Genomic DNA, 257,219 nt, shown 5'->3' on the forward strand with positions numbered 1-257,219 from the left:
AAAAAATTACTATTGAAAGTGTTGGGAAATAATTTTCATTTTTCAAACTGATAGTAATAATTGTCGGCATGTTCATTAAACACAATTTAAAAACAAAAATATCATCTTTTACAAAAACTCTAATTATGTCTGAAAATTATTTATATTTAGTCCTTTAGCACTTACTTCCCTTTGATAAATTAGGAAAACACAATTACTTCCCTTTATAAAACATTGCATTAGTGGAAATTTACTTTGTATTACTTTGTTTTGGTGTTGGGAAAAAATAATTACATAATTAGCGTGGATTGATCAAATGCAAATGTTGTAGGTATTTTACGGATAAGCTTGGAGTATTATAATTGTTTATTTGGTTTGGTTTGGCACCTACGTTCGTTTAAGTGAGTGCAAAAGACTATGAATAAGTTGGGGTACTATAGTCTTTTATTAAGCTGAAACAGGCGATTCTGCCCCGGGCTAGACTGTGAGCACTTTGCGTTTATGTTCGCGTTTGTGTTTTCTTTGTGTTTAGGTTGGGTTTGCGTTAGTGGTTGCGTTTTGATTTGGTTCATATTTGTTCTTTTTTTTTCGTTTTAGTGTTTTTTTCTTTGGGTTTGTATTTGTGTTTGTGGTTGGTTTTGCGTTTGGATTTGGTTTGTTTTCGTTTGCTTTTTCATTTGTGTTTTTTCTTTGGGTTTGTGTTTGTGGTTGGTTTTGCGTTTGGATTTGTTGTTTTTTTCGTTTGCTTTTTCGGTTTTTTTTCTTTGTGTTCGTATTGGTGTTTGTGGTTGTGGTTGGGTTTGTTGTTAGGTTTTTGTTTTCGTTTGCTTTTTTGTTTGTTTTTTCTTTGTGTTTGTATTGGTGTTTGTGGTTGTGGTTTGCTTTGTTGTTAGGTTTTTGTTTTCGTTTGTATTTGTAATTGTGTTAGCGTTATGTTTGAGTTTTGTTGTTTAGGTTTTGGTTGGTTGTGGTTTGGGTGGGCAATGCCTGGGTTATGATGATTAATAAACACACAGGTAATGGTCTTTAACAGAAAGGTTTTTCAGAGAAGCCAGAGCAGGCTAGTATATATATATATATATATATATATATATATATATATATATATATATATATATATATATATATATATATATATATATATATATATGTATATATATATATATATATATATATATATATATATATATATATATATATATATATATGTTAAAAATATAAAGAATTTTAATTTAATTACACAATCTGTAACTTGTTTTGACAATAAAAGTTTTTTTTTATATAATAAATAAATTACTTTAAATATTTCTTTTGTAACGATAGTCTATTTTGTTTTTTTTCCGTTAGTAATTTTACATAAACAAATACTAACCGTCACATTTTGTGGGGTCTATTTTATTAATAGTGTAGCCGGTTCTACAAGAACATCGGAAACTCCCAGGAGTGTTGCTACAGGTTTGTTGACACACAGGGTTTATTGTGTTAGCACATTCATTGATGTCTAAAAAGAAACAAATGTTTAAAAACTTTTTTTTTTTTTCAAATTCGAAAAACAGCTTAAATGATTAAATGTTACATCCTTCTTCTTCTTCTTCGTTCTTAATTATTAGTGTTGAAGGGGATCGAGATTTATCTGCCAGTGGGTTTGAACTCGAGACTGTTCGAATGTATCAACCATGAGCTTTTTGCCGACTCGACCACGCCTCCAACACAATTAAGCGTTACGTGTCAACTGGTTTTGCGCCATTGAGGCCATTGACTCCGATTTCAGCCTGCTTTTCTTTTTGGATTTGCTTCCATAGCCTTTGTCCAACCAAGAACAAACTACAAGGCAGCAGTTGTTTAATTTTGGAATTTCTCTCCTAGAAGAGTGGCTGTCCCCAGCTAACGAGCCTCATCTGCCTGAGGGTTCGAACTCGAGACTTTTCGGTTTAGCAACCATGAGCTTTACCGACTCGACCACGCCGACCCCCTAAATGTTACAGAATTTTACAACTTTTTCAAGGTACTTGTATGTTTACGTACCTTAATTCAAAACATGGAATAATAACAAGTAGCGAAACCATTAGTTTTTTTTATAAAAACGTCATTAATTATTTATTATATGCTTCAGCTACACTTAATATATATTTCTAAGTGTTTCAGTAATAAAGTTTACGAAATCAAATACTAACCGGCACATTTAGTCTGATCTGTTGAATCGATGTTGTAGCCTGATCTACATGAACATTGAAAACTTCCAATTGTGTTGGTACAGTTTTGTTCACATACAGGGTTTGTTGTAATAGCACACTCGTTGTTGTCTGGAAATTTGTTATGTAAATTGTAAAGAATGTATTAGGTTGCAAAAAAATATAAAAATGTAATAACAAAATCATGTTTTGGTTTTAATTATTGAGTTTTAAAAAGTTTTATTCTAAATTTTCTATTCCTCGATTCGGAATGTTTGTGGGTCATGTAATATTTAAATAACAATCAATTTACCAATTTGACAAAACATTTACGTGTTTAATTGTTGAATTTTTCAAAGCAGAAACTGACCTTCACATTTCGTTGTGTCTGTTTTATTAATGGTGAAGCCACTTCTACAAGAGCATAGAAAACTACCAGGAGTATTGGTACAGGTTTGTTCGCATACAGGGTTGGTAGTATTTGCACATTCGTTAATTTCTGAAAAATGTATATAAATATATATATATATATATATATATATATATATATATATATATATATATATATATATATATATATATATATATATATATATATATATATATATATATATATATATATATATATATATATATACATATATATATATATATATATATATTTATATATATATATATATAATATATAAATATACTTATTTATTTAAATAAACATATAAATGTATATATATAATTATAATTATAATCTTTATAAAAAGATATGTAAGCTTTGTTGGCAAATTATATATTTTAATTTATGTGATTCCGTTAGTTATTTACATAAATAAATACTAACCGTCACATTTTGTGGGGTTCGTTCTATTAATGGCGTAGCCGTTTCTACAAGAACATTGGAAACTCCCAAGAGTGTTGCTACAGATTTGATCACACACAGGGTTGGTTAAGTTAGAACATTCATTGATGTCTGAAAAAGTAACACACCTTTAGAAAAATGCTATGTTTGGATATTTTTTTAACAGCAGCTAAACGGATACATTTTAATTTTTTTTTTACAATGCACAATTTCGGAATGTATTGTAACTTAACAAAAAAATTATAAAATGCATATTGCCATTAACTATTTCAAAGAAACTACATTTTTAGTTCTATTATATTTTAACTACGTTTAATGTAATGTTAATGTGTTTCAATTGAAAGTATTATATAACAAATACTAACCAGCACATTTGGTCACATCCGTAGAATTAACGTTGTAACCCGATCTACATGAGCATCGAAAACTCCCAGGTGTGTTGGTACAGTTTTGTTCACACACAGGGTTGGTTGTATTAGCACATTCGTTGTTGTCTGGAAAACCGTTATATAAATTATTAAATAACGTATAACGTTTCAAATAATATAAAAAAGTAATAATACAATCATCTTTTGTTTTCAAATATGAAGTTTTAAAAAGTTTTATATTTCGATTTGGAAAATTTTAATAACTTTATTAGTCTTTCATTTTCATAAATCAACTGTATCTGTTTAGTTGTTAAAGAGTATAGTTATATTTAAAAAAAAAAAAGAAACTGACCGTCACATTTCGTTGTGTCTGTTTTATTAATGGTGTAGCCACTTCTACAGGAGCATTGAAAACTACCAGGAGTATTGGTACAGTTCTGATCACACACAGGGTTGGTTGTATTGGCACATTCGTTAATTTCTAAAATATATATATATATATATATATATATATATATATATATATATATATATATATATATATATATATATATATATGTATATCTATATATATAAAGCAAAGTGGTCGGGTGCCCGATAGGGCACTTCCCGGCGCCACAGGCGCGTCAAAATTTGGCACGATGGTGCCTTGGGGCGATAGAACACGAGGGCCGGTGACGGTTGGCCGAAAAGTCTACGGAGAGGGGGTCAAAACTGACCTCGACTGACCGGCGCCTTATATGGGCTATATTAAGAAAAAATATTCCTCCGACGACCCCCCTTGAAATTTTGTGAGGTGGTAGGAGAACGCCTAGGGGTGTCACAAAAAACTCGGCATATCTCGGAAAAATCGGGAAGTGGGTCAAAACTGACCAGTCGTATTTCCCTATATAATCTTTGTATTTTATGGGAAAAACAGAGGGTCATTTCAAAACGGATTTTAGGGCACTTACCCTCTTTACATCTCGCTAATTTTCGGCATGTTTATAGGTAAATGGCTTGGCCGTACGGCTGACCTGTCAGTTTCACTCAAAGCCCTCGAAGAGGGCTAAAGAGTGACCGCGAGTGAAATTCTCTTTATAAGAGCTCTATTACGGAAAAAAATTTCCTCCAACGACCCCCCTTGATATTTTGTGATGTGGTAGGAGAATGCCTTGGGGTGTCACAAAAAACTCGGCATATCTGGGAAAACTTCGTAAAGGGGTCAAAACTGACCAGTCGTATTTCCCTATATAATCTTTGTATTTTATGGGGAAAACAGAGGGTCATTTCAAAACGGATTTTAGGGTACTTACCTTCTTTACATCTGGCTTAGTTTTGGCATGCTTATAGGTAAATGGCTTGGCCGTAGGGCAGACCTGTCAGTTTCACTCATAGCCCTCGACGAGGGCTAAAAAGTGACCGCGAGTGAAATTCTCTTTATATGAGCTATATTACGAAAAAAAATTTCCTCCGACGACCCCCCTTGAAATTTTGTGAGGTGGTAGGAGAACGCATAGGGGTGTCACAAAAAACTCGGCATATCTCGGAAAAATCGGGAAGTTGGTCAAAACTGACCAGTCGTATTTCCCTATATAATCTTTGTATTTTATGGGAAAAACAGAGGGTCATTTCAAAACGGATTTTAGGGCACTTACCCTCTTTACATCTCGCTAATTTTCGGCATGTTTATAGGTAAATGGCTTGGCCGTACGGCTGACCTGTCAGTTTCACTCAAAGCCCTCGACGAGGGCTAAAAAGTGACCGCGAGTGAAATTCTCTTTATATGAGCTCTATTACGGAAAAAAATTTCCTCCGACGACCCCCCTTGAAATTTTGTGAGGTGGTAGGAGAACGCCTAGGGGTGTCACAAAAAACTCGGCATATCTCGGAAAAATCGGGAAGTGGGTCAAAACTGACCAGTCGTATTTCCCTATATAATCTTTGTATTTTATGGGAAAAACAGAGGGTCATTTCAAAACGGAATTTAGGGCACTTACCCTCTTTACATCTCGCTAATTTTCGGCATGTTTATAGGTAAATGGCTTGGCCGTACGGCTGACCTGTCAGTTTCACTCAAAGCCCTCGACGTGGGCTAAAGAGTGACCGCGAGTGAAATTCTCTTTATATGAGCTCTATTACGAAAAAAAATTTCCTCCGACGACCCCCCTTGATATTTTGTGAGGTGGTAGAAGAACACCTAGGGGTGTCACAAAAAACTCGGCATATCTGGGAAAACTTCGTAAAGCGGTCAAAACTTACCAGTTGTATTTCCCTATACAATCTTTGTATTTTATGGGAAAAACAGAGGGTCATTTCAACGCAGACTTTAGGGTACTTAAACTCAGTATATCTGGCTAATTTTTTGCATGCTCCTAGGTCAATGGCTTGACCTTTAGGGAAAACTGTCGGTTACACTCAAAGCCCTCGACGAGGGCTAAAAAGAGACCGCGAGTGAAATTCTCTTTATATGAGCTCTATTACGAAAAAAAATTTCCTCCGACGACCCCCCTTGATATTTTGTGAGGTGGTAGAAGAACACCTAGGGGTGTCACAAAAAACTCGGCATATCTGGGAAAACTTTGTAAAGCGGTCAAAACTGACCAGTTGTATTTCCCTATATAATCTTTGTATTTTATGGGAAAAACAGAGGGTCATTTAAACGCAGATTTTAGGGTACTTAAGCTCAGTATATCTGGCTAATTTTTTGCATACCCTACTATAGATGACTAGGCCGTATGGAAAAACTGTTGGTCAGACTCAAAGCCCTCGACGAGGGCTAAAAGATGATCTTGAGTGAAATTCTCCTTATATGAGATATATATATATAAATAAATTGACGAACGATCCCCTTAATATTATGTGACGTCGTAGACCGACCCTGGAGGCTAACAAAAAATCTTAAATCCCGTCGGAAACAGCCATTATAGTTGTTAAATATGTTCATATACCGTAATTTCTTATATAAGCATAGCAACTGTTTGTAAAAAAAAAACAAAGACATACGTCATACGTTCAGTTTTCAAGGAAGGTAACGTTTTTTAAATTATTATTTTTCAAATAATTGTATACTATTTTAAACAGAAACAGAAAATGACGAAGTAGGCTATAGCATTTGTTTTAGTACAAAATTAAGTTGTTAATTTAGTAACGTATCCCAATTAAATAAATAAATAAATTTCAAAAGGCAATGTAATAAAAACTATGAGATGTACTGTTCATGGAAGCTGTGTAGTTCTAATTCCATTTTACTTATACATTGCGTACTTTCCGATATTTCTCTGAGAACGGTATTTAAATGACAAACAAAAACATTTTTTTTCTAAAGTTAGCATTACTGTTTAAATTAAAGCACTCAACACCAAATCCATCGCTAAATAATTAAGTATTTAAATTCTCAAACGTTATTTAAAAACCTAAGCGAAGCTAGGCAGTATGCCTAGTATATATATATATCAACGCCTTCTAGAAAACTATAACTGTAGAATGTATGTATCTTTATTACTAAACGGAATTATCTATATATATATAATTCTCTTCTGGGAGCCGTTAGAAAACAAGCTGCAAGCGCCTCCTTGCAGTCCCCTCTCTTTCTATCTATCACTATCACTACCATCCCCACCCCACCCCCACATTGTCTGGTGAGCTGTGGTCACGCCAATTGTTTACAAAGCTAAATGTTTATAAATCCTAGAGCCGTAGAGCCGGGTTTCTATTAGGGGCAGATAATTTAGTTCGATTTTAAACTTACAGGAGGTAACTAAGAAATAACTAAGAGGAGGCTGCTTTCACGGGGGGGGGGGGGGGGGGGGTGTAGGGTCGGGGTTAGGGGAAAGGGGGGAGGGGGTTAGTGTTTTAAAGCAAATATTTTAAGTGGCAGCATTGGTACTGTCGAATTCACAAATTATGAATTACTGAAAAGTAGAAAATAAAACAACTAAATAGCGGCGTATGATACGCTGCGGGTCGGCTCGTATATTTTAGAAATGACCATTTGTATGTAAAAAAATAAGCTAATTTTGTTGACAAATTATAGGTTTTTAATGAAGAACAATAATACTTTATCTATTACATATATAAAAATTAGTTTTCTGTGGTTAAGATTTTTTCGTTATAAAAATACTAACCGTCACATTTCGTTGGGTCTGTTTTATTAATGGTGTAGCCGTTTCTACAAGAGCATCGGAAACTCCCAAGAGTGTTGCTACATATTTGTTCACACACAGGATTGGTTGTGTTAGCACATTCATTAATGTCTAAAAAAGAAACATTTTAAAACTTATTTATTACGTTTTGAATTTTGTTTTTACAATATAGCTTATATTATAAAAAATATAAATATTTTTTAACAATTTTTACAAGCTACTCTAATTTTACCATAAAATAAAGAAATTAATAAAAAGGAGTGTCTTTAATTATTTCATAGAATCTACAATAAACATTTATTATATATTTCAACTGCATTTTTGTTGTTAAAATTGTTAAATTTTATGTATAACAAACAAATACTAACCGTCACATTTTGACGGGTCTGTGACATTAATGTTGTATCCTGATCTGCAAGAGCATCGATAACTCCCGGGTGTATTGCTACAGCTTTGTTCACAAACAGGGTTGGTTGTATTAGCACATTCATTGATCTCTAAAATTAGTTATAGAAATTATTATAGAATTTAATAGATTTCAAAACAATATTAATTTTTAAAAATTGGAAGTATTATAAATTTTAAAGTTAAATTTTATATACCTTTATTGGGAATATAATATTTGCGAAAAAAAAACAACAAACAACTAACCATCACATTTTGTTGCGTCAGTTTTATTAATGCTGTAGCCAGTTCTACATGAGCATTGAAAACTACCAGGAGTATTGGTACAGTTTTGTTCACATACAGGGTTGGTTGTATTGGCACATTCGTTAATTTCTGAAAAGCATTATTTTTGTTTTCATTTTCTAAAAAATGTTTAATTTCATTATTAAAAAATATTCAAATTAAAATGTTTACATCTTTCGTGCTAGACAAACTTGAATGTATATTTACATATATAACATTTCAGTGATGAATTACTCTTTAATAAAAAATAATCCTTTAATTTTTGTGGATTAAAAAATAAATCATTAAATAAGTAATTAATACAGATGTGAACATCATCTTTTTTTGTTGAAAACTAGTTTTCTTTAGTAATGTACATAAACAAATACAAACCGTCACATTTCGTTGGGTCTGTTTTATTAATGGCGTAGCCGGTTCTACAAGAGCATCGGAAACTTCCTAGAATGTTGCTACAGGTTTGATCACACACAGGATTGGTTGTGTTAGCACATTCATTGATGTCTGAAGAAAAAAACAAATAATTAAAAATTAATTTAAAAGGTTTTGTTTGATTTTTTTTAAACAACAGCATTAAAGATACAAATTATTAGCAAATTTTTCAGATAATTAATTTAGGCATATATATATGTATATATATATATATATATATATATATATGTATATATATATATATATATATATATATATATATATATATATATATATATATATATATATATATATATACCTTTAGAAATCGTCAAAATAATCTACTTTTGTAATATTACATTTATAAAAAGTATTTAATTTGGTGTTAAAGTGCTTAGGACATTATATTTACATAAACAAATACTAACCATCACATTTGGTCGGATCTGTTGAATTGATGTTGTATCCAAATCTACAGGAGCATCGAAAACTCCCATTTGTATTGCTACAGCTTTGGTCACATACAGGATTGGTTGTATTAGCACATTCGTTAATATCTGAAAATCGGATATAAATTATGAAAAAACAAATAGTAATATTTTTTAATCATAAGCTACCATTTAAAAATAAATCATCCTTTGTTTAATACCCTATAGAGTCAAAAATATAAAAATATTTAAAGTGGAAGTTTTTATTTCTTCTTTTTGAATCTTTTATATGCAATATATTTTTTGAAAATAGCTTTATCACAGGGTCGATTTTTATAAATCAGCTAAATCTGTTTAGTTATTTAAATGTTTGTATTTTGCATATACCAAAACTGACCATCATATTTCGTTAGGTCTTCTTTAATATTGATGTTGCGGTATATTTATAACTGTAAAAACTATTTCATTAGATTTCCTTAAAAAATACTAAGTGAAAAATGTATTTGAAAAGTTAGGTAGGCCCCTATATATCATTTTGATGAGGATCAATAATATTTTTTTTAAATCTGTAAATTTTGTTGACAAAAAAATGTTATTCATAATAACAAAATAGCTTTTAAATTTCAAATTTCACTATAATCCCATTCGTGAACGTTTTTTTTTTTGTTCTAAAAGTGACTCCGTTAAAAGTTACTAACCGTCACATTTCGTTGAGTCAGTTTTATTAACATTGAAGCCATTTCTACAAGAGCATCGGAAACTTCCAAGACTGTTGCTACAGATTTGTTCACACACAGGGTTGGTTGTGTTCGCACATTCATTAATGTCTGAGAAAGAAATACGCATTTCAAAACGTTTATATTAGGCGTTGAATGTTTTGAAAGCGATAGCTTTAAAGATAAAATTTAATATTTATAATTTGGAAATTTTGTAATTGTAAATTTTTGGCAGGTCTGTCAATTGAACCTACAATTGAAAAAAAAGTATCGCTACGTTATTTTGTTGATTCTATACATAAGCAGCATTTCATTTATTTTTAATAGTTTCGTTTCGTAGATTTAAAAACACAAATGCTAACCGTCACATTTCGTCGGATCTGTTGAATTGATGTTGTAGCCCGATCTACAAGAGCACCGAAAACTTCCATTTGTATTGGTACAGTTTTGTTCACACACAGGGTTTGTGGTATTAGCACATTCGTTGATGTCTGAAAATTTATTTATAACATTTAAAACAAATGTTATTGATTTTAAAATAAAATTTAAATTTAAAAAATTGAATTATCTTTTGTTTTCTAATTTGAAATGTTAAAACTGATTAGGTCAAATTATTTTTCATACATTCATAACGATTTATTGACCATATTTAAATAACTTTATTACACTGTCAATTTTATATATCAGCTGCATTTATTAACATGTAAAGCGTATAAATGTATTTTTAAAACAGACACTGACCATCACATTTCGTTGTGTCTGTTTTATTAATGCTGTAGCCGCTTCTACAAGAGCATTGAAAACTACCAGGAGTATTGGTACAGGTTTGTTCACACACAGGGTTGGTTGTATTAGCACATTCATTAATTTCTAAAAAAGGATTTTCAAATTTAGTAAAAACTATTTTAATAAATTCTAGAACAACAAAAATAGAAATTAATGAATCTTTCCTTCGAAAAGGGCATTTTTATCTATCTTATGTATTACTTATATATCTATATCTTTATATATATATATATATATATATATCTATATCTTTATATATATATATATATATATATATATATATATATATATATATATATATATATATATATATATATATATATATATATCAACAAATCGGTAGTTTTTGTTGGCAAATTATATGATTTTAATTAAGAACTATAATATTTTAAAGATTAAGTATGTTAAGAAAATATTATTTGAGGTAAAGAAGTTACCGTTTGTACCTCTACATAAACAAATACTAACCGTCACATTTTGTTGAATCATTTTTATTAATGGTGTAGCCGTTTCTACAAGAGCATCGGAAACCACCCAGACTGTTGCTGCATATTTGTTCACACACAGGATTGGTTGTGTTAGCACATTCATTGATGTCTGAAAAGGATACACACGTTTAAAAAACGTATTTAAAAGGTTTTGAATATCTTTTTATTAAAAAAAGCTTGAAAGAAAAATGTTAGTTGTTAATTTTAACAATTTATGTAAGTTTTTATTTTGGTAGGTAATTTTTATTTAACCAAATAAATAAATACATAATAATATTGCATTAATCATTTTATAGAAAACTGTGTTAATGTTCTTTCTCGTATACGAAGTATACAGTAAAAATCGTAATCGTTCAAAAATTTATTATCGAGTATTTCACAAGTCGGAAAAACATAATTTCCGTTGTATGTGTGTGTCTGTTTGGATGTGTGTCTGTGATAATTTGAGTACGGTTAAAGCTGGGTTGATGAACTTTCATATATACATATGACATCTAATCTAGACAGTAGTTATGTATAAACGTTTTGTGATTTTGAGTAAACGGAAGTGTATTTTTATCTAATTTTTTCAAAAGGCTATAACTTTAGTATTTTTCAATTTGAATGGAAAAGTTTAACAAATAAGTAAAAGATCTGATTCTGTATACTGCTAAATTAGGAGTAATTTCCATTTTACCGGCAGTAGTAACTAACACCACTACCAATTTCTCAAAGAAGGCTTATGAATTAATAAAGTATTATTGTTCAGCACTATTATATTGACTTGGAGAGCAATAATTTTCTCTACATATGCTATTATATATTTTTTTTAAAATAAGTATTTAAATTTTGATTAAGAAATATCTATATCCCGAGTTGGAAAACGGTGGGGAATTTTTTTAATGCAGATGCCTTTTTTTTTACTTTCTCGTATATACGAAGTATAGAGAAAGTATTGTAATCGTGCACAAAAATCGCTTGAAATTTTAACAATTTTCACCGTATTACACTTCAGTCCTTCGTCACATCCAAAGTATAGAGGACTTATTTTAATCGGGCAAAAATTATCAATCCAGATTTATCAAAATTAAGAGGTTTTTTCGCGTAATCCAGTCTGAAAAACTGGGCTTTGCAATTCTGTCCGTATGTCTGTGTGTCTGTCTGTGTGTGTGTGTGTCTGTCCGTGCCTAAATACGATAACTTGAGTACCGTTACAGCTAGGTTGATGAAATTTCATACATAAGTATTTTATCAAAATCATAGATCCGTGTCAACTTTTGAGCGATTTCCGATAACCGGAAGTGGTACTTTTTCTACTTTTATTTTTTCAAAAGCCTATAACTTCAGTACTATTTCAGATAGATAAATGAAATTTCACATGTAAGTAAAAGATCTATGTTCCTACCTTGTGACAAATTTTGAGTAATTTCCGTTGAATGAAAGTAGTAATTTACGCTACTTCCGATTTCTCAAAAAACTAATGTAAATTTTTAAAGTATTAATAATATTGCGTACTATTATGCACTTTTTTATTTGGCGTTCACTTGGTGTGCATTTCTTTTGTCTACAAGATTTTATTCTATTTTTAAAACTTTAAGTATTTAAAATGGATTTTGCCCGAGTTCCCATCCCCTGTTTTTTTATATAAGAATATTCGAGAAAGTTTAGGGGAGATCACTCCCGGTTTATTTGTTAAAATGATTTGCCTATTAGGTTTACAATTAAACATACTAACCATCACATTTTGTCGGATCTGTTGAATTGATGTTGTAGCCTGGTCTACATGAGCATCGAAAACTCCCAGGAGTATTGGTACAGTTTTGATCACAAACAGGGTTGGTGGTATTTGCACATTCGTTAATTTCTGAAAAGAATAAATATATATTTCTAAAAAACTGACTAAATTATTAGTCAAAACTATTTAAAGTGAAAACTGAATTTATCCATCGTTGTAAGTATATTTCTATTTGTAAAAAATTAATTGATGAATTTTAGTCAGTAGCGTAGCGAGGGGGGGGGGGTGGGGGCGGGGGGGATATGTCCCCGGGCGCCGACCTTAGGGGGCGCCAAAATGGGTTGGAAAGATAGATTGAAAGGTTGAGGGTGCACATCGAAAGTTTGATGGGGGGGGGGTGCAAATCGAAATCTTGATGGGGGGTGCAAAGGGGGGGGGGGGGGAAGGGTCGCTACGCCTCTACTCTTAGTTTTATAAATTTTATCTGTAGCTTTTGTTGAACATAAAATATTTTCCATATGTAACTATATTAATTTAATCTTTGAACATATCATTTTGTTCTGAAAGTGTCTCGTAGAGTTATTTTACAAAAACAAATACCAACCGTCACATTTCGTTGAGTCTGTTTTATTAATGGAGTAGCCGGTTCTACAAGAGCATCGGAAACTCCCAAGACTGTTGCTACAGTTATGGTCACACACAGGGTTGGTTGTGTTAGCACATTCATTGATGTCTGAAAAAAAAATTACATTTGAAAACTTAGTTATCAGGTAGGAAAATTTTCTAATTAAAAAAAACATCTTATTAGATAAAAAATTAATTTTGGAACAAATTTAAAATGTAATTTATTTTCAAAGTATTTAAATTTAGCAAATATATAATGACAAAAGAGTAACGCTATCTCAAACATTCATAACATCTACATATTTTTAATTCATGTAACAACTGCATATAATTTCCTATTATTAAGTTGCCATAAAAAATACATACCGTCACATTTTGTTGGGTCTGTTGAATTAATATTGTAGCCTGATCTACATGAACATCGAAAACTCCCAGGTGTATTGGTACAGTTTTGATCACACACAGGGTTGGTTGTATTAGCACATTCGTTAATTTCTGAAAAGAATTAATATATATTTCTAAAAAAAACTGACTAAACCCATTCTCAAAAATATTTGAAGTGAAAACTGAATTTCTCTTTCGTTGTAAGTTTATTTTCCTATCTATCATTTAGTAATAGTTTTAAACTTCGTAAAATAAATATGTAACTTTTGTAGAACATTAAATGTTTTCCATTAAAAGCTATATTCATTTAATATTTGAACATCATATGTTTTGTTGTAGAAGTGTCTCCGTGAGTAATTTAAAAAAAAAAGAACTACCAACCGTCACATTTCGTTGAGTCTGTTTTATTAATGGTGTAGCCGGTTCTGCAAGAGCATCGGAAACTCCCAAGACTGTTGCTACAGTTATGATCACACACAGGGTTGGTAGTGTTAGCACATTCATTGATGTCTGGAAAAAAAATACTTTTTAAAACGTATATATCAGGTTGGAAACTTTTAAAACAATCTTTACATTTCATGCGTTTAGAAGTAAGTACATTTAGCAAATATATAATGAAAATAGTATAGCCCTTTATTTATTAGGATTACATAAAATATACCAACCGTCACATTTGGTCGGGTATGTTGAATTGATGCTATATCCTGATCTACATGAACATCGAAAACTCCCAGGTGTGTTGGTACAATTTTGTTCACATACAGGGTTGGTGGTATTAGTACATTCGTTGATCTCTGAAAATCAGTTAGGTCATTTTTTTTTTAATTTGATATATTTAAAAAAAATATTAAAGTGTATAAATGAAATCATCTTTGTTTTATAATTTGATAAAAGCTTTTAGTTTGAACTTATTATTCCTTAATTAATTAGAAATGTTATAATTTTTAATATATGCTTTAAAATATTTCAAATAATTACATAACACTATTCATTTTGTAATTCAACTGCCTATGTTGAGAGGTTAAAGTTTTTATTTGTATTTTACAAAAACAGAAACTTACCATCACATTTCGTTGTGTCAGTTTTATTTATGCTGTAGCCAGTTCTACATGAGCATTGATAACTACCAGGAGTATTGGTACAGTTCTGTTCACACACAGGGTTGGTTGTATTAGCACATTCGTTTATTTCTGAAAAGCATGTTTTAATTTTCAATTCTGTAAAAATCTATCTTCACACTCTATTAAAAGAAAAATTAAAATGGAATTTTTATTTCTTTTAAGTGATGAATTTTAGTTATTGAAAAAAATCTTTTACCCATTTTGAATATAATTTTATATAACTAATAAAAAGATCAGTTTCCCATCCGTAAAAATAATGTTTTTTTTTTGTTGTAAAACTATTTCCGTGAATAATTTTACAAAAACCAAATACCAACCGTCGCATTTCGTTGTATCGTTTTTATTAATGGTGTAGCCGGTTCTACAAGAGCATCGGAAACCCCCAAGACTGTTGCTACAGATTTGTTCACACACAGGGTTGGTTGTGTTAGCACATTCATTGATGTCTGAAGAAAAAATAACGGCTCGATAACTTATATAACATTTTTGATACATTTAGAAAACAACAGCTCAAAAGTTAATTGCTATTAAGTTAAAAGCTATTTTTACACTGAGCTTATGCTGGCATGTCTTAATCAAAAATGAAAAAATAATATGGCTATGAATAATTGTCACAACAATCTACATTTTTTATACTTCATATATCAACTACATTTTATTTGTTGTTGATGTACTTCGGATATAAGATTTGAATCTAAAAAAAAAATACTAACCATCACATTTGGTTGGATCTGTTGAATTGATGCTGTAGCCTGATCTACAGGAGCATCGAAAACTCCCATTTGTATTGGTACAGTTTTGTTCACATACAGGGTTGGTTGTATTAGCACATTCGTTGATGTCTAAAATTCGTTGATGTCTAAATATCGGTTATAACGGGTTGTAAACAATTGTATTAATTCTTTTTTTAATTTGAAAATTTTAAAATGAAAGAATTTTTTGTTTCACACCCAAAATAGTCAAAAGAATCAAAAACGTAAATGTAGACTGGTATTCCTAAATTAAATATTGTGTTGGCAGTATATAATTAAAAAAAAACTTCATTACACTATCGATTTCTAAAATAATTTTTTTGTTATTATAGTGTGTATTTTTTTTAAGTTTCTTCATATTGATTATGACTTTTAATCTTTATTAAAATATATTTAAATTTTGTTGACAATAAAATGTTTTGTTTATATTAATAACAAAAGAACTTTATTGATTTTATATTTCGACATCATCAGTTATGTTAATAAAGTGTATCCGTTAGTTATCGTATATAAACAAATACTAACCGTCACACTTTGTTGAGTCTGTTTTATTAACTGTGTAGCCGCTTCTACAAGAGCATCGGAAACCCCCTAGACTGTTGCTACAGATTTGTTCGCACACAGGGTTGGTTGTGTTAGCACATTCATTGATGTCTGGAGAAAAAAAATAAAAATTTAAAAACATATGTATTAAAGTTTGAAATGTTTAAAAAGTACATGTTAAAATGTAATTTTTTTAGCGCAATTTCCATACTGGCAATTGCGTTTAACAATTCGTCATTTCTGGATGGATGGATGGATGGATGGATGGATGGATGGATGGATGGATGGATGGATGGATGGATGGATGGATGGATGGATGGATGGATGGATGGATGGATGGATGGATGGATGGATGGATGGATGGATGGATGGATGGATGGATGGATGGATGGATGGATGGATGGATGGATGGATGGATGGATGGATGGATGGATGGATGGATGGATGGATGGATGGATGGATGGATGGATGGATGGATGGATGGATGGATGGATGGATGGATGGATGGATGGATGGATGGATGGATGGATGGATGGATGGATGGATGGATGGATGGATGGATGGATGGATGGATGGATGGATGGATGGATGGATGGATGGATGGATGGATGGATGGATGGATGGATGGATGGATGGATGGATGGATGGATGGATGGATGGATGGATGGATGGATGGATGGATGGATGGATGGATGGATGGATGGATGGATGGATGGATGGATGGATGGATGGATGGATGGATGGATGGATGGATGGATGGATGGATGGATGGATGGATGGATGGATGGATGGATGGATGGATGGATGGATGGATGGATGGATGGATGGATGGATGGATGGATGGATGGATGGATGGATGGATGGATGGATGGATGGATGGATGGATGGATGGATGGATGGATGGATGGATGGATGGATGGATGGATGGATGGATGGATGGATGGATGGATGGATGGATGGATGGATGGATGGATGGATGGATGGATGGATGGATGGATGGATGGATGGATGGATGGATGGATGGATGGATGGATGGATGGATGGTGGAATGGATGGATGGACTGGCTGGATGGCTGGATAGGCATGGCTGGATGGCTGGCACTGGCTGGATGCGCTGGCTGGCAGGCTGGATGGCTGGATGGATGGCTGGAATGGCTGGCATGGCTGGCTGGCTGATGGCTGGATGGCTGGCTGCGATGGCTGGCTGGCATGGCTAGCATGGCTGGCTCGATGGATGGATGTGTGTCCCGCCGCTTTAAGTCGTATCTCCTCCTCAACGAAGCAATATCAAGGACTAGTTCCAAAGCAAATATGTTAAGCAAGTTCCGAGGATGATAGTGGGCCAAAAAAATTTCCGGAATTCCTTCCTGGATTTCCCGGAAAAGCCAAAAAACCTAGAAAAAAATGCAGTTTTTTGCCCATATCTCGGCAACCAGACCACTTAGCGACTTGAAACATTTACCAATAGATTTCTGCCATAATTTAGAACAATATTGCCGAAGAAAGTTTTCAAAAATATCCTTTCGTTCGGTCACAAAAAATTAATTAAGAAATATTTACTACTTTTTTAAACTGAGCATCGTGTAGGCCTACTCGTTGATATAGGTTAATATAGTTGTCTTTTTTTTTAAACTGAGCATCGTGTAGGCCTACTCGCTAAAATAAAACTATTTCCGTTGCTGAATATATGATTTATCTCGATTTAAAATCGTTATGGATAACATAAGGAAATAGCGCTTAAATTGTCACTAGACTTTTTATTAACTTGTTTTTAAAATATCTTCTCATATTAAAATAATTTTGCCAGGTCTGTTAACTTAAGCTAAAAATGTCAAATAGTATTGCCATTAAAACAACCATAACATCTACTATATTAAGTAGATTTCATACTTCAACTGCAATTGAATTATTTTTAAAGAGTTTCAGTTCGTAGGTTAAAATTAAAATACTAACCATCACATCTGGTCGGATCTGTTGAATTGATGTTGTAGCCCGATCTACAAGAGCATCGAAAACTACCATTTGTATTGGTACAGTTTTGTTCACACACAGGGTTTGTTGTATTAGCACATTCGTTGATGTCTATAAATCAGTTATATAGTTTGTAAAACAAATGTATTAATTTTCAAACAAATACCAAATATAAAAAAAAAATTAAAAATTTGAAAAAATATTTAAAAATATAAAAAATGTAAAAGTATAATCATTCTTTCTTTTTGTTTAAGTGTCAAAAGCATAAAAACTTTAAAGTTGAATTTTTTTTGTTTAATTTGGAAAAAAAAAATTGTTTTTCAAAAACTTTATTACACTATCGATTTTATATATCTTCTGCAACTGATTAGTTATTAATGTGTATATTTGTGTTTCTCTGATACCAAAACTGTTCATCGTATTTCGTTAGGTCTCTTTTATTAATAGTGGTGAGTTATATTTAGGGGCCATCCATAAATGATGTCACGCTTTTTTTACGATTTGTACTTCCCCCTCCCCCCCGTCACATGTCGTTAAAAAAAGGCAGACCCAACCCCCTAAAATGATGTCACACCTCAGCCTACAACCCCCCCCCCCCTCAAAATTGAAATTGAATTATTTTTTAAAACATTGGTATTTTTCCAAAATCTTGTCTGAACTCAACATAGAATATTTTAATCAATTCATACTACAATTTATTATAACAGTTTTCTAAAATACGAAATAATGGCTAAATCTCGTTTTCTAACATCGCTTTATTATGCAGACGTGTGACGTCACACCGTCTTACCCCGCCACTCCCCCTCATCACACACCGCCACAAAATTACGGACCCCCCTTCCCCATACAAGTGTGACGTCATTTGTGGACGACCCCTAATATTTCGTAAACATTGAAAAAATAAAGTGGAAACTGCATTATTTTTCATTTAAAAACAGACTTAGACATCATTTTCAAAATGACTTTACATTTTAATGAAAAACTACGTGTCGTTTGTTAAGCATATTATTTTTTACTAATAACAAAACCACTTTACTGATTTCATATGCAAACATAATCTGTTTTGCTCTTAAAATATCTCTATTAGTAATTTTACATTAAGATATACCAACCGTCACATTTTGTTGGGTCTGTTTTATTAACCTTGAAGCCGTTTCTACAAGAGCATTGAAAACCCCCAAGACTGTTGCTACAGATTTGTTCACACACAGGGTTGGTTGTGTTAGCACATTCGTTGATGTCTGAAAAAATATACATTTGAAAACGTTTATATCAGGTTTGGAATCTTTTGTTTTAAATAACAGCTAAAGTTGAAAACGTGTCAATAAATGCGTTTATAATAAATAGGACTACATTATATTATAAATGTTTATATCAAAGGCAATTAATTTGTCGTTAATATGTTTTTGTTATTGGCTTTCTAAACACTAATACTAACCATCACATTTGGTCAGGTCTGTTGAATTGATGTTGTAGCCTGGTCTACATGAACACCGATAACCTCCATTTGTATTGCTACAGTTTTGTTCACAAACAGGGTTTGTTGTATTTGCACATTCGTTGATGTCTGAAAAACAGTGGTATACTCTTCAAAAACGAATTTGTTATGTTGAAAAAAAAAACATTTAAAGATACAATATAATTCATCCTACTTTTTAAAGTAATCTTTATTTTAGTTTTACAATTCTGCAACTTGATTTCCAATAAATGATTATTTAACATAATATACAGCTGTACAAGATTTTTGCTACGATCTTGTTTACAAACAGGCTTTGTTATATTTGAATATTAGCTCTAGCTTAAGAAAGAAGCTGTACACTACAGTACACGTTGAAATTTGAAACAGTATTAATCTTCCTAATTAGAATAGTACATAATAGTACGTAATAAATATCCATGAATTAAAAAAAATTGAAAGGTTATTGTATGTAAAATACATTCTTTAATCACCGTATTTTTTTTAAAATTATCAACAGCACTCATTGTTGTTTTCATTTTTTTCTAATTTCTATACAAACCAAAACTAATCTTCAAAATTTGTTGTCTGTTAAAAAATACAATTTCTAAACTGAATTCACGTATGATTTACCACTAAATTAGGAAAACTGCATAAACCATAATATATTTTTCATAAGATATTTTGTCCTATTCATTAAATATGATTAGTTGATATATCAAATGTTGTAAACGAGAAAAAATAATACATAAACAAAACTTACCATCACATTTGGTCGGATCTGTTGAGTTGATGTTGTAGCCATCTCTACAAAAGCACCGAATACCCCCAGGTGTACTGCTACAGTTTTGTTCACAAACGTTTAGCGTTGTATTCGAACATCCATTGATGACTGAAGTAAGTTTGTATAATTTAAAATGTTAGAATTATAAAATTTATTGATCTCTTGCTTTTAATTTTGTTATATTCAAATCATTTATAGCATGAAAGTTAATTCAACCTAAAATTTTTAAAAAGTTCTTGCTCTTTAAAAAAAATACAAACACTGACCATCACATTTGGTTGGGTCGTTTGTATTCTGAATGTACCCCTCTCTACAAGAACATGAGAAGCTTCCAGGTATATTTGTACAGTTCTGTTCACATACAGGGTTAGTTGTATTGGCACATTCGTTTATATCTGTGATAGATAACAGTTTTAATGTGTTATTTCGATTTAGAATTTAAAATTAAAATTAAATATGTGTAATGTAGTTTAAAACATATCTTATAAATAAAATAGTGAGATACAGTCGATTCTTATTTAAGGAGGCAATCCGATCGATGTGGTTATTTATAGCACTGACCTTCGCATCTTTGTGCATTAGTCTTACTAATGGCATATCCCTGTTTACAAGAACACGAGTAGCCTCCATTTGTGTTGGTACAAATCTGCTGACAGGGGCTTTTGAATCGAATATTGCATTCGTCAATATCTGAAATAAAAATCAACAATAATAAAATATAAGCCTCACTCATGTTTTAAAAATTAGCTTATCACTAGGCTATGTTTATATTTAATTTTATTTAATGATGATCTTCTAATTCGGACTGGCTGGTCCACCATGGCCAGTCCGCGGACTGGCCGGCAAAAGGCCGAAATGAAGTAAAGTTTCGGACTTTGGCCGTTCATTGGGAGGAAATATTGGCCAATGCGCGCACTGGCCGGCCAATGTGCGCTTTGGCCGACTTCAGGCTTTGACCGTAACATATGTTTATATATATATATATATATATATATATATATATATATATATATATATATATATATATATGCATATATATACTGAAGTAGAGTTTATCTATATCTGTGACTTGGGCGTATGATTGATAGTGTTGTCAGCATTATGCCAAGGGGTTTTAGTTTCTCTAACGTGGGTTAGGTACCAATCAGAGCTGGGTGGACTTATGGATTTTAAATTTGCATTGAACCTGGATTATAACTGGGGACTTTTTATTAGATGTCTAGGCCACGTCGTCTTCTAAAATTCCAGATGGGTCGAGTCTAATTTGTACTAAACCCACATTAAGTCTTTCTGACCAGGTGCAGTTATAAATGTTGTTGGAACTGCATTTAACACTATACAAGTATATTGGTTTTAAAAACTAACACACATATCGGAGAAAGGTGGACTGAAAAAAAGATTCACTGTCTTCAGCCAAGTATCACAAGTAGGCCTATTAAGGAGTTTATTGTCTAAAAATTAAAATGTTGAAAGTATTCATGGTCGGAGTTTGGGCTTCCCAAATGTCTCGCTGCATATGCACTGTAATTTGTGCGCGGGGGAGGGGGGGGAGGAGAGAGTATGTGGGGGGAGGTTGCTTTATTTTTATTATTATTTTTTTTTAATTGCAAGCACGATCCGTCTCACACGACAAAGCAATTTTTTTTTCTTAATTTAACGAAGTCTAATTTTTAATTATTGCTCATTAGACTCACCTACACACTTTTTACAATTAGCGTTACTGATGGCATATCCAGGTCTACAGGAACACAAGAAGCTTCCAATTGTGTTGGTACATATCTGCTCACATGGTGAATGGGTTGTGTTTCTACACTCGTTGATGTCTGAAATTTAAATTATAATAAATCTGGGGCGAACTCCTCCAAACTTTCTCGTATATTCTTACATAACAGTAGGGGTAGGGATGGTCAGTGGCGTAGCGAGGTCGGGTATCACCCGGTGCGGCACTTAATGGTGTCAGCCCCCAGAGCCGTTGCGACCCTTCCCGGGGACAAATTTTCGATTTGCACCCCCCTCCTCAAGTTTTCGATTTGCACCCCCCCCCCCCCCTCCCTCAAACTTTCGATTTGCACCCCCCTCAAGTTTTTCCCTATATATTTTGCTATTTTTTGCCTTGGTGTCACTCCCCTAAATGGTGTCACCCGGTGCGGTCCGCACCCCCGCCCCCCTCCTCGCTACGCCCCTGGGGATGGTAACTCCAGTGGAAGTAGTGCTATAGAAACACAGAAGTTTGTAAAAACATAATATATTTATTCTGTTAATTTTTTACAACAATGACAAGTTGTGAAATTCATTCTTTTTTTTTTCAAAACGTGTCCTACACCTAATTGTGTCCATTTCTATTATAACTCACCGACACATTCGCTGGGGTTTGATTCACTGATGGCGTATCCAGTTTCACAAGAACAATAGTAGCTCCCAAGAGTGTTGGTACATATATGTTCACACGGAGGTCTGTGTCGGCTGGAGCATTCGTTTATATCTAAATAATACACATTTATAAACTTAAGCCATTTTTCTTCGCACTATAGAGCCTAAGTATTCCTGTTTATTCGAATGTAGTTATACAACGTAAATTTACAAGTATTTTAAAAATCATTGAAAACATTTAAAATGCATCTCATTTTGTTCATATTATTATTATACTTAGCAAATATTTGTTAAGTGACAGGACAAATTCTATGTGACAAAATATCTTAAAGAAAATATCTAAAGGAAAATATTTCAGAGCAAATGATCTCGGGTGCGCAACCGCACACTACTTATTGTTTTTTTCCCTATTAGGTTTTGAAAGCTAGTTAACTGGATGTTAAGAAAAATGAATAGTAGTTTGTGTTCATATTTACGAACAACACTTCCAAAGAAATATTGTGTCTGTTCACATTGAATGATTTCATAAGTTTTATCATTTTTCATTGTTTACATTTTTTTTTTCGAATAGCTTATATGTGAATACATTTAAACTCAATTATTGTTTCTTATGCCGTCTCTAAAAACATCAGTAAGAATCAAATGCATTCTATTTATTTGTATTAACTACAAAATAAGTGATTTTTTTTTAAACAACAGATATCACTTTCAAATTTAGATGTTTTAATAACGATTACAATGAAAGTGCTACCTGTATATAAAAATATATTTCACCTAATTAAACATTTAAAATTATGTTAAAGCTATGTTTTAATTGTAAAATATGTTTTGTTCTAAAAGTACTATATAATTTTGTTTTATAAAAACAACCCTATTTTATTATAAACTTAGTGGCTTTGAGTTAATAAACACTAACATGTAATGTTAAATTGAAACGGATATAATTATTCTTACCAAGACACCGTGTAGGATTTCTTTTGCTGACGACGTAGCCAGGTCTACAAGAACAGGTGCGGCCTTTGAATGAGTAATGCGCGAAATGCTCACATCGTGATCTTCGGTGGAAATCTTTACGAATAGAAAAAAATATTTTAAATATATCAACATGGGTTCTCTATTGTTTTGGCCTGTGTACACACAGATATACACAATAAAATAAATTTACTATGCAGATAGATGTATTTGGTTCTTTATGAAGGCAAGAACACTGCGAAACTCGCCTACGTTTAAAAAAAATGGTTGTAATCCGGGTTCAAGTCAATAGAGCGTCCTTGAGTCGAAGCAGCTCTGATGGGTACCTAAGTCATGTTAGCAAAGGCGACAGGGCATAGTGTTGACCAGACTATCCCTTCATACGCCTAGGTCTCGTAAAAAGATGAACTCGTATTCATATGTCCAGTGAATCTTGGACACGAACGGGAAAAGTTGATGAACCAGTTCTAACGTTTCGTTCCGTTGTTACTTCCAAGTACTATCATTTAAACTTGATTATTTTTATGGCCGTACTTACCATGTGCAAGAGACGCGCCTGCGAGGAATAAAATAACCAGGACAATTGTTGTACTTATTGACACCATCTTTCAGGCGTAGTACTTCTCCTGGATGGATCTAAAAAAATGAATGAAAAAACAAAATTGGTTTGTAATTTGTCATCATAAAGAATGGATGATAAAGTTTCGTCCGTTGCAGGAAAAACGCCGTGGACGCTAGGTTGCTGATAATTGCTATTTTCTAATATACCTAGCGTAGATAAACACATTTTCAGCAATTAAAGTTTCATAACAAAAAATATTTATTTTTTCTTAAAAACAGTTGTATTTACATTATGTACGTCAGAATTATATTTATAAAGAACATTTTTTTTAAATATCACCTTATGACTGAGTATCGCTGAGATCTATAACTAATCTTGCTTTGACATTTCAGATGCCCAACATACAAAATTTTCAAGTTACCAGCGGTCTAGAGAACGATAATTTTTTTTTTCGATTTCTGTGAAAACTTGACATACGACGAACCGGAATAACCGGTTTCCTGAGTCGCGAAAAAGAAACGCCCCGAAGGAGCTGCTGCTGGTGCTGCTATTCTATAGCTCACACGTGACACGTCAGGTGCTTGAGTGGAGCACCAAGGGGGACGAAAACGATGGCATCTAAATTATACCTGGAGGCGGAGTCTATTCGAAGAACTAAACACTGCTACTGTATCTTTGTGGACTGCATAATACACGTCCTGAGACTGGATTATATGTATGATAAAGATTAAGGAACTATTCCCCTACAGGAGTAAATCGGAATATACTAAAATAGATGTGAAGTGAGAAAGAATAAGAGATAGAAAAAGAAATAACGAAAGGCAGAGATTAGTAGTTGCACAAAAATACCCGCTTTAATCCAATCGTACATTCAGTGCAAAAATACATACACAAATACCTCCATACAACTAAATCTTATAGCAGGCTACGCACGTTTTATCATGTTTAATAACCAGTCAACTACGGAGAGGTACTAAAAGCAATAGAAACAACAACGCCTCCGCATAATTTTTTATTGCCTTGATGTTTACGCAACAAAGAACATTTTCAATACACCGACGAGAACATTAAACTACGGCCATAGATAATTTCGGCTTATGATATTAACTGCGGGGGTTTATGGGGGAAGACGGTAAACAAAAGTAATTGGTGAGCTGTATCGGGTGGGTATAAGGTCGTTTAAGGTTATGGGTAATTGAAAAAAAATCCACACACAGGGCCCGAACTGGGATAATAATAATATAACATTGTGATTATAAAGAGTGGTATGTTCTCGATTGGTATATACAAATGTACTTTTAAAAAAGCTTAAAAAATTAAGAAACTCATATATATATATATATATATATATATATATATATATATATATATATATATATATATATATATATATATATATATATATATATATATATATATATGCGTGTGTCGCTCTCTCTCTCTCTCTCTCTCTCTCTCTCTCTGTATGTGTGTGTATGCGCGCGCTATATTTACACCTAAATGCACAATGGCTTTATGATTAAAGTGATGACAGACTATGTTGTATTTTACGCGCACCTTTCAGTAAATCATGCAAATATTTTAGTATAGAAGGCCTGAGTCATGTTGACTAGAATAGTAATTTTATTTATTTGCGAATTCTTTATGAGTGCATTTGTCCATGGTCGACTGCGTAGGACGGCTAGCTGGTTATACGATACGTCCGCGATGCTTCAATGATTTTACTAAGACTGAGTGGGCGTCCTCTGACGTACATGAGCGCCGAACTATCTTCAAAGACCATTATAATCTAAACCTTCGTTTAAAGTTTTTAAACGTGTCAAGTAGGATAGGTATTATAATACACGATTGTTTATAGAGTATACAGAGGTATTAGTTTGAAATATAATAAGACATTATCCCACTGTTTAGCTCTTTGATCTTCGCTTCCGATCAATGATCACGTCCCAATTAATGAAAAATAATTATCATATCAATAAATGTAAATTAAAAAATATCTGAGACAGATTTAAATTGTTTTTAATTTAAGATATACCACGAGATAGGTATACTACACGTTACAATATTTTTTGTTGTTATGTTGTTGTTTTTTTTTTTTACTCTGAAAAGTTTAGGTTGATTAGTTATGTGGGAATCGGAAAAAAGACCAGTAGTCATTTGTGAAGAATTATTTTTAAAAATGCTGTATTGGAAAAAAAAAGCTATATGGCTACAGCGACATATGCAGACCTCTATAAAATACAAAATACCCATAGTGGAAAAATTAATTATTTAGAGATATCGCACATCAAAATGAATCATCATTTTACCACACAACATCACAAAGACATAAACTTGGTTTGATACTAGTGCTTTCTGAATTTACTGTAAAGTCTAAACTGTGTGACATTAATTAAAGCTTTTTAGGTAGACAGCATTACAAAAAATTTAGACTCGTAGTAATTATGATTTAACAGTTATAATACAGCATAGGCCTATAGTTCGTGGCTTCTGTGTTTAGCAAAAACTTTTTAAAGTTATTTTTTTTTAAATTTGTCAGTATATTATAAACTTTTTTTTTTTTAAATCTATAACTAAAATATTTAAAAATTGGCTTATAGTTTCATAAAACGACCAACAATTTCAAGAATCACGATATAATAAAATGGTAATTTTTAAGAAATGTGTAACTTGTAAAAGCTTCGAGTTGTTTGTGATCAAATCAAGGTTCTAAAACATTTTATTTTCATCATAATGCAATTTTGGTAGTCCTTGCTATGGATGTTTTTGTTTGAAAGCTATTTAATTTTCCGAAAAATTGGCCAGTGTTTGAAAACCGTAGGCCTACATCTCTTGTCAGCAGTTTAGTAGTATAAAACTTTTCTGAACTTAGTTTTTTTTAAAATGTACATTTTTATTTTACATATGTACATTCGGAAAAGGAGGGAACATGAAGGACTAGAGACATATATATTACACACACACACACACACACAATCACACACACACACATTCTAGACTATTTAAGCAATTACCAATAGAAATATAGAATTTTTTTTTTAATTATTTTTTTAATTTATATATAGGGCCTATATATTAATTCTAAAACATTTTTTTAAAATGATTTTTAAAAAAGCACAATGTATGCAAACAATATAGGCATACACATATTTTAAAACGTATAAAATAATTGCGATAACAACAAATAGTAGTTACCTTAGATCAGTCTACAACCAAACAACCAGATCACCCGACTAAAGCAATGCAGTCCTTATATACGTTAATTTAAAATTTCGCGGCCCATTGGGTTTCTATACAGAAATAAACCCACGCGCTGTTGAAACCCAGGGGAGTGCCTTTAAAAATTTTAAATATATTATAGAAAAGGTGATATAATTTAAAGCAAGTTTTATCCTAATTCAACTTGATTGAGACATTTGAGACAGAGCTTAGACATTGTGCAGTGAGAGGTATTTTATATTCGTTAGAACTAAATTATAAATAAACCGATGAATAAATAAAGCTGGGGTAGCCTCCCCTAAACTATCTCGTGTATTCTTTTTCAACAGCTAGGAATACTACCAGGCTTTGATATGGGTGTCATTTTAACAGTTTTCACCTCAGTTGTTTATCACATACAGAGTAAAGGGGACTTATTTTAATCGGATAAAAATTATAAATCCAAATTTAACAAAATCTCAGCTTTTTACGCGTCGTCGAGTCAGAAAAAACGGGCTTTGCAATTATTTTTTTCCCTGTCGATTGATGCATGTGTGGGTGTATGTCTGTCTGTAAAGACGATAACGAGTACAGTTTCGGTAATGTTGACAAAATTTCATGTAGGCGTATACGTATTATATCAAATTTGTAAATTTGTATCAGGTTTTGAACGGTAAATAGAAGTGGTAGTTATTTAACTTACGGTTTTTGAAAAGTATATAACTTGATTATCATTAATGTTTAATCGATTTCCGAGAGCTGGAAATTTTATTTTACTCTATTTTTGTGTGAAAGCTCTTACTTGAGCACTGTTCCAGGTAGTTAAATGAAATTTCGTATTCAAATACAAAATCTTATACTTGGATTACTGTCTTATTTTAAGCAACATCCAATAAAAGGAAGCTGTTATTAACTATTTCTGGATTGTAAAATATCGGTAACTTGAGTACCGTTTCAGTTACGAGGATGAAATTTTAAACGTACGTATAAGATTTTATTCCATTGATTCTATAATGACTAACTATTATTTTTTTAGTATAAAGTTTTTCGATCTATGTGCAAACATTGTTAACGTTCGTTTAAAAATGTTAGTATTTAAAATATCAATAAATAAACATCCGGTTTGCATAGAAGTGTCATTCCCCTACTGTTATCGTAATATATAAAAGCCAATGTGCGCTCTTATCCCTCCCCCTCTCTCTCTCTCTCTCTCTCTCTATCTATCTATCTATCTATCTATCTATGTATCTCTCTCTCTCTCCCACTCTCTACGAGCCTAAGAAATTAGTATGTTCAGCGATATATGTAGAACTTAAAGATACGGGCTTTTGTTAAAAATAATGTGATGGATCATGTTTTAAATGTATTAACTAAATTTTATATTCGAATAGGGGCCTATAGAAACAAATTTTTAATTCTGAAACCGGAAAAGTGTTTATTATTGTGACAAGAACGCAATAAACAATGACGTCACATGACACATGTTAAAAATGTGGAAAGTACGCAACACTAATGTCGTCTTTTTCAAATTATAGAATTTGAAGAAATAAACTATTTAATTCAAATATGATTTAGATCTATATATCTACTTATCAAGAAGTACTTTATGAAACGTATACAATTTTCCCGGAGTAAAAAAATACAAATTACTTTAAAAAACAACATAAATACAATTGAACAGCCGGGTTTTATACATAATATTTTAACTCTTTTAATCAGTGTGTGCATTTAATATGGTGTTGTGTTGACTAATTTGTTTTTCCAATAGGTTTTGATAGCCTATGTTATTTTAGCCCTTAAATGAATGATTTTTTAACATCCTTTAAAAAATATATATGTCGTTTTGATGGGTATATTCAGAGTATAGTAAAGACAAAAAAATATAATTTTTAGTTTAAACATGTGTTTTAATTAAAAAACTAATATTTGCATGTCTGCAACAATATGTAGTGAGGTGATAATTTTTTAGACAGTTGTTGATCTTGTTACAACAAAAATATACGTTGCACTTGTGGCTAACTGTTTGAGCTTTATGTGAATTTGGACCATTCATTGCACTATTCCACGAGACTTAGTGTCCACATTGGTCCAGACGATCCAGGGTCCACACTGGTCCTTGAGATCAAGACTCCACACTGGTCCTTGAGATCAAGACTCCACACTGGTCCTTGATATCAAGACTCCACACTGGTCCAGGATATCCAGGGCCCACACTGGTCCAGGAGATCCAGGGTCCACACTGGTCCAGGATATGCAGGGTCCAGAAAATCCAGGGTTCAACAGTGGTCCAGGAAATCCAGGGTCCACACTGGTCTATTACATCCAGGGCCCACACTGGTCCTGGATTTCCAGGGTCTGCACTGGTCGACGATATCTAGGGTCCACACTGATACAGGAAATCCTGGTTCCACACTGGTCCAGGAGATTCAGGGTCCACACTGGTCCAGGAGATCCTGAGCACACTGGTCCAGGAAATCCAGGGTCCACGCTGTTCCTAGAGATCCAGGGTCTACACTGGACCTGAAGATCCAGGAAGATACTCTGAATCAACAAGAACGTCAACATCATATAATTCTTTACCTTCACTCGGGTCACTTATTTCACTAAGGCGGTCCGCTATGTATTGCAGTTCACGCTTAGTGAGAATCTTCATTTGATTTCTTAATGATTCTGCTGAAACTAGAAGAAAAAAACAACAATGCTGATGGATAAAGAAAACGAAAAGTGCAAAAGTAGGTCAACATGTATGAAGTTGCAATACTGCAACAAACTTTATTATAATATGTAATACTAACCTAAAGTAGTAAGAAATATACTTTTTTTAAAATCATAATGGACGTTTATCGGATTTTGCTGAAATTCGAAACACCAATGAAAAATGCTAAGATAAAAAACGCTGTGAGCATGCACGAATTTGAGATTGGCTTGGCGATAGTAAAAATCTAGGTCACATGGACCTGTGCAGGCTGTAGCTTAACATTGTAGCAGTCAACGCGATCAACAGAATCAAACATATTTAGGCTAATATTTAATCGAAAGGAAACTGGTATGTTGCAGCTCTGTAGCGGTATGCATTTAAGGGTTAAATTTTAAACTATTTCATTTAAATTTGATTTAGATCTAGGTCCGTAAATCTACGTATCGACTACGCAATGAAATGTATACAAATGTCTCGGCCAAAAGTAATACAAATTTCTTTAAAAAAAAAACACATAAATACCATTGAACAGCCTTGTTTTCGACGGAGTAATTTAAGTCTCTTAATCTTGTATGCATTAAATATGGTTTTGTGTTGACTAATAATGTATATACTTTGGTTTTGAATTTTTCTAATAGGTATTGGTTATTTTAAATATGTCTGGTGATTTTTAGCTATTTTGTTATTTTTTTTTGTCAATTATATCGTTAAACGTGTACTCACGAACATTGCCTTTTGACCAATAACTTTTTCATAAAATATTAATTTAAAACAAGCATAACATTAAAATATATAGGCCTATAATTCACGCGTATCGCGTACCGACGGCTCGTATAAGAATAGACGAGAAAGGGGAGATTACCGTTCCGTGCTTACAACTACTATTACCAGAATGTTTTCTTAAACTTGTATTCATATAAGTTATCTCCCCTTTGCGTCAGTAAATATAGCGGCAAGTAGGCCAATATTCTAAAGATCGGCACCGTGAATGTTGAAGTACTTTGGCTTTGTTACCCCCTTCGTTTAAGCTACAAATGTTGAACTACTACGGCTTTGTTGTCCCCTACCTAAGCTACATTCACAACCTCACTCCAATCCCACCCTTAGACTCACAAGTTGCAAATAGATAAATGAACTAGTTATGAACCTTATTACCTACGAAAACTTCATTCTTGTTTAAGATTACTTGAACAAGTAACAACGACATTTATTTACCAATAGTTTGATACCAATTTTAATGTACTGCCTTTAGATCGGTAGTATTAAAAGTTATTTTTGAAATGGCTACCATGCTAAAAATGATACGGTTGGTTAGTTTTTTAAGGAGTGTTGCTGGTAGGCCGTTCAGCACAAATGTGTCGTCTGCTATAGTTCTTCCCATTCAAATACATGGTGGGCTAAATGGCGGGCTTAGTGGTGGCTATTGTCTCGATCAAATTATTATTTTTCAATAATTTTTTTCAGGATCAAGTCATAATTAAAAGGATTAGAATCAGTTAATTTCGAAAGAAATTTAATTTTCTATCAGTTATCAATGCATTGAGAATTTCAAAAATTATGTTTATTCAACGAGACTTTAGTTCCTACATAATCTTCCGATACCTTGTACTCGGCGAAATGAAAGAATGTTTCCCAGAAAGATGCGCAACGGAAAAATGCGCAACGGAAAAATGCGCAAACAGAGAAAAGTGCACACAGAAACTTATGCAAAGAGAAATTTACACAAATAACGATGCGCACAAGAAAAAACAAGGAATTAAAATAATTGCTTACACATCGATCCTTCAGCAATGAGGATTATGGCTATGTGTGTGTGTTAAATCCTTCAGCAATGAGGATTATGGCTATGTGTGTGTGTTAAAGCGTGCATATAAAAAAAATGTAAAAAAACATGCAATACACAATGACGTGCCTAATTTTTTTTTGTAGTTAACGTTTCCACCGTATATTTAACTAAATACGTAAGAAAAGTTGAGATTGCTGTGTAAATTTATTCCTAGTATTTTTACTTATTATTGTTATAAACTGTAATGCTTTTAATGTTTGTAAATATGCTAAAAAAACAACACATACCACAACAATAAACACCCAAAATTTTACGATTCTCAAGAATTAAAAAATTAAAACAAAATATTTCATAAATTATTTTTGTGATCATTTTCTATGACTTGATTTCTTTGACTTTTTATCCGATACAGTCTTTTCCTTTTTGACTTTATTCTGTGACATTATTCCTAAAAAAACCTCATTATTTTAAGTGGTGTTTTTTTCTGTGACTTTCTTTCCGTTCGCCCAGACGCCCCCCCCCCCCCGTCCATCCTTCAGTCCACACGCGTCTACAAAAGTCGATTTTTTGGAACTCCCCCTTCCCCCGTAAAGTCTTCTTAATTGTAAGACCCCTTAAGGCTAGTGTCGAAATATTCCCATACGCCCACTCCACCCCCACGGACCCTCATTCATCTCTGTCGATGTTTCTTCAAATCAACATACATAGCCTTCAAGTCATCCTACCCTTATCTCTCTCACCTACCCCCTCACCCCCTAGCAAGGTTCTGTGTTTTAATCTAACTACAGTTTGACCCTCCAATTGTGTAAACATGTTCCCTTACGGGTGGGGAATGGATAGTTATTGTGATGAGCAGGTATATTCAATCTGACAGGTTATTGTTTTTAAAGGCTGATTTACTTTAATTATATTAGTGCTGCTGGCGTTATGTTTGTTCGTTAAGACAACACACAATATGGTCGGACAAGGCAGACTAAGGAAAAGCCGACTAAAGAATGGCCTATGTGTATACAAATACAGATATATATTTAAATCCAAAGTCTGTACACTTTTATAGAATAATAAATGGGGGCCTCACTTTTTTAATAAATAGAATCATAAACGCTAAGCCACATGTTGTTTGAACACAACCAAGGGTTGTCCACGGGCAGTTTGTTCGTCGCGGGTGTTGATCACAGGTGTTTGAACCCAGGTGATTTTCATAACTAAGCCTACACCTGCACCTACAGTTAGAAATATTCCTAAATTAACAGCTACAGTCACACGTACACTGAAAGCTACCGACAACCAACCGACCGAACCACCCTACCTGGCTGTCTATCAGTCTGTCCATCCATCCGTCCAATCATCTGAATATCATGCAAATTCTATTGTCATAGGAATAACAGTTTTGTGGTTAACTAGAAGGACATTTGAACATCTCGAAAAATATGTTGGATGGATTGTTAGCTCACTAATAACTGTAAGGGAACGCCCTAATTGTTGACTTTAGTGTACTAAAGACCTCAGTCTGTACAATGCTGGATTTACGTATACGTTTAGCAAGCTTTCTTTTAGTGTCATCATTTTCCTTGCCCCCACCACCTTCACCCCCTCCAGTATTTTTAAAACTGTGGAGAAAGTGAAAGAGAGAGAGAGAGAGAGAGAGAGAGAGAGAGAGAGAGAGAGAGAGAGAGAGAGAGAGATGTGTTGAATGACGGACGCACAGAAAGACATTCAGGTGTTTCGGTCGGTGTGGGTATAGGCGTAGGCGTAGTCGAGCAAACCACTTTCGGTCACATTATCTGTGGTTACACAGCTCAAAGTGACATTCTGTAAAACAACGTGTGGGCCAATCATCTATGATCGAAGCACCTTAGGTCAACAACAACTATGAATGCATTATTGAAAGAGCTTTGTTTCTATGCATTTTAGAAAGAGCGGAGAAATGTTATTTTTTAATAAAACATAAAGAAATCAGAAAAATATATATGTATTCACATATACAGATACTACACACATACACCCATTGTTATACTCATTATTGCCAAGAGATCTGTGTGTCATTTTCCGAGTGCGTAATTTTCTTATTTGCGCATTATTTGCTTTTTTTTGCAATTGTCAGTTGCGCAATTTTTTTGCGCAGTTTTCCGTTGCGCATTTTTCTGGTTACCCATACATTCACCACTTTCACAAAGCTTTTCAGACACTTGTCATCAGCTATTGTAAAGTATTTGTTTAACGTATCTATTTTATAAAAACAAAAAAATAAGAGTATACCTTAACTAATTTTTTTATTATTTGTAAACGTATCAGTTAAACAGTTATACAATATCAATAAATATAATAAGCTAAGAATTTTTTAATAAAATATTTTAACTTCCAACTCAAAAGAAGAAAAAGGGATCTCCGTTAGTTCTGAATGTAGTATTTTATAATTTTCTGAGTTGACCGAAGAGGACAACGTATCCCTTATCCCTTATCCCTTATCCCTTATCCCTTATCCCTTATCCCTTATCCCTTATCCCTTATCCCTTATCCCTTATCCCTTATCCCTTATCCCTTATCCCTTATCCCTTATCCCTTATCCCTTATCCCTTATCCCTTATCCCTTATCCCTTATCCCTTATCCCTTATCCCTTATCCCTTATCCCTTATCCCTTATCCCTTATCCCTTATCCCTTATCCCTTATCCCTTATCCCTTATCCCTTATCCCTTATCCCTTATCCCTTATCCCTTATCCCTTATCCCTTATCCCTTATCCCTTATCCCTTATCCCTTATCCCTTATCCCTTATCCCTTATCCCTTATCCCTTATCCCTTATCCCTTATCCCTTATCCCTTATCCCTTATCCCTTATCCCTTATCCCTTATCCCTTATCCCTTATCCCTTATCCCTTATCCCTTATCCCTTATCCCTTATCCCTTATCCCTTATCCCTTATCCCTTATCCCTTATCCCTTATCCCTTATCCCTTATCCCTTATCCCTTATCCCTTATCCCTTATCCCTTATCCCTTATCCCTTATCCCTTATCCCTTATCCCTTATCCCTTATCCCTTATCCCTTATCCCTTATCCCTTATCCCTTATCCCTTATCCCTTATCCTTAACTTCCAAGTCAAAAGAAGAAAAAGGGATCTCCGTTAGTTCTGAATGTAGTATTTTATAATTTTCTGAGTTGACCGAAGAGGACAACGTATCCCTTATCCCTTATCCCTTATCCCTTATCCCTTATCCCTTATCCCTTATCCCTTATCCCTTATCCCTTATCCCTTATCCCTTATCCCTTATCCCTTATCCCTTATCCCTTATCCCTTATCCCTTATCCCTTATCCCTTATCCCTTACCCTTATCCCTTATCCCTTATCCCTTATCCCTTATCCCTTATCCCTTATCCCTTATCCCTTATCCCTTATCCCTTATCCCTTATCCCTTATCCCTTATCCCTTATCCCTTATCCCTTATCCCTTATCCCTTATCCCTTATCCCTTATCCCTTATCCCTTATCCCTTATCCCTTATCCCTTATCCCTTATCCCTTATCCCTTATCCCTTATCCCTTATCCCTTATCCCTTATCCCTTATCCCTTATCCCTTATCCCTTATCCCTTATCCCTTATCCCTTATCCCTTATCCCTTATCCCTTATCCCTTATCCCTTATCCCTTATCCCTTATCCCTTATCCCTTATCCCTTATCCCTCGTCCCTCGTCCCTCGTACCTCATCCCTCATCCCTCATCCCTCATCCCTCATCCCTCATCCCTCATCCCTCATCCCTCATCCCTCATCCCTCATCCCTCATTCCTCAGCCCTCATTCCTCAGCCCTCAGCCCTCGGCCCTTGCCTTTTGGCCCTTGGCCCTTGGCTCTTAGCCCTTTGCCCTTAGCCCTTAGCCCTTAGCCCATGGTCCTTAGCCCTTAGCCCTTTGCCCTTAGCCCTTAGCCCTTAGCCCTTAGCCCTTAGCCCTTAGCCCTTAGCCCTTAGCCCTTAGCCCTTAGCCCTTAGCCCTTAGCCCTTAGCCCTTAGCCCTTAGCCCTTAGCCCTTAGCCCTTAGCCCTTAGCCCTTAGCCCTTAGCCCTTAGCCCTTAGCCTTTAGCCCTTAACCCTTAGCCCTTAGCCTTTAGCCCATAGCCCATAGCCCATAGCCCATAGCCCATAGCCCATAGCCCATAGCCCATAGCCCATAGCCCATAGCCCATAGCCCATAGCCCATAGCCCATAGCCCATAGCCCATAGCCCATAGCCCATAGCCCATAGCCCATAGCCCATAGCCCATAGCCCATAGCCCATAGCCCATAGCCCATAGCCCATAGCCCATAGCCCATAGCCCATAGCCCATAGCCCATAGCCCATAGCCCATAGCCCATAGCCCATAGCCCATAGCCCATAGCCCATAGCCCATAGCCCATAGCCCATAGCCCATAGCCCATAGCCCATAGCCCATAGCCCATAGCCCATAGCCCATAGCCCATAGCCCATAGCCCATAGCCCATAGCCCATAGCCCATAGCCCATAGCCCATAGCCCATAGCCCATAGCCCATAGCCCATAGCCCATAGCCCATAGCCCATAGCCCATAGCCCATAGCCCATAGCCCATAGCCCATAGCCCTTAGCCCATAGCCCATAGCCCATAGCCCATAGCCCATAGCCCTTAGCCCTTAGCCCTTAGCCCTTAGCCCTTAGCCCTTAGCCCTTAGCCCTTAGCCCTTAGCCCTTAGCTCTTAGCTCTTAGCTCTTAGCTCTTAGCTCTTAGCCCTTAGCCCTTAGCTCTTAGCTCTTAGCTCTTTGCTCTTAGCTCTTAGTCCTTAGCTCTTAGTCCTTAGCCCTTAGCCCTTAGCCTTTAGCCTTTAGCCCTTATCCCTTATCCCTTAGCCCTTAGCCCTTAGCCCTTAGCCCTTAGCTCTTAGCTCTTAGCTCTTAGCTCTTAGCTCTTAGCCCTTAGCCCTTAGCTCTTAGCTCTTAGCTCTTAGCCCTTAGCTCTTAGCTCTTTGCTCTTTGCTCTTATCTCTTAGTCCTTAGCTCTTAGTCCTTAGCCCTTAGCCATTAGCCTTTAGCCCTTAGCCCTTAGACCTTAGCCCTTAGCCCTTAGCCCTTAGCACTTAGCACTTAGCACTTAGCACTTAGCACTTAGCACTTAGCACTTAGCACTTTTCCAACTGTTCAATTTTCCATTTTCCATTTTCCGTTTTTTTTCATTTTTCAATTTTTCCTTTTTTCCATTTTTCCATTTTTCCATTTTTTCTATTTTCCACATCCTTAGTCTCATGCCTTATGATATAGCTATCGAGGTCCCTATCCCTATTTTAGACATATACGTATCCCTAACTCTTATTTTTCACTATTTCATTTTCTCAATCACTGATTCTATCCCTTACCTACTCTTGAGGCTATCATTATCCTTTTTCATATCCCTATCTCTATCCTTATTTAAACATATTTATTTCTCTATTTCAGTTAATTCCCATTTTTTTCAATAACATTATATAATATTATATTTATTCCAGTATATATTTTCCGTCTCAGATTTCCTTCTCACTATAGATATTCATATCCCTTACCTATTGCTGCAATTATAACTACACCTGTAACTGTACACGTTACTTGTACCAACTATAACTTTGTCTCTTTATCTAAATGAACGGTTGGTGATTGATTGGGTTGGAAGGGATAATGTTCTATTGTAGCTGTTTAGGCAGGGGTTGTGTGCAGAGGGTTATGTACATGGTGGAATTGATTTGAAGAGATAATGAAGGGTTTGGGTGAATGCCCGCGAATAATTGGCTGTTAAGGTCAATCTTTGACACATTTGTTTTATTCCCTTGTCCCTTTCGCTTGTCCAATATATATATATATATAATTCTCTGCTTCGAGACAATATAAAACACAAAGCTGTATGCGCGCCTAGCAGCCCCCTCTCTTTCTCTCTAAGCATATCCCTACCAACCCTACCCCCACATGGTCTGGTGAGCTGTGGTTCACGCTAAATGTTTACAATCGTAGAGCCTGGTTTAGTGACGGCTATTAGGGGCAGATAATTTAGTTTGAAACTATTTTAAACTTAGGGGAGGTAACTAAGAGGAGGCTGCTTTCACGGGGGTGGGGGGTGTAGGGTAGAGGGGTTATCGTCCTTAACGACCTACTGATAGTGTTTTAAAGCAAATATTTTCAAAGGCAGCATTGGTACTGTTGAATTCTTAAATTATGAATTGCTGAAAATAAAACTACAAAATAGCGGCGTATGATACGCCGCGGGTCGGCTCGTTAAATATATTACGTATACAGACTTTCAAGTTAACCTAAGCTAAATGCGTGTCATTTTATACTTTACTAATAGTTTGTTTGACCTAATTTAAAACTTCTAGAATTTAAAATTCTACAAAAAAACATAACGATCAGTATGATTAATCAAGTACACTTGTAATTATTTCAAAGTTTAATAACATTTACCCAATCTCAATATAAACTAAGTAAATTTATCTTAACTCTGCTTTAACAAATAAAAATAATCCAACTTCGTAGTATTAATAGTATTAAATTAAGTTAGGTTAGTGTTACAATACGTCACATAAGAATTATTTTTATGAAATTTTTCTAAAATTTATTCATGATGACAAAAGTAGTATTATAATAAATTATTTAAAAACAATGCAGCTTAATTTACAGTAAAAAAACGGGAGTGATCTCCCCTAAACTTTCTCGAATATTCTAATATATCACTACGGGGGATGGCAACTCGGGATATAGACTTCTAGACATGATTTTTAATCCATTTTAAATACTCACATTTTTAAAAATAGAATATAAGCTCGTAGAAAAAAGAAATGCACACCAAGTGAACGCTAAATAAAGATGTGTATAATAGTGCGCAATATTATTAGTACTTTATAAATTTACATGCGTTTTTTTTGAGAAATCATAAATAGCGTAAATAAGTACTTCCGGTCAACGGAAATTACTCAAAATTTGACAGAAGGTAGAGAATTAGATCTTTTACTTACATATCAAATTACATTTATCTATCTGAAATAGTACTCAAGTTATAGGCTTTTGAAAAATTCAAAGTAGAAAAAGTACCACTTCCGGTTATTGGAAATCGCTCAAAAGTTGATACGGATCTACGATTTTGATAAAATACTTATATATGAAAGATCATAGTAGCACGGGTTTCGGATATTGTATATACAGTTTAATTGCCTATGTATAATTATGGATGATATAGAAAAATACGTAACACTAATTTTAACCACAACCTCAACACGAAACAAACCTAAACAAACAGAAACATAATAAATCACTATAACTAGTCCTATACTTTATCTTTATCCCATTATAATTATTTTTATCCTTTATCACTTTTTTTTGTCTAAACTAAGTACAATACCTGTTTAAACTGAATTAAACTCTACTTTAACAATAAAATAATTCAATTGTGACGTATTGGAACAATAACACAACTTAATTTATTTTATAAAATCATTTTAAAACTCTGTTAATGATGACAAAAAGTAGTATTAAATTAAATAATTAAAACCTTTGCAGCTAAAATAAAGAATTACAAATCAATAGTAAAACCCGATTTATTATTATAGCACCATTTTTAATTGTAAAATTATCTAATTTTATAATATCTTCAGCCCCATTTCTATTTTAGATGGATAAAAAAATACAAAATAGAAAATACAGTCTATATAGTATAACACATTACAATAGCACCGCAAAAAATGCATAAAAATTAATTTAAAAACGTTCTAATAATAATAATGCACTAAAACGTGGAAAATAAATAATTGTCTTTAAATATATAATATAATAATAATACAGTTCTATTTAAATCACTATAAATAAAAGCGTGGGTCACTTTATTATCTATTTTATTATCTACGAGCCGACCCGCAGCGTATCATACGCCGCTATTTAGTTGTTTTACCTCCTGTAAATCGAACTAAATTATCTGCCCCTAATAGAAACCCGGCTCTACGGCTCTACGATTTGTAAACATTTAGCTTTTTAAATATTTAGCGTGACCACAACTCACCAGACAATGTGGGGGTGGGGTGGGGGTGGTAGTGATAGTGATAGAGAGAAAGAGAGGGGACTGCAAGGAGGCGCTTGCAGCTTGTTTTCTAACGGCTCCCAGAAGAGAATTATATATATATAGATTGTATACCTTTAGTTTTACCAATATTTACGAAAAGACCCACGCTTTCTTTATAAAGCTTGAAATTATAATGTTTTTTTTTATTGTTTTTTTCAGTACTTTAATTTTTTTTACTTTCTCGTAAATACGAAGCATAGAGTAAGTATTGTAATCGTGCACAAAAAAAATCGAGATTTTGCGAATCTCGACGTTTTACACCTCACTGAGTCGGAAAAACATAGTTTTGCAATCTTGTCCGTATGTCTCTGTGTATATATATATATATATATATATATATATATATATATATATATATATATATATATATATATATATATATATATATATATATATATATATATATATATATATATATATATATATATATATATATATATATATATATATATATATATATATATATATATATATATATATATATATATATATGTGTGTGTGTGTGTACCATGAGTACCGTTACAGCTAGGTTTATGAAATTTCATATATAAGTATTATATCAAAATCGTAGATCCGTATCAACTTTTGAGCGATTTCCGATAACTGGAAGTGGAACTTTTTCTACTTTGAATTTTTCAAAAGCCTATAACTTGAGTAATATTTCAGATAGATAAATGAAATTTCACATATAAGTAAAAGATCTAATTTCCTGCCTTCTTTCAAATTTTGAGTAATTTCCGTTGAGCGGAAGTAGTAATTTTCAATCTTTCCGATTTCTCAAAAAAACGCATATGAATTTATAAGTACTGATAATATTCCGCACTATTATACACATCTTTATTCGGCGTTAGCTTGGTGCGCAATTCTTTTTTCTATGAGATTCTATTCTATTTTAAAAAGTTTAAGTATTTAATGGATTAAAAATCATAACCTGTTGTTTTATATAAGAATATTTGAGAAAGTTTAGGGGAGATCACTCCCGGTTTATTTTAAATTTACAATAAAGTTGCTTGACTAAAAGCCACTGCGCACTTATTGAACATATTAACGGGTGTATAATAGTGAGGAATGGTTTGGTAAGACAGCCTACGAATTTGGACAAAGTTTTAATTCATTCATAGAAACATTTAATTAGGCATCCAATTAAGACAAATATAATGTGAGAATGCATTGTCTCATGTTTTGACCCACGCTATGCTATATAGTTATTTAAATAGCAGTTCGTTGTTATAATTTTTAACAAAATAGACACAGAAGCGTAATGTTGAGATGCAGCCAAATCGACACTGAGTGCTTAATTTGCATCGAGAGATTCATTTTCTGCTGGAGTTTAATGGAATTTACAAGAGCTTAATCTTTTAGTTGAGATTAGAAATCTACATGAGCCTGTGGTATGCTTAGAGCTTGTTAATTGCAGTACCTTAATTAATGTCTAAAAATTACTGTATGATAAAAGCATTTGTCTCGAGTCTCTGTGACTAAGTCTATTATTAATTTAAACACATATTTCGGGAGTTGCAATGGTAGGCGTCTATACTTTCTGAAACAAAAAAAAAAAAGGAGCGAGCCATTTAATTTTTAATCAAAGGTTGAATTAATGATTCGTTACGAGCTGGCTATCCCTGCCTACTCCAATAACCCAAGCGCTTGCCAGATTTTTTTAAATTTTTATTTTTCATGTACTAATTCTTATCCACACATAACCCACGCTCCAAAACTCTCTAAGAAATCACCGCTTTGTTCAACCCGAGTCGCCCAAACAAAAATACCAGTTGCTGCGACTGTGTGGGCGACCGTTGACGTACCAGTTGTTAAACTCAACCGAGCACATCCTTCGACGATAAAGACATCGGGCTTTTTATGTTATCTTTGTTTACTAGCCTGAGACCATGCTAAAGAATAAAACATTACATTTCTAAAGTCAGACGAAATCCCACATTTTTGTGTAGGAGGTGGTTCAATCAGGGTGCCGAATAGAATCTTTACATGAAACATAAAATTCTAAAAAAAATGATTTAAGTTCTAGGTATTTAATATAAAATACTATAGCATTGCCTATCTTTACTTCACAAGCCAATAATCGTGAATGCTACCAGCATTTATTTATTTTTTACTTTTGTTTACGTTTTATAAAGACTAGCCAGAAATAAAAAAATAAAAACGAGCAGCATAATAAACGTCTAAGATGTATGAAACGTGTAGTTAAACCATACCAGAAGATACACATTCTTTTATTAATAGTGTAACACTGCCTCAGTGGGGATGTTAGTGGTGGTACCCCACATGAGTAAGGTGCGGTCGTGAAGGATCGTGAGAGATTAACAACAGAAGACATTAATTGTTGTATAGCCAGTGAAGCAAATGTTATTGTGTGCTACAGAGCGTAATCATGCCGGGTATAAATAAAGTTAGTACAGGAATAAAGTTCGGTGTAGACAACAACGATGACGATTGTGGTAACATGAGGTGGTGATTGGGATTGAGGTGGTAATTGGAGTGATGATTGAGGTGGTGATTGAGGTGATGATTGAGGTGATGATTGAAGAGGTGATTGAGGTGTTGATTGAGGTGGTGATTGAGGTGATGATTGAGGTGGTGATTGAGGTGATGATTGAGGTGGTGATCTTTTCTTCTTCTTCTTCTTCGTTCTTAATTATTAGTGTTGAAGGGGATCGAGATTTATCTGCCAGTGGGTTTGAACTCGAGACTTTGTTCGAATTTATCAACCATGAGCTTTTTGCCGACTCGACCACGCCTCCAACACAATTAAGCGGTACGTGTCAACTTGTTATGCGCCATTGAGGCCATTGACTCCGATTTCAGCCTGCTTTTCTTTTTGGATTTGCTTCCATAGCCTTTGTCAAACCAAGAACAAACTACAAGGCAGCAGGTGTTTGATTTTGGAGTTGTCTCTCCTAGAAGAGTGGCTGTCCCCAGCTAACGAGCCTCGTCTGCCCGAGGGTTCGAACTCGAGACTTTTCGGTTTAGAAACCATGAGCTTTACCGACTCGACCACGCCGACCCCTGAGGTGGTGATTGAGGTGATGATTGAGGTGGTGATTGAGGTGATGATTGAGGTGGTGATTGAGGTTGTGATTGATGTGGTGATTGAGGTGATGATTGAGGTTGTGATTGATGTGGTGATTGAGGTGATGATTGAGGTGGTGATTGAGGTGGTGATTGAGGTGGTGATTGAGGTTGTGATTGATGTGGTGATTGAGGTGATGATTGAGGTGGTGATTGAGGTGGTGATTGAGGTGGTGATTGAGGTAGTGATTGAGGTGGTGATTGAGGTGATGATTGAGGTGGTGATTGAGGTAGTGATTGAGGTGGTGATTGAGGTGGTGATTGAGGTGGTGATTGAGATGGTTATGGGGTTGAGGTGGTGATTAGGATTGGAGTGGTGATTGAAATTGTGATTGAGGTGGTGATTGAGGTGATTGATTGAAGTGAATGTGGTGGTGATGAGGTGGTTATTTGGGTATGTGATTGAGGTGGTGATTGAGGTGGTGGTTGAGGTGGTGATTGAGGTGATGATTACAGAGGGAATTTAGATGATTGAATGGATTGAGGTGGTGATTGTAGTAACTGTTGTGATTGAGGTGATTGGGATTGAGTTGATTGGCATAATTGAGGTAATTGATATGATTGTCTGACCGACGTGGCCGACTAAACTATTGAAACTAACGTGACTAACGTAACTAACATAACTGTCTCACATAAATAACGTGATTGACATGATAGACGTGACCGACGTGATATAATTTGCTTACTTGACAAACGTGACAAACGTGACAAACGTGACAAACGTGACAAACGTGACAAACGTGACCAACGTGACAAACGTGACAAACGTGACAAACGTGACACACGTGACAAACGTGACAAACGCGACAAACGTGACACACGTGAGACACGTGACAAACGTAACATATGCGACTGATCTGATTAACGTTAAGACATTGATTAACATGATTGAAGAGACTGACGTGAACGACAGAGTAGACGGGTTCTTTCAACTCTACAGATCACTTCTACATGTCAACAACTAGGACTGTATTAAAACAAATCGAAACACGACAACTCCGGCTCGACTCTGTGTTGCGTGAAAATCAATAACTACGTCGATATAATGGAGTTCAAACGAGAAAGAAATAACGGCTATAATCGACGTAAAAAATATTAGCTACAACCGACATAAAGAAATAGCGGCTACTATTGACTAAAAGAAATTCCGGCCAGGCGTAGCGAGGAGGGAGGTGCGGACCGCACCGGGTGACACCATTTAGGGGGAGGTGACAGCAAGGCAAAAAATAGCAAAATATATAGAGAAAAACTTGAGGGGGGGGGGTGCAAATCGAAAGTTTGAGGGGGGGTTAAATCGAAAACTTGAGGGGGGGGGGGGTGCCAATCGACCAAGCTACGCCACTGATTGCGGCTACTATTGAAACAAAGAAAGACCGGATACTATTGAGAGAAAGAAATACCGGCTACAGTCAACATTATGAAATACCGGCTATTATTGACAGAAAAAAAAATACTTGTTATTATTGGTATAAAGAAATACCGGCTACTATCCACTTATAGAGATACCGGCTACTATTGACGTTTAGAAATACCGGCTACTATCAACATATAGAAATACCGGCTACTATCCACTTATAGAGATACCGGCTACTATTGACGTTTAGAAATACCGGCTACTATCGACGTTTAGAAATACCGGCTACTATCAACATATAGAAATACCGGCTACTATCCACTTATAGAGATACCGGCTACTATTGACGTTTAGAAATACCGGCTACTATCGACGTTTAGAAATACCGGCTACTATCAACATATAGAAATACCGGCTACTATCGACGTTTAGAAATACCGGCTACTATCAACATATAGAAATACCGGCTACTATTGAAATATAGAAATACCGGCTATTATCGACTTATAGAAATATAGACTACCATCAAAATAGACAAGTAGATTAGAAATGTCGGCCTCACAAAACTGGTCGGATCTACACGATTATGGCCCCCTAGTTGGTCTTTACCGTGTTTCATGATTGATCGATTTTCAATGTAGTGAATGGCAAATGCAAAATACGTATTGAATAAATTGATCAAATGTACCATATTATAGATCTATTTATATTTCGAAGCTTTTATATTCAGCTAAACCAAAATGAAAACCTTAGCTTTAATGAAGTTAGCCTTTTTGACGATTTTTACCTTATTTCCCCCCACCCCCCTCCTTTGACATAATCAGACATCATAACGAAAAGCCAACGATCCCCTTAAAATTGAGCCAACAGCACCTCCCACCCCCTTTTTTTTTTAATAAACCTCTAGACGGTTTTATAAACGTCGATTTTCGTCATATACTCACTGTTATTATAACGTACCAAAACTTCTTTCAACAACGGCTTAAAGTAGATTTCTAACGTTAGTTGTTTTTTTTTTAAATGCAGGTGTGTCGTCACACTTTCTGAACATACCACCCCGCTTCCCACGTCCTCATACGTAGTGTGGCGTCGTTTACGGACATCCAAGATCTAGTTTAATTGTGCGATTTTCTTCCGTTATCATTGGATATGAACAAAAGCGTGTAAAGAAAAACATTGGTCTTAAATAAAAATAAATTCTTTAAACAGCTTTGTTTCCGAATAAGTTGAACAAACTAAAAATACTGTAATGAAACATAAGTTATCAATCATTTCGTCATTCATAGATATATAAATTACGACTTTTTAGAGTTTATAAGAATGGAAGAACAAAAACCACTTTCGTTGTTTAATTTTGTAGCTTGATAGTATTTTTACAGTAGTTTAGAACTAATAAATGAATGTCAATAAAATCTTTGTTATAAGAACAACAAAAACGCTGTAAATACACATTTTAGTTAACTACAAAGGAGCCACCAAACATTTCAGATTAATATAGGATATATTTTTGTAGGCGACAAGACTCAAGCTAGTAAGCCAAGTAAATGTTGTAGTTTATGATTAACACTTAATTTTACTAAAATAAGAACTGTCGTTTTACTAGTTGCGTCAGTAGGTCGGGCGACACCGGGGGCGGTACTACAGGTTGTCGCTCCCCACCTCCAAAGACACATTATATATACGAAAATAAAACGATATGGATTTTTTTGTAACCTCTATCTCCCATAGTGTCACTTATAATAAACGTCAATGAAATCTTTTAAACAAAATGTGAAAAACAAACATTTTCATTAAAATTAACTTTTATTTTTGTTTAGATGTCATCACTTTCGATGGTTTCACCCGTTTCGGCCCGCTACCCCTGCACCTTGCTGGTGCGATCCGCTACTCGCGTCCCCCGCCAAGTGACGCTGCTGCCTTTAACAATATTCTCGCCATACGCCCTGTTCTGCCTGGAAGCGCAATATTCCCCGCGCTTAACATCAGTTCACTTTCCTGATTTACGTTTCTTTTCTGTTGGATCTAGGGCAGTGTATCTTAATCTGGGTTCAATCGAACCCCAATGTGTTCAGTGAATCAGTCTCAGGGGTTCGGAGGTGGTCAACACACACCCGACTCATATAATTCACGATCGGTTTTCGTCTGTGCGGACGATATAATTATTATAAAGGGTTCGATAAACTCACATAGACAACTAGTGGGGTTTGTTACCTCCATAAAATAAGAACCACTGCTCTAGTTACATAGATTGTTCACAGTGGCTGCGTTCTGGAGCAAGTGCCGTAAGTGCGTGGGAGTTACTCAAGCGTACACGGCCCCGTACGGAGGGTCGTAGAGTGGGTGTAAAGTAGTCCCAAGTTCTTGCAGCGAGCGGGATCCGCAGTTCAGCCCTGGGGGAGAGGGGGGTCGTTATAAAAGCAAATGAAGCGGGCGGAAAAAAGTAAAGGAGGGAGATCGTTATATAAAAAAAAATGTTGCGAGTGGGAATGGGGGTGGGGTGGGTTGGGCTCGTTATAAAACAAAAATTCTCGCGGAGTTAGGAAATGTTGGGGGGGGGGGGGGGGTTGAAATATTTTGTAAACTTGTAGATCGGCATTCCATCCTACTCCAGTTCAACTCGTGTCATCGACACGGTTCTGTAGTCAGGTCAAGGGAGGGAGAAAACCTTGACATGTGTGGGTTTCCTAACTGTACTTTGACAGGTGTGGGTTACCGAACTGTACCTAGACGGTTACCGAACTGTACCTAAGCAGGTGTAGGTTACTGAACTGTACCGAGACAGGTGTAGTTTACCAAACTGTACCTAATCGGTTACCGAACTGTACATAAACAGGTGTGGGTTTCCTAACTGTATTTTGACAGGTGTAGTTTACCGAACTGTACCTAGACAGGTGTTGGTTACCGAACTGTACCTAGACAGGTGTTGGTTACCGAAATGTACCGAGACAGGTGTGGGTTACCGAACTGTACCTAGACGGCTACCGAACTGTACCTAGACGGTTACCGAAATGTACCTAGACGGTTACCAACTGTACCTATATAGGTGTGGGTTACCGAACTGTACCTTAAATGATGTAGGTTATTGTACCTTAAATGGTGTAGGTTACCGAACTGTACTTTAACAGTAATTCGGTAACCGAAGAGTACCTAGACAAGTGTAGGTTACCGAACTGTACCTAAAAAAGGTTTAGTTTACCGAACTGTACTTTGACAGGCGTAGTTTACTGAACTGTACTAAGACAGGTGTAGTTTACCGAACTGTACTTTGATAGGTGTACTTTACCGAAATATACTTAGACGGTTACCAAACTGTACCTAGACATGTGTAGGTGTAGGTTACCGAACTGTACCTAGTCGGTTACCGAACTGTACCTAGACAGATGTAGGTTACCGAAAAGTACCTAGACGGTTACCGAACTGTACCTAGACAGGTGTAGGTTACCGAACTGTACCTAGACAGATGTGGGTTATCGAGCTGTACCTAGACAGGTGTGGGTTATCGAACTGTACCTAGACAGGTGTAGGTTACCGAACTGTACCTAGAAGGTTACCTAACTGTACCTAGACCGATGTAGGTTACCGAACTGTACCTAGAAGGTTACCTAACTGTACCTAGACCGATGTTGGTTACCGAACACTTCCTGGTTGTGTTTAGGTCAGCGAACTCATGAAGCCATCAGGTGTATCACTAGGAGTAGTTTCAACACGCTCTGTTATGGCGGGGTAGGTTTGTTTATGTAGGGTACGCGATACACCTGATTGGACTAATGGTTCATTGGGACAAATGGTGGTACAACTACACCGCCAACTACGGCGTAGCAGGAGCACTGGACCGTTTTAGGTGGTCTAAATAACTGATCATTAAAAATAAATAAACTTTTTTTTTATTTCAAATTGTTGAAATTAAGTATCTTGGGAGTAGTTTTGTAAAAAATATATTGAGTCTATATATACTACAGTATTGATTTTTCTGCAATGGCTATTTCTAGGATCCCAGTTTTTAGAGTGCAGACTTGTCTACACGACTACGCCCCATGAAGTGTAGTATGACATTCGTCGTTGTACGTCAGTTTTTCATTATAATGGTGATATAGATTTCACTTCGTCGACGAAGGTGTTAGGAAATGTACCTGACGCTTTTGGGTGCCTCCGCTCTACCGCAGTGGCTGACGCTGTGCGTGTACACTGGTTTGGTTTTGTCGATATATGTACAGGCTGAATACATAGTGAAGGGTGCAAGCTTGAACCAGGTTGTACCATTGACTGATTAGGAGAAATTAATTCAACATATATAATTCTCTTCTGGGAGACGCTAGAAAACAAGCTGTAAACGCGCTCCCTACCATCCCCACCCCTACATGGTCTTAGTGAGCTGTGGTTCAATCTATGTTTACCTTCGTGGAGTCGGGTTTAGTGACCGCTATTTAGGGCAGATAATTTAGTATGAAACGATTTTAAACGTTGGGAGGGGGGGGGGGAGGAAGTGGGGGGGGGGGGGGTTATGGTCCTTAACGAGCTACTTATAGTGTTTTAAAGAAATATTTTCAGTGTCAGCGTTGGTACTGTCGAATTCACAAATTATGAATTACTGAAAAGTAGAAAAAACAACAACTAAATAGCGGCGTATGTTATGCCGCGGGCCGGCTCGTATAGTTTAATACTGAATCCAGCATTTAAAATGTCGTATACTTGTCCATAAAAATCTATATATTTATAACTTCATGATATATCAAATGTGTATTACATACGTATTTCTGAAAAAAAAAATTAAAATAAAAAAGCTATACTTATCTGTAGGTTTTGATTTTATATTCTTATATTATCAAATACAATCTGCCACAAACGCTCAGCTTACGAGACAAAGTAATCTATCTATCTATATACTACTAAAAGTCAAGTTTGTTTACATGTTTGAATATTTATTTTTTTGTTTGTTTTTTTGTTTGCCGATCGAGTATTGTGATATGTTCGACTCTATCTGGAGAGCTGTAAAATAGTATGTAGGTAGAGAATAATTTTTTAATGCAGACAGCCTGTTAATCACAAATTTATTTAAAGACCTAATTAATTTATTGATTTATTCATACGTAGAGTAACCCATTTTTTTTTAAATGTTAAAACATTGACTAAACTTTGTGGGAATAGTGACGTCACAGGTTTTTGTTTACTCTTTAGTACAATAAAATGGCGGCGTCTATCGAAGAAAATTGTGTTCCCATTCAAAAGTTTAACGCGTTCTAAATCTAATTTTCTGTCGGTCATAACTTAAACAATACGTCCGTTTGCTGTATTTATTACGTTCCAACACTTATATCAATTTTCAACTGTCTTTTTCATTTAGTTTTACGATAAATTTCTCTAGATCTAAAATCTGTCCAAGAAAGTTATTTATAGATCTAGATCTAGAATCTAGGACAATCTAGGTCAAATCAAAGATTTATTAGTTATAAATACAATAAAAAAACGAGACTTAAGCAAACCAGTCGTGGATCTAGAATATAGATAATTCTATCTAAATTTAGATAATAATGAGGCGGGGGGAGGGGAAGGGGGGGGACATATGTTGGGGCGCCAAAATGGTTTGGAAAAATAAATTGAAAGGTTGAGGGGGTTCAAATCGAAAGTTTGAGTGGGGGGGGGGGTGCACATCAAAAGTTTGAGGGGGGGGGGGGGGGTTGAAAATCGAAATCTTGGGGGGGGGGGGGGGTTAAAATCGAAAAGTTTGTCCCCGGGCGCCGGGAAGGGTCGCTATGCCTCTGAGTGACAGACGTGATGTTTTTTGATGGATGACCCCCGAAACCCACAGTTATCCAACGGATAACGGGTATTCTAGTATACTACTAAAAGTCAAGTTTGTTTACATGTTTGAATATTTATTTGTTTGTTTTTTTGTTTGTCCGATCGAGTATTGTGATATGTTCGACTCTATCTGGAGAGCTGTAAAATAGTATGTAGGTAGAGATAATTTTTTTAATGCAGACAGACTGTTAATTACAAATTTATTTAAAGACGTTAATTAATTTATTGATTTATTCATACGTAGATTAACCCATTTTTTTTAAATGTTAAAACATTGACTAAACTTTGTGGGAATAGTGACGTCCCTTGATGTGTTTACTTTTTGGTACAATAAAAATGGCGGACTCCATCATAGACTTTGTGGCCCATTCAAAAGTTTAACGCGTTACAAAGCTAATTTTCTGCCGGCTATAACTTAAACAATACGTCCGTTTGCTGTATTTATTACGTTCCAACACTTATATCAATTTTAAACTGTCTTTTTTCATTTAGTTTTACAATAAATTTCTCTAGACGTCTAGATCTAAAGATCAGCTGTCGAAGGAAAGTTATGAATCTAGAATCTAGCCTAGGGCAGGGCCTAGATCTAGATCAGGGGTCTCCAAACTTTTCAGTCCGAGGGCCGCATTACCCGTCAAATTTCAGTTCGGTGGCCAGTTTCTTCCAGGCATGTCTTTGATTTTTCTGGACAAAGTTCCTCAGCCATAACCAACAGACGATTTTTCCTTGGACAAAAAGATCTCCGCGGGCCGGATGAGAGGACTTCGCGGGCCGCATCCGGCCCGCGGGCCGTAGTTTGGAGACCCCTGATCTAGATTCTAGATCTAGATCTAGGTCACTAGACTCAATGTAAATTCTAGATCTAGACTTAATGTAAATTCTACATCTAGAATCTATTTCGGGCCTTAATTATTTTATATAAATCTTTGTTTAGCTTCAATGATCATCTAATTCGAGAATACATGGGATTTTTTTGTTATCTAGGTTCTATATCTAGATATAGTAGGATTACTCACTAACTTGGAGTCGTGGTCGGCTGCTAACAACAATATGGCGTACGGACCGGACGCAATACTTCCGACCATTTTTAGGCCATGTTTACCACGAGCAAAATGGCGGGTGTTCACATTATTTAAACATGGTATAGGTGGCCAGGGCTAGATATGCCAGAAAAGCATTTTAAAATTTGCTTTGGAGAATGAAGGCTAAATTTTAAAGTCAGTGTCATAAACATTAATAGAACTTTTTTTTTTTACGTTTTCAATTATTTTTTCTTAAGCCCTATATGTGAATGATAAGGTTGACTATCAGGACCTCGCGGGGCACAGGGCAGGTGAAGTAGGGTTCATCTGTTTCTTTGTCCTAAGCAAATGAAGGGATAGTGTGGTCAGAGACATGCTCGGCTGGAATCGTTTTTGTTGTCTGAGACTTGGCGGGACACTGGGCAGGTGAAGTAGAGTTGAGTAGGTCACCTGTGACGTCAGTATATGAAGGGATAGTCCGAAATCGTTGTTTTCGGTGTTTTTAAAAGATAAAAAACATATTTTTGAATGTGGGGTCTGTTTTTTGTGACGATAAGTGACACTGCAGTAGCGTAGCGAGGAGGGGGGGAGGCGGGGGGGGGTGGGAAAGGGAGGCGTGGGGAGGGGGGAAGGGGGGGGACATATGTTGGGGCGCCAAAATGGTTTGGAAAAATAAATTGAAAGGTTTAGGGGGATTCAAATCGAAAGTTTGAGTGGGGGGTGCACATCAAAAGTTTGAGGGGGGGGGGGGGGTTGCAAATCGAAATCTTGCGGGGGGGGGGGGGTCAAATCGAAAAGTTTGTCCCAGGGCGCCGGGAAGGGTTTTTATGCCTCTGAGTGACAGACGTGATGTTTTTTGATGGATGACCCCAGAAACCCAGTTATCCAAGGGATGACGGGTAGTCTAGTATACTACTAAAGTCAAGTTTGTTTACATGTTTGAATATTTATTTTTTTGTTTGTTTGTTTGTTTGGCTGATTGACTATCTCGCATGGTTGCACTCATCGTGGAGAGCTGTAAAATAGTATGTAGGTAGAGAAAAATTTGTGTTTTAAGACAGACATTTATTTAAAGACGTTAATTAATTTATTGCTTTATTCATACGTACAGTAACCCTATTTTTTTTAAAAGTTTAGAACGACCACTACACTCGGCGGGACCATGACGTCACAGTTTTTTGTTTACTCTTTAGTACAATAAAATGGCGGCGTCTATCGAAGACAATTGTGTTCCCATTCAAAAGTTTAAAGCGTTCTAAATCTAATTTTCTGTCGGTCATAACTTTGACAATACGTCCGTTTGCTGTATTTATTACGTTCCAACACTTATATCAATTTTCAACTGTCTTTTTTCATGTAGTTTTACAATAAATTTTTTTAGATCTAAAATCTTTCCAAGAAAGTTATTTATAGATCTAGATCTAGAATCTAGGACAATCTAGGTCAAATCAAAGATTTATTAGTTATAAATACAATAAAAAAAAGAGACTTAAGCAAACCAGTCGTAGATCTAGAATATAGATTCTATCTAGATTTAGATAATAATGAGTTTCTATATACTAAACTATTTTAGACCTTTATTATTTTGTATAAATCTTTGTTTGGAATATGGTAATTTTGAAATGCTCGCTCCCGGGCCTATTGGTGTAGCTTAAGATTCATACGCGGCTTAGATGCCGGTAATTTTGCTAAATTATAAACGTAAATTCTAAATATAGCTCAGTCGTAGATCTAAAATATAGATAATTTTCTTTCTAGATTTAGATAATAATGATTTTCTATATACTAAACTATTTTAGACCTTTATTAATTTAAATAAATCTTTGTTTGGAATATGGTAATTTTGAAATGCTCGCTCCGGGCCTAATGATTAGATCTAGATTCTAGATCTAGCAAAAAAAACTAAACTTAAGACTTAAGCAAACGAGTCGTAGAATCTAATCTAGATCTAGATAATTCTATCTAGATCTAGATAATTTCAGACCTTCTTTATTTTATATAAATCTTTGTTTGGCTAATTTAAGATAAAATTTAATTTGAAAGTTACTACTACTAGACTTAGATCTAGATCTATGCGCGTAAATCAAGTTGCAAAAGGAGACTTAAAATATAGTATAAAAATTCACTTGTGACGTCACCAGTAAATAGCTAAGTTGGTAGCGTAGTCCGCTCTCATGTGGGTGGCACAGGTTCTAGACCAATATGTCAATGATATTTTTTTTTCTAGATGTGAATGATAAATTTGCCTATCTGAACTTGGTAGGATACAGGGCAGGTGAAGTAGAGTTCATCTGTTTCTTTGTCCTAAGCATATGAAAGGATAGTGTGGTCAGAGACATGCTCGGCTGGAATCGTTTTTTAAACGATAAAAACATGTTGTCTGAGACTTGTCGGGACACTGGGCAGGTGAAGTAGAGTTGAGTAGGTCACATGTGACGTCAGTATATGAAGGGATAGTCCGAAATCGGTGTTTTCGGTGTTTTTAAACGATAAGAAACATATTTTTGAATGTGGGGTCTGTTTTTTGTGACGATAAGTGACACTGCAGTAGCGTAGCGAGGAGGGGGGGGGGGCGGGAAGGGGAAGGGGGGACATATGATGGGGCGCCAAAATGGTTTGGAAAAATAAATTGAAAGGTTGAGGGGGGTTCAAATCGAAAGTTTGAGTGGGGGGGGGTGCACATCAAAAGTTTGAGGGGGGGGGGGGGGTTGAAAATCGAAATCTTGGGGGGGTGGTTAAAATCGAAAAGTTTGTCCCCGGGCGCCGGGAAGGGTCGCTATGCCTCTGAGTGACAGACGTGATGTTTTTTGATGGATGACCCCCTAAACCCACAGGTATCCAACGGATAACGGGTATTCTAGTATCTACTAAAATATTAGCGTGACGTAAAATATGCGTTCACCTTTACCTATTTCATTTGCTTGCGCATGTATCTCATAATTTTAAAAAAAAATGTATCGTTGAAATAAGCAAAAACAATGTCAAGCTTTTTTTCTATTAGCTATTTTTTTTTAATATGTATAATATACGCTCTGAGCCTTAAATACATAAATGTAAGAATGGAATTAGTACAATAAAAAATCAACTTGCCATAATCAAACGCATTTTTTCATTTATTTTTTGGTAGAAATTAAAAGGGGAAGTAAATATTGGAAAAAAAAGCTTTATTTCATGGATAACGTCCCATAATATATTACTTTATAAAACGAGCTTACTGCGAATGTTATATTCATTATAGCCTAGTGAATATTTTATACCAAACCAATCAAAATGTTTATATAATCCTAGTGAATATTTTTCCTAATGTTTTTATATTGATAATAATATTGACTTGTAAGCAAAAAAATAATTAATTTCAAGTTATGGTAAATGTGTTTGCATAAACAGTCATTTCATTTGTGTAGAATAATGTTTTAGATGGCATAATATAAATATTATAATGTTCTGTTTGGAAACAATGAACGCACTAATTTGTAATTATTGTTTATAATATCAAATATCGACATAAAATTACATTATATCTGATGAACTATATCTAAATACTTTAGTTGAAAAGATGTGTTAAAGTAAAAAATGCATTCTACCAATTTCCTTATTTAAGTAAAAACATGTTATACAGACTATTTTTCTAAACGTATAACCGTATTTTTCTAGTTAATAAAAATATTTTTTTCGTGTATTTTTCTTTTACATTTCGTTTTATACTGGGTCTGTGATTATTTTAAATTTGTGTTCATTTGTGTCTTGATTTTCGCTACATTATTCTCGAGTTTAAGACTAATATTTTAAGTCAATTATGTTTTTTTCCTTAACAATCCTTATTTAAAGAGTGAAAATTTAAAAGAAAATAATTGTAGGTCTATGTAACAAATTGTTTTCCCTTTTGTTGAATCGTTAAAAAAATGACTTCCGTCGTCAAAATGTTTCATTTGATTGCGTTGTTGAATATAAGGTTTCGTATTATTAAACGGTGGATTATAATTATTTACAAGCGAACTATCATTTTTCTCTTATGTTTCTCTGTAATTAGTATTAAGTCAAGGCTATTTCTTTCTACCTAGAGTGTTCCTGAACATGACGTAAACAAAATAACACAAATACGGTATGAGTACTCACTATAAACATACACTAAGAATCTTCTGTATTCCATTGTTTCTTTTTAATAAGTAATAAATAATTGCTATATAATTTAGTACATACTTAACAAAGAACAACGTGCAATAACTGTGCACGACATTGTAATTATAGAACATGGTTATGGTAAGCTAAAAAAATGAAGGAGAATTGATGAGCGACCAAAGCTTGTATTGAAAAAAAACGTGTTTTTTTTCTTATTTCGCAGTGCTTTTAAAAGCTTTTTATGTTAAATGTTTTTATATTTGTGCTTTTAGATTTATCTTAATAAATTATAATAATATATTGAAGATTATATATTCCAGTGATATCATATATTTAAACGGATTCGCTTGATTAGAAGTTTGTTGAATTTGAGATACAATATCAGTCGCAACATGATAGTTTGGCCAAAATAAAACTTAAAGGAAATTTGAAAGTTTTAATGCATTTTTTTTTATCTAGGTGCAAAAACATATGGATCCGATTAACAATTCTTCTCTCGCTTCACCAACTGTTTTAATAGAAAATACAAATTCACCTTTGTGTGATGTTTCTTATAGCTTAGTGGCTAAAGCAGAGTTGATCTTGAACTGCTTTTTCATACCTATTTTCTGTGTATTTGGAATTGTCGGGAACATCTTGACCATTATTATTCTGGTTCACAGTGGATTGAACGAATCAACAAATATAATTCTAACAGGACTGGCTGCGTCTGATTTATTTTTCTCGATCACAGAATTTCTCAACCAGTGTCCACGGATGTTGTCGTATTTCAGCCCTTCAATGGAAATCACGTTTGAATCCTATTACAGCAGCTACATTTATGGATGGAACCAGTACGCCATTTGTATAAGCATTCACATGGTGACTTTAATAGCTGTAGAAAGAACAATAGCTGTGTGTTTTCCACTGAATGCTTGGTTTCTTCTTACACCGTATAGAATGAAATGCATTACAGTTACTTTTTATTTGTCTGTTGGAATACTTTATATACCTCGATGTTTCTTATTCGATGTGTACAGGGATTACTTAAGTTTAGTAAACGACACTGTTTCGCTCCTACTCGCTACTGAATTTTACAAAAGTAATGGTTTTTATATATACAATAATGGATTTGTAGCCACTCTTTCTGTTTTTATACCAACAATTATTATATCAATTTGCACCTTTATGATTATATTTAAGCTAAAATTATTTTATAGTAACGTGAAGGCTATAACTTCAAATGTTACTATGTCTAAAAGATTAAAAGATTTAAGATCGGTAAAAATAACTCTATCAGTCTGCTTGTGCGTAATGCTGTTTGTTCTGATTCCCACAAGCACTTTTCTCTGCATTATAACCAACACAAGCATTTTATCAATGAACTGTTATTTATTTATACATAGTTTTATGTTATTAATTTATCAGATTAACGCTTCTATAAACTTTGTTATCTACGTTATAATGAGTCCAAAGTTCGCAAACGCATATAGAAAATTGTTTTTGTGCGCCGCTATATAATGTAGGCCTACTTAAATACCATAAACTGAAAAGATATACATACGCTAAGAACACGTTTGCCAATGCTACCATTCATGTTGCATAAGATGCACTTTACGGTGGTTAATTATAAAACTTAAAATATTGTTATTTGTTATCTCGTCGAATGTACAAAAATAGCCATAAACAAAAATAAGTGGCTTTTTTTTACTGAAAGCAAAATATAATTGAGGTCGGCGTGTTTTAGGCCGATTCTATCTATATATCTATCTATAAATATAAAAAAAAAATGTATGTGTGTGCGTCTTTTTTGCATTACCACACCTTTCATCCGATCGCCATGAAACTTTGGGAAGTTGTTGAGAATATTCCTGGGGAGGTTTTTGCGAAAAAAAATTCAAATTGGAAGGGGTGGAGCCCCGTCAGGGCGCGATTTGATTTTTCTCGATTTCGGTATATAAAAGTAAAAGTCGATTGTGGTTTCACAATGTTCATCCGATCGCCATCAAAAACTTTGGGGAGTTGCTTAGAACACTCTAAGGAAGGGTTCTGCAAAAAAAAATTAATTTCGCAAGGGCTGCGCCACGGGAGGGTGTGATTTTTCTTTAAATACGGTATATAAAAATAAAAGTCGATTGCGGTTTCACACCGTTCATCCGATCGCCATCAAACTGTGGGGAGTTGATTAAGACACTCCAGAGAACGCTTCTGCAAAAAAATATTTTTTTAATATTGCAATGACGGCGCCACGGGACGGTGCGATTTTTCTCCAGATATGGTATATAAAAATAATAAAAGTGAATTGCAGTGACAAAGTTCACACGATTGCCATGAAACTTTTGGAAGATGTTGAAAATACTCCTGGAAAGGTTTCTGCCCAAAAAACAATTTCAAATTCTCAGGGGTGGAGCCACGAGAGGGTACAATATTTCTCTATATACGGTAATTAAAAATAAATAAATGTCGAATGCGGTCTGACACCGTTCATCCGAGTGCTATAAAACTTTGGAGAGCTGATTAGAACACTCCAGGGGAGGTTTCTGTCAAGGGTGGCGCCCGGGGGAGGGTGCGATTCTGCTATATATTTAAAAAAAGGAAAGTCAGATATGGTTCGACACCTTTTATCCGAGTGCTAAAAAACTTTAAATAGTTGATAAGATTACTCCCGGGAAGGTTTTTGTTAACAAAATAATTAAAATTTAATAAGAGCCGAGCCTGGGAGGGTGCGATTTTCGTCAATGCATAATTTGGCGCCCAGAGTTTCAGAGCAGCTATGTTAGCACTTGCTATCCGTTAATCGTGCCTCCTGCATAGCGGGTAAGGGATACTACTATATTCAGCGTTAAAAATTCACCAGGCGCAACCGCCGGCGCCCGTAGACTGCACGACCCGAAGCGCCTCGTGTTCCTCTTCGAGCACTGTGGCGCCTCTGCTGTAGCGTAATCGGGGGCTTCCCTCTACGTCACAGACACATGGGCGGTCTACGAAGTGTGTTCTACCTCATTATTTCGGTGAGCCATTAACGTAAGATTTCATGCGGTAGTGTAGGTAAACCAGTGTCCCGATATTTATGATCCAAGCATTTAAAGAACTCAGTTTTAGAAAAAAAGGTCCCGCGTCTAAGAATATAGACCCTTCTTATATATTTCGTCAGAATTTCTTCTATTATTATGGCTTTGATAGAGTGTTTAATTTTTTAATCAAATGAGACATGATTTTACGCATAAAAATTTAACTAAAAGATTACTAAATTCAGTAATAAAAGTGGAATTAAAATTAAATGCCACCGCTTTGCCAGAGCAGCTATCCGAGGAGGTGTACTGTATATAATGTTAGGCTAGTCTCTCGGCTAACGTAATCCACTGGCTAATGAGAGGCAAACATTAAATACTGCTCTTCTAAAATTGTTATGGGCAATCAAATTGCCTATATCTCAGTTATGACACTTTTAAAGTTGGTTAAATTTATTATCAATACATTTATGTAATTGTAAAAGATAATGTGCTTTTTTTTAAACAGAATGTGTGTTTTTAAAGTAGGCTATGTTCCATTGTTGTAGTTTTTTTTTAAGTTAACCCTTTATCTACTGACGGTACTTATAATTACCACTTTAATTAAGCGCCTGTATTATTTTTAATTTAAGACGAATTTTAAAAATTATTGATATAATTGATAGTATTATCTCCCCTGAGTCACAGGTAGGTGGAGGGATCGATGTTTTTTGAACACTTCTGGTGTGGCGCCATTTTCAATCTCTACCTGTATCGGTAGTTCACAATCGTTATGTACATATCTCACACGTGTTCCTGATTTCCCTTTGTTTTACCTTATTCTTCAAGTTTTCAACACCGAATATTTTTTATTGGCATCTTCAATAGTCAGGAAAATGCGTTTAACTTCTAGTTATACAATTTTTATCAAATTGTCTTTGTATTAGATCGATGTTTACAAGTGGACTTGTAAGTACCGTCAGGGCACACGGTCATTTTTTAGGATTTTTAAGAAATTTTAGATTTTCGATGTGGAGTGACATAACTATTATTTTGATAATTAATTATCGAAATGTACTTAAAAATATATATTTATGCATTTATAAGAAGGTTAGCATAGGTTTTTCCTTAGAAATATTGTAAATAATTGCAGATTTCTAGTAGTAAAAGAAAAACAAGAATAGAGGTGGCAGTTGCAGGCTCGTTTACTAGGTTTAGTATGCGTTATTTGTTTACCAAAGTCTAGTTCTAGAAGTAAGATTTGTAAGGTGTATTTGTTGCAAAAACTGTCTTGCCTACAATAGCTAGCGTGTACGTAATGTATACATGTAGACTTGTAATAGTCCATACATCTGCATGTCGTATAGATCGTTTTGTAATTTTGAATCAGTAAACACAAAATAGTAGGCCACTACGGCTATTCCAAACACATTGAGCTCACTTCTATTTATGAACTTTACACTGTAGTGTAGAGTTGTTATAACATTCTAGTAGGCTACAATTATACTAGTATTACTAGTAGTAGTGTACTGAATGACTAGGATTTCGTTTTCAAAATATTTGTTTATGCGGCTCATTGTAATGACTATTGGAAGCCTCAAGCAATAGCAGGTTCAGTCCGGCAACTGTTGCCACACCAGAAAGACGACAGACAAGAATTTCTCAGGAATGAGGAATGAGGGAGCATGACATGTCGGCACCTTTTGCTGTGTTTGAGGTCTAAGATGTATTCCGATAGAAAATCCAGTAAAAATCGAACTCAAATTATACTTTTGTGCTGGGTTTATGTGTGAAAATTACAAAAAACGATTATTATAATGATTGCCATGTTATTAGTTAATAAGTTGTATCGTTTTTTCCTGTTTTGTAAATTTTTTAATTTTTGGAAAAAATGTCCTACATTCCTGACGGTACTTATAAGTACCAATATATGTTTGGGCCCTTAAAAATTTATGAAACAAAATTTCCCTCGACATATGCTTTAAATGTGCCAATAGCAATATGATAACACATTGTTTAAGAAAAAATGTAATTCGGAACCTAATTCCGTAAATAAAGGGTTAATGTTGAAAACCCAGGATTTTAATCATTTGCACGTGTTAAACATTTATGAGCGATAAGCATTTTGTCGTTTATTTTTTTTTCAAATATATTACATTTTTAATAAAAAATAACAAACGAGTTTGCGTGGGTTTTTTTATGTTCTAGACTAAGTGACAAAAGGACATAATGTATTTTAATTATTTTTTTTTAAAAACATGTCTGAAAAATAGAAAGTACTAAATACAATAGTCGTATGTGACAGAACACAATTTCTCAAACGAAAGTCGAGTAAATGTTTACATATTTGAATATTAAACCTTTAATGTACGTTTTAAAGCATGTAATATTTTTTATGTAAAGCACTTTTAAAAATAATCTAGAAAAATAATATATTATATATTTAAATATACATACATACACACACATATACATACATATATATATATATATATATATATATATATATATATATATATATATATATATATATATATACTAGCTGCATCCCGTGCTCCGCAGCGGTAAATCTTTTTTAAATGTACCAACTTGGGAACAGTACAAAACTAAACACAACACAAACGAACGCAAAAAAAACACAAACGAAAAAACAAACACAACACTCATAACATTAAAACAATTTAAATGCAATCATAAAGGCGTATTGCTCACAGTCTAGCCCGTAGCGCCAAATCGCCCCGTGATTTGCACCCTCCTGAAACTTTCGATTTGCACCCCTGGCCCCCCCCCCCCGCCCTAAAACTTTCGATTTCCACCACCCTCCTCGCAAATTTTTCCAACCCACTTTGGCGCCCCCTAAGGTCGGCACCCGGGGACATATGTCCCCCCCCCCCTCGCTACGCCCCTCCTATAAAACCCCTAGCTTGTCCGCAAACCGAAAGATAGAATAATAATTAGTAAACAGTATAAATAATAGGCAGTATTTAAAATATCCGTGTTTTACCTACAATATTTCACTTTATCCATTTACGCATTTTTTTCCCAGTACTTTAAATTTTAAAAATTTACAATAGAGTTTCATAACTAAAACCATTGCGCACCTAATGAACTTGATGACGCGTCTATAATAGTGCTGAGTAGTTGATTAAAAATTATAAGTAATAAACAGTAGGGCCTACATTCAGTGAATAAAATAAATAGAAGATTGCCTTTTATCAATCCATGCTAATTATAATTTTCAAACAATAATTTCCCTTTTACATATCCGCATAATTTGCATTCACATTTTGCTAATTATATTATTGCAACACTAATTCCTTCTATGACGAACGTATATTTGCATTTTTTATTAGCGTGAGTTTAATGTATTTTTAAATTACCCCCTTTGTCAAAATTAGAAAAAAGAGTTAAATTAATTTGATTTTTCTACCGTACTGTTATTATGTTATTGAAATGTATCCACTTTTTCTGGGAATATAAACGAAAATGATATTTGACATTGATCTTTTTAATATGTGTTAGCAATGTGCGTGTATTTAATATTTTCTTTACGTTATGCAAAAAAGTAAAAACAGTGGCAATTATAAAATAGCTATATGCCGTTATATAAACAAACCCTACTCTATCACTTATAATAAGACACTGCCGTGCACTGAAAAGCACAGCATGGTGCGATGTTTACTTTTATGGTTCCAAAAGCTATAGCGATGACAGAAGGACTGACACACGCTCAGCCCGCTTGTATTATATTATATATATACTAGCTGCATCCCGTGCTCCGCTACGGTAAAGCTTTTTTAAATGTACCAACTTGGGAACAGAACAAAACTAAATACAACACAAACGAACGCAAAAAAAAAAACACAAACGAAAAAAAAACATAAACACAATTCAATTTAAATGCAATCATAAAGGCATATTGCTCACCCCCCTCAAACTTTCGATTTGCACTCCTGTCCCCCCCCCCCGCCCTAAAACTTTCGATTTCCACCACCCCCCCCCCCCTCGCAATTTTTTTCCAACACACTTTGGCGACCCCTAAGGTCGGCACCCGGGCACATATGCCCCCCTCCCCTCGCTACGCCTCTCCTATAAAACCCCTAGCTTGTCCGCAAACCGAAAGATAGAATAATAATTAGTAAACAGTATAAATAATAGGCAGTATTTAAAATATCCGTGTTTTACCTACAATATTTCACTTTATCCATTCGCGCATTTTTTCCCAGTACTTTAAATATTAAAAATTTACAATAGAGTTTCATAACTAAAACCATTGCGCACCTAATAAACGTGATGACGCGTCTATAATAGTGCTGAATAGTTGATTACAAATTATAAGTAATAAACAGTAGGGCCTACATTTAGTGAATAAAAAAATAAAAGATTGCCTTTTATCAATCCATGCTAATTATAATTTTCTAACAATAATTTCCTCTTTCACATCCGAATAATTTGCATTCACATTTTGCTAATTATATTATTGCAACACTAATTCCTTCTATGACGAACGTATATTTGCATTCCCATTTTTTATTAGCGTGAGTTTAATGTATTTTTAAATTACCTCCTTTGTCAAAATTAGAAAAAAGTTAAATTAATTTGATTTTTCTACCGTACTGTTATTATGTTATTGAAATGTATCCACTTTTTCTGGGAATATAAATGAAAATGATATTTGACATTAATACTTTTAATATGTTTTAGCAGTGTGCGTGTGTTTAATATTTTCTTTACATTATGCAAAAAAGTAAAAACAGTGGCAATTATAAAATAGCTCTATGTCGTTATATAAACAAATCCTACTCTAATTCTTATAATAAGACACTGCCGTGCACTGAAAAGCACAGCATGGTGCGATGTTTACTTTTATGGTTCCAAAAATTATAGCGATGACGGACTGACACACGCTCAGCCTGCTTATATTATAGATAGTATATATATATATATATATATATATATATATATATATATATATATATATATATATATATATATATATATAATATAAGCGGGCTGAGCGTGTGTCTGTCATCGCTATAGTTTTTGAAACCATAAAAGTAAACATCGCACCATGCTGGATACATATTAATAACATAATAACAGTACGGTAGAAAAATCTAATTAAACTGCTTAGTAATTTTACCATTGGAGGTAATTCAAAGATAAATTGAACTCACGCTAAAAATGTGAATGCAAAATCTGCAAGACGGAATAATTGTTGGAATAATATAATTAGCAAAATGTGAATGCAAATTATGCAGACGTGTAAGAGTACATTATTGTTGGAATATTATTATTAGCATTGATTGATAAAAGGCTATCTTTTATTTATTTTATTCACTGAACGTACTGTTTACTAATTATAATTTTTAATCAACTATTCTCCATTACTATATTAAGTCATCACGTTCATTAGGTGCGCAATGGTTTTAGTCATGAAACTTTATTGTAAATTTTTAAAAGTACTGAAAAGAAAATGCATGAATTTATGAAGTGCAATATTGTCGGTAAAACACGGATATTCTAAATACTGCCTTTAATTAATTTGCGGAAAAGCTATGGGTTTTATAACAGAGGCGTAGCAAGAGGGGGGGAGGGTGGAAATCGAAAGTTTGAGGGAGGTGGGAGGGTGTAAATCGAAATTTTCCGCCGGCGCTCGGAAAGCGCGCGATTTGGCGCTACGGGATAGACTGTGAGCAATATGCCTTTATGATTACATTTAAATTGAGTTTATGTTGAGTGTTGTGTTTGTTTTTTCGTTTTTGTTTTTTCTTTGCGGTCGTTTGTGTTGTATTTAGTTTTGTTCTGTTCCCAACTTGGTACATTTAAAAAAGATTTACCGTGTGTTGTGGTTGTGGTTGTATTGTGGTTGTGGTTGTGTTGGAGTTGTGTTGTGTTTGTTTTGTGGTTGTGTTGTGGTTGTGGTTGTGTTGTGGTTGTGTTGTGATTGTGTTGTGGTTGTAATGTGGTTGTGTTGTGGTTGTGGTTGTGTTTTGTTTGTGTTTGTGTTGTGTTTTTGTTTGTTTTGTTCTGTTCTGTTCCAAAGTTGGTATATTTTTAAAAAATTTACCGTGGCGGAGCACGGGATGCAGCTAGTATATATATATATATATATATATATATATATATATATATATATATATATATATATATATATATATATATATATATATATATATACATATATAAACTACTTCATTGTTAGCAAAACAATATAACATCATTTACACACTTTCAAAGTGCATGTATGTTGCTATTTAGCAATCATATTTTCATTAAGGTTTTGTCAAATGTCTCAGTGTTCATCTTATATTATGGACATGTAAAAAATAAACAACGTATTATTATTCTGTGTTTTCACGTTTTATTCAGTATTTTTATGATCTATGAAATTATATCTACAGTACATATATTACTTATCGATAAGTATTATAAATATATAATTTTCACATTACGTCACTAAATCGTGTTAATTATAAATGTAGTATTTTTTTCTAAATGATATAAAACCATTATGTAAAATATCTATATGTGTACTTTTGTATCACATTCACAATCCTTACATTAGATACTAAGTTAAATCAGCCAGCACAATTTTTGTAAAAGTGTATGCGTTTTGCTTTTCTTTCCTGTATTCATTAGATAGTTACAAAAAAACAAAAACAAAGACCTGTATTAGAGTTACAAAATTACAAACAACAAAGTAAAAACAAATGTATTCTATTTACCATTAAATTTCGCATTCATGTTAAGAATTGAAAACTTACGTTAAAAATAAAATAAAAGAAAGTAACATTGTTCGAATGTATGCTTTTAATAAGTTTATTACATATTAAAAAAGATAAATATTAGTCTGTACACAGCCACATATACCAGTAATCTATATACGGCTGCATATATCGTTAGTGTGTACACTGTTGCAGATAGCGAGAGTGTGTACAAAGCTACAGACAACCGTAGGCTGTACACGGCAATATATAGCGCTAGTCCGTACACAGTTACATATAGCTGAAATCTGTACACTTGTTCAAACAATGCTGTAGTGTAACAATTTATATAGTCCCAAAATAATATCCGATTTAACCGCGCATGACAACCAACATAATAAACATTTACATCAGTAATACCAAATAGCTAATATATAGTTCGTTTTAATCTGAAGTCCATTGAGACTAAACAGTTAACCATATTTATAAATGAGTTTGTATGCACGTAACATTAAACAGCTGCTGATGGTTGTAAGTATGTGGTAACACTTTGATGCACTTAAAGCAACATCATGCTGTGTGACAGTGCATTTTGTGTTATCGCTTTTTATTATCTATGTAGTCCTACAGTTCAAATGAGTGATTGGCGATAAATTGATATCTCTAGTTGAACATAGACAGAGACCTACGCGTTGTTTTACAGGAGTAATCTCAACATGATCCTGTTAATTGTCTTAAGCTTGTGTTGTGTTTTGTCAACACCAGTTTTAGGTAAGTTTGAATTCTATTGAATTATACTCACATGTGTTGAAAATAAAATTGAAATTAAAAATAAGCATTTTTTTTTTACACAAAACTATACAACCAGTTTCATGAAATCGATAAAAATAAATTGATTGCATTTATTCACTTAGATTATATCAAGCATTTTGTATTGTAGAAAAGTTTTCTAAAGCGAATGTTATTTGCTCTAAGGACCAAGAGTACAAACATCAAATCCCATTCCTCTTCTAACTTAATTTTCAACTACATTAAATCAAATACGTAGCTTTAAAACGGGACCTAGCTTAATGTTAAATTACCTATTACAGGTACAGTAGTTCGCTTGACCGCTAGCCCTGCGGTTGTTGATCTGGGTCTGACGTCATTGACAGTGCGATGTGACGTCAGCGACAGTAGCCAGAACATCCTGTCAGCTGTTGTAGCCGTCATAGTGTCACGTTCCGCCAACGATTCCAGAAACTACACGGAGCTGGCGTCCTTGAACTTGTTCATGGGTCCCCAGGTGCACGTGCTGACGTCAGAAGCTGTAACAGCCAACGGTTCCATTCACAGCTACGGTCACTCTTTTCTAGAACTGCACTGGGTCAAGCCTACATTAACGCAGGCTGGTCACTACATATGCACAGCTCAAGGACCGGATGAAGTTGGACATAACATCAACATGATAGCCGACGCCTACGTCTCAACCAGACAACCAGGCAGTGACCAGCTCTTGGAAAGAATCCGAGAATTGGATCTCGACTTGAAGCTGGCCAACGACAAACTGGCCCAGTTCAACATGTCACTGGAAAACGTCGCTCATGACGTCACCAACCTGTCAACACGCATTGAAGCGAATCGGCAGGAGATTCTAAACATTGCGGCAGTGAACAACAAACCCATGTGGTTGTTTAGCAGAAACTACGTCGTCGGTAACTACTCCTACTCTGTTTCTAAATACTACTACAGCAACGTTGCCACGGCGGAGACTTTGTGTAATATATACGGCGGTTATCTGGCTGAAATAGACGACGCTGACGAATACAATGTCATCAAGAATTTCCTGAACAATCCCCGAGAAGTAAACTACGTCTACACAGGAGCCTACGACGAAAGCCAGGAGGGTGTGTACAAGTTTAGACACAGCGACTCGCCAGTTTATTTCTACAGGTGGGCGCCTGGTCAACCGAAGAACGGGACCGAGTACAACTGTGTCTACCTGGAATCTAATGTCGACTGGGAGATGACGGTATACAGGTGTCATCTCTATCCGCTGGCTAAAGAGGAGGTCCATGCTTTGTGTGAGTTTCCGTCTAGATTTAAATAATCTGACTCGTTCTGTGATCAAATAAATTAATAAAACATATAGTTAGTACTTTATCATAGTACAAGTAAAATTGTTTATAATGCTCTTTTATCTTATGAGTTATGCAGACTTATAATGTCATGTGTTTGTTAAACAATGGTAACTTGAGGATTAAAATTTCTTTAACTTATTTTGTGACAAGAACGCCCTAAAAATAAATAGCAATACATGTGTAGTCAATCAGACTGTAACATTTTGACCAGCCTAAGATTTATCAAGAGCCGAGTGGATGGTTGGTTTTCAAGTATTACAGGATAAAGACCTACATCTACTTTCATTAAATTGTTACAACCTGTTCTTTTTTTAAAACTTCGTTATTTTGTTTTTAAAACTTTATTTCTGGATAAGTAGTTGAATCAATGTTTTACAGTGTAAATTGCAGTCTATCTTTTTTAAAATTTAAAGCATCACGTAATAATTACAAGAATATATAATTTGTCTTAAAATTGTTGTTTTATTTACGATTTGTGATTATTGAAAATGTACATTGAGTTTTGTCTTGTTTTGCTTAATAATATATCCTGAATTTATGTTGCGTAGTCAATTTGGTTTTCTTTGCTGATTTAATAATATGTTATATTTTTCTTCCTTAAAAATGAATTTGTATGCATGAGGTTTAAACGTGTAATTGCCGTTTTCGATTTAACATTTTTCTTTCCTCTTCTATATATGATTTTATAAACTGTTAATTATATATTTTGTTTTCTTAGAGCTAAATATATGTTTAAATATCACATAGTACTTGTAAGTTACATGTAATTATTGACTTCTTTTATTGGTTAGACTATTCTTTGACATTAGCTTTTTTCGTGTAAAATAATGTATGCAATTGGTAAAAAAAACTATTATGTTATTTATTTTAATATAACCCATTTGATTGAAGATGATCAGTTTAATTAACAGGTAGGTTTTTAGTTGTGCGAACCATATTTTCTATATTATTATTGCAGGCGATATAAAATTGTTTGAATCGTCTGTGCTTTGTTTTGATCATGTAATATAAATGTTGAAACGTTTTAAAACAACTGCATTCTAATGTAACAAGTAATTTGCATAAAATTAATTTTGCGTGAGATAAAAATGATAGTTTCGCCATGTAGTATGTGACACGATAAGTGTTTAATTGAATGTAATAAAATTTTAAAAAATCCGAATAATAGACTCTTATTTTTAACTTAAACTTATTCGTCTATAATACCCAAATGTGATACCTCGGCGTTTATATTAAGCTTTACTATTTTAAGTCGTGTTTGAGAAAAAAAAATATTTTATAAATTTAAGCGCATGAAAATGCATTCATAAAAATAAATTTAAGTATAAACAAATTTTGTTTTAGTCGTTTTTTAACAAAACACTTTTACAATTTAGAATAATACCATTTAAATAGCGCTTTTAAAACTTTTAAATCAACGAAATGCAATTATTTGCAATTAAATGTATCCAATGTTTAGTGTTTTACTGATAATACAGTTATCTAATGGCGTCATCGATTGTGGGTTAAAAATAGAATGAAAAATCGAATGTCGAAAATGATACACAAACTAACGACGTCATCTACAATAAAATTCGCTTCCCACATCTTACAATTTTAGAATATGAAATTAACTATTCTATTTCAATTTCATTTAAATCTATATATTACTTATCAAGACGTAAGCCTACGCTATAAAATGTATACAACTTTCTCGGCCACAAATAATAAAAATAAATTAGTTTAAAAACAACAAAAATACAATTGCATAGCCAGGTTTTTTTAAGGAATCATTTAAGTCAATTAATCAATGTGGGCATTTAATATGGTGTTGTGTTAATATAAATAATGTACGCCTGTGTCATTTTGCTTTAAATTTTCTAATAGGTATTGGAAGTGTATGTTATATTAAACGCGTCGGATTTTGTAGCTGTTTAGTGACTTCTTTGCTTTGTTACTAATATCGTCCAACGTGTGGTAAATCCCATTGTATTTTGATCAATAACTATTTTATAATATATTTCTCAAACAAGTATATAGGCTTATAATTCACATGAAACGAGTACTGATGGCTAGTTATGTATAGAAACGTCAAGCAACAGTTTATTTAAATTCAATTCTTGTAATACAATACGAGACTGTATTCAAAAATAAAATGGGAGAAATAAACATAATAAACTTAACAAATTCTTTAAGTTCATTTCAGTCTTATATTGATGTAACACATACAGCTGCTAACTTTATCGATTTGATTTTTAATTGTTTAATAACCCCGATCCTGTGTGCGTTTGGTATCGTTGGAAATAGTTTAGCAATACTTATTCTTATTCATAATGGACTAAACGAATCAACCAACATAGTTTTAACATTGTTAGCTGTATCGGATCTTTTCTTCTCAATGACACAAATGTGGTACCAGGTTTATCTGACATTCAAACGATTTGAAACCATATCAGGATCTTATATTCTCACATACTTCGTTGTGTATATTTTAGAATGGAACCAGTATGCTATATGTATAAGTGTTCAAATGGTCACTTTAATAAGTGCGGAAAGATTCATTGCTGTTGTGTTTCCTTTTGCTGCCTCTAATTTACTTACAACATTTCGTATCAAGTGCATCGTGGTTGGTATTTTCTTATTCTCAGCTGTATTGTATTTGTCACGATCTTTGATGTACAGGGTTAGATGGAAAACGTATCCAGATTTAAACAACAGTACCGTCCCAGAAGTGGCATACGTATATTTTTAAAATACAAAATGGATTTGTTTGTAATTTACAATACGTGGATAATTTTCACATATGCTGTCATTGTTCCCACTTTTGTTATAGGGGTTTGCACATCTTCAATTATTATAAAGTTAACAATTTCACATAGAAATGTAAAGAATTTTTTCAATGCTGTACCCCACTCTAAAAGAATTAGGGATTTTAAATCCATTAAGTTAACTCTCACAATTTGCTTAATCTTGATTATTTTAGTTTTAATTCCAACGAATACTTATTTTATTATAGCCTAAGTAGCAAATAATTTCTTTACTTTTGATGTTTCAGTGCTTAAGGATAATTTTGTGAATTTTGTTTACCAAATAAATCAACTCGAAAATTATTTTGTAATATACGTAGTAATGATCCCGAAATTTGTAAAACGGTATCGAAACCTAATTGCCTGTGTGTAATAAAATTTGTAAATCAATGTGTTATTGGTATTTCTTCTTCATTTGCATGCATTGTATATTAGCAAACTTCAGTTGTTTTTTTGTTTTTTTTTGTTTTATGAAATATAACTCAACCTGTCAATAAAATAGTTTAAATCAATTCCTCAAGTGCGTGATTTATTCAAAAATGTCAATAATATTAAAGTACGGCGCCGAATGTTTTCCCGATTGAACACTTGCACGAACGCGACAAATGCCCGATCACCAACGCTGTGGGCAAACATGGGGATAATTTTGTCAGATATTTGCTCCCTGTTTTGAGCCAGTTAGTAGTAGACGCGTAGCGAGGGGGGTAGTGGGGGGCGGGGGTGCGGACCGTACCGGGTGCCACCATTTAGGGGGGTGACACCAAGGCAAAAAATAGTAAAATATATAGAGAAAAATGTGATGGGGGGTGTAAATCGAAAGTTTGAGGGAGTGCGAATCGAAAGTTTGAGTGGGGGGGGGGGGGGGGGGGGGGTGCAAATCGAAAGTTTGAGGGGGGTGGGGGGTGTGCAAATCGAAAATTGAAAGTTTGTCCCCGGGAAGAGTCGCTACGCCTATGGGGGGGGGTGACACCATTAAGTGCCGCACCGGGTGACACCCGACCTCCCTACGCCACTAGTTAGTAGCAACGGCTGGGTCGACACAAGGATATCCTCCAAAGCCTGGCAGGCGATCCAAGCTAGATCTTACGTGTTAGCAGTCCTAAGTTCTACCAATCGACCATGCCTCTCCCCCCCCCCCCCCCCCCCACCATTCCCATTCACTCGTCTCACGAATTTAATAGTTAAAATGGTTAAAATAAAAACTCTACAATACTGGATCAGTAAATGAAAAATAATAATCATCAAAACATCATGATAAAAAATCGTGATAATTATGTTTCCTACATGTTTTGGCCTACTTGACTATCATGTCGACTATATCCAAACACTCAACTATGGAAATGGCAGCTGTTTGAAAAAAGAATACTTTTCTTCTTAAGTTTACACATACAAATACATGAGACATTTTTTTTTTAAATCATAAAAGAAACAAATTATCGAAGCTAAACTAATCCAGCATTGACACATTCGTTTCTCTAAAGATCGTCACACTGCAATGAAGAAGCAAACTTATAGTCATAATAATGTTTGCGTAAGATGTTCACAATGCACATAACTTTTATACTTTGAAATATCTCGAAATGGCACGACTTTAACACAGCCTCCTTTTTTAGCTGTTTAATACTTACTTATAAGTGCAAAACATGGTAAAAATATTCAAAAGGCTTTAGATCTTACATTGTAAAATATCGAAATAAACGGAGCACATACCCTTATTCCTCATGCCTAGGTTACATTCATTGAAAAAAATTGACCTAAATTTTACCGCTTTTTAAATGATATCTCTGAGGTTCGTTTACTTCTTGAGATAAACAAAGCGTGCAATTTTTACTTTAGGTGTTGTCCATAAATGAAGTCAGACTTCAAGGTGTTGGGGGGTCGTAATTTTGTGAAAATGCGTGATGCGGGGTAGGGGGGCATCGAGTAGGCCTATATAGTATAGGGTATGTAATTTGTGGTATGTGGTGTAACGTATAGTGTGTTGGTGTATTTCACAGAAACTCTGTATTTAACCAAATGTCCGCGTATGTTTGTTTAGCGAAGGACTGCAGTGAAGCTACTTTGGTCGAATCTTCATTTCGCTTGTCTGCGGTGACGGACATGCTATGCCGTTACTTGGCCAAGCTAAGGGCAAGGTCCAGCGACCATTCAGGTAGCCAGAGAAACAAGTGGGTCCGTAGAACCACCATCCTCCAGCGTGAGTAGTGGCACACATTGGGAAGAAGTTGAAAGGATTGTCCCTGTCGGGGGTGTAGAAAGGCACGCTGTTGTGGACAAGGTACAGCGAGTCTCCAGCATTCCCCGATCCTTTCGTGATGGACAACGTGTACCCACTGGACTCGTCGGATAGCCTGAAGCTGGCGTACGTGTAGTCGTAGTTCCTGAACGTACACTTCAGGTCAACCATCATTTCGTAGTTCTTGCTCGAGGTCATGCAGTACAGGTGTTCGTTCCCCAGGTAGAAATCTCCGTTACTGTAGTCCCCGAAGCCGTACTTGTAGTTGTTCCAGCCCTGGTTAAAACTGACGTCACCGGTGACACGTCTCTGGAAGATGGTCCAGCCCCCGCCGTCTGTCTGTGTGTCACACATGACCACGATGCCAGTCGAGAGCTTGACCAACTGCCTGGGCTGGCTACTGACCACGTCCTTGCATGAGCGGTAAACTTTGGGGTCATCTGGGTTGTAGTTGTTGTCACTGCCTAGAGTGATGTTCATCACTGACATAGGGAACAAAAAGTGAACACATTACAACATGACGATCTAAATTGAAATTGAAATTTTTTATATTCAAAATTTGATGCTATACACAACATCTAAAAGGTAGTCGTTAATGTTCTTTTTGTATAAGGCGAGAGAAAATTACTAAAGCGTTGCGTTAGCTAAGTAGCTTACCAAAACACTCCAATAAATCGCAACGTTAACTTACCAAAACACTCCAGGAAATCGCAAGAGTTGAGGCCCCCGTCAGCCCGTAGCGTCACGTTCTCGTGTGTGTCACAGAACTGACCAGTCGAGTAGATCTTCGTGTCCGGGTTCGGGTTTGTTATGTTGGTCGGTACAAGATAGGAGCCTGGGACAGAACAAAAGCACAGTCAAGTGGGACAGAACAATAGCACAGTCAAGTGGGACAAAAGCACAGTCAAGTGGGACAGAACAATAGCACAGTCAAGTGGGACAAAAGCACAGTCAAGTGGGACAAAACAAAAGCACATTCAAGTGGGACAAAACAAAAGCACATTCAAGTGGGACAATAGCACAGTCAAGTGGGACAGAACAATAGCACATTCAAGTGGGACAAAACAAAAGCACATTCAAGTGGGACAATAGCACAGTCAAGTGGGACAATAGCACAGTCAAGTGGGACAATAGCACATTCAAGTGGGACAAAACAAAAGCACATTCAAGTGGGACAATAGCACAGTCAAGTGGGACAATAGCACAGTCAAGTGGGACAAAACAAAAGCACATTCAAGTGGGACAAAACAAAAGCACATTCAAGTGGGACAATAGCACAGTCAAGTGGGACAAAACAAAAGCACATTCAAGTGGGACAAAACAAAAGCACATTCAAGTGGGACAATAGCACAGTCAAGTGGGACAAAACAAAAGCACATTCAAGTGGGACAAAACAAAAGCACATTCAAGTGGGACAAAACAAAAGCACATTCAAGTGGGACAAAACAAAAGCACATTCAAGTGGGACAAAACAAAAGCACATTCAAGTGGGACAATAGCACAGTCAAGTAGAAAGAACAAAAGCACAGTCAATAACCAATTATTAAAGTATTTAACATGAAAAATAATAAAGTAAGCAAATAAAAAATTAAACCACAAAAAGTGGCCGACCTAGAAAAAATGGCTCCCCCGCAAAAAAAAAATTAAAAAAAATAAATAAATCGGGCTTCAATTTCGGTCTTCGACAACTTCCTTGAAAAGACTTGACCCAATACCGTTTGCCCGAATGAACATTTTTCCCGAATGCGATAAATGCATCAAATAAACCTCTGCCAGAAAGCCCCAAAATGCAACTTGCATGAATGCCAATTGTCCTTTAAAAGGTTAGTTATGGGCTCCTATTCGACTGCTGTTGGCTATTTTATTGAGTGTTATGGACCCCAATTAGACGTTTGAATTGATTGTTATGGGCTAAGCTAATGGTCTATTTAAAGGAGAATTATGAGCTCCTATTGGGCTATTTAAAAAAAATAAAAATAAAAAATTGTCATTCTTAAGTCCACCCAGTTCTGATGGGTACTTGGCTTAACGTTGGGGAAATGAAAGGCGGCTGGGTATAGTGATTCATATTCCTTGTTGAGGTCAAGTAACCAAAGACATCTGCCCATTTCATCACTACGTCTAAAGATGAACTATACTTTTATAATTTACTGACGGATTTGGGCACCCTAAACGCAGTCCTCCCCCCACCCGACCAGGTCATTGCGGGTGTCTTGCGGTAGTTCCGCCCTTTTTCTAGCAACAATTCAATACCATTCAAGAACCATACACCATAGGAGTTACTTTGTACATACAAACAGTAAACTTAACAACATAACAATCACATTACACACACCCATAAAGATAATTTCGTCTTTACAAAGACAAAAGAATAATAAAAGCAGCTATACACACGAACATACACCACACAAGATCGTATATAACTACAGACACAAAACTCGAAATTTAACTCACATATACTCATGCACTGTTACACCAACTTTAGATACATGCTCAGAAATAGTTACAATAACAATCTAACAGTTATTTCATACGCACTAAAAAAAATATATGTCTAGCGAAATGTAAGCAATACATTTTTTTTCCCAGTATCTGTTTAACAAAGACATTGTAAATATTATTTTCTTTTGCTTTCATAAGAAGAATAATGCATAGCTTTGTAGTAGCAATGATTACGTCAGAGCAAGGTACTCAACATGCAGAACTGTAGATGTATTGCCGCTATCATTAGGCCAGAACAGGGTACTCAACATGCAGAACTGTAGATGTATTGCCGCAATCATTTGACCAGAACAAGGTACTCAACATGCAGAACTGTAGATGTATTGCCGCAATCATTTGACCAGAACAAGGTACAACGCAGAACTGTAGATGTATTGCCGCAATCATTTGATCAGAACAAGGTACTCAACATGCAGAACTGTAGATGTATTGCCGCAATTATTTGATCAGAACAAGGTACTCAACATGCAGAACTGTAGATGTATTGCCGCAATCATTTGACCAGAACAAGGTACAACGCAGAACTGTAGATGTATTGCCGCAATCATTTGACCAGAACAAGGTACACAACATGCAGAACTGTAGATGTATTGCCGCAATCATTAGGCCAGAACAAGGTACACAACATGCAGAACTGTAGATGTATTGCCGCAATCATTAGGCCAGAACAAGGTACACAACATGCAGAACTGTAGATGTATTGCCGCAATCATTAGGCCAGAACAAGGTACTCAACATGCAGAACTGTAGATGTATTGCCTCGCTGACATATACTTCAACTCACTACCCCACAGACGATGGGTCCTAGATCGATCCAGCCCTAAGTGGATTTTCTCATCCATGGATGTTATCTTTTATAAAACCGTTTGTTGAACTTGAGGATAAACTTAACCCAGGTAAAGTAGGCCAGTGTGTTCCTGACCTGAAGGTCAATGGAGCGAGCAGAACATGCAGTGCTCGTTGTGTTTAGGACATTTTTAGGACATTAAATTAATTAGAGTTGTCTCAAGTGTATGTAGGTCACGAGACGAAGGCCGAGTCGACTCACAAGTAACCAAAATACGACACATAATCTGTTTATACCCATTGACAATTATGAAATTCTACAGTAGAAGCTTCGGTGAAAGTAAAACAAGAACACACACATCGAGGAAAAATTCCTTGAGGCTTACGTGAACCCATAGCACTTACCCAGGTAACATTCCCTCAAGACCCCCGTTCCACGAAAACCTATAGAACAACTTACCTAGGTAACGTTACCCAGGTAACTGACTCAGGTAACATTCCCTTAACACCTTGTTGTACGTGAACCCATAACACAACTTACCCAGGTAACTTACCCAGGTAACTTACCCAGGTAACATTCCTTCAAGACCTTGTTTTACGTGAACCCATAACACAACTTACTCAGGTAACTTACCCAGGTAACATTTCTTCAAGACCTTGTTTTACGTGAACCCATAACACAACTTACCCAGGTAACTTACCCAGGTAATATTCCTTCAAGACCTTGTTTTACGTGAACCCATAACACAACTTACCCAGGTAACTTACCCAGGTAATATTCCTTCAAGACCTTGTTTTACGTGAACCCATAACACAACTTACCCAGGTAACTTACCCAGGTAATATTCCTTCAAGACCTTGTTTTACGTGAACCCATAGCATAGCTTACCCAGGTAACTTACCGAGGTAACATTCCCTCAATATCCCCGTTCCACATAAACCAATAGAAAACTTACCTAGGTAACTTACCCAGGTAACATTCCTTCAACACCTTGTTGTATGTGAACCCATAACACAACTTACCCAGGTGACTTACCCAGGTAACTTACCCAGGTAACTTACCCAGGTAACTTACCCAGGTAACTTACCCAGGTAACTTACCCAGGTAACTTACCCAGGTAACTTACCCAGGTAACATTCCCTCAACACCTTGTTGTATGTGAACCCATAACACAACTTACCCAGGTAACGTATCTAGGTAACTTACCCAGGTAACTTACCCAGGTAACTTACCCAGGTAACTTACCCAGGTAACATTCCCTCAACACCTTGTTGTATGTGAACCCATAACACAACTTACCCAGGTAACTTACCCAGGTAACTTACCCAGGTAACTTACTCAGGTAACTTACCCAGGTAACATTCCCTCAACACCTTATTGTACGTGAACCCATAACACAACTTGTCTGAGAGTGAGCACTTGGTAGAACACGTGACCAGGGAGGCGGCATCAATTTTTGCCGAGAAGATGAGCAGCATAAGTTTACTGGAATCTTGTTTCCTGTAGGTCGTTTCTTTAGCATCTGCTGGCTTAAGCTCTGTGCATGAAATAATACACCAATGGTAGAACACATGTATCGTCGATAAACCAGTGTTAGTACACATATAAGTAGATAAGTAGATAAATAAACATGTGGTAGTACACATTAAACGTAGATAAACCAGTGTTCGTACACATATAAGTAGATAAGTAGATAAATAAACATGTGGTAGTACACATTAAACGTAGATAAACCAGTGGTAGTACACATGTAAAGTAGATAAGTAGATAAACATGTAACGTAGATAAATAAATTAGTGGTATTAGACGCATAATGAAATTAAACGTATATGCATATTTTGCTCGAGGGACAACGTACTTTAATTTAGCGACTGAAATACGTGCAAGAAGCTGCGGATCCTTTATAAAATAACCCCAGAGAGAAGGCCTATTTCTTTTAATAAAAAAATTTCAGACTTAATTCTTCCTTCAAGAAATGATCAGATATTTTTCCTGATGTATTTACTCCGTAAAAGGGCCCGCCTTTTGAGGTCCGTGTCAATACGAACAAAAAAAATATCAGCGACAAAATGGGTTCTGATAAAGATTTCTAATGATAGAAGCTCTCTAGTTAATAAAACTTTTCATTAAAACCAGCTACCATCAGCTTGTTATACAGCAAAAGACCCCACTCATTAGGGCTTGGGCTCCTGATGAAAATAGCCTCATTTTGGAGTATCGCTGCACATCAAGCTCTCGATGTTTATTGAAATCGTGTTGGTAAATAAACTCAACAGTTATTGCTATAGGCTGATGTTATATAGAGCAGGTGAAGCAGAGTTCATGATTCTGTGACCTTTGTCAACGAATGGATATTACATGGACTTTGGGGTTAGCATTGGTGTCTATTACTACATGAGCACGCTGTCCTATGGCCAAACGACAACATGTCCTATGGCCAAATGACAACATGTCCTATGGCTACACGACAACATGTCCTATGGCTACACGACAACATGTCCTATGGCCAAACGACAACAAGGCCTATGGCTACACGACAACATGTCCTATGGCTACACGACAACATGTCCTATGGCTACACGACAACATGTCCTATGGCCAAACGACAACATGTCCTATGGCTACACGACAACATGTCCTATGGCTACACGACAACATGTCCTATGGCTACACGACAACATGTCCTATGGCTACACGACAACATGTCCTATGGCTACACGACAACATGTCCTATGGCTACACGACAACATGTCCTATGGCTACACGACAACATGTCCTATGGCTACACGACAACATGTCCTATGGCTACACGACAACATGTCCTATGGCTACACGACAACATGTCCTATGGCTACACGACAACATGTCCTATGGCTACACGACAACATGTCCTATGGCTACACGACAACATGTCCTATGGCTACACGACAACATGTCCTATGGCTACACGACAACATGTCCTATGGCTACACGACAACATGGCCTATGGCTACACGACAACAAGGCCTATGTAAAGTCTACTCAATAGGAACTAAGGGACTGTAGAGCAGATGAAGTAGAGTTTATGTGTTTCGGCATGTGAAGGGATACTGTGGTCAGTCTCATGTCCTGCCGCCATGATGTTCCCTAACATGTTCTTGTTTCTGTTTCTGATTATGATAAAGTTCTAATACGCCCTTTATGACTTTTATTCCGTCGGTTGTCATTAGTTATTTTGTCATAATTCAGATTATTATTAGCATTTCCATAACAAGGTCGTGTTTATCGTATTTTGAAAACGGGTTCTTTTGTCAGGAACCAATACATTACGAAATATTTTTGCATGCAAAAGTACTCGAGTTCATACTAATTAAAATAACATTTATTTTTTTGCAAAATTAGTATCGCCATTAAATTAAGGTTAACGATAATTACATAAAAATGTGTCAATAGAAACTAAAAAAAAATCCCCAACAAAACTACAAAAAACATTCGACATTTAGAGTTATTAACACAAAGATGCAAACATTAAAATATTTACTTACCTGTTACAAAATGTAACAGGAGAATTAATCCCAACTTCATCCTGCAGCAAGGAGACACAACTACCACAAAATCCTGGGTAAGCGTCAGTGCAGCAATACGTCCATGAACGGACCCTTCACATTGGCCCCTAGCCTGATTAATATTTCACGAGCTGCTCGTCAAGGCTAACACAGTCTCTTTTTGCAGTTCTCAACTCAACGATCTCAAGTACACAATTATACAATCAGATATCTTTCAATCTCGAGAGGGTGTTAGTAGAATCAGATATCTTTCACTCTCGAGAGGCAGGGGCGGAACTACAGTGCCGCCAGACCCCGCAATGCGGGGGGCCCACGCCATTTAGGGGCCCATAGCCGACCATAATAAAAATTTTATAGTTAAAAAAAACCCACTGTTTTCTTGCACTTTTGAATTGACAGTAAAAGCTTTTGTGAAAAACAAACAGATCTACTTTTGTCGTGATGTTATACTGTAGATAACATATTATTATGCTGTTGCGTAAAAAAAAATATATGCCTAAGCAAACGTTCAAAACACTTCCATGACTTATTTCCCTTTTTTAAATAGTTAAATAGGTGTGCTCATAAGCTTCTTTTAATATTTTTGTTCTAAACAAATTAAAAAGCAATTACTTCTCTTAATTATTATATGTTCTAAAAATATACACTAAAGAATAACATAGAATTAAAAGCAAATATATTTAAAACAAATAATATAAATACAAAAAAACTTTGAAATAAACATAACACGAGAAACCATTACGCATACAAAGCTTTCACGTTTTAAATTCTTATGACCGTCAAAATACTAGACGGTAAGCAGTTTACAGCAAATATGAAATAAACCAGTTCTAAATGTAAAAACAAAAGTTAAAACAGACGAGTGCACTCACAAACTTGACAAGTTGTAACTTGTTTAAATTGAAAACAAAACACATTTTTTTTAAAAACACGATTAGGCCTGAAATGAGTATCCAATGTTTGTATTCTGTGTTGGTATATGTATATATATATATATATATATATATATATATATATATATATATATATATATATATATATATATATATATATTTATTTATTTATTTATTTATATAGCGGGGCCCAGAAATTTGTTTTGCGGGGTGGCCCTTTTTTTCTAGTTCCGCCATTGTCGAGAGGGTGTTAGTAGAATCAGATATCTCCCCTTTCAGTTTCAGATTCTTCATTTACATAGAGACCGTCTGGGATTTTTCGGAGCATTGTTGTAATGTATGCAAGATGAACCGATTATGGGGATTAATGATTGAATCCACGTTTGAAACTTTAGCGGGTCACTGATCTAGAGCGCTGCAAGTTTTATGTAGCTTTAGCTGTAACGTAGCGATTCAAAGGGTACAGTGTTTACAATGATAGGACGTTTATGTCTGTGTGCGTTTGTATGTTTCTGTGTATGTCTGTGTATGTCTGTGTAAGTCTATGTATGTCTGTGTGTGTCTATGTATGTCTGTGCATGTCTCTATGTGCATTTATGTGTCTGTGTGTGTCTCTGCGTGTAGGGTAGGGGGTTGGTTTGATGCCATACTCCAGAAAGATTTTGTAGACATGAATAGATATGTGCCTAATAGTTCTCTTGCAAGTTCCTTGAGTTACCCTATGCTGAGTAGCGCTCTACAAACAAGGGTTGTACAAATACCTGATGACAATTTACAGATTCCTCAAAATGTAACAGTTACTATTTGTTTTTGTTTTCAAATAGTCTCAACATATCACAGAGTTGTACAATATTAGCACAATTCACATTTGCTTAGAAGCATTTTGTCAAGATTCATAAAATCACATCTCTTTGTTTTCAAAACATTATTTCTAAACAGGTAGATCTTTTAGAAATTCTTGTTGCTAAAATTTGAAGTTGTCTGTGTTTGTGTAAAGTAATTGTAAGAAACGCCTTCATTAAGATAAAATATGAAGGCCGTTAATAAGTATTTTCAATTTGTGTTCAGCATATCGATTCTGTTTCAGGAAAATATCGACGCAGGTGATATGCAGGCTAGTACATGTATATGGCAGGTTTTATAAAGTTTGTTACAGTTACGAAACAATGTGTGTAGGGGTCAAATAATCTACATAACAGGTCACATAAATGTGTAGGGGTCAGACAATCTACATAACAGGTCACATAAATGTGTAGGGGTCAGACAATCTACATAACAGGTCACATAAATTTGTAGGGGTCAGACAATCTACATAACAAGTCACACAAATGTGGATACAGCCACTCAGCAGGTTAAACAAATGTTTGGTTCAGGTTCATACTTGATTCCTTCAAGTTTAATTAAGTTCCATAAAATGTTCTACAGAAGCTCCATTCAAAGTTCATGTCAATTTAATATTTAAATGCTTCTCGTTTTTCACCTGAGATCAATATTTTCTTTAGTCGAGCTTGCCTCGAGAGCCATCCTTCAGGTGTTGTGTACAATTGAAGTGCTTGGTCCATCTTGATCCGGCTGTAGTTGTCAGCTAATGTTCAAGTGATCTATCTTTATGAAAACAGAACGCAATTTGAACCCAGTTCTTTTTGTAAGCTGATGTTTAAGTGATCTATCTGGATGAAAACAAAATACGACTTGAAGCTCGCTTTTGTTGTGAGCTAATGTTCCGGAAGAGTTCAGCGGAAGTAGAGCATACATCTTTAACTAGTCAACACATAAACACGCCACTCCGTTCCACAACACGAGTTCAAAGACCAGAAATAACAGCAGTCTTGTCAGGTTATCTGTCCTTAAGGTTTCGATTTCAAAGCGCTTCCGTTTTGTTGGTCATTGATAGCTCACAATTCTTTAGCATTACTATGTTCAATAACTATAAGGGGTGACAATTAGAAACTTGATGAGTCTGGCGAGGTCGTCGCGAATGTTTTAGAAAGATGACGAAGGAACTCACTTAGGGACAGATAATTGTCTTTTAGAGTAACTGCATAGGTGTTAAAGCTAATATGTTGTACTGGTGTGTGGTGACCTCTTAACTAAGAATAACGGAATGTCAATAAAAATATAGAGCTAATTGTTTTTAAAACTTTAATATCGATTTACTCTTATATCGATATTATTTCCAAATAATAGAGTAGAAAATAAAACAAGTATAAAAACCCGTTATAATGACAAGAAATATATATTAAAGAATACAGAAAACACATTTAAAAGCTATAATTTAGTTCGCAACGTATGTTTGTTTGTGGGTTTGTGGCTAATCTTGTAACTCTATTTTGACAGGCACTACTGGAGATTTGTACAGTCACTACTGGACAACATACATATAAATACATATATGTAGGCAAAACATATATACATCAAAATAAAAGACGTCACATGCATTTAAAAAGCAAGTTACTTGTAATAATCAGCTAGAGTTTAAATAAAATTAATATCATTGGCCTTAACGGAAGTGAAAATAAACCGCTTAATATTATATCCAAGACGTTTATTTGAGAAAAGATCAACATCTGAGCACAAACATTGTTTGCAAATTAGCTTAACAGGCATTGGTCAGATAAAGTAAAGTGTCATGTAATGGAGATATAGTAGCATGATGATTCGATGTGACACGTGGTTGAATAGGTAACTATTTTAATTAAAACAACATGTATTATATGTTGTAAATATTAAAAAGTATTCAGTTTTATTAATTAAACATACAAATATTTAATTGGAAATTGAACAACTTTTGTAAATTTAACCCAAAGTTTAAGAAAGTTCTATATCCATCTACATCCATTCCACACTTTATAAATTGTTTCTAGGATAAATCTACTAAAACGTGTGAATTGTTTCTACCATACATCGAAACCACGCTAAAAGTAGTGCTAAAAAGTACTTAAGTCACACAAAAAAACATTTAGTTTAGTTATAATACAGTTCACCCCCGTGAAATTTACTAAAAAAACATTTTTATTTTATACTAGCCGTTATCGATTAGGCTTTGCTCCAGCCATTAAAAGTCATGTCCAAATGTAAATGTTAACACACATGCGTATTGTTGTTTACAAAATGATTTGAGAAAAATTAAAGAGCATTACTTAACGCTATGCTCAAAACAGCAACATCATGTGGTTCTAAAAAAAAAACCTAAACATCACCTGTCATTCCTCAATAACATTGTTAGTTACACAAATAAAATAAACATCAGAGTCAAAACGTTAAACAGAAAATCGCTTGTTACTTATTTTCCCTCTCCTGATGAGCACCAACCCAATATGATAGAATTGAAATGTACAAACTTAAAATATCGGAGTAGTATCATGTAAGAGTAACCTATAGCATTTTACACCATATTAGCAAAACATGACAAAGCGTAACATTAGCGTAAACGAACAGAAAACAATAAAATATAAGAAAGTGTTACAGAACATTGTACAACACAGCATACTCTATATCTAGTACAAAAATATAAGCCACCTGTGTGTATTAAAAGTTAAATAATGTGTACAGAAATGCCAATAATATAAAAAAATCTAACTAAAATGAGCATATAATAAAAATCCAACCATCATTTTATCTTAATTATGACAAATTTTATTTGGGCGTAAGGCGTTAGCCACACCTACCCTCACCCAGTCATTAACCCCTGATTAATTGCCTCCTCTCAATTACCATCTGTGTAATTCCCTCACAACACAATACGTATTACACTAATACTTATCCTCTTCTTTCCCCATAGCTATCTCCAAATCCCTAGCATTGTAGCTAATCAAAACCACTTGCTTATCTTTAATCTTCACTGTATCCTTGTTCTTTATTACATCCTATCACTACCGATGTCGTTGCCTTTACCGTTACCATAGCTTATGTTAAGGTGTAAGTAATGTCTCACTGCAGTTCTAGGCGTAGGGTATTGTCATGTGGGGGGGGGGGTTAATTGACAGGGGGTAATTGAGATGGAACTATTGACGTTGGTAAAACGTTATCTATTTTGCAATACAAATAAATCATAGCAGTAGTTTTTTTTTATTAATATTCTAGATAGAATGAGAATAGTGAATTAATAATTCCAATGTATTTAACCGTCAAAGACCTTAGGTCGAAACTGTTTGCGTTTCTCTTTCTTGAGTTTTGACATTAATGCTAAGTGCTAAAACCGCTTTAATTAACTCCTGAGTAGCAGTGTTAAAAAATAACAAGTTTGTCAATAAAATACATAACTTATTAGTCATTATTAATTAATTTTAACAGTTATTTGAAAACAGTTCAGTATAAAATTTAAAGGCAGTTTTCTTTTTTAAAAATGATTTTTTTCGTTTATTTTTTTGTATAGTCGAAGAACGGGAGGAAATTAAAAGTTTGAATGCACGGTGCAGGTAAAATTGAGCGGTAGAAATTCAAGTTTGTGTGGCTTCTGAGAGTGGGCGATCTAATTCAAGCACTTTAATAGATTGTATAGTTTATCTAATACCGGATATTGGTATCGTTATAATTTTCCCAATAGGTTGAGGTTGAATAAACTTTTTGGCAAGAACATTACCTCTGAAACTTTCCCACAATTACCCGATTCAATAGGTGTTTCCAGACTGTATGACAGGTCAGTAACAATAGAAAGATTTTAATCCATTCCTATAGAAATCAAGAGATGGAATGCAAGTTGACTTTCCACAAATTTTACAGAAACTCTTTTAAAAGCCATCACAAAATTGGCATTCCTTTTTTAAACTAAATAAAATTATAGACCTAAGCACTGTTGAACAATTAAATAGTTTTTAAAAATTATTTTTAGTACTGTTAATACACAAATTTAGTCAATAGAGCGGCCAAATAAATGTTCTTTCAAAGTGTTAATAATCAAGGTTTGAAATTATATATTTAGTATTCAAGTAAGAAACCAACGATAACTCAAAGCGTCTGTTAAAAATCGTTCTTATTCTTTTATAAATTACAGATACTAGTTCCATCGTCTTCAAGATAAATACGTACACTCGAATATTTGTTTTAGATAATTATAAAATATGCAGGCAACCAAAAATTACAAGCATAGCCCAAACATGAATTATCATAATTATGTTTGAAGTGTATTAGGGATAAAGTATTAGCGCTGTGACCAGTAGTAATTGAATTTAATAGAAGGTTATTTCAAGATGCTATATTATTTATTCAAAAATTATCCAGAAAAGCTGTAAAACAAATGTAACGTTACTTTAAAAATGTGGTTTGAACATTTATGTAATCAGTTTACCAACCAGCACTTGCGAGCACTAAAGGTGTCAGTTTTTATTTAAAACTATGATTTCATCATCTTTTGAACAAGGGCAGATAACTTGATTTCAAGTACATGTTTTGTTAGTGAATTTAGGCCCATTGGTTTGACGAGTTTATAGACAGCGATTGTTGATTTCTCGCAGGGGCGGAACTACAGTGCCGCCAGACCCCGCATTGCGGGGGGGCCCACGCCATTTAGGGGCCCACAGCCGACCATAATATTCTTTTTATAGTTAATTAAAAAAAATAATAATTTTCTTGCATTTTTATCTTGATGGTTGTTTTGTAAAAAAAAAAGATTACTGTAGCTGCGGTTGGATTATCTTTATTCTATAGACACCACCCCACGCTCTTGTATATTCTTTTTCCCTTTGATTTTAAACCATTGTGAAAGCCGAGTCCTCTTTCTCCTACAATCAAACTTATCAGAGATAAGCAGACTTTCAAACAACTTCCATGACTTATTTCCCTTTTTTAAATAGTCAAATCGGGGTGCTCAAAAGCTCCTTTTAATAGATTTGTACTAAACATATTTAAAAAAGCAATGACTTCTCTTAATTATTTTTTTTAAAGTACTTACTAAAGAATAGCATTGAATAAAAAGGAAAAGTATTTAAAATTTATAACATAAATACAAACAAACATAAAAATAAACATAGCACGAGACACCATTACTTATACAAAGCTTTCATGGTTTATATTCTTTTGACCGACTTTAAGGTCTTTGGGTAGAGATAAGATAAAACTAATTTTCACAAAACACAAAAAAGCACTAACACACATGACATGATCTTGTATTTGTTTTAATTGAAAAAAAAAACAATTTTTTGGTTCATAACCCGAACAGGCCAGCAATGAGTTTCATATGTTCGGATTTCGTGTTTGTATATATATATATATATATATATATATATATATATATATATATATATATATATATATATATATATATATATATATATATATATATATATATATATATATATATATATATATATATATATATATATATATGGGGGGGGGGGGGCTAAAAATTTTTTTTGCGGGGTGGCCCTTTTTTTCTAGTTCCGCCACTGAATTCTCGCAATATTAACATTAGATAGTAGGCGTATATAACAGAAATATTACAAGCTAAATAGCAGACTTAAACAGTGTTAAGTGTGTTAGGATTAGGGTAATATTTTTAAAAACCTTATACATCGTCTACATAAAACCTATTCAATTACATCAAAATGACGAAGTTTAACAGCTAAAAGAAAGAAAACGTGTTAAATGTAGTCGTTTTTGAAAACTTTGGGCAAATGTTAGTTTAATATATAAGACCTAACGTTCTTGCACAAAGGCGAAAAATAAAACGACAGTGGGAAAACGGTCACTGTTCACTGATCTATCAATCCGTGCATTCTAAATTTTCCTAGACCCAATTTTGACCCCTGGCAATGTGGGTATGCTGACTTTAATCAACCCACAAGCCCACTTCATGTCAGATGGAAACTTGGTAGGGAAGAGGTGTGTGTGTTCATCAAAGTGGAACGTATCTGGAAAGTTTGAACCAAATCGCTGCATTAGAAATGGGTCAAAATTGAGTTTCAAGATTCGCTACAAATCCACAAACAAACAAACAAACAAACAAAGAAACAAACAAACAAACAACCAGACGTTGCGAACTAAAAAAAAGAAGGCAAAAAGTATCTTCTTTATTATTTAGTTTATAGTTCTTGTCATTATAACGGATTGTATACTTGTTTTATTTTGGAATTCATATAGATGTAAGAGTAAATCGAAATTAAAGTTTTAATAACATTTAGCCCTATATTTTTCTTGGCATTCCTTTATTCTCAGTAAGGAGTTCACCACACACCAGTACGGAAATATTTGCATTAACACCATTCAGTTACTCTAAAAGACAATTATCGGCCCCTAAGTGTGTTCCTTCGTCATCTTTCTAAAACATTCGCGATGACAACTCGCCAGACTCATCAAGTTTCTCATTTTCTCCCCTTATGGTTATTGACTATAAGAACTCGAGACAGTATTTGCATACAAACTGTATTTATGTTTCTTTAAAGTACTAGGAAAATATGCATTCACTAATGTTAAAATAGACTTAATTACCATAACTATGTAAAAAAAAGCAGATAATAAAAAAAATAAATAAATAAATAAACGGAGTATCATTTTCACTTCACCACGATAAACAAGGTGCACCGTCAAAACGACCCGGGGCAAAATGACCGCGTCAAAAAGGCCCCGATAATATGACCCCGTCAAATCGCCCCCGACAAAACGACCTAATCAAAATAGCCCCGTCAAAAGGTCCCCGACTTAGTGGCTCCTGTCAAATGAGCTCCCGTCAAATGGGCTCCCGTCAAATTAGCTCTCGACTAATCGGCTCCCAACATATTAGCTCCCAATATAAGGGCTCCCAACAAATGGGCTCCCGACAAATGGGCTCACAAAATATTTGCTACCGATAAAAGTACGCGACATATTGGTTACCGACAAATGGGCTCCCGACGTATTGGCTTCCGACAAAATGACTCCCGACATATTGGCTCCAGACAAATGAATCGTATGATCACTATTGGCTTAAAAGTAACCGTTTTGTCCTACCTCCACTACCACTATAACCTCTTTTAAATGCCTGAATCAAATAGTTTTTCATGAACCAACAACAATTTACAAACAAATCGAGCCCTTAACAGCTAAATTCCACCAATTCTCAAATGTTGATATTTAATTTACAATAGTAAAGATCTGTTGCTTAAAAGCGAGCACAGAAGTGTAAATGTATGATATACATGATGTTTACAGGCTAACGGCATTCTGTTTTAATAACCTACTAGCATCTGCCGGTAGGAATGCACATCGTTGAACCCTCTGCCCACACACTGAGTTGGAAAAACCTATAACCGACTCATTTATGGAAGTCATAGATGGATGACCCTTTGAATTAAAACATACTATTTCTTATAATAGATAATCTATTATAAAAATAAGGCCTACCGACAAGATATGCATACATTGTATTACTTAAGAGTGTTGGAAAAGATAACTCTAAAGAATATTGATGAAAGGGTCGTACTGGTAGGTGTCATATTCAATCAGACTGTTTTGCCGTGACACTTTGACTCCACGGAAACCGTATTGTTAGAGGTCCTTTTGTCGGGAGCCAAATTGACAGGAGCCTATTTTTCGTGAGCCAAAGTAATGGAAGCCTATTTGTCGGGAGTAGTAATGACGGGGCCGTTTTGTCGAGAAACTAAATGAATGGAGACTATATATCGGTAGCCTAAATGACAGGAGCCTATTAGTCGTGAGCCTTATTCACTGGAGCCCTTTTAGCTATATGACAGGAGCCTATTTTCGGGAGCCTATATGACGGGGTCCATATGCCGCTGGCTCTTTTAACGGGGTCGATTTGACGGGGCTCTTATATAGTGACCGATTTGTCGGGGACGTTTTGACGGGGCCGTTTTGACGCCGCACGGATAAACAGTGTTATTACAGACGCATATATTTGAATTTTAAAAAGTGTGTGTTGTTCACTCTTAAAAAAACAGTCATAATAATATAAAATTAATTGAGTGTTTTGAAGCAGTACTAAAATAACAGCAATATTTTGCTAGTCAATAGTTTATATGACGTTACTTAATTATAACTTATAAAATAGAATTTCACATGCATCTTCTCATTTAAAACTTAAATAGTTTTGATATTTTACACTAAGACTGGTAATTTCAACGACACAATCAGATTGAAATGCAAAAAATCTATGTTGGTGTAAAGTTTTTTTTCAGCTTTGGGGGAACGAACAAAGTATTTAAGGGGCCGTAACACAATGCAAGGTTTGTGTTGCCAATTACAGTTTATTCGAGTTCTCTCTCTTGTAAAAAGTTTTTGTAATACGTTAAAATAAATTCCTTTTTATCGTTGTAAAATAGGTGGATTTTTTAAAATATATTAATTAAGTTGGTAACCTGAACCACGAATTGTAGTTAGCTATCTATAAAGTGCATTACAGATTGTTTGCTTTTCAGTTTCAAATCTTTCAGAGTTTGTTCGAAATTAACATGCCTCTCGCTGGGCGAGCCAATACTGATTAAGGTGTTTACATAATTTGATTTAATACATGGTTTAGAATTTACTCGAATATCTTCATAAATTGCTTCAATCTCATAAATATATATAGGCTATATGACAAAATGAGCCGGGAGTGATCTCTAAATTTTCTCGAATATTCTAATATAACACTACGTGGGATGGCAACTCGGAATATAGACATGATTTTCGTTTACTTAAACTTTTAATAATAGAATAAAATCTCGTAGAAAAAAGAATTGCGCACCAAGCGAACGCCAAAACAAAATGAGCATAATAGTGCGCAATATTATTAGTACTTTATAAATTTACATGCGTTTTTTCTTCTAGAAATTGGAAATAGCGTAAATTAGTACTTCCGGTCAACGGAAATTACTCAAAATTTGTCAGAAGGTAGAGAATTAAATATTTTACTTACATATGAAATTTCATTTATCTATCTGAAATAGTACTCAAGTTATAGGCTTTTGAAAAATTCAAAGCAGAAAAAGTATCACTTCAGTTTATCGGAAATCGCTCAAAAGTTGATAAGGATCTACGATTTTGATAAAATACTTATATATGAAATTTCATCAACCTAGCTATAACAGTACCCAAGTTATTGTGTTTACACACAGACACAGACACACAGACATACAGACATACGGACAAGATTGCAAAATTATGTTTTTCCGTATAAGTGAGGTGTAAAACGTCGAGATTTGTAAAAATCTCTTTTTTTTGCACGATTACAAAACTTTCTCTATACTTCGTATATACGAGAAAGTAAAAAAGTGATAAACAATTTAAAATGTGTAAGAAATTATTCTAATTTAAAACATACTACAGATGGTACAAACTTCATAAAAATTCTTTGTGATCTTCGTATTGTGTGTTTATTAATAAGTTTTAAGCATCTTGACTATCTGCATTTCTCTTCCTCCCCACACAAAATATCTTAATCGACCATGCTTCCATCACAATTAAGGATACGTGTCAACTGGTTATGCGCCATTGAGGCCATTGACTCCGATTTCAGCCTGCTTTTTTTTTTCGATTTGCCTCCATAGCCTTTGTCCAACCAAGAAAAACAAGGCAGCAGTTGTTTTATTTTGGAGTTGTCTCTCCTAGAAGAGTGGCTGTCCCTAGCTATCGAGCCTCATCTGCCCGAGGGTTCGAACTCGAGAGTGTTTCGGTTTAGCAACCATGAGCTTTACCGACTCGACCACGCCGAGTGAGCTTATAATTGTGATGGTCTCTATGACGACACATAAGGGTTAAAAAGTTTAACGTCAATTTCTCTATATGAGTTTAGCACTTATTTCGCAATTCTATAAACTTTATGTCAATTGTTTTAAACAATCATAAGGATGGTAGAGCATTTGGCTACCACCCGGAAGATCTCGAGCAGTGTTTCTTTCATGCTTTTTTCTCCGGGTTACACTTTAAATTTTCAATGTGGGGGGGGGGGAGCGGACTAAAATGTTCGAGGAAAGGGGGGCGGACACTGTTAAAAGTATATATTTTCCATATAAATTCCATTTCGTCCGGGGGTGGGGGTGGAGGTAGACTTTCTTCGGGGAGGAGGGGGGGGGGGGGGGGGGGGGCAAGAAACTCTGATCTCGAGTTCGGATCTCGGTTCGAACTTGTGACTCTCGGCCTTCCCGGAGTCCACCCATCCCTCGCGGGCATCCGACATTCATTGGGGAAGTAAATGCGGCTAGGTCAAGAAAATAATATATATGAACTCTAATTTATCTGCCCAATGGATCGCTAGGTTTAAAGAGTAATCTTTACTTTTCTTTATAACCAATCAATAAACCAATGAGCACTTTATATTTAAGAAAGAATACACTATTTCAGAGAATAAGAACTGAAATTGTTTTTGTAGGCTAAAGTGTGGTACTTGTTTTGGATCAGAATTTTTCGACGATACACAAACATGTGGAAAAGAAGGGGATGATTCATGTTCTAAAATAAAATAAAACGTAGGCCTATATATATATATATATATAGAATTGCGTATATAGGAAAGCTAAAACGATGATCTAAATCCTTCGAATTACATTCTAGGGAGAAAATTAAAAAAAAAAATTATCTTTTAAAAAGGTCTTTGATCTCAATAGTTTTTCTTTATTAAAAGGTTTTAAAAACATTTTTTTTTTTCAAAAACTGTGTTAACTAGATTTTGTTATATAAATGAAAATAGAAATGTTATATTTTGAAGAAAACTAATCACATTGATGGAGTATCCGAATTATGAAAGAATGCAAGACTGCTTGGGGGAAAAAAAACTTCAAAGCATTTACAGAAGAAACCATGTTTCTAGCGTCCAAATATTATTGAAACACGACAGCAGCTGTCAACATACTCGTTAAAAATGAACCGTTTTTTGTTTGATAAAAGTTTCTTTGATCTAAAATCTAATAGAGATTTTAAATATTTCGTTAATCGTTTTACCAGCCAGGTTGTGAAAGGATAATTAATGTTTACAATAATAACTGTGCACAGCAGGGGCGGAACTACAGTGCCGCCAGACCCTGCAATGCGGGAGGGGGGGGGGGGGGCAGGCCGTTTAGGGGCCCATAGCCGACCATAATCATTTTTTTTATAGTTAAAATAAAAATTTCTAGTAAAAAAAAACAGATCTAATACAGTAGTGATGTTCTACAGTAGCTAACACATGCTGTTTCGTAAAGGAAAAAATATGTAGGCTACATGACTTGTAGTGTGAAAGATTGGCAAACGTTCAAACCACTTCCATGAATTATTTCCCTTTTTGAAATAGTCAAATATGTGTGCTCTTAAGAAACTTTTAATAGATTAATACTAAAACAAATTGAAAACCAATTACTTCTTTTAATTATTATATTTTTAAAAAAATACATTAAAAAAATGACATAGAATAAAAAGGAAATGTATTAAAAACAAATAATATAAATACTAAAAAAACATAAAAATAATCATAAGGCGAGAAACCATTACATATACAAAGCTTTCATGCTTTATATTCTTTTGACCGACTTATAAAGTACAAAGCAGTGTGTCAGACATTAAAACAAAGAATTTCAAAACAGGCTAATAGCGCTCACACAAATAATGTGTTGTTGTAAAATGTTTTAATTAAATATATAAACTTAGAATTTTTAACATTATTCAAATTTCGATATAGCCCGTATTGAGTATTATATGTTCGTTTTTCGTATTTTCGTTAATAGGGTCCTATTATATATATATATATATATATATATATATATATATATATATATATATATATATATATATATATATATATATATATATATATATATATATATATATATATATGGGGCCCTAACAATTTTTTGCGGGGTGGCCCTTTTTTCTAGTTCCGCCACTGGTGAACAGGTTTTGAAAATGTCCTTATATTAGAGAATAATATATCAATTGTTACTATTACTTGGTGAAAGTAGGGCCTACATCCTGTTCTATTTTTAGAGACATGAACTGTTGTATTAGAACCAGACATCAGGTGAAGTTCAGTGATGTGTAGTACAGGTTGATAACGAGTCAATCCTCAATATTGTCGCGAATTCGTTGTAACAAAGTTGTTTTTTTTCCATCAAAACTGAAAGACTCAGGTAAATACATTTTCTAAAACTTCTTCAAAATCTTCATTAGTAAAATTATTTATATTAGTAAACTTATATAAGTTAAATTTATTCAAATAGCTGTATTTTATATTATAACAATTTGTTTAATTACTTGCGACGAATGAATATTTCTAGCCGCTTTTTGTTTCCTATTGAGCATTTATAATTTTTTTTTCTAAACGTGAAAGGCAATATGAAAATAAAATTTATTCTTAGGCGTTGATAATCTTAGTGTAAATTCCTTGAAAAATTAGTAAACATGATTTGCATCATAATCTATTAGCGTCCTAAGGCGAATGTCCAAATATTACGTTGTTTAATTAACATAAATACTTACGCACGCTATAGGCCTACATACAATTAGGCCGGTATGTAATAACACATAGCAAGGTACGTAGAATGACATTAGGCTGTAGCTATGAAAACAAACTAAAAATTTACCTTGAGAACATACCTGAAATGCGTATGAATGAATCTCTTGAGACTGATCAACAGCCAATATCGTGAATGTTCCTATGTCAACATTTGAAAGTGCCTTTTTAACACTTTATGATCCGAAAATATATCGAAATTCAGCCCTTTGAACTTTGAAGAATACACTGAACGATATAATCACCTACCTTTACACCAGTGGTGTAGCTACCGTTAAGCTAGCGTAAGCAAGGCATAGGGGCCCAAGGCAAATAGGGGCCCTTTTTCGAAAGTTTGAGGGGTGGGGGTGCAAATCGAAAGTTTGTCGCCGGGAAGGGTCGCTACGCCTCTGAGGGGCCCACTAACACTTTTTTCATAGAGGCCCAAAAATCCTAGCTATGCCACTGCTTTACGCTTGAAAGGCTTAATTTAAACCAAACAGCTGACACGTCTACACTACCACCCCCACCCCCCCCCCCCCCACCCCCACCAACGAAGTAGAAAATAATTATTTATTTTGAAAATAGATAATTTAACTATCCCTAGTTCCAAAGATTTCAATTACACCTCTGCGGAAGTTTCAACTGCCTCCAATGGCTCGGGAGAAAAGGTTCCGAAAGAACCCTTGATGAGCCTAAAGATGCTGTTGATTATCAACAGCGTGTTTGTTACTTTGTCAACCGTTCTTCGTACAGCGATTAAACGATCTTTTTGGCACTGCATGATCCGAAAATATTGAGATACGGCCTTTTAAATAATAAGCCAAACGACGTAGTCCCTTACCTTTACATTTGGAGGGGTTCAGTTAGACTAGAGCAGTTGACTGGCTAACAATAGTTTTGTTTTTAAGAATATCTTTGAACAGGTGGGGGGGGGGGGGGGTGGCACCACCTAACAAGTGCCACCTTACGAGCGAAATAGAATTATATACACTTTATATAGGCCTACTACAACCGCTGCTGTGTGCCCTCATTATATCTTACTAGCCATCGGTACCAGTTGCGTGTGAATTATAGGCCTATATATTTTAATGTCATACTTGTTTGAGAAAAAAATATGTTATTAAATAGTTATTGGTCAAAACGCGATGTGCAAGATGAACGATATTAGTGACGAAGCAAAAAAAAATTAACTTAATACCTAAAATTCCAACACATTTATAATAGCAAAGGCTACAAATACCTGGTGCCCTGTCAAAACGGCCCGGGTCAAATCGGCCCCGTCAAAACGGCCCCGTTAATTTGACTCCGTCAAATCGACCCCCGACAAAACGACCCAGTCAAAATAGCCCCGTCAAAAGGGACCCGACTTATTGGCTCCCGTCAAATGGGCTCCCGTCATATTGACTTGCGACATATAGGCTCCCGACAAATGGGCTCCCGATATTTAGGCTCCCGACAAATGGACTCCCGACATATTAACCCCTGACAAATAGGCTCAGGACATATTGGCTCCCGACAAAGCGGATCCCGACATATTGGCTCCCGAAAAATGGGCTCACGTCATATTGGCTACCGACAAATGGACTCCCGACATATTGGCTCCCGGCAATTGGGCTCCCGACATATTGGCTTTTGACAAAATGACTCAGGACAAATTCCTCCAGACCATTGAATGGCATGACCACTATTGGCATAAAAGTAACCATTTTGTCCTACCTCCAATACCACTATAAACTATTTTAAATGCTCGAATGAAATTGTTTTTCATGAACCAACATTAATTCACAAACTAATCGAGACCTTAAGAGATAAATTTCACCAATTCTAAAGTTTTGATAATGTGTAATTTACAACAGTAAAGATCTGTTGCTTAAAAGCGAGCACAGAAGTGTAAATGTATGATATACATGATGTTTACATGATAACGACATTTTGTTTTGATAACCAACAAGCATACTGCAGGTAGGAAGGTACAGCGTGGACCCTTCTCTCCACACACTGAGTTGGAACAGCCTATAACCGACTCAATTATGGAAGTCATAGATAGATGACCCTTAAATTAAAACATACTATATTTTATAATAGATAAACTAATATGAAAATAAGGCCTGCCGAACAAGAGATGCATACGTTGTATTACATAAGAGTGTTGGATAAGCTAACTCTAAAGAATATTGATGAAGGGCTCCCACTGGCAGGTGTCATATTCAATGAGACCGCTTTGCCGGGAGACTTAGTCTCTACAGAAACGGTATTGTCAGTGGTCCTTTTTTATGGAGCCAAATTGACAGGAGCCTTTTTGTCGTGGGCCAAAATGACGCTAGCCTATTTGTCGGGAGTCGTAATGACGGGGACCGTTTTGTGGAGAAACTAAATGGTGGGATTCTATTTGTCGGGAGTCGTAATGACGGGGGCCGTTTTGTGGAAAAAACTAAATGACGGGAGCCTATATGTCGGGAGCCTATTTGTCAGGAGCCTTATTGACTGGAGCCCTTTTGTCGGGAGCCTATATAACGGGAGCCTATTTGTCGGTAGCCTATATGACTGGGTCCATATGTCGCTGGCCCTTTTGACGGGGTCAGTTTGACGGGGCCGATTTGTCGGGGCCAATGTGTCGGGGTCGTTTTGACGGGGCCGTTTTGTCATTGGCCGTTTTGACGCCGCACGCAAATACATATTTAAAAAAATCAACTTATTTGTCAACATAACACCATATTAAATGTACTCACTGATTAAAAGACTTAAATGATTATGTTAAAAACCCGGCTGTTCAAGGTAGTTATGTTATTTTTTTAAAGAAATTTGCACGACTTTTTGCCGAGAAAATTGTATAGACATTTCATAGTGGACGTTTTGAAAAGTAGATCTATAGATTTTGATATACACCACTCCTGGGAATTAAGACAAGCAACCCTAAAAATAAGTAATAGCATGATCATGAGTTTTAATGCCCGCTGGTATTGAACTTGATTACATACACCGCAATATATGTTATGTGATCTGATTGTTTTACAGAAACTTTCAGACCTTGATGCAAGAGTAAATGGCGAAGATGACTTGTAAAAATATAATTTGCTGGCTGTCTTGTGTGTTGATTGCGTCTAATGTACTGGAAATAGGTAAAAAAATATAACATACTGTTTAACAAATCTCAAACATTATATTTTAGCCATACATAAAAATAATATTAATTAATTCATATACATGCATGTTTTTATAACGCTTCATCGAATTTTTTTTTCTTTATAATTTGTCCTTCACGGTTTCATTTATTCTTTTTATCTTTTTATAACTAAAATATCACAACCATTATATAATATTTTGTTGGTGGGCCGTTTAGTTTGAGATCAACAAATAGGAAAATTCAGTAAGAATTAAAAGTAGTAGAGTTGTTGTCACTTAATTGTACGATTTATATACACAAATAATGCATTTTAAAAATGCAAAATTAAAACAATATCAATTTAATTTTAAGATTCCGGGGTACTTGGACCCAGAGGCGTAGAGAGGGCGGGGGGGTGGCGAAAAATTGCTTAATTTTCACCAAAAAATGCTTTTTTGCCTGCCCAATAATGATTGTAAGTACAAAATTTGTAATTTATAGAGATATATAGATATATACTTTGTCTCTTGGGGGTTGGGGTGACACCACGAAGTGCCTCACCGGGTGACACCCTACCTAGCGACGCCACTGCTTAGACCATTGTTTTTTTTATTTTTTTTTGTACAGCTACATTTGAATACTTTTTGGGATTGTTAAATAATAATTAATCATGTCATTATTTGACCTTTCATGTTGCGCGACCTACCCCCACATCTTCATTCCGTCTAGACACTTTGTTTAGAAAACCGTAAACCACATCAGCCAGGTGTACACCCTTACCATACAAATCCTATTGTTAACACTACAGCGCATGTTTTCTTAAGAATTCCGTCCCTTGTTTGAGGTGACAGTGACAGATAACTCCTGGTCATCCCTTCCAGCAATTACCCTTTGATGTTTATAGTTATTATTCAGTTATCAACAAGTATATTTGCTTAGTAACTTATTTTTGCCAGTTTGATAAACTGAAGAAAAAAAATTATCGGCATATTTTGCAATGATTTATTAGTGTTCATCTTACAACCTTACAAACGCACACACACACACACACACACACACACATATATATATATATATATATATATATATATATATATATATATATATATATATATATATATATATATATATATATATATATATATATATATATATATATATATAATACATTGCAAAGAGCTAACACAACTTAGTAACTAAGTTGATGCTGTGTTATTTTAAATTAGAATAAAATAAAGTTGGAAGGGAAAGTGGAGGGGGTGGAGATTGTTTTTCTGCGTATTGAAGAGTCGTCGTGGTCGGGTCGGTAGAGCGCATGGTTGCTAATGTAAAAAGAAGTGGACAGCAATCCATCTCAGAGAAGAAAAAAAAACTCCAAAATCAAACAAATGCTGTTGTAGTTTATTCTTGGATAGACAATTTTTACTGATAGAAGTTAATCGAGACAGAAAAGCAGGCTGAAATCGGAGTCAGCGGTCTGTATGGCGAAATACAACTAGATATGTAATTGTGTTATGGGGGGGGGGGATTCCCATTTCAACTGTATAATTAAGAACGAAGAATAATATGTACGAGATTTAACTTTCGTATTTCTATTTACGATATATGAGCGTTAATCAAATTATTTTTTTTATTAGACTCTGTCAAGTTGACCGCTAGAGAAGACTGTGACCCCCAATGTAACTATGTACCGGTCAGTCCCACCACGGGGCAGTGCAGCTGTAGGAGTAATTGTCAGGGAGAGAACTGCACTAAGGATGAGAATAAGTGCGAACCGAATCCATGTGGGGAAAACGCCTACTGCGTGAATACAATTGGAAGCTACCGATGCGATTGCAGTGAAGCGTTTGTCAAAGAAACAAACACATCGTGCGTTTATGGAGGTAAGTTTTTTCTTTTAATATTAAACATTATTTTATGATAAAAATGTATTTTTTTTAAATTAAATTATTTAATAAATTTCAAATTCAAATTCAAATTTATTCAAATTTCAAATTCAAATTCAAATTTATTCAAACAACGGTTACAATTGTAGGCACAAAGGCCTTTTTTCACATTGGCCGTTTAAACAAATAATAAAATCTTCTGTATTGTATATGAGAAAGTAGTTAATACGATGGCTCCCAATAAATGTAATGACTAAAGGTGAGTAGATAACTGACATTTTTAGATAGCCATAGGTCAGTAGATAAATTCTAGTCAATAGGATAGCCACAGGTAATTAAAGAAATCCAAGTCACTTCAACAGCCATTTGTCAGTATAGAACTCTTAATTGTATGATGACGAAAGTTCAGTAGGTAACTACCATTTTTTTAATTACCACAGGTCAGTACTTAATTTTCAATCACTTAGATGATTTTTTAATTAACAATAATTTAGCTTATGTCTTCCAATCATTTAATTCAGGGGTCTCCAAACTTTTCAGTCAGAGGGCCGCATTAACAATCAAATTTCAGTTCGGGGGCCAGTTTCTTCCAGACATGTCTTTGTTTTTTCTGGGCAAAGTTCCTCAGCCATCACCAACAAACGTTTTTTCCGTTCTCCATGGGCCGGATGAGAGGACATCGCGGGCCGCATCCGGCCCGCGGGCCGTAGTTTGGAGACCCCTTATTTAATTTAATTGGCATAAAATATAAACCGTATCACATGAATGATTAAAATTTCTTTAGTATGTTTTAATCTGTAAAGTGAGTCATGTACCAAATAATTACACGCACATTTTCATACTCTGACTCTCATCGTGATTTTAAATTCCAACCCACCGACCTCCAGGTTGTGTGGTAACACTGACCAGCCCACATGGCAACATCTACAGCCCAGGTTTCTTCGGGTTAACTGCGAACACTAACACATGTAGCTGGACAATTGTTGCCAACCAGAGTCAAGTCATTGCATTGAGGTAAGTTAACTATTTAAAAAAGTGTATATGTGTCATTTATTTCCTTGCATTCACTTAAAAGTATACAAGTATTACCGGTTATGTTTCGTCTAATATTTTATGCAGCCTATATATATACATTTACTATATATATATATATATATATATATATATATATATATATATATATATATATATATATATATATATATATATATGTGTGTGTGTGTGTGTGTGTGTGTATTTGTATTTATTTATTTATTTGCATATATAATATATATATATATATGCAAATAAATAAATAAATAAATATATATATATATATATATATATATATATATATATATATATATATATATAGAGAGAGAGAGAGAGAGAGAGAGAGACTAAAGTAATTATTTAATATTTTTTTAAATGTATGTATATTACAAATGTAATCAAATTTTTGCAGTAGCCTATATTCACATGTAGTAACCATTTATGTTTTATTTTAAGCCACTAAAAATAAGTCGCACTTAATTAGTGCATTTTAAGTAGCCGTCAAGTGCCTGTATTCATAAAGAATTTAAAATGAATATAATTCAAAGAAAACAATATATATATGATATTAAAAATTAACTCAGTTTTCAATTTGAATAATCGTTCTGATATTTTGTTATTTAGGCCCCGTTATATTAGAAAGCCGGGTGCTAATTACAGCATAGACATTTATGATGGGATTGACAGCAACTCGGCAAAATTAACAGATACCCTCAAACACTCTCCTAAGTTTTTAGTATCTGAATCAAATTACATGTACATTACGTTCAGTCAAGAACCTAAACCATTCTTCATGGCTACTTACAGCACGTATGGTAACTATTTACTTTTCTGTGTTTTAGTTTTTAAATGTAAGGAAACCAATTACACGTTTTTAGGTGTCATGTGACGAAGTGGCTTAGCGGTAGAGAGCTAGATTTCTTACCCGAAAATCTCGAGTTCGAATCCGGGTTCAAATAAGTGGAGCGTACCTGAATCCAACCAGCTCTGATGGGCACCTAACTTAGGTTAGGGAAACATAGTGCTGATCACATTATCACTTCATATGCTGAGGTCTCTGAATAAGATACACTCAATTTCATCTGCCACATGTTTCTTGGGCAAGAACGGGAAATGATGATGAGGTATCATCGAATGACGAATTTATTTTAATTGCAATGTAATGATATTTTAAATTCCAAAAATTAAATATTTTTAAATAACTAAATAGAAGGTATTTTTCAGATTTTAGTTTATTATGTGTTAACCACAGTGGCGTAGGCAAGGGGGGCTAGGGGGGTCATAACCCCCCATAGACCCCTCGGTATATATATAAAAAGTGTGAGGGGGGAGCAAATCGAAAGTTTGAGGGGGGGGGGGTGCAAGTCGAAAGTTTGAGGGGGGGTGCAAATCGAAAGTTTGTCCCCGGGTAAAAATTGGAACCCTCCCCCCCCCCTTGAGACGATCCTGGCTACGCCACTGGTTAACCATAAAATATTGTTGTAGTATGTAAGGGCAGCTGTCCAGAAATATGTAGCTGCAATGTAAGCAACACGAAGCAGTGTAACTACACGACCGGCAAGTGTTCTTGTAAGGACGGGTGGGCGGGGGACACGTGTGACAGCGACCTCAACAGCTGCAAGTACCACCCCAGCCTGTGTGAAGAGAACACCTCGTGCAACTACACCCAGGGGAAGTTCCAGTGTCTTTGTAATCATGGATTTTTTGCTACACCCGACGGGACTTGCGAACGTGAGTTTGTGTTTTGTTCTTTCTTTTAAAAGTTTTAAAGTATTTGCAATTGTTTCTTTCTAAAATACTAGATTGCCTCGGTAGAAAGATCAAATTTTAATTGCAATTTCCTAAAATCCTAACTGAAAGCGAGTTGGTAATGCTCATAGTTGCTAAACGAGTTCGAACCCTCAGGCAGATGAAGTTCGATAACTTCTAGGAGAGACAGCTCCAAATTCAAACAACTGCTGCCTTGTAGTTTATTCTTGTTCAACAAATCTTGGTATGGAAGCAAATCCAAAAATAAAAGTAGTCTGAAATGAGAGTCAACGTGGCGCATAACTAGTTGACACGTATATTTAACTGTGTTGGAGGGAATCTCTTCCAACACTAAGGTTAAGAACAAAGAGGAAGAAAAAAAGCATATTGATCTACACAAAAATCCCATTATTTGTATTTTGTGATTATACCAATATGGAAATTATAATGATGTTTATTTCGCACTAACATTGTGAAACAAATTGTTATGGATGCGGGGAGGACGGAGGGTGCTTTTTGACTTTTGAGGGACTTAAATTGGACGAAAACTTAATAAAGTGCATTTTTTCTATAAAAAAAAATTCTATTTCGTCCGGGTGGTCCCCTCCCTTGAATAGATGCCTGAAAGAAACTCTGCGTGTAATCTTTGTATTGAATCGTCTGATGAGTCCTGGAGCAATATGTTAGATACTAAGTACAAAGAAATGTTTACTGCTATTGTCTTATTACTGCTTTCTGTGCCATTAGACAACAATAAGTGGATTTTAGTTTTACGTAATTCTATATTTCTTTATTATTACTATTTTTAGGTTGTAGTTTCCATTTGACTAACGATTCAGGAACGATCAACAGCCCCTTCAACCGAGAAAGCAATAACAACAATTTGTTCTGTACTTGGACAATTACAGTTGCTAAAGGCTACACAATTACGTTAAAGTAAATAAACAATTTTCCACTTTTTACGCAGCTTTAGTTAAGGGGGTGGAAAAAAAAACGTTTTAAATACTCAATAGAAAACATTTTTTTTTCTCTACAACGTTTTAAAGGTACATCCGCATATGTTTCCATTAAAAACAATTGGTAACTATGACAACGACGGCCATCTTGAAAAATTAACCTCTTCGTAGGATTTCCACCATTTACAAAGTATCATATTTTAAGCTCAATAAACAATGAATTCATAATATTCTACCATATTTGGGGTAGTGCCTACTCCGCTAAAAAAATTAAGGGCGTATCATCAATCTGATTCATTATGAATTTTCAAATTTTGGGTCCGTTAAAAACGCTAAATTTAATGACCCAAAATTAAATTTAGTGTTTTTAACGGATCCACAATTTAAAAACAAGAGGCGTAGCGACCCTTCCCGGCGCCCGGGGACAAACTTTCGATTTGCCCCCCCCCCCCTCAAACTTTCGATTTGCACCCCCCCCCCCCCCTCGATCTTTTCTTTGCACCCCCCCCACCTCAAACTTTCAATTTGGCGCACCCCCCCCTAAGGTCGGCGCCCGAGGACATATGTGCCCCCCACCCCCCCCCCCTCGCTACGCCTCTGTTTAAAAATTCATAATAAATCGAATTGTTCAAATATAAGCTGAAAGAAACACTAATATCGACCTATGATAAGTTAATACACTTCTGTTTTAGTTAATGGCTGTATCGGTGATAAAGCATTAAACTAATTAAGAAAGGCATATTTGCAGAACAAATGATCAGTTACATAAACACATCTTGTTCTCAACACTCAATGCTAATAGTTGGCTAACACTATTGCTATTGGTCTATCTCTCTCTCAGAGGCGTAGCGACCCTTCCCGGCGCCCGGGGACAAACTTCTCTATTTGCACCCCCCCACTCAAGATTTCGATTTGCATCCCCCTCAAGATTTCGATTTGAACCCCCCCCCCCCCCCCCCCCACCCTCAAGATTTCGATTTGAACCCCACCCCCCCCCCTCAAACTTTCGATTTGCACCCCCCTCAACCTTTCAATTTATTTTTCCAACCCATTTTGGCGCCCCCTAAGGTCGGCGCCCGGGGACATATGTCCCCCCCCCCCCCCGCCGCCCCCCCCCCCCACCTCGTTACGCTACTGTTCTCTCTGTATTTAAGTCTTTCTTTTTAACTATGCAAAAGGTCGTTTTATTGTCATCATTCTAGAAATCTGACGGAAGTATAAACTGGTCACGTAAATACCTACTGGAACAAAAATATAACTTCTCTATTGTATTGCCGGGATGGTTTTAAAGCGTTACACATTATTTAATATGCACTAAGGGATTAATATAGGACGGCGAGGCCACACGGTAGACAGCTAAACTGCTAACCCGAGAGTCTGGAGTTCGAATCCGGGTTCAATTCAGTACAACGTTCCTGAAAAATTAGGGAAACATGGGTAACGTTAGGGAAACAAAGATGGCTGGGCATAGTGCTGACTATGCTATCCCTTTATATACCGAGGCCTTTGAAGTTGATGAACTCTACTTCATCTACCCAATGTGTGGTTGCGAGCGGGAAATGACTTTGATGAAGGGATAAATACATTGGATCCAAATAATTTTTTTTAGATTTACTCAGAGGCGTAGCGAGGGGGGGGGGGCGGGGGGTGCGGAACGCACCGGGTGACACCATTTAGGGGGTGACACCAAGGCAAAAATAGTAAAATATATAGAGAAAAATTTGATGGGGGGGGAGCAAATCGAAAGTTTTAAAGGGGGGGGGGGGGGTGCAAATCGAAAATTTGTCCCCGGGAAGAGTAGCTACGCCTCTGAGGGGGTGACACCATTAAGTGCCGCACCGGGTGACACCCGACCTCGCTACGCCACTGGATTTACTTTACTATAAAGTTATTGTAACTGGCTGTATTTATAATCAAAAGTAATGTCACTAAATATAAACAATTTTAATTTATTAATAGAACAGAAAATAGCGTATAACTTTTATATTGTAAATGTTTTAAAAGTATATTTTAAATATTTATTTACTCTTAGGTTTCTACAAATCAATGTAGATGCGTGCCCATATGATACTATTGCGGTCTACGATGGGAACTGTTCAAATGATGAACGTATCGCCACTAACTGTGACGACCAACTCAATGGGACTGTATCACTATCATCCAGCAATAAAGTTCACCTCGTACTTACCACCGATGAACTGATCAGAGAGAGAAGCTTTATGGTTACCTACACTGTGAATAGTACGGTCATAGTGTGATGTCATTTTAACTTTAGCTCGAAGACCTTAAAAAATATTGCTGGGAGAGTTTAGAATTTAGCCTAACATCACGGAAAATATGTTCTGAGAAAATGAAGTGACAAAATATATACAAATTAAACTATATTATAATGGGACATTGGGATCGGGTGTTATAGAGATGGACTTCTAAACTTCTAAGCTTCGCAGTCTCGAGTTCGATGCCCTAAGTGTGACCATGAGCTTACCTAGTTTTAATGGATACCTGGACAATTAATGACAGCTGGACATAAAACTGACCTTGACTATTCCGTCATATGCCAATGTAACGGAAATAGGTGAATTCTACTCCACCTGCCCTATTTTCCATCATCTCGAAAGGGCTATCTATGGATTGTATTTAATATTATAAAGTAATTTAAAAATATTTCTAAAGCTTACAATTTTATTTATTTGCTTTTCCAAACAAATTATAAGTCTTTCAGATCATAAGAAGTTGAAATAAATGTTTATTAATTAATTTCTTAAAGCATACAAGTTTACATGTTGCTTCACCATTAAATGTATTCGCACCATCTACAGAGATCAGAACCACTGTGGACATGCAAGTAGCAAGACGTGTTCATGTGTAAATGGCAAGGGCGACAACTGCAATGCTGTCAATATAGCCTGCACAAGCAAGTCAGGTTAGACTGGCTCTTTATGAAATATTTATAGACGAATTTAGGAACATCACATTCAAATACACGACAACGTGGCGGTGTGGTCAATTTGTAGAGCGTTCGACTGCTAACCCGATAGTTACGAGTTCCGCTACCTAGCTAGAACGTCCCTGTCCACCAATCTCTGATGAGTCTGACTCTCGTTAGGGAAAGTAAAGACAGCTGGGCATAGTGCTAACCACACGCTAACCACACGCTAAGACACTGACACAAGAAAAATTTACTTCAAAGATAAATATTTTTCGGTGGGGGGGGGGGGTGGACTAAAATTTCCGGGGGGGGGGGAGGGCGGAAGGTGGACACTGTTAAAAGTATATATTTACTATATAAACTCCATTTCGTCCGGGGGGATGGGGAGTTAAACTTTCTTCGGGGGGACTCAGCCCCGCCCCCCTCCGAAACGATGCCTGGAAGAAACTCTGTAGATAACCTTGTGTCTTTTGATTTTTAGATATAAATAATTTATAAAGTTTTTTTTTAAAATGTAATGTGTGTGCCAATATAAACTTAATTATAACGTGTTTTACAATAATTAAAAAAAAAAGAATTTAAAAAATGACTGTTTTGTTTCAACAGGCAGTGTTTCCCCATTCCTGATAGGAATGCACGCTGCTATTGCCGTGAATATCATAGCAGCACTTGCCAGCTCTTCTTATCAAATGTAGAAGACGTAGGGACTAAAGAATGATGTTTTACATTCAACTACATGAAATGTATTGTACACCTATGAGTTTAGAATTTATTTTAAATCAGATGTACATTAAATGGAGTTTAATTTTACCATTAGCTATAAAATAGAGTATAAGCAGATGTTTTTTTTTTACCATTGATTTAACAATTCCATTTGGTTGGGGTTCTTTGTTTTGTATACAGCATTTCTTTTTATTTCTGTTATGAATTGTATTTTTTAAAATAACACATGTGAAAATTATATAAAATAAATTAGCTATTAGAACTTTATCCAAGCATTCAAAATAGAAAAATAATCTTTTATAAACAGTTAAATTGTAAAAAAAAAATTTAAAAAAATTAATGTTATAGGAATTCAATTTGAATATAATTTGTTTTAAAACTAAGATCAAAGTAATTAATCTTAGCAAATTATAGTAGTGGTAGAGATTAACAACAGAAAAGCCTTTTGAATACTATTGTTATTCCTGTTTTATTTATTGTATTAGTAGCTTTATATGACATAATTCCATTTTGACAATTGAGTAACATTATTTTACTTTTTTACGTTTTTTTAAGAAATTTAAATTATAAGAACATTTTTCCTAAAACATTATGTTTGAAGCATTTTTTTTTAAAATTATAAAGTTTGATATTAGCATGTGTATGAATATAAGTATGTACGTGCTGAATTTTAAAAAGTTAATTAATCCAAATTCACAATCAGAACCATGTTTTATTATCTTTTTTTATTTATTGACCCTTCAATATTTATACTAGATTGTAATGGGAATAGTATTTACATTGCTTTGTTTTTTCCTATAAAAAGCCTTGTTTTCTTTGAAAAATTTGATGATTGGAGATGATTATCTTTGTCTTTATTTAAGCAATGCGAACAATTTAATATAATTTTACAGTACAGGATCTTTTCTAAAGGGATATTGCATTACTGTTACACCCCGACGCCGACGCCAAGGGGCGTCGATAGGGTGTGGATGTTTTTTAAAAAGCTCGATTTAAGCTGAAATATTGAATTATACACAAAGTTAATGTAAAAAAAACGTCTGCAAGACTTTACACACTGATGTAACTGTTTTCTACCTCAATTGTGTTGCACCAACATAAAAACAGTTCCGAGATAGTGGCTGGTACAAACGGTTATTCATCCACGTAAATAACGAAATATGTAAATTGGGGTGGGGAGGGTGGGGTGAATGAAAAGAGTCGATACGGCTGTGAATCACCTAAAATCCTAATAATCCTATCATAGAAACTACAGGCAATTCTCTTTACAATGATATTAATTATATAGTACATAAAAAGTGTCTCTCTAACAATAATATTTAAAACAATCTAATAACCCTGGCCTTGTAGGGGATGGAGGGGTGGGGAGGTGGGGGTGTAGCCTGAAAGACAAGCGGACCCGGCTGTCTAGTTTACCTGGACAGTTACGTAAGTACAAAAATCAAATGGAAAACGTATGCAAACGCAATATTAGCGAGAATAATAATTCTGTTCAATTACCTCTAAAAATGATGGCATATCAACAATATATGCTCATATATATATATATATATATATATATATATATATATATATATATATATATATATATATATATATATATATATATATATAGGCCTATATATATATACATACATACATATATATAGGCCAATATATATATATATATATATATATATATATATATATATATATATATATATATATATATATATATATATATATATATATATTATTTAGAGAGAGTTGAATATTTTACGGATTTATAATGTGGTTCCTGCCCTTGTGTAACTAGAGCATATAACTGTGCCTTTACTATTACAGTAAGGTTGCTGTATATACCTTTATATAGGTTAAGCTGTTAGGTTATACAGGGTCGATGTGAACGGTCCCTTTGCCATAGACTATTAAGGTGACAATGTCACACATAACAGTCCGTATAGTGTAATTTTTAAATGCACATCCCCATGAAGTGGGACAAGATATAAAGTGACAATTTATTTATTTATACAGGTACAGATATATATATATATATATATATATATATATATATATATATATATATATATATATATATATATATATCCATCCTATTCGAGTTTACTGATGTGAATAATTATTTGAGGCATATTGAATTTTTTTTTCTTTTGTTTGAGTGCTTTTCTGTTTCTGTAGTTCATTAAAATATAGGCCTATTGGCCTAACACAAGTTCTAATAAATAAAATGTGCTTGATTACTAGTTAAATTATAAACTCGATATCTATAAATGTTTTACAATTTTTATTATATTAATGCTGGGTAGGTTATATTGGATTGGACGTCGTGGCCTAAGAGGTAGAATGCTAAGGCTGCTAACCTTAAAGTTTCGAGTTCGAATCCGGGTTTAAGTCAGTAGAACGTCTTTGAGCCCACCCAGCTCTGATGGGTACCTAACTTACATTAGTGAAAGTAAAGGCGGCTGGGCGAAGTGGTGACCACACTTTTTCTTCAGGAAACATATGAACTCGACTTCACTTGCCCGATGCATCTCTAGGTCCTGAAGAGGACTCTTTATAATACTTTTATGTCAAGATAATCCACTTTATTATTGTAAAGATTGCAATAGAATATTGCATGCCATTTAAATATCAACTACCCGTTTTATAAGGTTATTCGAGCAAACGAGTAATGGTGTCACAGTTCTCCATTACATTGTATTTGTATGCCCTTCTCTAAACTAGTGCGTGATATCTGATCTCTTTTAGGCTTCACGCTTGGCTGACCATGAGAACTAAGTCACATTATAGATATATATAATAATATATATTAGGCCTATACAAAAGCGCGAGACAGTAGATTCACACGAACTTTAGCTTCCTGCTAGGATCTGTCTTTCACATCTGGTTTATGGATATACATCGTTTTTTCTACACTCTGTTTTTTCTACAATCTGTTTATTTGTGTGATGTCATAAAAGTCGATAAACAAAAGTTAGAATATCTTCAGACAAATGGAGAAAGAATACAACATACGTTTTATTTATGTGTACCTACTGTTTACTCTGGCTGTAAGCGAAACAAAAGCAGGTAGTTTTGTTTTCTTATTTCTTGTATACTTAACAAGTAGCGGTAAAGTTTAGCAAAACCCTGAACTTTTTTTAGAAAGTAACGTAGCGAGTTCTAGTTAGCAGGTAATTATATAATAACTACTGTTTTTGTACTTAATATAATTACATACAAATATATCTCAACTCTCTCTATCATTCCCTCTCTCTCTCTGTATATATATATATATATATATATATATATATATATATATATATATATATATATATATATATATATATATATATATATATATATATATATATATATATATATACAGTTTAAACTTACAAGGCCAGTATAAAGGGCGGTAGATCTTCTTGCTTTAATCTGCTACAAAAGTTGAATGAATGATTTTAAGGAGCACAACTATGATGTCGTAGGCTCATAAAACCTACACAGACTTATTAAATCTAGACGTAAACCTTTCGTAGACCTAGCAATGTTATCGTAGAATAAGACTCGTGTGCACAATTTTATACGAACCATACATACGTTACTGCTGTTTTGTAGTTTGTTGTTACATGGGCAAAGGCTAAGAAAGCTAATCATATGTCGCATACCAGATGTTCAGTGTTTCTTCCAGACTTTTTTCTCCGGGGGGGCACTTGAAATTTTCGGGGAGGCGGTAGACTATCTTCGGGGGGGGGGGGGGGGCGGACACTGTTAAAAGTATATATTTTCTATATAAATTATATAAATTTCATTTCGTTCGGGGGGGGGGGGGCGGTAAAATTTTTTCGAAGAGATGCCTGGAAGAAACTCTGCAGATGTAACAGGTAATACATAATTGTGTTGGAGGAAATCCCGTCCAACATTAAAAGATAAGAACGAGAAATAACAATCATCACGCATTGTTTATTATGACAGAAGGATTCTAATTGTAAATAAAGCGACAAAATTATGGATTGATAGTTTTTGCTAAGATAGCGGAGGCTCTCTGGCGTAGCAAGGTCGGTTGTCACCCTGTGTCAAAGGTGTCACCTACTAACTCTAACCAGATGCGTAGCGAGGGGGTGGGCGGGGGGACATATGTCCCCGGGCGCCGACCTTAGGGGGGGGCGCCAAATTGAAAGTTTGAGGGGGGTGCAAATGAAAAGTTCGACGGGGGGGGTGCAAATTGAAAGTTTGTCCCCGGGCGCCGGGAAGTGTCGTTACGCCTCTGACTCTAACAATTGTTAATTAAATTGCAAAAAATCATCGCTTTTGTAGTAAATTATAAAATTTGGTGTCATCCCCTCACCCCATACGTAGATTAACATATAAGTTATTACGATTCTCAACAGAACCTCTTTCCTCAGGCAAATTTTGCAACGTTTAATTGATGTAACCCCCCCCCCCCCCCGCCAACCCAACCCCTCCCCCCACCTGTTATGATAACTTTAAACTGTGCTCAGGTAATACTAATAATACAGGTCAATGTATCAGGTTTACGTCATGGTGTCACCCCCACACACACCCCCACACAGGGGCGTAGCGAGGGGGGGGCGGGGGGTGCGGACCGGGTGACACCATTTAGGGGGGTGACACCAAGGCAAAAAATAGCAAAATATATAATGAAAAACTTGAGGGGGGGGGGGTGCAAATCGAAAGTTTGAGGGTGGGGGGTGCAAATCGAAAACTTGAGGGGGGGGTGCAAATCGAAAGTTTGAGGGCGGGTGTGTAAATCGAAAATTTGTCCCCGGGAAGGGTCGCTACGCCTCTGGGGGGATGACACCATTATGTGCCGCACCGGGTGACACCCGACCTCGCTACGCCACTGCCCCCACACACACCCTTGTCCAGGCTCGACAATGTAACTATTGTTGAATCGAATTTCAAGTAAAAAAAAATCCAACTGCCCTGCAATTTAAGACATAAAGACACGCATGTAAAAAAAAATGTCAATGTCAGCGGGGAAAATCGCTTCACACATGTTTCCCCCTTTCAATACTACTGTTGAAACCGAACCGGTCACGCGTAACGGAATGACAAAACGTTGTCACAAGCCTCTCAGCACGGGGTCTAGCAGCCATGTAGACGACGTGACAAAAGCACTCAAGCGATAAGTTAGTTTTAGCACAGCGCACAATCTCGCCACATGACATTATATGCATCCTTGAACATGACCTATGAACCAAGAAAAAAGTTTAAAATTCTTTAAAAAAAACTGTCGAATCTTGACTGAGACTATGTATGTATATATATATATATATATATATATATATATATATATATATATATATATATATATATATATATATATATATATATATATATATATATATATATATATATATATATATATATATATATATATATATATATATATATATATATATATATATATATATATATATATATATATATATATATATATATATATATATGTATATATATATATATATATATATATATATGTATATATATATATATATATATATATATATATATATATATATATATATATATATATATATATATATATATATATATATATATATATATATATATTTTATGCTGACGGTAACTTTAAAACACGATTAGCGAATATGAAGTGGAGTTGAAAATAACACAATGTAATAGTACATAATGGTAAATTAATTGTCACGGCAGTGATTCGCGTGGTGTTAAACTTGCATATCGAGGGGGTGGCTTGCTTGGGTGAGAAAGCCACTGATTGCTAACATACAAACTCCCCAGTGTGAGGCTCGTTAACTGGGAAATACAAGCCATTCATTCCGAAATCAAGCAGGCGTGTAGCCCCGTAAGATATATCCAACTCGGGTTTATCTATAGCAGCTGCGACACGGTTGGTGTACAGGTAATGGCTCACCTTATGGCCTATCAGCTGTGAGGTGAGAGAAGCTGAAACATGGGCAACATCTTGATTTTCTCAACCTGTTGCTCGGTATGTGTGCCTTGTCTTCCAAGATACAATCATTCAATCGTCTATCCCAGGGGTCTCCAAACTACGGCCCACTCGATGTCCTCTCATCCGGCCCGCGGAGATCTTTTTGTGCACGGAAAAACAGTTTGTTGATGATGGCTGAGGAACTTTGCCCAGAAAAATCAAAGACATGCCTGGAAGAAACAGGCCCACGAACTGAAATTTGATATTTAATGCGGCCCTCGGACTGAAAAGTTTGGAGACCCCTGGTCTATGCGAATATTAATTCATTTATTTATTTACGTCTATCTCTACTTAAAACTTACTTTGAAAATCATTTTTCTTTACAATAATTTAACATTTTTAAAAAGTTATTCTGATGAAAATAATATACTGTCAGGCATTAAATGCATCACAACTTCTTGGACAATTTACTGAAGTTAACCACAATATACCACATGGAGTATTTTATTTTTTCTATTTTTTTTTTTAAAATTGCTTTTTAGCAACAATTGCCGCATCTTCAGCTTTAACAACAGAAGTGGTCACAACAGAAGTTTCAATAAGTAGCTCTACATTTGCACTCGCAACAACTACCATGTATCAAACAAGCACGGACTCTGAAACCTCAGTGCCTTCTTTGACTATGCAAGCAACATTAAAAACTTCCACATTCAGTACGCCAGACTCATCTATGCAAATATCAGACGTTTATACATCCCAAGCAACTGAATCACCTGTACTAACAGCAGAAATGTACACATCTAGTACAACTGAATTACCTGTCTCAACACCGGAACTGTATACATCAAGCACACTTGAATCAACAATGGAAACAACAGAAGTTTACACAAACGCTCCAACTGAATCAACTGTGCCAACAACAGAAGTGTACGCATACACTGCATCTGAATCACCTGCGCCAACAACTGAAGTTCCCACATCCACTACACCTGAATCAACTGTGCAAACAACAGAAGTTCCCACATCCGTTACACCTGAATCAACTGCGCCTACAAAAGAAGTGTACACATCCAGTACACCTGAATCAAATGTGCCAACAACAGAAGTTTACACATTCACTACACCTGAATCAACTGCGCCAACAACAGAAGTGTACAGATCCAGTACACCTGAATCAACTGTGCCAACAACAGAAGTTCCAACATCCGTTACACCTGAATCACCTTTGCCAACAACAGAAGCGTACACAACCAGTACACCTGAATCACCTTTGACAACAACAGAAGTTCCAACATCCGTTACACCTGAATCACCTATGCCAACAACAGAAGCGTACACATCCAGTACACCTGAATCATCGGTGCCAACAACAGAAGCGTACACATCCAGTACACCTGAATCAACTGTGCCAACAACAGAAGTATCCAAATCCAGTACACCTGACTCACGTATCTCAACAAAAGAAGTTCCTACATCCAGTACACCTGAATCAACTGCGCCAACATCTGGAGTTGCCACATCAACTACACCTGAAACAACCGTGCCAAAAACAGAAGTATCCAAATCCATTACACCTGAATCAACTGCGCCAACAACAGAAGTGTACAGATCCAGTACACCTGAATCAACTGTGCCAACAACAGAAGTTCCAACATCCGTTACACCTGAATCATCTATGCCAACAACAGAAGCGTACACATCCAGTACACCTGAATCACCTATAACAACAACAGAAGCGTACACATCCAGTACACCTGAATCAACTGTGCCAACAACAGAAGCGTACACAACCAGTACACCTGAATCACCTTTGACAACAACAGAAGTTCCAACATCCGTTACACCTGAATCACCTATGCCAACAACAGAAGCGTACACATCCAGTACACCTGAATCACCTGTGTCAACAACAGAAGCGTACACATCCAGTACACCTGAATCACCTATAACAATAACAGAAGCGTACACATCCAGTACACCTGAATCACCTGTCCCAACAACAGAAGCGTACACATCCAGCACACCTGAATCACATGTGACAACAACAGAAGTTCCAACATCCGTTACACCTGAATCACCTATGCCAACAACAGAAGCGTACACATCCAGAACACCTGAATCACCTATAACAATAACAGAAGCGTACACATCCAGTACACCTGAATCACCTGTCCCAACAACAGAAGTGTACAGATCCAGTACACCTGAATCACATGTGACAACAACAGAAGTTCCAACATCCGTTACACCTGAATCACCTATGCCAACAACAGAAGCGTACACAACCAGTACACCTGAATCACCTTTGACAACAACAGAAGTTCCAACATTCGTTACACCTGAATCACCTATGCCAACAACAGAAGTATCCAAATCAAGTTCACCTGAATCAACTGCCCCAGCAGATGTGTACACATCCACTACACCTGAATCAACTGTGCCAACCACAGACGTTCCCACATCCAGTACATCTGAATACACTGTGCCAGCAACAGAAGTGTACACATACACTACACCTGAATCAACTGTGCCAACCACAGAAGTTCCAACATCCAGTACACCTGAATTCACTGTGCCAGCAACAGAAGTGTACACATCCACTACAACTGACTCAATTTCGCCAACAACAAAAGTTCCCACACCCAGTACACCTGAATCAACTGCCCCAACAACAGAAGTGTACACATCCAGTACACCTGAATCAACTGCGCCAACAACAGAAGTGTACACATACTTTACATCTGAATCAACTGTGTCAACAACAAAAGTTCCCACATCCAGTACACCTGAATCAACTGTGCCAACAACAAAAGTTCACACATCTCAAACTACAGAGTTGACTAGGCCAACACTTTCAGAAGAGCCAACAACTATTTCTACACAATTTTCAGGTAATTTGGCTTTTTCCATTAGTTTAAATTTTAATACAAAATTTTATTGAAAACTATACTAGCATATCTGATTTTGTTTACTAACTCACGACAACAGGCTCATCTAAGTTATTTTTTCTACAATTTTTTTTATCTCTTGTTTTTTGTAAGCTCTAATATTTTCTAAACCATCATTTAATATAATTTACTTCAATTTACTTCATAATATTTCTTTATAGATATCACAAAATGAAGACGACGCTTAGGATATACTTTTTAAAAATATCCCGTAGGAATGTTTATTCCATTACGTATTTTAACAAAGAAATTCTGAAGATTAAATGTATAGTACGTATTATAAATAAAATATACAGTGGCTTAGGAAGGGGGAGAGGCTATGGTGGTTACAGCCTCCACCCCCCCCCCCCACCCTCCATTGACACCTCTTTAAAAAAAAGTTGTCTTACTATCACTGTCAATTATTTAAACATATTTCTCTATTAGAATGTATGTATTATTGTATATGTACGTTTGCAACAGTTATCTTAAAACTGACGCTATGTTCACACTGATTTGGTTAATCCCCCCTCCCTTCCCACCTCTCCACCAGAACGAGACAGGCCGTAATTGTGCAGAGCGACATTAATATCACATCCAGGTGTACTCTGGGTAAGATATTAGACCCAAGTGACCGAACAGTGGTGTATGAAGTTCACCTCTGGATAGGCCTACGCCTGTAATTCCAAATTTTGGTATTTCGAGTTTGAATTTTCTTACTTTAATAGGTTCGGGAAATAAGGAGCGCAACACTGGTCGTTGAGCCGCTCATCGATGGTGTCGGTATAGAATTAGGCTTTGGATTTTTTCTCACTCGATTCTGTTGTTGAGACTCTAATTATAGTTACAAACTGTACATACTATCTAACGGAATAAAACCATTTCGATTATTCTCAATTAACAAAATTGTAGCGAGGCTCAAAGACTTTTGAGAAAAAAAGCATGGGTGAAATTCTCCACTTTGAGACATTTTTTACTGCGATTCATCATGCTTTTTACATATGTTTTGTTCCAGCCTGTAATGCTACTCACTATGGTCTGGACTGTGCCAACTCATGCAGCTGTAACATAAACAATACAGTTGATTGCAATGACACCACAGGAGAATGTTTGTGTGCAGCTGGTTGGAATGGCAATACTTGTGATGAAGATGTCAATGAGTGCCTTAATGCCAGCTACTGTCCTGGTTACATGGAAGTTTGCTTTAATTTGGTGGGGTCAGCAGAATGCAGGTGTGAGATTGGCTATCAGAGATCAGGACTGAATCACAAGTGCCAAGGTAATTTATGAATAATTTAGCAGTAAATATTTAGATTAGATTTTTACGTCATTTGTTTGCTTACAATACTAAAATTTATTATTTTACAAGAGATATTTTCACTGATTTTTTTAAAATGTACTATGTTCTTTATTTTCAAAAAGCTTGTAACAACACATACTATGGCTATGAATGCTCAAACCCCTGTACATGCATCATGGCAAACACAGAAAATTGTAATGATACAACTGGAAACTGTTCTTGTCATCATGGTTGGACAGGCTACAACTGTGAAGCTGATATTGATGAATGTGAAAATGAGACCTTTTGTTCTGACATCCATTCTAGCTGCTTTAATTTGAATGGATCTGCAGAATGTAGATGTAACATTGGATTTGAAATTGTTTCAACTAATGAAAAATGTCTAGGTATAGTTTACTGCAATAGGATTTTTTTTTTAAATCAATATCTTCTAGTCCTGTTAATATCCGAAAAAAAAAACAATACATCTCAGTGGCGGAACTAGAAAAAAAGGGCCACCCCGCAAAGACATTTTTTGGGCCCCATATATATATATATATATATATATATATATATATATATATATATATATATATATATATATATATATATATATATATATAGGTATATATATATATATATATATATATATATATATATATATATATATATATATATATATATATATATATATATATATATATATATATATATATATATAAACAAAATACCAACATAGAATACTCTTTTCGGGCTTGTTCGAGTTAAAAGAAAATTAATAATATTTAGTTTTTATTAAAAATTAAAATCTAGTTACAACAACACGTCATTTGTGTGAGTGTTATTCGGCTTTTCTTTATTTTATTTATTTATTTATTTTTTTTTTTTTGTATACTTTTATTTTCCAATTTAATACAAATACATTAACATTCTTCGAAGTTTCCAACTAGAAAAAATCTCAGCTATAATAAACGTTTGCTAAATTGCTGCCTGAAAGCAAGTCGGTCAAAAGAATATGAAACATGAAAACTTTGTACCTGTAATGGTTTCTCGCGTTATGTTTATTATTATGTTTTTTTTTATTTATATTATTAATCTTAAATACATTTCCTTTTCATGCTTTGTCATTCCTTATTATGTATTTTTTTTAAATAATAATTCAGAGAAGTTGCTTTTAAATTTGTTAAGAGCAGATCTATTAAAAGGTGCTTAAGAGCACACATATTTGACTATTTAAAAAGGGGATATAAGTCATAGAAGTGGTTTGAACGTTTGCGTATCTTTCACGCGATGGATTTATTTTCAAAATAATTTTGCCGTCAACATCGTGTGTTTGATTGTAGGAGAAAGAGGACTCGGGATGGTGGCTATAAAATAAAGATAATCAACAGCAGCTACGGTATTCTTTTTACCAAACAACAATCAAGTCAAAAATGAAAGAAAATAATTATTTTTCAACTGTAAAAGAAAATTGATTATGGTCGGCAATGGGCCCCTAAATGGCGTGGGCCCCCCCCGCATTGCGGGGTCTGGCGGCACTGTAGTTCCGCCCCTGATACATCTTCACTCTATATGGGGCTAATTTAAAAGGAAATATTTTAAGTTGGTTGTTATGTTTTCTTAAAGACGCCTATTTTTCAGCATGTAATGCTACCCACTATGGTCTGAACTGTGCCAACACATGCAGCTGTAACCTAAACAATACAGTTGATTGCAATGACACCACAGGAGAATGTTTGTGTGCAGCTGGTTGGAATGGCACCACTTGTGATGAAGATGTCAATGAGTGCCTTAATGCCAGCTACTGTCCTGGTTACATGGAAGTTTGCTTTAATATGAATGGATCAGCAGAATGCAGGTGTGAGATTGGCTATCTGAGATCAGGACTGAATCACAAGTGCCAAGGTAATTTATTGAATAATTTACCAGTAAATATTTTGCTTAGATTTTTAAGTCATTTGTTTGCTTACGATACTAAAATGTATTATTTTACAAAAGATATTTTCACTCATAATGGTGGTTGAATGTGTACTTTATTCATTTAACAATGTTTTTAACAAATTTCTTATTGTTAAATTTAATTTTTGATTTACCAGATGTGTGAATATTATTTCATGGATTTTGATCGTTTTAAAAAACAAAATAATGTGTTTGAAGTTAACCATTTTTTTTTAAACATATCTTTGTCATATAATGTTTTTTTTAAAGAAATTTTGAAATGTTTGATATAAATCATTTATTTTAGATATTTGCAGGAAAAAATATATGTCAAAATGTACGTTATAAAGATCTTTAATTTTAAAATATATTGCTACTGTATTCCTATTTTCTTACAGCTTGTAATAACACTTTCTTCGGTTATGAGTGCTCAAATCCTTGCTCATGTGTTATGGAGAATACAGTAGATTGCCTGGACAGTACAGGAGAATGCTCTTGTTTCTTTGGGTGGAAAGGAATCAACTGTGAATCTGATATTGATGAGTGTGAACAGACTGACTTTTGTTCTCACATCCATGCTAGCTGCTTTAATTTAAATGGATCTGCAGAATGTAGGTGTGATATTGGATATGAGAATTCTACCACTGATGAAAGCTGCCAAGGTAATTGATTTTTATGAAATTCCATGCAGAAAAACATACTCATTTATGAGATAAAAATGTGTTGTCTAATTTCTGCCATCTTGAAATGAGTGCTTATATTTTAAAACTCACACTTTTTAAACCACAAATTGGTTTATGAAATGAATGCTTTTTTCTTTTCAACTAAAACTAGTCATCCTTTTTTACATGTGTTTTATCCCAGCATGTAATGCTACCCACTATGGTCTGAACTGTGCCAACACATGCAGCTGTAACCTAAACAACACAGTTGATTGCAATGACACCACAGGAGAATGTTTGTGTGCAGCTGGTTGGAATGGCACCACTTGTGATGAAGATGTCAATGAGTGCCTTAATGCCAGCTACTGTCCTGGTTACATGGAAGTTTGCTTTAATATGAATGGATCAGCAGAATGCAGGTGTGAGATTGGCTATCTGAGATCAGGACTGAATCACAAGTGCCAAGGTAATTTATTGAATAATTTAGCAGTAAATATTTTGCTTAGATTTTTAAGTCATTTGTTTGCTTACGATACTAAAATGTATTATTTTACAAAAGATATTTTCACTCATAATGGTGGTTGAATGTGTACTTTATTCATTTAACAATGTTTTTAACAAATTTCTTATTGTTAAATTTAATTTTTGATTTACCAGATGTGTGAATATTATTTCATGGATTTTGATCGTTTTAAAAAACAAAATAATGTGTTTGAAGTTAACCATTTTTTTAAACATATCTTTGTCATATAATGTTTTTTTAAAGAAATTTTGAAATGTTTGATATAAATCATTTATTTTAGATATTTGCAGGAAAAAATATATGTCAAAATGTACGTTATAATGATCTTTAATTTTAAAATATATTGCTACTGTATTCCTATTTTCTTACAGCTTGTAATAACACTTTCTTTGGTTATGAGTGCTCAAATCCTTGCTCATGTGTTATGGAGAATACAGTAGATTGCCTGGACAGTACAGGAGAATGCTCTTGTTTCTTTGGGTGGAAAGGCATCAACTGTGAAACTGATATTGATGAGTGTGAACAGACTGACTTTTGTTCTCACATCCATGCTAGCTGCTTTAATTTAAATGGATCTGCAGAATGTAGGTGTGATATTGGATATGAGAATTCTACCACTGATGAAAGCTGCCAAGGTAATTGATTTTTATGAAATTCCATGCAGAAAAACATACTCATTTATGAGATAAAAATGTGTTGTCTAATTTCTGCCATCTTGAAATGAGTGCTTATATTTTAAAACTCACACACTTTTTAAACCACAAATTGGTTTATGAAATGAATGCTTTTTTCTTTTCAACTAAAACTAGTCATCCTTTTTTACATGTGTTTTATCCCAGCATGTAATGCTACCCACTATGGTCTGAACTGTGCCAACACATGCAGCTGTAACCTAAACAACACAGTTGATTGCAATGACACCACAGGAGAATGTTTGTGTGCAGCTGGTTGGAATGGCACCACTTGTGATGAAGATGTCAATGAGTGCCTTAATGCCAGCTACTGTCCTGGTTACATGGAAGTTTGCTTTAATATGAATGGATCAGCAGAATGCAGGTGTGAGATTGGCTATCTGAGATCAGGACTGAATCACAAGTGCCAAGGTAATTTATTGAATAATTTAGCAGTAAATATTTTGCTTAGATTTTTAAGTCATTTGTTTGCTTACGATACTAAAATGTATTATTTTACAAAAGATATTTTCACTCATAATGGTGGTTGAATGTGTACTTTATTCATTTAACAATGTTTTTAACAAATTTCTTATTGTTAAATTTAATTTTTGATTTACCAGATGTGTGAATATTATTTCATGGATTTTGATCGTTTTAAAAAACAAAATAATGTGTTTGAAGTTAACCATTTTTTTAAACATATCTTTGTCATATAATGTTTTTTTTTTAAAGAAATTTTGAAATGTTTGATATAAATCATTTATTTTAGATATTTGCAGGAAAAAATATATGTCAAAATGTACGTTATAAAGATCTTTAATTTTAAAATATATTGCTACTGTATTCCTATTTTCTTACAGTTTGTAATAACACTTTCTTCGGTTATGAGTGCTCAAATCCTTGCTCATGTGTTATGGAGAATACAGTAGATTGCCTGGACAGTACAGGAGAATGCTCTTGTTTCTTTGGGTGGAAAGGAATCAACTGTGAATCTGATATTGATGAGTGTGAACAGACTGACTTTTGTTCTCACATCCATGCTAGCTGCTTTAATTTAAATGGATCTGCAGAATGTAGGTGTGATATTGGATATGAGAATTCTACCACTGATGAAAGCTGCCAAGGTAATTGATTTTTATGAAATTCCATGCAGAAAAACATACTTATTTATGAGATAAAAATTTGTTGTATAATTCTGCCATCTTGAAATGAGTGCTTATATTTTAAAACTCACACACTTTTTAAACCATAAATTGGTTTATGAAATGAATGCTTTTTTCTTTTCAACTAAAACTAGTCATCCTTTTTTTACATGTGTTTTATCCCAGCATGTAATGCTACCCACTATGGTCTGAACTGTGCCAACACATGCAGCTGTAATCTCAACAACACAGAAGATTGCAATGACACCACTGGAGAATGCACATGTGCTAGTGGCTGGAATGGCACTATTTGTGATGAAGATGTGGATGAATGTCTGAATATCAGCTACTGTCTTGAAGCGAATGAAATATGTTTTAACTCAAATGGATCTGCTGAATGTCTATGTGACATTGGGTTTCAAAGATCATTATTTAACTACAGTTGTGAAGGTAATGCTTTATAGTTGTTTTGACTTTGTTTTAGTTGTTTTGCACTAATTTATAAATAATATATTAACATATGACTATAGAGTTATTTCATTGAAATATAAGTTGTTAGGTTAAATATTAATTTTTTTAACATGCAGTTTTGTAAAAAGATGATTTTAAAATTACTCTAATAGCATGCAATGAAACAAATTATGGATGGAACTGTGCTGAACCTTGTGACTGCTTCATGGAAAACACAGAAGACTGTGACAATGTAAATGGAGCTTGTTTTTGTGTTGAAGGGTGGAATGGCACTTTTTGCAATGAGGACATAGATGAGTGTATCAATGCTAACTACTGTCTAGGTTTACATGAAATTTGTCACAACCTAAATGGTTCAGCTGAATGCCTATGCAATGTTGGTTTTGAAAGATGGTCATCAAATAACACATGCACAGGTAATACTACAAAGTATTTATAACTGTATTCTGCAACACATGAATAACTGTTAAGGTAAAATTACAAAGGTAACATCACAAAGTATATAGAATTTTTCATTCTACTAAAATGATAATAATTTACGGTAAAATTACGAAGTCTTTTGAATTTTTTAGTGTACAACCACACTGCAAGGCTGTTAAACCTATACCAAATCACTTCTATTTCAAATTGTTGTATACAAGTTTTCTACTTGTTTACACATTCTGAAATACTTGTACTTTATTTGCCATTTTCATTATTAGTAACATAATCAAACATGCCCGGCTGTGTGGGGTAATGAAGTAGAGTTCACCTCTTTCTGAGACATCAGCCGGTGGAGGGTTAGTGGTGTCATTACTAGGCCCACCAACATTACTGTCCCTAACATGATTCAGGTACCCATCAGAGATGGGAGAACTTAAGGAATCATACCAACTCCAGTTCATGGAATGTAGGCCTACCATCTGACTCTGCTGTCCTGTATCATAACTAATATTTTCTTTACCTGAATTATTTTGTAAGTGATATAAATGTTTTGATAAAAATAAAATTATTTTTCAGCATGTACTGAGACCCACTATGGCCTTAATTGTGAAAACACATGCAGCTGCGACCTAGTCAACACAGCAGATTGCAATGATGTGACAGGAAATTGTTCATGTAGATCTGGATGGGAAGGTGTCAACTGTGAGGAAGACATCAATGAGTGTTTAAACTTGAGCTACTGTACAGGACCACATGAAACTTGTCGTAATTTGAATGGTTCAGCTGAATGTCCATGTGTGATTGGGTTTGAAAAAGTTAATAATATTTGTCAAGGTAATTTAAACTGTACACAAAGCTGTTACATAATGTATTTTTTTATTGTTATATGTTGAATGATAAATGATAGATTATAAAAATGGCACATGCAGATTGAATACAAACAGTATTATTTATTTGACCATTCTGGTTGGTGTTCAGATGAGAATTTTTCACTTTATACTCACTGTTCTCTCTGTTCTACAAATAACAAACAATAACAGCCTACAGGGGATGTAACTTTAATAATACTAGCGTTCATGACTGACATAGTTATTTCCCTTGCAGATTTTGACGTTATACATAATTTGAATCAAATTAGGAAAATCATAACCGTCAGCTTTTTTAACACAATTTTTTTAAATATGAAAAAGATTTAAATTTATTTCGATCATCGAATCATAGTTTTTAATAGCATATAACGTTCTACTCACAAAACCTGCTATGGCAATTGCTTTAAAAAATACTCATTGTTGTAGGCTGGTTTATAAAGAGTAAACTACAGTATCATACTAATTTTATCTTATAAAAGATATATTTTGAATATAATCTTTTAACTGCAAAATAATTTCTGAAATCCTAAAATTATTCAACATGAAAAAATCTTTTAAAATATTTTTGAAAAATCTAAATTGACCCTGCATTTTTTTCTAAATAACTCGTATATTATAATCATTTTTAAAAACTTCTTTAGAGCAATTAACATAGTTTTTAAATATAAATATGTACTGATGTTTTTCCATTAATATTGTAGCTTCCTTTGGCTGATTGTGTTATTATAATTAATTAGAAGTTTTATAAGTTTTCCTCCTTTAATATTTTATTTATTCAAAGAGATTAGAATTGTATTTAACACTGAATAAAAATAATTGTAGTTATTTTATAATAGGAATTTAATTACTTCTTTTTTCAATATTCCAGCTTGTAATGAAACACATTATGGCTTTAATTGTGCACAACAATGTGTTTGTAATATGATGAACACATACGACTGTGATGATAAAACAGGACAATGTGCATGTGTCAGTGGATGGACTGGCACTAACTGTGATGAAGATGTAAATGAATGTCTGGACATCAGCCTCTGTGCCCAAATACATGAAGTTTGCTTTAACCAAAATGGGTCATATGAGTGCAGGTGTGCTGATGGTTTTGAGAGATCAGTTTTTGATTACCACTGTCAAGGTAAAATACATGTATCACAATTCATAAGAAAAATATTTGGGGAATTTTTTATACCAGTGTCCGTTAATAGGACCTTCTTAAAAGAAGGGGTGTAATGATACTGTTAATTAACTAAAATACACACTTGGCTTGCATATGTCAATGCTAACCCTATCCCTAACCCCAGCCCTATTCCTACCATAATCCTAACCCTATTTTTTAACCATAAAACTAGTCAAGTTTACAATAATACTAACAACCTAACACACCTATTTTTGGATGGGTCTATTAGCAGACATGGATATCTTCAATCATTCAAATATTCATTCATAAATCATTATTTCGAGGGATCAGTTTTTGTCACTACTGTCAAGGTGTCACAATTCATAAGAAAATTATTCAAATATCAATCATTTTTTGTTGTTGTCGTATTGAAGTATTTTTTCATAATTTTATTAAAATACTATTCAATTGTTTTTTGTTTTCTTACTTTTAGTTTGCAATGGAACAGCATATGGTTATAACTGCTCACATGCATGCAGCTGTGTAGTAGACCATATATTGAACTGTAATGGAAGCACTGGAGAATGTGTTTGTAAATCTGGATGGAATGGTACAGACTGTGAACTGGATATTGATGAGTGTAAAATTCCTAACTACTGTACCCAATTTCATGAGAGTTGTTTTAATTTGAATGGTTCAGCTGAATGTAGATGTGATGTTGGATATTACAGATTTTCAGACAGCTCTTGCAGAGGTACATATTGTTTTTTAAATAATCGGTTGTTTTAAATTTAATTTTATATACTTTATTATCGTTGCACACATTTTAATTTTTTTTTAAATAGCTTGAAAGCACTTTATAATTAATCAAATTAAAAATTGGAACGTCAAACACATAATTCCCAGATGTTGTAAGAATTATTTGAGTTCACTCACGTTTTCTGTTAGCCTACTTTAGGTATAAGAATTTTTGGAAAATCATGCATTTTTACAATTCACCGATTCAATGGCCAAATGCAGTTATACTGCCTCATAGGATATAATTGGAAACAGTATAAAAATGTGTATAATTATAATTTAAAACATTCAATATATTTTCTTACAGAGTGTGATGCAGCACATTATGGATTCAACTGTAACCTATTGTGTAACTGCAATATGGACAACACTTTAGTTTGTGATAAAACCTCAGGAAACTGCAGTTGTAAAACTGGCTGGAATGGCACTCTTTGTGATGTAGATATTGATGAGTGCTTAAATACTAGTTTGTGTGTTGACTTACATGAACAGTGCTACAATTATGCTGGATCATTTGAATGTGGATGTGAAGCTGGCTATCATAAAGTTAATGGAACTTGCAAAGGTTGTGAATACTTAAATTGAAATATTTTTGTTACTGGTATTATTTAAGTAGGACTTACTTTCACCATCACCACCCACATGCAATAATGCAAGTTTTTTTCATATTCACATAACTCTTTTGTTACAGATGTGTAAGTAAGATAATTAATAAGAAGTTCAGACTAGCACCAATAGTAATCAAAATATGTACAGTGACATAAATAAAGGATAAGAAAGGCAAAGCAAAATGTTAATTTAATAACATTTCTCAGTTACAAATTATAGATAATTAATTAGAAGTACAGACTAGCTGCAATAGTAATCAAAATATCTCTAGTGACTTATATCAAGAGATTCAAAGGAAAAAGTTAATTTAATAACATTTCTGAGTAATAAATAATTAAGGGGTCGACGTGGTCGAGTAAAGCTCATGGTTGCTAAACCGAAAAGTCTCAAGTTCGAACCTTCGGGCAGATGAGGCTCGTTAGCTGGGGACAGCCACTCCTCTAGGAGAGACAACTCCAAAATTAAACAACTGCTGCCTTGTAGTTTGTTCTTGGTTGGACAAAGGCTATGGAAGCAAATCCAAAAAGAAAAGCAGGCTGAAATCGGAGTCAATGGCCTCAATGGCACATAACCAGTTGACACGTAACGCTTAATTGTGTTGAAGGTGTGGTTGAGTCAGCAAAAAGCTGATGGTTGATAAATTCGAACAAAGTGCTCGAGTTCAAACCCACGGGCAGATAAATCTCGATCCCCTTCAACACTAATAATTAAGAACGAAGAAGAAAAGAAGAAGATAAATAATAAATATGTTTTTATTTCCAAAATTACTTACTTAAATAAACATTAGTTGAAAAATTGTTATACTAATCATTGCTTTAATTCACTGCTTTACAACAGAATGTAATTCAACAACCTATGGCCCAAACTGCAAAAACAAATGTACTTGTGTTTTCAACAACACAGCTGATTGTAATGATACATCTGGAGCTTGCTTTTGTAAAAGTGGCTGGAATGGTAAAAACTGTGAATTAGATATAAATGAATGTCTAAATAAAAGCTACTGTCTTGGTTTACATGAAGAATGTAACAACTTGCCTGGCACAGCTGAATGTCGATGTGAACTGGGATTTGAGAACAAAACAGGGGTTTGTCAAGGTAAATCAATTTTTATGTGAATGGTAGTAAGAGAAATATTAAAATTTAAAGTGTTCTTAACATTTCAGTTAATGAAACTTTTATATATGAAGCTGATTTTAATTTACCAGCTTTTAAACATATATTCACTTTTTTATTCATAACAAGAATAAATGCTTAAACAATGTTAATTAAGAATTACAAGCCTACTTTAAGTACAACTACAACATTTAAAATTGGTTAAACATAGATCTACTATAATAACTTTTATAGCTTTTGCTTAGTAGACTTTGTTAGTAATAAGAATAATGTATTAATATATATGCAAAACTAGGTATCAGTATTTCATTTTTTTATTTTTTTTACTATCTAACTTTAACATTCATAAGATATGTGTCTCTTAAATGCAGTTAATTTTTTTTTAAATTGTTTTTTCAGCATGCAACTCAACATTCTATGGCTTTTACTGTGGGAACAAGTGTTCTTGTGTCATGAACAACACAATAGACTGCAATGACAAAACAGGGTCATGTCTGTGTGCATCAGGATGGACTGGGACAAAATGTGATACAGATATCAATGAATGCTTAAATACCAGCTACTGCTCAGGTCAATATGAACGATGCATCAATCTTAATGGATCGGCTGAGTGTGGATGTGTAACAGGGTATGAAAAAAAGAATGGAACATGTCAAGGTATTTGAAAACACATTGAATTCATTATTTTTTTTTTAAAAAAGATTAAATTATTAAAATATTGTTAAAAGAATTTTTCATATTATTGTTTTTTATTTCCTAAAACGAAACTATTTTTCCTTAAGTAGGGAAAAAAGTTCCCTTTCAAAAATTAGATTAAAATATGTTTTTAGGTATTAAGAACGGGCTTGACCTAAATAAAGTAATGGTGAAAATTATACCTAAATAAATAAATTTTAATTAGTCAATATATCCTCAGCATGCAACGAAACACATTTTGGACTAAACTGCATCAACCAATGCTTTTGTAACATGAGCAAAACAATAGACTGTGACAATGTAAATGGGTCTTGCTCATGTATAGCTGGATGGAGTGGTGCATCCTGCAATCAAAGTAAATTTTTCAAATTTTCTTAATTTTAATAGTATAGGTTTATAATTTTATATATCAATATATTGGTAAAGTCTGATAAAACTATTTATTATTATTTCTTCAAATTTTTTTCATTAATGTAATGAAAGTTTTTTTTATTATCCATATTTAACACGTTTTTATTAACTCAGCTTCGCGTGTGTTTGTTGTTAAAATTGACATCGAAAATTAGCCCACTTCTGATTGTTCTATAGTTCTGAAATTTGGCATGCAGGTTACTTTCGCCTAACAATTTCAGATGCAATCATAAAAACTAGCAATTAGAGACCGTAATTAGCTTAATTTAATTACGCCCCAAGGACCATAAAATTGAGGACATGATTTCTAAAGATACCGACAAGACTGGAGGCCTATAGACACAGTTACTTCGGCCCCAATCGATGTGAGCGCGCTGGCCGTGATCGTATAGTGGTTAGTACTTCGCGTTGTGGCCGCGACAACCCAGGTTCGAATCCTGGTCGCTCAAGATTTTTTTAGTCCGTGTATTTATAAACACTTTTTTAAAAACCACGTTTTTCATGTGTAGCAACGGACTAAAAAGGAGAAAATAAAATACTTAAAAAAAAACTTTTTAAAAAACCACGTTTTTCTTGTGGACTAAAAAGTAGAAAATAACTATTTACATACATTTGATGACAAAAAACGTGGGTCGGGCAGATGGGTCGGGAAATTTGATGGTGAACGTACCCACGTTTTTTGTCATCAAATGTATGTAAATAGTTATTTTCTACTTTTTAGTCCACAAGAAAAACGTGGTTTTTTAAAAAGTTTTTTTTAAAGTATTTTTTTAATACTGTATGTTATTAATATTATATAATTCATAATTTTTAATTTAGGTACATAGTTTTAATATCAGAATGCTTTGTTTAATAATATGTCATTTATATTGTTTTTGCAGCTTGTAGTGAAACTATGTATGGCCCAAACTGCAAAAACAAATGCACTTGTGTTTTCAACAACACAGCTGATTGTAATGATACATCTGGAGCTTGTTTATGTAAAGGTGGCTGGAATGGTACAAACTGTGAATTAGATATAAATGAATGTCTAAATAAAAGCTACTGTGTTGGTGTACATGAAGAATGTCACAACTTGCCTGGCTCAGCTGAATGTCGATGTGAACTAGGATTTGATAACAGAACTGGTGTTTGTCAAGGTAACTTATTTCTTATTATAGAAGTTTATAAAAGTGATATTTTTCATTGCTATATTTATTACAATATTTTCTTTTTAAGAAACTATTTTTTTTACATGCATAACAATTTTATCTAAAATTGTTCGACTTATCAATTTAAAAAAAAATGTATCTATTGACAGTTTTAATATTAGTGACGTAGCTCAAATAATATAATATTAAAAAACTTTCTAAATAATCTTTCATAGGTTTTCCACAAAAATCAATTATTTTAGATCTATATCTCATCTACGTAAAGTGTAACTTGTTTCTTTATAATAGCATGTAACACAACATTCTATGGCTTCTACTGTGGGAACAAGTGTTCTTGTGTCATGAACAACACAATAGACTGCAATGACACAACAGGGTCATGTCTGTGTGCATCAGGATGGACTGGGACAAAATGTGATACAGATATCAATGAATGCTTGAATACCAGCTACTGTGTCGGTTTACATGAAAAATGTAACAATTTAAATGGGTCTGCTGAGTGCAAATGTGTGCCTGGCTATGAAAAAACGAATGTAGCTTGTCAAGGTAAACTAAAATTAGCTAATATTTTTAGATCACATATATTCTGTTATGTAAGCTCAATTGTAGAAAATAAATGATAATCTGATGAATTTATGTAAATACATTTACTACTCAGCTTTGAAAATGTAATTATATATGCATTCTTATTGGTTTTTTAATAGATTTAATAAAATAATTTTATTTAATTAACAATTATTTTTATTCAATTACCTGTATGTTTTAAACAACCTATTTATGTTTATTATGGTACATATTTAATCTTGTATTTAGTAAATTTTTTATCAGATAGAAAAGACTAAAAAAAATTTGATATAATATGCTTTAAAAAAATTAAATTAAGAAAAAAGAAGTATGTCTTTTCTATTCTCCAAAAGTATGCAACAAAACACACTACGGCTTGGATTGTTCTTTGAAATGTGCCTGTGTCATGGAAAACACCAAATATTGTAATGGAACATCTGGTGCTTGTTTATGTTCTCCTGGATGGAATGGAACCAATTGTGAAAAAGATATAAATGAATGTGATAATATAAATTATTGCACTGAAGTACATGCAAGCTGTTTTAATTTAAATGGGTCTGCAGAATGTAGATGTGATAATGGTTATCAAAAGCTTTCCAGTGGAAAATGCCAAGGTAAAGTTGCACTCCTATGTTAAGAAGTATATTAATATATTAATAAGTAAATCACCCTTTCGAACCTTGTGGATCATGGGCAGAGTTAAGCAGAATTATCCTGTTTTAGTAATTATGGCATATTAAAGGATTGTATTAAGGGATTAGTTAACTAATTTGCATTTCAGTGAAATAAACATATAGACAAATTAATAATTCAATTTATAGAATTTAAAAAAATTATTTTTAGTAAAATGTAACATTTACTGCCCACATTTTAAACAATTTATTTACTAATATAAAATACTTTCCTTCCCCTAGCTTTATGTCCCAATTGTACAGAAGCAGAAGTTTGCTTTAATGAAACAGCTGGTAAATGGATCTGTAGGTAATATATGGATAACTTGTTTTGCTTAAATGAGTTAATACAAAAACAAATTTCTACAAAGTTATCAAGAATTTATTCTAACAGATTATAAAATTAAACCACAATGGCTATTAATTATTTGAAATAACAATATTTTATTTGTTTTTTTTTTTAGACTGAATGATTCACGTAAGTAAAACCTCTTAAATATAGTTTAAACATAACTAACAAAAATAAGGATGGTTTGTTAGTGAAACTTTTATCATCCATTCATAATGATAGTTGAATTATTCAATCATACAGAACATGTTTTCATTGGCAGATCATCCAATTTCGTTTTTTGGTATATATAATATGCTCTGAATATTACTGTTTCCTACAACGCTAAGCCAAAAGTCTTGAGTTTGAATCCAGGTTCAAGTTAGTGGAACAACCCTGAATCTACCCAGTTCTAATGGTTACTAAATCATATTAGGGATTGTGAAGGTGGCTGGGCATAGTGCTGACCACATTATTCCTTTATATGCCGAGGTCAAGAAACATTTATGAACTCCACTTCATCTGCCCAATGGATCGTTAGATCTAAAGAGGAATCTTTACTTATGCTCTGGATAGCTATGATAATGTGTCTAATTATTTCATTTTTATATGTTTCACCTGTTTATTACTTTAATAGGTATCTATCCCTATGGCCTTGTTCAAAATGACCAATCATTGCCAAAAAATAAAGAACTTGCATCAGCTAACTTGTACATAGAAGATTTCATCCCTTATCAGCTAAAGTTAATTAGCTCTGTTTCGGTAAGTAAGCTAATAACATTATTTATTATTATTATGATATTATTATAAACTGAAATATATTTTGCTCATTTTTATTTATTCACCTGAATCAATATTTTAACCCTTTTATACGCTATATATGTTTCTGTTAAAATATTTTTCTTAACAGATAACAGTTAATGGCCTTATAAGCTTTGAAGAAGAGTATTCCAGTTTTAATCCACAAAAGTTGCCAGTGTTAGACAAAAACTTAAATCAGCGCAGTCTGTTGGCTGTGTACTGGACTGATCTTGATGTTAACGATAATGATAATTGTGAAGTTTACTATCAGGTAATTTATATCATTCCAGTATTGAGAAATATACTTTTTATTTATTATTTTAATTCATAATGAAATTTATCTAATATCATCTAATCAAATTTTGATTGAAAATTTTTAAAAGTTTAATAATTGTAAACTTAACCATGATCACACAGTTAAATCTATTTTTTCAGATGTATGATTTGTATTCTAATAACACTTTGGGCACAGCTGTTTTTACCAAAGCCAATGCAGATGTTATGGCTCTCACAGAAAATAAAAGCTACAATGCTACAACAGTAATTGTGGTTACATGGGTTAATGTACCAGCACATGGAAGTGTGGATGAGGTATTTTGATTTTAGCACACATCTTCCTTTTATTTGTCTAAATGAATGTTCAATTTGTTTGGAAATTAGTATAATGTTTTGTATATATGTGGCTATATAGAATGCAATATGCGATTGGCACAAAAACAGTTATTATCTGCCATTGTAACTATTATAGACCAATTTCCTACACCCCATAAATTGTGTGTCATTGTTACATTTCCTTATACATTTGATTATAAGTAACAAAATCTGAAATCATATTGCAATTGGATTTTTTTCTTGTTTTTTCATAGCGTGTCTCATTCCAATGTGTCATAATATCAGATGGATATACAACATATGCCATATACATCTACATCCAAGGTGCTATGAAATTCAAACCCTTATCAGCCAGAAATGTTGAAGTTGGTTGGGCAAATTTTAGCTTTGATACCTCACTTACAAGTTACTACAGATTTGATACAGTTTTTGGCAACACTGGTATGTAGTCTATAGTACTAAAGACTCTCAAGATAAGTAGTAGTAAATGAGCTTTTTATTTTATAAAGCTGGTTTATATTCATTGCATGAAAACACTAAATTTTTAAGACTAGAATACAATATTGTTTTTGGATTAAATTTTTGTGTGTTTTGTTACAACAGGAAAACCTGGTCTTTGGATTTTTAAAGTTGGAGAAAATAAGAATTTTAAAATGATGTGCCGTACATGGTTTATCTCTAATCAAGGAGAACTGCCTAGTAAAAAATGTCTTTAAAACTATCATTTTACACATATATTTTTATATTTTAAGTACATGACATGATTGTCTGTTCAGTTAATTTAATTCAAATATATGATTCCAATGTTTTGAAATCATTACAAATGTTAAAAATCTTTATGAGCAGCTATTGATCTCTGGAACAAAAACCTACTGCCTGCTTGTCCTTGTAATGAAGTAGCTGCCAAAAGTAGTCCAATCTGGGTTCCTAGCAGTATATCCAATCCAGATAGAAACTGCTTTGATCTATTACCATTTTTTGGAGAATATGGAAGGGTATGGCTCTAATATTTGACCTCAATTACCAAAACAATTTTTTCTGTCTTCTTTACGAGCAGAAAAATATTTTCTTTGATTTTCTTCAGAGATGCTGCTACAAAGCTGATGAAAGTTCAAGTTTTTTAAATACAATCCCACAAGCCGGAAGTCTTCAGAGATATAATTCTTTCATTTACAAAGAACACGATCAGTTGGATGAAGACCCTAAAGACTGGTGCTGTACTAAGGCAAACTTGTGTGACCTGTACTATACTTTAAGACCAATTTTCTCATGCAATGGGAGTAACTGGGCTAGAGGTAAGATTATACAATTTGTAAAGAATTTTAAGCTTAACATTTATTGTACTTATTTTACGTTTTCTAATGTAAAAGTAAAATAAGTAAAAATATATTTAAACTGAATTAAAAATGTGTCAGTTATTGCATTCTATATTAACAATTTAATTATCTTAGCTCCAATATTCAGAAATATAGCTCCAATATTCAGAAATATTTTTATGTTTTTGTCTATAAAATAAATATTTAAAACAGGCAAATTGCTCTTGACTTGATACATATTGTTTTGCTTTATTTATTTAAACCACTACTACACTACTTATAACATAGTAAGGAAAATAATTACATGAAAACATAAATACATTTTATTACAAATACTTTTCACAGGTTTCTTGTTTGGAGACCCCCACATAATAACCATGGACCAAAGATCATTCATATTTAATGGACTGGGAGAATATCACTTAGTGAAAATAATAGGAACTACTAACCAGCATTTTAAATTGCAGGTAATAATAAGTATATTTTGCTTTTGTTTTAAAACTAGGAGCGTTAAAGAAACAATCTCTTTGAAAATTTTATAAAGCAAATTCTTAAGATTTATCAAAAAAATGATAAATATATTAACTAAATATTAATGTTTATGATAGAAATTAATATATCAATTAATATTTGAACAAGCAACTTATTTTATAATTCTTTAGGGTAGAACCTGTCGTGCATTAAATAGCAATGGCAATGAAACTCTAGCCACAGTCTGGTGTGCTCTATCAATGATGAGTGGTGATGAAAATTCACTGAGAGTAGAAATCAGCCCTTCAAGGAAAAGTAAGAATAAATGTTAAATATTCTTTAATCATTTTTTACATATAATAATGTAATACTAAAATCATGTTTTATTGAAATTAAAAAATATATAGTTTGATCTTTTTTATTTTTATTTAGTAGCTGTGTATAAAAAACAGTTTCAAATTTCAATTTGAGTATGCCTACTTCTAAAATTTAAGTCCTTAATAGATAGTTATGTATTTAATTTTAAAAATGATGTATGGAATACTGAATGCAGCTCTTTCTGTATATATCTAAATTCAATATTCAATTAGTAAAATTTAATAACCAGGCCCAATGACTACATGACAATTTGTTGCACGCAGTTTACATGTTTAATTAAATTACAAATTACTTACAAAAAACAAGGTAAATTACAAGATTAGGTAATGAATTTATCAATCTTAAAATTACTTTAAAACATTGATAATTAAATATGAGTACAAATTAATATAATAAATAAAAAATATATGTAAGCTCATATTCCTAAATGGTTCTATCCGCAGTGCTAAAACCAGATGTAAACATTTAGCAAAGCTAGTAAAAACTACACTAGGTTTCGCTGAGAATTCAGTATAATTAATAAGAGAAATAGTTGTTGGGGGCAGTGGCGGAACTAGAAAAAAAGGGCCACCCCGCAAAATATTTTTTGAGGCCCCCTATATATATATATATATATATATATATATATATATATATATATATATATATATATATATATATATATATATATATATATAAACAAAAATACGAACGTAGGATTCTCATTTCGGGCCTAATCTAGTTTTTAAAAAACACATAATACTTTTATTTTCAATTCTAACAAATTACAACAACATGTCATGTGTTTAAGTCAGGGGTCGGCAACCTTTTGAAGCGGAAGAGCCAAAAGTTACAATTTTTAAAATTTCCCTGGTTTTAAAGAGCCACTAACATTTTTTTATTTCAAATATTTTATTTTTTTATTAAGATTATTAGTATTTGTTCAAGGAGCTGGAGAGCCGCATCTTGATATCAAAAGAGCCGCATGCGGCTCGCGAGTCGCAGGTTGCCGACCCCTGGTTTAAGTGCATAAGTCTGTTTTGCAAATCTGTGTGTCACTTTTGATGTCGGCAGTATAACTTCCCATACGCAAGCCGGTCAAAAGTATATGAAACATGAAAGCTTTGTATGTGTAATGGTTTCTTGTGTTATGTTTATTTTTATGTTTTTTATTTAATTTATATTAATTTTTTTTTAAATTCCTTTTTATACTATGTCATTCTTTAGTATGTATTTTATAAAAAAATAATAATTAAGAGAAGTAATTGCTTTTTAATTTGCGTAGTACAAAACTATTAAAAGGAGTTTATGGGAACTTCTATTTGACTATTTAAAAAAGGGAAATAAGTCATGGAAGTGGTTTGAATGTAGCATTTTGTTTTTTACAAAACCATTATTAAAGTGCACGAAAACGTAATTTTGGAATACATAGTCATTGCTTTTTGGTCGGATTTTGGGCCCCTAAACGGCCTGGGCCCCCCGCATTGCGGGGTCTGGCGGTATGGTAGTTCCGCCCCTGGTTGGGGGCCATATATCTAGGATATCAGTATGATAGCTTTACTGTAACAGGGTGTCTCTTCCCACACTCCTCCCCCTAGGACAGATGAAAAGAAACACTGTTACTTTCTGTAAAGAGAATGCTTTAGTGAACGAATATTGTTAATTTAAATATGTAAATCTATACAATATTACTAATGTTATTATTTCTCTTTTTTCAGTTATGATAATATATGCTAATAAAAGAGATTATACAACAGATTTCTTAAGTAACCCTAATTTTTTTACAAATGATAATAAAATGATATTAAGAAAACAAAATGGGGCTTTAGAAGTGTCTCTTCCAGAAAGTAAGTTGCTTTTATTTTATCTAATTTACTTTTTGCTTCACCTGTAAGTTTGTATGTCTGTATTGTTGTGAGCATTAACTTATCTTTTATTGCTTTTATCTTGAATTGTTTTTGAAGAACTTGTTTTTACTGTGAGTTAAAGAGGTTAAGTATATTTTAACTAGTTACTATGAAAGATTCATAATCACACTGATACTACATTTTCCCCCTTGATACAGCATTATAAGGAATAGGAAATTGTTTACAGATTGTTAATTAATTTCAACATCTATTGCAGGTATAGGGATCACAGTTACAATGGTAAATGAATTACTAGAATTTTCCCTCACACTGGACAAAAAACATCAGAAAATGACCACTGGTCTTTTAGGCAATTTTAATGGAGACAGTACTGATGATTTTATTTGCCCAAATGGAACACAACTCTCTGATCATTCAAGTGAAAAACAATTATATGAGTATGGCAAACTATGTGAGTATACAATGTATTTTGTATATTTGAAAATACCATTAGTTACTAGCTCTAAAAATCTTTTAATATGGTTTACATTTAATGTTCTCATTCTTTTATTTGGTTTGGTGTATGAATTTACTGCTCCGTGTTTAACAAAATATCATGGATTTATTTAACTCTTCGAAATTTTCACAGCATAGCAAAATAACTAGAAAATTAATAACCAACATCAATAATAAAAACTATCTAACTTATTTTTTAAAAATAAAAATCCTTAAATAATTTTGTAGCAATTCTCCATTGATTTTTATTTTATTTTCAGGGGCGATAACTCAGAATGAAAGTTTATTCCAGTACAGCTATGGACAAAACACAAGTACTTTTTCAAACCCAAATTTCATGCCATTATTTTATGATGAACAAAATCCTACAACAATAGCAGAAGCTGAAAAGATTTGTAATGGTTCAGGAAATCTTCCTTGTATTTTTGACTTCATTGCTACACAGAATAAAAAAATTGCTGAAACTTCTTTAAAGTCTTCAGATCAATTTGAAAAAGTTTCAGTAAGCACAGGTAAATGCAAAAACTACAACGCAAGATTATAATTTTTAAGTTTCTGATTCCAAACACATTTAAATTCCTTTAAGTTCTGTTGAAATTTATCAAAAATATAAACATAAAACATAATGTTTTGCTGATTTTATCCAAGAAAAAATGCTTATTATTGTTTTGTCAAAAACATTCTGCAAGTCACTAAACATTGAAATATATAAAAAGAAATAAAGATAAAAATTATAATTTAAATTGCAAAATTTTTAAATAAGTAGCACTATTTACGCTTTGATAATAATTTGTTAATATGAAAAAGCTCATGAATATTTTGCACTATTTTAATCTTCAGCAAACCAAGCCCCAAATATTATTGTCAACACAACACAAGTTAGGGCCACCGTGAATCAATCTTTCAGCCTAACTCTAACAGCTTTTGATCCTGATGGTCAAGATGTTACTGTTGTTTTAATGACCAATGCTAATTATACTTTTAAAACTATTAATAAGAGAGACACATCAAAAGCTATTGCATCAACTTATTCAATTGTATTACCTAACACTGAAACTCAGATCTTGTAAGCATACTTTATAATAAACGTCTACATGTGATAATACACTATGTCTTTAAAATTAAATGTTACATCCTTTTTTAAAAGGTTTATTTTGTCTTAATAAACTTACATTTTCTTTTGCTTAAATCCAGATTCTCATCATCTGATAGTAAAGGACTGCATTCAGAATCAATAGCAATCAATATTTCTGCATGTAGTGGATGTAGTTATTGTGGAACATGTGATGAAGCTAGGCTTAGAGCAACATTAAATCCATATTTTTACTGGGAAGCATGCAACTGTAACATTGGATTTGCAGGTTCCCTTTAATTAATTACAATTTATAATACTAATAGTTATAAATATAAATTATTTTTATTTTATACTTGTTTATTTGTTTTTGGGTTTGAAACTTATTTTAAATATATTGTTAACAAAGTAAAACTGAGTTCAAAGTTATCACAAAGGAAAGAAACGTTTGTTTTTAAATGAAAAATTCAATCTTTAATCTTCCAAAAATATATTTATTTACCTTTGTTATATCAAACACCCACTCCGCCCCCCCCCCCCCCCGCCCCAAGAAGACAAAAAACCCACAATTTATTTTTTGTTGTAAAACGTTATACTTTTATCTCTTATAATGTTTTGTGTAATGTTAAAACATGCTTATGCATATAGTATTCCAACTCTGTCTAAATAAAAAATAGAATAGACTTTCAGCTATTAATGCAACCAATAGGTACTGACTGTGAACAAGACAATGATGGCTGTGCTACCAATCCTTGCCCCAGCATGACAGGTTGTGTAGACATACCAGCTTCAGAAGAACAAGTCACTGGGTTATCATACACATGTAAAGATTGTCCTCTTGGTTATCAACTGAATTCTAAAAAAACCAAGTGTGAAGGTTGGTTTTTTGTAATTATTCTAAGTTATATTTATCTAAAATAGTAAGAGTTCCATTGTATTTGTTATTTATTTATTTATTTAATATTTTAACATGTCATGTTATGTTTTGTTCAAAGATGTTGATGAATGTAAGAACACCCCACCTTGTGGTGCAAATGCTATATGTGAGAATAATTTCGGTAGTTTTGTTTGTAACTGCCCAAAAGGCTTCCGAAAATCTGGATCACTCAATTGTGTTGGTAAGTATTAAACATGTTAATGTGTAGCTATATTTGTACTACTACATTAGATTAAAACTATATTATTTAAATATTTACATTGACATTACAATGCTATCTTTTATTTATATTACATGATACGAAAAATCTTTAGCTTAAAAGCATATTAAATTGTTTGTAAGTAAATTTAAATAATATGCCCACAGACATCAACGAATGCTCAGAGAAATCACATGACTGTGATCAAATATGTGTTAACAACTTAGGAAGTTATGATTGCAGATGTTACCCAGGGTTTGCTAGGACTGGTGGCAAATGTGAACTGACAGAAAAGGGTATCTTAAAAAAATAACTAACTTTATTAATAAGTTGTGTTTATTTCAATGTATTATTTGATGCCTTCTATTTTACTGTGTTAAATGTTTCTTGTGTTATGAAATATCATTAATAATAGCAAACATCTACTTTTCTAATGATAGACCCATGTAAATTAATCAACAAGTCATGTGAATACAATTGTCGAAATGGCAGTAATGGAGCAGAATGTTTTTGTGCATCAGGGTACAAATTAAAAACAAACAACTATTCTTGTGAAGGTATTTTATTTTTTTCAAAATATACATGCACAACATCAATATGAATCACTCATTTTATTTTAAAACTTAAACATACCCTGTGAATGTATTTCTTTTGTTTAATTTTGTCTCAGATATAGATGAATGCAAAGAGAAAATCTGTTCACAAGATTGTATCAACACAAACGGAAGTTTCAGCTGTTCATGTTACTCTGGATATACTCTCAACAAGAATGATTTGCGCTCTTGTGACAGTATGTACTTATAACTATTTAAACAAATGATATGTAGGCCTACAGCTTTGTTAGAAATGTTTTAGCAAAAATGCACAATTTACAATAATTTTAAAATGAATTATGTAGTATTTATATGGTACTTTTTACTAACATTTTTTTCAGCCAGTGTATTATCTTCTATAGAAAATAGTGCAGAAATATGTAATTAAGCATCCATTTAGTGTTGTTTTTACCAATAAACCTCAATAAATATCTGTCTTATTCAACAAGGGTCCTCACTACCTATCCAAAATGCTCAGTATTTTCATTTTTATTGTACTTTTAATAAAAGCAAGATATAAATTTTATATTTTCCTGCAGAAGCAAAATGAGACATTAGAGATTTGTAATTTTTTCATCTGATTTCCTTATCAAATCAAAATATTAACAACTGTTAATGAGCATATTTTTGGTTTTAAAGTAGTAACTCCAGTACATTTATTTTTTATAACACTCATTAAATAATTTTTAAAAAAAATTTATTGAATTAATGTGAACATTATTTTAAAAAGCTGTATTTATTTTTATTTTCAATGAATTTGGGGAACCATTTTTTTTTAACTTGAGGTTTTAAATAATATTTAGTAAAATTTTCACTTGTCAATCCTAATTATTTTAATTTGCAACTTATTTATTTCACTGCTTTTTGATCAGTTTTATTTTGTTTCCAGCTTGTCAAGGCAACACCTATGGTTACAACTGTAGTAATACATGCCAGTGTAAAGGACGGGCTGTAAGATGTGACAATGTTAAAGGCTGTATTTGTCAAAGCAATTGGAAAGGAGAATCATGTGAAATAGATGTGGATGAATGTGCTATAAAACCTGATGTCTGTCCTATGGATCACAAATGTACAAATACAGAAGGCTCTTATACTTGTGACTGTCCTGTGGGTTACGAAGATATAAATGGAACATGTATTAGTAAGTTGAATTCTTTTTTCAATATTTTATAATATATTTTCAGTTGCAATGTTTTATGCATAGATAGTCAGTTTCCTATAAACTGCTTTAATTAGTGATTTAAATTATTTTAGTCATGTATATTTATATTTAAATCAGAAATAAAATAGAATATTGAGAAATTTTCTTCTTTTCTATTCATTAGTAATAGGCTAACAGTTATCCTGTTTTGTTGTATTTTAAAATACCAAAATTCTTTAAAAATTAATATTGTTTGAATAAAATTAAAATACATTTTGCTGCCTAATGTAAGTTGCATTTTTGCACTTGTTGTTTTTATCCCATTTTTTTTTTCTTAAAACTACTGCTGTTCAACTGAAAGGTAATAGGTATAGCCAGGTATGCATACTTTTGTATTGCTCTAAATACTAAAATACGAAATAATAGGACAGCGTGGCCTCAGTGGTTGAGCATAGGCTGCTAACCTTAAAGCCTTGAGTACAAAACCAGGTTCAAGTCAGTATAATGTCCCTCAGTCCACCCAGCTCTGACAGGTACCTAACTCATGTTCGGGAAAGTAAAGGCTCTTAAACCAAGTGCTGACCATGTCTTCTCTTCATATGCCTAGGTCAAGAAATGTATGAATTCTACTTCATTTTACTTTAAAGACTAACAAACAGCTTTTACACTTTTAGTATTTATTGATCAAAACATAAAAATACTTTTTTTTTTAACCAACCAGATATTAACGAGTGTGAAACGAGAAACATTTGTCCTCAAACATGCATTGATACACCAGGGTCATTTATTTGTGAGTGTAGAGGTGGATTTTTAAAGCTTCCTAATGGCACATGTAAAGGTAATTTCAAGTCTAAATGTATTGTTTCTGTTGTATGTAAACCTGATAATCATTTAATAAATCATTTGAATTCAATGAAAATTTAACTAACAAGAACACTTTTCTTCCCACCAAACAGATATTGATGAATGTGAGATTGACAAATCGGGCTGTGAACAGAAATGTATCAATGTCCCTGGAAGTAGCAACTGTGACTGTTATCCAGGTTACAGGTTAAAAGATGACAGAAAGACTTGTGAAAAAGATGGTAAGTTATAGCAGGCATTTACCATAAAATTATGTTCATAATTATAATATCAAATAATAAAAATTTCAAATAGCTACTATAGCCAACCATAACTTAAGTGAATTTTTACTTATCCAATTTATACCACCTTAAAAAATAAAATATTTTAAAAATATCTCAATGGGCATTTATTAATATAAGCTTTAACAATGTGTACTATTTAATTGATATTGTAGATGTTGATCCATGTGAAAACTTTTACCTGAACTGCAGTCAAGGATGTACTGTAGCTAATGACAAAGCACAGTGTTTTTGTGCTATAGGTTATATGCTGAGTAATAACCAGTTTGACTGTCTTGGTAAGCCATAGTGTCTTGTATATATATATATATATATATATATATATATATATATATATATATATATATATATATATATATATATATATATATATATATATATATATATATATATATATATATATTTATATTTATATATATTGCATTATAACATTTAGTAAAATTACTCTTTATTAAGGTTGTATATCTTCTGTTTTAGTAGTAAAAATCACATTAAAGAGAATCCAAGTAAACGTTTTTTATTTGTTTTATTCTAATAAAGATATTGATGAATGTGCAACACAGAAACTATGCAATGGTAGCTGTATTAACACTCCAGGGTCATACAATTGTTCTTGTCCAGTTGGATCTAAACTACAGAATGATAAGAAAACCTGTCAAGGTATGTATATATATGTATATATATATATATATATATATATATATATATATATATATATATATATATATATATATATATATATATATATATATATATATATATATATATATATATATATATATATATATATATATATATATATATATATATATATATATATCGATGGTCTCGGTCGCAAACCGTCTAACTCAAAAAAATTCCATTTTCTTTTTTTTACATAAATCAAAAGCCAGTATGATTCCCCATAATGCCTGAAAATATTAGAGAACTCTGTGGAATGATTATCGAGATATAATCATTTGAACAAACCGCCTATTATTTCAAGCGCTAAAAATCTCGGCGCAAAACGAATATCGCTATATTTGTGAGTACACTTTTGATCGGGAACGCAGTCGCACGCCGCAATCACACAATTTTACAGCACAGCAGTGACAGTACTTATAGGTAAGGATATTTTATTAATTATGTTCAGCTATTCTATTACATTTTATCATTTTAAAGAATAATAAACAAATAGTATTTGTTTAATATAGCCTATTTCCAGATTTTCAATAACCAAACTGATTTGTTTACAATTTTTTAGGCTAAAACAATGCTTTGAAACTAGATCTTCATTCTAGAATCTAAATATCAATCAAAACAATATTATTCGAATTATATTTCCACAAGTTTGTGCAATAAATTTAATTATTGTTAATTCACTACTAGCTTTAGATTGAGGGTTCAGCTACGTGTTAAGAAATGTTTATATGGTAGGTTACAAAATGTTTGGCGTACGTGTTCAACGAGCTGGTTAGTTGTCTTTAGTAAATGCTTTTATGATTAAATTTCAACAGACAAGCCTACCACAACACACCAGATTTTCTCAACAGATCAGCCTCTCTCAACAGACCAGCCTCTCTCAACAGACCAGCCTCTCTCAACACACCAGTCTTACCACATAACAGACCAGCCACTCTCAACAGACCAGCCTCTCAACATATCAGCCTCTCTCAACAGATTAGCCTCTCTCAACAGACCAGCCTCTCTCAACACACCAGTCTTACCACATAACAGACCAGCCACTCTCAACAGACCAGCCTCTCAACACACCAGATTCTCTCAACAGATCAGCCTCTCTCAACAGACCAGCCTCTCTCAACACACCAGTCTTACCACATAACAGACCAGCCACTCTCAACAGACCAGCCACTCTCAACAGACCAGCCTCTCTCAACAGATTAGCCTCTCTCAACAGACCAGCCTCTCTCAACACACCAGTCTTACCACATAACAGATTAGCCTCTCTCAACGGACCAGCCTCTCTCAACAGACCAGATTCTCAACTTATCAGCCTCTCTCAACAGATTAGCCTCTCTCAACAGACCAGCCTCTCTCAACACACCAGTCTTACCACATAACAGACCAGCCTCTCTCAACAGACCAGCCTCTCAACATATCAGCCTCTCTCAACAGATTAGCCTCTCTCAACAGACCAGCCTCTCTCAACACACCAGTCTTACCACATAACAGATTAGCCTTTCTCAACAGACCAGCCTCTCAACATATCAGCCTCTCTCAACAGATTAGCCTCTCTCAACAGACCAGCCTCTCTCAACACACCAGTCTTACCACATAACAGATTAGCCTCTCTCAACAGACTAGCCTCTCAACATACCAGCCTCTCTCAACAGACCAGCCTCTCAACATATCAGCATCTCTCAACAGACCAGCCTCTCTCGACATACCAGCCTCTCACAACAGATTATCCTCTCTCAACAGACCAGCCTCTCTCAACAGACCAGCCTCTCAACATATCAGCCTCTCTCAACACACCAGTCTTACCATACAAGACATCAGCATCTCTCAACTGACCAATTTTTAAGGAACCAGCATCTCTCAACTGACCAGCCTTTCACAAAAGACCAAACTCTCATCAATGACCAATCTTACCATACAGGAAACTAGAATATCTCAACAAACTAGTCTAACCTTCTAAGACACCAGCAACTCAACAGACCAGCCTCTCCCAACAGACCATTCTTACCATACAAGAGACCAGTCTCTCTCAGCAAACCAGTCGTAATATACTAAAGACCAAACTCTCTCAACACACCAGTCTTACCAAACAAGACACCAGCCTTTCTCAACAGACCAGTTGTAACATACAATAGACCAGCCTCCCATAACAGACAATAGACACCAACCACCCTCAAAAAGACCAGTCTTACCATACAAGAGACCAGCCGCTCTCAAAAGACCAGTCAGACCTATCAAGAATGCGACAAATATTCGTGCACTGCAGTACAATCATGCAGGGGCGGAACTACCATACCGCCAGACCCCGCAATGCGGGGGGGCCCAGGACGTTTAGGGGCCCATTTCCGACCAAAAAGCAATGATTTTTTTTTTCAAAAATTATGTTTTTCATGCATCTTGAAAGTGGTTTTGTAAAAAAAAAAACAGGTCTACTATAGCAGAGATTGTTGCGTAGAAAAATATTTTAGAATCTACAAGAGCTATAGTTTGAAAGGTAGGTAAACATTCACACTACTTGCATGACTTACTGCCCTTCTTTAAAATAGGGATGCCCACGAAGCTCATTTTATAAGTTTTGTACTATGTAAATTAAAAAGCAATTGATTCTCTGAATTGTTACTTAAATAAGACGTACTATACAATAGTATAGCTATAAAATTCAATGTTTTCAAAATTGATATTATAAAAGCCAAAAATGAAAAAAATAAACATAACGCGAGAAACCATTCACGAATCAACCTAACGTCTTTATATATTTTTGACCAGTATTTTCAGTTACTATTTACTCAATATTAGTTTGGACTAAATTTTTTCTGGTTTGTTCTCTCAGAATGGTTATATATTGCAATGAAGTAGACTAAATAACTCATATAGGATATAGAGTATATATATATATATATATATATATATATATATATATATATATATATATATATATATATATATAAATATATATATAGGGGGGCCCTAGTTTTTTCTTTGCGGGGGAGCCTTTGATTTCTAGTTCCGCCACTGCAATCATGATGCTACTATCTACTTCAAAGTGAATTAGCAGATAGCTGGCAATTGCTAAGCTACGGTTGTAAGATTATTATCTCATCTGTAGCCCCTGAGAAGTTGTACAAGAGCAGAAATAAAGATAAAAGCTGTTATATATGAGCACCTAAAAGCAAGTTATAAATTCACATTTTTGTGATGATTTGCCTGATTTTAAAAATATGTTGCCAATTTAATGTCTCTTCGTGTGACGTTTATTTAAAGAATAAATTAAAACATAAATACATTGTTTTTGTTACATTTTGTCAAATAAGTAAACATTAAGTCATTATTAATGTGATTAATGTGTTATATCTCATTCATAATATATCTGAAAATAAGGTATATGTTTTTACTGTTATCATTCTACAAACCCAGCACCCACTAGATTTAGTTAAATAAACTGTGAGAATAGAAAGATGGAATAAATAAAGCATAACCATCAACAGTTAACAAGTCTAGTGCTAAATACAGCCATAATGAATAAACAGTCGAAAGCGATAAAGCAATATTAACACATCTCTACTAAAATTAAACTGACCATATATTAAGCAGAATAAACTCAAATAATTAAAATATGAGCCCAAAACTATAATCTAAATATTATGAAGTGTTAAATATAACTTAAAAGCATAAACATAACTAAAACACGTTCATTGGACAAAACGAACGAACGCGGCTGAGACCGAAATTCTCGTTTCAAAACAGCTAAGTCTGCGCGCGCACAGATAGACGGTTTGCACCGAGAATTTTAGACCGAGCAAACCGTCTATCTTTTTAAATCTGCTATAATTTTGTAAATATCAACAAACTCATTTTAAAACGCTACAGTATAGTCGGTAGAGAGTTTCTTTGCACATATGATTAACAATAGTTTGTATTAAAGCGATCAACAAAGAAATAATCAGTTTTTTGTCTCTCCTGTAAAATTTACATTTTTGGAGTTAGACGGTTTGTGACCGAGACCATCGATATATAATATATATATATATATATATATATATATATATATATATATATATATATATATATATATATATATATATATATATATATATATATATATTTTAATTAATTTTAATTCATATTATGCATATTGCTTAGCCATATTACAAAAAAAAATCTTCTTGAAAATTACATTTTTGTGTTCATTCTTTTCTACATATAATAGGCTTAATAAAATCTAATGCATAGGCCTATTTATCAACTCCATTTAGAAAATATTGTACTATTTTTATTAAACTTTCAATTTTAAAAATTGAGGTGCTTAAATTTTTTTAGAATGTGATGCCTATCACTGGGGAGAGAACTGCGCCACAGAATGTAACTGCAGCACAAGAGGTACATCAAGATGTGACCCCACACAAGGATGTCAGTGTAAAGCTGGCTGGGCAGGAACTTGGTGCCAGGATGATATTAATGAATGCTCAAGTCTTCTACCACCATGTCCTGTAACATCAAGTTGTGTCAACACATTTGGCTCTTTTTATTGCCAGTGTAAACAGGGATATGCATTTGTTAACAATACATGTACAGGTAGTTATATTTTGTTTATTTATGTGTTCAGGTATTTTAGTTTTGTTATTATTTATATATTGTTTTGTTATTCTATATATATATATATTATTTATGTTGCAGAATTTTGTTGCAGATTTTTTTTTGTAAATCATGTGTGTTGCTGAACACATTAAAAACTCATGTCTAAACATATAAATTTTTTATTAGATATAAATGAATGTTTGAGTTCACCATGTGACCAGATCTGCACCAACACACAAGGCAGCTTCCAGTGCTCTTGTTATTCTCAAGGTTTTATTTTTAATGGAACACAATGCAATGGTAGATATATTTGCTTTCATATTTTCAGAATTTATATATTTTTTTAAAATGTTGTTTACATAACAAGGTCCAATAAAACTTTGATTAAATTTAAACAATCTTATGTACTATATTTTCTAATTCTAATTGGATTCTGTATTTTCAAAAGAAATAAATGAATGTGCTGTAAAAGAATTAAATAACTGTGACCAGGAATGTAGAAATACAATTGGTGGATTTGCCTGTGAATGTTACGAAGGATATGAATTAAATGAAACAACTAGAAATACTTGTATTAGTAAGTTTTCGTTATCTTATACAACTTTAAAAAATTAAAATTGTTTATAATTATTTATAATTGCAAAATCATTTACATGTATACATAATTGTAGTAAAAAATTACATTTTACTTGCCAGATCATGTAATGTTAACAGATATTACATTTTCAAAATCATCTTTAAATAATAATAAAATACTATTCTTATAATGTGTTGTAAATATATTGGCATGTAGAAATTGTTTTGTAAAATTTAAGTTAGCAGCCTAAATCAGAAGTGTCCTGCATCAAACAGCTGTGAACAATTGTGTGTACTAGTAAATAATACCCAGCTTTGTTCATGCTTTTCTGGATACAGCATGATTAATAATTCCTGTGTTGGTATGTGATTTTTCTGTGTTTTTATAAATGTAAAGTATACTGCAATAAAAAGAATATTGTCCGGGAATTGCACTAATATGAATTGAATTGTTAAAAAAATTGGAAATATTATTTCTCAACTTTATGAAATTCAATTGAATAAAGAATTACATAATTACATGTTCTTCTCTAAATTGTTTTTCTTTTTATTTTAGATATAAATGAGTGTGAAAATAACCCTTGTGTTGGTGGTGAATGTATCAACAGTAATGGATCATTTTCATGTTCCTGCCAAAACGAGACAGAACTTTTAGAAGACAAAAAAACTTGCAGAGGTAAATATCCACTTTTATATCATGAGTCCACCCAAATCTGATGGGTACCAAACTGACGTTAGGGTAAGTAAAGACAGCTGGGCAAAGTGCTGACCACATTATAACTTCATATGCCATGGTCACAGAAACAAGTAAACTCTACTTCTCTGGCCCCTTAGACTGTCAGGTTTGAAAGGGAACTTTACATATATCATGGCAAGCAAATAGCTTTTCTGCACACAAAAAAGTAGTAATTCAAATTATTTATTCGGAAATGAATTTTGACTGCTTTAAGATTTAAAGGCATGGCATTTTGTATTAATTTAAAATAATAATAGTGTTATAATACTTGCCTTGTTTCATTCTGTTGAAAATTGCATTAAAATACTCATTGATTAATTCAATTTTTTTTAAAAAGAATAACCTGTTTCATTTTATCTCTAAAGCTTGTCAATATGGCTCCTATGGCCCCAACTGTGGTGAAAATTGTACCTGCAACACTACCAACACCAAACCACAAATCTGTTTTATTAAAAATGGAAATTGTGATTGTTTAAAAGGCTGGTCTGGTCCCAACTGCAGTACTGATATTGATGAATGTAGTACAAGTCAAGTATGTCCAGCCGATGCCGAGTGTGTCAACACACCTGGTTCTTTTAGATGTGTCTGCGAAATTGGCTTCTTTAGTTCCACTACTGGCTGTTTGTGTAAGTTAAAATGTATCTACTTTTACTGTTTTAGTGTTGGTAGACAAAATGCAAATTATAAGTCTTGTGTGCAGAAAAATGAAGTCAGTGGCTATGAATACTATAAGTAAAGTATTAAAAAATATATCCAGAATAAAAAATGCAAACTCTTATTGAAATAATAGTTAATAAAAAAAAAAAGTTTTTTTGGTATGGCAAACTTTTTAAGGTGCCTTGAAGTTTTAAAGACAAAATGACTTAGATAGCAATAACACTTATTAATATTTCCTACACAAGGAGTAGGCCTATCAGTTTAGTGGTATTATTTTTCATCTAAGATTGTTCCATTTCATTCAGACTTCTGTTTTGTCAAATGATCATAGCTTGATATAGGCCATTATTCATTATTTTCTCAGCTTGCACTTTTTAAAAAAAGTACAGCGTGTGTATAAATTTTGTCCTATAATCTATTTTAGCATGTGATGAGAACCACTATGGCCAGGACTGTAAGAAGACTTGTACATGTGTAAAAGACAACAGCAATAACTGCAATGCTGTCAATGGAACTTGCACATGTAAACCAGGGTGGACTGGCTCTGACTGTGAAACAGATATAGACGAGTGTTTGAACACCAGCTACTGCCCAGATATACATGAGAGTTGTTTTAATTTGAATGGATCTGCAGAGTGTAGATGTCATAAAGGTTATCAAAGAACTGGAGGATCTGACTGCCAAGGTGTGTAGCCTACTAACTAGAAAATTTGCGAAAATTCTAAGATAGTCTCTAGATATAGATCTACTCAACAAAATGTCATTAGAATTAAGTAAGAAAGTGAAAAATTCAAGCAATCAATGATATGTGTAGTGAACTTTAAAATTCACTACATTTTATGAAATTTTACCTCAAAACTTCTGCAGTTTTATAGCACAACTTTATTTTTAAATAATTATTACAAACAAAATATAATTATACTTAATCCATACATTGTTCCTCAAATTTTCAAGATTGGTTGTCTAATTTAAAAAAAAAAAAAATTATAGAAAATTTTCTATATGAGAATCACCAACTCTTGGACAGTAATTACAGATTAAACAAAAGGTTTTTAAAATAAAAATATTAAATTTGAGGGTGTTACTTTAAAATCAAATTTTAATTATTTTTAAAACTTAACTTTTAAAAAAGATGCTTGTGTTTTACATTAATAAGTAGTTACAAATAACTAAAATACAAGTAATAACCTCCAAATATTTTCAGCCAAATTGCTGAATTATTAAATGTATTAAATGATAGAGTCTGTGTAATATGGTCATAATGTTCTGTTTTCAGATATAGATGAATGTCTAGATCCAACCTACTCTTGTGATGAGACAAAACAATGTAAAAACACACAAGGCTCATATGATTGTGTATGTAAACAAGGTTATCTATTTGTCAACAGTACAAAGCCCTGTAAAGGTTAGTTCTAAACTTTTTCAAAAAAATTATTTTACATGCCTAACTTTGAGGGGTAAACACATGAAATGATTTATTTATCCAAATTTTTTTATTACTTAATGAATGATTAAGCGGTCGGCGTGGTCGAGTCGGTAAAGCTCATGGTTGCTAAACCGAAAAGACTCGAGTTCGAACCCTCGGGCAGATGAGGCTCGTTAGCTGGGGACAGCCACTCTTCTAGGAGAGACAACTCTAAAATTAAACAACTGCTGCCTTGTAGTTTGTTCTTGGTTGGACAAAGGCTATGGAAGCAAATCCAAAAAGAAAAGCAGGCTGAAATCGGAGTCAATGGCCTCGATGGCGCATAACCAGTTGACAAGTAACGCTTAATTGTGTTGGAGGCATGGTCGAGTCGGCAAAAAGCTCATGGTTTATAAATTCGAACAAAGTCTCGAGTTCAAACCCACTGGCAGATAAATCTCGATCCCCTTCAACACCTATAATTAAGAACGAAGAAGAAGAAGAAGAATGAATGATTTATATCATCTTATTTTGCTTGTTTGTATGTTATCACACTATCTTATATCTTCTTCAGTGAATTTTCGCAGTTTCCCAATGCAGCTGAGATTGAATATTGTACCGGATGCAAATGTGTTTATTTACAACACAAAACAGTTTATCTCTCTTAAATTAAATATTGAAGATAGTGTAAGACTGTTTATAATGTTTTATTATTTGTCTGAAAATATTACACTAAGTACATATGTGGTCATCCATTAATCAAGGAACAATTATTTTATCATTACCACTATCAACACATCATGCCTACTATATCATTAAATGTCACAAGAAGCTAGACACTGACGCTAAATTTTAATCACACCTCAGTAGCAACTCCCCCCTCCTCCACCCAATATAGGCAATGAAAATTGCAATTTTTTTTTAATTTTGTTTTTAATGGCATATTTTTGTTTTTGAAAATTGCGGGTTTTTTTGGGGGTTTTTTTGTAAAAATATTTTATGAGCTCTGCCATTGACAGGATGATCACTAATTTATAATAGAAATTAAACTCAAAATAAATGCTAAAATTACATTTCAAAATTTAACTTCAAAATGTAAAATGAACCAATCCCCATGTATTCTCCTTCATCACACATGTTCATAAAAATCTGAACACTCCACACTCGCACCTAGGAATGTGATATCATTTATTGACCACCCATATGCTCTATTAGAAAAGTATTATAAATATATTTTAATATTTAAAATACATAAAACTGTTTCAGTTAAACAAGTTAGGTGGAGATGAAGTGGGAAAAGAAATTTTTCCATTTGTAATTTCAAAGTTCACGTAAGTATAATAATATTGACTGTAATGTTGAATCAACACTTTTGAAACCTATCAGTGTCAATAAAACTATTTGAATATTATCATCTACCAACCTAAACCCACCATATTCTCCCATTGTTTTCATTATTCTTCTCTGCTGAACACTTGATACTATAACAAAAATCTAACCTGCAGACAATACAACCTGTATAGCCATTTCACTTTAATTTGATAGTCATCTAGCAAATCATTATAATACAAATTCACAATAAAATTACCGATTATAATTTTGTAATCATTTACAGGGATGGATCTATCATAGCTCATACAGCCATTGTGGTAGACCTAACTTATACCAGCACTCCTGCATATTCTGCAACCATGTACGCCATCAGTTTAAAAAATAATCAAAATATAACTGTTGGTTCTGACATCATAAAAATCTTGAATGTTTTAGTCCAAAACCAATCAAGTGAGTTATAAGTTTAAATTAAAAATAATGCAGCTGTTCTGTTACACAGCTAGATGATTTATGAATTAAATATTTTCAGCTATTTTTTTTTCTATTAGCACAAGGCTGTTTTTATTTCATCTACCTTTCCCAATATATACACTTTAAATTATTTGCATTATTCACATAAAAGTTCATATTTTTAAAAAACTAAAGAATTCTCTTTAAACCTAGTGATCCATTGAGCAAATGAAGTAGAGTTCATTTGTTCATTTGTTTCTTGATCTGGAATGTGAAGGAAGGTGAGGTCAGCCATTTACCGGCCCACCTTTACTTAACATGAGTTAGAGAGACATTCTATTGCCCTGGACCCTATTCAAACTTGAGACTTATGGGTTAACAACTTAGCACTTAACCCAGTCCCCCCCCACTTCACAAAGTAACTAATCTTAATCATTCCTAAACATATTTTCAATTGCAGATCTAACTAGCCAAACATAATGTTTTACCATCTATTTATTTTCTTCAATATCTGCTAATTCTCATGTTAATTATTAGTTTCAGACAATACTTGTGACCTGTACACTCAGTTATCTCAATCATGTTCATCCACTGAAAGTTGTTATGAAAATACTCAGAATCTTACAGAGTGTGAGACAATTATAAAAGATACAGGTATTTCAAAAATTGCAAATATATTTTTATTTAAGTAACTTTATTTAGCTACATTTGTCTGTAGGCAAATCAAAACGTGCTCATTTTACAACTGATGCAATTTCTTTATTAACAGACAGGTTGGCCTTAATTCTAGGACTTTCAATTGGAATTGGTGTGTTTATCATAATTGTTGTGGTTATTGCTGTTTATGTTGTTGTTCATCAAAAGGAGTTAACTAAATACCATCTATATTCAAAGCCTATTAATGAGTAAGTATATAGGCCTTATGTAAATCATGTACTTACATTTACTTTTTATTATTAAAATTAGCAGGACAGAGATGCCTAGAATTCTCTTGTCAGTGGCATCAGTCCCAGGAGTGGTGACAGGCCAACCTAATCTAACCTAAGAAAATTATTTCAATAAAAATTCACAATTTTGTTTATTAATTTTATTCAACTTTTTTAAATAAATATATATTTTACTTAGAGCTTAAAATTTTAAAGGTAAAATGTTTTATTTTTAGAAGGTTTTTTTTTAATCTACATTGACTAGTACTTACATTAATTGAAAATGTAAGTATTTTAATATACTTTGCATGGTGTATTTTTTAACATTTAAAATAATATGTACTTACTTTTAGAAATAAACAGCGTACAAGGGAAGACTCAAGTTATCAGTCCATGGAACTACCACCTGTGATGGCAAGTGATCCAGCTGCTAAATGTTTAAAATTTAATCAAGTCCTTTCTCCTTTTAGTGAAGCTATATACAATGAAAACTTGATGTACTGACATATCAGCAAACCATTTCTTACTCTTACACTTTTAAAAATCTTAAAATATTACCACAACACTTTTGGCACATAATAAATCCTAAATGTAAATTTAAAATGTTTTTCTTAGTAAAATAAATTGTATAATTAATTTTATGATTATTCAGTGAAAGTTAATATTTCCTTATATAAATGATGTCATACATCCATGTTAAAATTAGATTAATTGTTGCACAATATGTTTCAATAAACACATTATAGCCTTTGTCATTTCCTTTCATTAACTGAACCTTATGATTATCTTATATTTCGGGTTAGGTTTAATGTTAATAATATGTTTAGAATTAATATATAAATTTTAAAAACTTGTAAATTGTAATTATTGTTGAGTATACTTTATGTAAATATTATATGTAATAATATTTAGCAATAAATTCTTCTAAAATTGCTTTTGAAATATACTTATTTTTGGTATTTATTTTAATATCTGCACAATATTATTATAATTGTTGTTTACATATTGCAATATACAACAGTTTAGGAAAAAAAGATATTAAAAATTGCATCACAAAACTGATTCATGGTAGCCTTTGTGTTAACACTTTAGTTCCCAACTTGATAAGTAGGCTAGTATAGTTATAATAGGCCTATGCATTTTTCATTGCTCTGAGTAAAGTGCCTTTGTGTCATTATTTAATATTAAGTGAATGTGTTTTGTGAATTGATTTCAAGTTTTGTATTTGATTTTGTCTTGTGCTAATTGGAATTTACAAAATAGGTCTGCCTACTGTATAATAAGTGAGTGTTGTCATGTAATTATACCAATAACAGAAAGTATATAGGGAGTAGCATTTAAGTCAGTAGAACGTCCTTGAGTCCACCCAGCTCTGATGGGTACCTAACTCACGTTAGTGAAAGTAAAGGCGGCTGGGCAAAGTGCTGACCACACTTTTTCATCATACGTCGAGGTCAAGAAACTCTACTTCACCTGCCCAATGCATCGCTAGATCCTGAAGATGATTAATTATATTTATCTTTATGTTAAGATTATCTATCAAGATAATCCATTTTGTTATTGTAAGGACTGCATTAGAATATTGCATTCCATTGAAATATCAACAACCGGTTTTACAGCTATTCGAGCGATCAGAGTAATGGTGCCACAGTTCTCTATTACGTTGTATTTTGTATGCCCTTCTCTAAACTAGTGAGTGATATCTGATCTCTCTGGAAGCTTCACGCTTGGCTGGCCATGAGAACTAAGTCACATTATAGATATATATAACTATATATACTTATATATATATTATACAAAAGCGCGAGACAGTAGATTCACACAAAGTTTAGCTTGTTGCTAGGATCTGTCTTTCACATCTAGTTTATGGATATACATCGTTTTTTCTACAATCTGTTTATTTGTGTGGTATCACGAAAGCCGATATAAGTTAGAATATCTACCCACAAATGGAGAAAGAGTTCAACATACGTTTTATTTATGTGTACCTTCTGTTTACCCTGGCTGTGAGCAAAACAAAAGCAGGTAGTTTTGTTTTCTTATTTCTTGTATAATTATTAACAAGTAGCGGTCTAGTCTAGCAAAACCGTAATTTTTTAAGACAATAACATAGCGAGTTCTTGTTAGCAGGTAATTATATAATAAATACTGTCTTTGTACTTAATATAATTACATACACATATATCTCAACTCTCTCTGTATCCCCCCCACTCTCTCTCTCTCTCTCTCCCTCTCTGTATATATATATATATATATATATATATATATATATATATATATATATATATGTATATATATATATATATATATATATATATGTATATATATATATATATATGTATATATATATATATATATATATATATATATATATATATATATATATATATATATATATACATTTAACAGTGTTCGTCCGTCCGTCGTCCACCCCCCCCCCCTCCGAAAATTTCAAGTGCCCCCCCCCCCCCTGGAGAAAAAAGTCTGGAAGATACACTGTATAAAATGTTTAAATATACAAGACAAATACAGAGGGTGGTAGATCTACTTGCTTTAATCTGCTACAAACATTGAATGAAATATTTTAAGGAACACAACAATGACGTCGTAGGTTTATAAAACCTACACAGACTTATCAAATCTAGATGTAAACCTTTCGTAGACATGGCAATCTGATCGTACCATTAGCCTCGTTCAACTCGCAAAACTTCATACGAACCATACATAGGCCTACTTTCCTGTTCTCAAAGTAAATAACCATTCTATATTTTTGTATGGGACAGCGTGATCTGATATTAGAGCCCACGACTGTTAACACACAAATCTCGTAATCGAACCTCGGCTCTAGTCTGTATTACCTCGAGTCCATCCAGCTCTGATAGGCACCTGACTCACGTAAAGAGAAATTAAAAGTGGGCTGGGCATTGTGCTGACTAAACTCACTTTTTGTATGCTGAGATCACACAAATAGGTTAACATATCATCGCCCCTTTGACAGTGTTTCGTTCAGACTTTTTTCTCCAGAAGTGCACTTGAAATTTTCGGGGGGGGGGGGTGGATTGGTGGACAACAATTTTCAGGGGAACGGACACAGTTAAACTTATATAATTTTCTATATAAATTCATTTCGTTCGGGGGGGGGGGGGGGGCGGGTGGTAGACTTTTTTCAGGGGGGGGGGGGACTGTGTGTCCCCGAAAAGGTGCCTGGAGGAAACTACCCTTTGATCGCCAGGCTCGACAAAGTAAGTTTTGTTGAATCGAAGTTAAAGTAAAAAGAATTATAACTAACCGCAATTTAAGACATAAAGACACAGCTTGTAACTAAACCGGGAGTGATCTCCCCAAAACTTTCTCGAATATTTTTATTTAACTTGGAATATAGACATGATTTTTAATTACTTAACTTTTAAAAATAGAATAGAATCTCATAGAAAAAAGAATTGCGCACCAATCGAACGCCAAAATAAAATGTGCATAATAGTGCGCAATATTATTAGTACTTTATACATTTACATGCATTCTTTGAGAAATAGGAAATAGCGTAAATTAGTACTTCCGGTAAACGGAAACGACTCAAAATTTGACCGAAGGTAGAAAATTAGATCTTTTACTTACATGTGAAATTTCATTTATCTATCTGAAATAGTACTCAAGTTATAGGCTTTTGAAAAATTCAAAGTAGAAAAAGTACCACTTCCGGTTATTGGAAATCGCTCAAAAGTTGACAGGGATCTACGATTTTTATAAAATACTTATATATGAAATTTCATCAACCTAGCTGTAACGGTACTCAAGTTATCGTGTTTACACACAGACAGACAGACACACAGACAAGATTGCAAAATTATGTTTTTCCGTATCAGTGAGGTGTAAAACGTCGAGATTTGTAAAAATCTCGAATTTTCTTTTTTGCACGATTACAAGACTTTCTCTATACGAGAAAGTAATAACACAAGGCAATAGTACATAATGGTAAATGAAGTGTCGCGACAGTTATTGGTATGGTGTTAAACTAGGTGTTGGATTGCTTGGGTGAGGAAGCGAGTGATTGCTAGCCTGCACACTCCCTAGTGTGAGGCTCGTTAGCTGAGAAATACAAGCCACTAATTCCGAAATCAAGCAGTAGTGGAGCCTTGGGTTTATCTTTGGCAGCTGCGACACAGTTGGTGTACAAGTAATGTCTCACCCAGTAGCGTACGCAGGGGGGGGGGAGCAGGGGGAGCGGCCGCTCCCCCTCTGGCCATTTTCAGCAAAGTGGCGCCTTTTCGAAACTTTTTAAACTTAAAGTTTTAATCAATGATATTTGTTAAAAAAATATTTTTGGTCGGCACATCTATGTAAAGCACAAGATTTCTTTTCATGCAGCAATTAAGCATTATTGTACTAGTCTAGTAGTGTCTACGTTTACAACACGTATTAACAGCTGCAGCAGTTTGTCATTCTAAAAATAACCATTATACTGCATTGCAATGTTTAAAAAACCTCTACGGGTAGTACCACTTGGCAAGAGGGGTGTTAAGTTTAAGGCAACTGTATAATGTATTTGCTTGCCAATGATTGAATTAGAAAATGGTATACATAAAAATTCACACATAATTACTTTATATATATACAGTTTGAATCGTGTGATTATTTTTTTAATCACAATACAGAAACAAATACAACTGATGTGGCACCTCTACTTAAATTTACTTATGAGCAAACTGCGTAGTGGTGGGAAACTTTTGACAAGGTCAACAACGTCATCACGATGAAGTAGTAGTATTCTTACAGTTTGGGCGATAGTGATTACGATTACAAATGATATGAAACAGTTACAACCCACCTCCCCCATGGATCCCTCTGTAAAAAAAAATATTGTCATAATACCACTGCTACTTATTTAAATCTATTTCTGTAATATATATTTGTGTAATATATATTTGTGTAATATATATGTATGTTTAGAACAGTCATCTAAAAACTGACGCTATGTTCACTTTGAGTTGGTTATCTCCCCCCCCCCACCTCACCTCCACAGTTGTGTAGAGCGACATTAATGTCACACCTAGGTATACACTGGGTTGGATAATTGACCTAAAGTGACCGGACAGTGGTGAATGAAGTTGAACCCCCCCTCCCCAACCCACCCCGAACTGATCTGTTAAGTACATGTAGAAAAACGCGTAATGATGTACCAAAGTACCATGCCGCCAGAAAATTACCTTTTAAACGTAAAACTCACAAATATTGTTTTTGCAATTACCAGTAAAAAGGTGTGTGATCTAACCCATACCTATCACTATGTTAAAAAAATACCTTTAAAAAACACTAAGAAGCAGTAGTATTTAATAATATATGATCTGAACTAAAAAGGCCGATATTTAGTTAAATTTCGGCTGTTATTCCGCGTGTTTTTCTAAAATATCGAAAAGCGTGGTTTTATACCAACTCTGATTTTAAAAACTTTCATTATGCTGTAATACTTTAGCATTTATGATGACGATATATTAAATTCTGATTATAGATAAAAACATTTTTTAAACTCGAATATTTTTAAATAATTTCATTATATTCTAAAGGAAGTATTTATTTGTTTTGCCATTTATAATTAAATGTGTAGATATATACCTATTTATATTAAGCGAGTGATTATTTCCCATATTTCACTTGTCTTAAATAATTTCCCAGGAATTATTATGTAAAATAATTTTTTTACAAGAATTACAAAACAGATTGTGTTACGATCATTGTTTTTGGTTGTAGTGTGTATTTTTTGTTTGTTTTGTCGGCCTACATTGTGTGTTTTTTTCTTATTTCTTCAGAGTGATACTTTCAATTTTTTTTTTACATCATAGCGAAGTAATGACACATAGCTAGTAATTATATATATATATATATATATATATATATATATATATATATATATATATATATATATATATATATATATATATATATATATATATATAATTCACGTATATAGAACGTGTTACAAATTCGGCGCCTTTTTTGCTCTTTTCGCTCCCCCTACAACGAAAACCTGGATACGCCTCTGGTCTCACCTTATGGCCTATCAGCTGTGAGGTGAGAGAATCTGTAACATGGGCAACGTCTTGATTTTCTCAACCTGTTGCTCGGTTTTTGTGCCTTGTTTTCCGAGATACAATCATTCAATCGTCTATCCGAATATTAATTCATTTATTTATTTACTTCTATCTCTACTTAAAACTTACTTTGAATATCATTGTTCTTTACAATAATTTCACATTTTTAAAAAAGTTATTCTGTTGATAATAATATGCTGCTGGGCATTAAATGCAGTTAAGCACAATATGCCACATGCAACCATTAATTTTTTTCTAATTTTCTGAAATTGCATTTTAGCAACAATTGCCGCATCTTCAGCTTTAACAACAGAAGTGGTCACAACAACCGACGTTTCATTAAGCAGCTCTACATTTGCAATCGCAACAACTGCCAAGTATCAAACAAGCACGAATTCTGAAAGCTCTGCGACTTTTTTGACTGTGCAAGCCACATTAAAAACTTCCACATTTAGAACAACAGACTCATCTGTGCCAACATCAGACGTTTATATGTCAAGCACACCTGAATCATCTGTACAAACAACAGGAGTTTACACATCCTTTACAACTGAATCACCTGTACTAACAGCAGAACTGTACACATCTAGTACAAATGAATCACCTGTCTCAACACCGGAAGTGTATACATCAAGCACACTTGAATCAACAGTGGAAACAACAGAAGTTTACACAAACGCTCCACCTGAATCAACTGTGCCAACAACAGAAGTGTACACATACGCTGCATCTGAATCACCTGCGCCAACAACAGAATTGTTTACATCCAGTACACCTGAATCAACCTTGCCAACAACAGCAGTTCACACATCCAGCACACCTGAATTACCTTTTCAAAGTAATGAAGTTCACACATCCAGTACATCTGAATCACCTGCGCCAACAGCTGAAGTTCCCACATCCACTACACCTGAATCACCTGCGCAAACAACTGACGTTACCACATTCAGTACACCTGAATCAATCGTGTCAACAACAGAAGTTCACACATTCACTACATCTGAATCAACTGTGCCAACAACTGAAGTTCCCACATCCAGCACGCCTGAATTACCTTTTCAAAGTAAAGAAGTTCACACATCCAGCACGCCTGAATTACCTTTTCAAAGTAAAGAAGTTCACACATCCAGTACATCTGAATCAACTGTGCCAACAACAGAAATTTACACATCTCAAACAGAATTGCACAGACCAACAACTTCAGAAGAGCCAACAGCTTCAGAAGAACCAACAACTTCAGAAGAGCCAACAACTTCAGCAGAGCCAACAACTTCAGAAGAGCCAACAACTTCAGAAGAGCCAACAACTATTTCTACACAATTTTCAAGTATTCTGGCTTTTTCAATTAGTTTAATTTTTAATACAAAATTTTATTGAAAATTATTTGAGTAAATCTGATTTTGTTTACTAACTCACGACCACAGACTCATCTAAATTATTTTTTCTACAAATTTTTTTCACCTCTTGTTTTTTTTTTTTTTTGTAACCTCTAATATTTTCTAAACCATCATTTATTTCAAAATATTTCTTTATAGATATCACAAAATGAAGACGACGCTTAGGAAATACTTTTAAAAAATGTCATTTAGTGGTGTTTATTCCATTACATATTTTCATAAAGAAATTCTGGAGGTTAACTGTATAGTATGTTTAATAAATAAAACATGCAGTGGCATAGTAAGGGGAAAAGGCTATGGGGATACAGCCCCCCCCCCCCAAACTACACGGACCCCTCCGTAAAAAATAAATGTGTCTTACTATCATTGTTACTGATTTAAACCTATTTCTGTATCAGTATATATATAGACTTGTATATGTACGTTTACAACAGTTATCTTAAAACTGATGCTGTGTTCACGCTGATTTCACACTTCATCCCCCCCCCTTTCCCACTTCACCACCAGAACGGCACAGGCCGTAATTGTGTAGAGATACATTAATATCACATCTATGTATACGCTGGGTAAGATAATAGACCCAAAGTGACCGGACAGTGGTGTATGTAGTTGACCTATGGATAGAATTACGCCTCTTTTTCCAAATGTTGGTATTCGAACCCTCGGGCAGATGAGGCTCGTTAGCTGGGGACAGCCACTCTTCTAGGAGAGACAACTCCAAAATCAATCAAACAACTGCTGCCTTGTAGTTTGTTCTTGGTAGGACAAGGGCTTATGGAAGCAAATCCAAACAAAAAAGCAGGCTGAAATTGGAGTCAATGGCCTCAATGACGCATAATCAGTTGACACGTATCCTTAATTGTGATGGAGGCGTGGTCGAGTCAGGTAAAGCTCATGGTTGATAAATTCGAAAAAAAGTCTCGATTTCGAACCCTGTGGCAGATAAGGCTCGATCCCTTCCAACACTAAAAATTAAGAACGAAGAAGAACAAGAAATGGTTGATAACATGGCTAAAATTGCCTAACAAAAAAAAGAAAATTTATATTATTGATGGCTATATTATTGAAAAGGATAATTAACTACTTAATTTTAGTAGTAATAAAAAAAAAGAATAATTTTAAATGTTGTGTAATTCAAAGCATTTTCAGACAAATTAACATATAGGTATTTTCCAAGCTTACTTTTTAAAAAAAAACGTAACTGCATTATAATTTGTGTCTTTTTAAAAATCAATATATTCTAATAGATCTACGATCAAAAGATGAATAAAGTTTGCAAAAAACTTAATTTATTCCAGCCTGTAATGCTACCCACTATGGTCTGAACTGTGCCAACACATGCAGATGTAACGTAAACAACACAGTTGATTGCAATGACACCACAGGAGAATGTTTGTGTACAGCTGGTTGGAATGGCACCACTTGTGATGAAGATGTAAACGAGTGCCTTAATGCTAACTACTGTCCTGGTTACATGGAAGTTTGCTTTAATTTGGTGGGGTCAGCAGAATGCAGGTGTCAGATTGGTTTTCAAAGATCACTTATTGGCCTGCAATGCAAAGGTAGGGCAGAAGATGTTTTATTCTTGAGTAAATTGTTTTTTTTTAATACTGGTGATTGAATGTGTATTAAAATAATTTAACAATGTTTTGAACACATTTCATAATATTAAATTTAATTTTTGATTCACCTGATGTGTGAATATGATTTCCGGGATTTTGATCATTTTAAAATAATTTGTTTAAAGTTAACCATTTTTTTTAAAAATAGCTTTGTCATATAGATCTAATTGTTTTTTTAAAGAAATGCTGAAATATTTGATACAAATCATTTATTTTAGACATTTCCTGGATAAAAATATGTCAAATGTAAGTTATAAAGATCTTTAATTTTTAAATATGTTACTACTGTATTCCCATTTTCTTACAGCTTGTAATAACACCTTCTTTGGGTATGAGTGCTCAAATCCTTGCTCATGTGTTATGGAGAATACAGTAGATTGCCTGGACAATACAGGAGAATGCTCTTGTCTCTTTGGATGGAATGGCATCAACTGTGAAACTGATATTGATGAGTGTGACCAGACTGACTTTTGTTCTGACATCCATGCTAGCTGCTTTAATTTAAATGGATCTGCAGAATGTAGGTGTAATATTGGATATGAGAATTCTACCACTAATGAAAGCTGCCAAGGTAATTAACTTTCCAAAAATTCCATTCTTTAATAATAATCATTTATGGGTAAACAAAATTTGATGAATGCTTTGTGTCATTTAAATTGAGTCCTTATATTCTAAAAGACAGATATGTTTTTAACCATACATGTCAGTAGGAAACAAATGCATTTTTTCTCTTTTCTACTGGAACTAGTCATCCTTATAACATGCATTTTATTTCAGCCTGTAATGCTACTCACTATGGTCTGAACTGTGCCAACACATGCAGCTGTAACCTAAACAACACAGTTGATTGCAATGACACCACAGGAGAATGTACATGTCTTAATGGCTGGAATGGCACTATTTGTGATGAAGATGTTAATGAATGTCTAAATATCCACTACTGTCTTGAAGCTAATGAAATCTGTTTTAACTTGAATGGATCTGCTGAATGTCTATGTGACTTTGGGTTTCAAAGATCCTTATTTAACTACAGTTGTGAAGGTATTGCTTTTTAGTTGTTTTGACTTTGTTTTAGTTGTTTTGCGCTAATTTATATATAATATATTACCATATGACTATATGGATATTTCATTGAATATAAGTTGTTAGGTTAAAAATTAATTCTTTTTTTTTTAGTAGGGGCAGGGGGGTACATATGTCCCCGGGCGCCGACCTTAGGGGGGCACCAAAATGGGTTTGAAAAAATAAATTGAAAGGTTGAGGGGGAAGCAAATCGAAAAATCTTTTTTTAATATTTTAAAAGCATTTTATAAATAATTAAAATAAAAAATTGGAAATTCAAACACATAGTTCAGATTTTGTGAGAATTCTTTGACTTCACTCACGTTTTCTCATAGCTTATTTTATGTATAGTAAATTTTGGAAAATCAGGTTGATGGGCATTTTTACAATTCACTGATTCAATGAACAAATGCAATTATACTGCCCTATAGGATATAATTGGAAACAGTATAAAAATGTGTATAAATATAATTTTAAACATTCAATATATTTTCTTACAGAGTGTGATGAAGCACATTATGGATTCAACTGTAACCTTTTGTGTAACTGCAATATGGACAACACTTTTGTTTGTAATAAAACGTCAGGATACTGCAGTTGTAAAACTGGCTGGAATGGCACTCTTTGTGATGTAGATATTGATGAGTGCTTAAATACTAGATTGTGTGTGGACTTACATGAAGAGTGCTACAATTATGTTGGATCATTTGAATGTGGATGTGAAGCTGGATATCATAAAGTTAATAGAACTTGCAAAGGTTATGCATACTTAAATTGAAATCTTTTTTTTTACTGTCATTATTTAAGTAGGGCTTACTTTCACCATCACCACCCACATGCAATGATGCGAGTTTTTTCATTTACATATAACTCTTTTGTTATAGCTGCTTATGTAAGAAAATTAATTAGAAGTTAAGACTGGCACCTATAGTAATCAAAATATGGATAGTGACATAATTAAAGGATAAAAAATGCAAAGCAAAAAATTAATTTAATAACATTTCTCAGTTACCAATTATAAATAATTAATTAGAAGTTCAGATTAGCTGCAATAGTAATCAAAATATCTCTAGTGACGTATATCAAGAGATGCAAAGGAAAAAGTTAATTTAATAACATTTCTGAGTTATAAATGTGTTTATTTCCAAAATTACTTACTTGAATAAACATTAGTTGAAAAATTGTTATACTAATCATTGCTTTAATTAACTGTTTTACAACAGAATGTAATTCAACAACCTATGGCCCAAACTGCAAAAACAAATGTACTTGTGTTTTCAACAACACAGCTGATTGTAATGATACATCTGGAGCTTGTTTATGTAAAGGTGGCTGGAATGGTATAAACTGTGAATTAGATATAAATGAATGTCTAAATAAAAGCTACTGTCTTGGTGTACATGAAGAATGTAACAACTTGCCTGGAACAGCTGAATGTCAATGTGAACTAGGATTTGAGAACAAAACAGGGGTTTGTCAAGGTGAATCAATTTTTATGTGAATGGTAGTAAGGGAAACATTGAAATTTAAATTGTTCTTAACATTTCAGTTGATGAAACTTTTATACATGAAGCTGATTTTAATTTACCAGCTTTTAAGCATATAGTAACATTTCTATTCATAATAAGAATACATGCTTAAACAATGTTAATTTAGAATAATAAGTCTACTTAAAGTATAAGTACAACATTTAAAATTGGTGAAACAAAGATCTACTTTCATAACTTTTATAGCTTTTGCTAAGTAGAGCTTGTTAGTAATAAGAATAATGTATTAATATATATGTAAATCCAGGTATCACTATTTGTTTTTTTACTATCTAACTTTAACATTCATAAGATATGTGTCTCTTAAATTAGGTTAATTATTTTTAATTTTTTTTTTAAAATTAAAACATCTTTTTTCAGCTTGCAACTCAACATTCTATGGCTTCTACTGTGGGAACAAGTGTTCTTGTGTCATGAACAACACAATAGACTGCAATGACACAACAGGGTCATGTCTGTGTGCATCAGGATGGACTGGGACAAAATGTGATACAGATATCAATGATTGCTTGAGTACCAGCTACTGCTCGGGTCAACATGAAAGGTGCATCAATCTTATTGGGTCTGCTGAGTGCAAATGTGTGCCTGGCTATGAAAAAAAGAATGGAACTTGTCAAGGTAAACTATAATTAGCTAATATTTTTAGATCACATTTGTTATGTAATTTCAATCGAAGAAAATAAATGATTATCTGATGAATTTATGTAAATATATTTACTACTAAGCTTTGAAAATGTAATTATATATGCATTCTCATTGGTTTTTTAATAGCTTTAATAAAATAATTTTTATTTAATTAACAATTATTTTTAGTCAATTACCTGTATGTTTTAAACAACCTATTTATGTTTATTATGGTACATATTTAATCTTGTATTTAGTAAATTTTTATCGGATAGAAAAGACTAAAAAAAATTTTGATATAATATGTTTTAAAAAAATTAAAATTAAGAAAAATAAGTATGTCTTTTCTATTCTCCAAAAGTATGCAACAAAACACACTATGGCTTGGATTGTTCTTTGAAATGTGCTTGTGTCATGGAAAACACCATATATTGTAATGGAACATCTGGTGCTTGTTTATGTTCTCCTGGATGGAATGGAACCAATTGTGAAAAAGATATAAATAAATGTGATGATATAAATTATTGCCCGGATCTGCATGATAGCTGTTTTAATTTAAATGGATCTGCTGAATGTAGATGTGATAATGGTTATCGAAAGCTTTCCAGTGGAAAATGTCAAGGTAAAGTTGCACTAATATGTTAAGAAGTAAAGCACACTCTATAAGCTTATCAAACATAGGCAAGGTGAAGTAGAATTCACTTGTTTTAGTTATCTCTGCATATTAAAGTATGGTATTTACAAATTGTGTGATTAGTAAAATAGTAAACTAATTTATATTTCAGAGGGATAAAAATGTAGACAAAATAACACAGTTCATACAATTTAAAAATTTATTTTTAATAACATATAATGTTAACTGCCCACATTTTATACAGTTTATTTACTTTTCCCCCTAGCTTTATGTCCTAATTGTACAGAAGCAGAAGTTTGCTTTGATGAAACAGCTGATAAATGGATATGTAGGTAAGATATGCATTACTTGTGTTGTTTAATAACAACAATCAAAACAAAAACAAATTTCTAAAAAGGAATAAAAAATGTATTGGAACTGATTTTAAAAATAAATAACAACACTGTCCTTTATTTAGGTGCATTTACAATTGTTTTTTTTTTTTTTTAGATTTAATGATTCACGTAAGTAAAACCTCTTTTTACAGTTTGAACAAATTATCAAAAGTAAAGATTTTTTTTACTAATGAAACTATTATCATCCAGACATAATGTCTTTTGAAATCTCCAAACATAAAATACTAGTTATCATGGACAGGCAATTCAATTTTTTTTGTAGTTATACAATATGCCCTGAATAGCAATGATAAAGTGTCTAAAAATGTCATATTTTTCTTCTATTCATAATTTTAAATTAGGGATCTATCCCTATGGTCATGTCCAAAAGGATCAATCATTGCCAAAAAATAAAGAACTGGCATCAGCTAACTTATACATTGAAGATTTCATCCCATATCAGCTAAAGTTAATTAGCTCTGTTTGGGTATGTAATTAATGAAATTATTATATTATTATTATATTATTATTATCAATTGAAATATATATTTTACTCATTCAGACATTACTTATTTATGTCAGTCAGTATCTTCACACTTTTTATACTATATAAGTTTCTGTTAAAATATTTTTCTAAACAGATAACAGTTAATGGCCTTATAAGCTTTGAAGAAGAGTATTCCAGTTTTAATCCACAAAAGTTGCCAGTGTTAGACAAAAACTTGAATCAGCGCAGTCTGTTGGCTGTGTACTGGACTGATCTTGATGTTAACGAGGATGATAATTGTGAAGTTTACTATCAGGTAATTTATATCATCCCAGTATTGTGAAACATACTTTTTGTTTATTATTTCAATTCATCATGAATTTGTTCTAATATCATCTAATCAAATTTTTAAATAGTTTAATTGTATATTTTATTCTTACTTATGTTGAAAATTTTAGTAGTTTAATAATTGTAGTTAAACCTATTTTTTCAGATGTATGATTTGTATTCTAATAACACTTTGGGCACAGCTGTTTTTACCAGAGCCAATGCAGATGTTATGGCTCTCACAGAAAATAAAAGCTACAGCTCTACAACAGTAATTGTGGTTACATGGGTTAATGTACCAGCACATGGAAGTGTGGATGAGGTATTTTGATTTTAGCACACAACTTCTTTATATAATTTGCCTAAAAGAATGTTCTGATTTGTGCAATTAGTATATTGTTTTGTAGTCTATATATGTGGCTATATAGAATGCAATATGGGATGGGCACAAAAACAAGTATTATCTGCTATTGTAACTATTATTGACCAATATCCTACACCCCATACATTTTGCATGTCATTTTTACATGTCCTTAAACATTTGTTTATATGCAACAAAATCTGAAATCATATTACATTGAATGTTTTTCTTGTTTCTTTATAGCGTGTCTCATTCCAATGTGTCATAATATCAGATGGATATACAACATATGCCATATACATCTACATCCAAGGTGCTATGAAATTCAAACCCTTATCAGCCAGAAATGTTGAAGTTGGTTGGGCAAATTTTAGCTTTGATACCTCACTTACAAGTTACTACAGATTTGATACAGTTTTGGGGAACACTGGTAAATAGTCTATAGTACTAAAGACTCAAGATAAGTAGTAGTAAATGAGCATTGATTTTATAAAACTAGTCTATATTGATTTCATGTAAAGCACTAAATCTTTTAGGCTAGAATACAATATTGTTTTTGGATTAAAATTTTTTGTGTTTTGTTACAACAGGAAAACCTGGTCTTTGGATTTTTAAAGTTGGAGAAAATAAGAATTTTAAGATGATGTGCCGTACATGGTTTATCTCTAATCAAGGAGAACTGCCTAGTAAAAAATGTCTTTAAAACTATTTTTTTTACACATATATTTTTATATTTTAAGCACATGACATCATTGTTCAGTTAATTCAAATATATGATTCCAATGTTTTGAAATTATAATAAATGTTAAAAATCTTTTATGAGCAGCTATAGATCTCTGGAACAAAAATCTACTGCCTGCCTGCCCTTGTAATGAAGTTGCTGCCAAAAGTAGCCCAATCTGGGTTTCTAGCAGTCTAGCCTATTCGGATAGAAAATGCTTTGATCTATTGCCATTTTTTGGAGAATATGGAAGGGTATGGCTCTAATATTGACCTCAATTATGAAAATAATTTTTTTCTGTCTTCTATGCAAGCTGAAAAACTATTTTCTTTGATTTTCTTTTCTTCAGAGATGCTGCTACAAAGCTGATGAAAATTCAAGTTTTTTAAATACAATCCCACAAGCTGGAAGTCTTCAGAGATATAATTCTTTCATTTACAAAGAACATGATCAATTTGATGAAGACCCTAAAGACTGGTGCTGTACTAAGTCAAACTTGTGTGACCTGTACTATACTTAAAGACCAATTTTCTCATGCAATGGGAGTAACTGGGCTAGTAGTAAGATTATACAATTTGTAACGAATTTTAAGCTTAACATTTATTGTACTTGTTTTACGTTTTCTAAGGTGAAACTAAAATAAGAAAAAAATATATTTAAAATGAATTAAAAATGTGTCAGTTATTGCTTTGTATATTAGCAATTTAATTATCTTAGCTCCAATATTCAGAAATAATTTAATTTTTTTGTCATTAAAATAAATATTAAAACAGGCAAACTGCTCTTGACTATAGTTACATATTGTTTTGCTTTATTTATTTAAACCACTACTACACTTCTTATAACACAGTAAGGAAAATAATTACAAAAAACTTAAATACACTTTATTACAAATACTTTTCACAGGTTTCTTGTTTGGAGACCCCCACATAATAACCCTGGACCAAAGATCATTCATATTCAATGGACTGGGAGAATATCACTTAGTGCAAATAATAGGAACTACAAACCAGCATTTTAAATTGCAGGTAATATAAGTATATTTTGCTTTTGTTTTACAACTAAGAGCATTAAAGAAACTATATAATCATCTTTTCAAAGATTATATATATATATATATATATATATATATACATATATATATATATATATATATATATATATATTCTTAATCTTTTGTCTAAAAAAATAATATACACATTATATTCATAAATATTGGCTAAATTTTAATGTTTATGATAGAAATTAATATATCAATTAACATTTGAATAAGCAACTTGTTTTATAATTTATTAGGGTAGAACCTGTCGTGCATTAAACAGTAATGGCAATGAAACTTTAGCCACAGTCTGGTGTGCTCTATCAATGATGAGTGGTGATGAAAATTCACTCAGAGTAGAAATAAGCCCTTCAAGGAAAAGTAAGAATAAATGTTAAATATTCTTTAATCATGTTTAAACAATATAGTAATGTAATACTAAAATCAGATTTTATTGAAACTACAATATATAGGCCTATAGTTTGACCTTTTTTATTTATATATATATATATATATATATATATATATATATATATATATATATATATATATATATATATATATATATATATATATATATATATATATATATATATATTCAGTAACCCTGGGTTTCTCCTGGGGGCTGTTGAAACTTTCAGTAAGCTCACTTGAAACTTCCAGAGGTGGGGCAATTGAAACTTTCAGGGGGAGGGGGGTGTCACTTGAAACTTTCAGGTTGTGGAGGGAGCTTTTGAAACTTCCAGGGTGGGGAACAGGGCATTTGAAACTTCCAGGGGGGGGGTCAGATAAAACTTCCAGGGTGGGGAGTCACTTAAAACTTCCAGGGGTGTGCAGCACTTTAAATTTTCGGGGTGAGTGTGGACACTTGAAAACTTCCAATGAGGTTACTTGAAAATTTCAGGGGGGGGGGGCACTTTAAACTTCAAGAGATGGGGGCTATTGAAACTTCCAGGGGGGGGGGAGGTCAAATGAAACTTCCAGTGAAGTCCCTTGAAACTTCCATTGGGGGGGGGGGGGCACATGAAACTTCCAGGAGCAGACACTTGTTAAAGTATACTTTTTCTATTTTAGCTTGTACATGGGCAAGGTAAAATGTTAAAGTAATAATTGATATAATAATTGATGTATGGTATACTGTGGTGTAAAGTGAGTCATTGGCAACAGCACTAAATAAAATTTAATAACCAGGCCCAATGACTACATGAGAATTCATTGCACACAGTTTACTGCCTGTAATTAAATTATTAGTTACTTACAAAAGCAAGGTAGATTACAAGATTTGGTAATGAATTTATCCAACTTAAAATTACATTGATAAAAAATATGAGTTCAAATTAATACAGTACATGAAAAAACATATGTAAGCTCATGCTAACTGTTCCCAATAGGCTCAATCTGCAGTGCTAAAACCAGTTGTAAACATGTAGCAGAGCTAGTAAAAACTACACAAGGGTTTGCTGAGGTGTCAGTTCACATAGTTAGAGAAATAGTTGGTGGGGGCCACATCTAGAATATCAGTATGATACCTTTACTGTCAAAGGTCCTCTCTTACCCCTTCCCCCCAGGAAGAAAACAAAAACACTGCTACTTTCTGTAAAGTGAATGCTTTAAAGAAGAAATATTGTTAATTTAAATATATAAATCTATATAATATTACTAATTTTTTTTTCAGTTATGATAATATATGCTAATAAACGAGATTATACAACAGAATTCTTAAGTAACCCTACTTTTTTTACAATTGATAATAAAATGATATTAAGAAAACAAAATGGAGCTTTAGAAGTGTCTCTTCCAGGTAGTAAGTTGCTTTTATTTTATATAATTGGAAATTATTTTAATAACATTGCAAGTTCAAACATTTACTACTTCTGAAATCAATATTACCATGAATTAGAGTGTGATGTATATGTAGATGTAGAAGATGTAGATGTAGATGTAGATGTAAATATATTAGTAGATGTGGATATGGATATGGATGTAGACAATACTTAATATTTTGTCTATTTATAAAATTAATTTCAACATCTATTGCAGGTATTGGGATGACTGTTACTCTGGTAAATGAATTACTAGAATTTTCCCTCACTTTGGACAAAAAATATGAGAACATGACCACTGGTCTTTTAGGCAATTTTAATGGAGACAAAACTGATGATTTTATTTGCCCAAATGGAACACAACTCTCTGATGATTCAAGTGAAAAACAATTATATGAGTATGGCAAGCTATGTAAGTATACAATACATTTTGTATATTTTAACATACCATTAGTTACTAGCTCTGAACTTCTTTTAATATGATTTACATTTATTTTCTCATTTGTTTATTTTGTTTTGTGTATGAATGTACTGCTCTATGTTTAATAAGATAAAATATAACAAAATATCATGTATTTATTTAACTCTTTAAAACTATATATATTTTCACAGCATAGCAAAAAAATATTTTTTTCAACAAGAAAAGTCATTAAGTAGCAACATCAATAAAAATTATTTAGCCCTTTTTTAAAATAAAAATCCTTAAATAATTTTGTACAAATTCTCCATTGATTTTTTATTTTATTTTCAGGGGCAATAACTCAGAATGAAAGTCTATTCCAGTACAGCTATGGACAAAACACAAGTACTTTTTCTAACCCTAATTTTTCACCATTATTTTATGATGAACAAAATCCTACAACAATAGCAGAAGCTGAAAAGATTTGTAATGGTTCAGGAAATCTTCCTTGTATTTTTGACTTCATTGCTACACAGAATGAAAAAATTGCTGAAACTTCTTTAAAGTCTTCAGATCAATTTGAAAAAGTTTCAGTTAGCACAGGTAAATGCAAAAACTACAATACTAGATTATAATTTCTAAGTTTCTGATTCCAAACACATTTTAATTCCTTTAAGTTTTGTTGAAATTTATCAAAAATATAAACATAAAACAATGTTTTGCTGATTTTATCCAAGAAAAAACATATTATTAATTTGTCAAAAGCATTCTGCAAGTTGCTAAACATTGAAATATATAAAGATAAATAAAGATAAAAATAATAATTTAAATTGCAAAATTTTTAAAAAGGTAACTTTATTTACACTTTAATAAAAATTAGTTAATATGAAAACGCTCATGAATATTTTGCACTATTTTAATCTTCAGCAAACCAAGCCCCAAATATTATTGTCAACACAACACATGTTAGGGCTACTGTGAATCAATCTTTCAGCCTAACTCTAACAGCTTTTGATCCTGATGGTCAAGATGTTATTGTTGTTTTAATGACCAATGCTAATTATACTTTTAAAACTATTAATAAGAGAGACATATCAAAAGCTATTGCATCAACTTATTCAATTGTATTACCTGACACTGAAACTCAGATCTTGTAAGCATACTTTATAATAAAAGTCTACATGTGATAATACATTATGTCTTTAAAATTAAATGTTACATTAAATGTTTTGTCTTAATAAACTTACATTTTCTTTTGCTTAAATCCAGATTCTCATCATCTGATAGTAAAGGACTGCATTCAGAATCAATAGCAATCAATATTTCTGCATGTAGTGGATGTAGTTATTGTGGTACATGCGATGAATCTAGGCTTAGAGCAACATTAAATCCATATTTTTACTGGGAAGCATGCAACTGTAACATTGGATTTGCAGGTTCCCTTTAATTAATTACAATTTATAATACTAATAGTCATAAACATAAATTATTTTTATTTTATACTTGTTTATTTTTTTGAATTTGAAACTTATTTTAAATATAGTGTTAACAAAGTAAAACTGAGTTCAAAGTTATCACAAAGGAAAGAAACATTTGTATTTAAATGAAAAATTCAATCTTTAATCTTTGGAAAATATATTTATTTACCTTTGTTATATCAAACACCCACTCCCCCCCCCCCCCCAAGTACACAAAAACCCACAATTTATTTTTTGTCGTAAAACGTGATACTTTTATCTCTTATAATTTATTTAAATACATTAAATCTGCATGTTTTCTGTAATGTTAAAACATGCTTATGCATATAGTATTCCAAATCTGTCTAAATAAAAAATAGAATAGACTTTCAGCTATTAATGCAACCAACAGGTACAGACTGTGAAAAAGACAATGATGGCTGTGCTACCAATCCTTGTCCCAGCATGACAGGTTGTATAGACATACCAGCTTCAGAAGAACAAGTCACTGGGTTATCATACACTTGTAAAGATTGTCCTCTTGGTTATCAACTGAATTCTAAAAAAACCAAGTGTGAAGGTTGGTTTTTTGTAATTATTCTAAGTTATATTTATCTAAAATAGTAAGAGTTCCATTAAATTTGTTGTTTAATTATTTCTTTAATATTTTAACCTCTCATTTTATTATTGTTCAAAGATGTTGATGAATGTAAGATAACCCCACCTTGTGGTGCATATGCTATATGTGATAATAATTACGGTAGTTTTGTTTGTAACTGCCCAAAAGGCTTCAGAAAATCTGGATCACTCAATTGTGTTGGTAAGTATTAAACATGTTAATGTGTAGCTATATTTGTACTGCTACATTAGATTAAAACTATATTATTTAAATAGTTAAACTGACAGTGCTATTTTTTATTTATTTTACATAATACAAAAAATCTTTATTAAGCTTCAAAACATTAAATTGCTTGTAAGTAAATTTAAATAATATACCCACAGACATCAACGAATGCTCAGAGAAATCACATGACTGTGATCAAATATGTTTTAACACCTTAGGAAGTTATGATTGCAGATGTTACACAGGGTTTACTAGGACTGGTGGCAAATGTGAACTGACAGAAAAGGGTATCTAAAAAAAGAAATAACTTTATTAATAAGTTGTGTTTATTACAATGTATTATTTGATGCCTTCTATTTTACTGTGTTAAATGTTTCATTGTGTTATGAAATATCATTAATAATAGCAATCATCTACTTTTCTAATGATAGATCCATGTAAATTAATCAACAAGTCATGTGAATACAGTTGTCGAAATGGCAGTAATGGAGCAGAATGTTTTTGTGCATCAGGGTACAAATTAAAAGCAAACAACTATTCTTGTGAAGGTATTTTATTTTTTTCAAAATATACATGCACAACATCAATATGAATGACTCATTTTATTTTAAAACTTTAACATACCCTGTGATTATATATTACTTTGTTTACTTTTGTCTCAGATATAGATGAATGCAAAGAGAAAATCTGTTCACAAATTTGTATCAACACAAACGGAAGTTTCAGCTGTTCATGTTACTCTGGATATACTCTCAACAAGAATGATTTGCGCTCTTGTGACAGTATGTAATTTTAACTATTTAAAAATATGATATGTAGGCCTACAGCTTTGTTAGAAATGTTTTACCAAAAATGCACAATCTACAAAAATTTTAAAATGAATTATGTAGTATTTATATGGTACTTTTTACTAACATTTTTTTCAGCCAGTGTATTATCTTCTATAAAAAATAGTGCAGAAATATGTCTAATCCAACAAGGATCCTCACTACCTATCCAAAATGCTCAGTATTTTCATTTTGATTGTACTTTTAATAAAAGCAAGATATAAATTATTTTCCTGCAGAAGCAAAATAAGATTTAGAGATTTGTAATTTTTCCATCTGATTTCCTTATCAAATCAAAATATTAACAACTGTTATTTTTTGGTTTAGTAAAAGAATATGTTATTCAACTTAAAGTAGTAACTCCTGTACATTTATTTTTTTAAAAACTCATTAAATAATTTTTTTAAAAACTTAATGAATTAATGTGAACATTATTTCAAAAAGCTATATTTGTTTTTATTTTCAATGAATTTGGGGAACCATTTTTTTAACTTGAGGTTGTAAATAGTATTTAATAAAATATTCACTTGTCAAGCCTAAATATTTAAATTTGCAACTAGTTTATTTCACTTCTTTTTGATCAGTTTTATTTTGTTTCCAGCATGTCAAGACAACACCTATGGTTACAACTGTAGCAATACATGCCAGTGTAAAGGACGGGCTGTAAGATGTGACAATGTTAAAGGCTGTATCTGTCAGAGCAATTGGAAAGGAGAAACATGTGAAACAGATGTGGATGAATGTGGTATAAAACCTGATGTCTGTCCTGTGGATCATAAATGTAAAAATACAGAAGGCTCTTATACCTGTGACTGTCCTGTGGGTTATGAAGATATAAATGGAACATGTATTAGTAAGTTAAATTTTTTTTTCAATATTTTATAATATATTTTCAGTTGCAATTTTTTATGCATAGATATTCAGTTTCCCATAAATTGCTTTAATTAGTGATTCAAATGACTTTATTCATGTATATTTATATTTAAATCAGAAATAAAATAGGATATTGAGAAATTTACTTCTTTTCTATTCATTAGTAATAGGCTAACAGTTATCCTTTATACCATTGTTGTGTTGTATTTTAAAATACAAAATTATTTAACAATTAATATTGTTTAAATAAAATTAAAATACATTATGCTGCCTAATGTAAGTGGCATTTTTGAATGTGTTGTTTTTACCCCAAATTTGTTTTCTCAAAACTGCTGCTGATGAACAGAAAGGTAAGAGTTAGTATTACTCTAAATACTAAAATACTAAATAATGGGAACGCATGGCCTACATGGTTGAGCAATAGGCTGCTAACCTGCAAGTCTTGAGTTTGAAACCAGTTTCAATCAGTATAATGTCCCAAGAAGCGTAGCGAGGGGGGGGGGGGATGACATATGTCACCGGTCACCGACCTTGGGGGCGCCAAAATGGGTTGGAAAAACAAATCAAAAGTTTGAGGGGGTGGGGCGGGGGAGGGTGCAAATCGAAAGTTGTCCCCGGGCGCCGGGAATGGTCGCTACACCTCTGAATGTCCCTGAGTTCACCCAGCTCTGATGGGTACCTAACTCTTGTTAAGGAACGTAAGGTGGTTTGGCAAAGTGCTGACCGTGCCTTCCCTTCATATGCCTAGGTCAAGAAACATATGAATTCTACTTCATCTGTGCAATGAATTCTTTACTTTTTTACTTTAAACACTAGAAAACACCTTTCAAACTTGACATTTGTTTTAGTATTTATTGAACAAAACATAAAAAAAAATTTCCTTTTTAACCAACCAGATATTAATGAGTGTGAAACAAGAAACATTTGTCCTCAAACATGCATTGATACACCAGGGTCATTTATTTGTGAGTGTAGAGATGGATTTTTAAAGCTTCCTAATGGCACATGTAAAGGTAACTTGAAGTCTTTATGTATTGTTTCTGTTGTATGTAAACCTTATAATCATTTACTAAATCATTTAATTAAATGAATATTTAACTAACAAGAACAGTTTTCTTCCCACCAAACAGATATTGATGAATGTGAGATTGACAAATCTGGCTGTGAACAGAAATGTATCAATGTCCCTGGAAGTAGCAACTGTGACTGTTATCCAGGTTACAGGTTAAAAGATGACAGGAAGACTTGTGAAAAAGATGGTAAGTTATAGCATGCATTTACCTTAAAATTATGTTCATAATTATAATATCAAATAATAAAAATTTCAAATAGCTACTATAGCCAACCATAACTTAAGTGAATTTTTACTTATCCAAATTATACCATCTTAAAAAATAAAATGTATGTGAAAATAATTGAAAAATATCTCAATGGGCATTTATCATTATAAGCTTTAGCAATGTGTACCATTTAATTGATATTGTAGATTTTGATCCATGTGAAAACTTTTACCTGAACTGCAGTCAAGGATGTACTGTAACTAATGGAAAAGCACAGTGTTTTTGTGCTATAGGTTACATGCTGAGTAATAACCAATTTGACTGTCTTGGTAAGCCATACTGTCTTGTATATATTATATATATTGCATTACAGCATTTAATAAAATTACTCATTCTTTTACTCTTTATTAAAGTTGTATAACTTCTGTTTTAGTAGTAAAAATCACATTAATGAGCATCCAAGTCAATGTTTTTTATTTGTTTTGATCTAATAAAGATATTGATGAATGTGCAACACTGAAACTATGCAATGGTACCTGTATTAACACTCCAGGGTCATACAATTGTTCTTGTCCAGTTGGATCTAAACTACAGAATGATAAGAAAACCTGTCAAGGTATTTATATGTCTGTATATATATATATATATATATATATGTATTTGTAAAATTAATAATTTTAATTTGTATTATGCATATTGCTTAGCCATATTACCAAAAAAAATCTTCTTGAAAATTACATGTTTGTGTTCATTCTTTTCTACAAATAATATGCTTAATAAAATCTAATGCATAGGCCTATTTATCAACTCCATTTAGAAAATATTGTACTATTTTTTATTAAACTTGCAATTTAAAAATTGAGATGCTTAAACTTATCTTATTTTAGAATGTGATGCCTATCACTGGGGAGAGAACTGTGCCACAGATTGTAACTGCAGCCCAAAAGGTACATCAAGATGTGACCCCACACAAGGATGTCAGTGTAAAGCTGGCTGGGCAGGAACTTGGTGCCAGGATGATATTGATGAATGCTCAAGTCTTGTACCACCATGTCCTGTAACATCAAGTTGTGTCAACACATTTGGCTCTTTTAATTGTCAGTGTAAACAGGGATATTCTTTTGTAAATAATTATTGTACAGGTAGTTATATTTTGTTTATTTATGTGTTCAGGTGTTTTAGTTTTGTTATTATTGTAGTAGTTTTATTTATTTTGCAGATTTTGTTTTGTAAATCATGTGTGTTGCTGAACACATTAAAAACTCATGTTTAAACATATAAATCTGTTATTAGATATCAATGAATGTTTGAGTTCCCCATGTGACCAAATCTGCACCAACACACAAGGCAGTTTTCAGTGCTCTTGTTATTCTCAAGGTTTTATTTTTAACGGAACACAATGCAATGGTAGATATATTTGCTTTCATATTTTCAGAATTTATATTTTTTTATTTTAAAATGTTGTTTACATAACAAGGTCCAATAAAACTTTGATTAAATTTAAACAATAATCTTATGTACTAGGCCTATATTTTCTAATTCTAATTGAATTCTGTATTTTCAATAGAAATAAATGAATGTGCTGTAAAAGAATTAAATAACTGTGACCAGGAATGTAGAAATACAATTGGTGGATTTGCTTGTGAATGTTATGAAGGATATGAATTAAATGGAACAACTAGAAATACTTGTATTAGTAAGTTTTTGTTATATTATACAACTTTTAAAAATTTAAATTGTTTATAATTATTTATAATTGCAAATTCATTTACATGTGTACATAATTGTAGTAAAAAATAACATTTTGCTTGCCAGATCATGTAATGTTAACAGATATTACATTTTTAAAATCATCTTTAAAATGATAATAAAGTATTATTCTTATAATTAGTTGTAAAGAAATTGACATGTAGAAATTGTTTTGTAAAATTTAAGTTAGCAGCCTAAATCAGAAGTGTCCTGCATCAAACAGCTGTGAACAGTTGTGTGTACTAGTAAATTATACCCAGATCTGTTCATGTTTTTCTGGATACAGCATGATTAATAATACCTGTGTTGGTATGTTCTTTTTCTTTGCTTCCTTTGTTTTTAAAAATGTAAAATGTACTACTATAAACTGATGATTGTTCGGGTATTGTACTAATATGTATAGAATTGTTTTAAAAAGTGGAAATGTTATCTCTAAACTTTATGAAATTCAAGTGAATAAGGAACTACTTGAGCTTCTGTTAATTGTTTTTTTTTTTTTAGATATAAATGAGTGTGAAAATAACCCTTGTGTTGGTGGTGAATGTATCAACAGTAATGGATCATTTTCATGTTCCTGCCAAAACAAGACAGAACTTTTAGAAGACAAAAAAACTTGCAGAGGTAATTTGAGTTATTTGGTGATTCATTTGTACTGCTTAATCAAAAATTTCAATGCATGGTATTTTGTATTGATCATTACTAATAATGATGTTATAATGCTTTATTTTGTTTAAAGTTGCTTAAAATACTCATTGATTATTCAATTTTTTTAAAAAGAATTCCCTGTTTCATTTTATCTCTACAGCTTGTCAATATGGCTTCTATGGCCCCAACTGTGCTGAAAATTGTACCTGCAACACTACCAACACCAAACCACAAATCTGTTTTATTGAAAATGGAAATTGTGATTGTTTAAAAGGCTGGTCTGGACCCGACTGCAGTACTGATATTGATGAATGTAGTACAAGTGATGTATGTCCAGTCGATGCTGAGTGTGTCAACGCACCTGGTTCTTTTAGATGTGTCTGCAAAATTGGCTTCTTCAGTTCCACTACTGGGTGTTTGTGTAAGTTAAAATGTATCTACTTTTACTGTTTTATTGTTTGTAGACAAAATGCAAATTGCAAGTCTTTTTATGCAAAAAAATGAAGTCAGCAGCTATGAATACAATAAGTTAAGGTATTATATACCCCGATTAAAAAATGCAAACTCTTGTTGAAATAATAGTTATTAATAAATACATTTTGTAATTTTTTTGGGCACACTTTTTGAGGTGCCTTGAAGTTTAAAAAAAAACCCAGAATGACTTAGATAGCCCTAACACATTAATATTTCCTACACAATGAGTATCTGACCTCAATCTGTTCAGTTTAGTGGTATCATTTTTCATTTAACATTTTTCCATTTCATTCAGACATTTCTGTTTTTTGTCAAATGACCATAGCTCGATATAAGCGATTACTCATTATTTTTCTGCTTTTATTTTTATAAAATAGTACAGAGTGTGATATTCCTTACAAGTGGTGGTCTACATTTTATTTTAGCATGTGATGAGAACCACTATGGCCAGGACTGTAAGAAGACTTGTGCATGTGTAAAAGACAACAGCAATAACTGCAATGCTGTCAATGGAACTTGCACATGTAAACCAGGCTGGACTGGCTCTAGGTGTGAAACAGATATAGACGAGTGTTTGAACACCAGCTACTGCCCAGATATAATTGAGAGTTGTATTAATTTGAATGGATCTGCAGAGTGTAGATGTGATCCAGGTTATCAAAGAGTTGATGGATCTGACTGCCAAGGTGTGTACTAACAAGTAAAATGTCAAAAATTCTTAGCTAGTCTCTGGATATAAGCCTACACTACAACATGTCATTAGAATTAAGTAAGAAAGTGAAAAATGTAAGCAATCAATGATATGTTGTCACAAAAATTAAAATTCACTACATTTTGTCAACTTTTATCTGTAACTTCTGTTGTTTTGAAGCCCCACTTTATTTTCAATTAATTATTATTTATGAAATATAATTATACTTAATCCATACATTATTGTATCCCGAATTTTCTGGATTGTTTGTCTAATTTTGAAAAAAAAAATTATACAAGATTCTTTATATAAGAATCACCAACTCTTTGACAGTTATAACAGATCAAATGAAATGTTTTTAAAATAAAAATAATATAAAATATGAGGGTGTTACTTTAAAAACAAATTTTAAATATTTTTAAACCATAGATTTTAAAAGAGATGCATGTGTTTTACGTTAATAAGTAGTTACAAGCAACTAAAATATAAGTAACAAATATTTTCAGCAAAATCTCTGAATTTCTAAATGTACTAAATGACAAAATCTGTGTAATATGGTCATAATGTTCTGTTTTCAGACAGAGATGAATGTCTAGATCCCATCTACTCTTGTGATGAGACAAAACAATGTAAAAACACACAAGGCTCATATGATTGTGTATGTAAACAAGGTTATCTATTTGTCAACAATACGAAGCCCTGTAAAGGTTAGTTTTAACCTTTTTGGAAAAAATTGCATTTACATGCATAACTTTAAGGGGTAAACACTTGAAATGATTTATTTATCTAAATAAAGTTTATTATTACTTAATGAATAATTTATATAATCTTATTTTAATTGTTTGTATATTATCACATTATCTTATATCTTCTTCAGTGAATTTTTGCAGTTTCCCAATGCAGCTGAGATTGAATATTGTACCTGATGCAAATGTTTTTATTTACAACACAAAACAGTTTATCTCTCTTAAATTAAATATTGAAGATAGTGTAAGACTGTTTATAATGTTTTATTGTTATTTGTCGTAAAATATTACACTAAATACATATGTGGTCTTCCATTAATGAAGGCGCAATTATTGTATCATTACCACTACTAACACATCTTTCCTACTATAGCATTAAATGTCACAAGAAGCTAGACACTGCCCCTAAAGTTTAATCACACTTCAGCAGCAACTACCCCCCTCCCCTATCCCCACCACTTCAAATAGGCAATAAAAGTTATAATTGTTTTAATTTTGTTTTTTTAATGACACATTTTTGTCTTTTGAAATTGTGTTTTGTTTTGTAAAATTATTCCATGAGCTTTGCCATTAACAAGATCATTGATCACTTTTTTATAATACAAATTAAAGGCAAAAAAACTGCTAAAATTCCATTTCAAAATTTAAGTGTTCAAAATACAAAAGTATAATGTCGAATTTTCTGAACCCTTCACCATGCATTCTTCTTCATCGCACATGTTCATACAAGTCTGACCATCACCACCCTTATATTTATAAATGTGTTTTATCTATGGACTTCCTGTATGCTACAAAAGTATTATAAACATTATATTATTTAAAATAAATAAAACTATTTCAGTTAAACAAGTTTGGTGGAGATAAAGTGGGAAAAGAAATTCTTCCATTTGTGATTTCAAAGTTCACGTAAGTATAATAATATCAACTGTAATGTTGAATGAACACTTTTCAAACCTATCAGTGTCAATAATAATAAACCCACCATATTCTAGCATTGTTTTTATTTTTATTCTCTGATAAGCACTTGATGCTATACAAAACTGAACTTGTCAACAATACAACATGTCTAGTCATTTCACTTTAGTTTGATAATAATCTAGAAAATCAGCATAATACTAATTCAATTTTTTTTTACCAATTATAATTTTGTAATCATTTACAGGGATGGATCTATCATAGTTCATACAGCCATTGTGGTAGACCTGACTTATACCAGCACTCCTGCTTATTCTGCATCCATGTACGCCATCAGTTTAAAAAATATACAAAATATAACTATCGGTTCTGACATCATAGAAATCATGAATGTTTTAGTACTAAATCAATCAAGTGAGTTATAAGTTCAAATTATAAATAAAATTGTTGAAGCCTTCAAATAATGTCAGCTTGTCTTTACTGTTCTGTTACACAGCTAGATGATATATTAATAAAATATTTTACAGATATGTTTTTTTCTAGTAGCATAAGGCTGTTTTTAATCCACCTACCATTCATAATATATACAATATATATCTGCATTATTAATATAGTTCGCATAAAAAAAAAGTTATGATTCTCAGTATGTGAAGGGAAGGTGTGGTCAGCACTTTGCCCAGTAGCCTTTACTTTCCTTAACATAAGTTAGTTACCAATGAGAGCTGGGTAGACTAAGAGAAGTTCTACTGCCTTGGACCCAAGTCAAACTCAAGACTTATGGGTTAGCTGTCTAGCGCTCTACTGCTTAGGCCACACAGTCCCCCAGTTCACATAGTAACCAATCTTAATAATTCCTGAAAATATTTTCAATTGCAGATATACCTAGTCAAACAAAACATTTTTATCAGCTGTTTATTTTCTTCAATATCTGCTAATTCTCATGTTAATTATTAGTTCCAGACAATACTTGTGACCTGTACACTCAGTTATATCAATCATGTTCATCCAATGAAAATTGTTACGAAAATACTCAGAATCTTACAGAGTGTAAGACAATTATAAAAGATACAGGTATTTCAAAAATTGACAATATATTTTTATTTAAATAACTTTATTTAGCTACATTTGTCTGTAGGTAAATCAAAATGTGCTAACTTTATATTTGATGTAATTACTTTATTAACAGACAGGTTGGCCCTAATTCTAGGACTTTCAATTGGAATTGGTGTGTTTATCATCATTGTTGTGGTTATTGCTGTTTATGTTATTGTTCATCAAAAGAAGTTAACTAAATACCATCTATGTTCAAAGCCTATTAATGAGTAAGTATATAGGCCTTATCATGTACTTACATGCATTTACTTTTTATTATTAAATCCTGTCAGTAATTATAAAGTAATGGGGATCATTTAGTCAGAAAATTACTAGGCTAAAGACTAGCACAGGACAGAGATGCCTGGAAATCTCTTGTCAGTGGCATCAGTCCCAGGAGTGGTGACAGGCCAACCTAATCTAATCTTTGAAAATTATTTCAATAAAAATTCACATTTTTGTTTATTAATTTTATTTAACTCTGGTGGCTTTTTTAAATAAATATATATTTTACTTAGAGCTTAAAATTTTAAAGGTAAACAATGTTTTATTTTCAGATGTGTTTTTTAATCTACATTGACTAGTAGTTTAAATTCACTGAAAATGTATGTATTTTAATATGCTTTGCCTGGTGTATTTTTTAACATTTAAAATAATATGTACTTACTTAATAGACAGCGTACAAGGGAAGACTCAAGTTATCAGTCCATGGAACTACCCCCTGTGATGGCAAGTGATCCAGCTGCTAAATGTTTGAAGTTTAATAAAGTCCTTTCTCCTTTTAGTGAAACTATATACAATGAAAACATTATGTACTGACATATCAGCAAACCATTTCTTATGCTTTTAAAAACCTTAAAATATTACCACAACATTTTTGGCTCATAATAAATCCTAAATGTAAACTTAAAATGTTTTTCTTAGTAAAAAAATTTGTATAATTAATTTTATGATTATTCAGTGAAAGTTAATATCTCCTTGATGTCAAACGTTAAAATTAGATTAATAGTTGCAAAAAATGTTTCACTAAACACATTATAGCCTTTGTCATTTCCTTTCATTAACCGAACCTTATGATTATCTTATATTTCGGGTTAGGTTTAATGTTAATAATATGTTTAGAATTATTATATAAATTATAATAACTTGTAAATTGTAATTATTGTTGGTTAGTAATTGAGTATACTTTATGTAAATATTATATGTAATAATATTTAGCAATAACTTGTTCACAAATTTTTTAAATATATTTATTTTTGGTATTTATTTTAATATCTGCACACTATTATTACAATTGTTGTCTACATATTGCAATATACAACAGTTTAGGAAAAAGATATTAAAAATTGCATCACAAAACTGATATATGGTAGCCTTTGTGTTAACACTTTAGTTCACAACTTGATAAGTAGGCTAGTATAGTTATAACAGGCCTATGGCCTATAGATCCATTGGGCAGATGAAGTAGAGTTCATATGTTTCTTGGCCTTGGCATACAAAAGGAAGGAGTGGTCAACACTTTACCCAGTCGCTTTACTTTCACTGAGTCCATAACTCATGCACATGGAATACAAGATGAGCTTGCCTGACCATGACTGGGTTGTGGCTGCTGGACATAAGTTTAGATCGGGATAAAAATTCAACCCAAAGCCTTGGTAAATCGAGAAGCTGTTGGATACTGCGGCAGAAAATACACATCAAAATGATTTCGAAAGCATTGCTCATCAAAAGCATATATCCATAGAATTAAGTTTGAGAAATTAATTATTTTACCTGAGTTTGATGATATCACAAAAGGCAACGTGCTAATTAACTATGTCCAAAACAGAACACACTATCTATATTTAAAAAATGTACTTTAACCATCCCCCCCCCCGCCTGAAATTTAAGTGCACTGATTTTTCACCCCCCTTTCCCTTGAGAAAAAGAAACAGTGCAGCTTTGACTTATTCTATATGACATATTAAGTTAATTATGTCCGTCGTATAGGCTGCCATGTGACTATACTATCTTTCCCACGTGAGTCATCAGGTCTGTAATGACTGCCCTCATTAATTACATAAAGTGATTTAAAAATAATTTAATATTTTCAGCTTAATATTGCCTCGGTGTGCAGTTTACCTATTCGTCCTGAACTCGTATTTTTTACGCTGTGTTAACGAGCTGCAAAGAAGTGACAGTTAAAAAAAATTGAATAATTTTATAAATTATGTTGGGAGAAGGTGGAGCGGATGTCACCTAACATACAAAACAGTGGCGTAGGCAGGGCAGAGTTTCTTCCAGGCATCTCTTCGTGGGGGGGGGGGGGGGGAGGGGGCTTAGCCCCCCCCCCCGAAATTTTTTTACCGCCCCCCCCCCGAACGAAATGAAATGTATATAATATATATAGAAAATATATACTTTTAACAGTGTACGCCCCCCCCCCCTGAGGGCAGGGGGGTTAGGGGGGGTCAATCCCCCATAGACTCCTCGGTATATATATATATATATATATATATATATATATATATATATATATATATATATATATATATATATATATATATATATATATATAGTTTGAGGGGGGTGCGTAAATCGAAAGTTTGAGGGGGGGGGGGCAAATCGAATTTTCTGATCTGTAATTACTAAAATAATATATGGAAATATAATGTACCGGAATTATTTTAGTACATAATAGAATGGATGATCTTTAGCACAAGCTGTAACAAAACTATTTCGAATGTTGTTAGAATATATTTATTTGCTTATAATTACATCTCTGTTCTATATTATGAAAAAGGTATTACAATTTTAATCAAAATACAATTACGTAATTATATCAAGCACTATCTTAATGTACTAAAGCTTACACTCTTACAAATATTCAATATAAATATGACAACTAATGCAAATTAATATTTTTGCTGACTCTGGCAAGACAATCATATTTTCATCTAAGATTTCTGCTACTAAATGAATAGCCTACTAATTCATTGTGTTTATCAGGTAAATGCATCAGTCAAATTTGTTATTGAAGTTACACTAACTTTAAGATTTGTAGAATGATACAGGAAGTTAATTTATGTAAAGAAAGAGGGAAATAAAAAAAATCATTTATACTACTAGGCTAAATAGTACACAATTAATAAGCAAAAATGTTAATAGTATAAGTCTGATATACCTTTACTTTTTAGTTCATTTAATTAAATCTTATATAATAAGAAAGTGGTTTTGTTTCCAACATTGAACAAATACCTTTGTAATTTTTATTTAAATCTTCATGTGCATTTTAATTTTAAAAATGCATAACATTGATCACAATATGACATGTTGAATATACTGATTAAATTATAATGTAACACATATGGTTACCAGCCAAGGGGGATAAAAATATGAAGTTTTAACTCATTGAGTTGCGGCCCCTGTGTGGCTGTGGCTCTGTGGACGTAGTTGTTTTTTCATGCTTTTGTGAGCGATGTACCTGTGTCCCATGTCATGTGACATGGGACTGTGGCCGTGGGTAGTTTCATGCCTAGCCGTGTCGCACACGCAAGCCTGCTGTCTGTGGACACGGTGACCAAGATGTAGACCTAATGAAGGGCTACAGTTTGGTTTTGGCTTTGGATTTGGTTTTGGTTTTGGATTTGGTTTTATTTTTCTTCTTGGCTAGTTGGTTTTGTACTACTGTGTTGCATCGCCGTCATGGCTCGATGCTGTAAATAAAGCGAGTACTTGACAACAACTGTCGGTGTCGGTGTGTACTTAATCTCATGGGCGGGTGTACTTTTCGTCATAAATCCACTAAATCATCGATTTCCCACTTTTACTTGATCTATACAGAATAACCATCGTTGAATCTAAAAATGACATTGTTATGAGCCTGAAAACATTATTTATTTATGAAAAACCGGGTTCAAAGTAGTGTGTTCAGGGTAATTTGATCACTTTTTCGGTAAAAATAGCCATTTTTCGACCTAGAAAAGTACTATTAGATTTTGCGGAAGCCTAATGTGTTTCATATCAATGGAAAGGCCGTGACCTCCTTTCTTTATTTGTTCTAAAATTAAAGGACCAATCAAAATACCTATTTTAATGTGATTATTTTTCTACGTCATAAAGTTGTTTATTTTACTCAGTCGGGTTTTTCCGGTATGCAAATTTTTGACCTCAATTTTTTCATTGGCATTCAACGGCGGAAGCTAGTTTGCGATTGGTCGTTTCGCTTCGCAAGTAAACATTCCCTTAGTTTCAGCGCGTTGCTAAGTTTGATCTAGTTTTGTTTCTCTAAGCTTCTGTGAAATACTTACATTATTTTAACATATAATTATTTAAATTAAATATACTATTAACAGTTTAGATTAGTTTGTGTGAATTATCATAAGCAGTTTGTTTCTCTTTCGATAATGGGTAGAACAAAACACTCGCTAAAAAATACTAAAAATAGATACACACATCTAACGAATTTACTAAAGCAAGGGCACGTCCGAATGCAACATATTGCATCTAGAGTCTACCTCTACTCAATCTAGCACTATTCAGACAAGCACTGGTGCAGATGTAATATGCACATTTACTAAGAAGCTGCGGCAATGTAAGACAGTTTTTACAGACAGAAGAAAGCACTGTTACATCTAGTATGGTAGTGCTAATTGTAAACAACAGCCATGCAGAATTATTGTCGACTGTGATTTGCTTCTTGATGTTATCAATACATTTCCTTGCCCAGAGTGTAACTGTGATGTAGTGGCTACTATTGATGAAAAAAGTGTAAAGGGTTTGCTTCAAGCATGGTGTGGCAGTAAAAAAATGTTGTAAACCGTAAGTATACAACTGCAAAAGAATACAGAACAAGGCCATTCACAATAAACAAAGACATCGTCTTATCATAATTGGCTTTAGACACGAGACCATGCAAAATATACTGCTGTTTCTGCGATAGCATAATTCAGTATTGGGCCCATGCATGCTATGGCATTGCTGTCAAAAGAAGGAAACCATAGTCGAAGACTCAGTGAAGGACGCCAAAAAAGACGCCTTCGCAACAGCTTTACTACAGCTCTAGGTAAAACAAAGAAAGCCAGAAAAAAAGGAAACTAGCAGCTGAACAAGCTCAGAAGGAATATATTCAGCAACACCATACTTCAGGCAATAAATGTGGTCAATTTTAGTGACATACAGCCGTAAATTTTCTTTTTTTTTGCAACTTTTTGTTGGTTTTTTGCGTTTTTCTCAGTTTGATACTTTTGTGAACAATTATTGAAATAACTTTGTTAATAATTATCAGAACTGAACTAAATTTGTTCCAGTTACTCTGTATATATGTTCAAATAAAACGTATTGAACACTTTTGGAAATTAAAAAAAAAAAAAAATTTATTGTTGAAATAGTGAAAAAATTGGACGAAATAATGAATTTTTTACAGTGATGTATGGGAAAAAAAAGTAAAAAATAAACTATCTTCTTTTTTGAAAATGTATTCAATAGGAAGTGTTAAACACATGTATCTCCAGACTGTATTAAGTTTTTTTTAAATTTGTACAAACCATTTTTGAGTTATTTCCATTTAAAAATCGTCAATAAAATCCAATATGGCCGCCGTCACCATGGCAACGGAGGATTTAAAAAATTAAAAAAAATATTTTTATGCTTATCTCTTTGAGTTATAACTATTAGCAAAGTATTACATCTTTAGACTCGGAAATAAGGAAGTTGGTACTCATCACCCGCCCATGCCCTAACCACAACACCTCAGTTGGTAAAAGCATCCCCACTGAGTGAGGGTTACAATAATAAGCAAAATAAAGAGATAACCAGGCATATGCAAAAAATTAAAAATATATAATTAATAGAGTTTTATTTAAACATGTTGGCTTGACAATGTAGGTTTACCAATGCCCTTTCACCTCACATAGAACAAGAAATTGAATCCAAAGACAGTTCTAGAATGAAGCATTTAGTAAGGGGTCATCCATAAATGACGTCATACTCATAGGGGGGAGGGGGGTCCGTAATTTTGTGACGATGTGTGATGAGGGGGTGGGGGGGGGGGGGGTTCAAATGTTGCGACGTCACACTTTTGCAATATAAAAAAGCAATGTTAGAAAACAAATTTTAGACGTTATTTCGCGTTTTAGATAACTGTTTTAATAAATTGTAATAGTTTAAACAAGATTTTAGAAAAAATCGATGTTTTAAAAAAATTCAACTGCAATTTTGAGGGGAGTTGTAGGTTGAGGTGTGAAGTCATTTTAGGGGGAGGGGGTCTGGCTTTTTGTGACGACGTGTGACGGAATGGAGGGGGGGGGGAGGTAAAAATCGTCCAAAAAAGCGTGACGTCATTTATGGATGACCCCTAACTCCAATAAAAGGATGTAGCCAATATATATTTTCCAGAATCTTCTTCTTCGTTCTTAATTTTAGTGTTAGAAGGGATCCCCTCCAACACAATGAAGTATACATGTCAACTGGTAATGCACCATTGAGGCCATTGACTCCTATTTCAGCCCGCTTTTCTTTTTGGATTTGCTTCCATAGCCTTTGTCAAACCAAGAAAAATTTCAAGGCCGCAGTTGTTTGATTTTGGAGTTTTTGGAGTTGTCTCTCCTAGAAGAGTGGCTGTAGCCAGCTAACGAGCCTTATCTGCCTGAGGTATTGAACCACGCCAACCCCTTATTTTCTAGAATGAATTATGTAAAAATAGCACCATATAAAAGAACTATTTATAGAACTATTTATATTTTTGTGGAAAAGTTTAAATGACAATTAAATGCATAATTGAACTTGTAGTATACTAGAATGGCAAACATAAGTAACTCAAACATGAATTTAAATTCAAAATTATTTAAACACCTTGATTAAATTGATTTAATACTGCTTTAAAACCAGAGTTTCTTCCAGGCATCTCTTCGGGGGTGCTTCGCCCCACCGAACATTTTTTACCGCCCCCCCCCCCCCCCCCCGAACGAAATGAAATTTTTATAATTTATATAGAAAATATATACTTTTAACAGTGTCCGCCCCCCCCCCCCCCCCGAAGAAAGTTTACCGCCCCCCCCGAAGATTTCAAGTGCCCCCCCGGAGAAAAAAGTCTGGAAGAAACACTGTTTAAAACAAACCAAGAATAATGAAATAATTCCATTTAGGAAATGGGTCATACATTTACCTAAACGACCACAGGCAAAGTGTAGAATATAATTATGCTTGAAAGAGCTAAGCCAGGCATGAAATTAGAAAACTGACCACTGGATTGAAAGACTATGACTCGCCCATCTTATGAAAATCAGGGACTTTCATTCTGTGATTCAAAGAACAACAGGAATTGCTAAATTGCCAAGATATTTTATACATGCTGGGGTTTTATACATTCTGGTAACATATTCACATAGTGGTATTGGAAACAATCTCCATGTAAATTTTAATGTATGAATGAAAAAGGGAACATGATTTACAAACAAATATTGTTTATTATATCATACTAATGATTACTAATGTGGTTAAGCCTAGATTAGATTCAACTGTTCACTTATGGATCTTTTCATAAACCTGTGGGGGAAAAATGAAAAAAAAAACTTGTCATTGAAGTATAGCTAAAGATTAAACATTGAACATTTATTTTTAAAAAAAAAATTTCTAATTTAATCTGAACCAGTCATTGTGATCCTACTTTAAAAAATGTATGTTTCCAAATTTGTACTACTCACATGTTCCTTGTCCAAGTCATTTGTTCCAGATTCATTTAATTGATGGTATGGATTGTGACCTCTATCTTCGTCAGGATTAATTTCATTATAAGGACTGTTATCCTCTTCTAGGCTGTTGACAACTTCATGGTCTTGATTGATGGGGATTTCATTGTATGGAGTGTTGTCTATTTCTGCATTCATATCATTTACACTATTTTGATTATTCTGTATTTCATTGTATGTACTATTGGTTATATCTGAATTAATAACAATTAAACTATTTTGATTATTCTGTATTTCATTGTATGTACTGTTAGTTATTTTTGAATCTTCAGCTGGTTTATTATTAGACTTCTCTCTTAGTGGAATGTTGGGAGTAATGTCATTGTTTGAACAAGTAGCCATTTCTCTAAATGCCGCTGTCTTATTGTCTGCATCTTTCACTATTTCATAATATGTATTAATATCAGTGTTTTGGTCAGGTAAATTAGTTCCTTGTTCCTCTGATGTGGTTGGTATCATTTGATAATGTACATCAGGATCTGTATCTTGCATCTCAAGTGTATTGTAAGCATGTTTCTCCTCAGTTGTTTTGTAAAAAGTATCATCTGGTAATGGGGATGGTAGCTGTCTAAGAAAAATATTTAAGACAAAAATTAGAGCACTTCATCTTGAATGTGCTTTCATGACAGACATTATAAAGATATATTTGATCACAGCGTTATTATTACAAAGTTATAGACCTATGTTATTATTATACAATCGTTGCAGATAAACATTAAGTCCTTTTCATAATCACTACAAGTCATGTGTTCACTTAGCTCTTTGATAAATATTTTTTTTTTAAATAAATCAAAATATGCTATCTTGACTTAATTTTTACTATGAAGTTATTAAAACACATTCTTTTCAAAGACTTACGGATTAATTTCAATATATTCCTCTTTATCCTGTCTTTGTCTTCTATTTCTGCAGCGCAAGATAACAAGCACCACAATAGCTATTGTGATGATGACCAGCAGGCTAAGTCCAACAGACAATCCAATTTTTAAAGCAGTATTGTTTTCAGCATCTTAAAATATGTGTGTTTTTATTTTATATTTGAAATAATGAGTATTACTAAGACAACCATAACTATACAGTATTTTGCTACTTATAGACTATATTAGCAGTATAAGTATAGTTTCCTTTCATACTGGGGGGTCAATGAGGTACATAAATTCACCTATTTTTTTGACCTTGGCATCTGAAGAAATACCTTTACCGGATGTGAGTCAGGTACTCATCAGTGTTGGGAGGTCTCAGGGACATCTGAGAGACACTAGCCTGAGATCTGTACTTGGGACTTTTGGTTTAGCAGTAGTATATGTTACCATTAAACCACACCATCCCATTAACAATATAAGTAAATTTTAAACATTTCCCTATATATATTTTATAAATGGACTAGCAATATAATCTATTCAAATTATATATCATTTCAAATCTATAAAAAATTCAAAACAAGCACACAGTAGACAAACCAAAAAGACTGCTTATAGCTGTTAACAGAACAATGTTGTATAAAATAAATTTGCAAATTCAAACTGGATAAAGTTTTTACATTTATTTTAAAAGAATTACCTATGATTTTACAAGATGCTACAGTGTTCTCTTTGTATGATGGACTTGATGAACAGTTCTTCAAGACATAGTGCACCTCACATGAACTTGGTATCGTTTTCACTAATAAAAAAAAACTATGTATGCGCATTAGCTGTAAAACTTTATCTTAAATGATTGTAATATTTTGTATTTTTTCATGTTAAGAAGGATCAAATCATCATGAATACCTTAATTATTAACTCAAATGTTTAAAAAACTGTGTGCAATAAAATTTATTTTTACTATTCTAATGCTCACACACTAAACCTATACAAATTACTCAAAATAAGGTGGTTTTTAAAAGCTTACTTTTTTATAATGAAATGTGTTTCAATTAAGTTATATACTTGAGTTCATTGAAATGCATTAGAAAAATAAATTAGAACAAATTTTATTGACTTACATGAAGTGTTACACACAGAAACATCCAGTACTTCAATTACTTCAGAACCAATAGTCAAATTTCCTGCTTTGTTTAGTTCATAAGCAAACGTTGAAGCAGGGTCTGAGTCACTGTTACTATACAATTGATCAACCTGTAGTTCTGTATAGGCAATAACGGATCCATTTCTTTAGAAAAAAAGTAATTTTTAACAGGTGTAAGTTGTCTTAAAAATAGCATTTTAACTTATCATAATGTATTGGCATAAGTCAACATTATAAATGAAAACAATATTTTATTTTAATGAAGATATAATATTACAGTATTTACACCACAAAATCAAATTTTGTGTAATACTTACACAAGTTTATTTATAATGAAAGGCAAAATAGCTTGACCAAGTTTTTCTTTACCAAATTTAGTTAACTGAAATAAATGTTTATAGATCATTTTAGGCTGTTTTAAACCCATAAATGAATTTTTATAATTTAACATTGATTATATGCCTTTTGAAAGATTCACAAAATTGCAACAAAATTGCTACTAATTCTGATAACTATATTGTAACCCATAAATATAGCAAGAGCTTAGAGATATTTGAAGTTTTAATAGCTTAAAAGATTATTTTATTCAAACTTAAATTAAATAAACTATTTAAATAAAGCATAATGTTAAACCTTATTAACTTTTTAGTCTATAAATGTTTTGTATAAATAAAACTTACACTATCTGCAATTTTACTTGATAATGCTTTTGATTCTATCGTCGTTGAAATAAACAAGAACGGGTTTATTTTCTCTTTGGGGTACTGAAGTTGAACAGTCAAAGGGAATGAAATGTAGTTCACTGTATGGAAACATCATTGGTTGAGTCATTTGATTATATAACTTTGTAGTTTAGATGTTAATCAATGTATTTAGACATCTTGTAAGATAGTTACAAAAAGAACGCTTATAATTTTAGACAAATACTATTATTGTTTATAGAATAATTTAATTTTTAAATTATTATATGTCAGAGGCGTAGTGAGGGGGGGGGGGCAGGGGTGCGGACCGCACCGGGTGACACCGATTAGGGGGGGTGACCAAGGCAAAAATAGCAAAATATATAGAGAAAAACTTGAAGGGGGGTGCAAATTGAAAGGTATAGGGGGGGTGCAAATCAAAAACTTGAGGGGGTGTAAATCAAAAGTTTGAAGGGGGGGTACAAATAGAAAATTTGAAAGTTTGTCCCCGGGAATGGTTGCTACGCCTCTGGGGGGTGACACCATTAATTGCCGCGCTGGGTGACACCGACCTCGCTACGCCACTGTTATATGTATATAATTGTATTAGTAGTGTAAGAGCATTTCTCAAAGTAATGTAGTTCTCTTTTATCATTGATGATATCTGAATTTTAATATCAGCAAAGTGTGGACTTGAACGATCTGCACATGTATAACCACATTTACTTTCAACTTGACTTAAGTACTTATCGAGCTGTGTACACTCAGGAATGCCTACTAACTTAAGCCTTAGAATTGAACTGAGTGTGGTGTCTTTGATTGATTCCTTTATGGGATGGCATTGCCAAGAAGTAGAGCACTAGACTGCTAACCCAAAAGTCTTGAGTTCAAATCCAGGTTCAACTCAGCAGAATGTCACTGAGTTCACCCAGTTCTGATAGGTACCTAACTCTCATTAGGGAAAGTAAAGAGGTCACTGAAACAGATGAACTCTACTTTATTTGCCCCATGTGTCTTAGACATAATCAGGGAATCCTGATGTTTAAGTTCTCTAGAATTCAGCTATGCCTACCTGCTTTCTAAAAAGTACAAAAAGCAAATTATCAGCTGATATAAAAAGTCACCTGTACAAGCAAATTTGTCATTTGTTTTTGTTAAATGTCCATGTTTACAAATACATTCATATGATCCTTCTGCATTGTTACATGTTGTAGTCTTCAAGTCACACTGGTAAAATGGATCAACGCACTCATCTATATCTGTAAGTGTAAAATGTTTACAATAAATATTATAATCACAGGTTGGTTTGAATAAAACTACTTTAGTTAATCAACTAATGTTAAATTTGATAGTTAGATGAAATTAAACATTTGTCGGCTGATTTGTCATATGTCAAATGAGTGGGTTTTATTTCAATTAAAATGTGACTGAGGTGTAAATTAAACAGTGAATTAAGATGTAATTTTAGTTTGATCAAAAAAAATTTAAACTGCATAAAAGTATTAACTAAAGTGTGAAAAGAAATATTAACTTAAGCATGAGTTGATGTGTATGATAAATAAAGATGACAAAATTACTTATTTCACCTTCACAAAGTGGGCCAATTGATTTTCCATATCCTTCATCACATCTACATTCTGCTGATCCATTTATATTAAAACAATGGTCATGAGCATCTGGGCAGTAGCTAGTGTTTGAACATTCATCAATATCTGTCTCACAATGAACTCCAGTCCAGCCTGGCTTACATGTACAAGATCCATTGATATTATTGCATTTCTCAGTGTGAAGCTGAACACAATTACACTTTTCACTGCAGTCTTGACCAAATTTCATTTTACTACAAGCTAAAACAAATATTGTAAAATAATTAAAATTAATTTTTAAAACATTCATTTTCAAACTTAATTTATAAAACATTAAATCTTTGTTTTTCAGGTAGTTTTTAAATTAGTTTGTACTCAAAACAGCCATTTTTTTTTTTTTATAATTGGTTCAAATGTTAAAATATGATTTCAGCAAAATAAAAAATAAAATAAACAATAAATAAATAAAAATATAAAATACTTACGAGTGCAACCATGGTTTGATTTAAAGAAGCCTTTATCACAGACACATCTATATGATCCTAATGTGTTAACACAGATTGAATTGTTCTGGCATGGATTGATTTCATAGCTACATTCATTTATATCAGTATTACAGCCTGTGTCATTCCATCCCTTTAAACACTCACATGTTCCATTCTCAGCAAAGCAAATACCCTTTGTTACATTACATGAGCAATTTTGATTACAACTGTATCCGTTAGTTCCATAATAACATTCTGAAAACACATGGTAACAATGTAGATTTCTATAACTCGCTCTGTACACTTGAATGAATAATTAGTTTAATAATAAGTCATTATTATTACCATTTCAAGGGAGTTATTTGTGTTCAAATTGCTTAGAAATTATGTTTTTATCTTTAATAAACAAAACAAAAAAAATTTTCAGAAGCATTTTTCATTAAAATTTAATTAAATGGTTAAATATTTTAATAATTTTACTTAAATGGTGTATTAAAATACGCTCAAGAATTAGTGATTAATAAAAAAGTGTATGTGCCTTTAAAAGAAATACAAAGTTAAAAAGGATGTTCACATTACCTGTACATGTATGGTTAGTTAAGTCAATATATCCTTCTTTACACTGACATTCAAATGATCCAGGTGTGTTAATACATGAAGACAATGGCAGACAAGGAAAGGTTTCACTAGAACATTCATCTTGATCAATCTCACACCATGTCCCAGCCCAGCCTGTTTTACACTGACATCCAATTTCAGCATCACAACTTGATGTGCCTAGTATACTACAGTTACATGTAGTTGCACAGTTATCTCCCCAATGATAAGCATCACATGCTAGATGAAATTAAACATTACAAAATTATAATTTTTTTGGAAAACATCATTTGCAACTAAAATTACTTAAATTATAGACAATTATAAACTTATACTAGACTATATTATTGCTTTAAATATAATATTTTCAGAAACAAAAATGTATTCCAAATAAATAAGAGAGACAAAATAAAAATAGAACTATTAACCATAGCAGTGTAAGAAAAAATATTTACAATCTTAAATAGCAAAAGCTGGAAACATGCAGTATCTGCATTTATGATAATTGTGCTGCTATGAATAGTACATGTAAAGAGAGCAAACACAATGCAGTCATAAATTACTTCTCATTTAAATATAAGTTATTTTACCTCGACAGCTTAATTTATCATTTTGCAGTTTATAGCCTACAGGGCATGAGCAGTTGTAGGAGCCCATAGTATTGACACAGTTTCCATCACACTTGTTATTTTCTGATTTGCATTCATTTACATCTAAAAAAAAGACGTTAAATTTGAGTAGTGATTTATTTTTTATTTATACAGAATGGTTGGATATTTTCCAGGAAAATGTTGTTTATAGTTATTTTTATTCTTTAAATAATGCGTAAATTTCATTATAACAATAAAATGATTATTCTTTTTGTTGTTTTTGATACAAATATTTCAAATTATTTCAAGTTGAGGCAGAGAAATCTTTTACTAATGTTAATAAAAAAGGGTTACTAAAACCTATTAATATTTTATTATTTAATTCTTTAAAACTCCAATTGTTATAAATATAGTTAAAAAACTGTCAATTTTAAATAATGTACAAACTCACCAATGCAATCAAAGTTATTAGTGCTAAGAGTGAAGCCAGTATGACAGAAACATTGAGGTGTTCCATTTACATCTGTACAGCCTTGGCTGCAGTTAAGGTAAAAATTGAAACAAGGATCCACAGCTGAAAAAATAAAATTGTTCGGTCACAAGTTATGACATACTAAAATTAAAATGTAATTTCTCTTTTAAAAGTTTATAAAGTTAAAACATATTTTTTTATTGCTGATGCACACATTAAAATATTATCTTAATAATCTGTAAGTAAATTAATGAGTAAATATTTTTTTTTTCAAAAATATTTCTACTTTAAGTGTTTTTAAGCAATTTTTTAAAAATAAATACTATTGTTTCTGCACATGCTGATTTTTTTAAATAAGTATTTGTTTATTATATTTTAAAATTACCATCTTTTTCACATGTCTTTCTGTCATCCTTTAATCTATAACCAGGATAACAACCACAGTAGCTACTCCCTGGAACATTCAAACAGATCTGCTCACAGCCAGATTGGCCATTATTACATTCATCTATATCTGTAGAGATATTGTAGATTCTTAATTAATAGATTGATAACATTTACTTTCAATGTGATGGATACAATTTTTCAGAAGTTATTTTTTTTTAATTTAGGCTTATTACAGCTTTAAATGTTTTTGTTTATATTTTATAGTGTTTTAACTATAGCTAGATTTACAATGTGGGCTTTAAAATCAATGTTTTTTTTAATATTACCTAAGCAAGTCCCATTAGAAAGTTTTGTAAAACCACTGAAGCATTCACAAATGAAAGAGCCTGGTGCATCAATGCAGTTTTGGGAGCAATTATTTAGCAGAATACTGTTGCATTCATCAATGTCTGAAAAACAAATGATTATACAAAATTTAAATAACATCTACTGAACTATTCTAGTCAGTAGTGTTTAAAAATGAAATTAGAAATAATTAATTATCAATGAATTTGAAGTAATTAGCATATTTTTAAAAGTTAATTTAATGAAAACATTTAATGCTGATGACATTTTATATACAATAAATAAATTGTCATTCCCAATTTAATAATAAATAAAATCAAATGTTAAAACTACTAACACAATTTTTTTGTGGTAATAAGTATCTCTGTTTATCTTAAATATATGTTTGTTGTTATAGACATTAAAATTTTTATGTGGTGTTTACTGTACATTTAATTTAATTTGACTGGCCAGATAATGGTGTCAAATGGCTATCCAAATCAATGCCAAACTACTTTACATTTGTAATATCTTGTCTGGTAGCCATTTGAGTTCTGTTATCAATTATGAACCAAGTTAAACAACAATCCTATAGCCACTAAATAAAAACCTTATTTATGGCAATAATGCTGTATTTTACAGACCTGGATAGTATAATGTTCACCTATGATTTATAGTAGTACAAAATATTGTTGAAACAAACACCAAATTATTCGTCTATAAACTGCTTATCTCAATTAATGAATAATTCTTACTGATGCAAGTCCCATTGATATCTTCAAATCCTATAGGACAGTCACATGTGTAGGATCCCTTAGTATTTTTACAGTAATGATCTGATGGACAAATGTTTGGAGTTTCTACACACTCATCAACATCAATGTCACAGTTTGTTCCCTTCCAATTGTCTTTGCAGATACAGCCCTTGATACTGTCACATCGTACAGCATGGCCCTTACATTCACATTGTGCGGCACAGTTTAACCCATACATATTATCAGGACATGCTATTAGAAAAACAATTATCAACGCAAAACTTGAATGTATTTTAGGACTAGCACTGGTTTCTAATATGTAATGAGACATGTATGGGTTTAAGCTATAGAAAAATAAAATGCAGCTAGAACAGACAAAAATGGTATAGTTTTTTAAAAATAAATTTATAGTTAGGAATGTATTAAAATCCTTCAGTGAAATTTCAATTTAGATTGATATAATTATGTTTATTTATCATTAGAAACAATATTGAATAAAACGTTTTTTTAGATTTTATTAAGAGATTTTAAAGAAAGATGTTATGAAGAAACAACTTCAAACTTACAATCACACTCATGAGCATGTTCGCTGTTCATCTTGTAACCAGCGTTACAGCTACATGTAAAGCTCCCTTCACTATTACTGCACTTTTGTGAGCAAATGTTTTTCTTACATTCATCAACATCTGCACATACATATTTTGTATTAACAGATAATGAATAAAAATTTAAGTATATATATTAGTAACCTCAAAAAATTTATTTCAAAATGAATTCTTTAAGAATGTATAAAACTGCATTCAATTAAATAAATATTATTTTGTTATGTATAAAGTTCAATATAATGAATATGTTACAAAATAAAAAGCAAAACAACATCAACCTTGATTCTAATTATATTATTATTAATCTTGAATTACCTATACAATCAATGCCATTTTCTTTCAGAATAAATCCATGTTTACAAAAACAGCCTTGAGTGTCATTATTGCAGCCATATGTGCATGTTGTGTTTAATGATTTACACTGATTTATACCTTTAAATTAAAAATAAAGTGAAGATTAAAATATTTGATTATTCGTCTCTTGTTTAAAATCTTCATAAATGAATAGTATCAATGTTAAGATTTAAATTAACTTTAAAAAATAATGTTTACCTGTTTCTGTTTTAATACATGTATTTTTGGAGCTATTAAATCCAGGATAACAAGAACAATTAAAACTTCCTGGAGTGTTGGTACATAACTGATCACAGTTATCTAGTTTATCAGCACACTCATCTATGTCTAAATATCAAAGAAATTTTACAATGCACATTATACAAATATAAATATTATCAAATATTACATTTTAAAATATTGCACTTTATTGTATCTTTATAGTGAATTGTTTAAAAATTGATACCAAACATGTGTTACTCTAGATATTAGTTTATAGACAAATGTGTAGTATTGGTTCTTTATAAATTTCAACAATTTTTTTCATATTTTTAAAATTATATTTTGATTTTTGAATGCAAAAAGTACTCACCCACACAACTGTTGTTTACATTTTGGTAACCATTCTGACAGTGACACAAAAAACTTCCGTAAGTATTTTCACAGTCAGCATGAGAATCACATGGTGAAGTTTGACATTCATCAAAGTCTGTTGATACAATATATTTCATAACAGTCTTAATATAACCCTATAAATAATGTTGGCTTAGTAAAAATTATGGTTCTTTATTCATTAGTTTTACATAGCTAATAACTTGTTTTTAAAACAGTAACCATTATTTTTTATATAATTTATAATAGAAAGCAGATAAATTATAATCATACTCTTATGTCAAGAGATGTAGTTTGTTTCTGTCTTGATTAAAATGCATTCAACATTTTTACTGTGTAGCTCTTAGACCTTACCATATTTAATGCTATAGTGTTCATTTAAATTGTTTCAAATATTACCATTGATTATTCAAATGCATGCAGTAAACACACTGAGTTTACAATATACCCTATAATATTACTGTGTTCTATTAACCACAAATGCACTAATAAAAAATATGGAAACATCATACCTTCACATTTGGTTTTAGTAATGCTAAGATTAAAACCAACAGGGCAATTTTCACAGTTGTAAAATATTCCAGTATCCTGTTTTATATTGTTTGAAAGATTTGTACAACCTAATGGGCATGGCTTATCAGCACAGCCATCGATTGCTTCTTCACAATCAACTCCTATTAAAATTTATATAAAAAAAATGTTGTGAAACTGTATACAGAGAGATCTGTTTACTTTAAACTTAAATTTTGCAAACAAATTACTGCATAATATAATTCAAACTGATACATTTAATATGTTATTAATAAATGTTATGCAGAAATACTATTAAGCTTCTATTTAATATAAATCAAAGTAAAACAACTGCCAAACTATACAACTTCAATATATTTTAAAAGCTCTAGTTTTAAACTTTTAAAATGTAGGAAAACTTTAAAAAAAATTATATATTAAATTATCAACATGCCTCTATGGCTAGAGTTACAGTTGCAGGTTGCATAGGTAAAATAAGGAGATGAGGTAGGTCTGGTAACAGAAAAGTTACATGATCCTTGATTACTGCAACCAGTACAGAGAGTAAGAGACAATGGGATAACCTCAGACTGCAGGTTTTTATCATCAACAGCTGTTATTCTGTGGGAGAAAATGTATCATATTTTTGCTTACTCTATCAATTTGAGGAAAACAATTAATTGCTACATTGGGGTCGTCCATAAATGATGTCACACTCGTAGGGGGGAGGGGGGGTCCGTAATTTTGTGACGATGTGTGATGAGGGGGAGGGGAGGGGGTTCAGATGGTGTGACGTCACTTTTTTTGCATTACTAAAAAGCAATGTTAGAAGACGAGTTTTAGCCATTATTTTGAAGACTGTTTTAATAAATTGTAATAAGAATTGATCAAAATACTATATGTTGACGGAGTTCTGACAAGATTTTGGAAAAATATCGATGTTTTAAGAAAAATTCAACAGCAATTTTGAGGGGGGGGGGGGGTCATAGGCTGAGGTGTGACGTCATTTTAGTGTGGGGGGTCTGGCTTTTTGTGACAACATGTGACGGAGGTGAGGGGGAGGTAAAAATTACCAAAAAAAGCATAACGTCATTTATGGATAACCCCATTTGTAAATATATAGTCCTATATATATATATATATAATATATATATATATATATATATATATATCTATATATATATATATATATATATATGTATATATATTAATATATATTAATATATAATAATATATAATAAATATTTTATGTAAAACTGTGTTATTTTTGCAAAAATCTTTAAAGAATAGTAATACCTGACGAAACTTTAGACAAAAACAATCTATTATACATACACACTCACAATCATAACGTCATTTATGGATGTAAAACTGTGTTATTTTTGCAAAAATCTTTAAAGAATAGTAATCCCTGATGAAACTTTAGACAAATACAATCTATTATACATACACACTCACACATTTTGATAATAGTGATTCTAATTTAAATATACAAAACAGCATACAAACAAAAGATGACAAAAAGCAAAAGAAATTTTTTTAAAATTTTGACCCTAAAATGTTACGTATTTTAATTTTTCAAAGACAGTTTTCCAAAAAAACAAATTATCCATCTGATATTTAGCGAAATGCTGGAAAACACTAATGTCCAGAGCATAAATTAAAAAAATAAGCATTGTGGTAAAACTTAATATTAATTAAAGCTGTAACCAAGTTTAACCAACAAGCATGTTGCAACTTGTGAAGAGAATTTCATCAATGCCTTATCAATTTTTTGTAAAACTAAGTTAGAAAAATGTAAATAATGTCTGCACTATAAGTGTTTGATCATAGTTGTTGGGATGCGAGTTTGTCCACAATACAGCCAAGGGCATATGAAAGTCTTGATAGTAAATTAATCAACCTCCATAATAATGAGGTAGAATACATGTCATGAGAGACATTGGGTTCCTTTGTTTACCACATCGCATAAGGTGCACTTCCTGGTTCTGTTTAGTTATCAAATCTCTTGGGCCACAGGGTTCCTATTGTATGGTACTCTTTAAAACGAATGTAGGTACCATAGAGTTCATGTGGGAGCCTAGGGTGCACAGGCTCCTTTGAATGCTGGTGAGAATATGCCTAGTACAGTTTGACTGAGCAAAATCCTACCATAATGGGTCGCTGACCCTCTCAAATTTAATTTTTGTTTTCCACATAAATCTTCTTAGGAGTATTCTCATAAATTTCACATAAGTTTCACAAAATTTCATGGCAATCAGATGAAAAGTGCAGTAATGCATAAAAGACAAACAGACAGACAAATGTAAATGAAGTAGTCCTACTTACCCAATTGTTACTACAGTTAAATTTGTAACCATAAATATAAATTCGGTTGTTGCATTATGTGTTGAAGTAACTTGATTTTTTTGCTTTTCAGTGTAATTTACATTGGTTAATACTATGAAGTGTGTAACATTCCCATCAATATCATAGCCACTAACATTGACGAAAAAAGGAGTATTTATATATATTTCAAAGTTTGTTTGATTTAGCTTAATGAATGGTGCTTGATTTGCTGAAGACAAAAGAAATGAATTTAAGTAAGTAAGCATAATTTTCAGTAGTTAAAACAGTATTTACTTTCTAGAAGATAAAAGCATTAAAACAAATCATTTTTGTATGTCAAAGTCAAGTATCAAACTTAAAACAATTTAAATGATCAGCTTGCACTAAGCCACACTGCCCCCAAAGTAAACTTTAAGGAATATTTCTAGATTGATGCACATTAGCCAACTGTCATTTCTGTAGTGCTATATTGTTAACTACATCATTCTATAATTGTTAAATAAAAAGTTATAGAAAACTCTTACCCATATTGGTATTCTCCATTATGAACTGATCTGCTACTTCTAGTGAATGTTTTGCTAAACTTTCATTTTGAGTAGCAATGTAATCATAAATACAAGGTATTTGAAACATTCCATTACAAAATGTACTGGAAGAATTTGTTATTGCATAACTAAGCTCATCATAAAATAATGGGGTGAAATTTGTATAGGAAAATGTTGATGTGCTTTGCCCATAAGCATATGGAAATAAGCTTTCAGACTGAGTAATTGCCCCTGCAAAGAAAAAGTAAATAGCAATTTCAGTATAAAAATAGAAACAAAATTACAAATGTTCTATACAATTTGATTTGTTAAATTAAATAACAAAATCCAATGTATAATAATTTAATTTTTTTAAACTGATTTTCAAAAATTTCTCACAGCTCTGTACAAAATGAAGAAGTTGTCTTTCAGAGGATTTATCTGTGAGTGTAGTCCCATTAGGAAATATAAAATCATCTGTCTTGATATAATTGAAATTGCCTAAGAGCCCACGTGTCATATTCTGATATTTCTTATCTAAGCTTACAAAAGCTTCAAGAAATCCATATGCTAGGGTAATTGTGACTCCAACACCTGGAGATTAAAAAATTGCATTATTTTTAACACGTTTGATAGGATATAAATATAAGATATTAAAAACAGTATTAAACATATCTATAAAAGGTATATTAAAGTATTTACTAAATTGTCAAAACTTACTTTCAGAAAATGAAACTTTCAAGGATCCATTTTGTTGCCTGAGGACCATCCCATTTTCAACAGCAAAGAATTCTGGCTCATTTTTAAATGGTGCAGAGTAATCTCTATTATTTGCATAAATAACCATCACTGAAATAGTTAGTACTTTTTATAAATTTTGATAAGAAAATATTGTGTTCTTTTATACAAACTTAATCTTTTTTAATAGATTTTAAGAATTAGAAAAGAGGGGAAGCATTTTGATGTTAATATGAATTAATCTGGTAACTTTTTGTGTTTTTTCTTTTACTGCAAGCAAGGATTTATAGATTTAACCTATTTTTGTGTCAATAATTGCAATAAATTATTTTGTTCACATGTGAAAAGTCAAATTAAGATGAAAACTGATGCATTGTTATAAAATAATTAAAGATCATTTACGATAAAAAAACATACTTCTATCTCCGGGACTTATTTGTACTGTTAACATCATATCATCACCATTTTTAAAAGCAAAAGCACACCAAACTGCAGCTCTTGCTTTTGTTCCATTTTTGCTTAATGCACTGCAAGTCCGACCCTTTACATATAGGAAAAAAAATATTACGAGGTAATGAACTTTAAATATGATTTGTATTACAATTATATTTTCTAAAAATATCTTTATAGAATAGGTACTTAACTAGATCAAACTGTAGTTAATTAATTTATTTACCTGCATCATAAAATTTATATCAGTTTTGTCCTTTGCTATGCCATCTATCTCCAATATTTTATATTCTCCAAGGCCATTAAAAATATAAAATCGCTCATCGAAAGTAAAAATATGAGGGTCACCAAACAAAAATCCTTGGAGAAAAATTTTGAAGATTTTAAAGTAAAAAACAATTAGGGCCTATGTACAATAATGTTTTTTTAATTAAAAATACACTTTTACTGAATGATGCTCATATAAGTAAGATTTCAATTTTAGATAAATATCTAATTTAAGTCATAAAGTTATATTTAACAACTTACCCCTCACCCAACTACTTGCAATACATTGTACAGTTGGTCTTAACTCATAGTATAAATCACATAAATTTGACTGATAACAGCACCAGTTTTTTGGTTCAATATCATTTATGTGATGATCTTTAGAATTGTGTATTAGAGAATTGAAAGCATTGTAGCGTTGAAGGCTGCCTGCTTGTGGCTTTCTTGTTTCAAGACTGAAACTTCCATCCATACGATAGCAGCATTGCTAAAAGCAAAAGTTAAACTGTCAGTATCTAAGACTTTAAAAATCTTTTTTTTTTAAAATCCAACAATACTTACTGCAAGTAATTAATTAAAGTAATCCTAATATTCAGGCTAAGTACTGTTACAGATAGTAAAGAGAAAACTTGTAGTATCCTTAAGCTGTTTTAAGTGTGTCAGTCCTAAGAAATTAAAACTATACTAATTTTGACTCAGAGAAAAACTAAATTTCTGGTAATTGAAAACTCCTTTTCAAACAAATAGATCTCCAGAAGCTTATAAAGACTAGTTTATCAGTTTACTTTCTCAGTTTCAGAAGTAAACAATAACTGATGTGCTTTCACTATGATACTAAGCTATAGGACTAGTAATCATAATATTAATTGCTGGTCCAGGAGTGTGTAAAACAATGTTCTCTTTATCTCTATTTCCTCTTTCAAAACCTTTAAGACCATTTAATGCAGTTGGCATATTAGAAAGACAGTAGATTCAAATCAGTATCAATAAAAAATTGCATAGGCCTACTTAACATTTTTATTTAATAATATTAATCTTAAATTTTTTCGAATCACTAAAAATGTAATTTGATGCTATATATATATATATATATATATATATATATATATATATATATATATATATATATATATATATATATATATATATATATATTAACATAAACACATACAATAAGAATTTCTCACCCTTCCAAATTCACCATAATATGGCAGTAAATCAAAACAGTGACTTTGATTCTGGGCATGTGTGGATTGCACCCAAAGTGGGCTATTGTAGGCCACCAATTTATTACATGGACAAGCTGGCATTTCTAAATTCTTATTATTGATAGCTAGAAAATGTGAAAAAGTAACAGACAAAATAATTTTTTTTAACTTTTAAAAAGTAGTATTAGAAATAAAAGTAAATATGAAATATGAAATATTGTTTGATAATTTAGTACTCCTCTTTTAATTAATAGTTTTCAAGGTCCATTATGCTTTTCTTATACATTTTATAAAAAAAAATATATATATATATATATATATATATATATATATGTATATATATATATATATATATATATATATATATATATATATATATATATATATATATATATATATATATATATATATATATATTGCCTATGTATAGGCTAAATATAATTATATATAAACAAGAGATGCGTATAGGGAAAAATATTTACAATTAAAAACGAAAATATAGATGAACATTTAAAAAAAAAATTCATACATTTGTTGTTGCTTCACTCTACACATATTAGCACTTTTAAATAATCAACATGTGTTTATTGCAGAACTCTTATCTAACAAGAAAACATGATTTAAAAAAAAAATATCTTTAGCAGGCTTAGTTATCTGCCATATTAAGGTTGCATCTCTAGAGAATACAACTTTATTATCAAATATCAAATATCATATCTGATTCACGTGATCATATCACAAAAACTATCATTGAAATACACAACACACTATTTGCTTACAAAGCATAACCATACCATTTTAAAACATTTAAATGCAATGAGCTATAACTAATTTTCCAGAAGTAAATTTTACTTCTGCAAAAAATTAGTTATATCTCATTACAATTAAATGTTTTAAAATTGTAATAAATAATAAAATTTACCTATCAATTCAGCAACAGAGGCTGATCGATACCATGATCTACACATCATTTTATAGTTGTCTTTTTCTCCCACTTTGATAAACCATTGGCCAGGTGCTCCTGACAAATTACAGTCAAGAGAGTATGGTTATATTAATTCATAATAATGCTATCACTATCTGAATGTTTACTGTTTGCACATTTTACAAGTTTTTATATTTTTTAGTCTTTAATCTATATGACCATAATATGTAAAAAATATTTTCCAATAAGTATTATTTTGCTAATAGTAAAACAAATATAATAACACCAAAAATTATAACATTTAATAATCCTTATAAATTAGTTTTTAAATTTAAACTAAGCTAAATGGCTTAGTAGTCTTGGAAAGCCTGGGCAAAAGCTTAGAAGAGCCTGGTGCTGCCCACGTATCAGTTCCTCACTCTCTCTCTCTCTCTCTCTCTCTCTCTCTCTCTCTTTCTCTCTTTCTGTCTCTCTTTCTTCGCGCAGATTTATGGCAACAAGGGACAGGCATTACTATACAAATTGGCACCAGCTTAGTGAGCTTACTCACAGATTGTTGAAAAGAAAACTACATTTGGTAATCCAAATGGGCTGTTTGATTTGGAGTTGTAGCTCCTACATGGGTTGGTTTCCCCAGCTATCTATTCTCATCTGTCTGGTGGTTAAAAATCGAAAATCTAAGGGTTTGCAACCACTCTGACCCATTTTTAAACTTAGGATTATAATACGTAACCTGCCTGTATTTCCCAGAACTCTGTCAAACATATAATACGACGATCTGGATGTGTCGAAGTTTTGTTTTCCCCACCCAATCTCAACATTCCTTGCCGACAATGGTTTGAATTGCATAGCTCCTTGCATATATAGATAAATAGCATAGGTTGTGTAGCCATCGGTCGCAATAACGCACTGGAATGACACACGCTGAAAAAAATTGGAAATGTTTTATAAGCATTGCGAAATAATGTTTGTTTAAAATGTTGTATTAGTTTTAGTTTTAAGCAAGCATATTTAATATTGGCTAATAGTTGCATATACAAATTGATTATTTGTATATGCTATATGTTAAGTTAAATTTTTGTTTATATGTTTGGTGATACTGAGGGTTGGAAATTTAGCTCTATAGGAAGGCGAAAAACACAAAACACTGAAATAACACAAATGAAATAACTACAACGCGAAGCCAGAAAAATTAAATTACAATTAACACAAATAGTAACAAGACTATTACAAATATAAGGAATATAATTAAAAACATATCAAACATGATGATTCGGAGCCAACATGTATTTCATTTAATCGCTGAACATAGTTCTCTCCTAATCGAATTTTATCACTAAATTGAACATGATTCTAACCGTAACTGGATTCTTAAATTATAGGCATACTTATATCGTCCAAAAACACAAACCCTAAATCTATTTAATTAAACGAACTATAATTCCCAAATATTGAATTTGTATAATTTTTTATTATAATTAAAAAAAAATAATGTATCATTTTTTATTTCAAAAATATAACAAACCTATTGTTAACTACGAGGCCTAATTCTTTGTTTCTTCATTTATATAACGCTCAGCGCAAAAAAAAAGTAAAAAAAAAAATTGTTCTCCTGTCAAAATACCTCACTCAAGTGTTAATATCTAATTGGACACATATGCTGCTGAATCGGATAAAGCACAGAGCACAATGCAATATTTATGTGGTTTTTGATGTTGTGATTCATAGTAGATAGCAATTTTAGAAAATTCTACCAGAAGCGATAGAAATAGCTTTAATGGCGATATTACTTTTTTTTTTAAATAATAAATCAAAATACTAAATGTTGGAGTAGAATTCAGTGTAGGTTTATTTTATATTACAAAAACTAAAAAAAATCTACATTGGTTGTTCACCTCACCATTTCGGTCTATTCACCATGTCGATCCAGTAGAATAAAATAGAACATGTATGAATTAAAAAACAAAAGTTCATAAAACTGTACCTCGTTTCTATGATTTCCTGCAACGGGCACTTTAACCCATGTGACTACAATAACGACGGTGGAAGTGTAGGTTGAAGAGCTAGCATATCTAACAATGTCGCTGTTCGCCCTTTCACATGCTTTAGAGGATTTTTCTAGCCAGCACTTGTAAACCTAAAGATTTTTTTAAAGACATCATCAGCATAATGTTAAATATATTATTTTAACATATTTGAAGAAAAAATTAAATTATACGCGGACATTACCTTACATAAAAATAGTTTATTATTTTTAAACGTGTATATTAATGAAATACTTTAATCTATCATATTTAAACAAATCTAATTTACGATACGTATTCGTAAATATTTCTAAAACTAAATATTCTAATTACTAGGGCCTATATGAATTTCTTTAAAATCTCTTTTGACTCCGCGAGACCCATGGTTTTATTTTGCTTTATTCGAACTTGTTTAATGAGAAAAAAATTGCACACACATCTTTGATGCTTTTTCGTAATTTTGGATTTAAAAAAAATGCAAGTAAAGTGCGGAGTGCTATTTCATAATTATTTAATGTTGTATTTTAAAAAAAAAACGATGACCATCTTACTTTTTAATTTAAAATAATGTATGAAAACTGAAAGAAAACATACATGATAATAAACCTGTCCCTCATCACCATCTGTGAGCTCAAGGTCTGTCCAGTACGGAGCCAACAGAGGTCGAGGATTTCCTTTTTTATCTAACACAGGCAGTCGTTGGGGCGTGAAGCTGGAGAACTCATCTCCAAAACTTATCAATCCATTCACGGATATCTGTTAGTTACGTAGTGTTTTTAAATATTTGCTGAAGCATTAATATAATTTACCAAAGCAATAATAGCCTATAATAAAGATAATCCTAACTATACATTTTAAATTAAATCATTTTGTAAACTTACCCACAGGTATTGAAACAGTGTGTTTTCATATGGTATAAAATCTTCTACATAAATTTTTGCTGAGGCGAATTCCCTATTCCTTGGTAATGTTTCATCCATTGACAGAACTCCATATGGATATGCTCCTAGAATATATTAATAAAACGTGTCAAGATAAACTTTTTCTGACAATAAAACTTTTTATAGACATTCACATTTATATATGCGTCCATTGTTTGTATGCACATTTATGACATTTTACAAATCTTTTATATTAAAAAATATATTACTATATGACTCACCATGTGTTGAGAAACAAATAGAGACAATAAAAAATATATATTGGGTAAAATGTGCTCTTATTTTTAATTTGTGTAATGTTTCTCAAAAATATTTTTTTGGCTCTTCGTTATAAAATACCTTCAAAGGCTACAATTATAAATGTCCTTTGCTTGTACGACCTTCGAGCAACGAATTAATTTGATAATAACTATTTATCCTGGTTAGCACTATTCTTGGCTTATTAAAGTGTTTATACGGCTAAAAAAGAGTTTTAATTTTTAATTCTGTAATTAATTTAGATAACTTTGAAATCACGATGTGCTAAAGAAAAATAGTACTTCATTTCAGATATCAATATTAAAATAATGGATGGAAATTAATTCCCAAAATAAACAAGTTAATGTTTATTTTTAATTGTGAACATATATGGCATTGATTGTCAATTGTGTTGGTTTATTATCTGAGTCTAACGTGTTCAAATTTTCTTCATTCGCAAATGTTATTATTTATCCTAGTTGAGTATTAGACTTTTGCATTAGTTAAATAGTTATGAATGGAAAACTGAAATGCTACTTAAAAATAAACCGGGAGTGATCTCCCCTAAACTTTCTTGGATATTCTTATATAACTTGGAATGTAGACATGATTTTTAATTACTTAAACTTTTAAAAATAGAATAGAATCTCATAGAAAAAAGAATTGCGCACCAAGCGAACGCCAAAACAAATGTGCATAATAGTGCGCAATATTATTAGTACTTTATAAATTTACATGCGTTTTTTGAAAAATCGGAAATAGCGTAAATTAGTACTTCCGGTCAACGGAAATTACTCAAAATTTGACAGAAGGTAGAGAATTAAATCTTTTACTTACATGTGAAATTTCATTTTCTATCCGAAATAGTACTTAAGTTATAGGCTTTTAAAAAATTCAAAGTAGGAAAAGTACCACTTCCGGTTATCGGAAATTGCTCAAAAGTTAATACGGATCTACGATTTTAATAAAATAATTATATATGAAATTTCATCAACCTAGCTGTAACGGTACTCAAATAATCGTATTTACACACTGACAGACGCACACACACACACACACAGACATACGGACAAGATTGCAAAATTATGTTTTTCCGTATCAGTGAGGTGTAAAACGTCGAGTTTTGAAAAAAATCTCGATTTTTTTTGGACGATTACAATACTTTCTCTGTACTTCGTATATACGAGAAAGTAAAAAAGTTCACAAATCCAGAAAATACTGATTGTGAAGAAAACAATGATTAGAGTGGAACGCTCATCAACGTAGGCAGCAAACATACCTGTGTTAGTGTAGGTATCCGAGTTTTAATTTTCTTAAATATTCTAAATTTAATAATTTATAAACAGACAATTTCTTGAACATCAAATAATGACATTTTATTTATTTTAATTCTAAAACAAATGCTAGAAAATTGTGGGCATCAGTTTATCATTAATAAAACAAGGTTAATTATAAATATTTTATTTGAACATACGTGGTTCCGATGGCCTGCAGAGAAAAGAAATTTGGAAAAAAATTATTAAAATAGACGTCTATAAACGTAAATGTATTTCGTTAAAACTCAATTGCGACAACCATATATATTTTTTTCAAGGCAAATAACAAGAAAGTGATAGCTTTAAATTAAAAAGTGACGATGTTTATCTAAAATGTAGCTGGATGTAGCACAGTTTTCTCTTAAGCTAGCAATATTACATCGTTGTGTCACCCCTCCCCTCCCCTTGTCGGGATCATCAATGTGTACATTTAAATCTAATTAACCGTAAGTGAACAAGCAAAAACATGTCACTTCTATATGTTTGCAATGTTTTACCTTGGTGTCTACCTTCTAATGATGTTTACCCGTGTTTTGTATTGAAAACATGCAAGGGAAAGAACTAGTTTAACATCTTTAGTATTATAATAGGAGTAGAGTCCCTTGAGCTGATCTTCTAGATCATGTTGTAGCTAACCTTATAATCTAATGCAGTTATCACCAATCCAACAACAACCAACAAAAATATGACAAATTTAGCATGCGCATTTTTTCGTTTCTTTAAAGAACTTACTTGCAGTGCCACTCGGTCATATTGTTGTTGACTGGCTCACAGAATTCGTACGCCTCACATGTAATGCATTTTGCTGCTTCTGTATTGATAATTTTTGCATGGATGTTAATTACTTAAAAAAAAAATAAGTCACATGTTTATAACTGTTTAAATGGTAATATGATCCTTCTATTTGTAAGAGAGAACAAAATCATATTGTAAAATTATTATCTCTGTTAGATCACTGTCTATATGTCTGTACAAGATCAATGTTATATAATATAATATAAACATATGTACGTATATATACAATATATACATAGGCTATACACACACACATATATATATATATATATATATATATATATATATATATATATATATATATATATATATATATATATATATATATATACGTACAATGAATACTCACGCAGTACATCCGTGACATTTTCTAACATCGACATAAACACATTATAATTTGTCTCTAAATCATTCATGTTGATCAAGGCTTTCGCCACCACCAAACGTACTTCAATGTCGAATGCAGTGTCGTATTCGAGAACAAAATAAAATATAAAAAGTTCAAATTCGACTATAGTGTAGTTACCACTAGGCCTGGTGAGGAGATAAAATAAATAAATGTATAGATAATACAAACACACACAAATATAAATACACATACAAACACGCAGAAACACACAGATATATATATATATATATATATATATATATATATATATATATATATATATATATATATATATATATATATATATATGTATATATATGTATACATGATTTTATATTTCTAACTATTATACCACATATAATTACAAATATACTGTTTTTGCGTTAATGCTTTAAGAAATATGTTTTCTTAATTGGCTATTACTAACCATACTTACCGAAGCATACTAACGGCAATATACGTAGAGTTTAAAGAGGCATATGACGTCTTGTTAATGTATTTAGCCAAGTACTTCTTCAACTGTATACATAATTAAATACTTTTTAGATAACTGAATTATAAATAAATAAATATATATATATATATATATATATATATATATATATATATATATATATATATATATATATATATATATATATATATATATATATATATATATATAGGCTTTTATATATACGTCGCTTATATTTTGGTTTCAATGTAATGTTGTTTTTTTTTTAATTTTCCTTTTTAACCTGGTAGTCTATGGGTAAATGGAGTAGAGTTCACCTGTTACTGTGATTTTGGCATATAAACATATTGCGTGGTTAGCACTATATATAGCCGCCTTTTTCGCCATACGTTAGTCAGGTATCCATCAAGGCTTATAGAACTTAGGAACCTCCTGCGGACTCGATCCTGGAATCCAAACTCGAAACTTTGGGCTCAGTAGTCGAGAGCTCAACCGATCCGACATACTGTCTCCTTATTAGTATCATTATTACACACCGTGTCAAAGTGAATGCATCATAATTTTAAATCAAGTGTTTTTAGAAACAAAGGTGATTGCTACAAAAATTATAAATGCTACTTACTGATACAGCAAAACGTCTTTTTAATATATTGTTCTCGTCTGTTCCGTTAATCGACTTATTCCCACTAACAGCAGGGGAAATCCACACTTCACCTCTTACTGTTTTTAGTAATGACACAATTGTTTACAATTATAATTAAACCGATATACACTGCGTGTGTATTTTTAAACATATGCGGTTTATAAAGATATCTTGATGTAATAATAGAAAAGAATCCTAGCGATTTATTTGGCAGATGATGAAGAGTTGATGTTTCTTGGACTTGGTTTATGAAGGTGTTGTCAGCATTTTTTCGAAATTTTTAATTTTTATGATTATTTTATTTATAACTTTGTAAACTCATTGAAATAAATATGGGGTAAGTTAGGGTCGATAAGGCAGAATGGAGTTCATCAGCCAGAGAGTGCCTAACTGACTTTCCTTATCTTGAGCTAGGTACCCGTCAGAGGTGGATTAACTTCTATACCCCAGTCTTGTTGGTTAGCATAGTGTTCTAATACACGACCATAGCGTCTCAATGATAACGCATAAAATTATTAAGTAATTTTAAGTTATAGTGTGTGCAAGACAAACAGATTTACAATTTTAAAAACTAATTAATTTATATTTAGTTAAAACACACACTTAAAAGGAATAGTTTGAACTTCTGTTTTTTTTCTGTTTAAGAAACAATTTTAAGATTTATTAACTATCAATAAATGTTCATAAATTAATTAATTAATGCAAACTCAGAATAAAAGGATTAATATTAAATAAAACCTTGACAATAGAAACAGTGGCGTAGCGACTCTTCCCGGGACAAACTTTCAATTTTCGATTTGCACCCCCTCTAACTTTCGATTTGCAACCCCCCCCCCCCATCGAACTTTCGATTTGCAACCCCCATCAAACTTTTAATTTGCACCTCCCCCCCCCCTCAAATTTTTCTCTATATATTTTTACTATTTTTAGCCTTGTGTCACCCCCTAAATGGTGTCATCCGGTGCGGTCCGCATCCCACCCCTCGCTACGCCTCTGATTAGAAACAAACATACAACCTAAGCCAATTAAACAAAGAACAAACTCGTTTGTAGTCTTTGTCAATAAACCACAGACCCCACAAAATAAGTTAATCATACATGTACCTGCTAATGCCGACGGTGAACCTCCACTGTAATCCTCAAGTGACCGTTTCACCCGTACCGTCCCACTGTTATACTTCACAAGAATATATTCATCTTCTTCCTTGTTAGCCACCATCAAATCATCGTCTTTGTCTGTCTCGTAGACATAAACGTTTCTTGATCTTGCTTTACCTCCCTTGATATTTTGATGTTTATCGGATTTGGTACGTGCTTTTGGGTTCTGTGTTGTTAACTCTTTAGCTACAGGAACAAATTGTAATTTATCTTCCCAAGGATTGCTTGGTCTAGGACAGGGGTCTCCAAACTTTTCAGTCCGAGGGCCGCATTAACTATCAAATTTCAGTTCGAGGGCCAGTTTCTTCCAGACATGTGATTTTTCTGGACAAAGTTCCTCAGCCATCACCAACAAACCTTTTTTTCCTTCGACAAAAAGAATTCCGCGGGCCGGTTGAGAGGACTTCGCGGGCCGCATCCGGCCCGCGGGCCGTAGTTTGGAGACCCCTGGTCTAGGATATGCAGTGGTTGATTGGAGCCCGCCTTTAAAGTACTCTGTTATATAGCTTTGGTCGTTGCTTGGTTTAATTGTTGTATGAGAAACATAATGTCCCTGTTTTGAGTTGTCTGCAATAATTTTTAATGTCAAATACATCAATTTAAAGCTTTTAGTATCCACACACACACACACACACATATATATGTATATATATATATATATATATATATATATATATATATATATATATATATATATATATATATATATATATATATATATATATATATATATATATATATATATACATACATTCAACTATAGAATATTTTGTAGACAATGTTTTGCTGAAAACAATTTTGTCTTCCAGACAGCAGCTACCACACGGACCCCTATACACTACTATACCTTGGAGTACGACTATAAAGTATATTAAGAGTCATTAATAAATGAATTACTAATCTTGAGTGTTAAGAAGGTATTCTACGCTAATAAAACGTAACCAACCTTTGATGTAATGTTTTAAGTCTTCATCCATTTCTGTTACTCTCTGGTTTGTTTCTGTAGTGGTTGAAGTTTTGCTGGCATGTTCTGGCTTAGCTGTTAATAAATAGATTGTAGCTTATACGTTGCCAAGAAAAAACACGGGTGCTTACAAGAGAAAACTTAAAATTAAACACGTGACTAGTTACAGCACTTTCATGCTGTCGTTTTGATAAAATGTAATCTATGTACTGAACGCGACAAATTTCCACTTGTTTTTCTAATGACACACATCATAAAATGTGTAAAAATATATTGCATACTTCGCGTTTCTAAATATTTTGAGAATGAGACCTACATTTATAATCTTGAATAGATCGTTTTTACAACATATGTTTTCATCACAGGTAATCAATTTATTTTTCTATCCTTTAAAAGCCTAACTTGGTACAAGCATTTCGATTTGATTTAAAACTACCAATTCGTACTGATGTATAGCCAAAATAAAAATCGACTCCCGAAGGTAATTTTTATCAACTTGTATGGTCATATAAACAAAAATGCTATTTGATTAAAAAAAACAGGTGTTACGTCCCTTACATGTCCCCTGCTTGTGTGTGTGTGTGTGTGTTGTGTGCTGGAACAACAGGTACCCTCCCTTTGGTGTATAGCTGTATCCCTTGGTTGAGTGTGTTTACATGGAGCGAGAGGTGTTCACGTGAGGTGTGTCAGGTGACGGGTGTCAAAGCGTGTGCTAGTGTGTGAAGCAGTTAGTTGTAGTGTGGCTGTGGACGTGGAACGTGGTGTTGAGTATTGTTATTCATGTTGTAGACCCCTTTGATCTTGTTATTATTTTAGTACTGTATATATTATTAAATATCTTATTATTATTGTTGTTATAGAGTGTTAGTGTTATCTACTGTTGTATACGTTGTATTTGTCTGTTATATATATACACACCTAGACAGAAGAACCCAACAACAGGCAATGGTTTATTTCCATTAAAAAATACCCCTCAAATACCCTTTAACTAACCTGTAATTTCTATAAATATTTCCTCGACAGTGACGTCATCTAACAACTCTGACCATAATGGCTTCCTTGTGGTTACATCTACTTTCTCTACACTTGAGGTATCGGAATTATTCCTGCTGATCCCTGCAAAAGTGATTAAATGTTATAAATCTAACAATCCTTTTATTATTTATTACCATTTAACACAGCCTCAGATGTGATATAGGTGATGGTCAACCATTGGAGTTAATTGCTGACCCTCAGAGAAAACAAAGAGCACGCTAGTGAGACACACTTTATTGTGCAGCTAAGCGTAGCCACTCGTCACACAAACCACTACCGCTTAGTCGAGGTTTAATATGATTAACGTGACATATTAGACTTATAGTTACGTATTGAGGAAATGATGACATACTAAGAGATATAATGATAGACGTGAAAATATATGATGACTAGCTTGATGTCCTATCGCTGTTCATTAGTTCTATATACTTCCATTTAAGTTTCTTGTACCGGAACATCAGGACATGACAGGTCAAAGACTCATTCACTCCAGCCCGATATCCAGGAGGCCACACGACTCCACAGAATACCGGTACAATTCGGTTGCAAGAGCAAACAACACACATGAGAACAAGCGGACCAACAAGGCCCGCAATCCAAATAGATCATGATTATGCCTCTTAGATGGTTACACCTTTCATATGTCATTGTGTTACAATAGTATAATAACCTTAAAGATTTTTATATGTTTATGTTAGGTGACTTTTAATCGAAACAAACCTTTACACACATAATAAATGCATTCTTTCCTTTATATAGAAATGTTAGCGTTATTTTTATGTCCCTATATATTAATGGATGTATGTGTGTGTATGTCAAATAGCTCTTATGCAGCAAAATGGTCGATAATAAGATTTACAATTAGGTTAATTAATACAAAGCTTTTAGGTATACATGAAGGAGCAGCAGTAATTTAAACTTCATAGGGGCATGCTGTTTTAGGATTTGTCTACATGTGCTAGCTCACAGCTTTACGTACTTAAATCAACTATAAATACACAATAATAAATGGAAAATATTACAGCGTTACGAAGGCTTACCTAAACAACTCGACTCGGTTTACCTTACTCGAGTATGTAGGTTGCCTAATAGTCCTCTTAACTCAAACGGAAGCCTGACTAAAGTTTTATGTAAATGCAATGGAAATTGATCACAATTTAGATCATACACTATTATTCTTGTGTGTCGACATAAAAAAGAAAGGTTAGCTCTACTTTGCCTGCCTAATTGAACTTCAGGGTCAAAGCCAATACTGCATTCTTTACTAGGTGAATTCAAGAAAGCACAAACGTTTTGATATTTTAATCTAAAGCTGTTTGTATTTTTTCTTTTATTGCACCCTGGCAGAACTTGATATTGTTAATGTTATTTAGAACTTAAAGGTGAAATAGGAACACAGTTATGTCCCAAGCCGCCGCGCGTAACGACATATAATACTAGAAGCACGGTATCTGGTGCATGACGATAAGAACACGGTTCCAGCACAATGGTTTTTCTCTAGGTCACCTATTTATTCTTAAAAACGTAGTTTGTGTTTGTCTTTTGCTTGGCAGGTTTCATAAAAAAAAAAGACTCAAGTTGTTTTTAAATTTTAGAATGAAACATCTCAGTTTTTAATGTTTTTCTTTTTAAATGTCAGTAATAGAAATAGTGTGTGATTAATAGTGTGATAATAAAAGTGTGAATATAAGAATCACACTTTTAAAAATGTTTATATTTTAGTGGTGCACTTTTCAAAACAAAATATCAATCTAACTTAACACAAATTTATTGTGCTATAGCCACATCGATCTCACCTGTATTGTTTAATGCGATGTCCATTGTTTCAAAGGCTGCTTGTGTAAAATTCTCATGCAGTTGCTGGTTACCAATATCTGTACTTTCATCGCTCTTGCTTTCATTCGCGTTTATAACTACATATGAAACAGTCATATTCTTATTAATTTTGATTGAATAAAAAAAAATATAAATTTAGGTACATGTGTAGGGAATCATGCTCGTAATTCAGATAGAGTCATTTGACATTGTGTTATAGCCACATCGATGATTCCAATTCTTGTGAAAAATAAATATCTCTGGAAAGGATACTGACGGAGTTTAAATTTAATACATATAAAAAAGAACAACTTTTAACTGAACCTGATTTCTCTTCTATGGTGCTCGTTGCCTCTTCTATAGATACTGACAAGTTTCCGTAGAGTGGGTGTTGGTTACCCAGTTCTGTGCTTGTGTTGCTAACACTTTTATTCAGCATAAAATCTGAAAACAAAGAATATTTAGTCTATATAAAAACATTTATGCTTCCGTGAGTAAGTGTGGTTGTGTGTGTGTGTGTCTCTGTGTGTGTGTTTGTGTGTGTGTGTGTGTTCAGTTTACCAAATACACTGTAGCAAAAGAAATGGTTTAAACTAAAGCAGTTTTTTTAAATCACCTGTAGCATTGACAGTTGATTCACCCATTTCCATGTCCCAGTCATCTTCTTCAATCGTGTCACTGATGTCTGTATGTGTTTCAATTAAGAAATCGTCTTTAAATTCTTCTACTATATCTCTCACTAGAAGATCCTTTAGCTCTTCAACATTACTTGCTGAAATATTCTTGTCGTCGAATTCATTATTATATTCTAGAAAGCAAAATGGCCAGAAACGCACATCATTGTATTTTTAAGATGTGTCGTAAAATGTATATATTAATAGCACGTTTTTATACAATTGTCATTTGAAAGTAAGACGAGAAACCAACATACACATATATGGACACTATTTCTAACAAAATACATACAAAAACAAACCAACACACACACACGCAATATATATATATATATATATATATATATATATATATATATATATATATATATATATATATACATATATATATAGGCTTATATAATATATATATATATATATATATATATATATATATATATATATATATATATATAATATGCCTATATTTGTAAATAATCCTTACCACTATTAGTTTCGTTGCTTTCCAAAGCAAATAACACTCCAAATATACATATAGGAACACTTAGAATGGCTGTAAACTTCATTTTTTTTTATATCCAGGAGAACTATTTATGCTACCAGCATCTAGTGTTGAAAAAATTAAGTTTTAACACAATATTTCAGGTCTCTACTTTCTTCAACTAAAACATATTATTTTGAATATATTAGATGTATCGTTAAATTAATATAACATACATTAGCCAACATATGTAACCCCTATAAATCTCATTATAATTTACCTTTAAATCAATAAAAATGTATACACTGCCTATTACTCCAGTGAAAGACTTTTATAAACTACTACCGCAATTACAAAACAAAAATATTTCCCACGAACCGCGCACAAATCTTGTTCAAGCGTCAACGGTAAGCACATAACAAACACCCTATTTATAAACATTGGGTTGCCCACAAGATAACTGAAGCCCAGCCAGTCGGAACTAACGTATTCAACAGTTTGTAAAGGGGAGGCAACAGGGAAGTAGATCAAGTTTTATCATAAAGGAAGCTTATGTCATTGCCGGATGTTTTTCCCACGTTTTCTTTAACTTGCTTTCGCGTCTGTTTGTTTGTTTGTTTGTTTGGTTCTCCAATCAAATCTTGCGATCGAAATTTCGGGCTTTTCCCAGTTAGCTAGCGCGCTAAAATTTTCATGGAAGCTTTGTTTCCGATGACAATAGAATATTCAATTGTTATTATTACTAAATTGATCCATGGAAACATTTTATTGATCATTTTAGATCCCTATATATTTTGTACAAAAAACGTGGGAAAAAAGGGACATAGCCTAGTAATTGTAATTTGATGAAAACAAGGTTCGGTACTCTCCCTCTTTTGGCTTACTGAGTAGTGGTCACGCGGTGTTTGTGTACAAACAACCGGAACGTAACAACTGGTGGCCAATATGGGGGAGACGATATGGTCGAGTGGTTGGGCACTCGATTGCTAACCCACTCGACACGGGTTCAAATCTATGTGTTCTAGTCAGTAACGTATTCACACAACAAAGCCATAACCCGCCCCTTGTAAAAACAACGCTTCGTGAATAACTAAAGGCACGTGTTTTTTACGAGTTGTCTTCGTTTACCCAAAAAAAAGTGAATGCGAGAAGATAAAATCGATAGCAAGATTTGAATGCAAACAAACGGACAAAGACTAACAAGTAGAAAATAATTATCATTAAAAAAGTTTTAAAAAAAACACGTTTTCTGATTGAACTAAAAAGTAGAAAATAAATTCTATACATCACAATAATGCAAGCGATCACTCTACTATAAGCGATGAAAAACGTGGGGCGTCGTGATTTTCTTACAGTTTCTAATAATGTTGACTCTCTACAAGCTCCCTAATAAAACTCAATAGTATTATCTAATCAATAGTAATATAACTTTTACATCTTATATTAACAATGACCGATACAAAACTTTTACTTCGGCGCCCCACGTTTTTCATCGCTTATATCTTTTTTAATGATAAATATTACTTGTAGTAACGTTTAGAGATTATTTTATTGCATAAAATGAAACGAAAATAATGTTTTAGCTTTTGAGACAGTAAGCGACCGGAACGAGAAGAAACTCTATTACCATAAGTGATATGAAGCATGTGACACAATAAGTAGAGGCGTAGACTATGTCAGTGCTATAAAAGTAAAGTTAAGTTTCCCTTTCAAACATGACGGTTTATGGGGCAAGTGAAGTAGAGTTCACTTGTTTCTGTGACCTCGGCATATGAAGGGGTAGTGTGGTCAGCACTATGCCTTACGAGAGTTTATTAAATAAATAAATATAAATATAGTTGGGTGGATTCGTGGACGGTCTATTGACTTGAACCCGGATCCGAACTCGAGACATAAGGGTTAGCAGTCCAGCTCTCTACCGCTAGACCACTCCGTCCACATGTCAGTGCCATAAGGGGCTGAAAAAAGCTCATTCTGAGCAGCTTAACGTAATTGTACAGTCTAAATCAGGGGTCTCCAAACTACGGCCCGCGGGCCGGATGCGGCCCGCGAAGTCCTCTCATCCGGCCCGCGGAGATCTTTTTGTCCAATGAAAAATCATTTGTTGGCGATGGCTGAGGAAGTTTGCCCAGAAAAATCAAAGACATGCCTGGAAGAAACTGGCCCCCGAACTGAAATTTGATAGTTAATACGGCCCTCGAACTGAAAAGTTTGGAGACCCATGGTCTAAATCAATGGTTTTTACCTGAATATGATATCGATCGAATCCCAGCGGTTCAGTGGGTCAATCTCAGGGATTCGCGGAGGTCAAAACACACCCTACTTATATGATTCATGATCGGATTTTGTCAATGCGGAAAATAAACTATTAAGAAGGATTCGGTGAATGCGCATATGAAACTAGTGGGGTTCGGTACCTCCAAAAGGGTTAAGAGCCACTGGTTTAAGTTAAAACAAATGGGCTGCTACATGGCTTTACAGAACGATTAAAATGTTATCAATAGTGATTGTACGACACCAAATAAAAATGTGATTGATAAAAAGCTCTCACCTCTCCAATTGGTAGAGGGATGGGAGGATGAGACTTTTTCGCTTACGTGAATAACTATATATAAAATTGATAGTTCACCCCCCTCCCCCAGGGCGCCAGAATGGGTCGCTACACCTCTCTTCTTCTTCTTCTTCTTCGTTCTTAATTATTAGTGTTGAAGGGGATCGAGATTTATCTGCCAGTGGGTTTGAACACGAGACTTTGTTCGAATTTATCGACCATGAGCTTTTTGCCGACTCGACCACGCCTCCAACACAATTAAGCGTTACGTGTCAACTGGTTATGCGCCATTGAGGCCATTGACTCCGATTTCAGCCTGCTTTTCTTTTTGGATTTGCTTCCATAGCCTTTGTCCAACCAAGAACAAACTACAAGGCAGCAGTTGTTTAATTTTGGAGTTGTCTCTCCTAGAAGAGTGGCTGTCCCCAGCTAACGAGCCTCATCTGCCCGAGGGTTCGAACTCGAGACTTCTCATGAGCTTTACCGACTCGACCACGCCGAACCCCTACACGTCTGATAAGAAATAATCATATAATCAATTGCAATAATTAATATTTCGAACATGACGTAGGAAGCGAATATATGCTAGAAGTCGTTACTCGTTATACCCGATGTGAGAATTAGTGAACAAAATTGATAGTAATATTTTCACAGAAATAAGTTTAGGCTCCTTATTTCCTTGTATTGGCATACACAATTTAACTAAATACCCGCTTCTTTTAATTAATTTAATGTTCATTAAAGTAAATAAATTGCAGTTGTTTCTTTTAATCTTACCAGCAAGATTGAAGCTTATATAAAACTGATCTTTTGGTGTTAAAAAAATTGCCTAATCGTAAATTCACTTAAGAAGTTATATAAGGGTTGGCTATAAAACAAATACGTAAGTTGATATACATGATTAGCCTAATTATAGAATTATGTACTTTTTAAGCCGATATATCTAGAGCGTTAAAATACATTCGATACGGATAGTTAGCCAAGCGTGTCTCTGTGTCACTTGATCATGTGCCAGACACCAGGAAGATATCAATTACATACATGGCATTATTTCATGTGTTTCTTCCAGACTTTTTTCTCCGGGGGGGGGGAGGCACTGGAAATTTTCGGGGGGGGGGGCGGTAGAGTTTCTTCGGTTTCTATATATAAATTCCATTTCGTTCGGGGGGGGGGGGGGGGCGGTAGAGATGAGATGCCTGGAAGAAACTCTGATTATTTCGTTGGGTATAATACAAAAATGTTTATATGTAAATAATCTAATTATCAAACTATAAACCAATGGCTTATCATATTAATGTTAATAAATATTAATAATCGAGGCACGTGAAGTATAGTTAACCTGTTACCGTGAATTCGGTATTCGAAGAGATAGTGGGCCAGCACTATGACCAGCCGCCTTTACTTTGGCTAGCGTAAGTCAGGTCCCCATTAGAGTTGGGTGGACTCAAACACGTACTATGACTTTAGCCAGGGACCCGAACTTGTGATGTTTGGGTTAGCAGTCGAACGATCTCTCATTCGACCATTCAAGCGGTTCAAGTAAGTAAAGCTTATTAAGAGCTGGTATTTTCTCGTTTGATGTGATCAGCGCATTGATGATACTAATACATATGTAGGAACTACTAAAGTATTAAAACACCAGTTTAATTTACACCATTAAATGACAACCTAACAAGCATAATTTAATATACATTTGAAAATACTAGAATAAAACTTGACTTTTTTTTAAAAATAATTTATTTTGTTGTACCTATGTACTGAGTAAAACATGTTTAAATCAGAACATTAACAAAAAAAATCAAATTAAAAGGTGTATAATTACAGCGCCTTTTGTTTATATATAAAGATTTAATAGTATAGTAGGCTATAACACATACTATGAAATATAGAATCATGTCGTTATTGGGGAAGGGTCATTAAGCTTTATAAAGGTGTACTGATTTTATAAATATAAACACACATTTTAAAGTAAATATTTCAGATATTTTCAAGAAACTAAATTAGTACTGTATTGCTATCTCTTCCAATTTAAATGTGTATATTATGTCAATACCTTAGCTAAATCTATCGATACACATGTATTTAACAAGTTTACTATAAACTACAAAAAAAACTCATTATACACATTAATAAATATTTCAGATATTTTCAAGAAAATAAATTAGTACTGTATTCCCATCACTTTTTATTTAAATTTGTATATTATTTAAATGAGTTAGCTAAATGTATCGATACACGTGTATCAGAGGCGTAGCGACCCTTCCCGGCGCCCGGGGACAAATTTTTCGATTTGTACCTCCACCCCCTCAAGATTTCAATTGGCACCCCCCCCCCCCCTCAAACTTTTGATTTGCATCCCCCCTCAAGATTTCGATTTGCACCCCCCCCCCCCTTAATTTTTTGATTTGCACCCCCCCCCCCCTCAACCTTTCAATTTATTTTTCCAACCCCCTAAGGTTGGCGCCCGGGGACATATGACCACCCCCACCCCCCCGCCCATCGCTACACTACTGACGTGTATTTATCGTGTTAACCATAAACTAAAAAAAAATTCATAAAAAACGTTTTAATAACAAGCTTTTATGTAATGATGCACTAAAAAGTAGAAAATAAATTATAGACTACTATTTAAATAACTATAAAGAAAAGCGTGGGGCACTTTAGTACTTTAGTACCTATTTTATATCTTTACTAATATTTGAGAAGAGACCCACGCTTTTCTTTATAGTTATTTAAATAGTAGTCTATAATTTATTTTCTACTTTTTAGTGCATCATTACATAAAAGCTTGTTATTAAAACGTTTTTTATGAATTTTTTTTCAGTACTTTACATGTTTTATCTACAATAGAGTTACATGACTAAAAACCATTGCGCGCCTACTGAATATCACGTTCAGTAGGCGCGCAATGGTTTTTGAACGCAGCCATTACGTGGTCGTGATGGCGCAGCTATTGATGACGCGTGTGGTGTGGTTGGCTAGACATGCCTACTAATTCGGTCCAAATTTTAATTAATTCATAAAAAATCAATTAGGCATCCAATTAAGTCAAATTTAGTTTCAGATTGCATTGTCTTCATGTCTTGACCCACGTGCCAAATGTGAATCGTGTCGGTCAAGTAGAACTGTCCGAATTTTCACTCCTGCGTTTCCGTCTAGACTGACGACAGACTGACGACAGAGGAAGTGAGTTAAATAAAAGCTTGTAATAAAATATTCCATGTCCGCCTTGCCAACACCTTTCCCCATGATACTTTATGTTCAACCTGCCGCCCTACATTTTAATGACTGGGGTTGTTATGTCATGCGTCGATGCCCAGGGAAACTTATCTCGGTCATCAAGTCTAAATTTAGCAGACTTATTGTCGACGTAGAGGTTGGAAATTTCTAAACTTATTTTTAATGGGTGTTTTTTTTTAAGCACTGATGAAAAACGGTACTATTTTATCTTACACTCAGATATGTTTGTTATTGGGGGGGGGGGGGGGGGAGAGAGAGAATGGGGGTCCGTAAATACGGAATCTTTGACTTCGACGTTTTATTCAGTTTTTTTTCTTTTAAATATCTCTCAAGTGGAACATTGACCCCCACCCTCCTCACAAGCATGTCCACCGTCTCACGGAAAACAAAAGAAAACATATAATTCAACCAGTGTCCGCCCCCTAGAAGTTTCTATTACTTCCCTTCCCCTTTCCCTTGACAAAATATCTAAAAGAAACCCAGGCTTTATTTAACTCGGTAATATTAATTTAATATACCGTAACGAAATCTTGCTCTAGAATTCTTCACCGTTTGTGAATGTATTAGTCACATTTAAATCTAGAATAACCCGATGTAACTCTTACTAAATCCTATTCTAACAGAAACCTGATTTAAACATGCTAATAAAAATGGGGGGGGGGGGGGAGTCGAATTTATTTTCTATAAGCTAATAATATTCCTTAAGATACATTTCCCTAGCAGCAACATCATATAACAAAATCGGTTTGCTGTAGTTAAATACGTTTTTTTTTTCCTTCACAGGAAGAAATAAAATATTTATATCTATTCTTTGCGCCAACCAGTCCGTCATATTTAAACTATTTTACGGATGTGCTTGAACTTTGGGCTGCTTTTTCTCCGTATCTGCGTGTTAAAGTAGAACGATTTTCCTTCCTCTCAAAGGTAATTAAAAAAACCTTTATAATAACTATCTTTAAAAGCACTCACAATAAAATAAAACGCAGTTTCTGCTTAAGATAAAAACTAGACGACCCAGTTTCCAGCTCGCAAATGGTCTATCTGCTGCACTGGACCATAATCCAATATCCCAGGTGTCCGTTCAAAAACCCGCTGGACAATAAACCCCTGGACCTAATCAATCGACTTAAACCCCCGGCGATATAAATTCCCTGGACATAAAAAAAAACAAAACAATCGAGGTTTATATAAGGAAAAACCAAAAATATGACGAGAAACAAAATTAATAATTAAAAACAAAACAAACATTAGAAAAAAACAGTGTTTTATTATAACTTTAAAAAGAGAAATTGTCGCGATGCCTCGCAAATACTCAATAATAGTGGGCTTATTAAAAATTTTAACAGCTGTTCAAATTCGTGCGTTGCTAACAATATTTTTTTTCTGTTTTGGTAACCAGTGACCTGAATTCATCTGTGTACAATAAACCTCTCGAAGCGATTTTGCCTGTTTAATAGGGTAAATCATAATAGAAATTATAAGATTTTTGGAGAAATAAATTTGATGTTATGTTTCTACCATGCTTCTGTGTGCCAAGGTGGATATGAATCAAGCTTCCGCCGGTGAATCTTTTGTTTTGTTAAAAATGCGTTGCTTTGATCCGCACGGCTCCAACAGATGGATGACCGATATCTAAGGTGTTGTCGGTGCCCGATTTTTTATCAAATACAACTAAGGTCATTTCTCGATATTCTAATAGCATGCTTTTATGTAGAAACTCTTTTGTTAGTCGTTAAAAATTACATTATTATTATTATTATTTAATTTTTTTTATTCTCACAATCTTTATTATTTCCTTATATAAACCTCAGTAGGGGGTTTATATCAAGGGGTTTATATCCAGTTTTTTTTTTAAACCGGGAGCCAATATCCCATTGCAACCACCCATTATTGTCTTTTAACCCTAAATAAATCCCTGTTCTTTGTCCCTAACTCCCGCCCAATATCTTTAGGACATTAATTTATGAGTCCATGCGGGATAAGGGGTTTTACTTAAAGTGAGAGTACCAATAAAAACGTTACATTACAGTACAAAATACAATGGCACATGGAAACCTTCAACACAACAAATAAAGGGAAAAAAGGTTTTAGTTGGAATAATATTTGCGTGTGCTTTAATTTAAAATAGCAGCGTACGTGATTATAAATGACACATACAAAGGTGAATGATATTTTAACTAGATAATTGCTTAGCATTAAATGAAGTAATGTCTTTATTGGTCAACAGAAGTGGAAGATAAAGTATAATTAATTTAATACGGTATGTATTAAATTTGAAATATAATTAATAAAAATAAACACAACGATGTTTTAGAAATTTTTCATTATAATCCAATAGAAGTAATGTTAAAAGTTATTCAATTAGACTTCAAGTATTATAAGATATTGCTACCTGAGTCATAGTTACAGTGACAGTTTTTGACAAAATTTTAAAACAAAATTTGATGCAGCATATTTTTCTGAGAAAAAAAGCCATTCTTAGTTTATTTAGAACTTTAAGGGGATTTGCTTTTGGTTACATTTTTATTACATATTTTAAATAATGTTTATTAATTTGAAACTGGTTAACAATTTTTAATATTAGCATTTAAACACACCTGAAACTAAATAATAGTGCTTAAAATATACCAGCCTATTCGATTTACCTTGGTAAGCTTCTTAGAGAGTTCGGTTATTTAAATGGATTTAGTTGTAGTTGTCATTGGTTTGGTTGTAATTGTTGGTCTGGTTGTAGCTGTAGTTGATTTAGCTGAAGTTGTTGTCCCTATAGCTTTTATTGGTGTAGTTGAAGTAGTGGTTTGTTTAGTTGTGGTTGCTGTAGTTTGAGTTGTAAGTGCTGTTGCTTTCATTGTGGTTGTTGTTGGTTTGGTTGTAGTTGTGTTTGGTTTGGCTAAATTTGTTGTCGATTTAGTTGTCATTGTAGTTGGTTTTATTGTTGCTGTAGTTGATTTCATTGTAGTTGTTGTTGGTTTGGTTTTTGTTGGTGTGGTTGTAGTTGTTGTTAGTTTAGTTATTGTTGTACTTAGTTTTTTTTGTGGTTGTAGTTGGTTTGCCTGTAGTTGTTGGTGGTTTCATTGTAGTTGTTGTTGTTTTGGTTGTAGTTGTTGTTGGTTTTGTTGTAGTTGGTATTGCTGTAACTGGTTTTGTTGTGGTTGTAGTTGGTTTGACTGTAGTTGTTGTTGCCTTCATTGTAGTTGTTTTTGGTTTGGTTGTAGTTGGTATGGTTGTAGTCTTTGTTAGTTTAGTTGTGGTTGTTGTGTTTGGTTTGGCTAAAGTTGTTGTCGATTTAGTTTTCATTGTAGTTGGTTTTATTGTTGTTGTAGTTGATTTCATTGTAGTTGTTGTTGGTTTGGTTGTAGTTGGTGGTGGTGTAGTTGTTGTTAGTTTAGTTATTGTTGTAGTTGGTTTTGTTGTTGTTGTAGTTAGTTTGACTGTAGTTGTTGGTGGTTTCATTGTAGTTATTGTTGTAGTTGGTATTGTTGTAGATGGTTTTGTTTTGGTTGTAGTTGGTTTGACTGTAGTTGTTGTTGCCTTCATTGTAGTTGTTTTTGGTTTGGTTGTAGTTGGTATGGTTGTAGTCTTTGTTAGTTTAGTTGTGGTTGTTGTGTTTGGTTTGGCTAAAGTTGTTGTCGATTTAGTTGTCATTGTAGTTGGTTTTATTGTTGTTGTAGTTGATTTCATTGTAGTTGTTGTTGGTTTGGTTGTAGTTGGTGGTGGTGTAGTTGTTGTTAGTTTAGTTATTGTTGTAGTTGGTTTTGTTGTGGTTGTAGTTGGTTTGACTGTAGTTGTTGGTGGTTTCATTGTAGTTATTGTTGTAGTTGGTATTGTTGTAGATGGTTTTGTTTTGGTTGTAGTTGGTTTGACTGTAGTTGTTGTTGGTTTTATTGTAGTTGTTGTTGGTTTTGTTGTAATTAGTATGGTTGTAGTTGTTGTTAGTTTAGTTGATGCTGTAGTTGTGGTTGGTATTGCTGTAGTTGGTTTTGTTTTGGTTGTAGTTGGTTTGACTGTAGTTGTTGTTGGCTTCATTGTAGTTGTTGTTGGTTTGGTTGTAGTTGGTATGGTTCTAGCTGTTGTTAGTTTAGCTGTAGTTGTAGTTGGAATTGTAGTAGCTGGTTTTCTTGTGGTTGTAGTTGGTTTGACTGAAGTTGTTGTTTGTTTTGTTGTAGTTGTTGTTTTGGTTGTAGTTGGTATGATTGTAGTTGTTGTTAGTTTAGTTGCAGTTGTGTTTGGTTTGGCTAAAGTTGTTGTCGATTTATTTGTCATTGTAGTTGGTTTTATTGTTGTTGCAGTTGATTTCATTGTAGTTGTTGTTGGTTTGGTTGTAGTTGGTGTGGTTGTAGATGTTGTTAGTTTAGTTATTGTTGTAGTTGGTTTTGTTATGGTTGTAGTTGGTTTGACTGTAGTTGTTGGTGGTTTCATTGTAGTTGTTGTTGTAGTTGGTATTGTTGAAGATGGTTTTGTTGTAGTTGTTCTTGGTTTTGTTGTAGTTGTTGTTGGTTTTGTTGTAGTTGGTTTGGTTGGAGTTGTTAGTTTAGTTGCTGTTGTAGTTGGTATTGCTGTTGATGGTTTTGTTGTGGTTATAGTTGATTTGACTGTAGTTGTTGTTGGTTTAGTTATAGATGTTGTTTTGGATGTAGTTGGTATGGTTGTAGTTGTTGTTAGTTTACTTGTTATTGTAGTTGTAGTTGGTACTGTTGTAGATGGTTTTTTAGTTGTGATTTTACTTGGTTTGAATGTAGTTGTTGTTGGTTTTATTGTAGATGTTGTTAGTTTAGTTGCTGTTGTAGTTGGTATTGTTGTAGTTGGTTTTGTTGTGGTTGTAGTTGGTTTGACTGCAGTTGTTGTTGGTTTCATTGTAGTTGTTGTTGCTTTCATTGTAGTTGGTATGGTCGTAGTTGTTGTTAGTTTAGTTGCTATTGTAGTTGGTATTGTTGTAGATGATTTTGTTGTGGTTGTAGTTGGTTTGACTGTAGTTGTTGTCTGCATTGTTGCCGTTGTCTTGCCTTTAATACTGTGGTTGACAAAAAAAAGTAACTTAGTGAGAAAGCAATAATAATATTTATACTATTAGCATGTAAAAAAACTAGTCAACAAAGAAGCACTTAAAGTGTAATATATATATATATATATATATATATATATATATATATATATATATATATATATATATATATATATATATATATATATGTATGTATATATGTATGTAAAGTAGATTATTATCTGAAAAAAGGTCGTTTTAGTTTAGTCAATTTTAGTTAGTCAATTTCATATCATGCATTAACCTACCGTTGGCATATGCTGCAGCATTTTGGCTGTTTTTAGCATACATGGCTTAGTGTCAGATTTATTGTTGATAGCTATTTTGATAAGTTTTATCAGTGACGTTTTTTGAGACTATTTAACACAGGCATATTGTCACGGTTGGTGCTGTCTTTTAGGTCAGTTAAGTCCAAGCTAATTTTAATTCACTACCTGAAATCTAGTACTGGATTTTGATGAAACAAATTTACATTTTTTTAAAAATAATTTAAATTCAATAAATAATGTAATAGACAATACTCACATTAGGCATTCCACATACTCTTGATAGTTTTTAATGTAATTGATACAATCATTCCTTGATGTATTTGTCGTTGCTGTTATGGTTTAATTTATAAAACAAAAGGTGTTAAAATTTGTTTATGATTAGTATTGTTCACAATAGTTACTAACTGATTATTTTGGACTTGTTCAATCATTTGTATCTGCATGTTTGTGTCTGCACATTAACTAAATGTTATTTTGTTAATAGATATGTTAAGAAAATGTTTTGCTAGTAGTAACATAAAGGTGTTGATAAAATACTTAAAGCCCTCATTTAAATATGCTAAATTCATACATATATATATATATATATATATATATATATATATATATATATATATATATATATATATATATATATATATATATATATATATATATATATATATATATATATATATATATATATATATATATATATATATATATATATATATATATATAACTGAAATAATTGAAAAATGACAGATAAAAAAAGAGACTAGCTCACCAATGCATTCAAAATTATTAGTGCTAAATATAAAGCCAATGTTACAAAAACACTGGGCTGTTCCATTAATAACTGTACATCCATGGCTGCAGCTTAAATTAGAATTGATGCATGGATCCACTGCTAAAAAATATAAAATATATATTTGTCAAAAAATAGATCATATAGTGAGTAAATTTCTAGTCTTAAATGTAATGATCAAAGATTTGAATAATATTTTGACCTAAATTCTAAATATTTCAGATTCATTGACTATTAGTCTCTAGTTTGATTTATAAAAATTGTCAAATTAAACAATAATAATTAATGACTAGATTGACTTTAGTTTTATCCTAAAATTGTAAACCTTTCTATTCAGTAACTTTAATATAGATGCATAATGTGAGACATAATTGGTACTATACTATATAATTAATAATTATTATATTTTTAAAAAATACATTATTAAGAATATTAAATTTAATTTTATCAAAACTATTTTTTATGTTATTTTAATTACAGTGGTACCTCAATATACTGTAAAACTGATTATATACAATGTAAATGCACTTTTTAAAACAATTTTATTTCTTTGCATTTTCTTTAATTATGATTTTTTTTTAATTGATCATTTATAAACACAATTTTAAAATAAAAAAAAACACTTTAAAACAACTTGCATAAGGGGGGAAGGGGGGAGGGGGTAATAGATTCATAAAATTTCAATTAATTATAATAGACAAAACAGCGCTTATCTTTGAGTTAATTGACATATGAGCAAGGTTAAGAAATGAATTCCTATCTCAAAGTATCACTGTATTTATAAATTGAATTTTTAAAATTACCATCTTTTTCACATGTCTTTCTGTCATCCTTTAATCTATAACCAGGATAACAACCACAGTAGCTACTCCCTGGAACATTCAAACAGATCTGCTCACAGCCAGATTGGCCATTATCACATTCGTTGATATCTGCAGGCATAAAATAAATACAACATTTATGTATTCATGAAATTTATTTTTTCGATTTGATGTATCAAAAATTTAGGACAATGTTTAAGCTAAATTTATAATATTCGAACTTAACACTTTACTTATATTTAACAATAAAGTCTGCATTGTTTTTAGATATTACCATTACATGTCCCATTTGATAGCTTGGTAAAACCATTAAAGCAATCACAAATGTAGTAGCCTGGCATATCAATGCAGTTTTGTGAACACTTGTTTAGTAATATGTTGTTGCATTCATTCACGTCTGAAAAAACAATTAAGCTATAGGTCTATACAAAAACTTAAGAATAAATCATAAAATGTTCATAAAATAATGTATAAGATAAAAATTAGAAATAAGCATTAATAAATTTTAAAGTAAATAATTGTCAATTATTCCTCATAAGAAATGACATCTTGTCAATTGGATTAATATATGTATTTGCTTTAATATGTTAAATTGAAATAATTATATAACAAATTGAATTGACAGAAAATATGACAAAAACAGATAATTATTAACCTTTTAAATTTGTAAAACTTGTCAATGCTTTTGGTATTTAATGGTAACCGAAAATTGTATTTCATAATTTTAAAAATTTAAAAATCAATGATAATATTAAAATTAACTACCAAAATTATAATGAATTGTTTTGTGAAACACCCTCCCACCTTAGAAAATAGCACATTAAGCTAAGCTTAAAAGTCTAAATAAGCAAATTCTCAGTTATTGCAATTACACATAATAGACCTGCATTGTAAAATATTCAGCTAATGTTTACTGTCAGTCCATATTCGTATGATAAATATAATCTAAAAAAAACGGCCAATTCGCTTATATCTAACTTAGAAAATAATTCTTACCAATAAAAATCCATTAGATTTGGCAATTATCCTATTACAGACATGTATAGTAAAATATTCATTAAATATTTATTGCAGTACGAGTGTTTTGTTTAAAAACATGCACTAAAAATCAGGCTAAAATTGTACATTTAATTAACTTAGCAAATATATCTTACTGATGCAAGTCCCATTGATATCTTCAAATCCTGTAGGACAGTCACATGTGTAGGATCCCTGGGTGTTTGTACAGTAGTGATCAGCTGGACAAATGTCTGGAGTTTCTACACACTCATTAACTTCAATGTCACAGTTTGTTCCCTTCCAATTGTCTTGGCAGATACAGCCCTTGATACTGTCACATCGTACAGCATGGCCCTTACATTCACATTGTGAGGCACAGTTTAACCCATACATATTATCAGGGCAGGCTATTAGAAAAACAAATAAAACAAATGTAACTTTAGGACATGCACTGTTGTGAGTGTTAAGATTCTGGAGCCTAGTTAAGTTCAAGCTATGAAAATACTGAAGAAATAGAATTGGTAAAAAGATATTCATAAAACAATTTGTTTAGCTTTTTTTTCTAAACAGAAATTATATTGTGCAATATATTTAAAATCCTTTATTGAAATGTAATTTAAATTCATGTTATTGTTTGTATTTATTTAAAAACTAGTGAAAAATAAAATTTACTAATATTTTTTCCAGAGATTCTAGTAGTAGGCCTACTAATTGTGAATGTTTTTAAACTTACAATCACACTTGTGAGCATCTTTGCTGTTTATCTTGTAACCAAGTTGACAACTACAGGTAAAGCTTCCAACACTGTTACTACAGTTATGTGCACAAATATTTTCCTTGCATTCATCAACATCTGAAGAAACAAAAATCTTTGCATTATTTTTTAATAAACAAAAAAATTAATATACTAAATGTTATTAGTAGATTTTGAGAAGTATAAATAACAAAACTACACCTAGTTTTGACTATTTTTGTCTTCCTTGCCTCCACAACTCTTGGCTTCAATTTCCCCTAGTATTCTAACTAGATCAACCCTCCCCATCATTCACGCAAGTTCAATTATATGTACATAAATTAAAGCTAATATGTATTCACTAACTGCCTATCCTTAAAACCGACTTACTTAAAACTACTTGTAATATAAATGACCATTAACAAATTAACTCTTTACAAATGTTTAAAATGACATAACAGTTAATAAATTGAATTTCGCTTTCTTTGAAAGTTGATTTATTTAACAGGTAGTAAAAAACAAACAAAAAAAACAATAAAAAAACATAAAATCTGACTATATTACTGTTTAACTAATTTTAATTACCTTCACAGTGGATGCCATCTTGTGTAAGATTATATCCGCGTTTGCAAAAACAGCCTTGAGTGCCATTGCAGCCATGCTCACATGTTTTATTTAGTGATTTACACTGATTTGTATCTTTAAAATATAATTAATTGAAGATATAAAATGTAACCATTCACATTTGTTTTTATTATTTTTATCAGTGAATAATACCAAACTTTAGAATGAAATGAATTATCAAAATATTCTCACCTGTTTTTATGACAACACATGTATTATTTGCACGTTTATAACCAGAAAAACATGGACAATTAAATTTCCCTGGCATGTTGATACATATTTGATCACAGTTATCTAACTTGTTAGCACACTCATCAATGTCTAGAAGTAAACAACACTGTACAATGCATATAATAGCAAGAATAAATTATTATATCGAATCCTGAATTAAAATGTAGAGAATATTATTTAATTTTAGATGTGAATTGTTCATAGGTTAATACTAACATTTTTACACTAAATATTGACATAGATAATTATGTTTCCCTATTATGTACTTATACATAATTGATAGATGCTCTTTGTAAATAATACATTTGTAGTGTGTTCTTTTTGCAATACAGCTATTTCATGCCTAAATAGAATAAAGGAAAAAAGAAAAGGAATTAGAAAATATAAAACTACTTACCTACACAAGTGTTGTTTATATTTTGGTAACCTCTAGGACAGTGGCATACAAAGCTACCAAATGTATTTTCACAGTCAGCAAAAGAATCACATGGTGATGTTTGACATTCATCTAAGTCTGTTGATATAATACTTTTTTCAGACTTAATAAATATTAAATTTAACAATTATTTTAAAAATGCTATACAATTGTAATTGTAATTGTAATAGAACTTTTATATTTTACATTACATGTTTATTCTAAATAATTTCAACTTCAATTTTATTGCTATTTTATTTATTTTATAAAATTGGTTATCAAGCTTGAAAAAGAGAAAAGAGGCATTCTTTCAAGTAATCTTTGCAGTTTATTATTGTCTAGTCATTAAAATGTCCAGATTTTTAGAAGTGTTACCTATTCAAACACTTTATTGCATTTGTAAATATAAAATGAAAAGTTACTATTTGTAATTAGTATTGTTCACCCTGATTTCTATTATATTACATCTAATACTAATAATGTACTTCTATAATTGATAAACAAAACAATATATAAGAAAACATACCCTCACACTTGGTTTTAGCAATGCTAAGATTAAATCCAACAGGGCATTTTACACAGTTATAAAATATTCCATTTTCCTGTTCTAAATTATTTGTAATATTTACACATCCTAATGGGCAAGAATTCAAAGCACAGCCATCACTAACTTCTGCACATTCAGCTCCTATTGAAAGTTAATATTATTTAAGAAAAATCTCTCTAGTCTTAAACTTCAATTTTTAAAAGTAAATGGCTTTTACATTATTACATATTGAATAGTTATTTTTAAAGATAGAAAATGTAAAAATTGTTTTGAATTGAATTGAAAAAAGAATAGTATCAAATATCAACATGCCTCTATGACCAGAGTTACAGTTGCAGGTTGCATATGAGAAATAAGGAGATGTGGTAGGTCTGGTAACAGAAAAGTTACATGATCCTTGATTACTGCAACCAGTACAGAGAGTAAGAGACAATGGGATAACTTCTGACTGCAGGTTTTTATCATCAACAGCTGTTATTCTGTGGTATAAAATTGAATATATTTTATTACCAATTTTTTAAAAATGTTGTGTTATCATACTGCAATAATTTAAATTGAAAATATTTAATATTTATGTTATAACAAGGAAACAATTCGTAAGAAAAATGACGTAAAAGTGTTTTTTTTTTTTTTAAATTTATTAAAAGATCACCCTATGAAATTTTTTTTATTGAAATTCATTTTCAAAAATATTGCAAGTGGATATTTTTTTCAATATGTTAATAGGTTCAAATTAAGAAAACTCACATACCCTATTGTTACTGGAATAAGATCTGTAACTATAAATCTAAAGCTGGATGTTGCATTATGTATTGCAGTGCTTTGCTCATGTTGTGTTTCAGTATAATTTACATTTGCTAACACTATAAAGTGTGTTATGTTCCCATCAATATCAAAGCCACTGGCATTAAGGTAAAAAGGTTTATTTCTATATACTTCAAAATATGTTTGGTTTAATTTAATAAGTGGTCCTTGATTTGCTGTAAACAAAAAATATTAAAATTAAATATAAGTGTAATTTCGTAAAACAATAGAGAAATATTTATTTTATTAGAGATAAAACCACAAAAAAAACAAATATCTAAATAGAAGCAATCTTAGTGTTCTTATTGTAATATAACATGAAAAACTATGAAAAACAATATATTTACCCATATTGATGGAGTCCATTATAAACTGATCAGCTACTGTTAATGAATGTTTTGCTAAACTTTCATTTAAAGTTGCAATGTAATCGTATATACATGGTATTTTAAATGTTCCATTACATAGTGTGTTGAAATAATTTGTTATTGTCTTATCTAGGTCCTCATAAAATAAAGGATTGTTATTTGGATAAGAAAAAGTTGATGTGTTTTGTCCATAGGCATACTGGAATAAACTTTCTGATTGGGTTATTGCCCCTGAAAAAGAAATCATTTAATAATCTGAATTTCATATATATATATATATATATATATATATATATATATATATATATATATATATATATATATATATATATATATATATATATATATATATATTTGTGTGTGTGCATAGATATAGTAGCCATTAAACATAACTGTCAAATAAAAAAGATATTTATTATAGTGATAAATATCAGTATTTATTTTGAAAAGCATCTCACAACTTTGGACAAATTGAAAAATTTGTCTCTCGGATGACTCATCAGAGAGCTTTGAACCATTTTGAAAGAAAAATTCATCTGTTTTAATTCCATTAAAATTGCCCAAAAGTCCTTTTGTCATATTCTGGTATTTTTTATCCAAGCTTACAGAAAGTTCAAGAAAACCATATATGTGTGAAACTGTAGCTCCAACACCTGATAAGAATAATAACAATGTATCAATGTTTAATTTTGCAAATCACAAACTTAAGTGTGTGTTACATGTTTTGTTTAATACAATAAAAATATGTTCTTGTACATGTTATATATATATATATATATATATATATATATATATATATATATATATATATATATATATATATATATATTTATATATATATATATATATATATATATTTATATATATATATATATATATATATACATATATATATATATATATATATATATATATATATATATATATATATATATATATATATATAGGCCTATATATTTATTAATTTATTTTATATTTATTTATCTATTTACAAGGGGGTCCATGCAGGTGTTTAGTTACTAAAACGTACTTTCTCCAAAAGAAACTGTTAACGACCCATTTTGTTTTCTAATCACCATTCCATTTTCCATAGCAAAGAACTCATGTTCATTTTGAAATTGTGCTGAGTAATCTCGATTGTTTCCATATATAATCATCACTGAAATAAATAGTTATAGTTATTTATTTTGAAGATTCTACATAAAAGAATTTTACTATTTATTCGACTCAATATGATTTTTAATAGAATTTTTTTTAAGTTGTCACTTGCATAAAACTTTGAGGTTTTTCTTTAACAGAAATCCTGAATGAGTAAGCCAGCTTTCAAAGTATTTAAACTTTTTAGTACCATTAAAAATTTTTTTTTAAAATTCATAATTTTAAAATTAGAATAAAGAACTAAATTATTATGTCTTTAAAAAATGGAAATGTTGTTTGCAAAAAACACATACTTTCACGGCTAGGACTAACTTCTACTGATAATGTGTTTTCATCTCCATTTTTAAATACAAAACCACACCAAACTGCAGCTCTTGTTTTTGTTCCATTGCTGTTGAATGCAGCACAGGTTCGACCCTGTTATTTTAAAAGTTAAAAAAAAATAAATAAAAAGAAGAAGGTTGCAGGCTTTATTATTCAACATTTAATACAAGATTTTTAAGTTAGCATTATAAAATTGCAAAGACTGTTGGATTACCTGCATTATAAAATTGATTTCAGCTTTGTCAATTGCTATGCCATTCACCTCCAATATTTTATATTCTCCAAGACCATTAAATATATAAAATCGCTCATCAAAAGTAATAATGTGTGGATCGCCAAACAAAAATGCTTGAAGAAGAATTTTTTAATATTGTTTAAAACATCCAGCAATAGAGTAAAAATTTAATAAGGAATTATTAATAGATTTTAGCTAGATTATTATTCATGAAAAATTTCTATTTAGAATTCATAGTCTATTTTTTTAAAGTAATGATGATATATTAAAGGCCTTACCTCTAGACCAACTGCTTGCAATACATTGCACATTTGGTCTTAACACATAGTAGAGTTCGCACAAATTTGACAGATAACAGCACCAGTTTTTTGGTTCAATGTCATTTATGTGATGATCTTTAGAATTGTGTATTAGAGAATTGAAAGCATTGTAGCGTTGAAGGCTGCCAGCTTGCGGCCTTCTGGTTTCAAGACTGAAACTCCCATCTGTCCGGTAACAGCATCGCTAAAAAAAGGTCATATGATTTGAAATTATGCCCATTAATGTAATTTTTACCTTTTTTGTTATATTATATTATAATTTTTTTAAATAAACTATTGGAATACATTCTCTTTCATGCTCTCCTCTTTCAATAAATAAGCTATATATGGCTTGCTATATTTTTATGAGTACTGATACACATACACCTTACATGAAGATGTTAGTGTGTATAAGTTATGTCAATAAATAATAAAATACTTAAAAAAAACTTTTTAAAAAACCACGTTTTTCTTGTGGACTAAAAAGTAGAAAATAACTATTTACATACATTTGATGACAAAAAACGTGGGTACGTTCACCATCAAATTTCCCGACCCATCTGCCCGACCCACGTTTTTTTGTCATCAAATGTATGTAAATAGTTATTTTCTACTTTTTAGTCCACAAGAAAAACGTGGTTTTTTAAAAAGTTTTTTTTAAGTATTTTATTTTCTCCTTTTTAGTCCGTTGCTACACATGAAAAACGTGGTTTTTAAAAAAGTTTTTTATATAGTTTATTTTCTACTTTATCTAATGACTTGATTAAGTATGACTTGACTAAGTGTTTATAAATACACGGACTAAAAATCTTGAGCGACCAGGATTCGAACCTGGGTTGTCGCGGCCACAACGCGAAGTACTAACCACTATACGATCACGGCCAGCGCGCTCACATCGATTGGGGCCGAAGTAACTGTGTCAATAGGCCTCCAGTCTTGTCGGTATCTTTAGAAATCATGTCCTCAATTTTATGGTCCTTAGGGCGTAATTAAATTAAGCTAATTACGGTCTCTAATTGCTAGTTTTTATGATTGCATCTGAAATTGTTAGGCGAAAGTAGCCTGCATGCCAAATTTCAGATCTATAGAGCAATCAGAAGTGGGCTAATTTTCGATGTCAATTTTAACAACAAACACACGCGAAGCTGAGTTAATAAAAACGTGTTAAAAACAAACAGAAACTATACTATAAAAGCAATGCTTACTCTTCCATATTCACTATAGTATGGTAATAAATCAAAACAGTGACTTTCATTCTGGATAAGACTGTATGACACCCAAAGAGGGCTATTTATAGCCACCAATTCATTACAAGGACAAGCTGGCATTTCTGTGTTTTTTCTTTCAATTGCTACAAAATGCAGAAAAATGATGTCAATATCAAATTTAAAAATACATTATATTTTATTCAAGTTGCATCAAGGTGGTGAGGTATGGAAAAAGAACTTCTTTATTAATAAAGCTTTATTTATTTATATGTGTATACCTATGTGTATCTATGTTAGGGTACTTAAAGGAAAATATTTGCATTCATAAGACTCTTCAGAAAGCATTACTGCAATTGCAGTTGCAGCCATCTTGTAAAAAAACCTGCTTGGAAGTCTCAAGGTATAAAAATACTGTCATATACATTGATCATATAATCATTGATCTTTGTTTCACTAACTAAAATAGAGTAAGCTGGCTAGTTATTAAACAAGAAACTCTAGAAATTGTTTTTTCTGAGTTTTTAAAATGTGCTATGGTAAAATACCATTTAAATTTAAGCTATAATTATTTACTGGTATTTCAGTATACAAAATTTTGAAAATAAAAAAAAAATTCTAATGACACTTACCAAAATATTCAGCAATCGGACTAGTTTGGTACCATGATCTACACATCATTTTATAGTTTACTTTTTCACCAACTTTAAAAAACCATTGACCAGGTGATCCTATCAATTGAAAGATGTTTAAATATTGAAATTTTGAATGTATGCACATATTTTATTCATTGGTTAATCTTATAGATAGTAAATAAACAAAATAAAACGAGGTGGCCCAGGTTTCTTAAAGGAATACAATGTAATAATAATCATTACCATAACATTTTTCAATATAGGCCTACTTAATTTTACTTTTAAGAATATACAAATACATAATTTTATAGGTTACATTGCTTGATGATTTTTAATTGTTAACAAAGTTGTTGGTAAACTGAGTTATGCAAAACTCAAAGTAGCAAAGCAGTGGTGCTGTTCTTTTTTGAGCCTGCAATGTGATAAACTGCAAAATAGTAACTTATCTAAGCGAGGGTTTTTAACATTTTGCGGTTCGCATTTTATCAACACTTTAATAATAATTCATAAACTTGGAACATTTATTTTAACCTGCCTGTATTTCCCAGAACTTGGTCGAACATATAATACGCTGATCTGGATGTGTCAAGGTTGTATTTGCCCCAACCAATCTCAACACTCCTTGCTGACAATGGTTTGAATTGCATAGCTGCTTGCATGTACAGATACATCGCATAAGTTGTGTAGCCATCGGTTATAATGATGCACTGGAATGACACACGCTGAAAAAAACATTATTAATTGCATTAGGCATTGTATAATATTGTTATTGTTATTTACTATGTTTGACATAGGGGCGATACACTTATTGCATGCCTGTAGTACATAAATATTATATGCTGTTTCCACAACTCACCACAAATTGTTTTCATTACCTCGTTTGAATTGTTTCCAGGGGCAGGTACGTTAACCCATGTGATTACAATAACTGTAGTTGCATTGTAGGATGAGGCGTTAACCAAATATCTAACGACGTCAATGTTCGCTTGTTCACATACTTTAGAGAAGGATGTTTCCAGACAACATTTATAAACCTTAATGGAATTATTTGAAAGTAATTTTTAACATCACACATTAACTGCTGTGTTTTTCAAAACGAATAGTTGTATAAAAAAATTGATGTAGAATCTGATATTTTTTTTAAATTATGCACGCTAAATGTTTTTTTTTTAAATAATACTTTTACAAATAAATGTACCCGAATCTTTAATGAAAATTTCACTAAATCACTATATTTATTTAGTTAAAATAAATATCATAAAAAATGCTATTTCTTTCATTTAATTGATTAAAAAAATAACATTTACCACCTTTAACTTCCGTTGCTATATTACGTGTCAGTATCACTTTGCTTTATTTATATAGAAATATGTAAAGGTGCACATTTTTAGAAATGACCCCTACACCTCACTATTGAAACATTTTCACATCTGACACAATGCTGTTATTTACGAAACCCCAATGATATATTTGATATAATTATAGTGTTATCCTTTTCACAAATATAGGGGCCTCAATGAGAAACATGAAATTGTAGTCACTTTATCACTTTACCTATGTATATATTGATCTACAATTCAAAACGTTACTTAAATACTACTTTTGTACTGATTAGACCACTATTTTTTTATACTGGCTATTACAATATGAATCATTTTTTAAAATCCATTATAATATTTGTAGATATTAAAAGAACACACGCGTATTTTGATTATTTCCATTTTTTACTATATAGGTAATAAAAAGTTTTGAAAAAAGTGCCAAATACAATCAGTGTTTCTTCCAGACTTTTTTCTCCGGGGGGGGGGGGGCAGTTTTAAAAGTATATATTTTCTATAGAAATTATATAAATTTCATTTCGTTCGGGGGGTGGCGGTAGAATTTTTTCGGGGGGGGGGGGGGGCCGAAGAGATGCCTGGAAGAAACTCTGAATACAATCATACAATCTGTTGCAAAAAGTTAGAAGCTTCTGTTGGCACGACAGTGTTCAGTTTTCTAACAAATTATTTTTATTCACAAATCTCCTGCCCTACGATTGCAAAATTAATAATAGGCAAATCAAACATAATGCATGTAAACTCAAAGAAAACATACATGATAATAAACCTGTCCCTCATCGCCATCTGTGAGCTCAAGGTCTGTCCAGTACGGAGCCAACAGAGGTCGAGGATTTCCTTTTTTATCTAACACAGGCAGTCGTTGGGGCGTGAAGCTGGAAAACTCATCTCCAAAACTTATCAATCCATTCACGGTAATCTGTAAGTTACGTGATTGTGTAAATATTTAGCAAAGCAAACACAGCAAAAAATACTTTTAAAAACATTTTATTCAAAGCTTTGTAGAAACTTACCCATAAGTATAGATATAATGTATTTTCAAATGGTATAAAATCTTCAATGTAAATCTTTACTGTGGCGAATTCCTTGTTCTTAGGTAATGTTCCATCCATTGACAAAACTCCATACGGATACGTACCTACAAAAAAAAAAGAAATCAACTCACCATCATATAATGAGATAGAAAAGGTTATTTACAGTAGACAATAAACCCTATGAAATGGTTGTTGTAACAATGATTTTTTTATGGCAACCCAATTTTATGAAAATGTACTATACTCATTTGTGATAGCGCATGAATATTAAAATATTTTTTTAGACATTCTGTAGCGAACTAATTTAAAATGTACTAATGCGTAATACATTATAAGCTCTATTGTGAAATATTTTACAATAGCCATGCTCATGTGTAATATTGTACTTTCATTTGTCATAGTGATCAGCTTGTAATGTTGCTGATACGTTCAGAGAGTGTGTCAGTGGTGTTTATTTTTAACAATTTAAAACCGATGAACGTATTTAAAACCAAAAGATTATTTAAATATGAATTTAAAAACACATAATTATAATTATAGTAATAAAAAGAACACACAATTTCTTGAATTATTTAACCAACACAATTGCTATTTAGTAAGCTAACTAATAAACATAGAATTGACCAAGCAGAAAACATGAAAAATTTTGTAAAAAACGGTGTTTCTTTTTAAAGAAATCAATATCAATTGATGACTGTAAGTAAACCATTTAAATTAAAGTGGTTATTTTAACTAACATTACCAAAAGTCAAACACGGATTCTTAATGATCCAGAACACCAAATGCAAAATGTATCAAAATGTCATTATACAAGTTTATAATCGCTAAATAATAGGGGATAAATTTACATTTATTAGCAGAACTTACGTGATTCCATTGGCCTGCAAAGAAATTTAAAAAAAAATACAGCAATAACATTAAATAAATATAGACGTATTAACACTTAATTTCTATTTTTCAAACATTATTCCACGTAATTTGCAGAGGAAACAAAAGCGGTAATTTTTGAGCGAGTTCCAATTACCGGGAGGGATACAGTATTCTATATTCATTTCTTAAAAAATTGAAACTAGAGTATCGTTTCCATTAGGTGGATGAAATTTTATTTAAATGTATTAAATACAAAGTTGGGTTTATATTAATTTTTAGCTATTTATTATAGCCGGAAGTGGTACTTTACAGTATTTCCTGTTTCTCAAAAACTATCAAATTCCAAAATAAGGTATGATAAAATGTACGATAAAAAGTCGTTTCTTCCTGTTAAAGACAAAAAAAAAACTTACTTGCATTGCCACTCATATAGATAGCTGTTTATTTGTTCACAGATTTCATAGCTCTTACATGTGATACATATGGCTGCTTCTGCATATATAGTATGTGGATTAAGGTTATTTTTTTAAAATGAATTGGGTGATATGTCATTATGTTATTAAAGCATTTACATAATTATAAAAGTAATGTATTCTACCTAGCATAAAAAAAATTATAATGCAAAAAATATTTGAGTTAGGATAATAATCACGGCAACCTGCGGCTCGCGAGCCACATGCCGCCCCTTTTGATGTCAAGATGCGGCTCTTCAGCTTCATGCAAAAATATTAATGAATATTTTATTTTCAAAACTCATAAAAATATTTTTCTGCAACACACGGTAATGATAGATACTATAATAAACATAAAAAATAAACACTCGCTATTCTAGTAGAATATTTAGTGACTCCCTATTTCAATGTCCTCACTGTTTTCTAAAACTGAGTTTTTAAAATGTAATCATTACATCAGGGCACGGGTTTACCCACACTACCACCCAGCATGCTACGGGGCGTACTGTATGAAAGCCTTGAGTGTAAGTTATTCACACACTGTACTATCACCGTTAATCACTCACCGCCTAAGTGTCAGGGACGGAAAGTGGCGCTCTCCTGAACCCTTTTACACTATCCCAGGGGCGCCGCGTACGACCCCTAGCTCGGTTTAATTATTGAATGTCGTGTGCCGCATTATCAATATTGCAGTGTGCTCCTTAAAACTAACGTAGGCGAATAGTTCGCGGGGGCGTCAAATTGCACCCTGCAGTGACTACAGAGAACAAACCTGATTCAATTTAGGGAACGACTTTAGCAACCCATTTTATCCATAGCCTATCCTGCTGTTTAAAATGAACGTAGGCGCCATGGTGCTCATGGGTCAGCCCGGTACGCCAAATCACCCCCTGTCGGGGCGCCAGAGGGCGCGCTTGGTTTAATTAATTCAATGATTATTGTTGCCCACTATGTCTTTACTGTATAGACTTTTTTAAACAAACGTACGCGCCATAGTGCTCGCATGGGAGCCAGGGGCGCTTCTGGTCGCGCCGGCGGTTGCGCATGTTGCAGTTTTACCGCCGAATATAATGGAACCACTTACTCGCTATGCATGACGCCCGATAAGGATGACAAGTGCTAGCATAGCCGTTCTGGAATTCTGGGCGCCAAACCGTGCATTGACGAACACCGCACCCTCCCGGGCGCCGCCAATAAGAAATCTTTTTTAGCAGAAAAATTCTAGGCAGTATTCTCAAGTACTCTCTCCGGAGTTTCATGGTACTCGGATGGACGGCGTCGAACCTCACCCGACTTTTACTTTTTATATACCGTACAAAAATCGCACCCTCCCGGGTTGCCGCCCTTACGAAATTATAAAAAAAAAATATTTCTTTTACAGAAACCTCCCCTGGAGTTTTCTAATCTACTCCCCAAATTGTGATGGCTATCGGATGAACGGTGTCAATCCGCAATCCACTTTTATTTTTATAAACTGTATATAAAGGACAATCGAATCACGTTCAAAAGGCTCGAGTTCAAACCCTCTGGCAGATAAGGCTCGATCCCTCTCTCAACACTAAAAAATTAAGAACGAAGAAGAAGAAGAAGATTCACGTTCTACTGAAGTGCCACCCCTGAGAATTTGACTTTTTCGTTCGAAGATAGCTCCCCAGAAGTATTCTTCACAACTTCCAATGGTTTCATGGCAATCGGATAAAAGGTGTAATAAAGAATAAAAGGCAACCAGACACACACATACAATGCTTTATATATATATATGTATATATATATATATATATATATATATATATATATATATATATATATATATATATATATATATATATATATATATATATATATATATATATGACTCTTTTAAAAACTGGGAAATTTTATAAGTTGTAACCTTTGGCTCTTCTGTCTCAAAAGGTTGCCGACCCCTGAACTAGACCTACACTCTCCTACTTTCTTTCTTTCTATACACAATAACTGTAGCAAATTCCAAATGTTATATTAAAAGCGGCAAAGTAGTTTTTTCAAAGTTCAAAATTAAGGAATTAAAAAAAAAATATGCACTGGTCTACTCACGCATGACATCCGTGACATTTTCTAATTGTGATAATACGACATCATAATTTGGCACGATAGCTGTCATTTTGACCAAGGCTTTAGCTATCACCATACGGACATCGAAGTCGAATGCGTTGTCGTATTCGTGTACAGAATCATATATAAATATTTCAAACTCTACTATTGTGTAATTTATTTTTGTCCTGGTGAATACATGATATTTTTACATTATATATATATATATATATATATATATATATATATATATATATATATATATATATATATGTCTATAGCCTTAATATGTTTGTTGGTATGTGAGAGAGTTTAGGTTAGCCTATTTACAATAGTCTGATGCAACATCTGAAATACAAATAACTTTTTATAACTAATCATACTTACTTTAGCATATATACGTCAACATACGAAGATTTTAAAGGTGTGTACGACATTCCTTTAATATATGGGCCCAGGTACTTCTTGAGCTAGGTAAAATATTGTTTTCATTGAATCGAATATGTAAATAATTATATGCAACTATAATATAAGCGGCCAAGTAGTGTGTCAGACCTTTCTTCTGTCATCGCAATAGATTTTAGAACCATAAAAGTAAACATCGCACCATGCAGTGCTTTTCCGTGCATCGCAGTATCTTATTGTATGTAATAGAGTAGGGTTTGTTTATATAACGACATAAAGTTATTTTACAGTTGCCACTGTTTTTTGACTCTTTTGCATAACGTAAAGAAAATATGAAATACACACACATTGCTAAAACATATTAAAAGGATCAATGTGAAATATCACTTTCGTTTATATTCCTAGAAAAAGTGGATACATTTTCATAACATAATAACAGTAGGGTAGAAACATCTAATTAAACTGTTTAGTAATTTTGCCAAGGGAGGTAGTTTAAAAATGTGAATGCAAAATCTACAAGACGGAATAATTGTTGGAATAATATAATTACAAAATGTGAATGCAAATTATGCAGACGCGTAAGAGTACATTATTGTTGGGATATTATAATTAGCATTTGATTGATAAAATGCTATCTTTAATTTATTTTATTTTATTCACTGAACGTACTGTTTACTAATTATATTTTTTAATCAACTATTCCCCATTATTATATAAAGTCATCACGTTCATTAGGTGCGCAATAAATTTTAGTCATGAAACTTTATTGTAAATTTTAAAAAGTACTGAAAAAAATGCATGAATTTATAAAGTGAATTATGGTCGGTAAAACACAAATATTCTAAATACTGCCTTTGGTTCTATACACTGAACGTACTATTTACTAAATATTATTCTATCTTTCGGTTTGCGGACAAGCTGGGGGTTCTATAGCAGAGGCGTAGCGAGGGAGGGGGGACATACGTCTCCGGGTGCCGACCTTAGGGGGCGTCAAAATATTTTGGAAACAAATTGAAAATTTCCGGGGGTTGGGGGTGCAAATCGAAAGTTTGAGCGGGGGTGGGGGGGGGGAATTGCAAATCAAAAGTTTGAGGAGGAGGTGTTTGCAAATCGAAATTGTGTCCGCGGGCGCTGGGAAGGGTCGCTATGCCTCTGTTTTATAGTCATTCATTGAGTCAGGCGCGTCCGCCGGCTCTCTTAAAGGGCGCGATTTGGCGCTACGGGCTAGACTGTGAGCAATATGCCTTTGTGATTGCATCTAAATTGTGTTTATGTTATGAGTGTTGTGTTTGCTTTATTCGTTTTTTTGCTTGATATACAGGCCTGGTAAACTAACCCAGATGTGTCACGTGACTTGATGCCACACTGCCATAGATAACAGTACATTTGGAACAGTTAATTAACTAGTCATAGAGGCAAAAAAAATATAGATGTACTACCTATAGTATCAAAGTTATCCTCTTCGATTTTGTTTTTAAATACACTTTTTCAGAAAAAATACAACAAGAACGCCAATGTCTGAACTCACCGATGACGCAAAACGTTGCTTGAGTTTATTGTTCTCGGATGTTCCGTTTATCGATTCATTTCCTCTAACAACAGGAGAAATCCATAGTTCACCACGTACTGTTTACATTAGAGTAAATAATAATTGTATTAATATATTAAAAGGTTTTAGTTTAAATATGCACATTTTTTATTAACGAATCTTGCTGATTGTTCTAACGATATAACACTTTCGAAAATTCGATGTATTTGATATTGTCAGACATACAAAAAACATAAACAATGTTTCTGTTTTTATATTTGTCATTTAAAAAAAGTATTCACTTGGCATATGCCAACAGAACAAAATTGCCCACACTATTTTAGTAAATACCATACACGCCACCCACTAAGTAATAAACTAATTGTTTACCTTCTAATGCTCCCGATCCTGATCCTGAACCACTAATGTAGTCCTCAAGTGACCTTTTCACCCGAACCGTCCCACTGTTATACTTCACAAGAATATATTCATCTTCTTCCTTGTTAGCCACCATCAAATCATCGTCTTTGTCTGTCTCGTAGTCATAAACGTTTCTTGATCTTGCTTTACCTCCCTTGATATTTTGATGGTTATCAGACTTGGTAGGTGCTTTTGTGTTATGTGTTGTTAACTCTTTAGCTATAGGCACAAACTGTAATTTATCTTCCCAAGGGTTATTTGATCTAGGATATGCTGTGGTTGATTGAAGCCCGCCTTTAAAATACTCTGTTAAATAGCTTTGGTCGTTGCTTGGTTTAATTGTTGTGTGAGAATCAACGTTTCCATGTTTTAAGTTATCTGCAATAATTATATATAATTTTTAAATTTGTCAGTATGTCCTAGTAAGCATAATAAAATATGTATTTTATGTATCCACACACACACACACATATATATATATATATATATATATATATATATATATATATATATATATATATATATATATATATATATATATATATATATATATATATACATATATATATATACATATATATATATACATATATATATATATATATATATATATATATATATATATATATATATATATATATATATATATATATATATATATATATATATATATATATATATATATATATATATATATATATATATATATATATATATATATATATATAAAATATAAAGTTCAATTCTGTATGTTTGTAAAATGTAAAAATGTTTGTCGTGGATAATTCGATAGATTTAAGGGTTAGATTATTATAGTGCTCATGGTCTAAATTTATGAGTTTAAAAAATTACTATTGAAAGTCTTTGAAAACAATTTTCATCTTATATACTTAGAACAACAATTTTTAATTATGAACATTACACAAAATTAAAAAAAAATGGTATCAACGTTTACAAAATTTCTAAAATTGTGTCTGAAATGTATTTGCATTTTGTCCTTTAGTTCTCATAACGTCCCTCGATTTGGAAAACACAGTTACTTCCCTTTAAAAAACTCTATTAAATCGTGGGGAGAAAGAATTTACTTTTTATTACTTTGTTTTGGTGTAAGGAAAAAAATAAGTATATAATAAGCGGGGATTTATTAAGTGCAATGTTATTGGTATTTTTAATACTGCATTTTATTTATTCAATACACTGAACGTACTGTTTTCCTCTGATTATTTTTAATCAATAACACAAAGCCAGGTCCTTTATGTCCTAAACGTTTTTTCTTTCCGTTTACAGATAAGCTTGAAGTATTATAATTGTTCACTAAATTGAAACAAGCGTGCGCCGGCGCCCCAGCAGGGTTCGATTTGGCGCCCTGGGCTAACATGTGAGCACTATGGTCCATAATTTCGCTTTAAACAGTGCGATAGACTATGGACAAGAAAGGCTATTATAGTCTTTAAGTTAATCTAATCCGGGCGTCCTCTGGCGGCCAGACCAGGTGCTATTTGGGGCCCCGGGTCTCCCGTGCTCGGTTTGGCGCCTACGTTTGTTTAAGTGAGTGCAAAAGACTATGAATATGTTGGGGTACTATAGTCATTTATTGAGCTGAAGCAGGCGATTCCGCCGGCGTCCCAGCATGGTGCGATTTGGCGCCCCGGGCTAGACTGTGAGCACTTTGCGTTTATGTTCGCGTTTGTGTTTTTTTTGTGTGTTTAGGTTGGGTTTGCGTTAGTGGTTGCGTTTGCTTTTTTATTTGGTTCGTTTTTGTTCTTTCTTTTCTTTTTTGTTTTCGGTTGTGTTTTATTCTTTGGGTTTGTGTTTGTATTTGTGTTTGTGGTTGGTTTTGCGTTTGGATTTGGTTTGTTTTCGTTTGCTTTTTCGTTTTTTTTTCTTTGTGTTTGTATTTATGTTTGTGGTTGTGGTTGGGTTTGTAATTAGGTTTTTGTTTTCGTTTGCTTTTTTATTTGTTTTTTTTTTGTCTTTGTATTGGAGTTTGTGGTTGTTGTTGGGTTTGTTGTAAGGTTTTTGTTTTCGTTTGTATTTGTAATTGTGTTAGCGTTATGTTTGGGTTTTGTTGTTTTGGTTTTGGTTAGTTGTGGTTAAGGTGGGCAATGCCGGGTATATGATGATTAATAAACACACAGGTAATGGTCTTTAACAGAAAGGTTTTTCACAGAGGCCAGAGCATATATATATATATATATATATATATATATATATATATATATATATATATATATATATATATATATATATATAAAACAATGTATGTGTGTTTGTCTGTCTGTCTGTTTGTTTGTCCTTTATGCATTACTACACCTCTCATCACATCGCCGTGAAACTTTGGTAAGTTGTTGTGAATATTCCTAGGGAGGTTTCTGCGAAAAAAAAATTCAAATTCGCAGGGGTGGCGCCCCGGCAGGTCGCGATTTGTTTTACTCTATATACGGTATATAAAAATAAAAGTCGATTTTTTATTTTGACACAATTCATCTGATCGCTATCAAACTTTGGTGAGTTCATTAGAACACTTTAAGGAAGGGATCTGTAAAAAAATCATTTTTAATTTCACAAGGGCGGCGCCACGGGGGGGGGGGGATTTTTTTCTCTGTACACGGTATATAAAAAATAAAACTCGGATGTGGTTCATCGGAGTGCCATAAAACTTTAAGAAGTAGATGAGAATACTCCCGAGAATATTTCTGCGAAAAAGAAAACTAATGTTTCCTATGGGCGGCGTCATGTATGGTACAATTTTCGTCAAAACACGGTTTGGCGCCCAGAGTTTTAGAGCGACTATGTTAGCACTTGGCATCCGTTAATCGAGCGTCCTGCATAGCGAGTAAGGGGTACTACAATATTCAGCGGTAAAACAACAACAGGCTTCTAAAAAATAACTTTGTAACGCGAGCAAATCCTATACAGTTTCGTCACCTTGCGAAAGATGAAAAAATAACTTTTTGAATATGAGGAGCCTACTGTAGAGTTTCGTCACCTTGCAAATAATGCAATGAGCATCAATTATTAGACGATCCAGTCAGAAATTGAGATCGAGCATCTAATAATAGACCATTAGTAACGCTAGCATATTGCATCAGTCACACTGATGTTTAAAACACGTCAAATAATTTTTTTACGTATTAAAGAAAAAGATTCTGTTCATTTGTGTCACTTTAGCGAATAACGAAATCGGCATCATTATTAACAGGATGCTATTGGCACGCTGGGTTATTATATGAGCACGATGGCGCCTGTTAGTTTTAAGGAGCCAGGGGCCGTACGCTACGCCTATGCGGTAGTGTAATCGGGGGTGGGGGGCTCTTGAGAGCGCCCCTCTACGTCCCTGACACATGGGCGGTCAACGAAGTGTGTTCTACCTCATTATTTCGGTGAGTGATTAATGTACACTCAAGGTTTTCATGCGGTAGTGTAGGAAACCCGTGTCCCGATAATTATTATCCAAACGCAAGCATTGTTTACATTTAAATAACACAGTTTTAGAAAAGAAGGACACGCGTTTAAGAACATATGATTGGTAATGCATTGGTGATATCCTTCGATTATATTTCGTCAGACTTTCTTCTATCCCCGCGGCAACGCGCGGGGGGTCGAATACGCTAGTAATATATATAATATATATATATATATATATATATATATATATATATATATATATATATATATATATATATATATATATATATATATATATAAAATATATATATATATGTATAGGTAGGCCTATATATATATATATATATATACATATATATATATATGTATATAATATATATATATATATATATATATATATGTATATATAATATATATTATAAATATATATATATATATATATATATATATATATATATAGTATATATATATACTATATATATATATATATATATATATATATATATATATATTGCGTGTGTGTTGGTTTGTTTTTGTATGTATTTTTGTTAGAGACGGTGTGTATATATGTGTATGTTGGTACCTCGTCTTACTTTTCAAATGACAATTGTATAAAAACGTGCTATTAATATATACATTTTAGACACTCTCTTAAAAATACAATGATGTGCGTTTCTGGCCTTTTTGCTTTCTAGAATATACTAATGAATTCGACGACAAGAATATTTCAGCAAGTAATGTTGAAGAGCTAAAGGATCTTCTAGTGAGAGATATAGTAGAAGAATTTAAAGACGATTTCTTGATTGAAACAAATGCAAACATCAGTGACACGATTGAAGAAGAACATATATATATATATATATATATATATATATATATATATATATATATATATATATATATATATTATATATATATATATATATATATATATATATATATATATATATGTATCTCTCTCTCTCTCTCTCTCTCTCTATATATATATATATATATATTTATATATATATATATATATATATATATATATATATATACATATATATATATATATATATATATATATATATATATATATATATATATATATATATATATATATATATATATATATATATATATATATGCCTGCCTGCCTGCCTGCCTGCCTGCCTGCCTGCCTGCCTGCCTGCCTGCCTGCCCTGCCTGCCTGTCTGCCTGTCTGCCTGTCTGTCTGTCTGTCTGTCTGTCTGTCCTGTCTGTCTGTCTGTCTGTCTGTCTGTCTGTCTGTCTGTCTGTCTGTCTGTCTGTCTGTCTGTCTGTCTGTCTGTCTGTCTGTCTGTCTGTCTGTCTGTCTGTCTGTCTGTCTGTCTGTCTGTCTGTCTGTCTGTCTGTCTGTCTGTCTGTCTGTCAGTCTGTCTGTCTGTCTGTCTGTCTGTCTGTCTGTCTGTCTGTCTGTCTGTCTGTCTGTCTGTCTGTCTGTCTGTCTGTCTGTCTGTCTGTCTGTCTGTCTGTCTGTCTGTCTGTCTGTCTGTCTGTCTGTCTGTCTGTCTGTCTGTCTGTCTGTCTGTCTGTCTGTCTGTCTGTCTGTCTGTCTGTCTGTCTGTCTGTCTGTCTGTCTGTCTGTCTGTCTGTCTGTCTGTCTGTCTGTCTGTCTGTCTGTCTGTCTGTCTGTCTGTCTGTCTGTCTGTCTGTCTGTCTGTCTGTATGTATGTATGTATGTATGTATGTATGTATGTATGTATGTATGTATGTATGTTAGTATGTATGTATGTATGTATGTATGTATGTATGTATGTATGTATGTATGTATGTATGTATGTATGTATGTATGTATGTATGTATGTATGTATGTATGTATGTATGTATGTATGTATGTATGTATGTATGTATGTATGTATGTATGTCACCAATGCAATACCAATCATATGTTCTTAAACGCGTGTCCTTCTTTTCTAAAACTGTGTTATTTAAATGTAAACAATGCATGCATGTATGCATGTATGCATGTATGCATTTATGCATGTATGCATGTATGCATGTATGCATGTATGCATGTATGCGTGAATGCATGTATGCATGTATGCATGTATGCATGTATGCATGTATGCATGTATGCATGTATACATGTATGCATGTATGCATGTATGCATGTGTGCATGTATGCATGTATGCATGTATGCATGTATGCATGTATGCATGTATGCATGTATGCATGTATTCATGTATGCATATATGCATGTATGCATGTATGCATGTATGCATGTATGCATGCATGCATGTATGCATGTATGTATGCATGCATTCATGTACAGATGGACGGATGGACGGATGGCCGAATGGACGGATGGACGGATGAACGGGTGGATGGATGGATGTCTGATTAAATGTCTATATATGTCTATTTTTATGTCTCTTTGTATGTTTGTCTTTCCGTCTGTCTGTCTGGCACGTCGGATAATACCTGTCATACTGGTGAATACAGCGCAGTGAAGGTTTCTGCCATAAAAGAATTAAATACTGTAGAATGACGCCACATCGGTATTGTGTTATTTGGCACCTTGCGTTCCCCGGCGGCTATTTTGTCACCTAGGGGCTGATTATTTAGCTATTTGCATAAAGGATCAGGTGCACAGTGATTCAACGTTTAAACAGCGCCAGTTGCGACATCCGGCGGACCTGGCTACGAGTTTACCAGAAGCTCCCTTGGTCCCCCATGAGGAGTATGGCGCCAGTAATTGGTTTAAAACTATAATACACTGGGCATACGGTGGGCTAACGCAATGACTAAACAGATTAAGATACGGCCTCCACCGCCACGGGGCCGCCAAGAAGGGGGTAATTTAAAGCAATTGTAGGGATCGGCGTGGTCGAGTCGGTATAGCTCATGGTTGCTAAACCGAAAAGTCTCGAGTTCGAACCCTCGGGCAGATGAGGCTCGTTAGCTGGGGACAGCCACTCTTCTAGGAGAGACAACTCCAAAATTAAACAGCTGCTGCCTTGTAGTTTGTTCTTGGTTGGACAAAGGCTATGGAAGCAAATCCAAAAAGAAAAGCAGGCTGAAATCGGAGTCAATGGCCTCAATGGCGCATAACCAGTTGACACGTAACGCTTAATTGTGTTGGAGGCGTGGTCGAGTCGGCAAAAAGCTCATGATTGATAAATTCGAACAAAAGTCTCGAGTTCAAACCCACTGGCAGATAAATCTCGATCCCCTTCAACACTAATAATTAAGAACGAAGAAAAAGAAGAAGAAAAGCAATTGTGTGACGACAAAATAAAAACTGGTAAAAAACATAGACTGATAAAAAGCGACCCCCCCCCCTTCCTTTTTTTAATTTTTTTAGGTGGGGGGGTGGCGCTTTTCGCTGTCGTGAAGAACTTTATATGACTAGGAATGGGGTGAAAAATTGATAGTTCGCCACCGGCGCAGGAATGTCTGTAGCGTCTGGTCAGTAGAGTAGAAAAACCCACACACAAAATATCGAGATCCAAGAAATATAGTTCCGACATCCAGTGCCGGCGCCAGGTTATTTAGCGCCCTAGGCAAAACTCATTAAAAGCGCTTTGCACCCCCCCCCCCCCTCAAACTTTCAATTTAATTTACACCCTACGGTGTGTTACGTATTTAGATAAATACGCGGTAGAAAAGTTAATTAGAAAAGAAATTTAGGCACATCATGTTTTGCATATGTTTTGCCGTAGGCTATTCTCTGGTCGGCCTCTCCTCAGTAGGCATTGTCCGAACATATTTGGTGTTGTTGACTTTTTGCTTCAATGACAGCCTTTGAACCTTGTCGGCTTACTGTTTTGATCCTCAGTTTTGTTATGTAATGAGCGTGATACATGTAGGCAGTAAAGGTGGTTGAACTAAACATAACTATTGTTGCGATGAATTGAGGGTAGCAAGTCAGATGAACTTACCTTTTCACGTTAATTTAATATTGGTATAAAAAAAAACACGATGAAAACCGTGGACTTTGGAGCATTCTATTAAATGCTATTAATCTTATTTTTATTATAATTATAATCTACATAATTCATACTAAATATTTTTAGATGAATTATAAAAATTACAATGCGTACACAACCTACACACACTACATTTAATTATTCCTAAGTTAATTTGCACGCTATAAATATTTAATACATAAAACATCGGTTCTAAAAAAAAATCACATCTCTAAAATTATCTATTGGTAGTGCGTTGCTAAAATCCTCATATACAGTTTTGTCAGGTTTTTTTGCGTAGGACTAGATCGCAGCAACGCGCGACGGGTAGACTATGTTTAAAATTGACGTATGGCTATGTGTTGGTTGTACGCAGGCTGACACCATATGGGCCACTACACACTGTTGTAACCTGTATTACAAAACTAGTGTTTAGACAAACTCTATACGAGTTTTGAAATCATGATCGTCTTAATCGCGACGGTGAGAAGTTACTCTATGTAGATGCAATACCACCTACCTTTAATGTGTTGGTTAAAGTCTATGTTCATCTCTGTTACCCTCTGGTTTGTTTCTGTAGTTGTTTTACTTGAAGGTTGTGGTTTAGCTGTTGAAGCAAAGACTGTAGTTTATGCATGGCCAAGCTTAAAAAAAAACATTAAGCGTACTTAACAAATGACTAATTACATAATTTACTATGTTGTCGTTTTAATAAAAATCTTTCTGTTTATTTTATTGAATATATACTACTACCCCTTTCATGTTTAGCTTTTCTAACGACGAAAGATACATTTTATTCTAAGAATAATCAATGTTTCTAAATATTTTGAAACTGAGACATTAATTTTTTTTTTACTGAAACTGACTTCAATAATGTTTCTCCACTCGAAAATAAAATATTTTTCTATCCACAAACTTTTAAAAACTTTATGTCTTACAAAAAGATGTTGTTTGATTTAATAAAAACAACAGACAATAATTTATTTCCATAAATATAATAGCCTCCCGAAAATACCCTTTTACTA

At 32.9% G+C, this 257,219-nt stretch overlaps 12 protein-coding genes and 3 long non-coding RNA genes across 15 annotated transcripts; 8 read left to right on the top strand and 7 right to left on the bottom strand.

Annotated features, from left to right (window-relative positions):
• The first annotated feature begins 65,761 nt into the window (after positions 1-65,761).
• LOC131946744 (uncharacterized) lies at positions 65,762-70,267 on the top strand. The gene is made up of 2 exons (XM_059307676.1): positions 65,762-65,850; positions 66,171-70,267. Exons 1-2 carry the CDS (start codon positions 65,796-65,798, stop codon positions 67,166-67,168), a joined length of 1,053 nt encoding a protein of 350 aa, XP_059163659.1. The 5' UTR covers positions 65,762-65,795; the 3' UTR covers positions 67,169-70,267.
• Positions 70,268-72,041: 1,774 nt separating this feature from the next.
• LOC131946759 (ficolin-1-A-like) lies at positions 72,042-72,710 on the bottom strand. Its single transcript, XM_059307686.1, has one exon. The coding sequence runs from the start codon at positions 72,708-72,710 to the stop codon at positions 72,042-72,044; it is 669 nt and encodes a 222-aa protein (XP_059163669.1).
• Positions 72,711-112,252: 39,542 nt separating this feature from the next.
• On the top strand, positions 112,253-115,835 carry LOC131946760 (mucin-2-like). The gene is made up of 2 exons (XM_059307687.1): positions 112,253-114,509; positions 115,561-115,835. Exons 1-2 carry the CDS (start codon positions 112,253-112,255, stop codon positions 115,833-115,835), a joined length of 2,532 nt encoding a protein of 843 aa, XP_059163670.1.
• A 185-nt stretch (positions 115,836-116,020) lies between these two features.
• Positions 116,021-123,241, top strand: LOC131946761 (multiple epidermal growth factor-like domains protein 6). Its single transcript, XM_059307688.1, has 11 exons — positions 116,021-116,231; positions 117,451-117,729; positions 118,161-118,424; positions 118,627-118,890; positions 119,319-119,582; positions 119,787-120,050; positions 120,482-120,745; positions 120,950-121,213; positions 121,387-121,650; positions 122,234-122,491; positions 123,228-123,241. The coding sequence occupies exons 1-11, from the start codon at positions 116,021-116,023 to the stop codon at positions 123,239-123,241; spliced, it is 2,610 nt and encodes an 869-aa protein (XP_059163671.1).
• A 967-nt stretch (positions 123,242-124,208) lies between these two features.
• LOC131946762 (uncharacterized) lies at positions 124,209-152,888 on the top strand. The gene is made up of 50 exons (XM_059307689.1): positions 124,209-124,250; positions 124,341-124,394; positions 124,746-124,813; positions 124,931-125,003; positions 125,130-125,133; positions 125,951-126,142; positions 126,560-126,817; positions 128,149-128,406; positions 128,707-128,964; positions 129,336-129,596; positions 129,897-129,963; positions 130,118-130,131; positions 130,619-130,743; positions 130,892-131,053; positions 131,218-131,373; positions 131,649-131,835; positions 131,998-132,093; positions 132,241-132,389; positions 132,479-132,689; positions 133,056-133,177; positions 133,373-133,496; positions 135,257-135,385; positions 135,663-135,857; positions 136,162-136,413; positions 136,742-136,967; positions 137,096-137,262; positions 137,683-137,850; positions 137,969-138,091; positions 138,277-138,405; positions 138,550-138,666; positions 138,780-138,899; positions 139,592-139,843; positions 140,565-140,681; positions 140,800-140,928; positions 141,144-141,266; positions 141,529-141,648; positions 145,984-146,238; positions 146,428-146,541; positions 146,690-146,818; positions 147,057-147,179; positions 147,374-147,493; positions 147,919-148,179; positions 148,635-148,895; positions 149,487-149,615; positions 150,190-150,302; positions 150,882-150,946; positions 151,231-151,397; positions 151,935-152,051; positions 152,167-152,302; positions 152,677-152,888. The coding sequence occupies exons 1-50, from the start codon at positions 124,209-124,211 to the stop codon at positions 152,825-152,827; spliced, it is 7,389 nt and encodes a 2,462-aa protein (XP_059163672.1). The 3' UTR covers positions 152,828-152,888.
• A 1,384-nt stretch (positions 152,889-154,272) lies between these two features.
• On the top strand, positions 154,273-162,483 carry LOC131946763 (uncharacterized). Its single transcript, XM_059307690.1, has 5 exons — positions 154,273-154,348; positions 158,690-159,736; positions 161,105-161,368; positions 161,736-161,999; positions 162,206-162,483. The coding sequence occupies exons 1-5, from the start codon at positions 154,273-154,275 to the stop codon at positions 162,481-162,483; spliced, it is 1,929 nt and encodes a 642-aa protein (XP_059163673.1).
• Positions 162,484-168,057: 5,574 nt separating this feature from the next.
• LOC131946751 (uncharacterized) lies at positions 168,058-168,961 on the top strand. Its single transcript, XR_009387777.1, has 3 exons — positions 168,058-168,125; positions 168,472-168,593; positions 168,862-168,961. It is a non-coding gene; the product is annotated as an uncharacterized LOC131946751 (long non-coding RNA).
• Positions 168,962-172,755: 3,794 nt separating this feature from the next.
• Positions 172,756-173,408, top strand: LOC131946750 (uncharacterized). Its single transcript, XR_009387776.1, has 3 exons — positions 172,756-172,864; positions 172,982-173,104; positions 173,287-173,408. It is a non-coding gene; the product is annotated as an uncharacterized LOC131946750 (long non-coding RNA).
• A 144-nt stretch (positions 173,409-173,552) lies between these two features.
• Positions 173,553-176,529, top strand: LOC131946764 (fibulin-1-like). The gene is made up of 7 exons (XM_059307692.1): positions 173,553-173,676; positions 173,791-173,910; positions 174,557-174,808; positions 175,725-175,841; positions 175,959-176,087; positions 176,315-176,437; positions 176,522-176,529. The coding sequence occupies exons 1-7, from the start codon at positions 173,553-173,555 to the stop codon at positions 176,527-176,529; spliced, it is 873 nt and encodes a 290-aa protein (XP_059163675.1).
• Positions 176,530-189,556: 13,027 nt separating this feature from the next.
• LOC131946765 (fibrillin-3-like) lies at positions 189,557-198,268 on the bottom strand. The gene is made up of 16 exons (XM_059307693.1): positions 198,031-198,268; positions 197,278-197,400; positions 196,950-197,078; positions 196,544-196,666; positions 196,093-196,215; positions 195,485-195,742; positions 194,906-195,160; positions 194,421-194,681; positions 193,959-194,093; positions 192,835-192,956; positions 192,472-192,536; positions 192,132-192,298; positions 191,708-191,809; positions 191,006-191,156; positions 190,103-190,715; positions 189,557-189,944 (listed from the first exon to the last, which is right to left on the bottom strand). Exons 1-16 carry the CDS (start codon positions 198,266-198,268, stop codon positions 189,921-189,923), a joined length of 2,889 nt encoding a protein of 962 aa, XP_059163676.1. The 3' UTR covers positions 189,557-189,920.
• A 389-nt stretch (positions 198,269-198,657) lies between these two features.
• On the bottom strand, positions 198,658-200,238 carry LOC131946748 (uncharacterized). The gene is made up of 5 exons (XR_009387774.1): positions 200,093-200,238; positions 199,561-199,677; positions 199,188-199,316; positions 198,951-199,067; positions 198,658-198,716 (listed from the first exon to the last, which is right to left on the bottom strand). It is a non-coding gene; the product is annotated as an uncharacterized LOC131946748 (long non-coding RNA).
• Positions 200,239-200,527: 289 nt separating this feature from the next.
• On the bottom strand, positions 200,528-203,083 carry LOC131946766 (uncharacterized). The gene is made up of 3 exons (XM_059307694.1): positions 202,943-203,083; positions 202,419-202,647; positions 200,528-200,711 (listed from the first exon to the last, which is right to left on the bottom strand). Exons 1-3 carry the CDS (start codon positions 203,049-203,051, stop codon positions 200,528-200,530), a joined length of 522 nt encoding a protein of 173 aa, XP_059163677.1. The 5' UTR covers positions 203,052-203,083.
• A 568-nt stretch (positions 203,084-203,651) lies between these two features.
• On the bottom strand, positions 203,652-219,857 carry LOC131946767 (uncharacterized). The gene is made up of 24 exons (XM_059307695.1): positions 219,735-219,857; positions 219,458-219,579; positions 218,916-219,107; positions 218,624-218,743; positions 218,281-218,397; positions 216,443-216,565; positions 215,432-215,524; positions 214,931-215,052; positions 214,432-214,735; positions 213,308-213,405; positions 212,668-212,750; positions 212,193-212,377; positions 211,781-211,859; positions 211,207-211,220; positions 209,436-209,560; positions 209,149-209,310; positions 208,515-208,667; positions 207,268-207,454; positions 206,528-206,626; positions 205,585-205,730; positions 204,659-204,884; positions 204,357-204,490; positions 204,098-204,221; positions 203,652-203,791 (listed from the first exon to the last, which is right to left on the bottom strand). Exons 2-24 carry the CDS (start codon positions 219,537-219,539, stop codon positions 203,652-203,654), a joined length of 3,108 nt encoding a protein of 1,035 aa, XP_059163678.1. The 5' UTR covers positions 219,540-219,579; positions 219,735-219,857.
• Positions 219,858-227,674: 7,817 nt separating this feature from the next.
• Positions 227,675-229,899, bottom strand: LOC131946768 (salivary glue protein Sgs-3-like). The gene is made up of 2 exons (XM_059307696.1): positions 228,678-229,899; positions 227,675-227,704 (listed from the first exon to the last, which is right to left on the bottom strand). The coding sequence occupies exons 1-2, from the start codon at positions 229,662-229,664 to the stop codon at positions 227,675-227,677; spliced, it is 1,017 nt and encodes a 338-aa protein (XP_059163679.1). The 5' UTR covers positions 229,665-229,899.
• A 1,079-nt stretch (positions 229,900-230,978) lies between these two features.
• On the bottom strand, positions 230,979-241,411 carry LOC131946769 (mucin-like protein). Its single transcript, XM_059307697.1, has 21 exons — positions 241,276-241,411; positions 240,738-240,836; positions 240,106-240,251; positions 238,880-239,105; positions 238,581-238,714; positions 238,336-238,459; positions 237,915-238,043; positions 237,343-237,537; positions 236,864-237,115; positions 236,464-236,692; positions 236,025-236,191; positions 235,692-235,853; positions 235,148-235,264; positions 234,712-234,840; positions 234,481-234,594; positions 233,896-234,015; positions 233,318-233,569; positions 232,438-232,560; positions 232,146-232,274; positions 231,322-231,444; positions 230,979-230,992 (listed from the first exon to the last, which is right to left on the bottom strand). The coding sequence occupies exons 1-21, from the start codon at positions 241,409-241,411 to the stop codon at positions 230,979-230,981; spliced, it is 3,120 nt and encodes a 1,039-aa protein (XP_059163680.1).
• Positions 241,412-257,219: the final 15,808 nt, after the last annotated feature.

The sequence above is a fragment of the Physella acuta genome, unplaced genomic scaffold, assembly GCF_028476545.2.
Source record: "Physella acuta isolate Inbredline_101_S28 unplaced genomic scaffold, ASM2847654v3 ptg000570l, whole genome shotgun sequence".
NCBI lineage: Eukaryota > Metazoa > Mollusca > Gastropoda > Physidae > Physella > Physella acuta.

What these genes read in the sequence shown, in the direction of transcription:
- LOC131946762 (XM_059307689.1), top strand. Translation starts at nt 124,209, where the DNA reads ATGGAAGCACTGGAGAATGTGTTTGTAAATCTGGATGGAATG. An exon ending in TTCAGACAGCTCTTGCAGAG is followed by an intron (nt 124,395 to 124,745) that starts GTACATATTGTT and finishes ATTTTCTTACAG; the next exon opens with AGTGTGATGCAGCACATTAT. An exon ending in ATATGAGTATGGCAAACTAT is followed by an intron (nt 135,858 to 136,161) that starts GTGAGTATACAA and finishes TTTTATTTTCAG; the next exon opens with GGGCGATAACTCAGAATGAA.
- LOC131946769 (XM_059307697.1), bottom strand. Translation starts at nt 241,411, where the DNA reads ATGTATCTGTACATGCAAGCAGCTATGCAATTCAAACCATTGTCAGCA. An exon ending in AACAGTTTCTTTTGGAGAAA is followed by an intron (nt 237,538 to 237,914) that starts GTACGTTTTAGT and finishes TATTCTTATCAG; the next exon opens with GTGTTGGAGCTACAGTTTCA. An exon ending in CTTATTCCAGTAACAATAGG is followed by an intron (nt 236,192 to 236,463) that starts GTATGTGAGTTT and finishes TTTATACCACAG; the next exon opens with AATAACAGCTGTTGATGATA.
- LOC131946744 (XM_059307676.1), top strand. Translation starts at nt 65,796, where the DNA reads ATGATCCTGTTAATTGTCTTAAGCTTGTGTTGTGTTTTGTCAACACCA. An exon ending in TTTGTCAACACCAGTTTTAG is followed by an intron (nt 65,851 to 66,170) that starts GTAAGTTTGAAT and finishes TACCTATTACAG; the next exon opens with GTACAGTAGTTCGCTTGACC.
- LOC131946766 (XM_059307694.1), bottom strand. Translation starts at nt 203,051, where the DNA reads ATGTTTCAAATACCTTGTATTTATGATTACATTGCTACTCAAAATGAA. An exon ending in AATGGAGAATACCAATATGG is followed by an intron (nt 202,648 to 202,942) that starts GTAAGAGTTTTC and finishes TTTTGTCTTCAG; the next exon opens with CAAATCAAGCACCATTCATT. An exon ending in TTAACTGTAGTAACAATTGG is followed by an intron (nt 200,712 to 202,418) that starts GTAAGTAGGACT and finishes TTTCTCCCACAG; the next exon opens with AATAACAGCTGTTGATGATA.
- LOC131946765 (XM_059307693.1), bottom strand. Translation starts at nt 198,268, where the DNA reads ATGTATGGGTTAAACTGTGCCGCACAATGTGAATGTAAGGGCCATGCT. An exon ending in AAAGACATGTGAAAAAGATG is followed by an intron (nt 196,667 to 196,949) that starts GTAATTTTAAAA and finishes TTATTTTTTCAG; the next exon opens with CTGTGGATCCTTGTTTCAAT. An exon ending in CAAGTAAAATTGCAGATAGT is followed by an intron (nt 192,537 to 192,834) that starts GTAAGTTTTATT and finishes CATTTATTTCAG; the next exon opens with TTAACTAAATTTGGTAAAGA.
- LOC131946767 (XM_059307695.1), bottom strand. Translation starts at nt 219,539, where the DNA reads ATGAAGTTTACAGCCATTCTAAGTGTTCCTATATGTATATTTGGAGTG. An exon ending in CACTGTTTCAATACCTGTGG is followed by an intron (nt 209,311 to 209,435) that starts GTAAGTTTACAA and finishes CGTAACTAACAG; the next exon opens with ATATCCGTGAATGGATTGAT. An exon ending in CAGAGTTCTGGGAAATACAG is followed by an intron (nt 206,627 to 207,267) that starts GCAGGTTACGTA and finishes GTAATTTGTCAG; the next exon opens with GAGCACCTGGCCAATGGTTT.
- LOC131946768 (XM_059307696.1), bottom strand. Translation starts at nt 229,664, where the DNA reads ATGAAACCACCAACAACTACAGTCAAACCAACTACAACCATAACAAAA. An exon ending in TGAAACCACCAACAACTACA is followed by an intron (nt 227,705 to 228,677) that starts GTCAAACTAACT and finishes TTTTTTTCTCAG; the next exon opens with AAAAATATGCTGCATCAAAT.
- LOC131946761 (XM_059307688.1), top strand. Translation starts at nt 116,021, where the DNA reads ATGGCAAACACAGAAAATTGTAATGATACAACTGGAAACTGTTCTTGT. An exon ending in AACTAATGAAAAATGTCTAG is followed by an intron (nt 116,232 to 117,450) that starts GTATAGTTTACT and finishes GTTTTCTTAAAG; the next exon opens with ACGCCTATTTTTCAGCATGT. An exon ending in CACTGATGAAAGCTGCCAAG is followed by an intron (nt 118,425 to 118,626) that starts GTAATTGATTTT and finishes GTTTTATCCCAG; the next exon opens with CATGTAATGCTACCCACTAT.
- LOC131946764 (XM_059307692.1), top strand. Translation starts at nt 173,553, where the DNA reads ATGATAGATCCATGTAAATTAATCAACAAGTCATGTGAATACAGTTGT. An exon ending in TATAAATGGAACATGTATTA is followed by an intron (nt 174,809 to 175,724) that starts GTAAGTTAAATT and finishes TTAACCAACCAG; the next exon opens with ATATTAATGAGTGTGAAACA. An exon ending in GAAGACTTGTGAAAAAGATG is followed by an intron (nt 176,088 to 176,314) that starts GTAAGTTATAGC and finishes TTGATATTGTAG; the next exon opens with ATTTTGATCCATGTGAAAAC.
- LOC131946763 (XM_059307690.1), top strand. Translation starts at nt 154,273, where the DNA reads ATGGAGAAAGAGTTCAACATACGTTTTATTTATGTGTACCTTCTGTTT. An exon ending in TGTGAGCAAAACAAAAGCAG is followed by an intron (nt 154,349 to 158,689) that starts GTAGTTTTGTTT and finishes ATTGCATTTTAG; the next exon opens with CAACAATTGCCGCATCTTCA. An exon ending in TATTTCTACACAATTTTCAA is followed by an intron (nt 159,737 to 161,104) that starts GTATTCTGGCTT and finishes AATTTATTCCAG; the next exon opens with CCTGTAATGCTACCCACTAT.
- LOC131946760 (XM_059307687.1), top strand. Translation starts at nt 112,253, where the DNA reads ATGTATCAAACAAGCACGGACTCTGAAACCTCAGTGCCTTCTTTGACT. An exon ending in TATTTCTACACAATTTTCAG is followed by an intron (nt 114,510 to 115,560) that starts GTAATTTGGCTT and finishes GTTTTGTTCCAG; the next exon opens with CCTGTAATGCTACTCACTAT.
- LOC131946759 (XM_059307686.1), bottom strand. Translation starts at nt 72,710, where the DNA reads ATGTCAGTGATGAACATCACTCTAGGCAGTGACAACAACTACAACCCA.